This window comes from Oncorhynchus nerka, linkage group LG5 (genome assembly GCF_034236695.1).
Source record: "Oncorhynchus nerka isolate Pitt River linkage group LG5, Oner_Uvic_2.0, whole genome shotgun sequence".
Lineage (NCBI taxonomy): Eukaryota > Metazoa > Chordata > Actinopteri > Salmoniformes > Salmonidae > Oncorhynchus > Oncorhynchus nerka.
The window spans coordinates 27,529,421-27,774,737 of NC_088400.1; the positions used below are offsets into that span (position 1 = coordinate 27,529,421).

A 245,317-nucleotide genomic window follows, 5' to 3' on the forward strand; every position below is an offset into this window, starting at 1 on the left:
AGTTGGGTGTAGAGCGGAGGTGTTGATAAATTCGAACACTTGATTCAGCTGCTGCAGGAACATCTTCGGAGACACCACTGGTTCACAGTGCAGGGCCAGTTGAAAGCCCTTCAATGACAGAGAATAACACATACACCTGGTAAGAACTTTGTAATTGTGAACAATGTAACAGTAATTTCATGGCTTTTCAGTTATCTCTGCCATGTCCAGAATGTCATTATAGTCTAAGAACAAATCTTTTTTTAACCCCTTTTTTCATGATATCCAGTTGGTAGTTAGAGTCTTGTCCCATTGCTGCAACTCCCGTACGGATATGGGAGAGAGCCATGCGTCCTCCGAATCACGACCCTCTACACTGCTTCTTGACACAGTGCTCGCTTAACCCGGAAGCCAGCCACACCAATGTGTCAGAGGAAACACTGTACAACTGGTGACCATGTCAGCATGCATGCACCCGGCCCGCCACAGGAGTTGCTAGAGCGCATTGGGACAGGGACATCCCGGCCGGCCAAACCCTCCCCTAACCGCTAGGCCAATTGTGTGTCGTCTCATGGGTCTCCCAGTCGCGGCCAGCATGCGACACAGCCCGGGGTCGAACCCGGATCTGTAGTGACGTCTCAAGCACTGCAGTGCTTTAGACCGGTGCGCCACTCAGGGGGGCCCATCTAAGAACAATTCAGTGCATTTTGAACAATTCTGTGCATGTTGAGGGGAGATAACTTACCTTGGACCAATGAATCCCTAATCTTTTCTTCAGTAGGCCTGCGATACGATGCACAGTCTGCAGTGACTCCAGTCCCTGTTTGAAGTAGTCTGCTGTGCATGTTCCCTATTCAAAGTAACAGAAGAAAAGGGTTACAAAGGTACACATTGCATGACATCCCAATGGGCACAGACGTCAATTCAATGTCTATTCCACGTTGGTTCAACGTAATTTCATTGAAATTGTGTGGAAGCCATGTTGATTCAACCAGTGTGTGCCCAGTGGGATGGCTCTACTTACTGTAACTCCAATTAACATTTTATGTTTCTCTTACCCCTGATGTGATGGGGATTTGGAGACACTGGCATTTTAGATCCTACAGAGATAAGTAAATGTTAGAAAACACAGTTGACAGAATTGTTTAATATAACAATTGTACTGCAATACATACATCTAGGTTAACATTCCTTTAGCAGAGACCAATCCATCACATTAGGAATTCATATACTGTGATATGTAGTGGCAGGTAGCCTAGTGATTAGAGCGTTGGACCAGTAATCAAAAGGTTGCTGGATCAAGCTGACAAGGTTGTTCCCCGGTAGGCTGTCATTGTAAATAAGAATTTGTTCTTAACTGACTTGCCTAGTTAAATAAAGCCTTTTTTTTTACAAAAAATATAAATGAGACAACACAACCAGGTTTTGTTAATTGAAATGAGAAACCAAAGGAAGTTAGTGCAGCCTGTGGTAGGAGGCTATGTTGTATCTGTGTGTATTCTGATTGAGATAAGCAATGTCACAAGACAGATTAGAGATGCTCTAGCAGCTTTGCTTTTCAAAAAAAGTGTTTCATGAAGTGCACAGCGTACATAAGAATCAGACAGGCATGTCTAGCAGTGAGATGTGTTTAACCTAGAGTACATTGAAGTGAAGAATAGATTGAGACAATTATCCAAGATTGTTATGGACTCACCATTCCAGATGTGCTGCAGCCTTCAGGACAGTTCTGTGGTTCAGGACACAAAGGTAACATTGGTTACATTACTTTCATCTCTAAAAGTTGTCTGGACTTTTCAATTGTGGAAAATGTTTTTGTGCAATAATAACTGTCTTACCTTAAGTGCTCCATCAATATAAGATTTTATATCTTTAACATGCTCCAGAGATCTTCCTAGGCGTTGTACTGGAGATGAGGCGGCCAGGCTAATCATCATTGAGAGCAGCAGAAGTATTGTACCTTTGTGTATTGCCATTTTTCTATTGATGAACCCAAGTAGACAACTGGTACCTAATGACTTGGTTCTGGACCTGTGTGGCAGCATTTAAGACCCATTGTTGAAATTTCCAAGCTTTTGGGGAATCCCTGTTGCCAGTTTTCTCACTATAATTATTTGTCATACTATATTCTCCCACACAGGCAACTTTAGTTTGATGCCATGGCATGAGTCTATGTGCCACTGTTAACCACATATCACTGAAATCATTTGTGTCATTTCCTTGGGTGATCTTCCATCTTTCTGGCAGGAACTTAGTCATTATTTACTACTTAGTTTTATTATCTAAACTATTCATTCATTTACATAAAGAGCCTTTGACAATCTTACAGACTAAGACAATCAGCACCCCATACATATTGACATATCATTTTAAATGGGCAATCAGCGATTGGAACATCATTTTTTTTACTTAAAACTTAATTACACTACACGATCAATTTGATGTTATTTTAATGGACAATAAATGTTATTTTCTTTCAAAAACAAGGACATTTCTAAGTGACCCCAAACTTTCGGTAGTGTATATAACAATATTATTGATATATTAATGATATATTCTTGTGTATTTTATTTTATTCCTCGTGTTACTATTTTATTTGTATTATTATTTGGTAAGGTCTCTTAAGCAAGCATTTCACGGTAAAGTCTACACAAGTTGTATTCAGCACATGTGACATATACAATTGGATTTGATTTGATACATACCCATTGATCCTTGAATATTGTCAGAATGTGTGCATACTGGTAGCAAAGTCAGGTATAGGAGAGCAGAGATTTGTGAACAGGTGCACACTTTATTTAGGCAAAAGTGCAAAACGCGCAAAACAGTCACAAGAATGATGTTCAACAATAAACATCTTTGTGAAAAATAACACGGAAAAAACAAGCCAGTCTGGCGCGTCAACAACACACACGTAACACAAATAATCTTACACAAAGAAATGGGGAACAGAGGAATAAATACATGTAGATTGATTGGGGAATAAAAACCAGGTGTGCAGGGAACAAGACAAAACAAATGGATACATGAAAAATGGAGCGGCAATAGCTAGAAAGCCGGTGACGTCGACCGCCGAACGCCGCCCGAACAAGGAGAGGAGCCGACTTCAGCGGAAGTCGTGACAGTACCCCCCGACGCAAGGCTCCAGCGGGCGATGGTGGAATTCTCGCAGCAGCTCAGGGTAAAATACATCAGCCACCGGAACCCAGCACCTCTCCTCCGGACCGTACCCCTCCCACTCCACGAGGTACTGAAGGCCCCTTGCCCGATGCCTCGAATCCAGGATGGAATGGACGGAGTATGCCGGGGCCCCCTCGATGTCCAGAGGGGACGGAGGAACCTCCCGCACCTCAGACGCCTGGGGCGGACCAGCCAAGCTGTAACCTATAACATACCCTGTTCACTCTCCTCAGGACTTTGAGGACACAAACCGCGGGCCCAGCTTCCGGCAGGGCAGGCTTTGGGTCGAGAGCCAGACCCTGTCCCCCGGTGTGAACACCGGGGCCTCACTGCAGTGACGGTCAGCGCTGGTCTTTTGGCGCAGCGCGGCCTGCTGGAGGTGACCATGGGCGGCTTCCCAGGTCTCCTCCGCGCACCTGAACCAATCGTCCACCGCAGGAGCCTCGGTCTGACTCTGATGCCACGGTGCCAGAACCGGCTGGACCAACCCAGCACCGACCGGCAGTGTGCCCTCTGCGGCCACAGATGGTGCACGTTAAGGCCCCTCCTCCAGCCTCCTTATGCGCAGCCCCTCCCAACTCCATGGGCAAGCCAGTCTGGTGCGTCAACAACACACACGTAACACAAATAATCTTACACAAAGACATGATGGGAAACAGAGGAATAAATACATGTCGTGACAAATATAACTTATACATGCCTCATGACCTTAGTTCAACTTTAGCACCTCATCAGAATCCAAAAATAAAAGCTTGTTTTATTCCATTGTATATAAAAGTAAAACCCTCAACAGACACAATATAGCCTCAAAACATGGTAAAAAACTATATTTGTGATATCATTGTTGGTCAATCCTTGAATCCATAGCTCTTTGAGAGTGGTTTGAGAGTGGTTACATTTCTCCAATCCCATCCCTCAGCTATTTACTGAAACAGTGGTGGGGTGAACACTTGTATGAACTGCAGATTGCCCCTTGAACAAGAAATGCCAACCTTTGGTTATAAACAGATGCTATCTTTTACTATACAGCGATGCATGCTGATAGATGGTAAAATAGTTATCAATCAAACATTATTAACCACATCAAACACAACACTTGGCTTTCCCTGTGATGAGCCGTTTACAGAAAATGCTGATGCCCACACCAGCAACGTGCTTTTCAAAAAAGGTCACTCTACACATCAACCTGAATTACTGACATGCTAGGAAAAAGTGAAGATAAGAACTTGGGTTGAAGAGGTTATTTTCTTTGAAAGCAATACCAACTGCTATGTCATTGTGCACAGACCAAATTTATTAAGGAACTGTCGTTGAAATAACGCTAAAAGGAGTCAAAAAATAACAATGAATTTAAAAACATCATACCTGTTACAGTTATATCACAAATTGATATATTACACTGCATACAAGATGTTAATGGAATGGAATTGAACATACAGTAACATCAGTTAGTTTTCTTCCTCAGCTCAGTCTAGTTTAACAAAACACTGACCTTTTATTAAACAATAGTGAGCTATATTCTTTAGATTAGATAGTGAGCTATATTCTTTAGATTAGACTATGGTGAGCTATATTCTTTAGATTAGACAGTGAGCTATATTCTTTAGATTAGACAGTGAGCTATATTCTTTAGATTAGACTATGGTGAGCTATATTCTTTAGATTAGATAGTGAGCTATATTCTTTAGATAAGACTATAGTGAGCTATATTCTTTAGATTAGACTATGGTGAGCTATATTCTTTAGATTAGACTATGGTGAGCTATATTCTTTAGATAAGACTATAGTGAGCTATATTCTTTAGATTAGACAGTGAGCTATATTCTTTAGATTAGACTATGGTGAGCTATATTCTTTAGATAAGACTATAGTGAGCTATATTCTTTAGATTAGACAGTGAGCTATATTCTTTAGATAAGACTATAGTGAGCTATATTCTTTAGATTAGACAGTGAGCTATATTCTTTAGATTAGACTATGGTGAGCTATATTCTTTAGATTAGACTATGGTGAGCTATATTCTTTAGATTAGACAGTGAGCTATATTCTTTAGATTAGACTATGGTGAGCTATATTCTTTAGATTAGACTATGGTGAGCTATATTCTTTAGATTAGACTATGGTGAGCTATATTCTTTAGATTAGACAGTGAGCTATATTATTTAGATAAGACTATGGTGAGCTATATTCTTTAGATTAGACTATAGTGAGCTATATTATTTAGATTAGACAGTGAGCTATATTCTTTAGATTAGACAGTGAGCTATATTCTTTAGATTAGACTATGGTGAGCTATATTATTTAGATTAGACTATGGGGAGAGCAAAGAGTTAATTTACTTAAATTCTACACATTTAGCCAAGAACGGAGACAAGATTTTGGCATTTTATAACTAACTTCATGCAATTCTACAAAATTTGCCATGAGACGAAGAGAAAAAATTGCAGTTTTATAGCTAATTCCCTGCAGTTCTACACATTTTGCCAAAGGGGGGAAAGAAAATGTTGCTGTTTTTAATATGTGACATGAGCAGGCGTGACTAACTAAATCAATGCGGGCCAGCCGGGCGATAATTCAACCATGATTAATACAAGTTCAGATAGCTGGCCGCTAGACTAATTTACCAATCTAAAAAATGTTAGCTGAAATGGGCTAATTGAGTGACTATCAGTGACTGACATAAATGAGAAAAAAACTGCTGATGCACAACCAAAATGTTGAAATTTAACTTAATTGATCAGCGGGCCTACGAAAGGTGTGGTTATAAACAGATGCGGGCCGCCAGTTGCCCATCCCTTCTATAGTGTAACATTTTATTTTACAAGATAGATCAAGTTGCCTGAATTCTAGGTCTAGTCCTGGACAATGTACCTCCACGAGGCACATAACACATAGCAGGGAATTGGTACTGGCTGAAGATCCAACATTGTTGACCATTATGACACAATATAGCTACTCCTCTACATCCTGTGTTGTGCTCTGTTGATGATGAAGGGGATCCAGAGTTGATATAGCTACTCCTCTACATCCTGTGTTGTGCTCTGTTGATGATGAAGGGGATCCAGAGTTGATATAGCTACTCCTCTACATCCTGTGTTGTGCTCTGTTGATGATGAGGGGATCCAGAGTTTTCCTTTTAACTGCGTGGTGCATGATGTCTGAGGGTTGAATGTTGATGTGCTGTAGATTCTAGACCCGATAAAGGGGATTTAAAACTGGTCTATTCATTCAAGGAACTCACTCTTCAGGCTCCCTTCACTGTCTGAGAAGTTCAGCAGCTCCTCCAGCTCATCCCCTGTGTCATCTTCCTCCTCCTCTGCCTCCCGGGACATCTGGGGCTTCCCCTCACCTTTCCCTCCCAACTCCAGGTAGCCCTTGGCTGTGGGGTTAGGCCCTCCGCTCCGTATACCAGCCTCTGCCTTAGCCTTGGTGCCTTGCATCGTAGACGTGTGCTCCTCCCAGACTGGTGTCCCCCCTGGACTGCCACCTCCTGGCCGGGTGCCTGCCTCTCCGCTGGGGGCTTCTGCACTGGGGGCCAGTGACACCGCAGACTTGCTGGTACACAGCCCCATGAAGGTCTGCTTTTCTTGTGCAAGCTTACCCTCACTATTTCTCTCACACACTCCCTAGACTAGTGATGCACTGTGCGTTCTTGATGAGACTGGCTAAAACTGGGCATTACTACTGGTGTCTGTGTTGCTTCCAAGAGAGGCAGAGGAGCACCCTATTCAGTATTTTCCATAACAGCCGTTTTGAACAGAAGCTTTTGTTCTTCGGGTTCAGCTGGGTTTCAGAGAGCCCTTGACTTAAGACTAGTATCAAGACAGCTTGCCAGGGAAGTCTGTTGGTCGCAGTTCACCTCAGCTCTCAGAGCACACACCTAATCTAAATCATAGCATCTCTATACTTATCATGCAGTGTTATTCAGACTATTTGTAAATGCTCTTTTTGGACACAATTTCTCTAAAAAGCTTCCAAAGGTGTGCTGTTAACATTTAATCCGTTTTAAATCAATAAATACATTGATAAAATTGAAGAATAATTATTGATGTAGAATTGAATTAATTACAATTATATGGATTAGGAGTCAGGTATAGTTCACAGCAATTAATGTCTCATGGACAAACACATGTAACAATTACATGAGATTATAATTCTGGGTTTCCAAGATTACACCACTACAAATGAGCTTTTTCTCTACTCATAATTATGTTTAAAAAGTGAATAATATACCTTTACCGTGTCATTTATTTTTCTCTGAAAGGAGAGAAGAGGCGCTTATCTAACAGTGGCATGACCACAGGTGAGCCTCGTTTACCAAATCACTTTGTTGAATTACCACCCTGTTTCAATCCCTCATTATATGGGGGGGAATCATTTCTCAAATATTATCTAGTGGGAAAGCCAAATCATCTTACTGTGATGTTAAAAGTTCTGGATCATTTACTATACAGGATAGTTATGTACAGTTGAGGTCGGAAGTCAGGTTGGAGTCATTAAAAGTTGTTTTTCAACCACTCCACAAATTTCTTGTTAACAAGCTATAGTTTTGGCAAGTCGGTTAGGACATCTACTTCATGCATGACACAAGTAATTTTTCCAACAATTGTTTACAGACACATTATTTCACTTATAATTCACTGTATCACAATTCCAGTGGGTCAGAAGTTTATGTAAACTAAGTTGACTGTGCCTTTAAACAGCTTGGAAAATTCCAGAAAATGACGTCATGGCTTTAGAAGCTTCTGATAGGCTAATTGACATCATTTGAGTCAATTGGAGGTGTACCTGTGGATGTATTTCAAGGCCGACCTTCAAACTCAGTGCCTCTTTGCTTGACATCATGGGAAAAATCAAAAGAAATCAGCCAAGTTCTCCGAAAAAAATTGTAGACCTCCACAAGTCTGGTCCAACGCCTGAAGGTACCATGTTCCTCTGTACAAACAATAGTACGCAAGTATAATCACCATGGGACCACGCAGCAATCATACCGCTCAGGAAGAAGACGCGTTCTGTCTCCTAGAGATGAATGTACTTTGGTGCAAAAAGTGCAAATCAATCCCAGAACAACAGCAAAGGACCTTGTGAAGATGCTGGAGGAAACCGGTACAAAATTATCTATATCCACAGGAAAATGAGTCCTATATTGGCGTAACCTGAAAGGCCGCTCAGCAAGGAAGAAGCCACTGCTCCAAAACCGCCATAAAAAACTGCACATGGGGACAAAGATCGTACTTTTTGGAGAAATGTCCTCTGGTCTGATGAAACAAAAATAGAACTGTTTGGCCATAATGACCATCGTTATGTTTGGAGGGAAAAGGGGGAGGCTTGCAAGCCGAAGAACACCATCCCAACCGTGAAGCACGGGGGGTGGCAGCATTATGTTGTGGGGGTGCTTTGCTGCAGGAGGGACTGGTGCACTTCACAAAATAGGTGACATCATGAGGAAGGGAAATTATTTGGATATATTGAAGCAGCATCTCAAGACATCAGTCAGGAAGTTAAAGCTTGGTCGCAAATGGGTCTTCCAAATGGACAATGACCCCAAGCATACTTCCAAAGTTGTGGCAAAATGGCTTAAGGACAACAAAGTCCAGGTATTGGAGTGGCCATCACAAAGCCCTGACCTCAATCCCATAGAAGTTTTGTGGGCAGAACTGAAAAAGTGTGTGCGAATAAGGAGACCCACATACCTGACTCAGTTACACCAGCTCTGTCAGGAGGAATGGGCCAACATTCACCCAACTTATTGTGGGAAGCTTGTGGAAGGCTACCCAAAACGTTTGACCCAAGTTAAACAATTTAAAGGCAATGCTACTAAATACTAATTGAGTGTATGTAAACTTCTGACCCACTGGGAATGTGATGAAAGAAATAAAAGCTGAAATAAATAATTCGCTCTACTATTATTCTGACATTTCACATTCTTAAAATAAAGTGGTGATCCTAACTGACCTAAGACAGGGAATTTTTACTTGGATTAAATGTCAGGAATTGTGAAAAACTGAGTTTAAATGTATTTGGCTAAGGTGTATGTAAACTTCTGACTTCAACTGTAGTTAGCCTACATAACGCCATCTCTTCAGGAAGCGTGTCCACACAAGACACATTGGTCACTTCCCTAGCTCCCTAGAATAGGGTGGTAATGTACCTCTAAACTAAACCACAGATACTGGGCAAGAGATTTTTTTTATCCACTTTGGGGCTAAGGTTAAGAATGGGGGTAGGCGATGGGAGTGTGATCCTAGATCTGTGGTTCGGGACAACTTCATTTGGTCTCACAGGTCTCATCGCATGCTGTTTGTCTGAGTTATAGCAGTCAGTGTGCAGGTTCCACCCTTTTCTCTGATGTTCTACAGGGGCAACCAACATGCCTGTGAGACTATGGAACACTTAGATACTGCTGAAAGGTGCAGTGTTTTTTTCCCTCATAGTATAAATGCTTAAAATCCTAAAATCTTTTAAAGGCAATGGTCAAGTAATACAGTAATGTTTTCCTCTGCCCTAAGGACCCAATGCATTTAATCAGGAACAAGATTGAGAGAGAAGTTATCTCCCCTTGGATGCAGTGAATGGATGTGTAAGAAAGCAATTGTAGCCTATTTGACATGGAAGTGCAGGCAACTTATATCCAGTCTCTTTGCTGTCACTGTCTCCTGTGAAGAGGCCAATCTCACATTTGATTGTTGTAGTTGGTGAGTGGGGCCAAAAGTAGACTGGTGCTGAAAGAGGACCACACAACTGGGGTGGCATTAAGTTTTGAAGAGGATCAACTGAAATGGAAGATTCCTGGTGTCTGTGAAGCCCACCGTTTGGTGTGACGCAGACCCGGTGAAGAGTGTGGTGAAACAGAGAAGACCCTGTCTGTCCTGTTGAGTTTTAATGCAGTCTTTTTACCCGACAAAGTCAAGTTATGATTTGCCAATTATCCCGTGAGAACTTTTGTCCCGAACCCATTGAGGTGTTTCAGATGCCAAGCTTATGGCCATGTTAAAACAGTGTGTAGGAGGGAGATTCCTAGATGTGAGAAGTGTGCAGGAGGGCATGGAACTGTAGGGGTAGCCATGTTTTTATTTTACTAGGCAATAAGAACACATTCTTATTTTCAATTACAGCCTAGGAACAGTGGGTTAATTGCCTTGTTCAGGGGCAGAACAACCGATTTGTACCTTGTCATCTCAGGGATTTAATCTTGCAACCTTTTGGTTACTAGTCCAACACTCTAACCACTAGGCTACACTGCCACCCCAATGATACTGGGGATCAGAAGTGTCCAGTGAGAGAAAGGGTCAAGGCCAGAGTAGTACAGAAGGTGTCATGTGCTGAGGCAGTGAAGAGAGTTGTAGAGGAGGAGGGATCCTAAGAGTGCTACAGTGCTTTTGTAAGGTTGGCTTCTCAGCGTTCATAGCCATGGTTATCAACTGTACTGCAGAAATAGAACGTAAATCACAGAAAATAGATGTGATGGCAGCTGCAGAGAAGAACTTAGGTGAGACTTTACTGCAGAAGAGTTAGAAGGTGTGTTAAACTCTAGTGTCCCGTCTTCCCAGGCTGCCAGTCTGATATAGGACCAGACAGGGCCAAGTAGTGGAATGGGGTAGTGGGGTTTTAATAGGTAAAGGGTTGGTGTGGCAATTTTTTCTTCCATTTTCCCTGTCCTTTTGCCCCTTTTCATATCACAAAGTGCAAGAACTTCAAACTTACATAAATGTTTAAATAATGTTTACATAATGCTTTACTCATTCCATGTGTATATACTGTTTTCTATGCCACTCCGACATTGCTCGACCTAATATTTATATATTTTTAAATTACATTATTTTACTTTCAGATTAGTGTGTATTGTTGTGAACTATTAGATACTACTTCACTGTTGGAGCAAGGAACACAAGCATTTCGCTACACCCACAATAACGTCTGCTAAATTTGTGAACGTGACCAATAAAATTTGATTTGACCAATGAAGTAGGTGGCGGTGTATGCACCTGTCAAATGGGTGCGATTCGCCAATACAAACAACAAGAAGAACGCATGACGTGTGCATCATCTTGTGGTGTAAAAGTTGAACTACTGAAAAATGTCCAATGACGCTTTCTTGTAAGGGTTTAACATCTCTGGTGTCCGTTGGGTTTTTGTTGCCAGTTGTGCCCACATCAGAGAGGGGGTAAATAATAGCCAGCTCTTCATTAATGCATGTTTGATGAGCTGTGTTGTAAAGGGTGACACACACGAGAGTGTAAGGTAAAGTCCAATAGAGTCAAACAGATTAATAATATGCAGAAATACAAAATGTCGGCTGATCCCTTGATATGGTCATGCACTTTCATTAACGTTAAAAATGTAGTTACTTTATCCAAATGTGGTGATGTTTCATCAGACCAGACACCGGTATTACTGATGTAATTCTCGTGAAAATGTTCACCCCTTTTTCAAAATGACCTTCATAAACCCCATGGTGTGTGATGGCCGCGTCTGATCATGTTTACGTTTTAGCAGAATGTATCATATAAAATAATCATACTGCACACTAAACATACATTCCTGGTGTTCTGTGAGTATCTCGTCTGTGATAATTAAATATAATACATGGGGAAAGTATTTTTATTTCAAAATAAATAATTTGACTCAGGCAATCTTTGGGCTACTAAAAAGGGTCAGTTTCACAATGCATAGAGCGACCCATGTGTTGGATAATTCGAGATCGTAGTTTCAAGTCAACTGCGTTGCTGAATGAAGAGCAGTCGTGCTACCATACCGGGTCTGACAGGAGAAAGACAGTCCTCGTTTTACCTTGGGAATTGTATATTTCGTGATAAATAAGATATACAGAGAGCGGGGTTAATTTAAATTCAATATAAAGTCAACAACTTGGGTTTTCATTGGGGCTCCATTTTAAAGTCAGAATTGTCAAAATGTTGAGTGTTGCAAGAACAGCTTCAAGGTCTCTCCCCTCTCCAAACTGCTCAAGAAGTGTGTCCTCCTTGATAAAGAAGGTAAATCAGCCACAATTGACAAATAATGTTAGTTTAAATGTTTCCAATAGGTGTAATTGGACATGAAGGATAACTAATCAAGTAGTAATGGCTAGTTCTAGCTAACGTTAGCTAACGTTAAATGTCGCAGCTAAAGTAGCTAGTTAACATCGTTTGCTACTAGCTGAGTACCATCTGATGGATAAAGTTGCCATCCCGAAAAAATACTAGTTAAATTAAACCTCTTAAGGATCGGCCCCTTTTTTTTCAATTTTTGCCTAAAATGACATACCCATACCCAAATCTAACTGCCTGTAGCAAGGACATGCATATTATTGGTACCATTTGAATGGAAACACTGACGCTTGTGGAAATGTGAAAGGAATGTAGGATCATTTAACACATATCTGGTAAAAGATAATACAAAGAACAAACCAAATGTTTTTCTTGTACCATCATCTTTGAAATGTATTATTCCAGCCCAGGTGCAATTTAGAACGTTTAAGACTGATCCAATAAATCATTGCATTTTTGTTAAAAATGTTGTATCAAGACTGCCCAAATGTGCCTAATGTATTTATCAATAACTTTTCATTTTCAAAACTGTGCACTTTCCTCGAACAATAGCATGGCATTATTTCACTGTAATAGCTACTGTAAATTGGACAGTGCAGTTAGATTAATCTTTCTGCCAATATCAGATATGTCTAAAGTCCTGGGAAATGTTCTTGTTACTTACAACGACATGCTAATCGCATTAGCCTCCGTTAGCTCAACCGTCCCGCAGGGGACCCACCAATGCTGAAGAAGTTTTAACAATAGTCACATCGGAAAACTAACTGTTCAAGAAGAAGAGCTAGCCAGTTAATGTTAGCTTGGCAAGGCGTGACTAGTTGTACTGTTAGATAACTAGCTAATTTACAGTAGCCAGTTCGCCAAGCCGGGGTTGGCCAGGATGTTTTCTTTAACTATATCATGTGTTGTTCTTCTGAATAGACATACCAAGTAATGTACATTAGCGACCATAGTGGGAGCTTACTAAGGGACAAGTAATGGCTAGATAGTTAACGTTACCTGCTTGAAGTGATTGAATTGCAAGTGGTTTCAAACCCTTAAGCGGCTTGTTATTTTGTGTAAGATAAGTTAATGAAATGTGCAGGTCTTGTTATAAAGGGGGGCGTCATTAATCGTGAAAATAACACCTGTGACCATCACTGTGGTGTCCCAGGGCATGATGTTCAAATGTCATAACCAAACATCATTTTAGACAAGCTATGTAGCTATTTCATTCTTAACTGCCTTCATGTTGCTGGACCCCAGGAAGACACGGCAGCGGCTAATGGGGTTCCTTAATAAATACAAGTACATTCATAGACAATGTTTTATACCACATTAGGATTATTGTGCATCCATGCCCTGTGTTAATTTAAAAATATACCAGTTTGTTTTCATTTATTGGTTGAAAAGGGTTAAGGACAGATTTCACTAATAAGTAGTCATGATATGGTAGCTAACCAATATTTTCCCCATAGGCTTGCTGGAATGGATTTCAGCAAGATGCTCTCAGGTCTGTGGCCAGATGTGACTATTCGTGAGTATTCTTTCCTGAAGTTTCTTTCCTGAAGTTTCCCAAGTAAACTAATATGTAAACTAATTAATATCAATATAGCATCCAAGAACGTCTCTGACCATTTGTGCTTACCTTGATTTACTTTGTTTTCCAGATCAGAGGCAATCAAAGGATCAGTGATTGGGATTGATCTGGGTACAACAAACTCCTGTGTGGCGGTTATGGAGGGCAAACAGGCAAAGGTCAGTTTATGTTTTGAGATGGCAGTGTTGTCACCCTCTGGCATGTTATCACATTTATTTATAAAGCCCTCATACGGAGTGCTAATACAGAAACCCAACCTAAAACCCTAAAGAGCAAGCAATGCAGATGTAGAAGCACAGGTTATCATTTCATCAGGGATTTAATTACAAATGTTTGACCTGTGTGATGAAGAGAACGTCTTTGAAATCATCTTTTGATAGTTGTTTTTTTAGACTGTTACTGACTAGTTTGTTGTGACAGGTACTGGAGAATGCAGAGGGAGCAAGGACAACACCTTCAGTGGTCGCCTTCACAGCTGATGGCGAGAGACTTGTTGGCATGCCAGCCAAAAGACAGGCAGTCACCAACCCTAACAACACCCTCTATGCCACCAAGCGTCTCATTGGTCGTCGTTACGACGATGCAGAGGTTCAGAAGGACATGTGAGTGTTTTGCTATATATCTCTTATATACCTTACTAGCCATTGTAAGGAATCATTAGTTGGAAATGATTTTGAGGTGTAGATAAATTCATGACAGGTTTCTCTTTGTGGCTTCACAGGAGGAACGTGCCCTACAAGATTGTCCGTGCTTCCAATGGTGATGCCTGGGTCGAGGCCCATGGAAAGCTCTACTCCCCCAGCCAGGCTGGTGCCTTCGTGCTGATGAAGATGAAGGAGACAGCAGGTAATCTACCTATCAATTAGTGTTCATTGCCCCCGTAGGGGGAACTAGCATGCCAATTCTCTGTTACCAACTACCCCTGTCTGTGTGCTAAAAAAAAGCATGCACTCATTGTAACATTGTCCTGGTTTTAGAGAACTACATGGGTCACAATGTGAAGAATGCAGTGGTCACTGTGCCAGCCTACTTCAATGACTCCCAGAGACAGGTATCAGCCTTACTTTATTTCTTCAACTTTGTCTGCTGAATCATTCATTACTGGCAAACACTGGTGACCGAAAGTCACTTTGTCACTAGCTATGCCTTTGCCATTGACTCACAGAATGGTGCTCTATCAAGCCTCAACTTTGATCAGTGTATTTGTGTCTGGCTGCATTTACACAGGCAGCCCAATTCAGATTTTTTCTTTACAAATTGGGCTTCTTTTTTTTAAGAGGTCAACCGATTTAATTGGAATGGACGATTTTAAAGTTTTCTTAAAAATAGGTATTCTGCATTTTTGGATGCCGATTATATTGCAATCCACGAGGAGACTGGACCGGATTTGACCATATTAATGACCTAAGGCTTGTATTTGTTTGTTTATTATAATTAAGTCTGATTTGATAGAGCAGTCTGACTGAGCGGTTGTAGGCAGCAGCAGGCTCGTAAGCATTCATTCAAACCGCACTTTCCTCCGTTTGCCAGAAGCTTTTCGTAATGCTTCAAGCACAGCGCTGTTTATGACTTCAAGCTCCCGAGATTAGGCTGGCAATACTATAGTGCCTATAAGAACATCCAATAGTCAAAGGTATATGAAATACAAATGGTATATTTAGAGAAATAGTCTTAGAATTCCTATAACCTAAAACTTCTTAACTGGGAATATTGAAGACTCATGTTAAAAGGAACCACCAGCTTTCTCATATTCTGAGAAAGGAACTTAAACATTAGTTTTTTTACATGGCACATATTGCACTTTTACTTTCTTCAACACTGTTTTTGCATTATTTAAACCAAATTGAACATGTTTCATTATTTTTTTGAGACTAAATTGATTTTATTGATGTATTATATTAAGTTAAAATAAGTGTTCATTCAGTATTGTTGTAATTGTCATTATTACAAATATATATAAAAATTGGCCGATTAATCGGTATCAGCTTTTTTCGGTCCTCCAATAATCGGTGGCTGTGTTGAAAAATCATAATCAGTCAGCCTCTACTTTTGACCAATCGGATAAGCTCTGAAAAAGATCTTTAACTCCCAGATTAGAAACATTTCTTGTGATATTGTGTAGAAAGACATGACTTTACAATTTCAATTACTAAAATTTCTTATTTTTTCATTTAACCTATTTTGACAGGAAAGACCTATTGAGACCTAGGTCTCTTTTCCAAATGCGCCATGTATAATACAATATAAAATACATATTAAACACTATATACAGACCCAGTCAAAAGTTGACACACCTACTCATTCAAGGGTTTTACTTTATTTGTATGATTTTCTACATGGTAGAATAATAGTGAAGATGTCAACTATGAAATAACACACATGAAATCGTGTAGTAACCAAAAAAGTGTTAAACAAATCCAAATATATTTGAGATTCTTCAAAGTTGCCACCCTTTGCCTTGATGACAGCTTTGCTTTGCTTACAATGTCTCAAGCAGCTTCATGAGGAATACTTTTCCAACGGTCTTGAATGAGTTCCCACATATGCTGAGCACTTCTTGGCTGCTTTTCCTTCACTTTGCAGTCCAACTCATCCCAAACCATCTCAACTGGGTTGAGGTTGGGTGATTGTGTAGGCCAGGTCAACTGATGCAGCACTCCATCACTCTCCTTGGTCAAATAGCCCTTACACAGCCTTAAGTGTGTTGGGTCATTGTCCTGTTGAAAAACAAATGATAGTCCCACTAAGCACAAACCAGATGGCATGGCGTATTGCTGCAGAATGCTGTGGTAGCCATGCTGGTTAAGTGTGCCTTGAATTCTAAATAAATCACCAGGAAAGCACCATCACACCACCTCCTTCATGCTGGGAGCCACGCATGCAGAGATCATCCGTTCACCTACTCTGCGTCGCAGAAAGACACGGTGGTTGGAACCAAAGATCTCACATTTGGACTCATCAGACCAAAGGACCATCATATTTGGACCAGAATGCAACCACATCTGTATGTAATGACAATATGCTCACGTCTCCGCCCTAACAATGGGAGCTGTTGTTCCAAAGGCAGGAAGGTAGGCGACACGCTTAGGTCCAAAATAAGCCCATAGAAACGCAGTTGGCTTATTTTGGCAAGAGTGAAACTTCTCACTTCGCCTCTTCCTCTCTGCTGTGCTTCCCTGCCATCGTTCGCTTTGTGACTGACAGGTGCATGCCCTATCAATTGATCGCTAGAAGATGCATATGTTCATTCACGGACTAACGAATTGAAACTTTAAATTAAAAGTAGCCTAAATAATATGAAGGCGGAAAATGTAGCAGGCTGAAAATGAGTCTAACCGGCTGAATAGCCGACAGCCGGCACTAATGAAAAACGCTGTGTAATGAGTAGGTCATTTTGTTTACAGGCCACAAAGGATGCTGGTCAGATTGCTGGGCTGAATGTGCTGCGAGTCATCAATGAGCCCACTGCTGCTGCTCTGGCCTACGGTCTGGACAAGACTCAGGACAGAATGTAAGTATAACAACCCTACAAACTGCTGGAAAACTTCGACGACACCTAAGCAATGACCGTGACCTTATTTTTATCCATGCTTTTAGCTCATGTTTCACACCTGTCCCTGACTTGCAGCATTGCCGTCTATGACCTGGGAGGTGGCACCTTTGACATCTCTGTCCTTGAGATCCAGAAGGGTGTGTTTGAGGTGAAGTCCACAAACGGAGACACCTTTTTGGGTGGAGAGGACTTTGACCAGCACCTACTGACCCACATTGTGAAGGAGTTCAAGAGGGAGGTGAGAAGGAGGAAGTATCCTGGACAAAGAACTATGTGATACCTTTATCTGACCAAGCACATCTGCCACATTCAAGCCAGCCATTTTTATCAAACCTTTGGTTTCTCCTTCCAGTCTGGAGTTGACCTGACCAAAGACAGCATGGCTCTGCAGAGAGTAAGGGAGGCAGCCGAGAAAGCCAAATGTGAACTGTCATCATCCCTGCAGGTGAGTTTCATCCCACAGCAGACATTTATTTCATTGCCAAGCTAATGATAAGAATAAACAAGATCTTGGTCAATAGAAATGGCTTGCTTGTATTTTATACAGTCCCTTGACCCTCATGGTTTGTGTTGTAAGATCTGTAACCACTAGCTGTACCCTCACACGGGGGCAGCTCTAGTAGAACAAACATCACATTCCACTGCATCACTCCTCTGAGCTAGGCTGTCCATCATCTAAATGTAAGATAGTTCAAGTATGGATGATGCAATATGTAAAACCTGTATATGTTACCTCCCTCTCAATCTTGATATAAAACATTTATGGAGACTTTTTCTCCCACAGACCGACATCAATCTGCCCTACCTGACCATGGATGCCTCTGGCCCCAAGCACTTGAACATGAAGTTGACCCGCTCCCAGTTTGAGGGCATTGTGTCTGACCTGATCCGCAGGACAGTGGCTCCCTGCCAGAAGGCCATGCAGGACGCTGAGGTCTCCAAGGGGGACATCGGAGAGGTGCTTCTGGTCGGTGGCATGTCCCGTATGCCCAAGGTGAGCAGATCTCCCAGTTTCTATCCCACCTCATCATGCTTTGCCCCTCTCTGACCCTCCATTCTACGGTCTCCTCTCAGGTCCAGCAGACAGTCCAAGACCTGTTTGGCCGTGCTCCCAGCAAGTCAGTCAACCCAGATGAGGCTGTGGCCATTGGAGCTGCCATCCAGGGAGGTGTTCTGGCTGGAGATGTTACTGATGTGCTCCTTCTGGATGTCACACCACTGTCTCTCGGTATCGAGACCCTCGGAGGGGTGTTCACCAAACTCATCAACAGGAACACAACCATTCCCACCAAGAAGGGCCAGGTGCGGGACAAAAATCCAAATTTGTTCTGGCTGGTGAAACCTAAATTAATTGTATATACTTCATTGTCTTACCTCATCAGTGGTACTGATGCATTCCTCCTCCTCGTTCAGGTGTTCTCAACAGCAGCTGATGGTCAGTCCCAGGTGGAGATCAAGGTGTGCCAAGGGGAGAGGGAGATGGCAGCAGACAACAAGATCCTGGGACAGTTCACTCTGGTAAGTGTCCTTCCTAGCTGATTCATACTAACTCAATTTAAATGGGATATCTTTAGATTCTCTGGTGTATCTGATGTAAACAATGTCTTACTGATGTTTCGTTCATGCAGGTTGGAATCCCCCCTGCCCCACGTGGAGTACCCCAGATCGAAGTCTGCTTCGACATTGACGCCAATGGAATCGTCCACGTCTCTGCCAAAGACAAGGGCACAGGCCGCGAACAGCAGAGTAAGATCATCAAACAACCTGCCCTTGAAATGCATGCTTTCTGTGTAGGGTGCCGTCTTTCGGATGGGACGTTAAACGGGTGTCCAGACTCTGAGGTCATTAAAAATCGCATGGCACTTATCGTAAAAGTAGGGGTGTTAACCCCGGTGTCCTGGCTAAACTCCCAATCTGGCCCTCAAACCATCACGGTCACCAAATAATCCCCAGTTTACAATTGGCTCATTCATCCCCTTCCTCTCCCCTGTAACTATTCCCCAGGTCGTGGCTGCAAATGAGAACGTATTCTCAGTCAACTTACCTGGTAAAATAACTGATAAATAAAAGTAGGATTTCAGTAATGTATTTTTACTTTACACTGCTTCTCCTTCACTTCTCCAGTTGTTATCCAGTCCTCTGGTGGCCTCAGCAAGGACGACATTGAAAACATGGTTAAGAACGCAGAGAAGTACGCAGAGGAGGACCGGAGGCGAAAGGTAGGTTTGACATTCTCTTATCAGCTGTCCGTTTGAACTTTTATCAGTTACATCCCCAGCTGGAGTTGGGCTGTGTTTTGAATAAGGTATGACTAAATGCTGACAGTAATCCTTTGTGTCCTGTTTGTTTTTGCCTAGGACCGTGTTGAGGCTGTTAACCAGGCCGAGGGCATCGTCCATGACACTGAATCCAAGATGGAGGAGTTCAAGGATCAGCTCCCTACTGATGAGGTATGTGGGACATTTTATTATAATAATACATAGGATTTTTAAAGCTTTTTACAAAAACCCAAGGACACTGAACAGCAAAATGTACATAACTATGCCTTTGAAACATCCCAAACAATCCCAAATATCAGGAAATTCCAGTAGTCCTAGTATTTGAGTTTGTTCCCCATTTTTCAGTGCAACAAACTAAAGGAAGAGATTGCCAAAGTGAGAGACTTGCTGTCACGGAAGGATGAAGAGACTGGCGAAAACATCAAACAGGCTGCCACCACCCTTCAGCAGGCATCACTCAAACTCTTCGAAATGGCTTATAAGAAGGTAATTATTTCAGCACCCCAACATTGTCCAGTAGTTTTTTTTTTTTTTTTCACTTGCATTTGTAAAGGATTGTGGCCAGCCTGGAAGAAGCCTGGATTGGTTGCTTAGCTTGTCAATTAAGAGTCTAAACATTCTTTCACAATGGGTCAATTGATATATTGCTGTTATATTTATTAACCAGCTTTTCTCCATTTGGTCACAGATGGCATCAGAGAGGGAAGGTAGCAACGGCGGCTCTGGATCGTCATCGTCAGAAGGTGGAACTGGAGAGAAGAAGGAAGGCCAGCAGTGAAACCTTTGCACTTGTGGTTGTCTGGAGACATGGACTGATGGGCTTGGGATTGTAGACCTGTTGTCCTGAGTGGCAGCTATTGTATTCTAGTCATTCTCACATGCTGTGTTTTTGCAGTAAAAAGTATACTGTATATGTCATTGAGTACATTTACATGCACAGTAATAATTTGATATTAAACAGATTATGGCAGGAGGCAGATTACGCAATAGTCATGTAAACACCTTACTCTGCTTATCATAATCGGCGTAAGGTCAAAATCAAAGTAAGCATACGCTGATTAAAACATCAGGACATGTAAACATTTTGTAATCGGCGAAGTGAGAGTTCGGAAACAACTGAATGTATGCGTCTTCGGAATCATATATGTGGTGGTAGAATATTTTGATTGCTGATTTTCTACCCGAGTGCCATCGGGTAGCCTGATTTCATGTGTCCATGTAAACGTGATTATTAGGGAAATTGTTCTTCTTGCAAAGCTTGTAAATGTTTAAATGGAACTATTATATTAATCTGACTATCCAGAATAATCTCATTAGTGTGTGCATGTAACTATTCTCAGTGTATGTTCCTCCACCCCTTTGTAATTTAATTGTGATAGACTATATATCCTGTCCATTTTAAGAAAAATTATTTGTATCTGTTGTGAAGTAGTGAACTGTTTATAGCAATTGTGTTAGTCTGACTGTGACGCCATTTTGGGTTTCATTTTTCCATGTAGCTCTGCTGGTCTAGACAACAGTGGAAATGCAATAGAAGAAGCTTGGCATTTCTCTAGCTCCATCCTGTTTATCTGCTCTATGAAAACAGTTGGCATATGTACAGTGATATGAGTAGCGTGTGTGTGTGTGGTTAAAGATGTATAATACGACAATACAGCTGCAGGGTTTTATTTCTATTCTTTTGAATCTTTATTTGTTATTCCATTCAGTACAGAAGAGCACTCATTCTTCTTGACTTTGTCATGGGTATAAGCTGAGAGAATGATTAGAAGCTACCATGCATACAAATAGATTTTGTTTTGCCATAACTATTGTATGATGTTTGAGCTGCTGCCTATCTGACAGATATAATTGGCAGCAGTAGTCTGTGAAAAGGAGAAAATAACCAGTCTGGTATGAGGTGGATTTATTGTCAAATTTTAGATTGATTTGATATTTGGGTTCTCAATTACTGTTGCTAACTTTCCTAATAAAATTCTACATTTCAACAGTGGTTTTGGATATGAGAAATTGGCAATACATTCATTGTACTTTTGCTGGGACTGAGGCAGATGATGTGGAGTCAAGCCAAATGTATTTGTCACAGCCATTAACCAGGTTTCCATCCACCCTTTTTATGCGAATAAAATGTCGGATAAAAAATGTTTCCACCGAAATCGGTGAACTTTACAAATATCGATAAAATACACTCGATAATGTGGTAAAATTCCTTATGCGAGAATTGTCGGTGGAAACGCTTTAATGCGCAAATATTTATGAATATTGATATAACAATCATATCCAGGCTATATCACAACCGGTCGTGATTATTTGTTAGCCCATAAGGCGGCGCACAATTGGTCGGGGTTTGGCCGGTGTAAATAAGAATTTGCTCTTAACTGACTTACCTAGTTAAACAAAGGTTACGTTTAAAAAATAAATAATATCGTAGTAAACTGCGTCACGCGATGACGTGTTGTCCTCCCACTACGACTCGCCGGGAAAGCGGGCAGTTTATTGCCGCATTCAAGACAACTGGGAACTCGTAAATCTTCGACTTCAGTGTGTTCAAAACATCTGGGAACTCGGAAGAAAAAAATTGAATGGTCATCCAACTCGGGCATTACCGCGTTCAAAACAACTGGGAACTTGGAAAAATAGATGCCAGTGATCTTCAGGTCGGATAGTCGGAGCTCTAGGAGGCCCGAGATCCCGAGTTGGATGACTGTTACAATCGATTTCTCCCATTCGGACCCCCCCCCTTCAATTAATACATTGAAGTAAAATATTCCTAAATTCCCAGTAGGTTTGAACGCGGCATAAGGTCACAGCGCCAACGTTTCTTTCTTGGAGGTATAGACCTATCCCACAATTCACAGCGGATCTGTAAGTCTATGGTGCCAACAGGACTATAAATTTGCAAGGGGCAAGATTTCAGTCCTTTTTTCTCTGACATGACAATGAAGGAAGTGTTTATTTGTCGTCTGGTAAGCGTTTCCTGCTTTTAGGACAGTTTGAATGAAAATCCAGTTATTAATGACAACGTTGTAGCTAACGTTAGCTAAATAACACAATTGTGTGGAACTTGCAGGGGCAAGGTAGGAATGTTAATTTAAAAAACTGCTGGCTAAACGCCAAGTTAGTTAACTAACTTAAATATACGAATAACGTTACCTTGTTCAGGTAGTTACTAGTTTCAATGGCTGCCATTTTACGATTGCCTGTTTGAGAGGCAAGTTGGTAAGGCTAACTAACGTTACCTAAATAATTGGCAAGTTTCACATGCAAGGCCGAGATGACACGTGGTGCCACGCAAAATGTCGGCCAAGTTGGCTAAAACAGTCATTCGGTACCTTTTTGTTTCATAGTGCTTTGTCAGAAGTAATACTTCTTACCTAGACATGTTAGTAGATATGGAAGAGCTGCAAGTGGGAATAACTTGATCCCCTTCAAGGGAACTGTTTCCCACTTCCTAACATTCTGGACTTACAAAAAAACACTATGGCTAATTCGTGACCCAGTAGTAGTCAGCTGTACAGGCCAGCCCCATGCCTGAGTTAGTGTTACACTGCTGGGAGAGAAAGGCTCAGCTAATGTAACTTGGTACAGCAGACACTGTTTTAGTGGCTGTTGCTGCTGAGCTGTAGCGGAGCTGTGCCCCTCTTGAGTGGGCTGTACCCACACTGGGGCAACCCTAGTAGAAGGGCTAACAAATATTTGTATTTAATACAGCCACATTTGTAGTTACTAGTGAATTTATATTCTACTCATTTATTATTTCAGGAAATCCTGCTGAATGAATTTCAACTATTGAAGGTGAGAATAAGAATATTGTAAATGGGTATGTTCTGTGCAGTGATTTAACACATTTTTGTGTATGGTGATCAACCTTTGACACAGCACAATTCTCTATGCTTGTCTACATATTACTTGCTTATATTTATATGGCTTGTAGCGCAATGTCTAAGCATTCTTTCTTTGCATTTCAGGAAAACCTTCATCTCTCAATTAAAGTCTCTTCAACTCTATACAATGTTTTGAAGGTGAGGACGTCTCAGTAGTTGTAGCGAAACTCCATGAACAAGTACTTTAATGTGCAGTGATGCGAGCATTATAGCTTTAACCCAGCTTTCTTACTGGCGGTGACGACTTTTCAATTCTGAGCATGTTAATGGCTGTTATGGCCGCTACATTGTGTTTGTGCTGTAAGGACTTTGATCATTCCTAACTAAATTATTTTGTTTCAAGGGAGTCAACTGAAATATTACTTTACAACTCAATTGAAGGTGAGGATGGATCAGAATTATAGCCAAAAGACATGTACTGTGCAGTGATGATGACATTTATCACCTACTTATTGTCTAGTGAAGAACCTTCGGAACCCTGAGCACACTTCGTTCCTGAATACCTCACGTCTACATTCTGTGTATATATTAATGTTTTCCTTCATCTTTCAGACAAAGCATTGGATTGCTTTGACAGGATTTGATGGCTTTAGTTAAAGGTAATGTACCTATACCATGTGGATTGTCTTTTGGACCCAAGCTGTACTCATAATCATGGCAGAGGCTACTTCCTCGTTGGTGATCTCTTTTCCTTGGGAGAATAACCCAGGACTTTGGCACAGTTTGAAGTAGTCTCCATCTACAACAATCTGACTAGAAGACCTGAGACACTTTTTCTTGTAATATGTTGAAACTAAACTAATGTGTTGCTGTGTAATGAGATGTTTGTGTACCTCAACAGGATTGTTCCTGTCTGGACTTGAATGGGGTATATAGACCTATGCATCCTGCAGGTGACTCCCTAAACTCCAGGCCAGACCAAGTGCAAGGTAATGACCTTTGAACATGTTGATTTTTGAACCCAAATGGTACTGTCATAACTTAATGTGTGCTGATGAGAGCTTTATAGCTTTAACCCAGCTTTCTTACTGTTGGTGAAGACTAGTTAACTCTGAACACATTTTTGTAATGGCTGTTACTGTGTAGAGTATTTATTATTACTAATTCAATATCTTTGCATTTCAGGACTACTTGCCAACTACGGAATGCTTCAACTATTCAAGGTGACGATGGGCATTATTTTACTAAGACATGTACTGTGCAGTGATGACATGTATCACCTACTTGATGTCTAGTGAAGAACCTTCGGAACCCTGAGCACAACTCTTCCTGAATGACTCTTACTGTCTGTCCTTGTATATGTTGCTCATAGGCTTTCTCCTTTCCTCAGGAATAATGTAGATGAGACTGGAGATGCTTAGGCTGTTTTGGTGGCTTATTTGGAGTCGCTGCAAGGTAATGCACTCTAAACATCTGAGGTGGTTCTCCAACCCAAACGTTACTTCCATAAACATGCTGTGCAGTGATGCAAGCATTATAGCTTTAACCCAGCTTTCTTACTGCTGGTGACGACTTTTCAAATCTGAGCACGTTTGTAATGGCTGTTACGGCCGCTACATTGTGTTTGTGCTGTAAGGACTTTGATCATTCCTAACGCAATTGTTTTGGTTTTTCAGGGAAACCTGACTACGAAATATTACTTTACAATGGCATTGAAGGTGAGGCTGGATCAATTATACTAAAAGGTGTGCAGTGATGACATTTCTCACCTACTTGATGTCTAGTGAAGAACCTTTGGAACCCTGAGCACAACTCTTCCTGAATGACTGACTCTTTTCCTCAGGAATAATGGAGATGCTTGGGCTGGATTGATGGAGTCGCTATAAGGTAATTACTTTTAAATCGGGGATTTCTGAACCCAAATGGTACAGTGCACTGATGAGAGCTTCATAACTTTAACCAAGCCTTACTGTTGAAGACTTGTCAATGCTGAGCACAGTTTAGTGACTGTTACTGTGCATAGTATTTTATAAGGACTTTATTTTACTTATCAGGTAGACTTACACTTTAGTGGGATGCCACAGCTCCATTCAAGCTATGAATGGGTTCGAATGATTGTAGCTTAACATCACACATGTACTGCATTGATAACTTTACTCACTTGTGAAGAACCCGGAGCACAGTTCTTTCCTGACTCAGTCAACTTTCATCTATTGTTCATATCCGTTTCCTTCATCTTCCAGACAAAGCAGTGATTTACTTCGACAGGATTCGATGGCTTGATTTAAAGGTAATGTACCTATAACATGTGGGTTGTCTTTTGGACCCGTCATTGGACACTGTGCTATCTAACCTCCAAACGAGCTTCAATGCCATACAGCACTCCTTCCGTGGCCTCCAACTGCTCTTAAACGCGAGTAAAACCAAATGCATGCTTTTCAACCGACCGCTGCCTGCACCCGCATGCCCGACTAGCATCACCACCCTGGATGGTTCCGACCTTGAATATGTGGATATCTATAAGTACCTAGGTGTCTGGCTAGACTGCAAACTCTCCTTCCAGACTCACATCAAACATCTCCAATCGCAAATCAAATCAAGAGTCTGCTTTCTATTCCGCAACAAAGCCTCCTTCACTCACGCCGCCAAGCTTACCCTAGTAAAACTGACTATCCTACCGATCCTCGACTTCGGCGATGTCATCTACAAAATGGCTTCCAACACTCTACTCAGCAAACTGGATGCAGTCTATCACCGTGCCATCCGTTTTGTCACCAAAGCACCTTATACCACCCACCACTGCGACTTGTATGCTCTAGTCGGCTGGCCCTCGCTACATATTCGTCGCCAGACCCACTGGCTCCAGGTCATCTACAAGTCCATGCTAGGTAAAGCTCCGCCTTATCTCAGTTCACTGGTCACGATGGCAACACCCATCCGTAGCACGCGCTCCAGCAGGTGTATCTCACTGATCATCCCTAAAGCCAACACCTCATTTGGCCGCCTTTCGTTCCAGTACTCTGCTGCCTGTGACTGGAACGAACTGCAAAAATCGCTGAAGTTGGAGACTTTTATCTCCCTCACCAACTTCAAACATCAGCTATCCGAGCAGCTAACCGATCGCTGCAGCTGTACTTAGTCTATTGGTAAATAGCCCACCCATTTTCACCTACCTCATTCCCATACTGTTTTATTTATTTACTTTTCTGCTCTTTTGCACACCAATATCTCTACCTGTACATGACCATCTGATCATTTATCACTCCAGTGTTAATCTGCAAAATTTTATTATTCGCCTACCTCATGCCTTTTGCACACATTGTATATAGACTGCCCATTTTTTTTCTACTGTGTTATTGACTTGTTAATTGTTTACTCCATGTGTAACTCTGTGTTGTCTGTTCACACTGCTATGCTTTATCTTGGCCAGGTCGCAGTTGCAAATGAGAACTTGTTCTCAACTAGCCTACCTGGTTAAATAAAGGTGAAATAAAAAAAATTGGACCCAAGCTGTACTCATAATCATGGCAGAGGCTACTTCCTCGTTGGTGATCTCTTTTCCTTGGGAGAATAACCCAGGACTTTGGCACAGTTTGAAGTAGTCTCCATCTACAACAATCTGACTAGAAGACCTGAGACACTTTTACTTGTAATATGTTGAAACTAATCTGTCGCTGTGATGAGAGCTTTATAGCTTTAACCCAGCTTTCTTACTGTTGGTGAAGACTAGTTAACGCTGAGCACATTTTCTAATGGCTGTTACTATCTGCGTAGTATTTATTATAACTAATTAGATTTCTTTGCATTTCAGGACAACTTGCCAGCTATGATTTCAAGGTGAGGATGGTTGAGGTTCTGTAGCTGAAAGATATGTACTGTGCAGTGATGATGACATTTATCACCTACTTATTGTCTAGTGAAGAACCTTCGGAACCCTGAGCACACTTCTTTCCTGAATACCTCACGTCTACATTCTTTGTACATATTGTTAATATTTTCCTTCATCTTCGACAGACAAAGGGGTGGCAGGTAGCCTAGTGGTTAAAGCGTTGGACTTGTAACCGTAAGGTTGCCAGATCGAATCCCTGAGCTGACAAGGTAAATCTGTCGTTCTGCCCCTGAACAAGGCAGTTAACCCCATGTTCCTAGGACGTCATTCAAAATAAGAATTTGTTTACTGACTTGCCTAGTTAAAGGTAAAATAAAATAGCATTGATTTGCTTGGACAGGATTGACAGCTTGATTAAAGATAATGTACCTAGAATATTTGGAGTGATTTAGTTTTGGACCCAAGCTTGTACTCATAATTGTGACACAGGCTACGTCTCCTTTGGTGATCTCTTTTCCTTGAGAATAACACATGACTTTGGCACAGTTTGACGTTGTCTAAATCTACAATAATTTGACTAGAAGACCCGAGACATTTGTAATGTTGTATGTATTCTATGTGTCTTATTTGTGTGTACCTCCACAGGTTTGTTCCTGTCTGGATTTGAATGGGGTATAGACTGCTGCATCCTGCAGGTGATTGACAACGCCAGACCACTTGGCTTGACCACCACTGGCAGGGTTCAGTGACGTGTGGATCAACGGGCATCCCTGTGGTTATATCTTTGGGGTTGGCATATTTAGGGTGATGAAATATTTTATGACTGGGTTGAATGATTTATCAAACACAATCATGCCTAATTCTTGAGCAAATCAGACAGGCTGAGATTATTTGGTATTTTGGTCTGGTGCAGTTGAATATAAATCCCCAGTCAGAGGGTTTATTAGTAATTGCAGGTGAACAAAAGCTGACCTGCACTAGTTCATATGACCCCAACTGTTCTATCCTGGGGAGTGGAGCATTGCATAATCCTGACATGTCAGTGTTTCTGAACAAATGTACCACAATGAAATTTTTGTATTACCTCAATTGTGGGCCTAACTGCATGAAATTGATTTTCAAATGGTGTAAAATAAAATTATCCTTATGAGGCATGTCATAAATCCATTAACTGATTGTTTAACTTTTTAATAAAGACAATGGCACAACAGACTTGACTCAAATTGTGGTTACCCCAAATGAATCCATGGTACAATAAATTCGTTGGTGGCTCTGCAAACTAGTGTAAGTGTTTAAAGGTCATACTTTGGGAGAATGTTTGGCAACCCGGGCCTTTTGAGTGCCGATAATACTTTGCTGGATGTGTAATTGGACGGTTGATTTGAAAATGGAAGTGAATGTTTTACAATCTTCACGGTTTCGAGGGAAGATGCCACATTGTGCAAAGTAATTAAATGCACCAACCCGATGGGGGCGCCGGTGAGGAGCAGCGCTCGAGCCGGCCCAGGATTGGCCAATGGTATGCCACAACTGTTCCTGGAGAAACTTGTGTATGTTCCTCATGGCGAAAGGGATTCAGAAGGGCACACCAGGAATGAAGAGAGCAGTGCGCCTCAAAACGGAACTTTTGCTTTTTGAGAGGTGTTTTGTACCCTTTTTTATCAGGTACTACTTGGGCAGGTAGTCATTGATATATATTAATTAAATATTTCAAACGTGGAGGATAACCATACCGATGTAACTGATTGTACAATATATTGGATTATTACTTCTGACTTGACAGTAACGAATTGTTTACATCAGTTCAGTGGAAAGCATCTGGCTGGCAGAGGAGACCCAACATGTGAGTGTGCCCACTGTGCTCTCTTAACTGAAATTGTCTGTACATTCAATTATGTCAATGTGGAGATGACATTTCAACGTAATTGGGTTAACCCAATCAGGGTTCTTACGTACGTTTGTCATTGAATTCTATATTTTGCCCATTTTCTTTCAGAACCTAATTAAACCGCAGTTGCTGAAAATGTTCTCTAAGGATGGATGCCTGGCTGTGTGTACAGTGATATTTATTCTGTCATCAAGTGAGGCTAGAGGTAAGGGATCAACTTCTTGTTACCTTTGTGCAGTGTATTCAATGTCACAAATAACCTAAACGAAATATGGAAAGAATTATCAGCTTTCGTCTGTCCTCATTGATGTACAAATACATATGAAAATATATATCCATTTGAAAAGCTGAATAATATGTGGATGTGATACTGCACATTTTTGACATAATATATCATCTTTTACACTTTATATACGGCACCCAGTGGCGAACAGTGCTGTTTAAAATGACGGAGGATTATTTTTTTCCCTTTTTTTAATGAGCATGGCCTAATTTCTATTACAGCATATTGGATGACTGTCATTCTTATTCCATTCACCCAGTTCAATGTAACATCGATAGGTTTAGGTTAATACGTGATACTCAAATTTTCCCTATACCCATCACGAGGTTGTTGCAACCTAGCCTATGAATGAAAGTTTACAATGTAGCTGCACACAGTTTGAGAGAAAATGTTGAGGTGACAGACCACCTTGCACACTCTTACCTGCATCGAGCTGATCTAGGGTGTAGTCATTAGTCCAACAGTTTGCTTCCGTTTAAGAAACGGATTCGGCAGTATTGCCGTTACACCGGTGGGCCCCAGTGGAAATAAATTAATAAAACCAAACATTTACCTTGACTTAGAAGAGTTCCAGTCTTGTGCTGGATAGTCATAACCATATAGCTAACATAGCATCCCTCTGTTTGAGCCGGTTCTTTCAAGTAGGCTAAACTAGCTAGCTAAATTAAACTGAACGTTTAAAAAAATAAATCTCTCTTGTTTCTTCATTTTTGAAGAAAATATTTGGTAAAAACTGTTCAAATATTTTTCTCTCTCTTTGAGTCAACCACTCACCACATTTTATGCACGGCAATGCTAGCTAGCTGTAGCTTATGCTTTCAGTACTAGATTCATTCTCAGATCCTTTGATTGGATGTATTGAAGTCAATGTACCAAGCGGGGGATGGAAACTAGCTGTCCTCCAGCTAGATTATGCTGTTGAGGCCACTGTATACATTAATTGCAGAACTGTGTTTTAAGAAATGATTTGGTGATGTGAATATATTTAGTAAAGTTCTTTCTAAAAAGTACAACTTTTTTAATGTTTTACAATTTTTATGAAATTCACTGAGGAGGATGGTCCTCCCCTTCCTCCTCTGAGGAGCCTCCGCAGAATTAGCACCATAGATCATACTGTGTTTCCAAGCAGAGACACTAGTTGATTATTGTTTATATATGTTTATATATACAGTACCAGTCAAAAGTTTGGACACACCTACTCATTCAAGGCTTTTCTACATTGTAGTGAAGACATCAGAACTATGAAATAACACGTATGGAATCATGTAGTGACCAAAAAAGTGTTAAACAAATCAAAATATATTTTAGATTCTTCAAAGTAGTCACCCTTTGCCTTCATGACGGCTTTGCACACTCTTGGCATTCTCTCAACCAGCTTCATGAGGAATGATTTTCCAACAGTCTTGAAGGAGTTCCCACATATGCTGAGCACTTGTTGGCTACTTTTCCTTCACTCTGCAGTCCAACTCATCCCAAACCATCTCAACTGGGTTGAAGTTGGGTGAATGTGGAGGCCAGGTCATCTGAGGCAGCACTCCATCGCTCTCCTTGGTCAAATAGCTCTTACACAGCCTGCAGGTGTGTTTTGGGTCATTGTCCTGTTGACAAACAAATGATAGTCCCACTAAGCGCAAACCAGATGGGATGGCGTGTCGATGCAGAATGTTGTGGAAGCCATGCTGGTTAAGTGTGCCTTGAATTCTAAATAAATCACATAAATCACCAAAGGACAGATTTCCACCGGTCTAATGTCCATTGCTATTGTTTCTTGGCCCAAGCAAGTCTATTATTCTTATTGGTGTCCTTTAGTAGTGCTTTTTCTTGCAGCAATTCGACCATGAAGGCCTGATTCACGCAGTCTCCTCTGAACAGTTGATGTTGAGATGTGTCTGTTACTTGAACTCTGTGAAGCATTTATTTGGGCTGCAATCTGAGGTGCAGTTAACTCTAATCAACTTATCCTCTGCAGCAGATGTACACTACTGTTCAAAAGTCACTTAGAAATGCCCTTGTTTTTGAAATAAATTTGTACAAAAATTGTCCATTAATAAAATAACATCAAATTGATCAGAAATACAGTGTAGACATTGTTAATGTTGTAAATGACTATTGTAGCTGGAAACGGCAGATTTTTTATGTAATATCTACATAGGCGTACGGAGGCCAATTATCAGCAACCATCACTTCTGTGTATCAATGGCACGTTGTTTTAGCTAATCCAAGTTAATAATTTTAAAAGGCTATAGATCATTAGAAAACCCTTTTGAAATTATGTTAGCACAGCATATATATATATATATATATATATATATATATATATATATATATATATATAACGCAACATATAAAGTATTGGTCCCATGTTTCATGAGCTAACATAAAATATCCCAGAAATGTTCCATACTCACAAAATGTTTATTTCTCTCAAATGTTGTTTCATTAACTGTTAGTGAGTATTTCTCCTTTGCCAAGATAATCTAGCCACCTTACAGGTGTGGCATATCAAGAAGCTGATTAAACAACATGATCATTGCACCTTGTGCTGGGGACCATAAAAGGCCACACTAAAATGTGCAGTTATGTCACACAACACAATGCCACAGATGTTTCAGTTTTGAGGGACCGTGCAATTGGCATGCTGTCCACAGGAATGTCCACCAGATCTGTTGCCAGATAATTGAATGTTCATTCCTCCAATGTCTTTTTGGAGAATTTGTCAGTACGTACAACCGGCCTCACAACCACAGACCAAGTGTATGGCTTTGTGTGGGTGAGTGGTTTGCTGATGTCGACATTGTATGCCCCATGGTGGAGGTGGGATCATGGTATGGGCAGGCATACTACGGACAGCAAACACAATTGCATTTTATCGATGGCCATTTAAATGCACAGAAATACCGTGAAGAGATCCTGAGGCCCATTGTTAGGCCCATTTTCTGTAAGATATCTTTGACCAACTGATGCATATCTGTATTCCCAGTCAACTGAAATCCATAGATTAGGGCCTAATGAATTTATTTCAATTGACTGATTTCCTCATATGAATTGTAACTCAGTAAAGTCTTTGAAATTGTTGCATGTTGCATTTATATTGTTGTTCAGTATATACATTCTTTTTTAAATTATTTTTTAATTATTATTATTCATTTGTTTAACCTACAGTTGAAGTCAGAAGTGTACATACACTTTGGTTGGAGTCATTAAAACTTGTTTAATGCACAAATTTCTTGTTAACAAACTATAGTTTTGGCAAGTCAGTTAGGACATCTACTTCGTGCATGACACAAGTCATTTTTCCAACAATTGTTTACAGACAGATTATTGCACTTATAATTCACTGTATCACAATTCCAGTGGGTCAGAAGTTTACATACACTAAGTTGACTGTAACTTTAAACAGCTTGGAAAATTCCAGAAAATGATGTCATGGCTTTAGAAGCTTCTGATAGGCTAATTGACATCATTTGAGTCAATTGGAGGTGTACCTGTGGGTGTATTTCAAGGCCTATCTTCAAACTCCGTGCCTCTTTGCTTGACATCATGGGAAAAACCACAAGAAATCAGCCAAGTCCTCAGAAAAAAAATTGTAGACCTCCACAAGTCTTGTTCATCCTTGGGGAGCAATTTCCAAACGCCTGAAGGTCCCACGTTCATCTGTACAAACAATAGTACGCAAGAATAAACACAATAGGACCATGCAGCCGTCAATACCGCTCAGGAAGGAGGCACGTTTTTATTTTATTTTTATTTGACCTTTATTTAACTAGGCAAGTCAGTTAAGAACAAATTCTTATTTTCAATGACGGCCTAGGAACAGTGGTTAACTGCCTGTTCAGGGGCAGAACGACAGATGTGTACCTTGTCAGCTTAGGGATTTGAACTTGCAACCTACCGGTTACTAGTCCAACGCCCTAACCACTAGGCTACCCTGCCGCCCCGTCTCTTAGAGATGACTATACTTTGGTGCGAAAAGTGTGTCACGTTCAACCTTAGTTCCTTTATTATGTCTTTGTGTTAGTTTGGTCAGGGTGTGAGTTGGGGTGGGTAGTCTATGTTCTTTTTTCTATGTTGTATTTCTGTGTTTGGCCTGGTATGGTTCTCAATTAGAGGCAGCTGTCGATCGTTGTCTCTGATTGAGGATCATACTTAGATAGCCTGTTTTCCCCATGTTGGTTGTGGGTGATTATTTTCCTTGTCAGTGATTGCTCCATACCGGACTGTGGCGGTTTCCATTTATTATCTTATTCTTTTGTTTTCTGTGTTCAGTTATTTCATTAAAATTATATTATGGACACTTACCACGCTGCGTATTGGTCCGATCCTTCCTACTCCTCCTCAGAAGAGGAGGACGAAAACTGTTAGTGCGAATCAATCCCAGAACAACAGCAAATTACCTTGTGAAGATGCTGAAAGAAACAGGTACAAAAGTATCTATATCCACAGTAAAATGAGTCCTATATCGACATAACCTGAAAGGCTGCTCAGCAAGGAAGAAGCCACTGCTCCAAAACCGCCATAAAAAAGCCCAACTACGGTTTGCAACTGCACATGGGGACAAAAATTGTACTTTTTGGAGAAATGTCCTCTGGTCTGATGGAACAAAAATATAACTGTTTGGCCATGATGGCCATCGTTATGTTTGGAGGAAAAAGGGGGAGGCTTGCAAGCTGTTGAACACCATCCCAACCGTGAAGCACGGGGGTGGCAGCATCATGTTGTGGGGGTGCTTTGCTGCAGGAGGGACTGGTGCACTTCACAAAATAGATGGAATCATGAGGCAGGAACATTATGTGGATATGTTGAAGCAACCTCTCAAGACATCGGTCAGGAAGGTAAAGCTTGGTCGCAAATGGGTCTTCCAAATGGACAATGACCCCAAGCATACTTCCAAAGTTGTGGCAAAATGGCTTAAGGACAACAAAGTCAAGGTATTGGAATGGCCGTCAGAAAGCCCTGTCCTCAATCCTATAGAAAATTTGTGGGTAGGACTGAAAAAGCGTGTGCGAGCAAGGAGACCTACAAACCTGACTCGGTTACACCAGCTCTGTCAGGAGGAATGGGCCAAAATTCGTCCAACTTATTGTGGGAAGCTTGTGGAAGGCTACCAGAAATGTTTGACCCAAGTTAAACAATTTAAAGGCAATGGTACCAAATACTTATTTAGTGTATGTAAACTTCTGACCCACTGGGAATGTGATGAAATAAATAAAAGCTGAAATCATTCTCTCTACTATTATTCTGACATTTCACATTCCTTAAATAAAGTGGTGATCCTAACTGACCTAAGACCAGGAATGTTTACTAGGATTAAATGTCGGGAATTGTGAAAAACCAAGTTTAAATGTATTTGGCTAAAGTATATGTAAACTTCTGACTTCAACTGTAATTATTCTCAGCAAATAGTTTAAATTAATAATTATGTTTACTCTACTTCCAATTGCACATTGAAATTTACTGTAAGGTCCAGAAAAAATCGTCTCAGTGGTAAATCTGTTTAATGAATAACTGCTCACCCAGAGAGAGTGGCCTGCGCTGTGTTTACAGACCACGGGGCTGCACATAAATGTGGCTTTTGAAGCAACCCAGTTTTCATCAGTGGAGGAAGGAGGCTGTCAGAGAGCAAGCATACCTTTTCTTGGAGTTGCTGTGGAAATGTAGAGGTACCTAAGTTTGTATCTCCTGCCAAGTTGAAAGCCGTTAACGTATATCAAAGCAGGGCTGATGACATCTGCTGGGCTGTGTGGGTAAACCAGGGGAACAAGTGTTGCTTTATACGGAGCAGAGAGGAGCTGATGGTCTGGCCTCTGTGATCCTCTAGTCTACCCTGCTGACTCTAGTAGACTCAAGGCCACTGGCACTGACATTTCAAATCAAATTTTATTTGTCACATGCACCGAATACTGTGAAATGCTTACTTACAATCCCTAAACTAACAATGTAATTTAAAAAATAATAAGAGTGAAGAAAAAATATTTACTAAATAAACTAAAGTAAAAAATAAAATAAAAGATCAACAATTAACGAGGCTATATACAGGGGGTACCGGTACTGAGTCAATGTGCTGGGGTACTGGTTAGTCAAGGTAATTGAGGTAATATGTACATGTAGATAGGGGTAAAGTGACTATGCATAGATAATATATAATAAATAGCGAGTAGCAGAGGCTTAAAAAAGGGGGGGGGGGGGTCGATGCAAATATTCCGGGTAGCCATTTGATTGGAGGCTAGAAGCTGCTTAGAAGCTTTTTGGTGCTCCGGTACTGCTTCCCATGCGGTAGCTGAGAGAACAGTCTATGACTTGGGTGGCTGGAGTCTTTGGCAATTTTTAGGGCTATAGAGGTCCTGGATGGCAGGAAGCTTGGCCCCAGTGATGTACTGGGCCGTACACACTACCCTCTGTAGCTCCTTGCGGTCGGGGCCGAGATTTTGCCATACCAGACAGTGATGCAACCAGTCAGGATGCTCTTGATGTTGCAGCTATATAACCTTTTGAGGATCTGAGGACCCATGCCAAATCTTTTCAGTCTCCTGAAGGAAAATAGGTGTTTCCGTGCCCTCTTCACGGCGTGTATGGACCATGATAGTTTGTTGGTGATGGGGACACCAAGGAACTTGAAACTCTCAACCTGCTCCACTACAGCTCCGTCGATGAGAATGGGGGCGGGCTCAGCCCTCCTTTTCCTGTCGTCCACGATATCCCCAGAATTGCGCTGTTGGTCTGGCCTCTGTGATCCTCTAGTCTACCCTGCTGACTCAGGATCACTGGCACTGACATGTCACCAGTATGTCAGGAAATCCAATCTAAATTCAGTAAACAACCAGCACAGTCCAAAGTGAATGATTATTGTTTGTTTAATTTGAAGCAACATTACATTTTGTATTTCATTATACCTCATTGGATGGGTATGGCCTATTTGAATTCCCTTTGGATATTCATGTTGAAATTAATTGACTAAATGTTGATTTGAGTGTCAATATTAGGTATTTTTTATTTATTTTTTTATTTCACCTTTATTTAACCAGGTAGGCTAGTTGAGAACAAGTTCTCATTTGCAACTGCGACCTGGCCAAGATAAAGCATAGCAGTGTGAACAGACAACACAGAGTTACACATGGAGTAAACAATTAACAAGTCAATAACACAGTAGAAAAAAAAGGAGTCTATATACAATGTGTGCAAAAGGCATGAGGTAGGCAAATAATTACAATATTGCAGATTAACACTGGAGTGATAAATGATCAGATGGTCATGTGCAGGTAGAAATATTGGTGTGCAAAAGAGCAGAAAAGTAAATAAATAAAAACTGTGGGGATGAGGTAGGTGAAAATGGGTGGGCTATTTACCAGTAGACTATGTACAGCTGCAGCGATCGGTTAGCTGCTCAGATAGCTGATGTTTGAAGTTGGTGAGGGAGATAAAAGTCTCCAACTTCAGCGATTTTTGCAATTCGTTCCAGTCACAGGCAGCAGAGTACTGGAACGAAAGGCGGCCAAATGAGGTGTTGGCTTTAGGGATGATCAGTGAGATACACCTGCTGGAGCGCGTGCTACGGATGGGTGTTGCCATCGTGACCAGTGAACTGAGATAATGCGGAGCTTTACCTAGCATGGCCTTGTAGATGACCTGGAGCCAGTGGGTCTGGCGACGAATATGTAGCGAGGGCCAGCCGACTAGAGCATACAAGTTGCAGTGGTGGGTAGTATAAGGTGCTTTAGTGACAAAACGGATGGCACTGTGATAAACTGCATCCAGTTTGCTGAGTAGAGTGTTGGAAGCCATTTTGTAGATGACATCGCCGAAGTCGAGGATCGGTAGGATAGTCAGTTTTACTAGGGTAAGCTTGGCAGCGTGAGTGAAGGAGGCTTTGTTGCGGAATAGAAAGCCGACTCTTGATTTGATTTTCGATTGGAGATGTTTGATATGAGTCTGAAAGGAGAGTTTGCAGTCTAGCCAGACACCTAGGTACTTATAGGTGTCCACATATTCAAGGTCGGAGCCATCCAGGGTGGTGATGCTAGTCGGGCATGCGGGTGCAGGCAGCGATCGGTTGAAAAGCATGCATTTGGTTTTACTAGCATTTAAGAGCAGTTGGAGGCCACGGAAGGAGTGTTGTATGGCATTGAAGCTCGTTTGGAGGTTAGATAGCACAGTGTCCAATGACGGGCCGAAAGTATATAGAATGGTGTCGTCTGCGTAGAGGTGTAAGGATTTTACTGTTTTTAAACCTTTTTATTCAGTTCAGTATGACACCTGTGATATGTTTCTGAAGTTGACATGCCTTCCTTACTGTAGAATTCTCACTATTGTGTCTCAGGGTTTAAGTGTGATATCATCATCCAGGTGGGCTCTGACTAAAGCTACCTGATGACATTCAGAGAGAGACTGCTGGGCTCTGACTAAAGCTACCTGATGACATTCAGAGAGAGACTGCTGAGCTCTGACTAAAGCTACCTGATGACATTCAGAGAGAGACTGCTGAGCTCTGACTAAAGCTACCTGATGACATTCAGAGAGAGGCCACCACAAGACTGCTGGGCAAATCAGATCTTGACCTTATTCTGTGGATTAGTCAGTCCATTGTTATCTCTGTTGAGCGTTGTGTCTGTTCACTGCACTCCTCTCACACTGTGTGTGTGCGTGCGTGTGTGTGTGCTGGAATGGGTGGGTGGGTGGTAAAAGGGAAAACACTTTGTTGTCGTTGGATTGCTCCTTTCCTTTCTGCCTTGTGCGTGCGTGTGTGTGTGTGTGTGTGTGTGCGCTGGAATGGGTGGGTGGGTGGTAAAAGGGAAAACACTCTGTTGTCGTTGGATTGCTCCTTTCCTTTCTGCCTTGTCTGAGTCATCCTAGGAATGTCATGTCAGAGCCCAGGACGTTGGGAAACGTGTCTCTCTGGCAGTGTAGAGAGAGGTGCTATGCGGGAGGTTTGGAACGGGAACAGGTTCATTGTAAAGTACTGGTTTTGATCCAGGTGAGGGATGCAGCCTATTGGGTTTTGTCTCCGTTATGTATTGTCCCTTGCTGGCCTGATATACAAATACCTCTTGTTATTCTGGTGGGTCAGATCAAGAGTTCACAATCCTCATTTCATTGAAATTTTCTACAGTGTCAGTGTCATGCATTCAAGTATTTATTTTCCCACGAGAGAGTTTAGTGTTTTTGAAGGGCTTCTACTTTTGTGTATGAGTGTGCTTGACATAACTGTTATCATACAGTGTTCACAGTTTAACCATGTGGGTTTAATCCAAAATTCAGTTTCCCCTTGTTCACAGTATGAATCCTCCACTAATCATAGTTATGACTCCCGAGACTGAGCAGGGCTCACGAAAGGAAGTCCAGGCAACATGTATGCCATTGACCGCTGAGAAATACCAAGTCCATGCTGGCTGGCCCTCAATGAATGAAGAATGATGCTGCAGGAGCAGGCACATCACTGGGTGGGCTAGCATAGATCCGCTCCACACACCAGCCAGCGAAGATAAAGTGTGAACACAGCCAGGTTGTGGAATGTTCTTGTTCCTCCTCTCCCTGGTGCGTCGAGAGAGTTCCTGTTTCTCACTGGCTCTTTGTGGTGTCTGGATTGGAAAGAAGTAGCCCACATTGACCTCCAGACACTAAGGCTCTAGCTAGTCTATCAGCCACTGCCAGCCCAACCCAGCTCAGTGCCCCGATGCTCAGCCACTCTCACCCAGCGTCCATGGTTCTGTGCCGGCTATCAGAGCTCCAGGACCAGCCAGCCATCTGCCGGACCGACATGTTCAGATGGGCTTGGAGATTGCTGTCTCTGAGCTGATTTAAAGCTCCAAGTCAACCAGACCGTACCCAAAGCTAATAAATAGGAAGTTGTTTAATTAGTACTTCCACTCAGCGGTACAGAACTCTGAAGAAACGGTTTCTTTCTCCGACACAGTGACAGTCATGTTTGTTCTTTTTCCTTTTTGTTGTCTTGGACATACATCAAAGAACCCACCTTGCGCTTTAGCATCTCAATCTGAAAATGATTTTGAGGAGTGTAGTTGGTGTTAAATGAGACATAGTAACATGCTGCATACTGCACAGTGTCAGTGAGGGAGTGTTTGTGCCATGGCCTCTCCTCCCAGAGACCTCACAGCACAACAAGGCCTTCTGGCCAATCAAGGCCCCTAAACAACCTTGTAACAATGTAATGAATAAATAGGAGATCGGGTTCAGCTGATAGGCACACAGCCAGGCTGCTGATTATACAGGCTCTGCTGAGCTATGGGGACTGACTGGAGCCACGGGGACTGACTGAAGCCACGGGGACTGACTGGAGCCACAGGGACTGACTGGAGCCACGGGGACTGACTGGAGCCACGGGGACTGACTGGAGCCAAGGGGACTGACTGGAGCCACGGGGACTGACTGGAGCCAAGGGGACTGACTGGAGCCAAGGGGACTGACTGGAGCCACGGGGACTGACTGGAGCCACGGAGACTGACTGGAGCCAAGGGGACTGACTGGAGCCAAGGGGACTGACTGGAGCCACGGAGACTGACTGGAGCCACAGGTACTGACTGGAGCCACAGGACTGACTGGAGCAAGGGGACTGACTGGAGCAAGGGGACTGACTGGAGCCACGGGGACTGACTGGGGACTGAATGAGGCCATGGGGACTGACTGGCACCATGGGGACTGGGGATTGGACTGGCCTCTTCAGCCTCTGATGGCCAGCAGTGTAGTCTGGCACAAATCCACTTGTCAGGAGGGTGGAGGATGGATTGAACCCTGGACTTAAGTTTCTTTAAGTTTCCTGGTTACAACTTGTTTAGAAATAAACACTTAAGGCCTCATATCCCAGTATGTTTGAGGTACGTTAGAAGGATTGCAGGCGGCTGCAAACTTGTCTTTTAAAACTGATTATTGTAATACTATCTGTCTTGAGTCCACACTGTTCTGTCCATTCTCTTATGGTATTTCCCCTATCTTCAGAATATCTTCCATGTTCATCTCTTGCCTGATCCGTCTGAGTGCTGTTTGCTAGTACCTCTTCCAGCTGGCTGTCTGATTATGTGCAGGGTCCTGTTTGAAGGTGTGCACACAGTTAAACAGTATCAGGTGCCGCCTGGGCTTCGCATCGAGGACCTGACAGTGTCTGAAGATGCAAACAAGAGCTGTAGCCAGAGCTGGCTCTCCTCTGACTGCTGTCCTGCTGCCCTGTCTTGCTACTCTGTTCTGCTGCTCTGTCCCTAACAGAGCGGAGGTCCAGTCTCATCCTATAGACAGCCTGAAGACACAGGTAATGCGGAGGGATACCAGGAGGGCTTGGTGTGCCAGGAGAATGACTGATGTCAGCCAGGATATAATGTAGTGCTAATGTTACTGATGTTTTTAGATTATGACTCATGGGTCAAGCTTAGAAGACAACAGAGTTTTTTGTCAATTGTGTAGATGAAGGAAACTCAGACCATTACTGTGGACCTATTGAAGCCTGTTGTCCACCAAGATGACCCTGCTAAAGGCCAATATGTCAGGTATTATACACTTAACTCTGAATGGGATCATGTGTGTGTTAACACAAGCCCACCTTTCTCATATTGTGGTTGTTTTTACATTTTACTCTTAATTTTTGGCCTGGAAACGGACAGCTTGGCTTATGCTCCTGACTGTGTTCTCTGGCTCCATACAGCTAGTGCTCGTACAGCTAGTGCTCCGTACAGCTAGTGCTCCGTACAGCTAGTGCTCCGTACAGCTCCGTACAGCTAGTGCTCGTTAACCAACACATTTTCATTAGGGAGAAGCCTTCTTATTAGATTGGAACATGATGTTCATTGTGGCAGATCTCACAGTGAGTGAAGCACGCACCAATGTGTTAACGTCCGGCTCTTACCAGTCCATAAGAATTCAGCTTGCCAAACCCCATATTGTATATCTCACTCCATCTTTTTTCAATTCCACAGGAGAATTGTTTTGAAGTAGGTCCCAGTTGTCTTTGTTGTTGTGATCTCCGTTAAGCGTGTGGTGTTTCGCGTGAGGGGAAAGGAACTTAACGTAAACAAGCCAGTTAATGAGTTGCATTTGGTTTGAAGCATATTGCTCAAGCATGGCTATTTGAGAAGTGTTGGTATTTATAGAAGAGACATTAAAACACGAAGGAAGGAGAGCGGCTGGTGTTCAAACATTCCCTGGTTTAGATGAAGGCCCCCACTCTGCTGGAGGTCAGTGAGGTGTCAACCTGAGTGTGCCCTGGGTGTGCTCTTTACCTGCCTGAGCCCGAAGCTGCACTGTTTGCACAGGTGGGAGAGGGTACCTTGGAGTGAATGAGAGATTGGAAAGCCACTGTCATCCCTCCCTCCATTGTTCACTCCATTCCCGTGGATTTAGCTTGTCGGAGCAGCGCACTGGTACAAGACCAGGCCGAGTGTTCGTCACGACCAATTTGTTCTCATGTGGGGCCCCTCCTCCTAATGGAAGCTTGCTTTGTGGCAGTCTCTTTGTCCCATGGTAAAGGTGGGATTACACAGCATTTAACCAGGAGGATTACAGGAGCCTACCAACCAGCACCACTCCTCATAGCCTTACAATCTAGGCTTTTAAAATGTCACAGAACAGACGCTGTGAATATGCCCATTCTGTGCGTTTGTCCCATTGACTCAGGGCGGCTTCTCTGTAGAATCCTGTGGTTTTCTCAGAACACCAACATTCCAGGCATTTAGAACCTGTGGCTCAACGGAAGGGCCTCCTTAATGGCTTTCATCCCTACTCTGCTGCTTCACCCATTCAATGGCAGCTAGATCCCACTACTGCCTGGCCCTGGTTCAATGCCGTAGGTCACACAATGTTATGGGACTAAGCAGCACAGTGCTAATGAAAGGCTCCCCTGATGAAAGAGAGAGAGAGGGAGTGTCCACCCGGCCCCCCTGATGAAAGAGAGGGAGCGCCCACCCGGCCCCCCTGATGAGAGAGGGGGAGCCCCAACCCGGCTCCCCTGATGAGAGAGGGAGGGTGCGCCCACCCGGCTCCCCTGATGAAAGAGAGAGAGAAGGAGCGCCCACCCGGCCCCCCTGATGAGAGAGAGAGGGTGCGCCCACCCGGCTCCCCAGATGAAAGAGAGGGAGCGCCCACCCGGCCCCCCTGATGAGAGAGGGGGAGCCCCAACCCGGCTCCCCTGATGAGAGAGAGAGGGTGCGCCCACCCGGCTCCCCTGATGAAAGAGAGAGAGAAGGAGCGCCCACCCGGCCCTCCTGATGAAAGAGAGAGGGGGAGCGCCCACCCGGCCCCCCTGATGAAAGAGAGAGAGAGGGAGCGCCCACCCGGCCCCCTAATGAAAGAGAGAGAGGAAGCGCCCACCCGGCCCCCCTGATGAAAGAGAGAGGGGTAGCGCCCACCCGGCTCCCCTGATGAAAGAGAGAGAAGGAGCGCCCACCCGGCCCCCTAATGAAAGAGAGAGAGGGAGCGCCCACCCGGCTCCCCTGATGAAAGAGAGAGAGAAGGAGCGCCCACCCGGCCCTCCTGATGAAAGAGAGAGGGGAGCGCCCACCCGGCTCCCCTGATGAAAAAGAGCGCCCACCCGGCCCCCTGATGAAAGAGAGAGAGAGGGAGCGCCCACCCGGCCCCCTAATGAAAGAGAGAGAGGGAGCGCCCACCCGGCCCCCCTGATGAAAGAGAGAGGGGTAGCGCCCACCCGGCTCCCCTGATGAAAGAGAGAGAAGGAGCGCCCACCCGGCCCCCTAATGAAAGAGAGAGAGGGAGCGCCCACCCGGCTCCCCTGATGAAAGAGAGAGAGAAGGAGCGCCCACCCGGCCCTCCTGATGAAAGAGAGAGGGGGAGCGCCCACCCGGCTCCCCTGATGAAAGAGAGAGGGGGAGCGCCCACCCGGCCCCCCTGATGAAAGAGAGAGAGAGGGAGCGCCCACCCGCCCCCTAATGAAAGAGAGAGAGGGAGCGCCCACCCGGCCCCCCTGATGAAAGAGAGGGGGGGTGCGCCCACCCGGCTCCCCTGATTGAAAGAGAGAGAGAAGGAGCGCCCACCCGGCCCTCCTGATGAAAGAGAGAGGGGGAGCGCCCACCCGGCTCCCCTGATGAAAGAGAGAGGGGGAGCGCCCACCCGGCCCCCCTGATGAGAGAGGGGGAGCCCCAACCCGGCTCCCCTGATGAGAGAGAGAGGGTGCGCCCACCCGGCTCCCCTGATGAAAGAGAGAGAGAAGGAGCGCCCACCCGGCCCTCCTGATGAAAGAGAGAGGGGGAGCGCCCATCTGGCCCTCCTGATGAAAGAGAGAGGGAGCGCCCACCCGGCTCCCAAGATGATAGAGGGGGAGAGAGGGAGCGCCCACCCGGCCCCCCTGATGAAAGAGCAAGAGGGAGCGCCCACCCGGCTCCCCTGATGAAAGAGAGAGGGGGAGCGCCCACCCGGCTCCCCTGATGAAAGAGAGAGGGGCAGCGCCCATCCGGCCACACTGTGATCCTACAGCAGCAGCAGGTTTGTGTAAAGCAGTAGTGGTCTGGCCCTCCCTGGCCCTATGCTACACGTTCTTGTCTGGGTGAATGTTATGCAGCCCTCCCTGCGCTCCCTACCTTGCCCTCCCTGCCCTACACCCTCTCTCCCTGCCTAGTCCTCCCTGCCCTCCATTCCCTGCCCTCCCTCCCTGCCTGCCTACCTTGCCCTCCCTGCCCTTCCCTCTCTCCCTGCCCTCCTCTCTCTCCCTGCCTAGTCCTCCCTGCCCTGACCTCTCTCCCTGCCTTCCATGCCCTGTCCTCCGTTCCTACCTTCCCTCCCTGGCCCTGTGCAACACGCTCTTGTCTCTGTGATTGTTATCCAAGCTACCCTGCCCTTCCTCCCTCCCTGCCTTGCCCTCCCTCCCTGCCCTGCCCTCTCTACCTAGTCTGCTCTGGCATGCACATCACGCAGTGACAGACAGACCAGCAGCCTCAGCGGTAGCAAGCTGTGTCTGTGAGACACAGCTGAACATGTAAACATTAAATACTGTCGAGCCAGAGCCAAACCAGGATTAGGAGCCTGGCATGAGACCCTAGCTGTCTGTCGGTGTGGACTGTTGACACAAAGGGTTGTGTTTAATAAGCAGGTGCTCATTACTTCTGATGGGGCCGGCGTTCTACAACATTACCCAGAATCCCTGTGGAGCTGTGGCTCTGTTTATGAGGGCAAAATTGGCGCATTGTTGCCCTTCCCTGTGGTCTGAGATGCTGGTGGTCCACCCTGTGTGTGAACAGATACATGTAGTCCCATACCACCTCCACTGGCTGACTACAGGCCAGGGCTGTGGGTTGGGTCCTCTTACCTTTATAACATTGTGCCCAGATCTGATAGGAAACAACACAACTATGGAACCTGAGCCTCCAGGCTTTAGACAGAGTGTGTAGATAGAGCGCCCAGTCCCCATCACTCCCTCCTCTGACTCACATGAATTCCATTCACGCTGAAAGGAGAGAAGGACATTTATATCTGCTCCAGTGAGTGTGTTAGGACCGGTGGTATGGAGAGGGGAGTCAGAGGTGGGTACATCATTGCCCCCATGCCCATACTACACAATCACCCACCCACCTCCGCACATGGGCCTGATGTCAGGGCGAACAGATCAGGCCTTGTGCCCCTGCCAGCTTCTGCCATGGTGGAGGTGGAGCGGGCATAGCATTTGCTCCAACATGCCAGAGCTAAAAAGAGGCAGACACTCGACGTCACCCTCCAGAAATGTAAAATGGTCTGAATTTAAGGAATGACCAGGTTTCTGTGTGTTTTTCTATGAAGGTAGGGGAGCGAGTGTTCAAATTTATTTACATTCCTGTTAGTGAGCATTTCTCCTTTTGCCAAGACAATCCATCCAACTGACATGTGTGGTATATCAAGAAGCTTATTAAACAGCATGATCATTACACAGGTGCACCTTGTGCCTGGGGTAATAAAAGGCCACTCTAAAATGTGCAGTTTTGTCACACAACACAATGCCACAGATGTTTCAAGTGTGAAATTGGTATGCTGACTGCAGGAATGTCCACCAGAGCTGTTGCCAGATAATTGAATGTTCATTTCTCTACCATAATCCACCTCCAAAGTGGTTTTAGAGAATTTGGCAATATGTCCAACTGGCCTCACAACCCCAGACCACGTGTAACCACATCAGCCCAGGACCTCAACATCTGGCTTTTTCACCTGCGGGATCGTCTGAGACCAGCCACCTGAACAGCTGATGAAACTGTGGGTTTGCACAACCAAATCATTTCTGCACCAACTGCCAAAAACTGTCTCATCTGCATGCTCGTCGTCCTCACCAGGGTCGTGACCTGACTGCAGTTCAGCGTCGTAACCGACTTCAGTGGACAAATGCTCACCTTCGATAGCCACTGGCAGGCTGGAGAAGTGTGCTCTTCACGGATGAATCCTGGTTTCAACTGTACTGGACAGATGGCAGACTGTGTGTATGGCGTCATGTGGGCGAGCGGTTTGCTGATGTCAACGTTGTGAACAGAGTGCCCCATGGTGGCGGTGGGGTTATGGTATGGGTAGGTATAAGCTATGGACCAAGAACACAATTGCATTTTTATCGATGACAATTTGAATGCACAGAGATACCGTGACGAGATCCTGAGGCCCATTGTCCTGCCATTCATCCGCCACCATCACCTCATGTTTCAGCATGATACAGCCCCATGTCGCAAGGATCTGTACACAGTTCTTCCATGGCCTACATACTCACAAGACATGTCACCCATTGAGCCTGTTTCGGATGCTCTGGATTGACGTGTACGACAGCGTGTTCCAGTTCCCGACAAGATCCAGCAACTTTGCAAAGCCATTGAAGAGGAGTGGGACAACATTCCACAGGCCACAATCGACAGCCTGATCAACTCTATGTGAAGGAGATGTGTTACGCTGCATGAGGCAAATACTGACTGGTTTTCTGATCCACGCCCCTACTTTATTTTTAAGGTATCTGTGACCAATAGATGCATATCTGTATTCACGGTCATGTGAAATCCATAGATTAGGGCCTAATGAATTGATTTAAATGGACTTGATTTCCTTATATGGACCATAAAATCAGTCAAATCAGTCAAATGAAATTGTTGCATGTTGCGTTTATATTTTTGTTCAGTGTAATTGATTAAGTGTTGTGTAGCTCCTAGGATGACAGGATGGATTAGTACCTAGCTGCTCCTCTATAGACTAACAGCTGGACCTGGGATAGCACAGGAGAGGACAGGGGACCCCTTTTATAGACATAAACAAGATTTAAGGGAAGACACAAGGATGAGGGTTTTCAGGATGTAGGGAGTATTCAGGTAGATGTCACTCAACTGAGAAAGGGATCAGAGTGAGGAATGGGAAGAAGAGATGGGACCCTACCATTATAAATAGCCTGACCAAGAATTTGCCTAAGTAATGGGCCAAAGTTATTAGATATGAAGGTAGCAGGCCTGCATGCAGGAATGACTACTAATGAGGAGTTGACTGACTGGGTGTTTGATTGAGGAGTGGGAGTGACAGACACCGGGGTGAACCAGAGGTAGACAGGGGGATTGTTTACTCTGTTGACCAAGCCCTCGTATTGTTGTCTTTGACTCATTTTCCTATACATTACCATGTCACGCATCAGGCCAACGGTGTAATCTCTCACCGGTGATCTGGAACCTGATTTCCACACACTAGATCGAGACCTGGCTCTGTTTGGTCTAACCGTCCTATCAGTGAAGGCAAACATTACATTAGGCCTCTCTGCCTAGCCCCCCCCCCCCCCATGCCAGGATATGGGCACAGAGATGAGCAGGGTTGCTCTCTGAATGAGAAGAGATCAAACTCAAGATGGATGGCACCTTGGCAGGAACTCGTTTAAAGGCTGCCTATCTTCTGCCTGATAACATTGTATCAGCACTGTGGTGTTTGACTTCTCTCCTCGCTTGCCGTTGAAAGCTGCTCATATACTTGCGATGTCTCTTCTTATGAATCCAGCTGTAATGGTATCGTCCACCAGCCTGTCTGGACACCACCCCAGAAGAGCTTCTCTCAATATGATCTTTTGATGAGCTGTCCTTTGATGGAAGTTATTGCAGTGCTCTCCCTTGTTCTAGTCTGAAGGACACATGTTCAGTAGTCCTTCGCGATGAGCATGTGGCGATCTGTATGTGTCCATTCTACTCTACTCACAGCAACAAGCAGGTTCCTCCAATATCTTCCTTCCAATCTCTCTCTCTCTGTCTCTCCTTCCTCTCTAGCTCTCACTCTCTCGCTCTCTATCTCTCCCACTCATCTCAAAGCCCTGCTACTTCCTTAACCATAATAATTTATCCAGGCAGAGCACTGTCGAGGTCCGTTTGAAGCTCTCCGTATGACACCAGCCCAGCTCCTTCCTCCTGACTCTGGTGAGGCCGCCCCAGCTTCAAAGCTCCTCTGGGGCTGCGGCTCGGGGGCGGCCTCCCTTTCCCATAAATCCTCCCTGAAATCAAAAACCCCTATCAAAATGTCTAAAACAGAGTGGGCCACGAGAGTACAAGCACAGTGGAGATTTAAAGTGATCCCTGGTTATCCATAGGTTAGGCGACCTCCTTCTGTCTTACACAGATTAAATGTCTTGGCTGGTTCCAGCTGTTTTGGATTCTGCTGCACTGAAATCCCTCTGACAACCAGACCAGTAACAGTTTCACCACTGCACTGAGGACGTCATGTCGTTCCTCTTTGTTGTTGTTGATGTCGTTACCTGTCTGGATCAATAGGATTCATCGGCCTTCATTCCCAATGGTGGAAGTAGGAATGTTGTTTGCTGTAGGTTGTGGCACTGGGAGGTCTGTCTGTCAGGATGTCCCGTCTGCTGATGGAGTATCACTCTCAGCTCAACAGCAACTTGGATTTAAAAAAACACTGAATGGGGAAGACATTCAAACTTAACAAGACAAATTAGGAAAAAAGGCTGACATTAATTTCAGATCAATGCTGCTATACATCTGTGTGCGTGTGTGTGCGTATGTGTGTCTGTGTATGTATGATTGTGCACGTGTGTGTGTGTGTGTGTCACTCCCCGTTTCTACCACACTTGGCCCTCCCTGTCATTGTTAGACAGAGAACAGAAGGCAGGTGTAGGGCTTGGTGGGATCTACCAGGCAGGGTGTTTATTACGCTTCAATAGGGAGGAGGAAGGCTGTTTATGTTGTTTCCAGAGCTGGAGCATGGGTCTAGGTGCATGGGTCTAGGAGCATGGGTCGAGGAGCATGGGTCGAGGAGCATGGGTCTAGGTGCATGGGTCTAGGTGCATGGGTCTAGGAGCATGGGTCGAGGAGCATGGGTCGAGGAGCATGGGTCGAGGAGCATGGGTCTAGGTGCATGGGTCGAGGTGCATGGGTCGAGGTGCATGGGTCGAGGTGCATGGGTCTAGGAGCATGGGTCGAGGAGCATGGGTCTAGGTGCATGGGTCGAGGAGCATGGGTCTAGGTGCATGGGTCTAGGAGCATGGGTCTAGGAGCATGGGTCGAGGAGCATGGGTCTAGGTGCATGGGTCGAGGAGCATGGGTCGAGGAGCATGGGTCTAGGTGCATGGGTCGAGGAGCATGGGCCTAGGAGCATGGGCCTAGGAGCATGGGTCGAGGAGCATGGGTCTAGGTGCATGGGTCTAGGTGCATGGGTCTAGGTGCATGGGTCTAGGTGCATGGGTCTAGGAGCATGGGTCGAGGAGCATGGGTCTAGGTGCATGGGTCGAGGAGCATGGGTCTAGGTGCATGGGTCTAGGAGCATGGGTCTAGGAGCATGGGTCGAGGAGCATGGGTCTAGGTGCATGGGTCTAGGTGCATGGGTCTAGGAGCATGGGCCTAGGAGCATGGGTCGAGGAGCATGGGTCTAGGTGCATGGGTCTAGGTACATGGGTCTAGGAGCATGGGTCTAGGAGCATGGGTCGAGGAGCATGGGTCTAGGTGCGTGGGTCTAGGTGCGTGGGTCTAGGAGCGTGGGCCTAGGAGCGTGTGTCGAGGAGCGTGTGTCGAGGAGCGTGGGTCGAGGAGCGTGGGTCGAGGAGCGTGGGTCGAGGAGCGTGGGTCGAGGAGCATGGGCCTAGGAGCATGGGCCTAGGAGCATGCGTCGAGGAGCATGGGTCGAGGAGCGTGGGCCTAGGAGCGTGGGCCTAGGAGCGTGGGTCGAGGAGCATGGGTCGAGGAGCGTGGGCCTAGGAGCATGGGTCGAGGAGCATGGGTCGAGGAGCGTGGGTCTAGGTGCGTGGGTCTAGGTGCGTGGGTCTAGGAGCGTGGGCCTAGGAGCAGGAGCGTGGGTCGGCGTGGGAGGTGCGTGGGGTGCGAGGAGCGTGGGCCGAGGAGCGTGGGCCGAGGAGCGTTGGCCGAGGAGCGTGGGCCGAGGAGCGTGGGCCTAGGAACATGGGTCGAGGAGCATGGGTCGAGGAGCATGGGCCGAGGAGCATGGGTCGAGGAGCATGGGTCGAGGAGCATGGGTCGAGGAGCATGGGCCTAGGAAAGAGCTGCCTCTATAGAGCCAATGGTCAGTCAGGTACCTCTCTGTCTCAGTCCAGCTGGAGCATTTCAACAAGACTACATCTCCTACTGCAGGGTTTCTCAACAGGTGGTTTTAGCAGCAGCAGCAGCTGTGTGTGTGTGTGTGTGTGTGTGTGTGTGTGTGTGTGTGTGTGTGTGTGTGTGTGTGTGTGTGTGTCCAACCAGACTGACTGACAGACTCCCTCTACTCTCCTCCTCCTCTTCTGTCTTTTATTCCACCTCTCCCCGGTTGTGTGTGATTGTGAGCAAGCTCTTGGATCAGATCGGGGAGAAGGAAGGCTCTTTACTTCAGCCTCTTGGTCTCACTCTCATCTGGTGCTGCCTGATTTATTGGCAGCCAGGCTGTTTCAATGAGGCTACCCAGATATTGCCAGGCTGTTTCAATATTTCAACTAACAATACTAAGTCATATCTTGCCATTTTCCCAGTAAGGTGAATTAGTGGTCAATGTAATGATTTGTTTATGACAGAATGCTGTGGTAACATTCAAACCTGCTGAAATAGGTCTTTATGGTCAACCTTTTGTTCTATTCGTGGAGACAGGGGAATTTTGATTCCATACTTGGTGCCGTGAAACCGTCTCGGTCTAACATTCTGGAATGTGCTGTAATTTAATTCCGTCTCCAAAACAATCTTTACTTTTTTCTGCTGCTTTTTCTTCTGGCACTTTCCTGGATGGCAACCAGTAGACTCCAGGTGAAAACACTTCACTCCTACACAGAGATGTGTAGTGCAGAGAGAGAGAGAGAAATCATTTTTCAATTTCCATAATCTTGGCAGTTCTCACAGCAGCTGCTGGTACAGCTACAGGATGTGACGGTACCAGGCATGAATGAGCCCTGCCGTCCAACACACACATAACCGGGCTCCAGTTCTGAGGCAGCGCAGGAGGGCCAGAGGAAATGGACCCCGGAGCTCTCATGGGAGTCTCAGAGCGCTGAACGAACAGGATGAAAAGAACGTTGTGCACGCAAGGACCGTACCGAAAGAAGGCAAGAAATTCCCCGTCAAATAGTTGACTTAACTTCCCCGAAGTTGCCCCTCGCTCTTCTTGAGAAGGGTTATGTTTTTGAGTGGACTTTGGGTGGACCCAAGTTGGTTTGTTTTGCTGATTGGAATGTTCCCTTGGGGTAGCCTGACCCAGTTCTATACAGGCCTTCTCACACAGGGCCTATCTGTGTTTGTGGGCCTGGACACGTACAGATTGTGGTGTGGAGTGGTGACACAGGGCCCCCTCAGAATCAGACAGACACGGCAGGCCAGTGTTAGTTAGGGGGAAGCAGGTCTCTGGTCTGCCTTTGTAATTCCATTTTATTTTCCATGGTTCGTCTGGTTCACCGGCCCAAGGTCAGTTGACCCAGTGTTGCCAGCGGCAACAGAAAGAATCAAATGTTTCATGTGATAGACGGAGTCAGTAAAACATCTTTATGTGTTTTGAATTAAGCAGCAAATGAAGTGTACAGTACTGGCTATTCTTGAATGGTGGAATTATATTCAGTTGATATAAATGACTTAGCCAGCAAATACACAAGGCCCATTGATACAATAACATGGAAATGGAATGAAAAGTTGTGTGAAATATGAAAGGAAACTATGCTATGAAACGTTGATTAATGTGCACTGTCCCTCTAAAAATAAAATCAACTCAAACAATCCCCAATGTATGAATAGAGCAGCTTGTCCAGCTTCATAGCAAATGGGGCATGATTCAACCATGGATCCTGTCCACTGCAGGCTACTGTATAATACCCATGAGCAGAACTTTACTATGTCTTACCAGATGCCCAGGTCTGGCGAATAACTCTGATGAATAAGTCAAAGAAGTATTAGCTGTAAACTGATAGGTAAATGATTAAGTTTGTTTGATCAAGTTGTTGTGGAGTATAATCACAATCAGCCAATCAATCAAATGTATTTTAAAAAGCCATTTTTTACATCAGCAGTTGTCAAAGTGCTTTACAGATACTCAGCCTAAAACCCCAAAGAGCAAGCAATGCAGAGGCAGAAGCCCAGTGGATCCAATATGACACAGGGTTTATATTTAGAAAGGAAAGCTGTAGAGAAAAAAATATTTTGTGGAACTGAACAATGACTGTACTCTGCCCATCTCTCTGCTCCTTCCAGGTCCACCGTGGGTGAGTCGTCAGGTGGAGGAGCGTCAGACGGCCAGGCTGGGGCGGACGGTGCGGCTTGCGTGCCCCGTAGAGGGTGACCCTCCTCCCCTGGTGCTGTGGGTGAAGGATGGGCGTAACGTCCACCCGGGCTGGAGCCGCTACCGGGTGCTAAAAAAGAGCCTGAAGATCAAAGAGGTGGAGCTGGGAGACGCGGGGGTTTACATGTGCCGCGTCACCAACGGCTTCGGAAGTATCACTCTCAACTACACCCTCATCGTCATGGGTAAGGCCAGGGAGGGACTGACTTGATCCATAGTCAGTGCACACCCTTGTACTGCATACACACACTGTAAATACAAATATTACATACACACTTCATGCTTTATGTTCCAATTATCTTCAACTCCTTTAACTCCTTTCATATCAAACCTCAGGAGAACATTACAGAACCCCAGCATATCCTCTGTCAGGTTTCATATCAAACCTCCGGAGAACATTACAGAACCCCAGCAGATCCTCTGTCAGGTTTCATATCAAACCTCAGGAGAACATTACAGAACCCCAGCAGATCCTCTGTCAGGTTTCATATCAAACCTCAGGAGAACATTACAGAACCCCAGCAGATCCTCTGTCAGGTTTCATATCAAACCTCAGGAGAACATTACAGAACCCCAGCAGATCCTCTGTCAGGTTTCATATCAAACATCAAGAGAACAAAGAGAGGCTTCTTTACGTGCTTCTCCTGTCACACTGCACCCAGGTACTTGTTTCTAGTGCCGGTAACTTCATCCAGTGTTCCTTATTTTATATGCACTGTTGGGGGTTTCACCCCCCTCTGACACAATGAGAAATTCATTTAAAAACGAATTCAATAAGGGAGTATATGGCGTGTGTGTCAGTGTGTGAGGTTGTGTGGTAAAAGAGTGAACTCTGGAAGGTGATTGGAGGGGGTGGGGGAGGGTGTAGAGGGTTGTGGGAGGTGTAACACTAGATGACCTGTAACACTAGATGACCTGCACCACTAGATGACCTGCACCACTAGATGACCTGCACCACTAGATGACCTGCAGCACTAGATGACCTGCACCACTAGATGACCTGCACCACTAGATGACCTGCACCACTAGATGACCTGCACCACTAGATGGATGACCTGTAACACTAGATGGATGACCTGTAACACTAGATGGATGACCTGTAACACTAGATGATCTGCACCACTAGATGGATGACCTGTAACACTAGATGACCTGCACCACTAGATGGATGACCTGTAACACTAGATGGATGACCTGTAACACTAGATGACCTGCACCACTAGATGGATGACCTGTAACACTAGATGGATGACCTGTAACACTAGATGGATGATCTGCACCACTAGATGATCTGCACCACTAGATGACCTGCACCACTAGATGACCTGCACCACTAGATGATCTGCACCACTAGATGACCTGCACCACTAGATGACCTGCACCACTAGATGACCTGTGTCCTGCACCACTAGATGACCTGTTGCCTGCACCACTAGATGACCTGCACCACTAGATGACCTGCACCACTAGATGACCTGCACCACTAGATGGATGACCTGTAACACTAGATAGATGACCTGCACCACTAGATGACCTGCACCACTAGATGACCTGCACCACTAGATGGATGACCTGTAACACTAGATGGATGACCTGTAACACTAGATGATCTGTACCACTAGATGATCTGCACCACTAGATGACCTGCACCACTAGATGACCTGTTGCCTGCACCACTAGATGACCTGTTTCCTGCACCACTAGATGACCTGTTGCCTGCACCACAAGATGACCTGCACCACAAGATGACCTGCACCACTAGATGACCTGCACCACTAGATGACCTGCACCACTAGACGACCTGAAGCTTGCATCACTATAAATCTGCTCTGGTCCAGTGATGATGATAGGCTCTGAGTGAGGAGTTGTGACGAGCGGTGCGAGCACAGATAAGGATAGCAGCCACTGTGTGTGTGTGTGTGTGTGTGTGTGTGTGTGTGTGTGTGTGTGAACGTACAGTGGGGCAAAAAAGTATTTAGTCAGCCACCAATTGTGCAAGTTCTCCCACTTCAAAAGATGAGAGAGGCCTGTAATTTTCATCATAGGTACACTTCAACTATGACAGACAAAATGAAGTAAAGAAATCCAGAAAATCACATTGTAGGATTTTTAATGAATTTATTTGCAAATTATGGTGGAAAATAAGTATTTGGTCACCTTCAAACAAGCAAGATTTCTGGCTCTCACAGACCTGTAACTTCTTCTTTAACTTCTTGGGTCGAGCAATCCCGTATCCGGGAGCGTAATCATAGCCTCAAGCTCATTACCATAATGCAACGTTAACTATTCATGAAAATCGCAAATGAAATGAAATAAATATATTGGCTCACAAGCTTAGCCTTTTGTTAACAACACTGTCATCTCAGATGTTCAAAATATGCTTTTCAACCATAGCTACACAAGCATTTGTGTAAGAGTATTGATAGCTAGCATAGCATTAAGCCTAGCATTCAGCAGGCAACATTTTCACAAAAACAAGAAAAGCATTCAAATAAAATCATTTACCTTTGAAGAACTTCGGATGTTTTCAATGATGAGACTCTCAGTTAGATAGCAAATGTTCAGTTTTTCCAAAAATATTATTTGTGTAGGAGAAATCGCTCCGTTTTGTTCATCACGTTTGGCTAAGAAAAAAAACTGAAAATTCAGTCATTACAACGCCGAACTTTTTTCCAAATTAACTCTATAATATCGACAGAAACATGGCAAATGTCGTTTAGAATCAATCCTCAAGGTGTTTTTCACATATCTATTCGATGATAAGTCATTCGTGGCAGTTGGGTTTCTCCTCTGAAGCAATTGGAAAAATACACGCAGCTGGAGATTACGCAATAATTGCAACGGAGGACACCAAGCGAGCACCTGGTAAATGTAGTCTCTTATGGTCAATCTTCCAATGATATGCCTACAAATACGTCACAATGCTGCAGACACCTTGGGGAAACGACAGAAAGTGTAGGCTCATTCCTTGCGCATTCACAGCCATATAAGGAGACCTTCAAAATCTGGGGCATTTCCTGTTTGAAATTTCATCTTGGTTTCGCCTGTAGCATCAGTTCTGTGGCACTCACAGATAATATCTTTGCAGTTTTGGAAACGTCAGAGTGTTTTCTTTCCAAAGCTGTTAATTATATGCATAGTCGAGCATCTTTTCGTGACAAAATATCTTGTTTAAAACGGGAATGTTTTTTTATCCAAAAATTAAGAGCGCCCCCTATATCGAAGAAGTTAAGAGGCTCCTCTGTCCTCCACTCGTTACCTGTATTAATGGCACCTGTTTGAACTTGTTATCAGTATAAAAAGACACCTGTCCACAACCTCAAACAGTAACACTCCAAACTCCACTATGGCCAAGACCAAAGAGCTGTCAAAGGACACCAGAAACAAAATTGTAGACCTGCACCAGGCTGGGAAGACTGAATCTGCAATAGGTAAGCAGCTTGGTTTGAAGAAATCAACTGTGGGAGCAATTATTAGGAAATGGAAGACATACAAGACCACTGATAATCTCCCTCGATCTGGGGCTCCATGCAAGATCTCACCCCGTGGGGTCAAAATGATCACAAGAACAGTGAGTAAAAATCCCAGAACCACACGGGGGGATCTAGTGAATGACCTGCAGAGAGCTGGGACCAAAGTAACAAAGCCTACCATCAGTAACACACTACGCCGCCAGGGACTCAAATCCTGCAGTGCCAGACGTGTCCCCCTGCTTAAGCCAGTACATGTCCAGGCCCGTCTGAAGTTTGCTAGAGAGCATTTGGATGATCCAGAAGAAGATTGGGAGAATGTCATATTTTCAGATGAAATCAAAATATAACTTTTTGGTAAAAACTCAACTCTTCGTGTTTGGAGGACAAAGAATGCTGAGTTGCATCCAAAGAACACCATACCTACTGTGAATGAAGCATGGGGGTGGAAACATCATGCTTTGGGGCTGTTTTTCTGCAAAGGGACCAGGACGACTGATCCGTGTAAAGGAAAGAATGAATGGGGCCATGTATCGTGAGATTTTGAGTGAAAACCTCCTTCCATCAGCAAGGGCATTGAAGATGAAACGTGGCTGGGTCTTTCAGCATGACAATGATCCCAAACACACCGCCCGGGCAACTGAGGAGTGGCTTCGAAAAAGAAGCATTTCAAGGTCCTGGAGTGGCCTAGCCAGTCTCCAGATCTCAACCCCATAGAAAATCTTTGGAGGGAGTTGAAAGTCTGTGTTGCCCAGCAACAGCCCCAAAACATCACTGCTCTAGAGGAGATCTGCATCAGTGTGTGAAAACCTTGTGAAGACTTACAGAAAACATTTGACCCCTGTCATTGCCAACAAAGGGTATATAACAAAGTATTGAGAAACTTTTGTTATTGACCAAATACTTATTTTCCACCATAATTTGCAAATAAATTAATAAAAAATCCTAAAATGTGATTTTCTGGATTTTTTTTCTCTAATTTTGTCTGTCATAGCTGAAGCGTACCTATGATGAAAATTACAGGCCTCTCATCTTTTTAAGTGGGAGAACTTGCACAATTGGTGGCTGACTAAATACGTTTTTGCCCCTGTGTGTGTGTGTGTGGAGGATGGAGGGTGTATCGCTGCAGATTGCTGTGGTAGCCATGCTGGTTAAGTGTGCCTTGAATTCTAAATAAATCACAGACAGTGTCACCAGCAAAGCACCATCACACCACCTCCTCCATGCTTCACGGTGGGAACCCCACATGCGGAGATAATAATTTACGTATGTCCCAACTACCAATAAAACATAACCATAAACATTACCATCAAAACCTATTTATTTAACTGACTTGCAGTACTGATTTGTTGTTCATCTGTTCAGTCATTTCATTCTCAACTAGGATTGCTATGGAACGCCGTTTGGGTCTTTGCGTGCCAAAAAAGATACACATCAAATAACACTATTTGACATGTCAAATAAGCTTGTTGACCAATCAGGACCTGAATATGACTGCACATCACATAATAATTTAACACGTTCATACACTTTTACGTAGTTATTACACACTGATTACACTATCACTCGTATTTCATATGTCACAAAGATTCATCAATACGTATGCTATGATGCTGGTAAAGTTGTCTCGCGCACCTACAGTGCTGGTCATAAAAAAAAGCTAGCCAACTCATGGATGCAAAAAAAAATATTCCCCAAAAACATAGCAAACGACAATCTGTTTCAGTAACTATAGTTAGCTAGCTAACTATATAGCTAGGTGTCATCATATAAAATAACCCTAATTTATAAGACAGTTATTTTTGATTAATGGTGGTCGGGCCCATCTATGTGAAGCTAGCTACAATCAGGATTAGCCACAATAGTGGACTTTGCGGTTAGCCTTCAAAATAAAAGTATGGAAATTCTACTATTTGTATGCATTTGCATCACTGTCAATGACATACGTTTATTTTGAAGGCAAACCGCAAATTCCACTATTGTGCCTAATCCTTATTGTGGCTAGCTTCACAACACAACCCGTTCCAGTAGAGCCTCACTAGCCAGATGAAGCTCGCTGGCTGTGGAAAGCCGTTTGGGTCTTTTCATGTCAAAAAAGATACACGTCAAATAACACTATTTGACGTGTCAAATAAGCTTGTTGACCAATCAGGAGCTGAATATGACTGCACATCACATAATAATTTAATGTGTTCATACATTTTTTATGTAGTTATTACACATTGATTACACTATCACTTGTATTTCATATGTCACAACGATTAATCGATACTTATCGCTATGATGCTGGTAAAGTTGTCTCACGCACCTGCCCTTCCCCAAGCTCTGGACAGTAAAAAAGTTAGCTAGCTGATGGATTTGATCAAATCAAATCAAATTTATTTATATAGCCCTTCGTACATCAGCTGATATCTCAAAGTGCTGTACAGAAACCCAGCCTAAAACCCCAAACAGCAAGCAATGCAGGTGTAGAAGCACGGTGGCTAGGAAAAACTCCCTAGAAAGGCCAAAACCTAGGAAGAAACCTAGAGAGGAACCAGGCTATGTGGGGTGGCCAGTCCTCTTCTGGCTGTGCCGGGTGGAGATTATAACAAAACATGGCCAAGATGTTCAAATGTTCATAAATGACCAGCATGGTCGTATAATAATAAGGCAGAACAGTTGAAACTGGAGCAGCAGCACGGTCAGGTGGACTGGGTACAGCAAGGAGTCATCATGTCAGGTAGTCCTGGGGCATGGTCCTAGGGCTCAGGTCCTCCGAGAGAGAGAAAGAAAGAGAGAAGGAGAGAATTAGAGAATGCGCACTTAGATTCACACAGGACACCGAATAGGACAGGAGAAGTACTCCAGATATAACAAACTGACCCTAGCCCCCCGACACATAAACTACTGCAGCATAAATACTGGAGGCTGAGACAGGAGGGGTCAGGAGACACTGTGGCCCCATCCGATGCAAACAATGTTCTTCCCCAAAAACACAGCAAAACGCCAAGTTGTATTGGTGCTAGCTAGGTTAAAGCTAGCTAAATATCAAATAAGTTGTGGTAGGCTGGTTGTCAGGCTGGTTGTATTGGTGCTAGCTAGGTACCAAGCTAAAGCTAGCTACCCCAGAAGTTGCGGTTGAAAAAATGATGCTTTACCAACGCAGTATTCGTGGCCAGTGTTTGCTTGTTTGCAGACTTTTTTGTACAGCTTTGACAGTGCTACTGTATCTTTTTTGATACGCAAAGACCCAAACTGCATTCCATAGTATGTACAGTTGAAGTTTACATACACCTTAGCCAAATACATTTAAACTCAGTTTTCACAATTCCTGACATTTAATCCAAGTAAAAATTCCCTGTCTTAGGTCAGTTAGGATCACCACTTTTATTTTAAGAATGTGAAATGACAGAATAATAATAGAGAGAATGATTTATTTCAGCTTTTAGTTCTTTCATCACATTCCCAGTGGGTCAGAAGTGTACATGCACTCAATTAGTATTTGGTATCATTGCTTTTAAATTGTTTAACTTGGGTCAAACGTTTCGGGTAGCCTTCCACAAGCGTCCCACAATAAGTTGGACAAATTTTGTCCCATTCCTCCTGACAGAGCTGGTGTAACTGAGTCAGGTTTGTATGCCTCCTTGCTTGCACACTTTTTTGCAGTCCTGCCCACAAATTTTCTATAGGATTGAGGTCAGGGCTTTGTGATAGCCTTTCCAATACCGTGACTTTGTTGTCCTTAAGCCATTCTGCCACAACTTTGGAAGTATGCTTGGGGTCATTGTCCATTTGGAACACCCATTTGTGACCAAGCTTTACCTTCCTGACTGATGTCTTGAGATGTTGCTTCAATATATCCACATAATTTCCCCACCTCATGATGCCATCTATTTTGTGAAGTGCACTTGTCCCTCTTGCAGCAAAGCACCCCCACAACATGATGCTGCCACCCCTGTGCTTCACAGATGGGGTGGTGTTCTTCGGCTTGCAAGCCTCCCCCTTTTTCCTCCAAACATAACAATGGTCATTATGGCCAAACAGTTCTATTTTTGTTTCATCAGACCAGAGGACATTTCTCCAAAAAGTATGATCTTTGTCCCCATGTGCAGTTGCAAACCGTAGTTGGGCTTTTTTATGGCGGTTTTGGAGCAGTGGCTTCTTCCTTGCTGAGCAGCCTTTCAGGTTATGTCGATATAGGACTCGTTTTACTGTGGATATAGATACTTTTGTAACTTATTCTTCCAGCATCTTCACAAGGTCCTTTGTTGTTGTTCTGGGATTGATTTGCACATTTCGCACCAAAGTACGTTCATCTCTAGGAGACAGAATGCATCTCCTTCCTGAGCTGTATGACGGCTGCGTGGTCCCATGGTGTTTATACTTGCGTACTATTGTTTGTACAGATGAACGTGGTACCTTCAGAAATTGTTCCCAAGGATGAACCAGACTTGTGGAGGTCTAGAATTTTTTTCTGAGGTCTGATTTATTTAGATTTTCCCATGATGTCAAGCAAAGAGGCACAGAGTTTGAAGGTAGGCCTTGAAATGCATCCACAGGTACACCTCCAATTGACTCAAATGATGTCAATAAGCCAGAAGCTTCTAAAGCCATGACATAATTTTCTGGAATTTTCCAAGCTGTTTAAAGGCACAGTCAACTTAGTGTATATAAACTTCTGACCCACTGGAATTGTGATACAGTAAATTATAAGTGAAATAATCTGTCTAAACAATTGTTGGAAAAATTACTTGTGTTTTGCACAAAGTAGATGTCCTCACCGACTTGCCAAAACTATAGTTTGTTAATTAACAAGACATTTGTGGAGTGGTTGAAAAACTAGTTTTAATGACTCCAACCTAACTCTGTGTAAACTTCCTACTTCAACTGTATGTCGTGAAGCTAACAGCAGTGATGCTATTACTGTGTAACTCAGGTGGGGCAACATCTGAAAAATAGCGCACTTGGTAGTGTGTACCGTGCTCAACCAGTCGGCAAAAGCCAACATCACCCACGACAGAACGGTTGATTGTCAAGGGCAAGGAATTCCATTATCTTGGTTTTAATGGATTTTGCCTTTGAGTTGTCTCGCTGATATTTTCTTACTCTTTTAAATGACTGCTCGACTTGTTGACTGCTCACAATTGTATGTGGCGCCATTACATCATGTACCTACGTTATATAGGTATGCACGTCAGCTTTGACATCGGTTTTGCACATCAACATTAAACTAGACATCGCCCGATACCGATGTTTGACATTTTTAGCTAATATCGGCCAATTCCGATATGTTCACCGATATGTCGTGCATCCCTAGTAAAATGAAAGAAAAACCCTGGAATGAGTAGGTGTGTCCAAACTTTTGATTGGTACTGTATTTCAGACTGCAGTACGGCAGGGAAACTCCACAGACGTTGGTAGTCAACACACAGAGTTATTCAGTGACATTCAATATCACCTGGAGTCATCATCATCAACTTGTCTCTAATGTTATCAAACCCTCCTCAGAGCAAGCACAGACAGAGGCAAGTCTAACCTCATGTTGCGATCCCTTTTATTTAATGACCGTTGCAAGCCTGCAACACACTGATTGAGGTCGCAGTCATTTAAAACTTTTTCTTAAACACATAAAACACAATTCTCACTGAAGTCCTTTTTTTTGTGCTCGTCTGCATACACACATCAATGTAAACAAAATATAAACATATTTTTCCCACAATAGTGGCAGGATAAAATGACCCCATAGGTATTAGATGTGCTCTTGACTTGTGTTTTTTCAGCTGCGTGGTATGTTTTATTCAAATCAAAGTTTATTGGTCTTGAACACAGATTTGCAGATATTATCGCAGGTGCAGCGAAATGCTTGGGTCTCTAGCTCCAACATTGTATTAATACCTAGCAATAGAAAATAAACAATACACACATAATCTAGATTAAAAAAGTAAGAAAAATACAAACAAGCAACATATAATGATGTGTAAAGACAGTATGGACATTATATGAATATAAAAAGTGTGTACAGCAGTAGTTAAATAGGATAAGCCTTGACTAGAATACAGTATATACAAATACAATGGGTAAAACAGTATGTGACAAGTGTTCAATGACTGTGTACATATGGCAGCAGTCTCTAAGGTGCAGGATAGAATACCGGGTGGTAGCCGGCTAGAACAGTGACTAAGTTCCGGCCAGGGTACTGGGCGGAGGCCGGCTAGTGATGACTGTTTAACAGTCTGATGGCCTGGAAATAGGAGCTGTTTTTCAGTCTCTCGATCCCAGCTGTGATGCACCTGTACTGTCTCTGCCTTCTAGATGGTAACGGGGGGAACAGGCCTAGGCTCTGCCACGAGGTCCTTGAGGATCTTCTTGCCCTTCCTGTAACACTGGGTGCTGTACAGTCGTGGCCAAATGTTTTGAGAATGACACAAATATTAATTTGCACAAAGTTTACTGCTTCAGTGTCTTTAGATATTTTTGTCAGATGTTACTATGGAATTCTGAAGTATAATTATGAGCATTTCATAAGTGTCAAAGGCTTTTATTGACAATTACATGAAGTTTATGCAAAGAGTCAATATTTGCAGTGTTGACCCTTCTTATTCAATCAAGACCTCTGCAATCTGCCCTGACATGCTGTCAATTACCTTCTGGGCCACATCCTGAATAATGGCAGCCCATTTTTGCATAATCAATGCTTGGAGTTTGTCAGAATTTGTGGGTTTTTGTTTGTCCACCCACCTCTTGAGGACTGACCACAAGTTCTCAATGGGATTAAGGTCTGGGTAGTTTTCTGGCCATGGACCCAAAATATTGATGTTTTGTTCCCTGAGCCATTTAGTTATCACTTTTGCCTTATGGCAAGGTGCTCCATCATGGAAAAGGCATTGTTTGTCACCAAACTGTTTCTGGATGGTTGGGAGAAGTTGCCCTCTGAGGATGTGTTGGTACCATTCTTTATTCATGGCTGAGTTCTTAGGCAACATTGTGAGTGAGCCCATTCCTTTGGCTGAGAAGCAACCCCACAAATGAATGTGCTCAGGATGCTTTACTGTTGTCATGACACAGGACTGATGGTAGCGCTCACATTGTCTTCTCCGGACAAGCTTTTTTCCGGATGCACCAAACAATCAGAAAGGGGATTCATCAGAGAAAATGACTTTACCCCAGTCCTCAGCAGTACAATCCCTGTACCTTTTGCAGAATAATAGTCTGTCCCTGATGTTTTTCCTGGAGAGAAGTGGCTACTTTGCTGCCCTTCTTGACGCCAGACCATCCTCCAAAAGTATTCGCCTCACTGTGCATGCAGATGCACTCACACCTGCCTGCTGCCATTCCTGAGCAAGCTCTGTACTGGTGGTGCCCCGATCCCGCAGCTGAATCAACTTTGGGAGACGGTCCTGGCACTTGCTGAACTTTCTTGGGCGCCCTGAAGCCTTCTTCACAACAATTGAACTGCTCTCCTTGAAGTTCTTGATGATCTGATAAAATGGTTGATTTAGGTGCAATCTTACTGGCAGCAATATCCTTGCCTGTGAAGCCCTTTTTGTGCAAAGCAATGATGATGGCACGTGTTTCCTTCCAGGTAACCATGGTTTTACAGAGGAAGAACAATGATTCCAAGTCTGTTATTTGAACTCAATCAGCATGACAGAGTGATCTCCAGCCTTGTCCTTTTTGAGGGGGAGGCCCAAAAAGTTCTCCCAGTAGGAAAAAATAATATGGGGCCTTATAAACACGGCCTAAACATTAAGAGTGTTTGTAAGGAAACCTGCAGAGTTCGAGCTCCCCCAGACTAACCGTCTCCACCCTTACCGCCGCCCTCTACCTTCCCCCTGCCCGTCTGTGTGTGCTCTGTGGGACTGGAGCAGAGGAAAAGTGGCCCCCTGTCCCCCAGCCTAGGGCTACAGCAGTCCAGCACCACTTTCCTCTCCACTACACACAGGAGCCAGAGCTGGAGCTATCTGCTCAGCCGTGCTTTGCCTCCGTCATCGTGTCAGGCCATGCTACTGACGGCTGGCTGCCTGCCTGACGTACTTTCTTCAACGGGACAATCCTTTTCCACCACTCACTAAAAACTCCACCTGGTCACAGATGACATCAAATGTATTGAATGTATAAACATAGTATTAGAAGAAAATAAATCCAATCCTTAGGAAAAAGTCCAATGATCTAATAGCGCTGCATCAGGGAAAACCTGTTCTCTCCCTCCACACCTGTTTAGGGATAACATCCCCAAACATTAGCGCAGAGTGAAGGAATGAGCCCTGGCTGAAACCTCTTTAGACAAGATAATGCCCCCCTAATTCCACCTCAGTGCTGCTGAATAGCCCCCTCTCCCGTGCCAATGGAACCATTACTATACCCAGGCTTACTCTCCCAGAGCCCTGGGCCAATAGTAACAATGGGGGCTGGGCTAGAAAAAACACTTGGTGCTGGCTTTGGGCTCTCTGGACTCCTGTGCCTCACTACACTGTGTTGAGAAGCAAGGTGTGGCATTTGCGCTGTAGTAAGACCCTCTGGACCAGAACAGTGGGGTGAAATCAGGACAAAGGACAGCACACACACACACACACACACACACACACACACACAGGAACGCCCACGACACACCCACACCTGACCTGACCCTAACACACCTGGTGACTTGAGGTTCCATCAGACAACAGGGATGTTGATGCTATGTAGAGAAGACAGAGTGGACAATCAGCTTAGTCTCTACTCCTGTGGTGTTCAGTGCTACTAGGAAACTTTTACATCTCAAATCAAATTGTATTAGTCACATGCGTGGTGTAGACCTTACAGCAAAATGCTTACTTACGAGCCCCTAACCAACGATGCGTTTAATTTAAAAAAAAATACAAATAAGAATAAGAAATAAAGTAACAAGTAATTAAAGAGCAGCAGTAAAATAACAATAGCGAGACTATATACAGGGGGGTACCGGTACAGAGTCGATGTGCAGGGGCACTGGTTAGTTGAGGTAATATGTACATGTGGGTAGAGTTATTAAAGTGACTATGTATAGATGAGGATAACAGAAAGGAGCAATGCTGTAAAAGAGAGGGGGGCAATGCTGTAAAAGAGAGGGGGGCAATGCTGTAAAAGAGAGGGGGGCAATGCTGTAAAAGAGAGAGAGAGGGGGGGGCAATGCTGTAAAAGAGAGGGGGCAATGCTGTAAAAGATTTGGGGGCAATGCTGTACAAAAAGAGATCGGGGGCAATGCTGTAAAAGAGAGATTTGTAATGGGGGGGGCAATGCTGTAAAAGAGAGGGGGCAATGCTGTAAAAGAGAGAGGGGGCAATGCTGTAAAAGAGAGGGGGCAATGCTGTAAAAGAGATTTTGATGTTTTATTAAAGACTGGGGGGGCAATGCTGTAAAAGAGAGAGGGGGCAATGCTGTAAAAGAGAGGGGGGCAATGCTGTAAAAGAGAGAGAGAGGGGGGCAATGATGTAAAAGAAACTTTACATCTCCAAATTGTAGAGGGGGCAATGCTGTAAAAGAGAGGGGGCAATGCTGTAAAAGAAAGGGGGCAATGCTGTAAAAGAGAGCTGGGGGCAATGCTGTAAAAGAGAGGGGGGCAATGCTGTAAAAGAGAGGGGGGCAATGCTGTAAAAGAGAGGGGGGCAATGCTGTAAAAGAGAGGGGGCAATGCTGTAAAAGAGAGGGGGGCAATGCTGTAAAAGAGAGGGGGGCAATGCTGTAAAAGAGAGGGGGGCAATGCTGTAAAAGAGAGGGGGCAATGCTGTAAAAGAGAGGGGGCAATGCTGTAAAAGAGAGGGGGGCAATGCTGTAAAAGAGAGGGGGGGCAATGCTGTAAAAGAGATGCTGTAAAAGAGGGGGGCAATGCTGTAAAAGAGAGGGGGGCAATGCTGTAAAAAAGAGAGGGGGGGAATGCTGTAAAAGAGAGGGGGCAATGCTGTAAAAGAGATGCTGGGGGGCAATGCTGTAAAAAAGAGAGGGGGGGCAATGCTGTAAAAAGAGAGGGGGGCAATGCTGTAAAAGAGAGGGGGCAATGCTGTAAAAGAGAGGGGGCAATGCTGTAAAAGAGAGGGGGGCAATGCTGTAAAAGAGAGGGGGCAATGCTGTAAAGAGAGGGGGCAATGCTGTAAAAGAGAGGGGGGCAATGCTGTAAAAGAGAGGGGGCAATGCTGTAAAAGAGAGGGGGGCAATGCTGTAAAAGAGAGGGGGGGCAATGCTGTAAAAGAGAGGGGGCAATGCTGTAAAAGAGAGGGGGGACAATGCTGTAAAAAGAGATGCTGGGGGGCAATGCTGTAAAAGAGAGGGGGCAATGCTGTAAAAGAGAGGGGGGGGCAATGCTGTAAAAGAGAGAGGGGGGGCAATGCTGTAAAAGAGAGGGGGGGCAATGCTGTAAAAGAGAGGGGGGCAATGCTGTAAAGAGAGGGGGCAATGCTGTAAAAGAGAGGGGGGGGCAATGCTGTAAAAGAGGGGGGCAATGCAAATAGTCTGGGTGGCCATTTGATGAGGTGTTCAGGAATCAATCTCACTATTGGTCATTTACAGATAAAAACTCAATGTTCTTATTTAAAATGTAAATAGATCCGGTATGTTATTTTACACAGACTCTGTTGTCACAATAAGGAGTTGTTACAATTGATCTGTGAATGTTTTAACAACGTGTGAATCATTATTTCCTGCATACCACACACAGTTGTTGACACGAAGTTAATCAAAACACAGTTGGATAGTAAGTGTGTGTATGTGTGTGTGTGTGTATGTTTACAGTATATACAGTGCATTCGGAAAGTGGTCAGACCCCTTGACTTTTTCCACATTTTGTTACTTTACAGCCTTATTCTAAAATGTATTGAATAATTATTTTCCTCAATCTACACACAATACCCCATGACAAAGAGAACTGATTTTTAGAAATGTTTGAAAAACAGAAATACCTTATTTACATAAGTATTCAGACCCTTTGCTATGAAACTCGAAATTGAGATCATGTGCATCCTGTTTCCATTGATCATCCTTGAGATGTTTCTACAACTTGATTGGAGTCCACTTGTGGTAAATTCAATTGATTGGACATGATTTGGAAAGGCACACACTTCTATATAAGGTCCCACAGTTGACAGTGCATGTCAGAGCAAAAACCAAGCCATGAGGTTAAAGGAATTGACCATAGAGCTCAGAGACAGGATTGTGTCGAGGTACAGATCTAGGGAAGGGTACCAAAACATTTCTGCAGTATTGAAGGTCTCCAAGAAAATAGTGGCCTCCATCATTTTTAAATGGAAGAAGTTTGGAACCACCAAGACTTCCTAGAGCTGGCTGCCCGGCCAAACTGAGCAATTGGGGGAGAAGAGCCTTGGTCAGGGAGGTGACCAAGAACCCGATGGTCACTCTGACAGAGCTTCAGAGTACCTCTGTGGAGATGGAAGAACCTTCCAGAAGGACAACCATCTCTGCAGCACTCCACCAATCAGGTTTTTATGGTAGAGTGGCCAGATGTAAGCCACTCCTCAGTAGAAGGCACATGACAGCCCGCTTGGAGTTTGCCAAAAGGCACCTAAAGACTCTCAGACTATGAGAAACAAGATTATCTGGTCTGATTGAACTCTTTGGCCTGAATGTCAAGCGTCACATCTGGAGGAAACCAGGCACTGCTCATCACCTGGCCAATATCATCCCTACGGTGAAGCATGGTGGTGGTGGCAGCATCATGAAGTGGGAATGGTTTTCAGCAGCAGGGACTGGGAGACTAGTCAGGATCGAGGGAAAGATGAATGGAGCAAAGTACAGAGCGATCCTTGATGAAAACCTGCTACAGAGCGCTCAGGACCTCAGACTGGGGCGAAGGTTCACCTTCAAAAGCACAATGACACTAAGCACACAGCCAAGACAACGCAGGAGTGGCTTCGGGACAAGTCTCTGAATGTCCTTGAGTGGCCCAGCCAGAGCCCGAAAATCTCTGGAGACCTGAAAATAGCTGTGCAGCGACGCTCCCCATCCAACCTGAGAGAGCTTGAGAGGATCTGCAGAGAAGAATGGGAGAAACTCCCTAAATACACAGGCCTGCCAAGCTTGTAGAATCATACCCAAGAATACTCGGGGGTGTAATTGCTGCCAAAGGTGCTTCAACAAACTACCAGTTAAAGAGTCTGAATACTTAGGTAATTTTAACATTTAAAAAAGTATATATTAATACATATGCAAAAAAATCTAAACCTGTTTTTGCTTTGTCATTGTAGGGTATTGTGTGTAGATAGATGACGAAAAAAATTATTTAATACATTTTAGAATAAGGTTGTAACGAAACAAAATGTGGAAAAAGTCAAGGGTTCTGAATACTTTCCGAAAGCACTGTATGTGTGTGTGTTAGCCCAGTCTGCAGTGGACTCTGGGTTAGAATAGGTTCACTGTGTATTCCTGTGGGTCGTGCCAGAGGGTCGGCCCAAACAAAGCAGCGCTCTCTCTCAGCCTTGTCCGTTTGACTGCCTGCCTGCGCAGTTTAGGTTAAAGGCAGTTAATTGGTTTCCTGCTCAGGGTTACGTCAACACGCTGTCTTGTTTTAAACATTGCGGAAACTTGAGAGAAGCAACAATATGGCACTGTTTGCTCACCCCTGCCTCACATAGCCCGTTAGAATAATACCAGAGTTTTGCCTGCTTATCATTCCTATAGAGCTGTAGAACTTCCTACGCTCTGAAAGCCAAACACACGGTCATTTAGACACCTCACACTCCACTGATCTCCAAGCAGAATTATTCATCCTGTTTCACACAGAGCGGTCCTGAACACTGGTCACTTTAATTATTACATACTGTTTTATCCACTTCATATGTATGTACTGTATTCTAGTCATGGCTCATCCTATATAACTTACTGTTGTACACACCTTTTCTATTCATATACTGTCTATACACACCATCCTACATAACTTACTGTTGTACACACCTGTTCTATTCATATACTGTCTATACTCACCATCCTACATAACTTACTGCTGTAAACACCTTTTCTATTCATATACTGTCTATACTCACCATCCTATATAACTACTGCTGTACACACCTTTTCTATTCATATACTGTCTATAGTATAGACTCTATACTCACCATCCTATATAACTACTGCTGTACACACCTTTTCTATTCATATACTGTCTATACTCACCATCCTACATAACTTACTGTTGTACACACCTTTTCTATTCATATACTGTCTATACTCACCATGCTATATAACTACTGCTGTACACACCTTTTCTATTCATATACTATCTATACACACCATCCTACATACCTACTGCTGTACAAACATTTTCTATTCATATACTGTCTATACTCACCATCCTATATAACTTACTGTTGTACACACCTTTTCTATTCATATACTGTCTATACTCACCATCCTATATAACTACTGCTGTACACACCTTTTCTATTCATATACTGTCTATACTCACCATCCTATATAACTTACTGTTGTACACACCTTTTCTATTCATATACTGTCTATACACACCATGCTATATAACTACTGCTGTACACACCTTTTCTATTCGTATACTGTCCATACACACTATCCTAATATATACAGTGGGGAGAACAAGTATTTGATACACTGCCGATTTTGCAGGTTTTCCTACTTACAAAGCATGTAGAGGTCTGTAATTTTTTATCATAGGTACACTTCAACTGTGAGAGACTGAATCTAAAACAAAAATCCAGAAAATCACATTGTATAATTTTTAAGTAATTAATTTGGCATTTTATTGCATGACATAAGTATTTGATCATCTACCAACCAGTAAAAATTCCGGAACTCACAGACCTGTTAGTTTTTCTTTAAGAAGCCCTCCTGTTCTCCACTCATTACCTGTATTAACTGCACCTGTTTGAACTCGTTACCTGTATAAAAGACACCTGTCCACACACTCAATCAAACAGACTCCAACCTCTCCACAATGGCCAAGACCAGAGAGCTGTGTAAGGACATTAGGGATCAAATTGTAGACCTGCACAAGGCTGGGATGGGCTACAGGACAATAGGCATATTGTGTGTGTGTGTGTGTGTGTGTGTGTGTGTGTGTGTGTGTGTGTATATATATATATATATATATATATATATATATATATATTATTGCTGTACACACCTTTTCTATTCATATACTGTCTTTACACACACACACACACATGCATATTCCAGTCTCTGACATTGCTCATTCTGATATTTCTTCATTTAGATTTTTCTGAATTGTGTGTATTTTTTGTTTTTATTGTTAGATATTACTGCACTGTTGGAGCTAGAAACACAAGCATTTCGCTGCACCTGCGATAACATCTCCAAATCTGTGTACACGACCACAAAACTTTGATTTGATCCGGTTGGAGCTCAAAGCAAATAAATCCGAGATCCTCCAGCAGTTTGTTCTCATCCTTAGACCCCATGTGATTTATGCGACGCCATTTGCAGACATTAGTACTTGGGTCCTAGATGAAATAGCTCACCTCACTGAAACAATAACTGACCACTAGATTTATGTGGCCATATCTGAAGGATACTTTGTGGTAATGGCAGGGGGTAGGAGAACTCTCGTCTTTGACCCATTGGTTTTATATTGGCTTCGTTTCCTCTGTAAAGTGACAAGTAGATCATTTTTCAGCAATATTTAAAAAAATTAAGACTACATAAACACCCAACTTTGATGTTTTTTAGATACTAGAGTAATGTGTTTTGTCTTCCACAGTCCTATGATCAGATTTATTCAGAATGGGAATTAATAGTCCTATGAATGTTATAAGCCCTTTCTTTTGCTATGAAATGATCTTCATACTCCATACATGGGTGTAAGTCACAGAGGCTAACCCTCAGTCAATGACTGACTGACTGTTTTTCAGATGACACAGCAGCGAGCCAGACAGACGCTCCACCTGCCGTAGTGGAAGCCAATGCTGAGCTCACCCAGCTTGACCCTACAGGAGAGCCCTGGGGTGAGTAGCCGACTGCCTCCCTTCACTACATTTACAGCCCTGCAGAATGTTATTGAAGTCTGTGTTAACCTTCATGATGTGTCTTCTCTGCAGTGAAGCCTCGGTTCAGTCAGCCCACTAAGATGCGCAGGCGGGTGCTGTACAAGCCGGTGGGCAGCTCAGTGAGGTTCAAGTGCCAGGCCAGCGGCACCCCTCCCCCCGTCATCACCTGGTGGAAGGACCAGACCCCTCTGCCACCCCCGCGCCAGGGCAAGCGCCCCCAGTGGACCCTCACCCTAAAGAACCTGCAGCCCCAGGACAGTGCCAAGTACACCTGCCATGTCTCCAACCCAGCCGGGCACATCAACGCCACCTACAAGCTGGATGTCATCGGTAAGGACGGGTCACTGCACTGGCCAACACCACCACCACAAATCATTTTACAGCACACTCCAGTTGTATTTATACCCCAGGCCTCTCTTACGTTGCCACGGTAATTGTGCTGAGTGTGTTTGCATTATGATTCACATGCTTATGAATCCTGTCCATCTCCCTACAGAGCGCTCTCATTGCAAGCCTGTTCTGACCGGCACCCACCCGGTCAACACCACTGTGGAGTATGGTGGCACCGCCTCCTTCCAGTGTAAGGTCCACAGTGACGTGAAGCCTGTGGTCCAGTGGCTGAAGAGGGTTGACGCAGGCACAGAGGACCGCTATAACTCCACCCTGGAAGTCGGAGGGCAGCATTTTGTGGTTCTGCCCACGGGGGACGTGTGGTCCCGGCCTGACGGCTCCTACCTCAACAAGCTGGCTATCATCAAGGCCCGTGATGGGGATGCTGGGATGTACATTTGCCTGGGAGCTAACACAATGGGTTACAGCTTCCGCAGTGCTTACCTCACTGTGCTGCCAGGTGAGTACAGCCATTCACTAACTGTAGAATGGGACTTTACTGGGATGGAATGGCAGTGGGTTATTCTTGTTATATCTTGTCTTAAACACGTCAGAAAGCTTAGATCTTTAGAGCTCACTGATCTCTCCACTGTTGTGTGTCCAGACCCTCAGGTGGAGAACACAGTGACTCCTCCACACCTGAGCTCCGGCCTGCCCTGGCCTCTGATTATCGGCATCCCTGCAGCAGCCCTCCTCATCGTAGGCACCATTGTACTCTGGCTGTGTCACAGCCGCCGACGCCACAACACCTTGCCACCCCGCCCTGTGACCATGGTCCGCCGAGACCAACACATCTCGGACAAAGAGCCCAGCACCAACACCCCCTGTAATGCCCTGAATAGCCCTGACTACCCCAGCCATAGACTGGTGGGCCTGGGAGCCCCAGTCCTTAGTGGGCCCCCTAAGATTTACTCCAACGTTTACACAGACATGCACTCGCACACACACTCCCACGCCCATATGGATGGTAAGGTCCATCAACACCAGCATTTCCACTACCAGTGCTAACCAGCCCCCTCTCATCCCACCCCACACCTACGGCCTTGTCTCCTAGCCACTGCTGCTATTCTCACCCAACAATGGACTATGAGCAAGGTAGATGGAAACTAGGAAAGGCTTGTAGTTCATATGAACTACACCTCCCATGATAAGCAGTGCTAAAACCCTTACCTGGGATACACATATTACTAAGCTGCCTGCTTTGTAGGAATAGCGCTTCATTGAGAAGTCTCAGGGCAAGAAATACCCTCTCACATGTGTGCTAGAGTCATTTCTTTATTATGTGTTTGTTATACTAGACAACCAAGAGCAAACTCTAATTGTACTTTAAAGGATGAAAATTACTTACAAAAAATATTTGGATGCATGTAGCCCTGGATAAATCATTAATTAGTTAATATGAGATATTACCAGGTTTAGGTTCAATTTAGGTCAACTGAAATTTGATTAAAGGTGTTCCAATTTACACAAATGAACATTTCTAATAGAATTAACCCCAACTCTGGAATGTACAATTGTATTCTTTTTAACATTCATCTAAACATGTACCTGTATCCAAACTCCCAAAGCATTAAGTAATATAAGGAACTTTTAAGTTTGTGTAAATTGGAAAATGTAACTGTGACAATTTAAAATCTAGACAAAATGTTTACAAATGTGAAAGCTTTTCTATTCTCATTATAGCAACACAAACTATGCTGTTCTCGGTTCTGATTAGGTGGTATTATTTTTGTTTCATGTAGGGAAGTACAATTCATCAGGGAAATTAGATGGATTTGGTGATGAGGGCTTTTTTATTTTTGTATTCAGATATTGTATATGTATCCAACTAAAAAAAATCAGTATTATTAGTTGTATTATTCACCCTATATGTGTAAGATGCCAAATGATTTTACAGCGCTATAGATGTGTATTTGACTTACATTTCTTGTGAGGTATATTTTTATATAAGGTACATGAGGATGAGTATTGTACCTGTGTCTATTGGCTTTTAAAACTCACCAAAAAGCTATTTAGTTGTTTTTACTTTATTCTTCTATTTTTCTTTTGGTAACAACCATTATTCCAGATTGAATTGACCTATGGGTCATTTAGTGAAAAATGACAAGTGTTGATTGTATTGTTAAGTTGAATTACAACTTTATGCTGACCTAGTTGTCTCATATTTGATTAAGAATCTGACCATATGATGTATACTGTATATAAGATAACGATTACAAAGAAAATGTAACAGTCATTCCCCCTCATGATGTCATAGGTCTAGTCCCCAAGTGGTTTAGAATTGCCATGTTAATCTTATGCAATTCCTCTGTGAAACATTGCATGCTGCAACTCACCTCTGGTGCTCATGTACATTTAGTACTGTACAATAATATTTTTGTAATAACATTTTTTTTTAATACTGTTTTCTGTTTCGTGTAATGTTTGCGAAATGCATTTCAATTAAAACATTTTATTTTTTTACTTGTGAAATGTTTCTCTCTCTCAGAAAACAAAATGCTCACAAAACATTATCTTAAGAGGATTAACAGAGTAACAAATTGCATCAAAATATCTATTTACCCATGAAAACGTCAGGGAGTTCAGCTGTTTCTTACCATGTAAAATACTCAAGTTGTGTTGAGAATGTGTTTTATGCCATCTAGTGGCATTTTAGCGACATAGCTTCATTCTTAGAAAAGACGTGTTGTTGAACAACAATTTATGTATAATGATTTCTTAACAACATGTTGTGTCAGTTCCTGAATGAATTTGTTAAATGCTGAAAACGTCCGTTCTTCTGTATCTCAGGTCCAAAATAGTCTGAGTTGGTCAATCTGGACTGCATATCTGACTGGCTCACATATAATAAATAACTTGTTTGAGATGTTTCAAGAATTATCTTTTGCATGTACAAAAATGTGTTTAATGTAAAAGTTTGGTGTATATAGAGCACTATATTAATTGAATAAATGGCTTCTGTTTTTACACGTCTTTCCCATTTACAGAATTGTTAAGTGGAATGTAATGCAATATGTGAAGAATCGGCTGTGTTTACACAGCCCAATTCTGATCTTTGTTTCGCTAATTGGTATTTTGACAAATCAGATGAGCTCTGTAAAATATCTGATGTGATTGGTCAAAAGACCAATTAGTGAAAAATATTAGAATTTGCCTGCCTTTGTAAACACAGCAATCTTTTGACTCACCTGTTTCTAGTTCGGGATGACACCCCAGGAAGATCTCAACTGCATACTCCGCTCGTCCTCTCTCAAAACCCATTGGATGAGAAAGCCAGAGGTCCCGCCCCTCTGACCCTGTCCTCCAGTGCATTTTGAGAAAGGAGACAAGAAGATTGCATTTGAGATCTTCTCATGTTGTGTTAACAAATGTGTTAAATGTGCCAACACAATGATTGTTCCTAACTAGACATGTGTTAAAACAGTGGTTGAACACTTTTTTTAGTTAATGTACCACCGACTGAATTTGGCTCTGCCTGAAGTACCCCCTCATGTGTATTTTACCATTGGCTTGTGGGAGGGCACTCATTTGTTGCCTTCTCTTTGAATATTTCACTACCCTGGACATGATGGGCCCGAGGCGAAAGTCCACAAAGACGCAACTCGCGGGGGGTTGCCAACCCGTACAGACTGGATGAGCATAAGGACTACATCAATGAGCTCTCCCATGAGGTCCTCTGCCACATATTACGGTCAGTGAAAGTCAAAGAGCAAAATTCAATTGACATGTCCCCCAAATGGCTCCCTATACAGTGTTTCCCCTATAGGCATTTAGTAGCGGTGCAGCACTGTTGATACATTGTGGTCGCGGTTTTAAATAATGTATGCCACAGGAAGACCCATCCACCACCCCCATGCAGGAAGACCCCAGATGTTACACATTTCAATTTCACAACAATGACCGTGATAGCAAATATTTTTTTTATAGCTAATCCAAGATAGGCCAGAGCCTGTCGTTTTCAATGGGAGCAAATTAATCATAGTGGGCAGAGCCAAGCATGAGCTAGGGAAATTCTATTGTCGCGTTTTAGCATTTATTTGCATATTTCCATTAGGGAGCGCCCACTCTGAAGCGCGTGTGTACAATAACTCAATTCGCCCTTGCACTTCTGAACAATGCATTTTTTAAAACATTTTGGCAAAGCTAAAGTTTACAGAACGCATTCCATTCTGTTTTGTTACAGATTCTAGTTTTGGAAACGGTAAACTGTATGGAGATTAAATGTTTAATCTTCAGAAAATTTGCAGAATGTCAGCCAAAATCTGTCTCCCTCCATCTTCTCCCACTGCCATCATCTGGGCTTCTTCTCATCACCATATTTGGTAGTGAGTGGAACGGGTAACTGGATGCTTCACGTTTATACATCTGGTGAAATATCTGACTCATTGTTCTGAGATGATAGGGTAGCTGTGAATATTTCTTCTCTTTTTAAAATGTATTTTCTATTTTATCTTTATTTTGACAGTCATGCTGAGACCAAGGTCTCTGTTTCATAGGATCCCTGTAATTACAAAAATATACATATCAATACATTAGTGTTGCACGGTATACTGAAACTTCAGTACTTTTTTAATACCAGATCATGAAAAACGTTGGGAAACTTTCAGTACTTGTCAAATGTGTGTCACAGATCAAGTCTATCAGCGCAGCCGATGTAACCCTTATAGCATGAGCACACGGTGCCTGCTCCACATCTTTATGTAATACATGTATCACTAGCCACTTTAACTATGCCACTTTGTTTACATACTCATCTCATATGTATATACTGTACTCGATACCATCTACTGCATCTTGCCTATGCCGCTCTGTACCATCACTCATTCATATATCTTTATGTACATATTCTTTATCCCCCTACACTTGTGTGTATAAGACAGTAGTTTTGGAATTGTTAGTTAGATTACTTGTTGGTTATTACTGCATTGTCGGAACTAGAAGCACAAGCATTTCGCTACACTCACATTAACATCTGCTAACCATGTGTATGTGACAAATAAAATTTGATTTGATTAGCCTGCACTAGGAGTCTGGGCAGCATCATATTAGCTCCCCACTCATACTGCACAGAAGTTAACACACTTGAATAATGCAACATGGTATATAGAAATGTTGAAACTGTTATATACTGTTTGCTATGTCTATACAGGCTAGAACATGTTACATTGGAAGAAGATTCCGGTATCCTCCAGCTTTGGACGCTATCTTTCCTTGCTAGTTTACAGCTGAAACAAACAATTTCACTACCCAAATACTTAGTTTGTGATAAAATGCAAACCATAATGCAAAATATGCTGATTTCTAAGGCGATTGCCACCAATCGGGGGGGGGGGTTCTGACGGACCACCCCTCTCTTGCCTCATAAATTACCTCATTACTGGTTAGAAACAGCAAAAAAATAAAATAAGCTACTTTTATGAAAATGATGTTGATCAGTACAATAAAATAAGTCCCAAATGGAAGGGAAACATATTGACATCTGAAATCAGCCTAAACAAGCTCAAACTCAATGCATGCACACACTCCTATTGAATATGCATTCACCTGTCTTGTGAATAGGCCTAGGCTACATCTTGATTTACCCAGTTTATCAATAGATTTACCATTAAATTATTACCGTTATGTAGTTAGATTGGTTAAAAAAAACTCATTAATTGTATAATTTATTAATTAATGCATACATTGCTGTTTCTGAAAAATGTTGACGTAATTGTTTTTTATAATGTAATGATATTGAACTTGGCAGTAGCTGAGTTTATCTGCCTGGATCAAATGCCATTCTGTGACTTTGAAGATTATTCCACAAGTCATTTAAAAAAAGCATATTTACCTAACTCAGTGGAGATAGAAGGGATCTCCAGAGTTAAGCCGTCCCTGAGACCGGGTCTGGTTTCTTCTACGTCTATAGGCTAACAATGAAGTAAGGTATGGCGGAAGTTTGTGTAAAAGGGCTTTATAAACAAAAGTAGTGCAATGCATCGATCTATGAAACTTCAGAGCGTGCCAGCCGGTTTTCTGATACAGAATGCAGTGATGTGTACTGAACCTGTCGCCCGTAAGCGTAGTGTGATGATAAACTGTGTCAAATGGCTTCAATACAGTGGCAGCTGCATTCGTATAGATGATATCCCCATAGTCTATAACCGGTAAGAATATTGACTGAATAATGTGTTTTCTTCTGTTTAATGAAATGCATCGGTGGAGGCTGCTGAGGGGAGGACAGCTCATAGTAATGGCTGGAACAGAGTGAATGGAATGGCATCAAACCTTGTGTTTGTTACTATTCCACTTCAGTCATTACCACGAGCCCATCCTCCCCAATTAAAGTGCCACCAACCCCCTGTGGAAGGCATGCCCTATTCCCATAAAGGAATCCCATTTTAATGATTGACTTAACTAACTCATCAATATGCTTTCTGAAAGATACCCAGATGTTTTTAAGCGGGCACATGATCAATGTAGGCACCATCCATAAATCATCAGAAACTATTGGACTAAGCTTTAAAAGCTTTTTGGAAAATAACATATACTTAGTTTTACCTGCGTTAGGGACCAATTTCAGTTCAAGGGCTTTCCTCGTCCATGCAGGTATCTACCTATGCAGGACGTCATGTGTATGAAGTGCCTGTCTCGGAAGCTCCGAGAGGCGGTAACACAGTACCTGCGGGGGGGGTGAAGGTGCTTTGAGTGAAGCTACAGGGGATTGATTATAATATTGATCCTATGCAGAATAGTTTATATTTTTTTGAATGGTCAATTTTTTGGGGCTGTCAAACAAATGAAAGATTAAAGCACTTAAGATTGCAGATACTATGTATGTACTCTGTGATAGGGAACCTATACAGACTGCACTCTGTAGTTATCCCTCTGTAACTGTTCTGGCCTGGTGGTATGAAGCAGGATTCACAGACCCCAGTTTCCTCATGCTGCTGAAGAAGATGCCAGACCTGGAGCAGCTGTATGGGCTGCACCCCCGCTACCTGGAGCGCCACAGGGTCCGGGGATACCATGCTTTCAGCATCCCAGGAGTACTGGAGGCTCTTCAGGCCTGGCCCAATTTGCTGGTGAGTCTAGGATTCATGTGTACTGCACTACTTTTGACAAGGGCCCATAGGGCTCTGGTTGAAAGTAGTGCACTATATATAGGGTGCCATTTGGGATCCGGCCTGTGACTTGTGTTCAATTCAGAAAACAACATTCATGTTGAGGTGATCTTGAAAGCCATTTAGATAGGTTTGCATAAAGATATTTTATAGTGATGTGATACATTTTGAGCTATACCAGCTCTATGATACTGTATGCCTAGTAGAGATGTTGTGTACGCTAAGATGTCTTCGTCTGTCCGTGTACGCTAAGATGTCTTCGTCTGTCCGTGTACGCTAAGATGTCTTCGTCTGTCTGCAGGGAGTGGAGACGTCTCATCTGGAGCTGGTGGAGGTGATCTGGCACTACATGCCTCAGGTCCACATCAGTGGGGCGTTCCCCATTTCCCCCCGAAAACAAGCTCACCATCCCCATCGCAGCCAATATACAAACCCTGCATCTCGTCAGTGAGTGCATCAGGGACTATAGCTACCTGTCTGTTTACGCCATGATACCCTAGCCTGGTAACAGTGCTGTGTGGGCTTTAGCTAACTCCTCTGTTGCGCTGTATTTACCAGGCTTAAGACACTCACCACAGTGTACTAAGTTATTGTACACATCTTATGTCCCAGGGGTGAATGTGCCAGAGATCCCTTGTGTGTTCATGCTGAGACACCTCTACCTAGAGTGGGTTCGCCTGACCAAGCCCCAGCCCTTCAAAGACTTCCTGTGTGTCAGCCTACGGACCTTTGTGATGAGGAACTGCGCGGGCCCCACCAACTCCCTGAGTATGTTCCCCTGGTGACAGGCCTGACCTCTGCCCGCAACCTGGAGCAGCTGGAGTTTGTCAGAGTACCCTTCCTGGGGGGGCTCATCCAGCACGTGGTGGAGGACAGCTGGAAGTCAGGTAAGCTGAGGGACCATCTTAATGATATTCAATTCAGTACAGTTTGTGTGTTTCAATCACCCTCTGCATTTACTCCTACCTATTGTGCCCCAAAGGGATTTTGAAAATTTGCACACTATTGTATTTGGTGCCTGTAAGCATGCACTTGAAGTTGACCTGGGCTACCTCATCATTACTGCTGCACGCAGGTAACAACTTACTGTTTAAGATCATTCAATAGATAAACATGATGAATGGGGAGATTTAGCGAGTGCTTTGGGTTTTCCTCAAGATTGCGTGAGGTTCGAATCCAGCCTTGCCTAGCCAAAGATGGGGTGTTCTCTGCACTGTAGATGGGTCTACTGGAGTTTGAGACTTTGCACCTTGGATATGTTGATGAGTTCCTATTGCAATGTGAGTCAGTCAAGGTCTAAGATGTTATACTGTATAGTTACTAGTGCTGAGCAATTAGTGCTTAATGAGGTCAGTTTCAATTTGATAAAAAATATATATCACGATTTAGGTTTCTATAATTTAAAAAAAAAACATTAAATGTATTATGTGGGTTGAATGCTTTAACAACACAGAATAAAACAATGAATTAAAGTCCTGTGATGGTAGTGACTGCCCATTACTGCTTATCACCAATAAACCAACAGTTATTCACATTACTTCACTTTAAAGAGGCAATCAGCAGTTGCTACTTTCATTTTTTGACTTATAAATGAATATGTACCCATTGATTCTTGAAGCACATAATTTATAAATGCCTCATGAGCTTAGTTCAACAGTTGTTGAAAAAAAAAAAAGTAAATCTAAACAAACACTAAAGGCTAATTGATCATTAGAAAACACTTTTGCAATTGTTAGCACAGCTGAAAACTTGTTCTGATTAAAAAAAAACTGGCCTTCTTTAGACTAGTTGAGTATCTGGAGCATCAGCATTTGTGGGTTCTATTACAGGCTCAAAATGGCCAGAAACAAAGACTTTCTTCTGAAACACGTCAGTCTATTTTTGTTCTGAGAAATGAAGGCTATTTCATGTGAGAAATTGCCAAGAAACTGAAGATTTCGTACAACGCTGTGTACTACTTCCTTCACAGAACAGTGCAAACTGGCTCTAACAAGAATAGAAAGAGGAGTGGGAGGCCCCGGTGCACAACTGAGCAAGAGGACAAGTACATTAGTGTCTAGTTTGAGTCCTCAACTGGCAGCTTCATTAAATACTACCCGCAAACACAAGTCTCAACGTCAACAGTGAAGAGGCGACTCCAGGATACTGTCCTTCTTGGCAGAGTTCCTCTGTCCGGTGTCTGTTCTTTTGCCCATCTTAATCTTTTTTATTTATTGGCGAGTCTGAGATATGGCTTTTTCTTTGCAACTCTGCCTAGAAGGCCAGCATCCCAGAGTCTCCTTTTCATTGTTGATGTTGAGAACGGTATTATGCGGCTGCAATAGTCATTTATAACATTAACAATGTCTACAGTGTAACAGTGTAGACATTGTTAATGTTATAAATGACTATTGCAGCCGCATAATACCGTTCTCAACATCAACAATGAAAAGGAGACTCTGGGATGCTGGCCTTCTAGGCAGAGTTGCAAAGAAAAAGCCATATCTCAGTGTAGACTCTACACTGTATTTATGATCCCAAACAGTAGAAGGTACATTACATGACCAAAAGTATGCTCGTCAAACATCTCATTCCAAAATCATGAGCATTAATATGGAGTTGGTCGCCCTCATTTATTTTATACTGACCTCCACTCTTCTGTGAAGGCTTTCCACTAGATGTTGAAACATATCTGCTGGGACTTACTTCCATTCAGCCACAAGCATTAGTGAGGTTGGGCACTGATGTTGGGCGATTAGGCCTGGCTCGCAGTCAGCGTTCCAATTCAACTCAAAGGTGTTCGATGGGATTGAGGTCAGAGCTCTGTGCAGGCCAGTCAAGTTCTTCCACACCGATCTCGACAAACCATTTTTGTATGGACCTCGCTTTGTGCACAGGGGCATTGTCATGCTGAAACAGGAAAGGGCCTTCCCAAACTTTTCCCCCAAAGTTAGAAGCACAGAATTGTATGCAGTAGTGTTAAGATTTTCCATCACTGGAACTGAGGGGCCTAGCCTGAACCATGAAAAACGGCTCCAGACCATTATTCCTCCTCCACCAAAACTTTATAGTTTGCACTATGCATTCGGGCAGGTAGTGTTCTCCTGGCATCCGCTGAACCCAGATTCGTCCGTCAGACTGCCAGATGGTGACGCATGAGTCATCACCCCAGAGAACGTGTTTCCACAGCTCCAGAGTCCAATGGCGATGAGCTTTACACTACTCCAGCCGATGCCTGGCATTGCGCATGGGGATATTAGGCTTGTGTGCGGCTGCTCGACCATGGAAACATACTTCATGAAGCTGCTGACTAACAGTTAATTTGCTGACCTTGCTTCCGGAGGTAGTTTGGAACTCAATAGTGATTGTTGAAACCGAGAAGACGTATTTTGCACGCTAGGTTCTTCATCATTCATCGGACCCGTTCTGTGATCTTGTGTGATCTACCAGTTTGTGGCTGAGCCGTTGTTGCCCCTAGATGTTTCCTCTTCACAATAACAGCACTTAGAGTTGACCGGGGCATCTCTAGTAGGGCAGACATTTTACCAGACATTTTGCCAACAAAGAGTATATAACAAAGTATTGAGATAAACTTTTGTTATTGACCAAATACTTATTTTCCACCATAATTTGCAAATAAATTCATTAAAAATCCTACAATGTGATTTTCTGGATTTTTTTTCTCATTTTGTCTGTCATAGTTGAAGTGTACTTATGATGAAAATTACAGGCCTCTCATCTTTTTAATTGGGAGAACTTGCACAATTGGTGGCTGACTAAACTTTTTTGCCCCACTCTATATGATATTAACCACCTTGGAAGACTGAATATGAAGTGCTTAATACAGGCTGGTCTATATAGTTAACAGCTTCTAGGTCATAATGTTCCCTGTTCTGAGCCGTTGTCTCTGAGTGACCTCTGTTTCTCCCTTAGGGCTGTGGCCGTGTGGGTCTGAGTGCTGGCACTGGGATAGGTGTCTCCTCAACTCTGGTCAGCAACCAGAACTCGCACAACAACAACGCACCCAACATCCCACCGCACAACAATGACAACTTCTCCCATCTCCACAGAAGAACTCTAGAGATCTTTCAGAGTGACCATCCATCGGGTTCTTGGTCGACTTCCTGACCAAGGCCCTTCTCCCCCGATTTCTCAGTTTGGCCAGACGGCCAGCTCTAGGACGAGTCTTGGTGGTTTCAAACTACTTCCATTTAAGAATGATGGAGGCCACTGTGTTCTTGGGGACCTTCAATGATGCATACATTTTTTTGTACCCTTCCCCAGATCTGTGCCTCGACACAATCCTGTCTCTGAGCTCTATGGACAATTCCTCCGACCTCATGGCTTGGTTTTTGCGCCGATGTACACTATCAACTGTGGGACCTTTTTATATAGACAGGTGTGTGCCTTTCCTAATTATGTCCAATCAATTGAATTTACCACAGGTGGACTCCAATCAAGTTGTAGAAACATCTCAAGGATGATCAATGGAAACAGGATGCACCTGAGCTCAATTTTAAGTCTCATAGCAAAGGGTCTGAATATTTATGTAAATAAGGTATTTATGTTTTTTTCATTTTAACACGTTAGCAAACATTTCTAATAACCTGTTTTCACATTATCAGGTATTCCGTCTAGATTGCTGAGGATAATTATTATTACTTTTAATCATTTTAGAACAAGGCTGTAACGTGTGTGTGTGTGCAATTTATTTTTTTATTTTTTAAAGTCAAGGGGTCTGAATACGTTCCGAAGGCACTGTATATTATAGTGAATTTAATTTTGAATAGCCTAGTAATAGGGCATTTTTTGTTTTCATAATAGGCTGACACATTACCTTTTCGGCGCCGACTGAGATGGCCGCCTCGCTTCGCGTTCCTAGGAAACTATGCAGTTTTTTTACGTGTTATTTCTTACATTAGTACCCCAGGTCATCTTAGGTTTCATTACATACAGTCGAGAAGAACTACTGAATATAAGATCAGCGTCAACTCACCATCAGTACGACCAAGAATATGTTTTCCGCGACGCGGATCCGGTGTTCTGCCTTACAAACAGGACAACGGAATGGATCGCATGCAGCGACCCAAGGAAACGACTCCGAAAAAGAGGGAAACGAGGCGTGTTCTGGTCAGACTCCGAAAAAGGGCACATCGCGCACCACTCCCCAGCATTCTTCTTGCCAATGTCCAGTCTCTTGACAACAAGGTTGACGAAATCCGAGCAAGGGTAGCATTCCAGAGGGACATCAGAGACTGCAACGTTCTCTGCTTCACGGAAACATGGCTTACTGGGAAGACGCTATCCGATGCGGTGCAGCCAACGGGTTTCTCCACGCATCGCGCCGACAGAAACAAACATCTTTCTGGTAAGAAGAGTGGCGGGGGCGTATGCCTCATGACTAACGAGACATGGTGTGATGAAGGAAACATACAGGAACTCAAATCCTTCTGTTCACCTGATTTAGAATTCCTCACAATCAAATGTAGACCGCATTATCTTCCAAGAGAATTCTCTTCGATTATAATCACAGCCGTATATATCCCCCCCAAGCAGACACATCGATGGCTCTGAACGAACTTTATTTAACTCTTTGCAAACTGGAAACCATTTATCCGGAGGTTGCATTCATTGTAGCTGGGGATTTTAACAAAGCTAATCTAAAAACAAGACTCCCTAAATTTTATCAGCATATCGATTGCGCAACCAGGGGTGGTAAAACCTTGGATCATTGTTACTCTAACTTCCGCGACGCATATAAGGCCCTGCCCCGCCCCCCTTTCGGAAAAGCTGACCACGACTCCATTTTGTTGATCCCCGCCTACAGGCAGAAACTAAAACAAGAGGCTCCCACGCTGAGGTCTGTCCAACGCTGGTCAGACCAAGCTGACTCCACACTCCAAGACTGCTTCCATCACGTGGACTGGGACATGTTTCGTATTGCGTCAGATGGAAATATTGACGAATACGCTGATTCGGTGTGCGAGTTCATTAGAACGTGCGTTGAAGATGTCGTTCCCATAGCAACGATAAAAACATTCCCAAACCAGAAACCGTGGATTGACAGCATTCGCGTGAAACTGAAAGCGCGAACCACTGCTTTTAATCAGGGCAAGGTGTCTGGTAACATGTCCGAATGTAAACAATGCAGCTATTCCCTCCGCAAGGCTATTAAACAAGCTAAGCGTCAGTACAGAGACAAAGTGGAATCTCAATTCAATGGCTCAGACACAAGAGGCATGTGGCAGGGTCTACAGTCAATCACGGACTACAAGAAGAAACCCAGCCCAGTCACGGACCAGGATGTCTTGCTCCCAGGCAGACTAAATAACTTTTTTGCCCGCTTTGAGGACAATACAGTGCCACTGACACGGCCTGCAACGAAAACATGCGGTCTCTCATTCACTGCAGCCGAGGTGAGTAAGACATTTAAACGTGTTAACCCTCGCAAGGCTGCAGGCCCAGACGGCATCCCCAGCCGCGCCCTCAGAGCATGCGCAGACCAGCTGGCCGGTGTGTTTACGGACATATTCAATCAATCCCTATACCAGTCTGCTGTTCCCACATGCTTCAAGAGGGCCACCATTGTTCCTGTTCCCAAGAAAGCTAAGGTAACTGAGCTAAACGACTACCGCCCCGTAGCACTCACTTCCGTCATCATGAAGTGCTTTGAGAGACTAGTCAAGGACCATATCACCTCCACCCTAGACCCACTCCAATTTGCTTACCGCCCAAATAGGTCCACAGACGATGCAATCTCAACCACACTGCACACTGCCCTAACCCACCTGGACAAGAGGAATACCTATGTGAGAATGCTGTTCATCGACTACAGCTCGGCATTCAACACCATATTACCCTCCAAGCTCGTCATCAAGCTCGAGACCCTGGGTCTCGACCCCGCCCTGTGCAACTGGGTACTGGACTTCCTGACGGGCCGCCCCCAGGTGGTGAGGGTAGGCAACAACATCTCCTCCCCGCTGATCCTCAACACGGGGCCCCACAAGGGTGCGTTCTGAGCCCTCTCCTGTACTCCCTGTTCACCCACGACTGCGTGGCCACGCACGCCTCCAACTCAATCATCAAGTTTGCGGACGACACAACAGTGGTAGGCTTGATTACCAACAACGACGAGACGGCCTACAGGGAGGAGGTGAGGGCCCTCGGAGTGTGGTGTCAGGAAAATAACCTCACACTCAACGTCAACAAAACTAAGGAGATGATTGTGGACTTCAGGAAACAGCAGAGGGAACACCCCCTATCCACATCGATGGATCAGTAGTGGAGAGGGTAGCAAGTTTTAAGTTCCTCGGCATACACATCACAGACAAACTGAATTGGTCCACTCACACTGACAGCGTCGTGAAGAAGGCGCAGCAGCGCCTCTTCAACCTCAGGAGGCTGAAGAAATTCGGCTTGTCACCAAAAGCACTCACAAACTTCTACAGATGCACAATCGAGAGCATCCTGGCTGGCTGTATCACCGCCTGGTACGGCAACTGCTCCGCCCTCAACCGTAAGGCTCTCCAGAGGGTAGTGAGGTCTGCACAACGCATCACCGGGGGCAAACTACCTGCCCTCCAGGACACCTACACCACCCGATGTTACAGGAAGGCCATAAAGATCATCAAGGACATCAACCACCCGAACCACTGCCTGTTCACCCCGCTATCATCCAGAAGGCGAGGTCAGTACAGGTGCATCAAAGCTGGGACCGAGAGACTGAAAAACAGCTTCTATCTCAAGGCCATCAGACTGTTAAACAGCCACCACTAACATTGAGTGGCTGCTGCCAACACATTGACACTGACACTGACCCAACTCCAGCCACTTTAATAATGGGAATTGATGGGAAATGATGTAAATATATCACTAGCCACTTTAAACAATGCTACCTTATATAATGTTACTTACCCTACATTATTCATCTCATATGCATACGTATATACTGTACTCTAGATCATCGACTGCATCCTTATGTCACTAGCCACTTTAACTATGCCACTTTGTTTACTTTGTCTACATACTCATCTCATATGTATATACTGTACTCGATACCATCTACTGTATGCTGCTCTGTACCATCACTCATTCATATATCCTTATGTACATATTCCTTATCCCCTTACACTGTGTATAAGACAGTAGTTTTGGAATTGTTAGTTAGATTACTTGTTGGTTATCACTGCATTGTCGGAACTAGAAGCACAAGCATTTCGCTACACTCGCATTAACATCTGCTAACCATGTGTATGTGACAAATAAAATTTGATTTGATTTATCTCACCACCATGTTTTTCATTACATTTACATTTAAGTCATTTAGCGGACGCTCTTATCCAGAGCGACTTACAAATTGGTGCGTTCACCTTAAGACATCCAGTGGAACAGCCACTTTACAATAGTGCATCTAAATCTTTTAAGGGGGGGGTGAGAAGGATTACTTTATCCTATCCTAGGTATTCCTGAAAGAGGTGGGGTTTCAGGTGTCTCCGGAAGGTGGTGATTGACTCCGCTGTCCTGGCGTCGTGAGGGAGTTTGTTCCACCATTGGGGGGCCAGAGCAGCGAACAGTTTTGACTGGGCTGCGCGGGAACTGTACTTCCTCAGTGGTAGGGAGGCGAGCAGGCCAGAGGTGGATGAACGCAGTGCCCTTGTTTGGGTGTAGGGCCTGATCAGAGCCTGGAGGTACTGAGGTGCCGTTCCCACTCACAGCTCCGTAGGCAAGCACCATGGTCTTGTAGCGGATGCGAGCTTCAACTGGAAGCCAGTGGAGAGAGCGGAGGAGCGGGGTTTTTCCATCTCTTTCCCTCATTCCTTTCTCTAGCGCGCAAAGATGGGGGCTGTCAACCGTTTAATATGTTTCGTTGTGAAAACATGTTACTATTGATGTTCCCGAACAGATTTCACTTGGTTTCCCAAAGTAAGCTTTGGGTAGCTGCAGGTCAGGGTTGAAGAGCCCATGGCATACAGAGATTGGGTGGAATATCACCTGTAGCGCAGCAAGAGGCAGCATGCTCCTCAGTGGTTGATGCGTGACGTGAAATAACTGTTCTTATAAGCACAGACATTTCTATATATGCAATCCTGTGTGAAAGCAGAGTTGTTGTGATGGTTGAGGATCCCAGCTGCTACTATATGTATTTCTCAGGGGCTCACCTTTACAACCGGCATGATTTAAACTGCGGGAAAGCGGTCTCCGTGCATACAGATGAGGTCTTTTTTTTCCCTGACCCTGTTCCTACCCATTTAATAATTGTCCATTTCTAAATCGAAACAAATTTTCCACATAAGACAAGATTTAAATTGAAAATAGTCTGATGGGTGACAATATATGATCACTTGATGAGAGAACAGGGTGTGCAGCCCGAGGCAAGGAACAGGGCGCAAGCTTTTTTTGCTACCTTTTTCAAATAGTCAATAGGATAGTGGCAGCATGCAGCCCATGTATATTAGATTTCTTGTGCATTACACAAACCTTAGAATGCCTAACTATATTTGCCAAATAAATCTAGTGTATTAGACTTTTACGCTCGACATAGCCACTTCATATCCTTTTCTATTTTATTCAGCTAAGATGCAAAACATATTTGTTAATTAATGGTCAATTACTGTAAGACCGGCCCCCATTTGCATTACAATAATCGTCTGACAATATTTCATGACTGCCATAGTCCTAGTAGTGAGTCTCTCAAATCTTTACTCCTCACATCGAAAGAGGCTTTTACAATTCTGGTAGAATATGAGACCATGAGCCAAAATGTTGATGATGAAAAGCTATTTTCTATCCTTACCATGAGTCAAAATGATTTCCATGGCTTGTACTTACATTGTCACAGCTAGTCTCAGTATGTTCTGAGTCCTGTGCTGTGTGTGTTCCAGGTAAAGGGAAGAGGGTCGCCCCTGCGTCAGCCTCACAGGGGGCTGTGTATGCTCTTCGAGAACCGGGAGGAACAGGCCAGAGCCAGGGCAGGGGAGCTGGGAGGCGAGGGGGTGATCAGGACTCGATGCACCTGCAGTAGGGCTCGCCCCGGCCCAGAGGAAAGGACTCGAGGTGGGCCCAACCACCCATCCTCTGGAGGGTCAGGAGGAGGGGACAGGACCCCAAAGAGGAGGCAGGATCTGAGGGGCTGGAGGCCGGGGACCCTGTTGAGGAGAGCCCAGCCAGGGCGAGGGGTATGGCTGAGGGGCATGGTGGTGAGAGGATGTCGGGCCATAGCTTCAGGGAGGTCCACGGAGCAGAGCCCCAGCCCAGGGGGTTAAGGGACAGCTTCCCCAGTAGACCTTTCACCCGCGCCCGCAGCAGACTGTCGTCTGTACCCCTGGTGTCTGAGTCGGGTAAGACCGGGGATAAGAGCTCGCTCTCTATCAGAGCATGGAACATTTGTAACAGTTGAAATCCATGCCATCAAATTGTATTCCATATTGTAAGCTGAAGAAACACAGGTAGTCGAGTGTGTCTGTGGCATTAATAGTGAAGGAGGAAGCCTGTGGAAAATGTGAGTTCCTCATAGAGCTTCTGTTTCTTCTCATGCAGAGCTGTCCAAGCCTCGGGTCATGGTGAAGAGGAGACCCACAGCAGACAAGTCCACCAGCACCAGCGACCCGGTCACTGAGGACGATCATGTACAGGTAGGGACACTACACCTACTAAGATGAGTCTCAGGCTGCGTCCCAATGGCCACTACATAGGGTGTCATTTCGGGGGGGGGGACCCTTCTCCCTGAGCAAAGCAGCACAGAACTTCATGGTGAAATGAAGGATATGAACTCCCTTCTAACTGCAGCGCCCTGTGACACAATACCTTCCTATGCCATGAAGGTGCTGAGGCTGAAATCCAAAAACCTGGTGGGAATCACCCTCACTAACTGTGGCATCACTGACCTGGTGCTGAAGGACTGCCCCCAGATGATGTTTGTTCACGGTAGGTTTCCCTTCTATGTATAATCAGGGCTTGATGAGGAACACAATTAGTGGGCCATTCTCTCATAAGGTTAAGTCCCAAATGGCACTGTACTTTTGAAAAGTATTGTACTATATAGAGAATAGGGTGCCATTTAAGAGGCATTTGGGCCCTGGTCAAAAGTAGTGTTCTATATAGGGAGTAGGGTGCCATTTGGGATGAACATTAACCCTCTGCTGTCCCCCGCTGTGTCCCTCTAGCCATGCGCTGCAGAGTGCTGAAGCATCTGAAGGTGGAAAGGGCTCCCATAGTGAACCATTTTGACTATGTACAGTGTAAGAAGCTGGACATGGAGCAGATCCTGGATCAGATCCTCCGCATGCCCCCTGAGAGGAACCGTATCATCTACATGCGCCCCATGCAGCAGGTCAGGACCACTGCCTGGAACTCCTTCTGAAACCTTGGATTGTAACCTAGGTCAATATGTATATAATCTCAATTCAGTCTGTCTGCACAATAAATATGATTTGCAGAGGAAATGTGACCAGGTTTTCTCCATAAAGCACATTATCCCCTTTGTGCATGATATGGTTTGTAAACCTAGTCTTACTCTGACCATCTCCTTGTCCCCTGTCCTAGATTGACCTTCTGTCCCTGGAGCGGAAACTGTTCCATGGGCCGTACCCAAATCAAATCAAATGTATTTATATAGCCCTTCGTACATCAGCTGATATCTCAAAGTGCTGTACAGAAACCCAGCCTAAAACCACAAACGGCAAGCAATGCAGGTGTAGAAGCACGGTGGCTAGGAAAAACTCCCTAGAAAAGCCAAAATCTAGGAAGAAACCTAGAGAGGAACCAGGCTATGTGGGGTGGCCAGTCCTCTTCTGGCTGTGCCGGGTGGAGATTATAACAGAACATGGCCAAGATGTTCAAATGTTCATAAATGACCAGCATGGTCGTATAATAATAAGGCAGAACAGTTGAAACTGGAGCAGCAGCACGGCCAGGTGGACTGGGGACAGCAAGGAGTCATCATGTCAGGTAGTCCTGGGGCATGGTCCTAGGGCTCAGGTCAGTTGAAACTGGAGCAGCAACACAGCCAGGTGGACTGGGGACAGCAAGGAGTCATCATGTCAGGTAGTCCTGGGGCATGGTCTTAGGGCTCAGGTCCTCTGAGAGAGAGAAGGAGAGAATTAGAGAACGCACACTTAGATTCACACAGGACACCGAATAGGACAGGAGAAGTACTCCAGATATAACAAACTGACCCTAGCCCCCCGACACATAAACTACTGCAGCATAAATACTGGAGGCTGAGACGGGAGGGGTCAGGAGACACTGTGGCCTCATCCGAGGACACCCCCGGACAGGGCCAAACAGGAAGGATATAACCCCACCCACTTTGCCAAAGCACAGCCCCCACACCACTACCCCTACCACATCGCCATCATACATGAGTTCAGATACCTCCCCAACGTCAGGAACAAGGTCAGAGTACGCAGCTGGATGGACACCATCACCAACATCAGCCAGTGAGTAACACATACTGCTATCTTGTAATGTTACTTTCACCTGAAAGATCCTCTGTTAAATAGACAGTACATGACCAAAAGTCAGTACATTACCAAAAGTATGTGGACACCTGCTCGTCGAACATTCTAAAATCTTGGTCATTAATATGGAGTCGGTCCCCCCTTTGCTTCTATAACAGCCTCCACTCTTCTGGGAAGGCTTTCCACTAGATGTTGGAACATTGCTGCAGGGACTTTCATTCAGCCACGAGCCTTAGTGAGGTCGGGCGATTAGGCCTGGCTCGCAGTTCGCATTCCAATTCATCCCAAAGGTGTTTGATGGGATTGAGGTCAGGGTTCTGTGCAGGCCAGTCAAGTTCTTGCACACCGATCTCGACAAATCATTTCTGTATGGACCTGGCTTTGTGCTCAGGGGGAATTGTCATGCTGAAACAGGAAGGGCTTTCCCACTGTTGCCACAAAGTTAGAAGCACAGAATCGTCTAGACTGTCATTGTATGCTGTAGTGTTAAGATTTCCCTTCACTGGAACTATGGAGCCGAACCATGAAAAAACAGTCCTAGACCATTATTCTTCCTCCACCAAACTGTAGAGTTAGCACTATTCATTTCCACATCACAATAACAACCCTTACAGTTGACCAAGGCAGACATTTTGACAAACTGACTTGTTTGGAAAGGTGGCATCCTATGACGGTGCCACGTTGAAAGTCAGCGGGCTCTTCAGTAAGGCCATTCTACTGCCGATGTTTGTCTATGACTATGTGCTCGATGTTATACACCTCTCAGCAACCGCTGTGGCTGAAATGGCCCAATCCCTAATTTGTTTTATTCTAACACTTTTCCCACCAGCAAAATAAAGTTCTGAACCTGTTAGTCAGTTTATATGGCTCCTCTCTGTTCCTTTTTAAACCTCTTATTTATTATTTTTCATTTAGCTCGACATTAAAATACTTCAATAGGTAGAGCAGCTTGCTATGGAGCGGGCAATCTATGTACATGTAGGGTGCGGCATGCGACTGAAATATTGCGGGTGAGGAGAGCGCTGGGCATGAAGCGCTGGCCATCTTGTTATGACATGCATTGCCTGAATTAGGCCAACGGAGGAGCGGCTTTTATGGGGGAAGTTTGTATTTGAACGTCAGAGAGTTGTTAACTAACGTTGGACCAGAGCTAGCTCTTGACCATGACTCTCCGTTCCATTACATTACACAAAGTGCTGCAAAGTTTTAGAGAGCTAGACCAGAGCTAGCTAACAAACTAGCTAGCTAACATGCTTGTGTGTGCAAAGCGGCACCAGAATTAAAATAAACCCCCTTTTTTTGTCATTTAATAAATCCAATGAGATATGTCATAACTGGAGTATACTTAACTAGCATTGAAAAAGTGAATCAACCTGTTCTCTAATAAAAAATCTTTCTCCCTAATTTGTGAATCACGCCTGTAGAGGCTGCTGCCCTATAGACATGGAATCACTGGCCACTTTTAATAATGGAACACTAGTCACTTCAATAATGTTTACTCATCTCATGTATATATATATATATACTGTATTATATTCCACTGTATTTTAGTCAACGCCACTCCGACATTTATATGTGTGTATTGTTGTATAGTGTTAGATACTACTGCACTGCTGGAGCTAGGAACACAAGCATTTTGCTACACCCGCAATAACATCTGCTAAATAATTGCATGTGACCAATAACATTTGTAACGTCACTAGCTACAGTAGACTATGCAGGCTTTAGGGGAGGGGCAGGTAGCCTACACACACAAACTGGCAAAGATTTTCAGCTGGCAGGCAGGCAGACACTGGAATATAATGTTATTAACTGGTTCCCATGATTTTAAAATAATGGATCTGTTCCGGAACTGTATAGATCACATTCGTTCTTGCATCTGGTTATTTTCCTCTAAAAAATGTTATTCTTTCACAGTTTTCTGTTCCCTGAATGGGTTCCAACCCCTGAAATTTGGTGTGTTGCTGCCCTTCTGTTTCCTACAGTAGATTGCTTTCTTTATCATGGCCCTGGTGTCATTATAACTACAGCCAGCAGGTGGTGCTGTTGAGTCCTTTCTGACCTCAATCAGCCATATTGTACTGTACTGTTGACATGGTGGTCAAGAACCAGTTCCTTCCTTCCTCTATCTAAAAACCTGACATAAACAACCACTTTCATTTAATCAACAGGGAGCTCATTAAGTATGAGTTCTTCCCCGAAGCCATGCGGACGGAAGAGGATGTGAAGAAGTATCCCAACTACCCCTGGGGCCGAGACATCTACACCTTGGAGGGTGAGATGGAGGAAGTCCTGTTCAGCACTCTGAGACTGAGATTTGGTCTCTTCACAGCGGAGCTATGTCCTCCCCTAGGGTCACTATGCTACGCCCTCCCCTAGGGTCACTATGCTACGTCCTCCCGTAGGGTCACTATGCTACGTCCTCCCGTAGGGTCACTATGCTACGTCCTCCCTTAGGGTCACTATGCTACGTCCTCCCGTAGGGTCACTATGCTACGTCCTACCCTAGGGTCACTATGCTACGTCCTCCCGTAGGGTCACTATGCTACGTCCTCCCTTAGGGTCACTATGCTACATAGTGGGATTTGGTGTTTTTCCATGCTCCATTTATTGTCCCCCTCAGGTTTTCATGATGCAATTCCTACATTATTTAATCAGTTTTTCTCAATAGTTCCTTCACTTGCCCCTTAGTGATTTGGTGGCAGCTGCTGCTCTGCCCTGTTCTGATGTATCTACTCTCTCTCTGTCTATAGGAGTGGTAGATGAAGTCCCCTACTCCATGATCACAGACTTCCCCTGGCTCCGTACCCTACGTACAGCTGATCCCAACAGTTACGCACGCTACGACTTTGAGGATGATGAGAGCAGTGAGTGACTATGTCCACAGCTCCACCAGGCCAAACTGCTGTCCTATTTCTACAATCATTGGTAGTTGTGTTATATGAGCCCAGTGATCTGGCTCTTTGTCTGTTGAGCCATTCACATGAATGTTTAGATCTTTTCAGGGCCTTCTTCTGTGATCGGTCTGGTACCTACCTGATAGGTAGCACTGAGTCTGTGCCAGTCAATCATAAGGTGCAGCCACTCTCTTTGTCCTGCGGCCACTCTCTTTGTCCTGCGGCCACTCTCTTTGTCCTGCGGCCACTCTCGTTGTCCTGCGGCCACTCTCTTTGTCTTGCGGCCACTCTCTTTGTCTTGCGGCCACTCTCTTTGTCTTGCGGCCACTCTCTTTGTCTTGCGGCCACTCTCTTTGTCTTGCGGCCACTCTCTTTGTCCTGCGGCCACTCTCTTTGTCTTGTAGTGCTCCTACTGTGACTTCTGCACCCACCCAACGTTGAGTGAGAACTAGTGCTTTACTGCCTTTCCTATGGCGCTCCAGGGAGTTGGCAGTGGCGTGTCTGTCTCGAGTTGCCTTGTTTTTGTATTTGCTGACCTTACATGAAGGGAGAAAGAGAAACCTATAACCACCTAAAAGGAAGTGATTCCCAAACCTTCCATAACAAAGCCATCACCTACAGAGAGATGAACCTGGAGAAGAGTCCCCTGAGCAAGCTGGTCCTGGGGCTCTGTTCACAAACACACCCTACAGGGCCCCCGGACAGCAGCACAATTAGACTCAATCATCATGAGAAAACAAAAAAGTAATTACTTGACACATTGGAAAGAATTAACAAAAAAACAGCGCAAACTAGAATGCTATTTGGCCCTACACAGGAAGTACACCGCGGCAGAATACCTGACCACTGTGACTGACCCAAAATTAAGGAAAGCTTTGACTATGTACAGACTCAGTGAGCATAGCCTTGCTATTGAGAAAGGCCGCCGTAGGCAGACATGGCTCTCAAGAGAAGACAGGCTATGTGCTCACTGCCCACAAAATGAGGTGGAAACTGAGCTGCACTTCCTAACCTCCTGCCCAATGTATGACCATATTAGAGAGACATATTTCCCTCAGATTACACAGATCCACAAAGAATTTGAAAACAAATCCAATTTTGATAAACTGCCATATCTACTGGGTGAAATTCCAGTGTGCCATCACAGCAGCAAGATTTGTGACCTGTTGCCACGAGAGAAGGGCTACCAGTGAAGAACACACACCATTGTAAATACAACCCATATTTATGCTTATTTATTTTATCTTGTGTCCTTTAACCATTTGTACATTGTTAAAACACTGTATATATATATATATATATAATATGACATTTGTAATGTCTTGTTTTGAAACTTCTGTATGTGTAATGTTTACTGTTAATTTTTATTGTTTATTTCACTTTATATATTATCTACCTCACTTGCTTTGGCAATGTTAACACATGTTTCCCATGCCAATAAAGCCCTTGAATTGAATTGAGAAAGGCTGCACAATGTGTTTGTTCTCTTCTTAGCCATGGTTTAGGGATTGTTTCTCTCAGTGGGGGAATGACAGCTGCTTGAACTTCGAGGAGTTAAGAGCTCTGCTCTGTTGCTACCATTCATACTCATAGATACGCCATCTTTCCATGCACTGCCTCTCAGTAAAGGTCATGTTGGAATTGTGTGGGGGCCGGTGTATGTGTGAAAGCACCCAGGGTAGGGTGTATGCCTATGTTATTGTATGAATTGGATATCTGCATTGAGAGAACGGCGTGCATTAGCTTGGTGGAGAATTGAAAGCGCAGGGCTTTGTATTCTGCTCTCACTGGGATGTTATTTTTCAGAGGTTTTGAAATCCCTTTTTGTGTTTCGGAGAGATTTCCACTGCCATGGAAGAATATCAGTGTTTGAGAGTTTGGTGTTCTCACCTCCTACCTCTGGTGCTGACAGAAACCAGCTTCAGAGAAGCACCCTCAAGCTAAACGCTGCAAGTGCCCTTACATTTGTTTGTAAAGAACATTTAGCTTTCTAGTTTTTTCAAATTCTTTTTTTTCTTCTTATTTCTGCTTTGTTTTAATTAGTATTTTCTTCACCTCTTTTCCCGAGGTCTGTCATTTGGGGGGGTCGGTTGGTTTGGTGTGTATTATGAGTTATGGTCTATATTGCTCAGTTCTATTTACCTCATGACTTGGTAAAATGAGAGAGGACCGCGGAAGAATCCAAAGAAATGTGTTACCAAATCATTTCCACAAATTATCCTGAAGAAGAAAAAGGGGGAACAATTAATTGAGTCTTTCATGCATCAAGTATTTCAGAATTCTCCCTGCCTCTAATTGAACCCTCATTTCAAGAGACTAAGAAGGGCGCTGGCTGCTTTGATTAGGGGGCATGGCTAGTTAGGGTACTAAAAGCATCTCATTCATCTCTAGATGACTGCAGGCATGCGGACTGTTTCCAAGCAAGAGGACCTTCAACACATTTGCTCCACATTGTGTTTTTTATGTGGAATAATAATAATTCTCTTTGGGAAGCACAACTAAGTTTTGTTCAAGCCAGCCTGGGTGACTCCCTCCACCCTCCTCTTCCAAAGCCAAGCCAGCCTGGGTGACTCCCTCCACCCTCCTCTTCCAAAGCCACGCCAGTCTGGGTGACTCCCTCCACCCTCCTCTTCCAAAGCCAAGTCAGCCTGGTTGACTCCCTCCACCCTCCTCTTCCAAAGCCACGCCAGTCTGGGTGACTCCCTCCACCCTCCTCTTCCAAAGCCAAGCCAGTCTGGGTGACTCCCTCCACCCTCCTCTTGCCAAGCCAAGCCAGTCTGGGTGACTCCCTCCACCCTCCTCTTCCCAAGCCAGCCTGGGTGACTCCCTCCACCCTCCTCTTCCAAAGCCAAGCCAGCCTGGGTGACTCCCTCCACCCTCCTCTTGCCAAGCCAGCCTGGGTGACTCCCTCCACCCTCCTCTTGACTCCCTCCAAGCCAGCAGTCTGGGTGACTCCCTCCACCCTCCTCTTGCCAAGCCAGTCTGGGTGACTCCCTCCACCCTCCTCTTCCAAAGCCAAGCCAGTCTGGGTGACTCCCTCCACCCTCTGGGTGACTCTCCACCCTCCTCAAGCCAGTCTGGGTGACTCCCTCCACCCTCCTCTTCCAAAGACTCCCTCCACCCTCCCAAGCCAGTCTGGGTGACTCCCTCCACCCTCCTCTTCCAAAGCCAAGCCAGCCTGGGTGACTCCCTCCACCCTCCTCTTCCAAAGCCAAGCCAGTCTGGGTGACTCCCTCCACCCTCCTCTTCCAAAGCCAAGCCAGCCTGGGTGACTCCCTCCACCCTCCTCTTGCCAAGCCAGTCTGGGTGACTCCCTCCACCCTCCTCTTCCAAAGCCTGGGTGCCAGTCTGGGTGACTCCACCCCCTCCACCCTCTCCACCCTCCTCTTCCAAAGCCAAGTCAGCCTGGGTGACTCCCTCCACCCTCCTCTTCCAAAGCCACGCCAGTCTGGGTGACTCCCTCCACCCTCCTCTTCCAAAGCCAAGCCAGTCTGGGTGACTCCCTCCACCCTCCTCTTGCCAAGCCAAGCCAGCCTGGGTGACTCCCTCCACCCTCCTCTTCCCAAGCCAGCCTGGGTGACTCCCTCCACCCTCCTCTTCCAAAGCCAAGCCAGCCTGGGTGACTCCCTCCACCCTCCTCTTGCCAAGCCAGCCTGGGTGACTCCCTCCACCCTCCTCTTGCCAAGCCAGCCTGGGTGACTCCCTCCACCCTCCTCTTGCCAAGCCAGCCTGGGTGACTCCCTCCACCCTCCTCTTGCCAAGCCAGTCTGGGTGACTCCCTCCACCCTCCTCTTCCAAATCCAAGCCAGTCTGGGTGACTCCCTCCACCCTCCTCTTGCCAAGCCAGTCTGGGTGACTCCCTCCACCCTCCTCTTCCAAAGCCAAGCCAGTCTGGGTGACTCCCTCCACCCTCCTCTTCCAAAGCCAAGCCAGCCTGGGTGACTCCCTCCACCCTCCTCTTCCAAAGCCAAGCCAGCCTGGGTGACTCCCTCCACCCTCCTCTTCCAAAGCCAAGCCAGCCTGGGTGACTCCCTCCACCCTCCTCTTCCCAAGCCAGTCTGGGTGACTCCCTCCACCCTCCTCTTCCAAAGCCAAGCCAGTCTGGGTGACTCCCTCCACCCTCCTCTTCCAAAGCCAAGCCAGTCTGGGTGACTCCCTCCACCCTCCTCTTCCAAAGCCAAGCCAGCCTGGGTGACTCCCTCCACCCTCCTCTTCCAAAGCCAAGCCAGCCTGGGTGACTCCCTCCACCCTCCTCTTCCAAAGCCAAGCCAGCCTGGGTGACTCCCTCCACCCTCCTCTTCCAAAGCCAAGCCAGCCTGGGTGACTCCCTCCACCCTCCTCTTCCAAAGCCAAGCCAGCCTGGGTGACTCCCTCCACCCTCCTCTTGCCAAGCCAGCCTGGGTGACTCCCTCCACCCTCCTCTTCCAAAGCCAAGCCAGTCTGGGTGACTCCCTCCACCCTCCTCTTCCAAAGCCAAGCCAGTCTGGGTGACTCCCTCCACCCTCCTCTTCCAAAGCCAAGCCAGTCTGGGTGACTCCCTCCACCCTCCTCTTCCAAAGCCAAGCCAGTCTGGGTGACTCCCTCCACCCTCCTCTTGCCAAGCCAAGCCAGTCTGGGTGACTCCCTCCACCCTCCTCTTGCCAAGCCAGCCTGGGTGACTCCCTCCACCCTCCTCCTGCCAAGCCAGCCTGGGTGACTCCCTCCACCCTCCTCTTGCCAAGCCAGCCTGGGTGACTCCCTCCACCCTCCTCTTGCCAAGCCAGCCTGGGTGACTCCCTCCACCCTCCTCCTGCCAAGCCAGCCTGGGTGACTCCCTCCACCCTCCTCCTGCCAAGCCAGCCTGGGTGACTCCCTCCACCCTCCTCTTGCCAAGCCAGCCTGGGTGACTCCCTCCACCCTCCTCTTCCCAAGCCAGCCTGGGTGACTCCCTCCACCCTCCTCTTCCCAAGCCAGCCTGGGTGACTCCCTCCACCCTCCTCTTCCAAAGCCAAGCCAGTCTGGGTGACTCCCTCCACCCTCCTCTTCCAAAGCCAAGATAGTAATGCTTGTGGATTTAATCTAAATACGCTAATCACTGCAGAAAAAATCCTGTACAGATACGCTGTATTTAATGGATCTTAAATTTGTTTTATATGTTTATATAAAAACAACTTTCACATAATAAAAAGGGAGACCTGAATCAAGTGGAGCACCACTGTGTGTCATGAGTTGTCTGTTAGTGATTTAAATGTGAATTCTCTTTTTATTGAAACTGACCAGTTCACAGTGAGCTCTATAGTCTTTATACTGAAATGTGTGTCCCAAATGTCACCCTATTCCCTATATAGTGCTCTACTTTTTAATAGAGGCCTATGGACCCTGGTCAAGAGTAGTGCACTGTATCGGCTCTAGAAAGCACCTGTGCATTATTCTAATCAAAATCCATCGATTTAAGCTAGAGATATCTGATTGTCAGCCTTCCTCATCGTCGGCTGTTTAGAGACCAGGAGACATCCCGAAAATCACTCTTCTCACGCATGTCTTTCGCGTCTGAAAGGTTTGGCCTATAAACTAATATCACCACTCTATGGAAAGGTGAGACTCAAACACGATGGTGTTCTCTTTCGTTTTTGTAGCGGGTCGCCAAACGAGCTTTGGGAACTCCTTCCCCTTCACGTGATTGTAAATATCTTCGATATTAAGCATATCTGTCACGCCACACCCTTACTGTACCCATGTGACCTGTCTCTAAAAATGGCTGTGTGGCATGACATACTGTCTATTACGTCACTCGCGTTTGTTTTACATTACGAGTTTGCTATTAATCACCTTCAGATTACTTTTATACAATTCTTCAACTAGCTAACTTGATTGCTTTTTGTCGGGCATGTCCATCCTTGTGTTAGCTCGCTAGTTCTTTGCAATCTGATGATGATGATGCTATGCACCACAGCTACCCGCGGTGACGGTTGACCAGAAAAGATCCATGTCTGAAATCTTTGAGAGGGTAAACAAAAACCTCAATGTGGAGCATGCACCTACTGCCTTGGCGTCCACATCCAAGTTTGGATTAATACAGTTCTTCAAAGACTGAGACGTCCATCCTGTTGTTCAAATACTTTGTGAGTGAGCTCCAATGCACGTGGAGCACGCCAAATGACCGAACCCCTGCCATGCCAAACATACACACTCGCTTAGCTACAGTTCCTGGTGCAGATGAGAATGATTTTGTCCATTTCTCCCGTGTGGACAAGTCATTTGCTTTGCTTGTTCTGCCTGCTTCTCACAGTTAAGGCCAAGAGCTGCCTAACAAACGATGCAGGACATCTGATCGCTTCCTACCCAGGACGCACGACAGCACTGCTTCAGCTGCTAGGCTTAGATATTCAGCAGCGATACCGGACTTCTATCAGAAGGAGCTGCGGGACCGCCTCTCTGCAAACTAGGATGCTGAGACCATGAACGAACAAACTGTATACAGTTACAGACCTACTCATCCAATTCCTTCAGGGCAATGATCACGTTTGGCAATACTGTGTGTAGCACGGTGCCACCTATGGTTACCACAGTCCAAGCTCCCTGACAAAGAAGGTTCCACTCCTAGGTGTACCCATATCACCAGGCCAGACATTTGGCCCAGCAGCGCCCTACCTCCAAGTGTCTTAAGGAGGACAGGGAAGCACAGATGGAGGTTCGGCGCCTCATCCCAAAGCCTGGAATGCTTCAGCAGCAAACCGTTAATCCCATCGCAGGGCCCCAACTGGGATGCCAAGAAACCAGGCCCAGACTCACACTGCACCTGCTGTGGAGGAACAGACCCTCTCAGCCATACCGAAGAGGTGGAGCGCAGAAGCGACACCATATGCAGGCCGCATCCCCTCTGCACCATAGAACGCAGAGCCTGGACCAAGACTCAACATCGTTTCCTCTGGAGAAAGTCAACGGCCAACAAATGGGTGTTTTGTGCATCTCTAACGCAAGGTTGCGCAGTACAATTTGTCAGCAACCCCCACGCTTCAGGAGTGCCTTTAAAAACAAAAGCAAATACTCTGCTCAGAAATCTCCTTGTTCCTGGAAAAGCATGTAGTCAGAGGTAGAACGCAACAAAACAGCAGGTTCCAATCAATCTATTTTATTGCGCCAAAAAAGGGGCGGAGGCCTCCGTCCGATCCTGGACCTAATATGCCTGAATCGTCATCTTTCAGCACTTCAAAATGCTGCCAATCAAAACTATCCTTCAGCCAATAAAACCAGGTGATTGGTTCACCACAGTGGCATACTTACATATCCCCATCACACACAAAATACCTGATTTGCTGTTGAAAAACATGTTTTTCAGTTTCCTGTTCTACCCTTATGCCTTTTGCTCACCCCTCGCACTTTCATAAAGTGCATGATCGACACTATCCAGAAAGAGTGGTAATCTTTAACAAATTGTCTTTTAAACATTCAAACTGAGAAAACGGGTGATGGCGTTAGAGAGTCAGAAGCTCCTAGCTCCACATGTGGTTAATACAGCACTGGTACAACAGACACAATCTATGTCCCAGAAAGGACCAACACAAAAAGCTGGACATTTCAATGACTTGCTGGAAAGCAATACAATGGTGGTGCCTAGCACTTAAATTCCCAGTGGAGTTCTCCTAGGTGCAGTTTGCAACCGGGTGACTTTCATCACAGACACTTCTGTACAGGGATGGGAAGTCTTGAAGCATTCAGGGCTCCATGGTGTATGGTCGGCACCATGAACAACATGTCAATGTACTGGAGTTCACCTTGGACTCCGGCACTTCCTCCCAGTACTGATACGGACAGACAACAGAACCATAGATGCACACATCAACCGCCAGGGCAGACAATATCTCCTAGATTTAGGACAGATACTTCAAAACCTTATTTCTTATGATACATTTTTTAACTTTGTTTTGCTATTTATGAATGTGTTATTCAAGGTGTTTATTTGGGCTTTAGCAGTTAAGACCAAATTCAATATATATATTTTTATACTTACAGGGATCCTAAAATTCACAAGCCACAAACATTCTTTGACTCGATTATGGATACTCTTACTGACAGTTGTGGCTGCTTTGTGTGATGTATTGTTGTCTCTACCTTCTTGCCCTTTGTGCTGTTGTCTGTGCCCAATAATAATAATATAATGTTTGTACCATGTTGTGCTGCTTCCATGCTGTGTTGTCGTGTGTTGCTGCCATGCTATGTTGTTGTCTTAGATCTCTCTTTATGTAGTCTTGTCTCTCTTGTCGTGATGTGTTTTTTTGTCCTATATTTCTATTTCATTTATTGGTATTTTTAATCCCAGCCCCCCTCCTCCCTGCAGGAGGCCTTTTGCCTTTTTGTATGCCGTCATTGTAAATAAGTTAATAACTGACTTGACTATTAAATTAAACACTTATCCATATATTAGCTTAGTAGAACCCCTTAAAAGACCTGGAGACGAGGAGATGAGACTGCCAGCTTTCAAATTAGCCAGTGTACTATGTAATGCTGCCCTGCGTCTGGAGAATCCATTTCCTTGCTGGAGTTTAAGTGGACTCACAAGACAAGTACTGTAATATAGGTTGTGTGTCTGGTCTGGAGTAAGTCATTGTCACACTGTTTATACATTCTGACACATAATAGGTGTGTAATGTCCCCTTCTACTAAGTCTAAGCAGGAAGAGGAGAAGATTTGTGGAGATAGCATGTTGGACCTGCAGTATGTCTGTGTGACAGAGTTTGGCTAATCCCAGTAAGGGCTAGAATTAGTTTATCTTTCAACTTCAGAAAAAGGTTTAAGAATTTTTAACATCAAAATAATATGCCACTTAATATGTAATATCTAAGTATTGATGTGTTAGGTAATGTTGTGTATTAAGTCTGGTACGGCAAAATGTTTAACAAAACACCCTACTATTTAATTGTGCTAAAACTGCATATTAGAGGAGAGGGGAGGGGTGAACCTACAGATGAATTAAAGCACAGATTATCCATTATATTGACCAGATACTCAAGTGGCCACTCTAACAATGAAAATAAGTCTTCAAAAATGGAAGGTAGATTGGAGAATGCTAGATCTGGTGGGACCGAGAGGGCAGATATCCGTGTGACCAACGGTTGCCACTGGTTACCACAGCCACAAAGTCAGTTCGGAAGAATTCATGAAAACTAAAATGTGCTTTTTGGTTTTACTTTAAGGTTAAGATTAGGCTTAAGGTTACCAGTGTGGGTAGGGTTAGGTTTAAAATCACATTTTAAGAAGATGAATTGTAGAAATAAGCAGGGTGTTTGACTTTGTGGCTGTGGTAACTAGTGTCGATCAGGCACAAGTCAGAGAAAGTGTTTTTTTTCTCAAAATTGCTCAAAATCGTCATATCAGTACACAACCTAAGCATTACGAAACTTCTATACGATCAAATAAGCCACATGTAGCACATATGCCCTAACATTTTTTGTTAACCAAATTTGACACTCATTGATGTCCATACAAAAACTAGAAAACGCCCCCCTGCTGGAGAAGACAGATTTTTGGGGCCCAGTTATCCCTCTTGCTTTGCCTCTTCCACTTTGATTAAAAGGAAAATCTGTCCCTGAGCAGGATCTGGTGCCTATGCCCACCCTCCTAATTACCAAGCCTCACAGCCTGACTCTTTCCTGTTGATGTTTCCAAAGCTGCCTGTGTCTGTGGAAAACTACATTCCCCACACACATGATTTGAATATTTACGTCCCAAAATGGCACCCTATTCCCCATAAGTAGTGCACTATGTAGGGAATAGGGTACCATTTCGGATGCAAAAACATCTGGCAAGATCCTCCTCCTTCTCAACCCTAGGCTGTTATTGTTATCTATGTTAGCGTGCTCAGCCCCAACATCCATATCTTGATTTCCACCAGAACAAATCTGTGTTTTATAATTGACCACAGTTGTGTAATGACTCCTAACTGTGTTCATGACGCATAAACATAATTTCCTATAGTTGGTACTTTGCAGACGTCTATAGACGGAGCGGAGTGTAGGACGCTAGATCTTTTCAGTCTTTTCAATCAATATGACCAAAACAGGCAAGCTATGTTGGAGCCAGGCAAGGCTATATTTCATTTGAATGGCTAACAGGCTCACTATCTGTGTGATGTAGATTGTTGAAAGAGGGGGGATTCAGTGTGGTGACTCAAACCAGTAACGGTTCCAGCCTCTGTGACTGTCGTTTTATAGCTGAGACCCGTAGTTTCGCTTCTGAATCCCAGTCCAGCTAATTAAACTGTTTTGTGCTCCCTGTTTGTTAGTTAGTAAAAACAATCTTCTCTCCCCAGATTGTTTCGCTGTAATTGATCTGACTGGCTGCAAGAAAATCAAGCTAACTGTAATGAAATGATCTAATTATCTCTTTTTCTTATATCTTTGGAACACACCGGTGGTTGTGCAATACAGCAGGCCGCTGAAGTGCTCGGCTGGCAAGAGAGCTAACGAACGAGGGCAGCCAGTGCTGATTCTGAAAGCCACTTCCTTATATAGCCCTGTCATCTATTTGTCCCAGCAGCAATGGGAAGACTCAAGACTCCTAAATTGAGGGATCCGTTCGGTTCCATAAATGGCTGCTAAGTTCACGACTCCACCCTTCACCCCCATCCATTTACCTTCCTATCCCTCTATTTGTCTCCCTCATACATCCAGAGTTCTGACTGTAGCCAAATAGGATATGTGCTCCTCTCCTCTCCTCCTGCTACAGTTTATCCTGCTGCCAGGCTGTATGGTTTCTGTCATCCCTCTCCCGGTCAGTCAGGCAGGGAGTCAGGCTGGCAGGCACAGAGGCAGATAGGCTGGCAGGCAGGAGGGAGGGAGAGAGGTAAGCAGGTCCCCCAGGCATGCAGCCAGGGTGGCAGGAGGGAGGCAGGCAGGCAGGTCCACCAGGCAGGCAGGCAGACAGGTCCCCCAGGTAGGTCGGCAGGTCCCCCAGGCAAGTCCCCCAGGTAGGCAGGCAGGCCTCCCAAGTAGGCAGGCACCGCAGTCAGGGAGGCTAGGAGGCAGGTAAGTCCCCCAAGCAGGCAGGTTGGCAGGTCCCCCAGGCAGGCAGGCAGGCACCCCAGTCATGCAGTCAGGGAGGCCTCCCTGCCTCTCTACCTCCCTGCCTATCTGCCTCCGTGCCTGCCAGCCTGACTCCTTGCCTGCCTGACCGGGAAAGGGATGACAGAAGCCAAGCCAGTAGGCAGGTCCCCCAGGCTGGCAGGTAGGTCTCCCAAGCTGGTAGGGAGGGAGGCAGGCAGGGAGGCAAGCAGGCAGGGAGGAAGATGGAGTGAGGGAGGAGTTGGTCCCCCCATTCCTTCTATAACAGCCTCCACTCTTCTGGGAAGGCTTTCCAATAGATGTTGGAACATTGCTGCGGAGCATTAGTGAGGTCGAGCACTGACGTTAGGCCTGGCTCGCAGTCAGCATTCCAATTCATCCCAAAGGTGTTCGATGGGGTTGAGGTCAGGGCTCTGTGCAGGCCAGTCATGTTCTTTCACACAAAAATATTTCCCTTCGCTGGAACTAAGGAGCCTAGCCTGAACCATGAAAAACAGCCCCAGACCGTTATTTCTCCTCCACCTAACTTTACAGTTGGCACTATACATTTGGGCAGGTAGACTTCTCCTGGCATCCGCCAAACCCAGATTCCCCCGCCGGACTGCCAGACGGTGAAGCATGATTCATCACTCCAGAGAACGCATTTCCACTGCTCCAGAGTCCAATGGTGGCGAGCTTTACACCAGTCCAACTGACGCTTGGCATTATGCATGGTGATCTAAAGCTTGTGTGTGGCTGCTCTGCCACTGAAACCCATTTCATGAAGCTCCCTGACGAACAGTTATTGTGTTGATGTTGCTTCGAGGCAGTTTGGAACTTGGTAGTGAGTGTTGCAACTGAGGGCAAAAGATTTTTACAATCTACGGGCTTCAACACTCGGCAGTCCCGTTCTGTGAGCTTATGTGGCCTACCACTTCGTGGCTTAGCCGTTGTTGCTCCTAGATGTTTCCACTTCACAATAACACCAGTTGACCGGGGCAGCTCTAGCAGGGCAGAAATTTGACAAACTGACTTGTTGAAAGAGCATCCTATGACGGTCCACATTAAAAGTTACTGAGCTCTTCCGTGAGGCCATTCTACTGCCAGTGTTTGTCTATGGAGATTGTATAGCTGTGTGCTCAATTTTATATACCTGTCAGCAACGGTTATGGCTAAAATGAACAAACCCACTATTTGAAGGTGTGGCCACATAGTTTTGTATGTATATAGTGTATGTCTTTGAGAGCAGAGACACATCTGCCTCTTGTCAACCTATACTGTGCTATATAATAGTAAAGGAAAGGGGATACAACTGAAAGCATTCAACTGAAATGTGTCTTCTGCATTTAAGTTTCTTTCTCCCATTGCCCACATTGTTTAGCGTCAGTCCCTCCAATAACAACAGACTGCTATTGCTTCTAGATGGGGTTGGTTGGTGACATCCATTGAGACAGTGAATGTGGGACTTAGTGGGAATTCCCATTGGTTTGTGTGTGTTTTACGCATTTGTGTTGCATGTGGCAACAACTCTAGACCCAGGGGTATTACATAATGCTAAAGGCATTCAAGTCATTAACAACTCTAGACCTAGACGAATAGATAAGTCCCTATTAATGACCTAGAATCCCACTGCCACCAAATATCTCTCCAGGGAGTTCAAATGAAAGAAAACTGAGAAACATACTATTTGTTGTGTCTTGTCTTGTGCCTCTGCACCCTATCCTAGACTATCAGACTCCAATCTAGACACATAACTGAGTGCTGCAAGATAGCAGTTTGAGAGATAGAAACTGGCAACTCACCACAAATCTGAGTTTAGAGGTGGTGGATGGACAACGGGGTCAAAAGACAGAGATTTTGCACATGTTTTGATAGGTGAATGTTTGTGTACACTGCTGCTTGTATTTATCTCTGTATATTTATGCTGCCATAGAATCATTCCTCATCCAATCTAAACAAGATGTATAATGTGAAGCCACAGTCTGAGTAAAGTTGATAATGTATCACCCCTTTGGTTTCTATAACAATTCATTTTCCATGGTGGGTCTCTATTTCAACAATGTTCTCTTAACATATCCATCAATTCTTGGTTCTTCGCTCAGTTCAGAGAAAGAACAAAAAAAGAACACAGGAGCACACATTTGGGGCTCTGGAGGAAGATGGATGCATAAAATATATTTGAACATAAAAGTCATGTCTATTCTTGGGTAAAATCACTACGCTATAGAGCAAGACACAATATATACAACTACTTAGGAGGAAGCCCATAAGTCATGGGTCCTCTCCATATGAGGGAAAAAGTGTACACACATGAAGCCTGCAATTTACAAGAAGAAAAAAGGGCCCTATCGGCTGGGCTATTAGGGTTGGGAGCTGCCAAGCCATGAGGCACTGGTTGGCTGCAGTCTTTAATAGCCCTCGTTTCTCCAGATGTAAACAGAGGAGCTTCTCCTAACATTGCCTTTTTAAGGCCTCTCCGGGAGGGAGGGAACAGGGCTGGGGGTGACCCTAGATTTCTGCACAACCCTAATGAAGGTTCTGCCCCGCCCAGCCATGGTGCAAACCCTTCAATGCCTTCCCCTCTCTGTCTGAATGTAGTCTTTTCCAGCCAGGCAGTACCTCAGGAAGCAACAGCAGCATCTAGGCTTTGAGAGTCTGGAGGATGAGGGGTACGGGTCAAGGGGTGAGGGGTGGCTGACACAGAATGAATGACATTTCACAGACATGGCAGGGCGCTCCCCCCACCCCCAGGAGATCCCAGTCCATTCTGTGTGTTGGATCCCCACAGCTGTAGGCGTACAGTATGAGCCACAAGGTTATGGCTTTGTGTCCCGTTTTTTTAAAAATGCGTATAATCTTTTGTATAATTTCAGCCAGTAGTTTTGAAAGTGGTGCTCACGAGACACAGTTATTCTAATTCATACTATATGTTACAAACATGTTATGCTTAAGATCCTGGAGTGCATTTTTAATGAATGAATACTCTGATGAATCTTCTTAGCTGACTCGGCTTGGTGAGCAGAATGTCTGATCACCACAATGTATGATAGTGTTAAAGACATACAGTGCCTTCAAAGTATTCATACCCCTTGACTTATTCCACATGTTGTGAGGAGAAAATAAATGAAAATGGATTAAAAAAATTATACCCAATAATGATGAAGTGAAAACATGTTTTTAGAAATGTTTGCTAATTTATTGAAGATGAAATACAGAAATATCTAATTTACTTAAACGTTGGTGATCATTGCTAGACAACCATTTTCAGGTCTTGCCATAGATTTTCAAGTAGATTTAAGTCAGAACTGTAATTCGGCCACTCAGGAACATTCACTGTCTTGGTTAGCAACTTCAGTGTAGATTTGGCCTTGTGTTTTAGGTTATTGTCCTGCTGAAAGGTGAATTAATCTCCCAGTGACTGGTGGAAAGCAGACTGAACCAGGTTTTCCTCTAGGATTTTGCCTGTGCTTAGCTCCATTCCGTTTCTTTTTTATCCTGAAAGCCTCCCCAGTCCTTAAAGATATAAGCATACCCATAACATGATGCAGCCACCAACATACTTGAAAATATGGAGAATGGTACTCAGTAGTGTGTTGTATTGGATTTGCCCCAAACATAAGACTTTGTATTCAGGCCAAAAAGTTAATTGGTTTGCAACATGTTTTGCAGCATTAATTTAGTGCCTTGTTGCAAACATTATGTATTTTCGGGAATATTTTTATTCTGTAAAGGCTTTCTTCTTTTCACTTTGTCAATTAAGTTAGTTTTGTGGAGTAACAACAATGTTGTTGATGCATCCTCAGGAGAAAACTATCACAGCCATTAAACTCTATAACTGTTTTAAAGTCCTCATTGGCCTCATGGTGAAATAACTGAGCAATTTCCTTCCTCTCCGGCAACTGAGTTAGGAAGGACGGCTGTATCTTTGTAGTGACTGGGTGTATTGATTGATACACCATCCAAAGTGTGATTTAATACATTTCACAAAGGGATATTCGATGCCTGTGTTTTATTTTATTTTAACCCATCTTTAAAAAAATAATAATAATAATTACATTTTACCTTTATTTAACCAGGCAAGTCAGTTAAGAACACATTCTTATTTTCAATGACGGCCTGGGGACAGTGGGTTAACTGCCTGTTCAGGGGCAGAACGACAGATTTGTACCTTGTCAGCTCGGGGGTTTGAACTCGCAACCTTCTGGTTACTAGTCCAACGCTCTAACCACTAGGCTACGCTACCTATAGGTGCCCTTCTTTGTGAGGCATTGGAAAACCTACCTGGTCTTTGGTTGAATCTGTATTTAAAATGCACTGCTCGGCTGAGGGACCTTACAGATAATTGTTTGTGTGGGGTACAGAGATGAGGTAGTCATTCAAAGATGAGGTAGTCCATGTAACTTATTGTGACTTGTTCAGCTGATTTTTACTCCTGGACTTATTTAGGCTTACCATAACGAAGGGGTTAAAAAATGTCACTTTGACATTATGGGATATTGTGTGTAGGCCACTGACAAACAAATCTCAATTGAATCCATTTTAAATTCAACATGTGAAAAAGTCGAGGGGTGTGAATACTTTCTGAAGGCAGTGTATCTAAATGTTCCTGAGGGCTAACGTCTGTGGTGAGGGCTAACGTCTGTGGTGAGGGCTAACGTCTGTGGTGAGGGCTAACGTCTGTGGTGAGGGCTAACGTCTGGGCTGAGGGCTAACGTCTGTGGTGAGGGCTAACGTTTGTGGTGAGGGCTAACGTCTGTGGTGAGGGCTAACGTCTGTGGTGAGGGCTAACGTCTGGGCTGAGGGCTAACGTCTGGGCTGAGGGCTAACGTCTGTGGTGAGGGCTAACGTCTGTGGTGAGGGCTAACGTCTGGGCTGAGGGCTAACGTCTGGGCTGAGGGCTAACGTCTGTGGTGAGGGCTAACGTCTGTGGTGAGGGCTAACGTCTGTGGTGAGGGCTAACGTCTGTGGTGAGGGCTAACGTCTGGGCTGAGGGCTAACGTCACCAGTAGTTTCCTAACTTGCTCCTCACCACGGTCTCCCCTGCAAACTGTGACAGCAGTTGGAAGATGATTGCCAGTCTTCTCATGTTGGATTGGCACCAGCTGCTTTGGCATGTTTCTCTCTCTCGGCCACAGGATATGTAGCCAATTACCTTGATGAGCTGATCTGTTGGCCCGTCACACTTCCTGTTGCTCTCCCTCCCATAGTGCTCTGACTCCTTCCCACCATCATTTGACATGAGCCAGACCTAGCTGTGTTTTTCAGTGCATGTGGTTGGCTCTCATAAAATGTATTCATCGAACACTTCCATGCTCTAGTGAGCTCTCTTTACAGTCACCCTGATGGTTAGCTATGAAAAATTCACTACCTCCATCCCCATTATTCTCCCTCCTTTCTAAAAGCAAACAAACTTATTTTCCCTCTGTTCTCTGGTATTCCCTCCTCTTTTTCCCCCTGACCTTTCAATATATGATTCCCAGCTTACATTCAGCGAATGCTATCCCATATGGGGCAGTCAGCCTTTTTGAAAGGAAGATAATTATTCCAAATAGCTGTGTCTGAGCGCTGTACTCATGTTCCCAGACCTGACTCGACCAGGCTAGAGCAGGCAGGAATGGCAAGGATCCCTCTCTCCTCCTTAATGGTTTCCACATGGAACTCTGGAGTGGGCGGCCAAGCCTACAGTACAGGCAGAAAACTCCAAATTTAGAAGAAATATGAAAATTGTCAAATGCGGCTTCCTTTGCAAGGGAGACAAGCCCCCCCTCCACCTTGCCCCCTCCCTCCCCCGTAGATCTCCTTCTCAGACATTGCAGGTCATAGGCTGAGGTTACGGGGCCCTCACGCTAGCAAATCACAGAGCTCTGGGGGCTTTCCCTCATAGGTGCCTGCCCCTCGCCTCATATAAGGTCAAAGAAAAGTCTGTGCTCCCCAAGCCTTGTACCGGGAACCCCCTTCAACCAGTTGGGCTCACACATCGGCCATGGTAGCAGTGTTGGGAAGCTCCCCAACACCTCCCACTTCCACCTCCCACCCCCACCCAGGCCTCACCACTCAGCGTCAGTCACCGGGCCAAGTCTAGGACAGACAGCAACACAGGAGCCACCAAGGACCAGGGCCACAGGCAAAAGACAGCAGCACAAAGGTAAGTCTGCCTCTGCTACACAGCCTTACATACACCCCCCCCTACGTACCGTATTTATTTGGAGAGTGAAGCTAAAACTTTATATTTGGCTCTATACTCCAGCATTCTAGACTGGAGATGAATTGTTTTGTATGAGGAGAAAGTACAGAATGTCACCTTTTTATTTGAGAGTATTTTCATACATATCTATTATACCGTTTAGAAATTAAAGCACTTTGTATCTAATCCCCCCATTTGAATGTGTCTTAAGTATTTGGTTAAATTAATTTACAGTATATTAAAGTAGTCAAATGTTTAGTATTTGGTCCCATATTCCTAGCACACAATTACTAGATAAAGCTTGTGACTTTACACACTTGTTGGATGCATTCGCAGTTTGTATTAGATGTATTTTGGGTTATGTTGTGCTCAATATAAATGAATGGTAAATAATGTATTGTGTCATTTTGGAGTAACTTTTATTGTAAATAAGAATAGAATGTTTCTGAACACACAAAGAGCATGCACCTCAAAGCATGCAAACCTCTCACCATTACAAATAACAGGAGAGGTTAGCATTTTGGGGGGGTATGATCATTGTTCCTCTATAACTTTCTCACTAAGCATTATTCACAATTCATTAATATAAGTGAATTTGTCCAAATACTTATGAAAAAACATATTAAAATGGGGGATTACATACATAAAGTGCTTTCATTTCTAAAACACATACTGTATGAAAAAAACCTCAAATAACAAAATATTGTATGGTCAAGGCGCGTCTGTGGTCGCGCCACGATGACATGTCTGTTGTGTCAGTGTGTCATGATGACAGAAAGCAGGTTAAACTGACACTGAGCTGATGAACGAGATGATGACTCTCACTGGGACACAGAATCAGTGTCACTCCAGTGTTACTCTTCGTACTGGTTGGTTTCAACCTTAAGGCTGCTGCCATTGTCAGCAAGACAATGGTTTACTGAGTTAGTGCGGGCGGGAGTGCATTAGGTTGTAATCCTGTCAGGTTGGAGGTATAACTGAAGTTGTAATCCTGTCAGGTTGGAGGTATAACTGAAGTTGTAATCCTGTCAGGTTGGAGGTATAACTGAAGTTGTAATCCTGTCAGGTTGGAGGTATAACTGAAGTTGTAATCATGTCAGGGTGGAGGTATAACTGAAGTTGTAATCATGTCAGGGTGGAGGTATAACTGAAGTTGTAATCCTGTCAGGGTGGAGGTATAACTGAAGTTGTAATCCTGTCAGGGTGGAGGTATAACTGAAGTTGTATTCCTGTCAGGTTGGAGGTATAACTGAAGTTGTAATCCTGTCAGGGTGGAGGTATAACTAAAGTTGTAATCCTGTCAGGGTGGAGGTATAACTGAAGTTGTAATCATGTCAGGGTGGAGGTATAACTGAAGTTGTATTCCTGTCAGGTTGGAGGTATAACTGAAGTTGTAATCCTGTCAGGGTGGAGGTATAACTGAAGTTGTATTCCTGTCAGGTTGGAGGTATAACTGAAGCTGTAATCCTGTCAGGGTGGAGGTATAACTGAAGTTGTAATCCTGTCAGGATGGAGGTATAACTGAAGTTGTAATCCTGTCAGGATGGAGGTATAACTGAAGCTGTAATCCTGTCAGGGTGGAGCTATAACTGAAGTTGTAATCATGTCAGGGTGGAGGTATAACTGAAGCTGTAATCATGTCAGGGTGGAGCTATAACTGAAGTTGTAATCATGTCAGGGTGGAGCTATAACTGAAGTTGTAATCATGTCAGGGTGGAGGTATAACTGAAGTTGTAATCCTGTCAGGATGGAGGTATAACTGAAGTTGTAATCATGTCAGGGTGGAGTTATAACTGAAGTTGTAATCATGTCAGGTTGGAGGTATAACTGAAGTTGTAATCATGTCAGGGTGGAGCTATAACTGAAGTTGTAATCATGTCAGGGTGGAGGTATAACTGAAGTTGTAATCATGTCAGGATGGAGGTATAACTGAAGTTGTAATCCTGTCAGGATGGAGGTATAACTGAAGTTGTAATCATGTCAGGATGGAGGTATAACTGAAGTTGTAATCCTGTCAGGGTGGAGGTATAACTGAAGTTGTAATCCTGTCAGGGTGGAGGTATAACTGAAGTTGTAATCATGTCAGGATGGAGGTATAACTGAAGTTGTAATCCTGTCAGGATGGAGGTATAACTGAAGTTGTAATCATGTCAGGATGGAGGTATAACTGAAGTTGTAATCCTGTCAGGGTGGAGGTATAACTGAAGTTGTAATCCTGTCAGGGTGGAGGTATAACTGAAGTTGTAATCATGTCAGGATGGAGGTATAACTGAAGTTGTAATCATGTCAGGATGGAGGTATAACTGAAGTTGTAATCATGTCAGGATGGAGGTATAACTGAAGTTGTAATCCTGTCAGGGTGGAGCTATAACTGAAGTTGTAATCATGTCAGGGTGGAAGTATAACTGAGGTTGTAATCCTGTCAGGTTGGAGGTATAACTGAAGTTGTAATCCTGTCAGGGTGGAGGTATAACTGAAGTTGTAATCCTGTCAGGGTGGAGGTATAACTGAAGTTGTAATCCTGTCAGGGTGGAGGTATAACTGAAGTTGTAATCCTGTCAGGGTGGAGGTATAACTGAAGTTGTAATCCTGTCAGGATGGAGGTATAACTGAAGTTGTAATCCTGTCAGGATGGAGGTATAACTGAAGTTGTAATCCTGTCAGGCTAGACAAGCAGCATTTACAGTCTCTGTTGGAAACAATGTGGTCACTTTTCACCTCTGCTATTTCAATATGTGTGTGTTTACATGAAGGAGAGTGAAAGAGGTCAAGGTTGAGGGCTGATTAATATAATAAATAAATATAATAAAGTACTATTACCTGAACAATGGCAGACACTTTCTACTGGTGGGACTGTTCTATTACTCAGTTCCTTCACAACAAGTGGCTAGCAATACAGCCTGAATCTAATCACCATGGAAACTAAAAATAATGTGTTGTCTGCTTTATATTACCTCAACATGCCTAGCAATTCTATTAACTGTCTAAATTTAGTTCAAGATGTATCTGTTGTTTTCCTCTTTTGCTGCTTTAACTTTGATACAGGCCTGGTGTTTAGCTGTTTCCTATAAATCAGTGGCGTGATCCTGATTTAATGCAGCACTTCATCGTGTCGGTTAGGTGGTTGATATTAGGCAGCTACGCAACAGAACGACCGATGCCTCCACACACCGCTTCAGTGTCATAAGCAGACGGTTCTATAAACAAGGATGATATTCATTAACATTGTGACAGTCTACAAAATGTGTACACAAATGAATGCAACGCTGTAGCGTCTTCCGACATGAAGTTATCTTTCATCAGGGTATGAAAAGGGAAATGTGAACACAACACCCCCCCCCCCCCCCCCGCCCTTAACCTATTTATACAACCAGTCATTTCTGGTAGACTTGTCTTTGGAAAAACAATGGTATTTTCCACCATATCTGTGTATTAATGCAGAATGCCATATTAGTACATGGATGGATGGTATAGATAGATTGATTGATTAAAATGAGGGGATGGGAGATGGAGACTGTGAGGGAGGGAGAGGAAACCGTCTGGAAGCCATCAAACCACAGAGCCTTTTCACATGACCCTGTAATGACCCTGGCTCTTCCTCCCCAGGGGACCCCCGTTCCCAGGGTCCATCTCACATGTACACCAGGGTGGGAGGGGAAACAAGGGGTTAAGTCCTCAGAGAATGACAAAGACCTCTTTCCAGATGCTCAAAGGAGGACAGACAGAAAACCCTGGCCTGATCATACACACACCTACATACTGTATTCTCTCTCTCCCTCTCACTCTCAGGAACACACACACAATACCACAGAGGTTGTTTGGTTCTCTTCTATACTGTCTATATGGGTGGGTGAGGTTATCTCCATACTTTGTCTTACCATCCTTTGGATGCTATAGCAGCTCAAGCAATTTTTCCGTAGCTACACCCTCACGTTCATGATTCCATCTCTCTCTCTCTCTCTCTCAGCATTCTGGGAATGCTTCAGTTGTTTTATAACTTCCTCCCTGGGTTGTAAAATGCTTTTCCTGCTGGGCTTATATGACTCCTCAAAAAAGATGCTAGATTGTCTTTTTGAAATCTCTGATTTATCTAGTCAATTTAATGCCCACTGTTCTTTGCCTCTTACATATTGCTAATTCCTTCTCTTATTTAATTGTGTGCATGTTTGATGCACATTCACAACCTTTGACACCTGGCTGAAGAAATTGCCCAATTATTGCTCAATTCTGTTTATCCATGAGCCGTATGAGCATAAGAAGGAACTTCACCCCCTGTGTAAGAAAGTCAGTCGTAAATCAGTAAGTTTATTATTCGTCTGTAGTGTTTTTAAGTCCATTATAGTTCTTGTTAATAGTGTATTATTCATCTGTAGTGTTTTAAGTCCATTATTGTTGTATTATTTTTCTTTAACCTTTATCTAACTAGGCCGGTCAGTTTAGAACAAATTCTTAATTACAATGACGGCCTACCCTGGCCAAACCCTAACCCGGACGACGCTGGGCCAATTGTGCGCCGCCCTATGGGAATCCCAATCACGGCCGGTTGTGATACAGCCTGGAATCGAACCAGGGTCTGCAGTGACGCCTCTAGCACTGAGATGCAGTGCCTTAGACCGCTGCACCACTCGGGAGCCCAAGATAGTGTATTATTCATCTGTAGTGTTTTTAAGTAAATTATAGTTCTTCATCATCTTTGTTTTATTTTCTGGCTATTCTAAAAAATAATTTACAATTCACTATCTAACCTACACACAAGCCAATGCGCAGACACACACACACACACACACACACACAACCTTCTTTGGCCCATTGTGATAAGAGATTCATCCTTTCTCAGAAATTCTCTCTCCGTCTTGAGAAATCCACCCAACCCAAATTACCAAAGTGCTGGGAATCCTGTGTTTATGGAAGGCATCTGAGGGAGCGTTGTGGGATCAGGCATGGGGGCAGGGCTCTGCTGTCCTGGATCTGGGATAGGATGAGAAACACAGCACATTGACCTACCATGGGGAAGATGGGGCATGTACTTTCAAGTCCAAACAAGACGGGCCCCCAAAACTAGAAATATGCTTAAAGTAAACAGTTTATTATGTAAGAGACGCATTGACAGCCTTTGATTTCACAGCTTATTTGACTGTCGCTTAGGCATTAGCACAATCGATCACAGTAATAATTTATCCTCTGGATGGTTTAGTTAGACAGGGATGCACAAAGTTGCTTCCATAAGTTGTCAAATACTACTCTGATCATAATGTCTCAATGTATATGCATGTGTTACAAAGTAAGGCCCACGTGAATGTTTACCATGACTATTCAATTAGCCTCTACTGTGACATTCATTTGTTTCTTTGTTCTTTGCCTCTGAATTCTGAGAGAGAGAGAGAGCTCAGAGGTACTAGAGAGGGCTGAGCTTCATCAACATCTGATTCATCCTCTGTGGTAGACACAGAGAGCAGGCAGAAGAGGGAGAAAGAAAAGAGGAGAGAGAGAGGGAGGCCCCCCCTCACCCTCCTCACGCTTCCTGCCTAGATGATTTAAGGAGATGGGGAGAAATGAGAGGGGACCTTAAAAGGCTATGTTTGGGCGTCCATTATCAGGCCATGGGTCTGTGTAAACACAGTGTCTGCCTGCACGTCTGTCTGTATATCTGTGGAGGTGAGCACTTTGGCACAAGCTTAGGCACTTCACAGTTAGAGACACTTGCACACACTCACTCACATACACACCAAAGTAAGCAAGTGCTGGCAATGTATTTTTCACCTTGTCACTTTCAAGTGATAGTTTCTTGACATCGGAGAAGAGTTGAAGTGAAAAGGTTTACAAATCATTTTGACAGATGTTTAGGCTGGAAAGGTCTTCAGTTATACGTTAAAATAGCCAGGTATTTAAACCAATGATATACAGAACATTACATTCATAACATCTAGCATATGCCATATACACGGCTCTTTCCATGACATACTGACCAGGTGAAAGCTATGGACCCTTATTGATGTCACTTGTTAAATCCACTTGAATCAGTGTAGATGAAGGGGAGGAGATAAATTATGGAAGGATTTTTAGGCCTTCAGACAATTGAGACATTGTGTATGTGTGCCATTCAGGGGGAGAATGGGCAAGACAAAAGATTTAAGTGCCTTTGAACGCGGTATGGTAGTAGGTGGGGGGGGGGGGGGGGGGGGATTGTTCATAATGTGTATAGCAAACTGTAGGCAAAGGTATATCCTTGCCTATACATGCATAGTAGTACAGACACCATGTGCACCATTGCTGTCGTATATGGCTAGATAACATTGATGTCATAACAACTACACTAGGTAAAACCGGATAAGTTCTAGCTACTCAAAACTTATGAGGAATCCCGAGTCCGTACGGGAGTTGCAGCGATGAGACAAGACAGTAACTGCTAACAAATGGATACCAAGAAATTGGGGAGAAAAAGGGGGTAAAAAATAATTTAAAAAATGAGGATCCTGATTTAATTATTTTGATTTCTCTATACATATAAACCACTGGTTCAAATAAATCAATATGGTGAAGTGAACACGACATCATCTTTATAAGTCAAAGTAATTTAATAAGTACTTGAAATGTTTGAGTTTAGCAGTCCACCTTACTTAGAAACTATGAATTATCATTACTCAAATGTAACTGTAAGTTTCCTTTTACTCATAGCCAGTCGATCAATAATATAACAAAACTTTTAGCAAAATAAAAATCATATTTAATTACAAATCCGTAGAAACTATGAGAATAAAAAAGGTTCTGAACTTTTGTGAAACATCACAGCACAGTTGAATTCGGAAAGTATTTCAGACCCCTGACTTTTTCCACATTTTGTTACGTTACAGCCTAACTCTAAAATTGATTATATTGTTTTTTCCCTCATCAGTCTACACACAATGCTCCATAATGACAAAGCAAAAACAGTTTTTGTTATAAAGAATAGAAAATTTAAGTACATAAGTATTCAGACCCTTTTACTCAGGACTTTGATGAAGCACTTTTGGCAGTGATTACAGCCTCGAGTCTTCTTGGCTATGACCCTACAAGCTTGGCACACCTGTATTTGGGGAGTTTCTCCCATTCTTCTCTGCAGATCCTCTCAAGCTCTCAGGTTGGATGGGGAGCGTTGCTGCACAGCTATTTTCAGGTCTTTCCAGAGATGTTCGATTAGGTTCAAGTCCAGGCTCTGGCTGGTCCACTCAAGGACCTTCAGAGACCTGTCCCAAAGCCACTCCTGCATTGTCTTGGCTGTGTGCTTAGGGTTTTTGTCCTGTTGAAAGATGAACCTTCACCCCAGTCTGAGGTCCTGAGTGGGTTTTCATCAAGGATCTCTCTCTACTTTGCTCAGTTCTTCTTTTACTCAACCCTGACAAGTCTCCCAGTCCCTGCCGCTGAAAAACATGCCCGCAGCATGATGCTGCCACCACCATGCTTCACCATAGGGATGTTGCCAGGTTTCCTCCAGACATGACACTTGGTATTAAGGCCAAAGAGTTCAATCTTGGTTTCATCAGACCGGAGAATCTTGTTCCTCATGGTCTGAGAGTCCTTTAGGTGCCTTTTGGCAAACTCCAAGAGGGCGGTCGTGCCTTTTTCTGAAGAGTGGCTTCCGTTTGGCCACTCTACCATAAAGGCCTGATTGGTGGAGTGCTGCAGAGATGGTTGTCCTTCTGGAAGGTTCTCCACAAAGGAACTCTGGAGCTCTGTCAGAGTGACAATCGGGTTCTTGGTCACCTCCCTGACCAAGGCCCTTCTCCTCCGATTGCTCAGTTTGGCCTGGCGGCCAGCTCTAGGAAGAGTCTTGGTGGTTACCATCTTCTTCCATTTAAGATTGATGGAAACCATTGTGCTCTTGGGGACCTTCAATGCTGCAGAAATGTTTTGGTACCCTTCTATGGACCATTCCTTCAACCTCATGGCTTGGTTTTTGCTCTGACATGCACTGTCAACTCTGGGGCCTTATATAGACAGGTGTCTGCCTTTCCAAATCATGTCCAATCAATTGAATTTACCACAGGTGGTAATCAAGTTGTAGAAACATCTCAAGGATGTTCAATGGACACAGGATGCACTTGAGCTCAATATTGAGTGTCATAGCAAAGAGTCTGAATAGGTATGTAAATAAGGTATTTCTGCTTTTATGAATTAGCAAAAATGTGCCTGGTCTCCCCTCTTCCCCCACTGTAAACGCCAATGTGCTGTCATTACTCACATTTTTTGAGGAAACCTGTTGCACTAAATATTTCTGAGTACAGTAACATAAAGTGATTTTATATTCATTACTGAAACCGATAGTCACTGTGACCCTGTAGGCCAGGGGTCCAGATTTGAGTTGTATCAGCTTGATATTCTTTATTAACGCCCCCCAATAAGCCACCCCTCCAATATAATTTCCCAGTGGGCCTTGCCTTTTTGAATGAATTGTGGAGTTACTACCCATGGCTGTATTTGTTAGTGACAGAGACATGGTTGTTGAATTTGTTAATTTTCAGTCCTGTGGCCTTCACCAAGTGAGTCCTATAGGCAAATGTTATCATTATAATTCAACTCTTTATGACAATACATTACATATCTCATAAAGTCTTATTTTGAGGCTTAGCTTAACTCGATTACAGTGGTCTGAAATTCATGGTTTGCAGGCCACATTAGGTCTGCAAGTAGGGTTGCTAAATTCCAGTAGCTTTCCCAAAATTCCCAGATTTTCAAAAAAAGGAGGATTTCCAGGAATCTTACATTTCCCAGATTTTCCAGAAATCTCGGTAGTAACAGAACTTTGCAACCCTACCTGCAAGTCACATTATTCTGCCTTGCAAAGTGATGTGTAATTCCTATTAGAATCCATCCAGAGTGGGGATATCCAACAGCTTAAATGTGTATCCACCAGCAGCCTGCATTCATAATGTCTGCCAGGGTCAGGAACAGTGGGAGGAGACTACCTAAACCATTTAAACTGGAATAACCATTTCAATAACAGTTGCAAAAAGTCTAACTAAATGATTGGATTAGTTTAAAAATGTATGTTATTTATCTTTGGGTAACATAAAATCAATCACCACATGCAAAAACACAGATATACAGTATATCTTTTTTTCAAAGAATCTACCTGCAGTAGAGCATACTGGGAAAAAGTTCATTCGTTATCATAACTTTTTTTTTTAAATTGTTGGTGTGACTTCTCATTTAGTTTTGAGTCAGTATCACAAACATTTAAGTAACAGTGACTTTGAGTTCAACTTACTAGAAGTATTTGAGTTGGAAATAGCTTTGGGTTTACAGTGTAATAGTAAAATGTTTTTAACAAGGAGCATGGGAAACAGGAAATGAATACAGAATGTGATGTTTATTGTTTTGGGTTAGTTATTAAGTGTCTGTGGTATCAGTATCATTAGACACAGAGCATGGGATAGTGTTGTGTTTGTTAGTAATGTTTTCCCGGCCTGTAGATATCTGTTTGGGTAAGACATCCGGGGTCCTGGATGAGACCTGTATATACAGTGCATTCAGAAAGTTTTCACACACCCCTTGACTTTCTCCACATGTTGTTGTGTTATATGCAGCCTGAATTGAAAATGGATTCAATTGAGATTTTCTGTCTCTGGCCTACACACAATACCCCATAATGTTTTTAGAAATGTATACAAATTACCCTGGCTGCAGCAATACTTCACTTTAGTCTCTGGTAGACTCCCAGCACGTTATTTAGGCAACACCTCACTTTAGTCTCTGGTAGACTCCCAGCACGTTATTTAGGCAACACCTCACTTTAGTCTCTGGTAGACGTTATTTAGGCAACACCTCACAGTCTCTGGTAGACTCCCAGCACGTTATTTAGGCAACACCTCACTTTAGTCTCTGGTAGACTCCCAGCACGTTATTTAGGCAACACCTCACTTTAGTCTCTGGTAGACTCCCAGCACATTATTTAGGCAATACTTCACTTTAGTCTCTGGTAGACTCCCAGCACGTTATTTAGGCAACACCTCACTTTAATCTTTGGTAGACTCCCAGCACGTTATTTAGGCAACACTTCACTTTAGTCTCTGGTAGACTCCCAGCACGTTATTTAGACAATATGGCAGCCATTCTTTGTGACTGCTCTTGGATTTTTCTGGCTTCTCCTTCACCTTCGCGCCCTTTTCCCTTTTATGTCAGTCAGCAGCATTCTGTGACTAGAAAAGGGAATGTATGCAGCCAGCCAACAAGAGAGCGAGAGGTGGAGGAGGGGCATGCACGTTGAGCGCAGAGACAAACTATCTGCCTTCCTGCAAGAGCCTGAAAGAGTGAATGCTTATCGAAAGTTCAGCTACATTTTCCGGCACAGAATTCCTTATAAGGGCAGAGGGAGGCTCCAGGAGAGGTTGGTTGAGACAACCTCGAGCTCTTTCGTCTTGGAGAGAGCTCCAAATTGCTCTGGAATTCTCCCCTTGTTTCTTCTTTATTTTCTTCACCTCTTTTTGGTTTTGCTTTCCCTCTTTGGACTAAACTGAAAACTCCTTCAGTTGAATTACAGGAGATTTATTGTACTCCTAAATAGACCTCATCATGGCAGCTTTTGGACACTTAGTTTGGACTCTTGTCTGTGAGAACAACGTAGAGCATGGCTCTGTATAGGTCATCTCACTAAGCTAGTCAGTATCTCTACAGGCCATGCCTTAGTCACAAAATTTGACACCGCTATCCATGAGCCCATACTGTTGAGTGTCCAGTTCCTGTGTGTGTCTGTGTGGAGTCTGCTGTCTGTCTGCTGGAACTAGTGTTGAACTGTTCTCTTCTATATCTATCCTATTTCATTGTGGGGTAAACAGCAGAGGTCTGCCGGGACACACTGAACTAAAGAGCAGGACATACACTGTATCCCATAGGTGAGAATCACATGCGGTCCCACAGTTACATCAACCTAATCCTCCTCAGAGTTCAGAAATCATAGTTGTGATAGACAGCTGATGTCACTTATTAGAAATGTTAATAATAATGCTTTCATGTAGAGTCTGGTGTGTCACTGTGAGTATCACAACTCCCATTTCTCATCCTGGGTCAACTCCCATCCCTCATCCTGGGCCAACTCCCATCCCTCATCCTGGGTCAACTCCCATCCCTCATCCTGGGTCAACTCCCATCCCACATCCTGGGTCAATTCCCATCCCACATCCTGGGTCAACTCCCATCCCACATCCTAGGCCAACTCCCATCCCTCATCCTGGGTCAACTCCCATCCCTCATCCTGGGTCAACTCCCATCCCACATCCTGGGTCAATTCCCATCCCACATCCTGGGTCAACTCCCATCCCACATCCTGGGTCAACTCCCATCGCTCACCCCGGGTCAACTCCTATCGCTCACCCCGGGTCAACTCCCATCGCTCACCCCGGGTCAACTCCCATCGCTCACCCCGGGTCAACTCCCATCCCTCACCCCGAGTCAACTCCCATCCCTCACCCCGAGTCAACTCCCATCCCTCATCCCGGGTCAACTCCCATCCCTCACCCCGGGTCAACTCCCATCCCTCACCCCGGGTCAACTCCCATCCCTCACCCCGGGTCAACTCCCATCCCTCATCCCACATCCCGGGTCAACTCCCATCCCTCACCCCGAGTCAACTCCCATCCCACATCCCGGGTCAACTCCCATCCCACATCCCGGGTCAACTCCCATCCCTCATCCCGAGTCAACTCCCATCCCTCATCCCGGGTCAACTCCCATCCCTCGCCCCGGGTCAACTCCCATCCCTCATCCCGGGTCAACTCCCATCCCTCACCCCGGGTCAACTCCCATCCCTCACCCCGAGTCAACTCCCATCCCTCACCCCGAGTCAACTCCCATCCCTCACCCCGGGTCAACTCCCATCCCTCAACCGGGGCAACTCCCATCCCTCATCCCGGGTCAACTCCCATCCCTCACCCCGGGTCAACTCCCATCCCTCACCCCGGGTCAACTCCCATCCCTCACCCCGGGTCAACTCCCATCCCTCACCTCGGGTCAACTCCCATCCCTCATCCCGGGTCAACTCCCATCCCCGAAGGGCACAGTCAGTATGTCTGTCTAAGTTGGCTGAAAGTCACCGAGGGGAAGGCTGTGTATCAGATGATATCAGATCCAAGGAAATTTGTTTGAAACCTTCCCATCCCCAGCGTCCCACAACATCACTTCCCCCCGCGATAGAATAAGCTGATAGTGTGTTCTTTACTCTAATTCCATTATGGGTGTTGTTGACTCAGAGTTGTATTTTTACAACCAAGCACAATCACTAAATAAGTTACTGTAACTAAAATCAGATATAGTCTCTGAGCTCCATGGGAGTTTCCTCCTCCCCCCTCCCCCTGTTTCTCCTCCTCCTTCTCCTCCTCGTGGTGGCTGAGGTCTGATGTTGGGAGGCAGGGCACTGTGGTGTCCTGACCTTAGTGATTCCCAGAGGCCCAGGGAGCTGGTAACCATGACACACAGTGACACACATTCTGCCCCTACAACTAGCAACTAGCATAAACTAGCATAAACACCAACTAGCAACTAGCATACATAAACTACCAACACATAAACTACCAACTAGCATAAACACAACACACATCTACAGTCAGTTAAATTGTTATTATAATGTTAAAATATTTAACTGGTTATCTTATCTAACGTATATGATTACACCTGTCTACATTCTAAATAAATAGAAATAAGAATCTCCTGAGAAATGGTGCATGCCGACTTTAATTGAGAAAGGAGTGGGAGCAAGGCTAACAGGATGAGAAATGAGAAGTACCTATGCAGTGATTGAGCAAGAGATTTCAGAGTGGTATAGCTGAGGGAGGAATCCTGGATGTAGCATGAAGAGTAGAGGAAGTGTGTTTAGAACAGAGAGAGAGAGGGAGATGGTTGGGGTTTGGCTGGGTGTCCTGCAGGTAGGGGCTTAGTTTGGGTGATGCTGCTGGCACTCTACCCCATCTGCAGTTGCTGTGAGAAGAACGTGCTGGAACAGGAGATGGCACCACACCCTTACAGTCATTACGGCAGCATCTCTTAACAACATGCTGCTGATAAGAACTCTCTGTGGCCACAATCCAACATGGCTGAAGCTCCTGGAAAATCAGTGCCACGGGCATCCCAAAACATCCCCAGTACACCAATCCCTAGCAGTGAGGGACCGGGATATAGATAGGGGTAGGGTGGGATGGGCTAACAACTTGCACACAGGTGGGTGGGCTGTTGTGTGCAATGACGGGGGGTTGGGAAGCTACAGGGAGGAATGCTAGTGGGAGCAGGGAGCAAAGGGAACACGGACAGGATGGAGCAGCGTTTAAATATGCAGGCAGGAAGGCAAGCAGGGGTCAAAGTCGTTTCCTGTTCCCCAACAATAACGTTTACAACCCCCACATTCCCCAACATACAGCCAGCCAGCCTCACTCTTTATGGTACCACCTCTCTTACAGTTTCCAATTAGAAAATAACTGTACAGACAAGACAACTTTCACAATTGAGTTCAGAATGTGTGCTTCATGTTGTTTGGTGAATGCCCTTAAGAATCTTTCCGTTGCTCTTTTTTCCCTACAGGTCAGTCTGAGCTGGGGTCTTAGACAAGAAACAAACCAGAGAGGTTCTAACACCATCCACTTTGCTAGTCAAAACAACCCTTTTTTTTAGTGATGTGAAGAGAAGACAGGTAAGGTATGATTGGGTGGGTGGGTGTGCCAGAACATTGGCATTGATATTTTACTGTGTAACTCTATTGCTTGGTCCTCAGGCCCCAGGTGCAGTGCTGCATCTCTGGTCAATTGGGAGTCTGAGATGAAGCACTGTAGCTCGGGAAGGAGGGTGCTGCTACAGCGGGGTGAGCAGTCTGGAACAAAGGGATAGCTCTGTCTATCTCTATGCCTTATAATCATGGAGACCATGCATGGAAGCTGTTATTGTGGCAATATGTTCTCAGAATATTAGGGAGGGAGGACCCCCGTGACTGGTTCTGCCCCTCCCAGTCTCTCTCTCTTGCTCTCTTTTGCTTTCTCTCTCTCTCTCTCTCTCTCTCTCTCTCGCACTCTCTCTCTCTGTCTCTCACAGGTCTGGACACATATCTGAGATACCAAATAATCATTCCACCCATGATGTTAACATGTTAATGGACCATTAAAGACTAGTTCCTGGTGTGTTTTCCATGCTATAATTTATCTTCTCCTCCTGAGTGCATTTACAGCATTACCCTGGGCTTTTCCTCGCCCCCGGGGTCCAGTTTTCCCAGGAATCCCTTGGGTAATCACAACGGGGATTCCTGGAAATACTGTTCTTGGGGGTGGGGCTTGACTACATGGATCTGGGATAGTAATACAATCTGCTTGTAAGATGTTCCACAGGCATGTGGTTGCATCGTAATGTCATGTGAAAATGATATGACTGGGGAAGGACGATAAATAAACAGATGGAACTAGCTACTGCATACGGTACAGAATATCTTGATGCAAGGCCATTCTGGGTACATACTCTGATGTAAATTAAGCTACACCATTTTATATGCATTTCACTGTCAGAGGATCTTAATAAAGGCATATCATGTTATATAACAGCTATTTATAACTCCACTTTTTTCTTATTTTTTTATGGGCAATGTTGCCACTGTGCAAATGTTAAAACTCAATAAAAGTTAACAATTCCAACATGTCTATCTCAGTCTTTCAACTTTATTGCAACACTGCAATTTTGATCATAATGTAAACTTGCTGGAATGACCCAAATCTAATTCTGGACAAACTGCCAAATATGAACACAGTGCCCTCTACGTGTAGATATCAACACTACACATTGCTTGTCAAAATCTTCACCACAAGGGGTCAGAGTTGAGCCACTTCCTTACATGTACTAGGGGTAGGCCATCATCCTACATGTGCTACATCAGATTGCCATTATGGCAGACCAAAAATATTTGAGTCTTAACATATTTTAGTTCACATGGAGTAGCATTTAGACAGAGGAAATGTGTATGAGTGTTTGTGGGCACTATTCTTTGGAGCAGGAGTCCCTTCTACTGAGGAGGGATTGGAGCAGGAGTCCCTTCTACTGAGGAGGGATTGGAGCAGGAGTCCCTTCTACTGAGGAGGGAGGGGGGCAGGAGTCCCTTCTACTTCCAATTTGTAAGTCGCTCTGGATAAGAGCGTCTGCTAAATGACTTAAATGTAAATGTAATTCTACAAACATCTTCAAGATGACAAGGAGCGTGTACCCCAAACGTGATGTTCTGTGTCCAAGACGAGTTGAAACAATGTGTTAGTTTTAGACAAATAGATCTCCTTTGGTAGGAAAACTTAAATCACTTTTGTATGTGTCAATTTATTAAAATGGGTAACTTGGACAAAGCTCATATGACTACAGGCAGGGGACTGTACAATGTTAATATAATATGTGAAACAATAAAAACCTTTATTTGGGCACTGGGAAAAGGGAGAATAAAGTGCTTTGACATGAAATCATTTATGAAGAGATTTAGAAAATCTCTGGGAATGTAGCGTTCTTTTGGGCTCCAGAAACAGGTGCTATACAACCTTACCCCTTCAGGCATTCAGGAAGAACATGCGTCAAAGTAGGCGGGTAGATAGTCACATTCGTAATAGCTTCGCTACACAATATCATCTGTTCATCCATTGACCGTCTACTAGACATAGAACATTGTGTGGGCTGCAGAAATCTGAGCTTTCTCCAGCCTGGTATAGGAAAGACGAGCACCCCCTCGGTAAATGGTCCCTAGCTCTGCTGTCGCCTGCCTGCAGTCAGTTGTAAGAGGGTCTTCACGGGAGGGGGAATGTAACAGGCACAGCGTATGAGTAGGAAGGCAGGTAACGAGAGACAGGGAGAGGGTGGCCCTTTAAAACTCACTCCCTTCAAGGTTATCTGGAGACACCTCTGGGATCTCATCCAATCAACAGGAGACTCCTCAGGGACCTCTTTCAACCATCTGGAGACTCCTCGGGGATCTCTTTCAACCATCTGGAGACTCCCCAGGGACCTCTTTCAATCATCTGGAGACTCCTCGGGGATCTCTTTCAACCATCTGGAGACTCCCCAGGGACCTCTTTCAATCATGTGGAGAATCCTTAGGGACCTCTTCCAACCAACTGTGGAAGCCCATTCCTCAAAGGAGGGTGGGGGAGGGGAGTGCACACACACAAGGCACTTCTGGGATGCCTATATGCTGTAAGCTCTTGGTCATGTTTGGCTCTACTTGCCAACTGGAATCCACTACTGTGTTGATTTGAAATGTTAATGCTGTTCCCTGTGAGAAACAGTGGAGACACAGAGAAGGTAATGTAATTCACAGCAGTAAATAAACATATTCATACTTTGAATCTGTTGACTTCAATGGCTCTTTGTAAGACTGTGGGTGGCCGTATGTATCAGAGAGGACTTGTATTTGCTGTGGAGATGAACTGCTGCATTCAAGATAGACAAAGATGTTAGCAATATGAATAAAACAATTATCAGCATCAAATGACAATACTTAAACCATTAATAGATACATAATGAAGTTAACACTTTACTCTTAGTGGCATTCTCTGAACTTTGCCTCTTTGGACTGGGGTATTAGCATTTCCCAGATTCCATGTCAACCATGCTATGTCACAGCTCAGCTAACTCACTAGGCTCTAAATGTTATCCACGGTAAACAAAAGCTTTCTAAAGTAACCTATGAAAGGTAGCATAGCATGTGTCCCACCAATGAATGAGAATTCAAATACAACAAACATATAACCTTGTAGATAAGGCCTAGCTGTTTCATGCTATCTGATTAAGTTGGTCTGGTTAATCTGCTCCTCCTGCTATCTGCTCCCTCCCGTTGAGTCATCAATGGGAGGGGCACACTTAGCGTTGAGGCACTTGAATACACACCCAAACTCCCTTACCTGCTGATAAAGCTGACTGCAACACACCTTGAATTGGGTTCGGCCCAGTTCAACCCCCTCGCTGAGTCACCAGCTGCTGTCAAGGCCTTGGAATCAGAGGCAGAACAAGCTGAGTCTAACTTTCCACTATTCCAAAACCATTTCAACTTCAACATCATCAAATCTCCTCTGCTTAGTCTAATACAGTGACAACTGCAAGATAACAAAAACAATTTAGTCCAATCAATGTAAACTAAATATGATATGTGTGCGTGCGTGTGTGTGTGTGCACATTCATGCAAGTAGAAAAACATGTTGACTCACCCTACTTGAACAGAAATGCCAATATCTTCTCTTTCACGTTCACAAAACGGTCTTTCACTTATACGTACACGCTTCTATTTTTTGTTGTCCAGGGCTAACTGGCTAAAATGCTTGCTAGCCTAACTTCCATTCGTGGGAAATGTTAGCTAGTTAACATTAGCCTTCTACATTTAGCTACACATTGAACTTCCATCATCTCAGGCCAGGGGCACAACAATGTATGAATTAATGGTTAGATCTGAATCACCGTTATAATCATCGGCCAGTACAGAGAATTAAGTAAAACCACAAGTTCAAATCTCCATCCATGGATAATTTAGGAAGGGGACAATTTTGGTCAGAGAGGTGACCAAGAACCCGATGGTCACTCTGACAGAGCTCCAGAGTTCCTCTGTGGAGATGGGAAATCCTTTCAGAAGGACAACCATCTCTGCAGCACTCCACCAATCAGGCATTTATGTTAGAGTGGCCAGACAGAAGCCACTCCTCAGTAAAAGGCACATGACAGCCCACTTGGAGTTTGCGAAAAGGCACCTAAAGGTCTCTCGGACCATGAGAAACAAGATTCTCTGGTCTGATAAAACCAAGATTGAACTCTTTGGCCTGAATGCCAAGCATCACGTCTGGAGGAAACCTGGCACCATTCCTATGGTGAAGCATGGTGGTGGCAGCATCATGCTGTGGGGATGTTTTTCAGAGGCAGGGACTGGGAGACTTGTCAGGATTGAGGGAAAGATGAACTGAGAAAAGTACAGAGAGATCCTTGATCAAAACCTGCTCCAGAGCGCTCAGGACCTCAGACTGGGGCAAGAGTTTACATTCCAAGAGGACAAGGACCCTAAGCACACAGCTAAGACAAGAGTGGCTTCGGGACAAGTCTCTGAATGTTCTTGAGTGGCCCAGCCAGAGCCCGGACTTGAACCCAATCAAACATCTCTGGAGAGGCCTGACAAAAGCTGTGCGATGCTCCCCATCCAACCTGAAAGAGTTTGAAAGGATCTGCAGAGAATGGAAGAAACTCCCCAAATACAGGTGTGCCAAGCTTGTAGCATCATACCCAAGAAGACTCAAGGCTGTAATCGCTGCCAAAGGTGCTTCAACAAAGTACTTAGTAAAGAGTCTGAATAATTATGTAAATGTGATTTTTTTTTTTATATATATACATTTGGAAAAAAATCTAAAAACCTGTTTTTGCTTTGTCATTATTGGGTTTCGTGTGTAAATTGACGAAGAACATTTTTTATTTCAGAATAAGGCTGTAACATCATAAAATTTGGAAAAAGTCAAGGGGTCTGAATATTTTCTTACTGCACTGTACATATACACAAAGCAGTACCAGCAAGACTGAGCAAGACCCAGAGATTATGTTCTAAAGAAAATACATAGATTTAGTCAAACATAACATTGTCCTCTCTGATGATGTGTTGAATGCTTCAGTCAGGGCTGCATTCACACACAACTGTAGCAGAGAGAGTGGGCTTCCCCTAGGGGCAGCTCATCTTTTTATAGCCTCCCTCATTGATAAAAAGTCTTTCCAGCTACTGTGCCAGCTTTCTCCTCCCATCATCCATCTTTATCCCTACAAGGTTTCAGGGGAGAGATATACAGGAAGTGTGTGGGGTGGGGTCTCTCTACCCGCATGGACGACCTCATATTTTATAATGAAAGTGGTAGCATAGATTCTGTGTATTCCTACATGTATATGACCCACTTTAGGCCACATGTAAGATGATACAGTGCCTGGGCACTGCAAGGCTTAGAAAGACACCCACACAGGAAACCTACAAAGAAGTGAAAAGGAAAATACGGTCACACAAAGCCATCCTATACCAAACAACTTGGCAAAAAACAATCTGAGGTGATTTGCTGCTTCATACCAGCACATAAATGAGCTGGTTTGAGATAAAGACAGGATTAGGTTATGTAGCAGGAAAGGTTTACCTAATATGTGGGACATAAAGAAAGCAGCATTGTTGTGTTACTGTGCATGGGGGTATTTCACTGACCCAATCCTTTCACATGACTTAAGGAGGTAAAGTACACCGCCTAGCTATTGGTAGGCTACACACAGTGGTGGAAAAAGTATCCAATTGTCATACTGTAGTAAAAGTAAAGACACTGTAATAGAAAATGTCTCCAGTAAAAGTAAACATATTTTAATATAAAATGTCTCCAGTAAAAGTGAAAGTCACCCAGTAAAATCATACTTGAGTAAAAGTCTAAAACTATTTGGTTTTAAATATACTTAAGTATCAAAAGTAAATGTAATTGCTCAAATGCACTTAAATATAAAAAGTACAAATTCCTTATATTAAGCAAACCAGACGGCACGGTTTTCTTGTTTTGTTTAATTTACGGATAGCCAGGGGAACACTCCAATACTCAAGACATCATTTACAAACGAAGCATGTGTTTAGTGAGTCTGCCAGATCAGAGGCAGTAGCGATGACCAGGGAATATAAACATTTTCCTGTCCTACTAAGCATTCAAACTGTAACGAGTATGATAGGGTGTATGATAGTGAAAATGTATGGAGTAAAAAGTACATTATTTTCTTTGGGAATGTACTGAAGTAAAAGTCTAAGTTGGCTATAAACTGGAAAATGAGGTGGGCAAGCATTTCTGAGGTGACTTTATGCACTGGAAAATAACAGTAGCCTATTGTACCATCAACAGTAAACAACATAATTGAGAGACTATAAAAAGGGAAAACATTTTTTTTGTATTGATCAGGTTGGCTGACCGACAGAAACATCTGCATATGGTGGGGGGTGGTATTATTGGAGGGGGATATTTATTCGTGTTCACAAATAGACCATTCTGTAGGCCTATTTTGTTGCAACAAAAATTGCAACGTTCTGCCAACCAGCTGAGGAATGGATATGACAGATAGAAATGTAATAATTGTGTTCATACACAATGCTGTCGCGCAGTTTCACATGGACGCTACATCTGTCATATTGTGGGGCATAGTACAATGTTCACATCGCAGATGATAACGTTTCTGTTTCACAGTGAACACAAACGTTACACCCTGCTGCTATAAATGTAGCATTCCGCACATCAATTGTACAACCTGTAATCGCGGGTGAATATCGAACGTCCAATCAGCAGCTGAGATACAATGCGGCCTTGATAAAACTGGACACACTCTTTTCACGCCACTTCGATACAAAGTGATTTTCGTGGCAGGTTAGGGGAGCATTTTCGCTAACCCTTTTCCCAACCTTAACCTCAATCTCCTAACCTTATACATTTCCTAACCTGTCGTGTTTTCCTAGCCTGCTACCAAAAAGTCACTTCGGTATGGAAGTGGCGTGAAAAGAGTGTTAGCCTTGTTAAAAGGTTACATTTTGTCCTAAAGACATCCCCTTCCCATGTGGAATGCTGAAATCATGTTCTGAAATATGCACTGCAGACGCAAATCCTTGGGGATCTGGTCCATATTATGTCTTCACTGTTCATGTATTTGCAGAAGCTGATGATGTACAAGATGTGGCTAAACAACATTACAAAGACAAATAAATGACTAGGATTAGGATAACAACATAGTTATCTTCAATTAAAATGTCTGTGAAATTAGATGTGTGGTGGTGCTGCTACTCAATTTTAACCTGGCAAGAGAGAGCTGAGCAGCAGAGCTTTTAACAATCCTTCAGCCCTTCCCCCACACCACACCAGCAGCCTAGGCTCAGTCTACTGTACAATAGCAACCAGGTCATGTCAATAGGGGATAAGTTGAGCCAAAGGGATAAGTTGAGCCACCCTTGTTTCTAAGAAACCATACACAAAATGAATCAATTGAACAAGGAAGGCTCTAAAAATGATCAAAGACTCCAGCCACCCGTCATAGACTGTTCTCTATGCTACCGAAAGCAGCGGCACCGATGTACCAAGTCTGGAACTAACAGGACCCTGAACAGCTTCTACCCCCAAGCCATAAGCCATATTTATTCCTTGTGCTATTATTTTTCTATTCTTTCTCATTTTTTTCCCTCTGTGAGGGGCCTGTAAGTAAGCATTAACACTCAGTGAAGGCTCATCAGAGGAGGAAGGGGAGGACCATCCTCCTCAGTGAATTTCAAAATATAAAAAATAGTGAAACATTTATAAAGTTATCATATTTAGATAAAACTATTCTAAATATATTCATGTCACCAAATAATTGATTAAAACACTGTTTTGTAATGAAGGTCTACAGTAGCCTCCACGGCACTCTGTGGGGTAGCACCGTGGCGTAGCCGGAGGACAGCTAATTTCTGTTCTCCTCTGGGTACATTGACTTCAATACAAAACCTAGGAGGCTAGTGGTTCTCACCCCCTTCCATAGAGTTACACAGTAATTATGGCAACTTCCGGATTACGTCCTACAACCTATCAGAGCTCTTGCAGCATGAACTGACATGTTGTCCACCCATTCAAATGATCAGAGAATGAATCTAGTACTGAAAGTTTAAACTACAGCTAGCTAGCACTGCAGTGCATAAAATGTGGTGTGTAGTTGACTCAAAGAGATAGAAAAACAACAGTTGTACAGTTTTTAACAAATTAATTTCTTAAAAAATGAAGGAGAAGCAAGAATGCAGCCAGCTAGTTTAGCCTACTCAAACACCCAGCTCAAATAGATAGATGCTATGTTACCTAGCTGGCTATGGCTATCCAACACTGGAACTCTTCTAAGTCAAGGTTTTATTAATTTATTGCCACCGGGACCTGACGGTATAACTGCTAAACTGCTTGCTAATTGTACACTGTACTGCATGATTGTAGCGGGTTTACTAACGCGTTAGTTCTAGTAGATGTTGTTGACTTGGCATTAGCTAATATACTGACAACGACGTAGGCTGTGTGTAGCAGTTATGATATGAAGGTTTGGCTTGGAAAGTTTTTTTTGCCTGGTCACTGACAGCTGATTTGTTGTGCAATGAAGTCCACAAGCGAAGGAAAGAGGTGAGAGGAGGAGAAGGCATAGATGCGAGAAGGAATTATGCAACAATCTGGTTGCTATGAAAGTGAACTGTGTTTGCGTGTGATCACGGGTGTATTCATTCCCCCAATTCTGTTGAAAACATTTTCTTAAACGGAACAAAACTGGGATAAACATAACTAAATTTGTCCCATAGAAACTATTGTTTGGAAATGTTGGACTAATGATTACACCCTAGATCAGCCAGATGCAGGCAATATTGTGCAAAGCAGTATTGAATGTGTCAATGTCTGTCACCTTGATTACTCAAATTTTTCATAGGTTAGGTTGTAGCAACCTCATGATGGGTATAGTAACATTTGAGTATGCTCGTAAAAAACATGTGCGTCCTCCCTCATCATTAACACCATTAGGATTATTTCCAGGGATACACATCATCCTGAAATATATGTACAGTTGAAGTCTGAAGTTTACAAACACTTAAGTTGGAGTCATTAAAACTCATTTTTCAACCAACAATAACTATATAACTATAACAAACTATAGTTTTGGCAAGTCGGTTAGGACATCTACTTTGTGGATGACACAAGTAATTTTTCCAACAATTGTTTACAGACAGATTATTTAACTTATAAATCACTGTATCACAATTCCAGTGGGTCAGAAGTTTACATACACTAAGTTGACTGTACCTTTAAACAGCTTGGAAAATTCCAGAAAATGATGTCATGGCTTTAGAAGCTTCTGATAGGCTAATTGACATCATTTGAGAGTCAATTGGAGGTGTACCTGTGGATGTATTTCAAGGCCTACCTTCAAACTCTTTGCTTGACATGGGAAATCAAAAGGAACCAGCCAAGACCTCAGAAAAAAAATTGTAGACCTCCACAAGTCTGGTTCATCCTTGGGAGCAATTTCCAAACGCGTGAAGGTACCACATTCATCTGTACAAACAATAGTATGCAAGCATAAACACCATGGGATCACGCAGCCGTCAGACCGCTCAGGAAGGAGAAGTGTTCTGTCTCCTAGAGATGAACATACTTTGGTGTGAAAAGTGCAAATCAATCCCAGAACAATAGCAAAGGACCTTGTGAATATGCTGAAGGAAACAGGTACAAAAGTATCTATATCCACAGTAAAACAAGTCCTATATCGACATAACCTGAAAGGCTGCTCAGCAAGGAAGAAGCCACTGCTCCGAAACCGCCATAAAAAAAACAGACTATGGTTTGCAACTGCACATGGGGACAAAGATCATACTTTTTGGAGAAAAGTCTTCTGGTCTGATGAAACAAAAATAGAACTGTTTGGCCATAATGACCATTGTTATGTTTGGAGGAAAAAGGGGGAGGCTTGCAAGCCGAAGAACACCATCCCAACCGTGAAGCACGGGGGTGGCAGCATCATGTTGTGGGGGTGTTTTGCTGCAGGAGGGACTGGTGCACTTCACAAAATAGATGGGATCATGAGGAACAAAAATGATGTGGATATATTGAAGAAACATCTCAAGACATCAGAGGAAGTTAAAGCTTGGTTGCAAATGGGTCTTCCAAATGGATAATGACCCCAAGCATACTTCCAAAATTTGGACAAAATGGCTTAAGGACAACAAAGTAAAGGTATTGGAATGGCCATCACAAAGCCCTGACCTCAATCCTATAGAAAATCTGTGGGCAGAACTTGAAAAGCGTGTGCGAACAAGGAGGCCTACAAACCTGACTTAGTTACACCAGTTCTGTCAGGAGGAATGGAACAACATTCACCCAACCTATTGTGGGAAGCTTGTGGAAGGCTATCTGATATGTCTGACCCAAGTTAAACAATTTAAAGGCAATGCTACCAAATACTAATTGAGTGTATGTAAAATTCTGACCCACTGGGAATGTGATGAAAGAAATAAAAGCTGAAATAAATCACTCTACTATCATTCTGACATTTCACATTCTTAAAATAAAGTGGTGATCCTAACTGACCTAAGACAGGGAATTCTTTACTTGGATTAAAAGTCAGGAATTGTGAAAAATGAGTTTAAATGTATTTGGCTAAGATGTATGTAAACTTACGACTTCAACTGTTTTGTTAGAAATAATATTATATTACACTTGACAGAGTGAGGCTGAATGTAAAAAAGGACTCAACTTATCCCACTCTTCCCTATATCTTTTGTCAAATTGATTTCAAAAGTAGTTTTTTTCATTTGAGCTAACCCTAACTCTTTTCCTAACCTTAACCTATTTCTTAAAAGCTGTATCCCTTCGAGACAAAACCCAGCAACCAGGCTTCACCACCTCATACAATGGACCCTTCCCTCTCTAACACCTCCCAGCATTATACAATAGTTCTCTAATTCCACTTTCTAGTGCCCACATGCAGCTGAAATTCTTTGTTTTGTGGGTGGTGCCTGCCTGCTTTTTAGAGGGAGAAAAGGTATAATGGAGGGCAAGGCCAGAGAGAGAGCTAGGGTTTAGTTAGTATGGCATAGGTATTACATTACACCGTAGTAGCAGCTCTAGCAGGCAGTCATGTCTAGAAGGGATACATATTTTATTTTAGAGAACCGTAACCTAATTCTCCTAACCTGTTACATTAATTCTCCTAGTCTGCTACGAAAATACCATTTTAGCATAAACTGTATCCCATCTAGACAAAACCCCATCAGGGAGAGGGAAAGGGGGGAGCCAGAACAGCATGTGATACCTCCCAACCACTCGATCTGCCTGTATCACGTCGAGGCCATTCCGAAGCAGCCTTTTATGAAGAGGCGGCACCGAGGTGTTATATAAATCCTCTATTACTGAGATGGTGAATTAATCTGGATCCTGAATGGGATTGGTTAATTAGCAAAATAATAATAATTATGAATACTGTTTTTCAAAATACTATCCTTTCCAAGACACTGGGGTACTGCTGTGGGTCAATAATGGTTGAATTGAACAGTTTGAAATGGCGGATGATATCGTACCTTTAAAATGTCAACAGTGACAAATTGTGAGATTCAAGTTTGACCTACTGTTTTTATTTACCTAGCTCACATACTAGCCTTATTTTTTTACTCTCTCCACAGTGCCACCCCTTTTGTCCAGCCAGAAGGCTGTCTGGGGCCTCTCTCTTTCTCTGCAAACAGCTGCTTTCTGCATGTGTTCACCTCACAATGGATAAAATGACAAACATGCCTCATTCACCCTGCCGCAACCCTTGTGCGGTTGTGTCTTCCTAGCCTGGAGAATGACGTCTCACAGACCTCTCTCTCTTGGTCTAAAAACCCTCCCATCCTCCACTCCATCCATTTCTCTAAGCAGTCTGGTGTCTAGTGAGCCATGGTTGACAAATCCCTGGCCACACACAAGGTCCCTTCTAGGACTCTGACTTTCCAAAGGCGGTTAGGTATTTACACAAAACCAGAAAACAAAACTGGGGGATATAGTGCCAGTGTGCTATTGAGAGATACAGCATCTTAGATCACTTCACTTTTGCTACATATCCTACCAGCTTTGGAAGTGACCATGCAGGATTGGCAATGCACTATGACTACACTGACAGATCCTGCAAACACCCAACAATGTTGTTAGGGGGAGGTTTAATCTAATAGATGTCAACTTTTACTTGAAATAGTACCATTTCCATGCTGTGTGTGTGTGGGGGGGGGATACCTTCTGTTGCATTGCACTTTGCTCCTAAACCCATTGTGTAGTTCTCACATTCCTTCACAGTTGTCCCACTAACCCTTGACACTACCATTGTCCTACAAGTGTATAATGAGGCATATGAGTCTCATACAGAGGACTTACTGCTAGGCCAGATTCTTCTTTGCTTTGGCCAGTTTTATGTAGAGTTGATGAGGTGTAGATAATTAAACGATTTTCCACGACAGCCATTTGAAGCCATTTTAATATTTACAGATATAAATCCTGGAAGATTTTTTTTTCAAAACACCACCACAAGCACCTACAACTACCCATCAACATCATTTACCAGGAACTGCTTTTTCTAGATTACAGCAATACCTTTTTAGACCATTTCCACAAATGTGTCCCTTTTTCTAGAGCAATCAGAGTCTGATATCTTTGAAAGAAAGTCTTTCCTTATCTATCCCCAATCCTGCCGATGTCTCCAGTTTCCAAATGCTTACAATACTAAGGTTGTGTGGTAGTCAACAGGTAAATGTGTAAAGACAAGCAAATGGAAAGCAAAAAAAATGCTTTCCCCCCCTTTCTTCAACAGCCATCATCATCATCCAGGCATAAGGCATAAGAAGTCAGTGTTCTTCAAATTACAGACTGGGACAGTGGTGCTGACAAGTCATTTGAATTTATTCTGACATGCTAAAAGGGAATAAATTACACTTTCATAGAACGTCCAGCTGTAAAATAGCTAATGCTGGGTCAGGGGGAATAATGGGGGGGGCAAACTGCCCCTGGTGTACATCTGTTGTGACTACAGGCTGACTGAAATCCAAATGGTACTTGCCTTACAAGACTCAAAGTATATATAAAAAAAATAAACCCTCCAACACTTTCTTCGCAATAAAAAAAAAAGAGGAAAATTAGGAAACGGTTGCTACTCTATGCAGCAGCAATATGTAGTTGAAGAGAGAAAGTCCCAGAGTATTTTACAACAGGATCTGCTTCCCCATAGAAAGTAACAAAAACACCCTTTCCCCAAAATGATCAATTCAATACAGGGAAAGACGACTATAAAACGGAGAGGGAAAAAAAGTTCTGATTTAAAAAAAAAAAAGTGTATATATATATATATATATATAAATTATAACAGGAAGGGCGGGTGGAGTGAGCACGTTTGTCTGTCTCAAAAACGGAACATTGAGGCCATCCATCATAGCAATTACATAAAACAAAAACATTTTCAAAATAAATTCATTGATGCATCATTTTTTCTAAGCAATTTACAAATAGGTTTAGTCAAGTGGTGCCTAATTTATAATGAATATGCTTTTGTGGAGTTCATATTTTTTATTCGTTGTTTGAGACTTCAGAAGTACAATATTAATGCAGCATTCTAAAGAGAAACCTAGTGTTTTCATCTTCACATTAGAAGCTCTTCTAGCACATATCTGCAGGCAGAATCTTAATGACCTTTTCATAAAGGAAACAGTTTCAGATTACATCTTTCATTTTGCTTGAGGATGAGGGAAAAAAGTTGAATAAGGAAGAGAAAATGGTTGTTTCAAATGTTCAATCTGACTGACGTGTGTCTGGGTCATCATGCCACACTCGGTGACAGAGGGAATGGGGGCAAAGCTGCTCTGACAGGCAGCCATGAGGTGAGGGAGGCACCCAAACAGCAGCTCTCAGAGGGAGAAAGTATCAAGGGGAAAGTATTGGCAGGTGCACAAACATCCACAGTGAGCCAACCATTTCTTAGTTTTCCGTTTTGAAGAAACAAAAAATCTTCAGGGACAGGACAATAGAGAAGGCTACAGCTTAGGAAAATTCCATACCAAGCCTGCTTTCTGTGTGGATATAGTATATACATACCAATATATAGATATATGCAGAGCATGTTATCTATATAGAGCGATTACATATATAGTATATGGAAGGAAAGTTCTTTAACAGGAAAAAAGGGTTGCCCACAATGCCTGGCAGGTTCTGGTGAATTTGATCCTAGATGCCGGGGTGTGATTGGAAGGCAAATCCTGCTACGGCCACTCTGCTCTGCTTCCTTTCATTGTCTTACTGCTCAGAAACCTGCAAGACAAACGAAGAGACAGAGGGGCCATTGGTTACACATCAAGTAGAACAGGTTATCAAACAGGGTTGAGCAACGGCTATAAACGAGGCCAACTAAGTCACTGCAATTTTCCATCCCTGTAACATAAAAGTGCCAAGTCACCAGTCCCGCTCTGCAGCAAAGCTGGGACCTGCTGCTGCAGAGTGCCTGAGATGGGGGAATCAAACATTCATGCAGCCTTTACTCTGAGCCTCCTGTAATGAAAACATTAACCACCACTTCAGCTTAAGAGGTTCACAACTAGCACAGGTGACAACAGCAGCTGTGTAGTGTACCGGGGAGTGAGTACAGACAGAAAGACACTAGTGGAACGGTGATGAAGGAAACAATGCGGCTTATCAATAAACCTATTTGAAAGGGCAACGTTACACAGAGATCAAACAAAAACACAGTTAAAAGACAAATAGGGATGTGGCCTGCTTATGTGAGCCACACTTCCTTCATACTTGTCTGCAGTGGAAGGTAACCTTTAAAGACAGCCATTAACCAATTACATGCAGCACACCCATACAGCAGTTGGCCTTTAGAGAGGTGCCAATCCACAGGACACAAACATGGGCACAACAATCCTAAAAGATGTGAGGATTCCTTAATCTTTCTTATGGGCTCCTACAAGCTTGTCTTCCTCAAGCAAGCCTTCGCCCATTGATGATGCATGCCGAGCCTCATCCAGTGGGTTTAACTTCTTGGTGACGGGGGCAGTATTGAGTAGCTTGGATGAATAAGGTGCCCAGAGTAAACTGCCTGCTACTCTGTCCCAGATGCTAATATATGCATATTATTAGTCGTATTGGATAGAAAACACTGAAGTTTCTAAAACTGTTTGAATGATGTCTGAGTATAACAGAACTCATGGCAGGCAAAAACCTGAGAAAAATCCAACCAGGAAGTGGGAAATCTGAGGTTTGTAATTTTTCAACTCTTTGCCATTCCAATATACAGTGTAAATGGGGTCATATTGCACTTCCTAAGGCTTCCACTAGATGTCAACAGTCTTTAGAACTTTGTTTGAGGTGTCCAATTTGTAAGTCGCTCTGGATAAGAGCGTCTGCTAAATGACTTAAATGTAATGTAATGTAAATGTCTGCAGCGAAGTGGGGGCGAATGAGAGGGGATTGAGCCAGGTGTCTGGCAGAGTGCCACATGCTCGTGAGGCGCGGTCACGGGAGAGTTAGCTCTCGTTCCATTGCTTTTCTACAGACAATGGAATTCTCCGGTTGGAACATTATTGAAGATTTATGATAAACACATCCTAAAGATTGATTCTATACTTAGTTTGACAAGTTTCTACTTAGTTTGACAAGTTTCTACGACCTGTAATATAACTTTTGGAACTTTTCGTCCGACGTTCAGCTGGACCTGAACACGCGTTTGGATTTGTTTACCAAACGCCCTAACAAAATAAGTTATTTGGACATAAATGATGAACTTTATCTAACAAATCAACCATTTATTGTGGAACTGGGATTCTTGGGAGTGCATTCTGATGAAGATCATCAAAGGTAAGTGAATATTTATAATGCTATTTCTGACTAATGTTGACTACACAATATGGCGTATATCTTTTTGGCTGCTTTGTTGTCTGAACGCTGTACTCAGATTATTGCATGGTTTGCTTTTTCCGTAACTAAAAAAAATATATATATATCTGACACAGCGGTTGCATTAACCGGTTACTCCTACCCCCTACTTTTTCGAACATTCTGTTAAAAATCTCGCAACATTTCAGCGCCCTGCTACTCATGCCAGGAATATAGTATATGCATATGATTAGTATGTGTGGATAGAAAACACTCAGACGTTTATAAAACTGGTTAAATCACGGCTGTGACTTTAACAGAACGTGCGTTTCATCGAAAAGGGCAGGAAAATCTGATCACTGAAAATGGGAAAATATATCCATGCGCCACTAGAACCCATTGTTGAATGTGAACCAAATTAAATGGGGCTGAGGTTGCAATACCTACAGCTTCCACACGATGTCAACAGTCTTGTCATTTGCCTACGATTTGTTTCTTGGTCAAACGGAGACGAGGCAGCGCATTTCTTCCGGTCTACGACCGGATATTTTGGTTGAGATTTACCCGGACATTATTTCCAGACGTACAGCTATAGAATATACATCGCCTCGTGATCCATTTTTAACGTTTACTAATACCTAAAGTTGCATTACAAAAGTATTTCGAAGTGTTTTGTGAAAGTTTATCGTCGACTTTTTTAATGAAAAAAAATGACGTTACGTTATAAAACGCTATTTTTTTCCTTGATCACACAGTCTTCATAGATCGATATCTAGGCTATATATGGATCAATTTAATCGAAAAAAAGACCCAATAGTGATGTTTATGGGACATCTAGGAGTGCCAACAAAGAAGATGGTCAAAGGTAATGAATGTTTTATATTTTATTTGTGCGTTTTGTGTAGCGCCGACTATGCTAATTATTTTGTTTACGTCCCCTGCGGGTCTTTTGGGGTGTTACATGCTATCAGATAATAGCTTCTCATGCTTTCGCCGAAAAGCATTTTAAAAATCTGACTTGTTGCCTGGATTCACAACGAGTGTAGCTTTAATTCAGTACCCTGCATGTGTATTTTAATGAACGTTTGAGTTTTAACGAGTGCTATTAGCATTTAGCGTAGCGCATTTGCATTTCCAGATGTCTAGATGGGACGCCTGCGTGTCGGGTAGGAGCAAGAGGTTAAGGAGAAGTATATCTAATTCCATGTATATCACTTTCATTTTCATCAACATTTATGATGAGTATTTCTGTAAATTGATGTGGTTCTCGGCACAATCACTGGATGCTTTTGGAACTACTGACCGTAACGCGCCAATGTAAAATTAGATTTTTTTGATATAAATATGCACTTTAGCAAACAAAACATACATGTATTGTGTTACATGAAGTCCTATGAGTGTCATTGATGAAGATCATCAAAGGTTAGTGATTAATTTTATCTCTATTTGTGCTTTTTGTGACTCCTCTCTTTGGCAGGAAAAATGGCTGTGTTTTTCTGTGACTTCGTGGTGACCTAACAATCGTTTGTGGTGCTTTCACTGTAAAGCCTTTTTGAAAACAGACACTGTGGCTAGATTAATGAGAAATTTATCTTAAAAAAAAAATACTTGTATGCTTGAGGAATTTTAATTATGAGATTGTCGTTTTGAATTTGGCGCCCTGCACTTTCACTGGCTGTTGGCGAGGTGGGACGCTACCGTCCCATATATCCCAGAGAGGTTAAATGAGTGCAGCGCAAGTCGGGACATGATCTCATCAGATCTGAGTGATTTGAGAAGCATTTTTCACACGAGCTCTCACGAGTCACGTTCCTCTACAGCTGTACCCTCTAGTAGTTTTGCTGCAGGGATGACATGGGAGGGTGTCTACAAAGTCAGAGGATTAATCCACCATGCAAATAAGCAAAAGTAATGGGTCTTAATTACACATGAAATGGTCTGCAGCTTTCACTCAATGTGAAGTGTTGGTTCAATTCAAAACCTAACACGGATCTGACGGATGTTCCTGGCGTTTTAAGTGTCTGTAGGGGCCAGCTGATGCAACAGACAAGTCTCACTCACAGGGGTGAAAGGGCAGCTCAATTCTCCATATGCAAACCATTAAAGGATCAAGCCTCTTCTAATATAGCAAATAGCCTTTAGGAGACTTCACAGCAACATGGTGATGATATTTATGCCTTACAGACACTAAAGACCAAGCGATCATCAAAATGTTTTGAGAGTATGGCTGGGTTAACGGAGTTTGCTTTGAGCTTTGGCTACTTGTATTTGCCTGATTGTCAACGTGGCTTGTTCTAAACAAATATCATATAATACAAGGCCATTGGGCAAAACAGGAGGGCTGAAATGCAAATTCACTATAACAACGTTTCCATTATTACAAGGCTAAGTGTGGCTAAGTCAAACTGGTATCCAAGAAACCAGCAAGTTCTTTCAAGCTTCAATAAGCCAGAGCTCGGCTATTTAAATTTCTGGCTGTGGGTACTCAGCACCTTCACTGGCAGTGTTATCTTAAATGGACAGCTTGCAGGAGAGAACACTAACCACCAGACCAAGAAATAACATGTCCTTTCTATACATCTTCATAACAAAACATGAGATAAAAAGGCTGGGGGTCCATTTACAAAGGTAATTGTTTTTTATCAGTTCCAGAGGAAAAACTTTGATTTCTCCACCCCTGCATGAAAGGCACATAAGCAGAGATCAACTGTGCTGCCGGCTACTGTGTGCATGGAGTCCACATACTAAAACAGACACCGTGTACACAATTGATTAGACCAATACCCAGTCATCAACAAAATCATATTTATAACTAGCCCCTCACAGCACTTGTTCAGTGCCATCATGTTCCTTGAAAGAGGGGGGGGGCATAGAGTCCTCGTGCTTTGATTTCCTATTCATATTTAATGGATTTCAAAGCTCTTCTCGGCAGTGAAGACACAGCACTGGTATAATTTGGGCCAACAGAGGGGCCAAAAATGATTTGCCTGACGTCATTGAGAGAACATCTAATACAAAAAAAAACTGTAACCCACAGTAAATATAAGCCACAGGAAGCCCTGTTCGAAACACGTTTTAACCAACAATACGTCACACAAACAAAATGGTAGAGGAGCAGAAAATGTAATGTGTTAAGTCAGAGGGACTGGAGTGCTGGGGAAGAGCAGGACCGAGACACTGAGCGCTCTCAGGGGTGCCATCCAGGTCACATCACCCATTTACATGGGCATTCTTTCTCCCCAATCAACCTGCATTCAAACCCAAAACATTTTTGTCTAATAAATACTTCATCCATTGAGAATTTAATTCAGCCCTGCCTAAAATGTTGGAACCAGGCACTTATGGACTAATACACGTGGGAGGGAGGGCTTCATTTGAGTCCTCCATGCACTGTGTGTACAAACACATGGTGTGTGTGGAGCAGTGAGTTCTGGGCCAATGTGACAGCCATGGTTTAAAGGGCAACTACACTTCCTGATTTGGCCTCATTTTAGATTTGGTTCATTAAGAAATGCTAGCGGCCATAACTGAATTCAAACGTGAGTTAGTTTCATGTGGGTGTTCACAGGTGGGAAGAGTTAGCCAATTTATTTAGCCAATTCGATTCAGCCTGTTGTTGTGTGACCATGGCAAATTTGGTTAAACTTTGGATAGCCCATCTCTGGGGATAGTTAGGGACCGTCAATAAATTACACAATGCAAAATGGGACAATATTTTTATGTTGCACATCTTTTCTCATTAAATGCTTTCAATAATTGTATATGAATTTCTGCAATTTAGTTGGTTTAAGGTTTTGAAATTTAGAGTTCAACTTTTTAAAATATTGTCCCATTAACATTGTGTAATTTACTGATGGTCCTTAATTAACTAACCCCATTGGGATATCGAATGTCATTAAATTAACCATGTGCATTATGATCGGGTCGTGTGCCGCTGCGCTCTGAATTGATGATTACTTGGGTGCTGGCAGCTGTGGGTAGGATTAAAATAAACCCAACCCACAGAAAATGTTACGGTACCCTTCATTATTTAACATAATTCTTTCCTATCATCTCTCAAATCTCAATATTGGACAAGACTAAGACCAAAATGATCCTATTTACACTTTGTAGTGAATTTTGACACTATAATCAATGTTTGACTCAAATCGATGCCACATACGCCATTTTGAAAATGATAAATTGCATCTTAGGCGAAGTCGCTGTTTAATTTGGGGTGGGGACAAATAAAACACCACCACTATGGTGGTTTTAAGTAAAAGGGGGTGAGGCATTGACTTGGTATAAGCGTTCCGTTTACTACCAATACAGGTCAAGTGGAAGGCTGCTCTGCAATTTCATGCCAGATATTACACACCTAAATGGGCTATTGCCTAATCCCTGTGGAAATCCTAGTCATCACCTGATGAAAACTGCTTCAGGTTTTTTGAAAAATTGGGTTGACTCCTCTGCCATCAACCCTGGGCACCCGGGATACCCTCTACGAGAGGGAGGGGAGAGACTGGAATTAAAAGAGGTTATTCAAGAGTCACATCACATCAGCACTAAAATCCACATCAAAACAGGTGGCCATTTATTACCATGAACAATTGTATCATACATGTGTGTGCAGTGTGTGGCTAGAATCTCACTCCCACTGTATATGAGAGCATTACAATAACGATTAACAAGTGTTAGATCCAGGAACAATGATTGCGAGAAATCAAGAGTCAATCGTACATCATTTAGAGAAGGGGTTAATTCAAGAGGGAAATAAATTTTAACACCCACAGAAGATAAAGCCACAACCCTTTGTCCCAGAGAAGAATAAAATACATTGGGGTACAAAGTTAGTAGTCAAATTTCCCAAGGACGTCTTTGCATCTGCAAGACAGACCAATTGAATTTCTCTTTATCTTTCAGGGGCCTCCTCGAACTAACACTGTTGTGTTGTTTGTGGTCTCATTAATCCGCTGGGAGTTAATAATGTTCCAAATCCACTTTTTTTTCTCTTTTTCTCCCAAGCACTTTGAAGGGGGAACGAAAATGAAAGCAATTGGCGTCTCCATTTTTGCACTTGAAACGTCGCTTGGCTTTTTGCTACTAACCTTTCATGTTACTCTTGGGTTTGTCAGTTTGCTTGCCTGAGGGAGTTTGTGCCGGTTGCCCCTGTCCCCCTGAGGACGCAGCCTGCTGGGCTGCTTTCTGCTTCAGCATCGTCCAGTCAAACGTGTAGTCGTACTGGTGGTTCAAAGTCCTGGACAAACAGACACTTTCAGACATGCAGTCACACTGAGCTCACCTATATTCATCAACTCTTTACTGCTGCCAAAGGACAACTTGTTTTCAGCCTAAACATACATAAAAGCAGAAAGAGACTAAATGAAAAACACAGGTCTATAGAGGTTGCTCCTTTCACTGTTGTTTCATAAAGAACACTTCATTATTAACGTCTAGTACACCTTAATGCTTTACATGCAATGCAACCAATTCATTTTTCCTGCCTCGTGGGTCTTGACAGTGAGAGAAACATGTGATTTGGTACACGCGCGTTTCAGCTCCCTTGGGGACAGAGAGGTTCATGTTAGAGGTTGAGAAATGGCAAGCACCTGAAGAGAATGCGGAACAGCTGACGCAGGTACATGTAGTCAGGTGCCTCCTCGAACCGCAGCCCACGGCAGTAGTTCAGGTACATGGCGAACTCTGCTGGGAAACCCTGGAAACAACCGCAGGAAAGTAAGAAGGTTATCTATCGATCCATGCCCAACTGTCTTACGGTCATGTATACATTATTTACCATGACAGTCGGTGCCAAAAAATACTCTTGCGATGCGTTCTGGTAAGGCAAGTTACCGAAAGAAAAGAGCGAGCGTGTTTCACAAGTTAGTCATCAGCCTAATGCAAGGCATCAGGTTTAGCAGCACACTCTCTCAGCCAGCTACTTAAGTATTTTAATGAGCAATGGCCATCATGCTTTCAGGTCCAAGGTGATGGATGCATAACAGCCACTATTTAAAGACTGGATTAGATTAGTGACACCAGCCAACATCTCTACTCTCGTACGCTACAAGACAGCCTTTAGAACTCCTTCAAACAGGCTCGTACTTCACTGGCAGATGTGGCTACTCAAGGACTTCCATAGTAAGCATCTACCTTTCTGACCCGGAGGCACCAAATAAAAATAGGACCAACTCAGTCCGCTGGTGGGTGTGCCAGGTCGATTCTTCTATGTTCACTCACCTTACACAAAACCTCGACTGGAGTGGACATCTTCTTCTCGCTAATCTTCTCGTACTTCTGTTTCTTTGTGGCAGCCTGTGGAACATGTGGGCGAGAAATGAAAAAGTTGTGCACCACAGTTTAACACTACCCTTTGCAATTTCTCAACACACACAAGCTTGTCACTGCCGGTGAGGTCAGTGGTCCATACAGAATGTAATGTATTAGTTTGGCCTGATGTGACTTACAGCACCGTGAAAGAGCCACCTAAGGGAAATATTCAGGAAAATATTGGGACGTTTGAGGAAGTTTCGTATCTTTCTCAGTAATACAAATATGTCTACATAGTGTTTTGTGACACTGGGGCTGTATGTATATGAAGAATGGCTTGGTTCTGTAGGTATGTACCCAACACCTTGCTGAGGACTTTAGTTTCTATCACCGTAGGCTGCTGTTCCATGCAATTACATTAACACACAGCACAGATCTCTCGTGTTCCCTATTTAACCCTTGTAGCGTCAGAAAAGGGGAAGGCGCATTATACTGCAAATGCAAGTCTTGGTGACTTTACAAAAGCATATAACTGAGTACACTCAAGGCACCCCATATCTCTGGAGTATTTATTCATAAAAAAATAAAATAAAAAGGTATCTAGCTAAACCTTTGGGAAGTAGCTGACCTCAACACTACAACTTGAATGGAACATTAGGGGTTATCTACAAGACTAGCTAACATTCTGCATTGTACAAGGCATATTATGTCATGCTAAACCATTTAATTCCTGATGTTGTCAGATAATCCAACTATAAAATAAAACATGCAAATGTGAATAAGTCATAAAAATTGTAAATAATCTGAAATCAAGTTATGGAGACAGCTGACAATCCGTTTATTTTATTGGGGGGGAATCTAGTAGCAGAATCATGGAGGAAAAGCTGTGGCGAACGAGCAAGTTTGTTTCAATGTGAGTTGGTGAAATATGAACCACTTATATAGTGGACTGGGAGCCCTAGAGTACCTGCCTGGCCTACCTTTAGACCCTGCCAGGGCAGGCTGGTTCTGTTGAAGTACATCAGGACGTAGCCTAGCGACTCCATGTCATCTCGGCGACTGGAAACAAACAAGCAGAGACATTTAGCATTCAGCACGTAAAAAGGTAACATCACGGTTGGTTCAAGAGCAACACATTTGACATTAATCTCAAGGTCCTTTGTAATTGTAATGGCTAAGCTGTACACTAACTTTCAGACCAGTAACATAGCATTTAACTGGTAAAGTGCAAGCAGGGACTGTCATTGAATAATTCACTTGAATTAGAGGGTGGGATGTCTATCCTGTTACGGTGTTTCAACAGAAGGCAATCCTTCTCCAGTACTTCATATATTTTGTTTTTGGAGCACGGCTCAGTAGAGAAGCCACATACTGTTTTTTTATATCCCAACTGAATGCTTCAAATTACAGAAAACCAACATTCATAAAAAGCCTGTTTAGACAGGAACAAAAGGATTTTTAGCAATGTTGAATTCTATCTTATTACGAAAGTCAATGCTCACAACGTATCAAAGGTTTAAAGAAAATTACTGCACGCTTACGTTGCTGTAATATGCAATACAAATAAAATAAAAACATCTAGTCTTGGACTTCCATGCCTACTGTACAGCTCAATGCAGAGTTTTGGTATATAATGGAAGCATGACTGGCTAAATCACACAGCCCTGTTTGTCAAAATTAGGATTCTGGGTCAGCCAAGCTGTTGGTGGAGGCTAGATTCTAACACGACCAATGAGTGCAGCTTGGTCATCATGAGGGCAAGTCCTTAGAGAGCCAGCTTGCAGCCCCAGCTGGAACACACAGTCTGAACATCAAAAGCTCCTTCATGCCACTCAAAAATGTGGCATAAAGTGCACATAAGACATATTAACCTCTATATTAATCCCTAGGAATCCTATCATTCCGGCTGAAAGCGTGCAAACGATAAGGAGTGAGAAGAGAATATCCAGCGAAGGCTGAACTAGATTCCAGATGACTATAGTTACTGGGTGGTGATCTCTTACCTCTGCTCGATGCCCAGGTGCGCGTTGATGCTGGCATAGCGTGCTGTGCCGGTGAGATTCTTGTCTTCTCGGTAAGGTATGTGCTGTCGTGTCCTGTTGTCCCGGTATTTTTTGGCCAGACCAAAGTCGATGAGGAACAACTGAAAGGATGGGGGAAAGAAAAAACATTGACATTTTAGAAATATCCTGATTCACAGGGAACGATTGACAAAATGGAGGCTGCCACTGTGCGAGATCATGGGTCTACTCTTCAAACATCCTGCTCTGCTCCGTGTACCATTTTACTAGCGAGGCAGCCATCCTCAAGGCCCCTGCTTATTATCTATGAAAACTGTGCTGGCAGGATCAGGGAACACCCAGGGGTCAGAGTCAGATGGAATCTCTGCAGCAAACTCACGAAGGTTTTCATTCACTAATAGCTCCCTGCCTGCTAACAGCTCTTTATGGTTGTTGAAAGCCCCGGCCATCACAGTCTTGTCTCAGATCAGAATGATCTCATTTGTTGACTGCCTGCCATACTTCTCCACTCTACTGCCCACACACAACTGCAGATTGCAGTCCCTGAGTGCCTCACCCAACAGACGTTTTTCACTGAGGCAGCAGTGACCGGACTGGCAGATCCACTCAGCCGTGCCTATGCCTGCTTGGCTCAGCTGGGGATTCAAACCTTATTTCCTCCCGTCTACGCCTATCGGAACGTTATATTGTGACGCTTCGATCTGAAAAGTCAGGCAGGGAGGAAAGTCAGTTTCACACGCAACCGTCCACTTGCTGTAATCTAAGTAACACTCCCTTTTCCGCAGTATTCATTAACTTGCACCTTTGTCCTCTACCTTGATATACCTTCAGCTGGTGTTCAATAGCAACATTGCAGGCAGAATGAAACATTTCAGAGTCTATAAATACACAACATAGCGAGGACAATGGCCACTCTAAATAGCATTTTCCAGTGTTCACAGAACAAAAGCAGGGGCTGGAGGAGCTTCCATTAAACCTGCAGAGCTGAATTAGAAAATCAAGGAAGTGTTAAGTTTAAGTAAGCTGCTATCTGGTAAGACATTTGAACATTCACTGACTTCACCTAGGTCTAGGTCCTTAAGAACTACATAAATGGTGAGTTTTTTTTAAATGTGAAAATAAGCCAACCATTACACTACAGCACTTGCATGAGCAATGCGTACAGTCGAAGGATTGCTGAAACTTAGTTTCATAATTTAAACCATCACTAGAAATGAGAATGTGGTCCAAATACACAATCTATCCAATGTGTGGAGGACAATTTCACCAAAAAAAACACTTGTTCTGATGAAAAGCATCCCATTTTCTTCTCCATCTGCTAATATTCAAGGTCCCTGTGAATGGGTGGTCAGTTACCTTGTAAATGATACTTCAACATCAGAACTGTATCTGACAAGCCAATGACTTTCAAAATAGGCTACATGTTGGTTTCAACTCTAACATGCCGAGCCACTCCATTTCTTTGAATTTTGGTTCTTAGTTCAATCTTCAACAACATACCGTTACCTGAACATTCACAGGCCCACTCTAACCAAGCAAACTGTGAAACAAAGCAGCACAAACCTAGATACTTTTAAAAGTCAAAGTATGTTTCATCAGAGGAGTTTCAGACTGAGGATTCTGGTTGCAAAGCCATACTAGTAATTAACCTTCAAGGAGTCAAGTTCTCTTCCCCTTTGAAAAACAGGAACTGAAAAATGTTGAACTCTAGGTCTGCTAATCTGCGAGCAAGCATAAGCTAACCACACCCGTCTGCCTGGCTGGTCCCCGATCTGGCCTTTCAGGTCCTACATTTTCCAAACATGATTTTTTCCCATCTCATCATGGGTCAGCAGGTAGCCTAGTGGTTAGAGCGTTGGGCCAGTAACCGAAAGATTGCTGGATCGAATCCCCAAGCTGACATGGTAAAAATCTGTCTTTCTACCCCTGAACAAGGCAGTTAACCCACTATAATGCTACATGCAGGTCAAGTAGCTACAGTACTGCTGAGCCTACAAAAATTCTGTAGGAATTTAAGAAAATTGCCCTCAACTCAATGTTGGCTCATTTTGGCCAACACACATTTTCTGTGATGACATATCCTGAAACCCCAAGAGATAATAATTTGTGAAACCAAGAGAAATATAATCCTCTGTTTAACTGGCAAGTATATCTCAAGAAACAGCGCCAAGGAAATGGAAAAGAAACCAAAATATAAAATTAGCCTAGTGGGCGCCGTGACGACTTCAAATGAGGAGCACGTCCTTCTCACAAAATCTGACAGCATCTTCCACTACTAGTCACCATATGTCCTTCATCCACCTAAACACAGATCCCTGCAATCTGGAGTAGGTGTTCATCTCTAGATTTGTTTAGCATGTGTGTCTGGTTTAATGCCAATATGGTGTTCACCAAATTAATGAAATAAAAAAGTAGTACTCCTAAATGGGTAAAATAAATCCCAAAAGCAAACAGAATTTGGGGGAGTATTAAGAGGCGGTTGTAGTTTCAGACCTGGTTTAATCCTGAGAAAGATGGGTCCTGAGAAGAACTAACAGCCAAGCTTCTTTTCCTCTTCCCCACTGGAGATTCCAAACACTGAACAAATAGAGGGTGCAGTGCATCAAACAGGATTGCTGACAATCCCACAAGGCCAGCGCAGACAGGCAACACCAAGGCTCAGAAAAAGAACGGGAGGAGAGGGAGGAGAAGGGGAAGAGAAAGCCAAAGGCCATCCTTCATCCACCAGCAAAGCATGAGCTAAAATCAGAGAGGAGTCTGTGGTAGGACTTCCTAGGAGTTAGCCTGGGCTTAGATGCAAGCCAGTATTTAGGCTTGGCAGATGGGGGCGGGAGGGAGATGTCCTGCAGGATATGCAGTCCACACTGCAATACCAATTTCAGAGGCAGAATTGAAGACAATATAACGGCCCAATCCAGATGTTATTCTTTCATGTAAAAAAAACGCCCAGTATTTCCAAGCCTGTTTTGCGTTTTTGACTTTGCATTGGCTTTTTTATTGCAGCATTTAATGCTAGCATTGGCCACAGTATAATTGCTTTGTACCATAATCATCCTAAAAATTTGGACCAACAGTCTTCTGCCTGAGTGCAGAACACAATACGCAGTTGACTGACTGGCACAACTAGGGTTAAAAGAGAACTCAAATAATGAAGGCCATTCCCTAACATGGGTACTCATTTAGCAATAAGGCGTGAAAAGGCTTTGAAAAATGCAGCCACCCAACCCACCACCTCCTTGAGATCTCACAGGAAGCAATGGGTCCCCCAATTTAAAAAAATATATATATTTTTGTATTATCCTGAAACGGCTTTGAAACAGTAGACACCTTCAGTAAGGAAGAGGGTAGAATACTTTTGGCAGACTTTGGAAAAGCCCAATCTGGCGATTAGCAGCTCTACAGCGCCAAATAGAGGAAAAGCGTGCAGTACAAGAAAGAAGCATGAACTAATCTGCATGTAGCCGTCAATACATAGAGTAGATTTAGTACAGCTGCGAGAAACGCGTGACAGGACAGCCTTTGTGATAGTGGCTCTTGATTAGAGGATTTCTATAGAGCAGCCCTGGACAAAGCAACAAAACAAGTGGAGTATCACTCTCCAAACCATAGAGAGGAAGCTAGTGTTGGTGCAGTGTTCACATGCAATCTATTAAGAGGGGGGATTAAGGTTAAGGTTTAACAATTGCTCTTTGGCAGAGATTTATTTTCACCAATGGAGCCATGTCCAAATGAAGACTATTTCAGAAACACACTTCCTAAATTAAAGGCGACCACCCTATTGGGCACAAGCTAAGGGGCATATAAGCACCATTGTAAAACAGCAGATAGGAAGCAGAATGCAAAGTGAGTTCAGGTGAAGAGAAAGGCAGTTGATTTACACATTAGGATAGAGTGGGGATCGCAGAAGCTACTGCTATGCCGGTCTTCCCATCCATTGAGTTCAGTGTCAGAACTTGCAATCCAAAAGGATTGTATGCGCACCCTTGATAATGTTGTTCAATTTCAGTAAATAAACAAAGTGAAAAATTTCATGTGTATGAAAAAAATAAAATACGCTTTAGGCTGGCATTCACACAGACACACAATGGTAAACACTTATTCCAGACAGCACTGCCAAAAATGGTAATACAGGCTTCAATGCTTGAATACCCAAAAGGTACCGTTTCATTTTGATTAGACTAGTCTGATGAGTTTATATCAAGTAACACTAACGACAGCCACAGCTGGTGTGGATAGGTCCGTGTTAAAACACACATCATGCTTTAACTTTGCCAAATGTTGCCTGTCTGCAAGGGCTCAAAATAGTGAGTTATTTAAAAACAAAATACAAATCAGGCAACTTGAGATACAGTTTGTATATGAAAAAAGATTCACAAAAACGCCTTAACATTATTTTCTGCAAAGGGGAAAGAATTAATGGGATTACACATCATGCAGAAACCTTTTTGTTGTCCTGTCTAAGAACTCAAACAGATCCACACCTATGGTGCTGTCTAAGAGGGCCTGTATTACCTGATTGTAAAAGTACCTAAATGTGACTAACAATTCCATCCACATAACAAGTGGACTAAACCAACCACAAACAATTAGCCTTGAAAATGTCCATTACCAGGACATGAAGCCTATTCAAATATATATATATATTTTTTAATCACATTGACCTCACTGAGGATTAGATAGTCAATATTTCCACAAGAAAATACATGAAACCACCAAAAGAAGAGAGTTATATTAACAATATGGGCTACTTGTAATCACTTCACACAATGGTGTATAAAATAAAAGTGAAACTAGGTCAGAGATTCAGTCCACTTACTGCATCTCAGGAGGGGGAAACTGCTGAAAGCTTACCTTGTTACAGTGACGGCCAATACCCATTAAAAAGTTGTCTGGCTTGATATCTCTGTGAATGAAGTTCTTTGTGTGCACATACTCGATTCTGCTGATCATCTGTGGGGAAAACGCCGGTCAATCAGCTAACGCAGAACTTCAAAATAGACTGGTCTTCTTAGTCCATTTTCAAACATTTCATAAGAATGAGAAATGTACAAGTAATATTCTCCCTTTGGCAAATAAAGAATTAATGTTTTTTGTTGTTGTAACCAGACAAAGTTAAGCAAAGGGCCAAAGTGGAAGATAAAGAGCGTTGATTAAATTGAGTTTTACCTGGTCTGCGAGCATTAGTACAGTTTTCATTGTGAACCTGCGCGAGCAGAAGTTGAAGAGGTCTTCCAGACTAGGTCCCAGCAGGTCCATCACTAGGACATTGTAGTCCTTTTCTTGGCCATACCACCTGCAAGACAGCACCAGCCATGCATCAATATTCATAATAACCATAAAATGTTATTTCAGTGTTTTCAGTATTTCAGTTGTAAAACTTTACATAGCAATTGCAGAGTTATTTATTAGGCCTATGTAAAATAACCGTTAATGAAACAGTTGTGTGGTCAAAGCTCATATTTCAAAACCAGAGGCAAAAATGTATGTGGAGGTTGAACTTTAGTCTTTAGGACAAAAACTGTTTGTATGGAGGTCATAATAACTCCATCCCAAACCCTAGGACTCCAGTGAGTTATTATAGGAGGCCTCAGCTATCATTAACAGAGATGCCTTTTTTTTTAAGCTGGTCTGACAATAGTTAAATCAGGGCTCTTCAACCCCGTTCCTGGAGAGCTACCATCCTGTAGGTTCACTCCAACCCCAATCTAGCACACCTGATTCTAATAATTAACTGGTTGATAAGTCAAATCAGGTTAGTTACAACTGGGGTTGGAGCAAAAACCTACATGAGGGTAGCTCTCTAGAAACAGGGTTAGAGAGCACAGAGTTAGAGTCGGTCTAATCCTCACAGCTCTGACATTCGAGGTCAAAGAGACTCTCAACACTTCTCCAGTACACTGCCAGGCCAGCAGTCGCCAGGCAACCATCTTGTCCAAGATTCCTCTAAACAAAGAGGTATTGTCTGGGAATGATGTACTGCAAGAGTCGACACAGCCATTTGGCTACTCTGACAGATCTTGTTTGCGGAATTAGTTACGGGTGTGGTTAGTCAATAACACTTTCACAAGACCGTCCATGATGGCAGCAAAGAAAATACACTTTATTCAAAGTAAACAGTTCCAAACTCTGCATTTCTATGAGCTTACACACACTCCCAAGCACAAGCGTAACAGCCAACATGTGGCAGCCAAAAAGTATGGTACTAGAATTTGGTAGGTCTATGCAAAGCTCTTGAATGTTTGGTCAATAGGCTGATGGTCGGCCGAGATTTTTAGTCAAGCAGTGACAAATATATATTTAAAAAATTGTATGGCACGAGACACCTGTCTGATTCAGGTGTGTGAGTGGACTAATCCATTGCCGGGGCAGGGGGTATGGCACACCAGTAGTACATTTACAGTTACTTATCATAAATTATAATCCAGTGTTTGGTTATGGTCATTTCTGTTAATGCATTAAACACATTATTATTACAGTCCCACTGTTGTCATTGTAGGAGTGGACACATTTCTGATTTAAAAGCTCCAGTGATGGTGAGTAAAGAAAGTTATTTTTTCTTTGCCTCAAACAGCAAGTAAACAGTCTGTTTTTACATCCATTGAGAATGACCATAGTTCCTTAACATAGCCTATTTGAAAAATCTTTCCAGCTCTCTCCTTTTACATAACCACTCAGCATGAAAGTGTGTGTGGGGGGAGGAAACATGTCATATTTTGATCCGGAGGAAACGTCATAAAATAGACCTACCTGATTACTTCTTATGCATAGCGCAAATAGCCGACAGCTGTGTCTGTCTGGAGCTCACTGGCATGGGAAACTGAGGTCCCAGAATATTTTATACAATGTTGTAAGTTTGCTAGCAGTAGCTTCTGACTGGACTAAGTTAGTTGATACAATGTTTCTAGTTCCTTGAAAATATTATTTTCCTTCTGTTTAGGCTATATTGATTCATTATTAAATCACAGTGCCTAAAGCATCTGAAAAGCTCAGTAGCCTACATAGATTTGATTTTATTCAAACAGGGTGTCTCTAAAATTTGGGCAATTGAACAGACGACTCTCGGTCGACACTCCTATAGACAGTTCAGATGCAGAACAATTTAAACCTGCCCATCTTTAGAATGGAAAACAAGAATTTAAAAAATCAATATGCTAATGAAGCAAGTGGCGTGACGTCTTGAAGGTAGCATCCTCCTACATTTGAGAATGTCAAATAGAGGGTTGACAGTCAAACAATAGCTTGTGAATACAAAGATAATCCTGGCGGATCTGGGTAAACTCAATTCTTTACTCAGAAAGATATATAATTGTACAGACAATGTACAGTTGCGGCCAAATGTATTGGCACCCGTGCACTTTTCTTAAATAGTTCCATAGTTCTAAAATAAGCAGATTTTTATTTATTTTTTAACAGGAGAAATATGGGCATAATATATCGGTGGAAACTCAGGCTGCTTTAGAGACAATCCAAAATGTAACTACAAAGGAAACTAAATTAAGGAAAGAAACAAGTCATTAACCGATAGGCCTAGCATTTTTTAAAGTGGAATTTTAAAAAGAGCAGCGTTTCATAATCTCAATGGACCCAAGAGAAAATGCATAAGCACAAGACTTCCCTTTGTTGATTATGCTGCGTTCACGTCATGTCGGAAACGAGGAACCTCCGACTTAAAATGAACCAAAGTTATTTGCGTAGAGCTTCCTATTGGTTGATTGTGGGGAGGCTTGTTCAGCAGGTTGTTCTGGCATTGCGTTCCATGAGTTCATTCACGCTCTCAGCTAGTTCCTACAGTAACCTTCACAAACAAACATTCTAAAACTCAATTCAAAAGCACTATACAGCTCCTGATACTACCCACTGAGCCTCAAAGCCTGCACTGCACATTAATGTACAATTCACACTCATGTACCAATAACTCTGAAATGGCCTTTAGCCCTTTGAGGTGCCCAAGTGAAGAAGTCACCTGCCTGGGTAACACCCAGTATCTGCTGGAGGTACCAGCTGATAACCAGCTTTCAGTTGTGCAAATTAGAAATCGCCAACCCCCTACTTACCTACCAACAGCCAATGGCTGGGCATATCCATGAATACTTAACCAACACAAAATGAGTCTTATCTGTACACTGTATGTAGCTAAGTAACAGAATGCAGCTCTAGAGATTAGGTTACCAGTACCACCATGCCTTGGTCAACAAGCATCAACTTAGTTTGAATATACCAACACACAGCCGGCAGTTGGTTAGGTTTCAAGTGGACTTCATCTGTTGATGGTCTTCTTTACTAAAGAGGAAGTTGGGCTCTCTGAGGCAGCAGGCAGCCTAGTGGTTAAGAGCAGTGTGTCCTTGAGCAAGGCACTTAAGTTTAAGCCAGTCTGGATAAGAGCATCTGCTAAATAAATAAATAAAAGTTTGCACAAGCTTCCGAAGCAGGTAATAATGGAATTATTTTCATCTCAATAACTTGGCTCTACAACCCTTGAGTCAATTAAGTGGTACCATTTTTCCAGAATGTTTGCACTTAAGTTTAACCACTGGCTCTAGTCTAATATCCCTTTCATACACAGACCAAAATATGTCTAATATACCACGCCTGCATTTTTATACCAGCCTTTTCAAACATCTGAAAGCAGTAAAAAAAATTTTTTTTTTAAAAAAGGACAAATAAAAGCCACCTAAAGACAAGTCATGATTCCTGCAATTTCATAGACCCTGTAACCAAAATACAAGTACTGCTCTGTGTGAATGGTTCTCTGCTTTTTAGCAGGTCAATTCATAAATTGTGTTGAACACCTCCCTAATTTTAAATGCAAACAGCCGCATGGTTAACCAACACCCCCACTTTGCCAGTTACCCACGATATGTATGCAAGGGGTATGTATAGCTGCAAATAAGCTAAACAAGGGGATGTTTGAAAGAGGGTCATAAACATGGCCTTGTATTGTTTACATGTAACATCACATATTCTGTCTGAAATGGGTATAATTAAGGTCTAATTAAAATGTGATGAAAACAGGAGATGGGGAAAAGCATTGGAGAACTTTCCAGATTAAACCTTCCAACTCTCGTTGTGGAAAGAAAATGTCAGGTGAGTTGCATAACAGAAAGGTCCCTAGACAGGTGCACCAGCCAGATGCTGATGTACCTAAAAACAACTGGCTGAGTACAGAACAGCAGATAAAATAGTGTGGCAGCCCCAACATTTCTAGTCTAAATTGTTCTAGTTGGGTAGTGCATAATATTCAACAATGAATAGTGCATTCGGAAAGTATGTAGACCCCTTTGACTTTTTCCCCACATTGTGTTAGAGAGCCTTTTTCAAAAATGTATTTCATATTTTTCCCCCTCAAGCTACACACAATACTCTATAATGATAAAGCAAAAACAGGTTTAGAAATTTTTGCACATTAGTTAAAAATTAAAACCATAAATCACAACTATTCAGACCCTTTTTACTCAGTACTTTGTTGAATCAATTACAGCTTCAAGTCTTCTTGGGTATGACGCTACAAGCTTGGCACACCTGTATTTGGGGAGTTACTCCCATTCCTCTGTGCAGGTCTTCTCAAGCTCTGTCAGGTTGGATGGAGAGCGTTGCTGCACATTAGGCCACTCAAGAACATTCCAAGACTTGTCCCAAAGCCTGCTTTGTGCTTTGGGTCGTTGTCCTCTTGGACGATGAGCCATCGCCCCAAGTTGGAGGTCCTGAGCGCTCTGGAGCAGGATTTCATCAAGGATCTCCCTATACTGGGCCTCCCGGGTGGCGCAGTGGTCCAAGGCACTGCATCGCAGTGCTAGCTGTGCCACCAGAGACTCTGGGTTAGAGCCCAGGCTCTGTAGCAGCTGGCCACGACCGAGAGGCCCATAGGGCAGTGCGCAATTGGCCTAGCGTTGTCTGGGTTAGGGAGTGTTTGGCCGGCAGGATATCATTGTCTCATCGCGCACTAGCGACTCCTGTGGCGGGCCGGGCGCAATGCACACTGACCAGGTCACTAGGTGTACGTTGTTTCCTCCCGACACATTGGTGCAGCTGGCTTCCGGGTTGGATGCACGCTGTGTTAAGAAGCAATGCGGCTTGGTTGGGTTGTTTCGGAGGACGCATGGCTCTCAACCTTCCCCTCTCCCGAGTCCGTGCGAGAGTTGTAGCGATGACAAGACAGTAACTACCAAAAATAGGATACCACAAAATTGGGGAGATTTTTATTTTAAATTAAAAATACAGATCTCCCTATACTTTTCTCTGTTCATCTTTGACTCGATCAGGACTACTCCCAGCCCATGCCGCTGAAAAAAATCCCCATAGCATTTTGCTGCCACCACACTTCTCCCATTTAAGAATGATGGAGGCCACGGTGTTCTTTCAATAGTGCATTTTTTGGTACCCTTCCCCAGATGTGCCTCGACACAATCCTGTCTAGCTCTATTGACAATTCCTTCAACCTCATGGCTTGGGTTTTGCTGTGACATGCACTGTCAACTGTGGGACCTTAAATAGACAAGCGTGTGCCGTCCCAAATCATGTCCAATCAATTGAAATTACCACAGGTGGAGTCCAATCAAGTTGTAGGATCATCTCAAGGATGATCAATGGAAACAGGATGCACCTGTGCTCAATGTCGACTCTCATAGCAAAGGGTCCGAATACTTGTGTAAATAAAGGTATGTTTATTTTTAATACATTTGAAAACATGTCTAAAAAAACTGTTTTTCCTTTGTCATTATGGGGTATTGTGTGTAGGTTGCTGAGAATATTTATTTATTTAATCCATTTTAGAATAAGGCTGTAATGTAACAAAATGTGGACAAAGTCAAGGGGTCTGAAAACTTTCCAAAGGCACCGTAAATAGGCCTCGTTAGAAGGTGGGGAAAAAAGTTATCCAGAAGGGTCATGGAGGGGCCAGTAGTCTTATCTTATCTTTCTATTAAATCATTCTAAATACCAGAGCCTAATGATCGAGGGCACCCAAGTGGTGCAGCGGTCTGAAGCACTGCATCTCAGTGCAACAGGCATCACTACAGCCCCTGGTTCGAAACCAGGCTGCAAAGTTTTTTAGGGCGGCGTTCACAATCTCATATATGGTATGTTATCCATTCATGCTTTTATATGTTCTATTTACACTACCGGTCAAAAGTTTTAGAACACCTACTCATTCAAGGGTTTCTTTATTTTTACTATTTTCTACATTGTAGCATAATAATGAAGACATCAAAACTATGAAATAACACATTTGGAATCATGTAGTAACCAAAAAAAGTGTTAAACAAATCCAAATATATTTGAGATTCTTCCAATAGCCACCCATTTGCCTTGAGCATTGCACACTCTTAGCATTCTCTCAACCAGCTTCATGGGAAAGACACCTGTAATGCCTTTCAATTAACAGGTGTGCCTTGTTAAAAGTTCATTTGTGGAATATCTTTCATTCTTAATGCGTTTGAGTCAATCAGTTGTGTGGTGACATGGTAGTGGGTACAAAAGATAGCCCTATTTGGGAAAAGACCAAGTCCATATTATGGCAAGAACAGCTCAAATAAGCAAACAGAAATGACAGTCCATCATTACTTTAAGACATGGTCAGTCAATACAGAAAATTAAGAACTTTGAAAGTTTCTTCAAGTGCAGTCACAAAAACCATCAAGCACCATGATGAAACTGGCTCTCATAAGGACCGCCACAGGAATGGAAGACCCGGAGTTCATTAGAGTTACCAGTCTCAGAAATTGTAGCCCAAATAAATGCTTCAGAGTACAAGTAACAAACACATCTCAACATCAACTGTTCAGAGACTATGAATCAGGCCTTCATGGTCAAATTGCTGCAAAGAAACCACAACTAAAGGACACCAATAAGAAGAGACTTGCTTGGGCCAAGAAACGAGAAATGGACATTAGACTGGTGGAAAATTGTCCTTTGGTCTAGAGTCCAAATCGGAGATTCTTGGTTCCAACCACCGTGTCTTTGTGAGAAGCACTGTGGGTGAACGGATTATCTCCACATGTTTATTTCCCACCGTAAAGCATGGAGGAGATGGTGTGATGGTGCTTTGCTGGTGACACTGATTTATTTAAAATTCAAGGCACACTTAACCAGCAAGGCTACCACAGCATTCTGCAGTGAAACACCATCTCATCTGGTTTGGGCTTAGTGGGACTATCATTTGTTTTTCAACAGGACAATGACCCAACACACCTACAGGCTGTGTAAGGGCTATTCTACCAAGGAGAGTGATGGAGTGCTGCGTCAGATGATCAGGCCTCCACAATCCCCCAACCAAATTGAGATGGTTTGGGATGAGTCGGACCGCAGAGTGAAGGAAAAGCAGCCAACAAGTGCTCAGCATATGTGGGAACTCCTTCAAGACTGTTGGAAAAGCATTCCTGGTGGAGCTGGTTGAGAGAATGCCAAGAGTGTGCAAGGTTAGGCTCAAACATTAAAATATTCCACAAAATAACATTTAAGAAGGCACACCCGTTAATTGAAATGCACTCCAGGTGACTATCCCATGAAGCTGGTTGAGAGAATGCCAAGCGTGTGCAAAGCTGTCATCAAGGCAAAGGGAGGCTATTTGAAGAATCTCAACTATAACATTGATTTATTTAACACTTTTTTGATTACGACATGATTCTATTTGTGTTATTTCATAGTTGATGTCTTCACTATTATTCTACAATGTAGAAAATAGTAAAAATAAGGAAAAACCCTTGAATGAAGTTCTAAAACTTTTGACCAGTAGAGTTTCTGTAAATTACCCAATGATATCAAGCCACACCCAGCCATGATTACAGACACCTGTGTTTCCCTCGAAACTATATAAACTAGTGACCCGCAGTGTTCGTCATTATACCCTGATGAAGACAAGCTTGTCTGTTGAAATGTTGGTTATTAAATTATATATATTTTTTTAATTAAAAACCCATTGGAGGTTAAAAGCATATTTTACAAGGTGACCTGGCAAGAAAGCAAAAGGGAAATAGCAATGTGTACATAAATGACAGAAAATTACAGAATATACTCGTAAAAAAACGGTCACAAGTCGCAGATACAATTGAAGATTAGAAACAACTGCAGCTATCACAAACAGTGTTGCCTGTTTTTAGACTGATCGACAAGGGCACTAAATCTCCCAACTTGAATATATTTTGAAGCATGTTCCAGGATGGGGGCCTCGCCAAAGCAGGTGTGCGTTTCTTTCGCCTCCACACAATCTTAAAATAGCCACATACATATTCCACATTTCCCTACATTCAGTACTCTACTGAATATAGGAGAAATGTGCAATATGTATGTGGCTATTTGAGAAGTACACAATGTGTACGTTGGGTAAGGTTTAATGCATGTATTATGCTGAATGTGTAATGTACAGTGTATTTTGTAAACGGCAGTACTGTGTCCAAGAATTTTCACCTTGGGGACATTAAAGTTGATCCTATCATCTTTGATGGCTTTAGTATCCTTATGCCCCTTTTCCAAGTCAAATGCAAACAAGTGGTGTATCTTGTCACAACACCATAAAACAATTGTGTATCACTGATAATATCGATAAATTATAAGTCAAATGGGTAATTGAGCCTAACTCAGTTGTTTTAAACATGCACAGCCAGTTTACAGCCTGCCTGCCTCGATTATTAATTTCACCAATGTGTCAGTGAACTAACCCATTACCCAAGTTATAATCTACATATTGCCCTATAACCCATGAAATTAAAATAAACTAATTGTAGGTGTTTAATGAGAGCGAGATATGGTCCTACTTCAGCGTTTAAGTCACCTTGAGACAAAAGCAATTGGCCCAGATAGCTAGTTGTTTTCGCTAGTAGTGCTGAGCCGCCATTTCCTAACAGGGAAGGAAGACATGTTGGAACAAACAATAAAAGAGGAGCGGCCATTTCCAGCACACCGATTTTTTTTTCGTGGCCTGGTGATTTTTTTGCACGTTAAAACTAGAGCAGTGAACACACATTGTGAAAATATACATGGCTCATGAAGGATTGGTCATTAGAATAATATTAACGTTAAAAGGGAATGTATAGGTGGAACGTTTACATAAGCAAAGATCAAGGAAAATCAGGAAGCCTTGGCGATTAAAGCTAACTAATGCCAGCTAACTAGCTTAACTTACCAACTACAACTGGCATATGGAAGTAAACCAGACATGTTTGCATGAGAAATGTAACTGTACAAATATTGTATAATTAGCTATGACTTTTCTCCACATACATTTCCGATATTAAATTGTCCAAAATAATGAATACGTATATTACCTTATGTGTGGGATTCCAACTCCTCCTTGTAATATTTTGTACAGTTTGCTTTCATATAACAACTGTGGGTGTCTGGCTTTCTGAGATTCCAATTTTACAGCTACCTCCTGTAAAACAAAATGATCAGTAAGTTAGCTAACGTAGTAGTCCACCGAGTTAGTAACACTTTAGACTAGCCACGTTAGCTAGGCAGCGTTTAGTTATTAACGTCACAGATGCATAGTCTATCGTAATTTACTAACTAGGTACAACAAACGTGTTATTTCTAAGAAACGAACGTTATGTAGTCCGTTACACGTTTTAGTGTGGCCAATATCGACAAGTATCTTAGATGACAGTTAGCTAGCTAGGCTAATGTTAACTGGGTATTCATTGAGCATCGTTGGCAAATATTTCAGCTAACTTAGCTAGCTAACGTTAGGAAGGCTAACTAAGCAATCTTCTGTTCAATCTCGGAGTCGGCTTGGCTGTTGGTTAACACAGCGAACACTATGTTAAGCACTAGTTAAATGTGTATTACCTCTCCATTTGTGATGTTGATCGCCAGGTATATGTCACCAAATGATCCAGATCCAATTTTTCTGACAAGTTTGTATTTTCCACCAACAATGAATTCGGCTTTTGAGCCGCTGCTGCTTGCCATATCCTCAAAATCACGAGCAACCCCAATCAGTTTAAAATAGTATTCTCTGGGACTGCTCCGTCGGTTCCCCTACTCGGCCAGCTCGTTATCAGAACATATCGTGAACATACAATCCTGGTTGGTCGTGGGCTATGTACTTGAAACAATAATGTTAGCGAACTAGGACAGACTTTGTTTATTCTCATGCGATATTCACAAGCTAGCTAGTAAAAAAACATACAAAATAAACCCAACACATATCACGAAAAAGGCCAAACAATTATTCTGAAAACACTTCTAATGTGCCGTGTTAGTCCGTCGCCCAGTGCCTCGTCGCTAGCCTGCTAGCGTCGAGCTATCGAAATGACACCAGTGGTACTGCGAAGCCTGGTTCGATAATCTGTTTGTACCACCTCCGCGAGAGGGGAAATATTGTTCTTGTTTGTCAAATTTTCGATGAAAGTTACAGCTTTTATGTGGTTCTCCTTTGTTCGTATTATATTTTACGGAAACCTAGGGTCGCTGCTTTCCTTCAAAGCGCAACCCACTCACTCCGCCATTTTCTTGTCACTACTCCACAAAAATTCACTGTCCGTCTCGAGGTGATTCTAGCTAGCTTAGCTTCAGAACAAGGCGCAGGCGGGCGCGAGGAACACTGGGGGGCGCGAGCGCAGAGGACGCCTTGTGACGTTTTGAATTTGCGCTTACGAAAGAGAGCCTTGCCTAGTAAGTGCGCGTGAGAAAAATAAAGAAACAGTTTAGCATATTACAACGTTCAATGTATGCATTGTAATTAGTGTGCAAGATATCAAGTACTTTCCACTGATGTTTTCAGATCAAAAGCCGCGCTCTACCTTTTCATTTAATGTTCGGGACACATTTCAAATCTAAGCGAATGTTATGTCATGGATCATATAGCCAAAGCCTATGCGTTTGGGACTTGGCATTAGAGAACCCATTTTTAACAAATGTCGGTTTAATTTTGGTGACAGTTATTTCTACATAGGCTACTATATTGACCGCGTCATTGTAATAAGTGTCACCAGTGTTACAGCGGTTCACTGGTGCCATCTATTGCCTCACTGATTCACAGATCTTTTTCGTGAAAAAAAATCCTAGCCTGTTTGACATTATCCTCCCTCTTAACACTTATTAGGTTGTATTCTCCTGCCCAGACATTGCTGACGCATACCATATTTTACAACGCCTGGATAGGTATTTTACATATCAGCTAGGTATTTTCAGCTAATCACATAAATTATAGCAATCTGGTGCCGTTGAGAAAGTTAAACAAGGAACAGTCATTTGTGTTGGTAATATTATTTCTAGTCAAGAGCACATCTAGAAAACAATAAGGTCTTTAAAGAAGTGGAATTTATGGAAGCCCCCCAAAAAAAAAAAAAAAAAAATCTGACTAGGAGTTATGCAATAGTAAATCATAATTATGAGATAGTAAGTCATTATGGGATAGTCAGTCATAATAAGGAGATAGTAAGTCATAATTATGAAATTGTAAGTCATTATTATGAGATATAAAGTAATTATGAGATAGCAAGTCATTATGAGAAAGTAAGTCATAATTATTAGATATGTAAGTCATAATAATGGATTACTAAGTCATAATTATGAGATACTAAGTTATTGTTGTGAGAAAGTAAGTCATTATTGTGAGATAGTAAGTCATAATTATGAGATATGTAAGTCATAATAATGAGATACTATGTCCTAATTAAGAAATACAAAGTCATTATTATGTGATATAAAGTCATAATTATGAGATAGTAAGTCATATTTATGAGCTAGTGATAATAATGAGATAGTAAGTCATAATTATGAGATTGTAAATCCTATTATTAGAGATAAAGTCATAATTACGAGATAGTAAGTCATAATAATGAGATTGTAAGTCATTATTATGAGATTTAAAGTCATAATTATGAGATAGTAAGTCATATTTATGATATAGCGATAAAAATGAGATACTATTTTTATTTATTTATTTCACCTTTATTTAACCAGGCAGGCAAGTTGAGAACAAGTTCTCATTTACAATTGCGACCTGGCCAAGATAAAGCAAAGCAGTTCGACACATACAACAACACAGAGTTACACATGGAGTAAAACAAACATACAGTCAATAATACAGTAGAAAAATAAGTCTATATACAATGTGAGCAAGTGAGGTGAGATAAGGGAGGTAAAGGCAAAAAAAAATGCCATGGTAGCAAAGTAAATACAATATAGCAAGTAAAACACTGGAATGGTTGATTTGCAGTGGAAGAATGTGCAAAGTAGAGATAGAAATAATGGGGTGCAAAGGAGCTAAATAAATTAATAAAGTAGGGAAAGAGGTAGTTGTTTGGGCTAAATTATAGATGGGCTATGTACAGGTGCAGTAATCTGTGAGCTACTGTGACAGCTGGTGCTTAAAGCTAGTGAGGGAGATAAGTGTTTCCAGTTTCAGAGATTTTTGTAGTTCGTTCCAGTCATGGGCAGCAGAGAACTGGAAGGAGAGGCGGCCAAAGGAAGAATTGGTTTTGGGGGTGACCAGAGAGATATACCCGCTGGAGCGCGTGCTACAGGTGGGTGCTGCTATGGTGACCAGCGAGCTGAGATAAGGGGGGACTTTACCTAGCAGGGTCTTGTAGATGACCTGGAGTCAGTGGGTTTGGCGACGAGTATGAAGCGAGTGCCAGCCAATGAGAGTGTACAGGTCGCAGTGGTGGGTAGTATATGGGGCTTTGGTGACAAAACTGATGGCACTGTGATAGACTGCATCCAATTTATTGAGTAGGGTATTGGAGGCTATTTTGTAAATGACATCGCCAAAGTCGATGATTGGTAGGATGGTCAGTTTTACAAGGGTATGTTTGGTAGCATGAGTGAAGGATGCTTTGTTGCGAAATAGGAAGCCAATTCTAGATTTAACTTTGGATTGGATATGTTTGATGTGAGTCTGGAAGGAGAGTTTACAGTCTAACCAGACACCTAGGTATTTGTAGTTGTCCACATATTCTAAGTCAGAGCCGTCCAGGGTAGTGATGTTGGACAGGCGGGCAGGTGCAGGCAGCGATCGGTTGAAGAGCATGCATTTAGTTTGACATGTATTTTAGAGCAATTGGTGGCCACGGAAGGAGAGTTGTTTGGCATTGAAGCTCGTCTGGAGGGTTGTTAACACAGTGTCTAAAGAAGGGCCAGAAGTATACAGAAGGGTGTCGTCTGTGTAGAGATGGATCAGAGAATCACCAGCAGCAAGAGTGACATCATTGATGTATACAGAGAAGAGAGTCGGTCCAAGAATTGAACCCTGTGGCACCCCCATAGAGACAGCCAGAGGCCCGGACGACAGACCCTCCGATTTGACACACTGAACTCTATCAGAGAAGTAGTTGGTGAAGCAGGCGAGGCAATCATTTGAGAAACCAAGGCTGTCGAGTCTGCCGATGAGGATGTGGTGATTGACAGAGTCGAAAGCCTTGGCCAGGTCAAGGAATACGGCTGCACAGTATTGTTTCTTATCGATGGCGGTTAAGATATCGTTTAGGACCTTGAGCGTGGCTGAGGTGCACCCATGACCAGCTCTGAAACCAGATTGCATAGCGAAAGCCAAGTTTGTTGACTTGGCTTTTGAAGACCATAGAATGGCAGGGTAGGATTGATATAGGTCTGTAGCAGTTTGGGTCAAGAGTGTCCCCCCCCTTTGAAGTGGGGATGACCGCAGCTGCTTTCCAATCTTTGGGAATCTCAAACGACACGAAAGAGAGGTTGAACAGGCTAGTAATTGGGGTGGAAACAATTTCGGCAGATCATTTTAGAAAGAAAGGGTCCAGATTGTCTAGCCCGGCTGATTTGTAGGGGTCCAGATTTTGCAGCTCTTTCAGAACATCAGCTGACTGGATTTGGGAGAAGGAGAAATGGGGAAGGCTTGGGCGAGTTGCTGTGGGGGGTGCCGTGCTGTTGACCGGGGTAGGGGTAGCCAGGTGGAAAGCATGGCCAGCCGTAGAAAAATGCTTATTGAAATTGTCAATTATAGTGGATTTATCGGTGGTGACAGTTTTTCCTATCTTCAGGGCAGTGGGCAGCTGGGAGGAGGTGTTCTTATTCTCCATGGACTTTACAGTGTCCCAGAACTTTTTTGAGTTTGTGTTGCAGGAAGCAAATTTCTGCTTGAAAAAGCTAGCCTTGGTTTTTCTAACTGCCTGTGTATATTGGTTTCTAGCTTCCCTGAAAAGTTGCATATCACGGGGGCTGTTCGATGCTAATGCAGAACGCCATAGGATGTTTTTGTGTTGGTTAAGGGTAGTCAGGTCTGGAGAGAACCAAGGGCTATATCTGTTCCTGGTTCTAAATTTCTAGAATGGGGCATGCTTATTTAAGATGGTGAGGAAGGCATTTAAAAAAAATTACCAGGCATCCTCTACTGACGGGATGAGATCAATATGCTTCCAGTAAGTCATAATTATTAGATATGTAGGTCATAATAATTAAATACCATGTCATAATTATGAGATAATAAGTCATATGAGATAGTGATAATAATGATATTGTAAGTCATGCGATACTAAGTCATTATAGTTATGTGATAGTAAGTAAAATCAATCAAATCAAATTTGTCACATGCTTCGTTACAACAGGTGTAGACTAACAGTGAAATGCGTACTTATGGGCCTTTCCCTACCATGCAGAGAGAAAAAAAGAGAAACAATAGAAAAATAGAGAAATAATAACACAAGGAATAAATACACAATGAGTAACAATAACTTGGCTATATACACGAGGTACCAGTGCCGAGTCGATGTGCAGGGGTACGAGGTAATTAAGGTAATGTTGTCACGCCCTGACCTGAGTATTCTTTGTTTTCTTTATTGTTTTGGTTAGGTCAGGGTGTGACATGGGTGATGTATGTGTTTTTGTACTGTCTAGGGGTTTTGTAGGTTTATAGGGTTGTTTATCATCTAGGTGTTTATATATGTCTATGGTTGCCTAGATTGGTTCTCAATTAGAGGCAGGTGTTTATCGTTGTCTCTGATTGGGAATCATATTTAGGCAGCCATCTTCTTTGGGTATTTCGTGGGTTATTGTCTATGTCTATTTGCCTGTACTAGTATTATTCGTTCGGTTTGTTGTTTTGTAAGTTTTTTTAGTGTCCGTCTTTATTAAAAGTAATATGTATTCATATCATGCTGCGCCTTGGTCTCCTCCATACGACGAACGTGACAAATGTAGATATGTACAATGCCTTCAGAAAGTTGGTTCTATTCACATCACTTTACTTTTTTCACATTTTGTTGTGTTACAGCCTGAATTTCAAATGGATTAAATTGAGATTCTGTGTCACTGGCCTACACACAATACCCCATAATGTCAAAATGGAATTATGTTTTTTAATTTTTTACAAATTGATAAATGAAAAGCTGGAATGTTTTGAGTCAAAAAAAACTTATGGCAAGCCTAAATAAGTTGATTAGTAAAAATGTGCTTAACAAGTCACATAAGTTACATGGACTCTGTGTGCAATAATAGTTTGACATGATTTTTTATGACTACCTCCTCTCTGTACCCCCCCACATATAATTATCTGTAAGATCCCTCAGTCAAGCAGTGAATTTCAAACAGATTTAACCACAAAGACCAGAGAGGTTTTCCAATGCCTCGCAAAGAAGAGCACCTAGTGATAGGAGCACCCCCTCAAAGCCTGGTTCCTCTCTAGGTTTCTTCCTAGGTTCTGGCATTTCTAGGGAGTTTTTCCTAGCCACCGTGCTTCTACACTTGCATTGCTTGCTGTTTGGGGTTTTAGGCTGGGTTTCTCTCCAGCACTTTGTGACATCAGCTGATGTAAGAAGGGCTTTAAAAATACATGTTGATTGATTGATTGATTGATTGGGTAAAAATAAAAAAGCAGACATTAAATATCCATTTGAGCATGGTGAAGTTATTAATTACACTTTGGATGGTGTAGCAATACACCCAGTCACTACAAAGATACAGGTGTCCTTCCTAACTCAGTCGCCGGAGAGGAAGAAAACCGCACAGGGATTTCACCATGAGCCCAATGGTGACTTTAAAACAGTTTTTGAGTTTAATGGCTGTAATAGGAGAAAACTGAGGATGCATCAACAACATTGTAGTTACTCCACAATAATAACCTAAATGAGAGAGTGAAAAGAAGAAAGCCTGTATATAATAAAAGTATACATAAAATGCATTCTGTTTGCAAAAAGGCATTCAAGTAAAACTGAATACAAAGCATCATGTTTGGGGAAAATCCAAGACAACACATCACTGAGTACCACTCTTCATATTTTCAAGAATGGTGGTGGCTGCATCATGTTATGGATATGCTTGTCATTGGCAAGGATAGGAAATGGAATAGAGCTAAGTACAGGCAAAATCTGGTTGAGTCTGCTTTTCAACAGACACTGGGGGACAAAGTCACAATTCAGCAGGACAATAACCTAAAACACAAGGCCAAAATTACACTGGAGTGGCTTACAATATCAAGACAACATTGAATGTTCCTGAGTGGCCAAGTTACAGTTTTGACATAAATTGGCTTGAAAATCTATAGCAATACTTGGAAATGGCTGTGATCAACAATCAACTTGACAAAGCTTGAAGAATAAAAATTAAATAATAATGAGCAAATATTGTACAATCCTGGTGTGCAAAGCTCTTACAGACTTACCCAGAAAGATTCACAGCTGTAATCGCTGCCAAAGGTGATTCTCACATGTATTCACTTAGGAGTGTAAATATTTAATTAAATGAGATATTTCTCTATTTAATTTAGATTTTTTTTTTTAAATGTCTGAAAACATGTTCTTAGACATTTTTTGATTTTCTTTCAAAATGATGTAGACAAATATCTAATTTAATGAAGTATTTACACTTCTGGTATTATGGGGTATTGTGTGTAGATGGGTGAGACAAAAATGTATTTAATCCAATGAGCATAAAAATATCTATTTGCATAAGGAATTGGCAACTCTTTCTCATTCTGAGAAATAATCATCTTCCTATCCAGGCAGGCCACTTGATTTCAACATCTAAACAAAGTGAACAGGCTGTTGTTCAAACAGTTAGATATAGACAGGAAGGTGTATTCATTGTTAGCAAGCAAATAGATCCACGTTGGCTAGACTTTAAATATAAAGACTAACTGGCTACTCACTAGCAGTGGACTTGTGCTTAAGAGACCTATGTTCATTTTCTATATGGATGTGCATTGTGCATGGTTCTGGTTAGATTTGTAACAAAAACTGCATTTTCATAGACAGACTTGAAAGCCAGATCAATGATTATTGCAAACAAATTATTTTGATAAAATAATTAAATTATTAGTGGGTCTTATGGTTGAAGGCTTATGTTTAGCCTAGGTATCATTTTATAAGCCCTGAATTCATTAGATTATTCCTGACTGTTTGAAATGCAGTGTATTGACCTTCAATTGTGCAACAAAGCTTAGACAAAGTTAGATATGATTTATAGGCCACAGTGCCCAGCCCTACTTGGGTGGCTGGAGTCTTTGACCATTTTTAGGCCCTTCCTCTGACACCGCCTGGTATAGAGATCCTGGATGGCAGGGAGCTCAGTCCCAGTGATGCAATGGGCCATACGTACTACCCCCTGTAGTGCCTTGCGGTTGGATGCCAAGCAGTTCCCATAGCAAGCAGTGATGCAGCCAGTCAAGATGCTCTCTGTGGTGCAGCAGTAAAACTTTCTGAGGATCTGAGGGCTCATGCCAAATCTTTTCAGCCTCCTGAGGGGAAAGAGGCGTTGTCGTGTCCTCTTCATGACAGTGTTGGTGTGTGTGGACCTTGATAATTCCTTAGTGATATGGACACAGAGGAACTTAAAGTGCTCGACATGCTCCACTACAGCCCTGTCAATGTGGATGGGGCCGTGCTCAGCCATTCTGTAGTCTACGATCAGCTCCTTTGTCTTGGAGTGCAATAGAGATTGCTTCATCTGGGGATCTGTTAGGGCGGTATGTAAATTGGAGTGGGTCCAGGGTGTCTGAGATTATGGGGTTGATGTGAGCCATGACCAGCTTTTCAAAGCATTTCATGGCTACAGATGTGAGTGCTACGGGGCAATAGTTATTTAAACAGGCTACCTTGATATTCTTAGGCACAGGGACTATGGTGGTCTGCTTAAAACATGTAGGTACTACAGACTGGTTCAAGGAGAGAATGAAAATGTCAGTGAAGACACTTGCCAGTTGGTCAGTGCATGCTCTGAGTACGCGTTTCTGGTAATCAGTTTGGCTTTGTGGCCTTGTGAATGTTAACCTGTTTACAGGTCTTACTCACATCGGCTACAGAGAGCGTGATCACACAGTCGTCCGGAACAGCTGGTGCTCTCATGCATGGTTCAGTGTTGCTAGCCTCGTAGCAGCATAGAAGGTATTTAGCTTGTCTGGTAGACTCGCATTCCTGGACAGCTCTCCGGCTGAGTTTCCCTTTATAATCCATAATAGTTTGCAAGCCCTGTATTTGTATTTTATAGGGATCCCCAATAGTTCCTGCTAAGGCAGCAGCTACTCTTCCTGCGGTCCAAACACATTAAGACACTTATATTACACATAAAACAAAACATAAAACAGTACATCATATAACACTGTCACACCACCACATATCTACAACACAAAATGTATGTGTGAATATGCGTGTATCTGTACCTGTGTGTGTGTTTCTTCACAGTCCTTGTTGTTCCATAAGGTGTTTTTTTAATCTGTTTTTGAAATCTGGAGGCGTGGAGGCGCTGGAGGGACTCCCTGTCTCTCCCAGCGGTCCATAGTCTGGACGACACGGTTCATCACAGCGCCGAGATGGTGAAGCATCGCCGCGTGCTCCCGGACGTGCTCCTCTACCCCCACGACGGGGGCACCCGCTCCTGTTGACTCCATTGATGGGTGTGGAATTCTGTAACGGGGTGAGTGACTGGTTTCCGGGAAGTCAGGCGCAGGAGAGCAGAGATGGGTGATAACCGGAGAACTTTAATTTACACCCTGGCCCAAAGGCACAGGCGAGGCAGCACAAAGCACAACCACGGTAACATGAATCGGATTAAACAAGACAAACAAACCTAGGTTTGAAACAAACCTAGCGCAAGCCAGCCTGTAGCGTAACACCCCACACAAAAAACAATTCCACACACAGACATGGGGGAAACAGAGGGTAATATACATTTAGTCTGATGAGGGAATGTGAACCAGGTGTGCGAGAAAACAAGACAAAACAAATGGAAAATGAAAGGTGGAGCGGCGATGGATAGAAGACCGGTGACATCGAACGCCGTCTGAACAAGGAGAGGGACCGACTTCGGTGGAAGTCGGGACATTAGCCCAAAATATTTCTAAAACTTAAAGAATTGTATTTGTAAGAAAACACTCACTAAACCCTAAACCTCAACTAAATATTGTAATACATAATGTGGAAATTGAGCAAGTTGAGATGACTAAACTGCTTGGAGTAACCCTAGATTGTACACTGTCATGGCTAAAACATATTGATGCAATAGTAGCTAAGATGGGGAGAAGTCTGTCTATAATAAAGCGATGCTCTGCCTTCTTAACAACACTATCAACAAGGCAGGTCCTACAGGCCCTAGTTTTGTCATACCTTGACTACTGTTCAGTTGTGTGGTCAGGTGCTACAGAAAATAACTTAGGAAAATTGCAATTGGCTCAGAACAGGGCAGCACGGCTGGCCCTTGGATGTACACAGAGAGCTAATATTAATACTATGCATGTCAGTCTCTCCTGGGTGAAAGTGGAGGAGAGATTGACTTCATCATTACTTTTATTTATGAGAGATATTGACATGTTGAATACACGAACTGTCTGTCTAAACTACTTGCACACAGCTCAGACACCCATGCATACCCCACAAGACATCCCACAAGAGGTCTCTTCACAGTCCCCAAGTCCAGAACAGACTATGGGAGGCACAAAGTACTGCATAGAGCAATGACTACATGGAACTCTATTCCACATCAAGTTACTGACACAAGCAGGTAAATTAGATTTCAAAAACAGATTAAAAAAAAAACCTCATGGAACAGCGGGGACTGTGAAGCAACACAAACATTGGCACAGACACATGCATAAACACAGACAAACACACACACACACGATAACAGACGCACTATACATACACATGGATTTAGTACTGTACTGTAGATACAGTATGTTGTAGTGGTGGATTAGGGGCCTGAGGGCACATAGTGTGTTGTGAAATCTGTGAATGTATTGTAATGTTTTTAAAATGGTATAAACTGCCTTAATTTAGCTGGAACACAGGAAGAGTAGCTGCTGCTTTGCCAGCAGCTAATGGTAATCCATAATAAATACAAATACACACGCACCCTCCCTTGAGCTTTACCAACTCTGCCGTTCTGTGAGGCCGATGTAAAGAAAAAACAGCTAGATTTATATTTACCATTTTCTTGTTCAGCCACAACTCAGAGAAACATAGGATATTATAGTTCTTCAGATCACGTTGATAGGATAGTCTTGAATGGAGCTCATACAGATATGTAAGTCATAATAATGAGATAGTAAGACACTATTAAGAGATACAGTATATAAGTCATGATTATGAGAGTAGTAATGACTGCTCTTCCCCTCCCTAAAATGGGCTCAGTGTGAGGTGTATGAAGGTGGCATGTGCTCCAGAGAGAAAAAGTAATTATAAAACCTTTGGGTTATTTACCTTGTGTAAATAGGGTTTCTGAGAGAGTATTATTCCTTTTATACCTATCCTACTATGTGCTGTAATGTAAGTATGAAGCACAAGGGTGAGGTTATTTACCTGCAGTAAATAAAGCTCAGAGAGAATTATTCCTTTTATACCTATCCTACTATGTGCTGAAATGTAAGTATGAATCACAAGGGTGAGGTTATTTACCTGCAGTAAATAAAGCTTCAGAGAGAATGATTCCCTATATAATATAGATGATTGATGCTGTCTTTTAGGCTATTTCAATCACTAGGAAACACTGGCAAAGTGATGCCAGACCACACAGAAAGGTGAGGCAATATGTCAAAAAGAAAAAATTCCCCAGAAGTCTGAGAAAATAAGATGATGAAGCAGGTGCTAGATGCACCTAGAAACCTAGAATCAATGATACTGACCTTCAAACCTTACCCCAGTTTCGGTGAGGTAACTTTAGAACCATGTTCTAGAAACATTTTCCCTATCACCAAAGGGACCACTGACGCACATATCTATTTTATGTATTGACTGTGGCTAGAAATTCGGTAGGGTGATTAAAAAAATGAAAACATATTTTGGGATAGAGACACATCATGAGCGGTCCTTTAACCGATACATTTTATTCTGATCAACCATGCTTAAATAAACAGTAAACAAATAACTTATAGACATAATAATAATTTGTTAAAAAACATCAAATCATTAGATAAATCTTGTAATTTAAGAGAAAGAGTGTAGACTCAGTATTACGCTCATTAATCCTTGAGGTTTCTGTTAAGCATTGTACATTCAATCATGCTCTTTTGAATTGAAGGTACCACATTCCATTTATTTTTCACAGGCTCAACTGTAAGCATGTCCTGGTCAAGCATGGAGGAGTGTTTGAGGCATAACAAGAAGACACAGTCGATAACGTGGCACACAACCATTGGTTAATGCATGCAATGTCTGAGCAGGGAAATAAGACAGGGCCTGCAGTCCAAACATGTTATTTTTGACCCCTCAGCCGGATGCAGTTTGACTGCCATCTGAAGTGGAGGTGCATTTCACTAACGTTACCCCCTCAGCTCTCGATTCAGCTTGAGGTAGCGAGTGAAGAACCATGATCACTTGTGGGGTTGATATGACCCACAATTCAATGCAAACTGTACTCATACTTCGGTGGCTGAAGCATATGACGGCTGCATTTTCGGCATGTCAGACAAAATTATGAAGCTAGCTTAACCCTTGTACTGTCTTAAAGGTAAAAAATATGACCCACCACTATGTTTAACAGCAAAGAAACCCCCCTAAATTATATTTTTTCAACTTGAAATGTATGACTTTTCCTAGTGACTCGAAAAAGTTAAACATCTCCTTTGTACATATTTCCATGAAAGCTGTACACCACCAGGTTACAAAGACTGTCTTAGGGCCATTTTTGACCAGGCAGTTATAAAACCATTTACACACCACTAAAACCACAAAGACACACACACACACACACACACACACACACACACACACACACACACACACACACACACACACACACACACACACACACACACACACACACACACAAACAATGAGGCATTTAGATTATGTGTGCTACTGATTGAACTCAGTCAGCAGCTCCTGAAGAGGAAGATCACCATGGTCTGCAAAGTTAGAAAGAAGCCTGAGCTCACCCCTGTACTCCTCACAACAAGTGGGAGAGAGGCCTTCTCATCAAAGTTTGCCTTCACCCACACCACCACTCTACTTTCTTACCTCCCATTGAGGAACAAGAATGTGGTCCTCCTGAGCACACTGCACAAAACGGCTGAGATTAGTGATCGTGAGGACAGGAAGCCAGTCATCATCCTGGACTACAACCACAACAAAGGAGGCATAGACAACCTGGACAAGGTGATTGGAACGTGCAGCTGCAGGAGGATGACTGCCCGCTGGCCCCTGGTCATCTTCCATAACATCATTGATGTGTCCTCATATAATGCCTTAGTGATATGGAACAAGATCAACCCTACCTGGATGCCTGATAAGTGGAACAAGACGAGGGTGGAGCAGCTGGGAAAGGCACTTGTAACCTCACACATTCAAAGAAGGGAGCCCCTCGCCCGCACAGCAGCCTCTGCAGAGCTTGTGAAAGCTGTTCAGGGGGCTGAATCTTGTCCTGATCCACCTAAGGCTGCAGCTGGGGCAGGCAAGAGGAGGAGATGCCAATTTTGCCCCCCAAAGAAGGACTGTAAAACAAATACTGTGTGCTGTACATGTGAGAAATACATCTGCAAAGTCCATGCACACACACTTGCATACTGTCCTACATGTGCTAATTAGAGTTGATTGATTTATGTTCTTCACGTTATAGTTTTGTAACTATTATCTTATTTATTCTTATTTATTGTTGTTGTTTATACACCTTGTGGGTGGGGGCAATGATTCAAAAAATGGGAGAAAACTAGTATTTTGTAGTTGAATTCCTCATTGTACAGTATATAAGAATATATCATGATGTTGCCAAAAAAGTTCAAGACTGTTATTGTCATTGCACATTTCTGCTACTTTCTTAGGCTATACAAGTGCTATTGCTTGCAGTAGCTTTATAAATAATAATAATAATAATAAACAATTATTACAATAACTATAACAGGTGTGTTGTAATAATAATGAGTGCTGTCCACTGATTAAATGCAGTCTTTCTGCATTGTGAAGAGGGAAAACCCAGATATTCACAACGTTTGTGATGAATGACAGATTGTTTCTTCATGCAAAATAGATTTGGGGTTTAAAATTCAATTAAAAGCTGCTTTATTTTAGAGGTTTAGTGAAGGCGGGTCATCTTTGACCGTTAGGACAAGGGGACTATACAGAATGAAAAACTACACAAGGGTTAATAAAAAATATATATAGATGACATTGATTTTAGCATTGGCAAATTGGCTTAGTCTGGTAGTGAGGAACCTATAAAACCTAACTAGCTTCAAATTTATTGGAATAAATGACCAAACTATAAAACTAGCTAGCCAGCTATGGGTAAATGTAGCATGCTAGCTACCTGACAGGAGTGCTAGCTAGCTATGTTACCTTACTAGGTACATTCATAGCTTTAGGTTGGTTGTTTTTAAGCTCAATTTCAAGATTTCCACCAAGGCCTTTGTTTCTCAATCAAACTGTCCACTTAGGAAGCAACACTGATTGACAATAAATTTCACATGCTGTTGTCCAAATGGAATAGACAACAGTTGGAAATTATAGGCAATTAGCAAGACACCCCGAATAAAGTAGTGGTTCTGCAGGTGGTGACCATAGACCACTTCTCAGTTCCTATGCTTCCTGGCTGATGTTTTGGTCACTTTTGAATGCTGGCGGTGCTTTCCCTCTAGTGGTAGCATGAGACGGAGTCTACAACCCACACAAGTGGCTCAGGTAGTGCAGCTCATCCAGGATGGAACATCAATGCGAGCTGTGGCAAGAAGGTTTGCTGTGTCTGTCAGCGTAGTGTCCAGAGCATGGAGGCGCTACCAGGAGACAGGCCAGTACATCAGGAGACGTGGAGGAGGCCGTAGGAGGACAACAACCCAGCAGCAGGACCGCTACCTCCGCATTTGTGCAAGGAGGAGCAGGAGGAGCACTGCCAGAGCCCTGCAAAATGACCTCCAGCAGGCCACAAATGTGCATGTGTCTGCTCAAACGGTCAGAAACAGACTCCATGAGGGTGGTATGAGGGCCCGACGTCCACAGGTGGGGGTTGTGCTTACAGCCCAACACCATGCAGGACGTTTGGTATTTACCAGAAAACACCAAGATTGGCAAATTCGCCACTGGCCATCTTCACAGATGAAAGCAGGTTCACACTGAGCATGTGACAGACGTGACAGAGTCTGTGAAAATTGCCGTTCTGTGAAAATTGAATTTAATCAAAAGCCACTGCCAGATTTCTGGATTGGGCTGCGCTCAGAGTATCCCGCTTTGGGCAAATTGCGCTGTTAAGACACTGATGCCCTTTGCAACCACGTACCTATGTGAGAGTGGATTCTCGGCCCTCACTAGCATGAAAACTAAACACAGGCACAGACTGTGTGTGGAAAATGATTTAACACTGAGACTCTCCAATAGAACCCAACACTGCAGAGTTATGTTCATTCTTTCAAGCACACCCTTCTCATTAACCTATGGTGAGTTATTCACCATTTTTGATGAACAAATAAGGTTTTATATGTAGGGTGGTTAAATAAAGAGCAGAATTATTGATTATATTATTATTATTTGTGCCTTGGTCCTATAAGAACACTTTGTCACTTCCCACGAGCCGGGTTGTAACAATAACTCATACTCATTCTTATGTTCAATAAATGTATCATATATTGTGTGTGTGGAAGGCTTACATTGATGGCAAAAAAACAACATTTGAGAGTACGCTGACCCTATGTAATGCTTGTCATCTGGAGAAAGAGAGGAGGACCGAGGTGCAGCGTGGTAAGTGTTCATTATTTTAATAAAACAACTGAACAACAAAAACGACAAACGAACAGTCTTGTAAACAGAAAATAATCACCCACAACCAAAATGGGGAAAATAGGCTACCTAAGTATGATTCTCAATCAGAGACAACGATCGACAGCTGCCTCTGATTGAGAATCATACCAGGCCAAACACAGAAATACAACAAAGAAAAAAGAACATAGACTACCCACCCCAACTCACACAAAGACATAATAAAGGAACTAAGGGCAGAACGTGACACCCTAGTGCTAGATGGTGTACGCAGCTGGAGGTTGAATGTTTTGAAAGGGTACGGGACTATAAATGTTTGGGAACCACTGTTGTAGATGATTTTGCTGCATGCTCACTGTGTTGCTCACTCAGTGGTTATTCTTGGAAAAAAGTGAGATTTTGAAATAGAGTTCATATCTTCAATTTTGAGAGTTATTCGGCAAAGGTAAATGTGTTGGAAACCTCAGAATCTGCTCTTTCTGATACTATATAGAAATCAGAACATCTTACCTGTATCTGTAGGATTTGAAAAAGTAACTTTTTGGTGGTTCTGAAAGTAATTACATGTCCTTCTAAAAATGCTTATAACACTAATGTTGTGATCTCTAAATTCTAACATAGGTGTGTCAAAAATACGTATTTAGTTCAAGCCAAGGACAGAGGGTTGCATGACTTTAAAAATTGGACAGATACATGTATTGCAAACAAAATGGAAGAAGTTGAGCCTCACGCTTCAACGCTCTTAGTTGATGCGTAAACTGATCCACTATGCTGTTTACTTTCTGCGTCTACCTCATATCGCTGAGTCTACCTTTAATTGAAACAATAACAAAGTGGTCACCTGCCTCTGTTTAAGTAAAAAGCAGACGGATGGGCCTAGAGAATGGTACCAATGTCAAATTCATAGACGGGGCTATGGATGCAAGGACTGACCGTCCATGAAATCAAAATGGTAGTTTTATCCATGTTTAACGTCTCCCCTCAAAGTGATCTGAAAATGGAGGGAAAAAGATTAAACTCAGACAGAGCTTGCCTATATGACCTGCTGTAAAGAGGCCTTAGAAATTAGTAGCCTAGCTACATACTACTCTGATATTTCCATTCATTCTAAAATATAGGGGATTATCTTCAATGATTCAATTGAGAATGCACAAGGTGTACTGTGTGACTTGGTTATCTTTCTGAGTCATTTGTAGATGCACGTTTTCATTAAGAGACTACCAATTACATTGACAAAGCCAAAGGATGACTGATATCTTGCATTGTTAAAGTCTCAAAGCACAATTGACCTCTTTAGAAAGCAAGTTCAACTTCTTCCAGTCATTCCACTCATTTTCAACCAATGAACAGTCACTCACTTTGGGAGCTGTGTAGTGAAACTGGGGTTTGCCTGAAAAATAATGGTTTGTCTCTTTTTATTCCTATACAGACACAATAGGGAAATACTTATTTAGAAATAAGTACATCTTATTCTGACAATCTGAATTGAAAAAGGGAAGATATGTACTGTGTTTGTTTTGTTGCAGAGATGTAATAAATAAGTATTGAGCAAATGAAAGCAGAACATGTACACAAGAACATAAAACTGCAGTACTTATTGTTAGTTTTATTCTGTGGGCCCAAAATCCAGATCTGTGTTAGTTATGATGACCATGCTGAATGGCCCCTGCTGGCCAACACACTGCTATATGTGACAAAAACTCAGTGGCAATAACAAACAAACCAGCTGGGAGGAGAGATGGAGAGGTGGGAGGAGTGATATTTAACTGACAGGTCAAGTCCCAAAAGCACCATATAAAAAGGCAGGCTAGATGGCAAGCCTACAGACTCACAACTCCAAGCCATACCTTCACAGAGACTATGAAGCTGACAATACTGCTCTGTGCTATCGTGCTCCTCTCGCTCTCTGGTGAGTACTATTGCCATAACCAAAAGCACTTACGAGCTGTTTTGACATACATGTAAAAATATTGCCTGATATTTTAACATTGAACATTTCGCCTTATTCTGTACTTAGATCAATGAGGTTTTGGGAATAATCAGACAACTCTTCACTGTGAGCGATGCTAGTTGGATCCTTTACACGCTTTCAGCTGAATTTAAGAATGAAGAGTAGCCTATAAGGAAGTGGTGATAGCTTAGGTTATCTACGTTTAAGATAGAATACCCAGTTGTAAGAGCCCACACAAATGGAAAGTCAGAGTTGCACCAAGAAAAGAATGTCAGGTGATATCATTTTGTCTACCAAGGCACTTCTATGAAGCTGACTGTGGGAGAGCTCATCATGTGGGGAGCCATGATCCTATTAAATTCCTATGAATAATTATTGTAATTCCTAATTATATGCATGTGTCACAGGACACTGGTGATAGAATATGGACAACAGTCTCAGACCCCATGCCATTAATACCAAGATAAAAGTTATTTCCAAGATAGGTACCTTGACATTAGGGTTACTGGTATGTATCTCACTGGCTGTGTCATCATAGAGCTAAAGATAACACATTGAGTAAGTTCAACAAGGGACAGTAATTTAATCTGAAAAACAATAAGGTATTTAAAGAAGTGGAACGTGATCTTGTTTCAAAGACCAATAATAAAAGAAGGCATACTTTTCAGATAGTTGCTGAGCAACATTCCACCAACCTTTTCCCCCACACTAAATATTGTGAATCACATCAAGGAAAAAGTGAATAACCCTTTCTTCTCATGTTTTGTACAGTTTTTGCCATGGATGAAGAAAGACGCCCACAGCCCAGAGAGGTGAGATACATTAGGAAATAGTTATTCTATGGGAACAAGGCCATTACAATACTTTTTATGAGGATGTGTATGTCAAAAGAACTATAATAGACTGCTCTTCCCCTGCCTAAAACAGCCTCAGTGTGAGGTGTATGAAGGTGGCATGTGCTCCAGAGAGTTTGATCCTGTGTGTGGGAGCGATGGCAACACGTACACCACCGAGTGTGTGCTGTGTCGTGAGAACAAGTAAGTATAAAACACATGGGTTATTTACCTTGTTTAAATAGGGTTTCTGAGAGAGTATTATTCCTATTATACCTATCCTACTATGTGCTGAAATGTAAGTATGAAGCAAGGGTGAGGTTATGTACCTGCAGTAAAGAAAGCTTTGGAGAGAATTGTCTTTTAGGCTATTTCAATCACTAGGAAACACTGGCAAAGTGATGCCAGACCACAAAGAAAGGTTAGGCAGTATGTCAATAAGAAAAAAAATCCCCAGAAGTCTGAGAAATCAATGATACGGACCTCCAAACCTTACCCCAGTTCCGGTGAGGTAACTTTACGTGACCTTGTTCTAGGAACAGTTGCATCATCAACGCACAAATCTTACCTATTTACTGTGGCTAGAAATTTAGCAGGGTTTGTTAAAGATTCAAACATTTTTCAGTTAAAGGAAGATCATGCTTGATACCCGATACATTTATTCATATCAACCACGCTTAAATAAACAGTAAACAAATAACTTAACTAATAATGTCTAAGACATTTCAAATAGAAAAAAATAGATGGGAGGGGTTGAGGGTAGCGGAAGTATAGGAGTAATAACAAATGACAGATAACTATTGTGAAATAGATTGTGTCTGTAAAATGTATATAGTATGTTTAAGCTGGAAGTAGAATCCGAAGTGTTGTTCATAAGTTTACTCCAATTAGGGGAGGGGTGGTGGAAAATAATAATATACAGTTGAAGTCGGAAGTTTACATACACTTAGGTTGGAGTCATTAAAACTCGTTTTTCAACTACTACACAAATTTCTTGTTAACAAACTATAGTTTTGGCAAGTCGGTTAAGACATCTACTTTGTGCATGACACAAGTAATTTTTCCAACAATTGTTTACAGACAGATTATTTCACTTATAATTCACTGTATCACAATTCCAGTGGGTCAGAAGTTTACATACACTAAGTTGACTGTGCCTTTAAACAGCTTGGAAAATTCCCGAAAATGGTCATGGCTTTAGAAGCTTCTGATGGGCTAATTGACATTATTTGAGTCAATTGGAGGTGTACCTGTGGATGTATTTCAAGGCCTACATTCAAACTTAGTGCCTCTTTGCTTGACCTCATCGGAAAATCAAAAGAAATCAGTCAAGACCTCAGAAAAAATTGTAGACCTCCACAAGTCTGGTTCATTCTTGGGAGCAATTTCCAAACGCCTGAAAGAACCACGTTCATCTGTACAAACAATAGTACACAAGTATAAACACCATAGGACGATGCAGCCGTCATACCGCTCAGGAAGGAGACTCGTTCTGTCTCCTAGAGATGAATGTACTTTGGTGCGAAAAGTGCAAATCAATCCCAGAACAACAGCAAAGGACCTTGTGAAGATGCTGGAGGAAACGGGTACAAAAGTATCTATATCAACAGTAAAACGAGTCCTATATTGACATAATCTGAAAGGCCGCTCAGCAAGAAAGAAGCCACTGCTCCAAAACCGCCATAAAAAAGCCAGACTATGGTTTGCAACTGCACATGGGGACAAAGATCATACTTTTTGGAGAAATATCCTCTGGTTTGATGAAACAAAAATAGAACTGTTTGGCCATAATGACCATTGTTATGTTTGGAGGAAAAAGGGGGAGGATTGCAAGCCGAAGAACACCATCCCCACCGTGAAGAACGGGGGTGGCAGCATCATGTTGTGGGGGTGCTTTGCTGCAGGAGGGACTGGTGCACTTCACAAAATAGATGGCCTCATGAGGAAGGAAAATTATGTGGATATATTGAAGCAACATCAGTCAGGAAGTTAAAGCTTGATCGAAAATGGGTCTTCCAAATGGACAATGACCCCAAGCATACTTCCAAAGTTGTGGCAAAATGGCTTAAGGACAACAAAGTCACAGTATTGGAGTGGCCATTACAAAGCCCTGACCTCAATCCTATAGAAAATGTGAGGGCAGAACTGAAAAAGCCGGTGAGAGCAAGGAAGCTTATAAACCTGACTCAGTTACACCAGCTCTGTCCGGGGGAATGGGCCAAAATTCACCCAACTTATTGTGAAAACTTGTGGAAGGCTACCCGAAGCGTTTGACCCAAGTTAAACAATTTAAAGGCAATTCTACCAAATACTAATTGAGTGTATGTAAACTTCTGACCCACTGGGAATGTGAGGAAAGAAATAAAAGCTGAAATAAATCATTCTCTCGACTATTATTCTGACATTTCACATTCTTAAAATAAAGTAGTGATACTAACTGACCTAAGACAGGGAATTTTTACTAGGATTAAATGTTGGGAATTGTGAAAATTGAGTTTTAATGTATTTGGCTAAGGTGTTTGTCAACTTCTGACTTCAACTATATATATATGTGTGTATGGGAGATTGGAAATGATACAGACAATTACATTGATGGAAGCTACAATCTGCAATTTAAAGCTGATCTGTACCCCCAAAAAGTTTCAAATAAAAGACATCTCAAATTATTAGAATAAAGTGTGTATTTGAGAGATGTAGACTCAATATTATACTGAACAATCCTTGAGGTTTCTGGTCAGCATTTTACATTCAATCATGCCCTTTTGAATTGAAGGTGCCATATTTGAACCTTCCATTTTAAGTTGTTAACAGAACACCTATTTTTCACAGGCTTAAACACAAGCAAGTCCTGGTCAAGCATGGAGGAGTGTGTGAGGCATAACAAGAAGTCTCTCTGGACACCTGTCCTGCTGGAATGATCCAGAGGAAGGAGGAGTATCACTGGACACCAGCTTTCGAAATCTGTAGACTAATAAAATTATGAAGCATGAAAATGTAGTCTCTTCTCTTATGAAAACTAATAGAATATTATGGAAGTATATTGAACAAAAATATGGGACCACCACTTTACATGTTGCATTTATGTTTCATGAGCTGAAATAAAAGATTCCAGAAATGTTCCACACACACACAAAGCGTATTTCTCTCTAATTTTGCGCACACATTTGTTTATATCCCTGTTAGTGAGCATTTCTCCTTTGTCAAAATAATCCATCCACTTTACAGGTGAGGCATGTCAAGAAGCTGATTAAACAGCATGATCATTACACAGGTGCACCTTGCGCTAGGGACAATAAAAGGGGCACTCTAAAATCTGCAGTTGTCACACAACACAATGCCACAGATGTCAGGTTGAGGGAGCGTGCAGTTGGCATGCTGACTGCAGGAATGTCCACCAGAGTTGTTGCCAGAGAGTTTAATGTTAATTTCTCTACAAGAAGCCATCTCCAACTTCATTTTAGAGAATTTGGCAGAATATCCAACCAGCCACACAACCGCAGACCATGTGTAACCAGGATCTCCATATCCTTCTTCTTCACCTGCGGGATCGTATGAGACCAGCCACTCGGACAGCCGATGAAACAGACAGAGTATTTCTGTCTGTAATAAATCCCTTTTCTGTTGAAAAACTAATTATGTTTGGCTGGGCCTGGTTCCCCAGTGTGTTAGCCTGGCTCCCAAATGGGTGGGCCTATGCCCTGTCAAGGCTGCGCCCCTACCCAGTCATGTGAAATCCATAGATTAGGGCCTAATTAATTAATTTAAATTGACTGGTTTCCTTTTATGAATTAATTGTTAAGTTTATATTTTTGTTCAATATAGTTCTGATGTCATTACTGTTAGCAGCAGGATAAATAGGGGGTGCTTATAATTGTCACACATGTACAAGTACGTAACTTGTACCCCCCAAGACACCTGCAGAGAGGGGTCACGGCCTGGGATCAGCCAACCCTGTACAAATTAGGGTTAAGTGCCTTGCTCAAGGGCAGATCGACAACTTTTACAATTAGTCGGCTCGGGGAGTCGAACTAGCAACCTTTCGGTTACTAACCCAATGCTCTACCCGCCACCCACAGGCGCACCAGTCTCACATTAGAGGGCAATCCAACAAGAAGATCGATAGAGCACACTGTGAATAAGAAACATATAAGGGAAAATGACATTTAGCCCAGCTAAATGTATTCCTCAGGGAGGACTGGAGAGCCTTATTGAGACAAGGCAAAGCATGAGGCATCACAGATGCAGAAAAAAAAAGCTGTAAGGAAGACTAAGCCCTCTGAGGCAACAACTGAAAAAGGCAACCTTCTGATTTGCAGATGTGTGATCATATTACAGTCTCTAAATAAAAATGTTACTTTACAGAGCTGCAGACTTTATTGTCCTTTGATGGGGTTTCTCCACCCAGCCCTATGCTCACTTCAGTTTCAGCAGCACTGTCTCCAACAGAGCCAGGATCTCCCCAAAGTACCCATCCTCGTCTCCGAGGACCTGCTCTGAGAGCACCAGTTCCTGGTACTGCTCCTGTAGGGTGTGGAGGGAGGAAGACAGGGTGTAGTCCTGCCGATACTGAGTCTGGCAGTGAGGCATCATGGCCAGGATAGTTCTCAGGGCCTTTTCCTTCCAGTCGTGCTCTGGGGAGGCCAACAGTTCAGGCACCAGGCTGCACCAGCCCTGCTCTGCCAACAGTGGCATGAGGGAGACCTGTGCATACTGCCGCAACCGCTCGTTGTGAGAAGCATCTGGAATGGTGTCAAGTCCAGTCTGAGAAATCAGCTCCTAGAATAGAGAATGTGCCATTCACATCATTTGATTTCACATGACTAGCCTTGCATTTATAGGCAAGGTTTTAATAAGAGCACCACTCACCTTCTCATTGATCATGTCATAGAGTATGGTTACAATCCTCACACGGAGGGCCCCACCTTCGGAAGCTCGGAAAAGATCCCCCAACACCTGCAGCCCACCCAGCCTCAGGAAGTGGCTTTGGGCAAAGGGGAAGTGACGTAGCAAAGAGGCCACAGCAAACAACGCCTGTATACAGACAAACATTAGCATCAGTAATGTGCCAGGAAGAGAATAATGCAAAATAGTGTGCCAATTGTAAAACTTCACTGTAGACAGATGTGAGGAAACCTTACAATTTTAAAATGGAAAGAGAGTCTCCAACTGGATAATTAGCGGTGCTACATTTACAATCAGAGTACTAACGAATGGATTTGATTATGTGGGAACAAGACTTGCCTTCTTTTTAACAGACATGGGTCGTGGTGTGGCGAGTAACATTAACAGCTTCTGCAGAGTACCACTTTCAACCGCCTCCACTTGCACCACCGGGTTACTAGGAAGAATAATCGATGATAATGTTACTGACGCACACACAAATACAAACATGCTGTCTTTTGGATGGTATTTACAATTAGACTGTTGGTATGGGTTAATGGAGACTGCTATACCTTGACAGAGCTGACCCCAAGACAAAAGCAGCACTCTCCTGAAGGCGATAGTCTGTGCTGTTCAAAGCATCAACCACAAGCTTCAATCCTCCCCTAGATGCCAAGTTCTGGGCATTGTCCACCTGACAACACAGATAACAAGGAAATTAATTATAAATGTTGCTTCTACAATCAAATTAAAACAAAAAAAATAAAATCAATGTTGCATCTTTTATTGTCTCAACAATTTATACTCCCAAACCATTAGTATATTCAGACCCCTTCCCTTCTCCACTTTGTTACATTATAGCCTTACTCCAAAAATGAATTAAATTACTTGTTGTTTTCCCTCAATCTACACACAACACTCTATAATGACAATGTGAAAACATTTTCAAAAATGCATTAAAAATAAAACAGAAATACCTTATTTACATAAGTATTCAGACCCTTTGCTATGAGAGTTAAAATTGGGCTCCGGTGCATCCTGTTTCCATTGATCATCCTTGAGATGTATCTACAACTTGATTGGAGTCCACTTGTGGTAAATTCAATTGATTGGACATGATTTGGAAAGGCACACACCTGTCTATATAAAAGTCCCACAGTTGACAGTGCATGTCAGAACAAAAACCAAGCCATGAGGTCAAAGGAATTGTCCGTAGAGCTCCGAGACAGGATTGTGTTGGAGCACATTTCTGCAGCATTGAAGGTTCCCAAGAACACAGTGGCCTCCGTCATTCTTAAATGGAAACAGTTTTGAACCACCAAGACGCTTTCTAGAGCTGGCCGCCCGGCCAAATGTAGCAATCGGGAGAGAAGGGCCTTGGTCAGGGAGGTGACCAAGAACCCAATTATCACACTGGCAGAGCTCCTCTGTGGAGATTGGAGAACCTTCCAGAAGGACAACCATCTCCACAGCACTCCGCCAATCAGGCCTATGGTAGAGTGGCCAGACAGAAGCCACTCCTCAGTGACAGCCCGCTTGGAGTTTACCAAAAGGCATCTAAAGGACTCTGTTCAAGAGAAAGAAGATTCTCTGGTCTGATGAAATAAAGATGTAACTCTTTGGCCTGAATGGCCAAGCATCACATCTGGAAGAAACCTGGCACCATCTCTACAGTGAAGCATGGTGGTGGCAGCTTCATGCTTTAGGGATGTTTTCAGTGGCAGGGACTGGGAGATTAGTCAGGATCGAGGGCAAGATGAACAGAGAAGGATACATAGAGATCCTTGATGAAAACCTGCTCCAGAGCGCTCAGGACCTCAGACTAGGGTGAAGGTTCACCGGACAATGACTCTAAACACACAGCCAAGACAATGCAGGAGTGGCTTCGGTACAAGTTTCTGAATGTTCTTGAGTGGCCCAGCCAGAGCCCGGACTTGAACCGGAGCAAACATCTCTGGAGACCTGAAAATAGCTGTGCAGCGACACTTCCCATCCAACCGGACAGAGCTTGAGAGGCTCTCCAGAGAGAAATGGGAGACACTCCCCAAATACAGGTGTGCCAAGCTAGTAGCTTCATACCCAGGTAGACTCGAGGCTGTAATTGCTGCAAAAGGTGCTTCAACGAAGTACAGAGTAAAGGGTCTGAATAATTATGTAAATGTTATAGTTGTTTTTTAAAAATAAATTTGCTAAAATTTCAAAACCTTTAACCTTTGTCATTATGGGGTATTGTGTATAGATTGAGGGGGGGCATTCAATCCATTTTAGAATAAGGTGGTAATGTAACAAATGTGGAAAAAGTAAAGTGGTCTGAAAACTTTCCAAAGCCACTGTATCTCGTTGCCTCCCAACTCATTAGTATCTCGTTGCCTCCCACCTCATTAGTATCGCGTTGCCTCCCACCTCATTAGTATCGCGTTGCCTCCCACCTCATTAGTATCGCGTTGCCTCCCACCTCATTAGTATCGCGTTGCCTCCCACCTCATTAGTATCGCGTTGCCTCCCACCTCATTAGTATCGCGTTGCCTCCCACCTCATTAGTCCCACCTCGCGTTGCCTCCCACCTCATTAGTATCGCGTTGCCTCCCACCTCATTAGTATCGCGTTGCCTCCCACCTCATTAGTATCGCGTTGCCTCCCACCTCATTAGTATCGCGTTGCCTCCCACCTCATTAGTATCGCGTTGCCTCCCACCTCATTAGTATCGCGTTGCCTCCCACCTCATTAGTATCGCGTTGCCTCCCACCTCATTAGTATCGCGTTGCCTCCCACCTCATTAGTATCGCGTTGCCTCCCACCTCATTAGTATCGCGTTGCTCACCTGATGAACAAGGTACTCTAGGTCATGTAAAGCTTTTATCTTCTCCTCCACAGTGGTGTTTGAGCTGTTGAATTGGGACATCAGTCGGCTAATAACCTGGAAGTCTGACTCCATCAGCATGTCCAGTTTGGCCATGTCTCTTTTCAGCTCCTCCATGGGACGAAACTGGGCTCTGAGAGCCTCCTAAACACACAGGGAAACACACTAGAACCATAAGTAATAGTTTGCCAACCGAGAAGGAAATCAAAAAATAGACTAATGCCTCTGTGATCCCATTTCTTTTCACAGCCGCGTGTCTTCGCCGTGAAAAGAGACTACAGACACATCAAATCAGGCCATACCTTCTCTTCTTTTTCTTTGTCACTAGTTTCGGGATCCACTCCTTCTTTTATATTTTTCAGAGCCTTCTTCAGCTCCTCAGCATTGAAGGATGGGCCTGGTGTGTTCTCCTTCCCCTGTCTGACTCAGAGAAAACACCTGTGGGTAGTCTGTTGTAACCTCAAGCAAAGATAGTATGGCCCTCTACTGTACAATAGCTACAAGGCAAAAATGTTATACAGTGTTTCAAACTGACAGAAACACTTACCTTTGTCCATCGATCTGGTATTTGAGAATCTGATGTTCCCCAAGTTTGACCTCCCTCTGGCTTGTCTGGAGGTTGAGCCTTACGTGAGAGCCCCTTGGGACTGCCTGGCCTGAGTGATAACAATATTGTACAGTGAATACTTTTGATTCTGCCATACACATTAATACTCCATGCCGTTTCTTGTTTCTGTGTTTTGCACTTGCATTCATTGGCATCTATGAATCACATGATTATTAATATTATTATTGACATCAAATGGAAGAACCAAGGACATGGATGGTTCATTATGTTGTGAGATTCTCTCTGGTGTTTACAGAACAACTAGTGCTGTGAGATTATGATATCAGGACCTGCTTAGACAAAGCAATTGTAACAGTAGAGTAAAGGATTGCAATATATGGGAAAATAAATGGCTGCAGTATTTCTACTATACTGAGTACATGGTGCATGGAATGCTAAGGCACAAATATATGAATGTGTGCATTCTTATTTTAAATGCATGTAGTTCTGTCCTTGTTCTGTACTTGTCTATTACATGTTCTGTATTATGTCATGTTTTATATTGTCTGGACCCCAGGAAGAGTAGCTGCTGCTTTAACAGTCGCTAAGGGGGATCCTAATAAAATACATGTATTACTACTGTGTGTACTTCACGAGGCACCTGTGCATTAATACTTAAAAAAAAAAAAATCACCTGGTTTGAGAGACTGCCACTGGTCCGTGGGACGGAACACATCCAAATCCTCAGGATCACTCTCTTCCTCCATGTGGTGCTCATCCTCATCATCCAGGCTGGTCTCAGTGCTCTCCACAACAGTCAACGCAGAGGAAGACTACAGGGCCAGGGGATTGTATCAGACTCATGTAGGCTACAGACTCTCATCAAACTCTGGTAGGCTACACACAAACTGTTTAACAACATATTTATACAGTAGTATATCGAGTAGTATATCATTAACTCATTAATTACTCACTTTTTCGCTGAGAACATGGACGAATTGACAACTCAGTACTAAGAGCATGAGTGCCATCTTCAGCCTGGTAGATTTACTTCCTTTTCTCAGGCATCCGGTCAACATACTGGCTGTTGTATAGCTAACACAACGAATATATTGATGGTGAAAATATCGATATCATAACACTATAGATTAACAAATACAATTCATGTGAACTACGACGCATTGCACTATTTATTTACTCGACCGCACCATTTCAGATTTAAGCATGGACGTGTAACGTTGATACTTGTCAGAAATTAGACCACTCCTACCGTTCTTGTCATCACGACCCCCGCCAATCGTATTTTAAAGAGTGTCACTCGTTTTCAAATCTATGCGATCGGATTGGCTAATGGAGATCCCTGTATGCTCTTTGTGACGCAATTACATGACATTTCATCAGTCTTTTTAGACGTTTTATTTCATTTTATTACATGAACTGACAACAATACATATAGCCCATGTGCCCATTTGTCAAAACAGTTACGGTACTGTAAATATGTATATGAATCTTACAACATATGAAAAAGTAACTATATTGTTTTCTTCTCAGAAGACAGAGATAAGCAGGAGAAGAGACTAATACTCTTGCGTGTGTCGGCTATAGCAGGTTAACCCTGATCTATACTGGAGGTCCAGGACTTGCTTGGTTACACGTGGTTGTGCGGTTGTGAAGCAGGTGGACATACTGTGTTTGTGTGCCATTCAGAGAGTGAATGAGCAAGACAAAATATTTAAGTGCCTTCCTCCTCCATCTCCTTAGTCTTGATTTTACAGTCAGCTAAAAGAGACCTAAAGGCAATTGCAAACCATTCCGTTTGTATAAAGATGGTCAAATGCAAAGCCATACAGATGAGGTTTACAACCCTGTCGTCTTCATTTATAGTATAAATATAAAACAATTAATTTACAAACAAATGGCCTACGTGGTACGCCATACAATAAACCCCATTAGATTGAAGGTAAGCAGGCTCATTCCAAAACTACTTGACAAAATTCAAGTACATGTGTTAATAAGAACAAAAAAATGCTAAAACAATGATAAACGTTATTTAAACTGTTCCCAAAGGCAGCAGGCTGTAAACCATTATTAGTACTTAAATGACATGCATCTAATACAGTACATACAACAGAACAAGTTACACACTGACTCATGGTACCCTGTATACAGTAAGTTACAACGGTTCTCCTAATAGCAATTCTATCCTTAATCCAGGCGGTCAGCTTTGAAGAAAAAATGTCCTGAAAAGTATAATACTTATAAAAAGGTATCTTAATACAATTTTTAGGTCAGGTGGCAGCATAATTGCCCCTACTGGAAGTCAAAGGCAAATCAGTGCAAAACAGTGAATACTCTTTCCTGTGACAGCCCTCCCAAAAGGCAGGGGAAGGGTAGGCAGTGGTGGACGAGTGGTGAGAGCCCGAACAAAACCCAGGAAGAACACCAAGAAACCAAAGTTGAACAGCAGAGGACAGACAGGGGTCTGCAGCACCATGGGACACTGACATGGGGGGGGAGGGCTCCTCACAGATGCGGACACACTTGCTGTCTCCAGGCAAGGCAGGGTTAGGTTTGGGGCTGTTGGGGGGGGGTTTAACGGTTTCCGTTTCCTCTTTCATGTGCTTGGGGAGCTCAATCTCCAGGGCTCCTCTTTCTTCACCTCTGGGAGGTCACTAGGCATGTCTATAAGGAGTTTCTCGCACTTGCGCTTCTGAATAAGATATTTATTCCCTACTAAAAACACAACATCATTGAATTAATACCTCTTACCTATTGTCTAAATGTTTGAAATATGTAAGTAATCACTGCACCTGTGTTCAAGTGAATGTCACTATATAGGCAAATTTACCATTGGGCTCATATTTCCACCTGAACTATTCCACTTTGACTTGCAGCTTGATGTTGTCACTCTGGCTCTGTTTGAGGGCCCTCACTACACTGAATAGCTTTCTCTCCAGCTCCAGTGCTCTTTGACTCTCAGAGGGTGACTTAATTCTTTGCATGAACAACTCATCCCCCAGTCGCTCTGCATCCTTCCTACACACACAAACATCACAACAATCAAACTCTGACGCAGGTATGACAGCTCCAATTTGTATAGTGAACCTTAAATGCAGACCGTTTATGGGTTAAACTGAAGGCCTTCATCCACTCAGCATGTAAATACTAACTCTACACTAAAACCAGAGATCTCACAGAGTTCAAAAGTTGGATTTTCAGGTCAGTGTAGTAAGTCCCGTCCCCACTGTCCATTTCCACTGGGGCTGAAGAGGGCTGTGCCTTCAATGTCATCTGCATAGACAAAGTAACCAACAATTGACATAACTACACAATCACTAAATACTGTGAATCTGATGTCCTATCACATGTTGTAGTGTTATGGATTTTTATCAGTCACCCCAAACAAGAGGATATCACCTCTACTTTCTCTGGGCGACTTAGTTTGATCTTGAGAGCTTGTATCTCACTGTTCTTCTCTGAGAGCATGGACTGAAGGCGCTCCAAGTGAGCAGGGCCTGCCCTGGAGCCTTGCAGCTGCATCATTGTGGCTATCTGAACCCGGAGGGAAAAAACAAGAGGAAAAAGCAGATCAATTCCAAATGCACCTCTGGTTCAGTCTCACATTGTCACTAGGAGTGATTGACTGGAAACATAAGGGAAAGTGTTTTGTATTGTACCTTCATATGATGAAGATGTTGTTCTGAGATCACATGCTGCTTCTGAAGGGGCCGGTACTTTCTTACTGATCAACTGTCTCTTAATCGCTGCTCGCTTGTCCTCAAGCTAAAGAGAAATGTTGCACCTACCTCTCCAAATAAAGAATTTCCCTTGCTGTTTGGATCTTGTGCCTGTTGCAACACCTGATCCAGTTGAATCTGGAGATCTCGTTGGCCTCCAGGGCTTTCTAAAGCAGGCAAATAGGAACAATAGTGTCATTAGCATGAATGACTATGAATCTAGTGTAACGCATGCATAATATATATATATATATTTTTTTCCACCTTCATTTAACCAAGTAAGCTAGTTGAGAACAAGTTCTCATTTACAACTGCAACCTGGCCAAGATAAAGCAAAACAGTGCGACAGAAACAACAACAGAGTTACACATGGAATAAACAAGCGTACAGTCAATAACTAAATAGAAAAAAAAGAAAGCCTATATACAGTCTGTACAAATAGCATGAGGTGGTAAGGCAATAAATAGGTCATAGTAGCAAAGTATTTACAATTTAGCAGATTAACACTGGAGTGATAGATGATCAGATGATGATGATCATATGATGGTGTGTAAGTAGTGATACTGGTGTGCAAAAGAGCAGCAAAGTAAATAAAAACAATATGGGGATGAGGTAGGTAGATTGGGTGGGCAATTTACAGATGGACTATGTACAGCTGCAGCGATCGGTTAGCTGCTCAGATAGCTGATGTTTAAAGTTAGTGAGGGAAATGTAAGTCTCCAGCTTCAGCGATTTTTGCAATTAGTTCCTGTCACTGGCAGCAGAGAACGGGAAGCAAAGGCGGCCAAAGGAGGTGTTGGCTTTGGGGATGATCAGTGAGATATACCTGCTGGAGCGTGTGCTACGGGTGGGTGTTGTTATCGTGACCAGTGAGCTGAGATAAGGCGGAGCTTTACCTAGCATAGACTTATATATGACCTGGAGCCAGTGGGTATGGCGACAAATATGTAGCGAGGGCTAGCCGACTAGAGCATACATGCCGCAGTGGTGGGTGGTATAAGGCGCTTTGGTAACAAAACGGATGGCACTGTGATAGACTACATCCAATTTGCTGAGTAGAGTATTGGAAGCTATTTTGTAGATGACATCGCCGAAGTCGAGGATCGGTAGGATAGTCAGTTTTACTAGGGTAAGTTTGGCGGCTTTGTTGCGAAATAGAAAGCCGATTCTAGATTTGATTTTGGATTGGAGATGTTTGATATGAGTCTGGAAGTAGAGTTTACAATCTAGCCAGACACCTAGGTATTTGTAGTTGTCCACGTATTCTAGGTCAGAACCGTCCAGAGTAGTGATGCTAGTCGGGCGGGCGGGTGTGGGCAGTGAATGGTTGAAAGCATGCATTTGGTTTTGCTAGCTTTTATGAGCAGTTGGAGGCCACAGAAGGAGTGTTGTATGGCATTGAAGCTCGTTTGGAGGTTAGTTAACAGTGTCCAAAGAAGGGCCAGATGTATACAGAATGGTGTCGTCTGCATAGAGATGGATCAGAGAATCACCCGCAGAAAGAGCGGCATAGAGATGGATCAGATAATCACCCGCAGAAAAAGCGGCATCGTTGATATATACAGAGAAAATAGTTGTTCCGAGAATTGAACCCTGAACCCATAGAGACTGCCAGAGGTCCGGACAACAGGCCCTCGGATTTTACACACTGAACTCTGTCTGCGAAGTAATTGGTGAACCAGACGAGGCAGTCATTTGAGAAACCAAGGCTATTGAGTCTGCCAATAAGAATACGGTGATTGACAGAGTCGAAAGCCTTGGCCAGGTCGATGAAGACGGCTGCACAATACTGTCTTTTATCGATGGCGGTTATGATATCGTTTAGTACCTTGAGCCTTATCCTAAACTGCTAAAAGATTATTATTTTACTCCAAGGCTTTAAAGCAGGAGACAGCTTCTCTCTCATGCTCTTCTTTCTCAGTGATTCGTTCCAGTTAACATTGAAGGTTTGTGTTGGTCAGCTCCAGATGCTGGTCTTTGTACTGGGCCTCCTGAAGTGCCTGCTCCAAGGTGGCCTGAGTGGACAAAAAGAAAATGGCTACCTATACTGTACCACATGTAATCATTGTTTACCAAGATTTTAATCAGCTATGGATGAACAAATTATTTTTCTGTTTATCCTGAGTCTTTATGAGTCTTTACAGAGTGTAATATTAAATATTTTGTTCACCTCAGCATCCTCCAGCGCCATCCTCTCCTCCTGCAACTCCATCAACTCTAAGGACATGGTTTCATGAGTCCGCTCTGTGACCAAACGCAGGTCCTCCATCTTGTTCCTCCGGGTCTCTGTCTGGAGCTCCAGTTTATGCTTCAGCTGCTTCTCAATGAGCTGCGCCTCATCCAATTCAGCTTTCATTTTCTCCACCTACGGCCAAACACACTATGTATTGTCAGGGAAAACAAATAGACTCAAAGACAACTTGTGATGTCCTTAGCAGAGATTATTTCAGTGTGCAGAAATCCACAACAATTAACTTTGCATTCATTCTTCCTCATCTAGATTCAGCATATCCCCCAAATACTGCAAATGGTGTACAGAGATGTACAGGTAACCCAAACCACATCACTGGCAGCCCAACCTTGTTCTTGCACTCATTGAGCTCCATAGCATGGTTCCTCTCCAGCATGGATTCCTGTTTCTCCCACTGCAGCCTCCGCTGGCTGTTGACCAAGTCGTAGTCGGAGCGCAGGCTGTTCAGCACACAGCTTTTCATCCCTCTCCTGCAGGGAGTATTTCTCTTCCTTCAGGGCCTGAGAACCGACACACAAGAGACTATAGTCATAACTCTAACATCAACCCACTCTATCTGTGTTCTCATCTTAACCCTGTTTAACATTATTGTAATATCAGTAGTAACAAGATTCCTGTCATGCAATATCAGGATGATTACACCATTAATATTATTAATTTTTATGTAAAGCAGTTGTCTTATTTTGTAATGAGTTATACTGCTTCTGTCATAGCCTATTCATCAACTGTCAAGACAGCTGCCTTTAATGATGTCAGTAATTGCCTAGTGTGAATGATCACCTCCACATTGTTGGTAATCTCTATCCTCTGTTCATCCAACTTGTTCTGCAGATCCAGCTGCCCGTCCAGCAGCTGAAGGCCATATTGGGCTGCTCTCTGCAGCGCACATTCTTCTTCTTTCAACTTGTGTTGTAGTCGCTGGATCAAAATCATCTCCTGAAGTAGACATCGTTCACAATTGAAGAGAAGCAAAAAGAGAGAAACTTAACAGGAACACTTATTAAGGAAGGTGTGGTACACCCATTAAGTCCAGCAATGGCTCATATGGTGTTAGGTGGGATAGTTGTTCAATTATGTAACGCATGTGGGCTATTCTGTGATTACAATATCTGATTTAAATGAACAGAACAAACAAGGATGCCAAATAGATATTAGTCTAATGGTGAACGAAAGACAAACCTGGAGCTAAACCGTGTTGAGAGAACAATAGATAAAGGTTGTAGCTAGCAGTAACTGCTCTATAACTTGGACTCAGTAACTGGGTCCTTTTCAGTAGGCACGAAACTGGATAAAACGATTGTATACATATGCTTTCTAGTGAACAATGCAACATACAACTGATACACATATTTGATCTAATGTTAGTTTTGTTTATCTGACAAGCTAGGCTTCATAGCTAGCTAGTAACACGATATCAAGCTTTTTTCCCTCCTGATATTCAAGTTCACTAGCTCCGTTAGCTAAACTTGTAATCTCGTCCACCAGCCGGCTGTCTCTCTAGCAATCGAGCCTGGGGACACGGTTAGCTAGCTAGCTTGCAAAGTTGCAAGCTAACTTGATTGCACAAAGACTGTTATCCTCCGAAAAGTTGTAAGTGATCAATATTTGAAGAGGATAACTTTCAAACGGTTTAGCTTGCAGCCTAGCTTGTTAGCATACCTTTCCACATGCCGTCAAAAAGGGCACCGAACCACCACACCTCAAATATTATTAGGTTTTCCACCATTTACGAAACACGATTTGAATTCTGATCCAGCTCCAGCCACAAGCCAAATATCGCGACAGATAATCATACGTCTGTTGCTCTGCCTTTTTACAAGGATCAATACTTTGTCAATAATGCACAACGTGTGTTTGAAAATGTTATGAACATATAATACAGTCCACCATGTTTATTGCTATGATTATATTATCCAATAATCTGATGTTATTCTCTCAGTTGTGTCAATGTGTCATTTTCTTGGCTTTAAAAAAAGCATGTTTTACTTAATATGAACACTATTACAATACTTACATTGTCTTTCTAACATATTGTATTTTATTCTAGGCATTTGGATAAAGTCATCGAGCCAAACAGACATGGTAAACAATGTAGGCTATGCCTATTGATTTGGTGCTCGAGGTGGTTTGAGCACCAGACACTTTCACATCCATCTCTGGGTGTGACATAACCTTTGTGAAACATGTCCAGGGATACATCGCCTGTTGTGGTGGAAATTCAACGGAATATGCAGTCTTTCACCTCATACTGAAACCATGTCCAATCTTCCAAACTATTGCAATCCACTAAAGCTCAGACTATAGTGACTACAGGACCAAACACTAAAATTAACTCAAAGTAGCACACAAACCTCATAAGAACAAAACCTATGTTAACCCTGTGCCACTTTGTCAACTGGTTTTAGCTACATGTAATTACTCCAAAATAATTTAATAATCTCATCATGAAGGCTTACTATTATACTTATTTAGTAGGTTTAGCAGATCGGATATAATTTTATCTCATTTGTACTGCCTCTTAGTGTTGCAGAGTTGCCAAATGTGTTCCACTAGAGGGAAGTATTACTATTCTTTGATATTCTGCTTGATTTTTATATTCTAACCATAAACTGAAAGAAATAGTTATTTCTTACCATCTAGCCTGGATCTAACTCATGTAGTCTTAAAATAATTGTTTGACAAGGAGATATTGCTGAATAAGCTGAATATCGGCAGGTAGCCTAGTGGTTAGAGCATTGGGCCAATAACCGAAAAGGTGCTGGATTGAATCCCTGAGCTGACAAGGTAAAAATATGTCATCCTACTCCTGAACAGGGTAGTTAACCCACTTTTCCCCGATAGGCTGTCAATGTAAATAAGAATTTGTTCTTAACTGTTAAATAAGTTAAATAAAGTTTAAATTTAAAAAAAAATATATACATATATATCAATATTTAACACCACATAGTTCCAGATTGTGCACTGTGTATAATATATAGAGCACTGAACAGTATCTAACCCATCAGCTCATAAAACAGGAATATTCAGAGACAGAGTACTTAAATCAATCCGAGGAAGATGATGCACATGATGAAGGCTGCTCATCAGTGAAAAGAATAGTTTGAACACTGGTGGTACCAAAAGCCTCGATTTCGCATCTCCAGAGAATAGGGGGCTCCCCATTCAAACACAAATGAGCAGCAGCATACCATGCCATTGTCTGAGGAGCTGACCACAGACGCTACAGCCTCTGTTGTTGTGCAAATACATCCAATCAGTCTAACCATTTACATCAGGAACAGCATCATTTCAATTTTAGATTATGTAAAGGTTATATGCTATTAAATTATGACTTTTGTTTTATGCACTAGCTCCATAGTACACCTTGAAAATAAATAGTTTGTTGCCTTTTACTATTTTTCTTCATTTTTCCCAAATGCAGTTTAGATTATGTCAAAGTTAAAGGCTAATGTTTTTCACTAACTTCATAGGAAAACTATTAAGCTTAAATGTATAACATAACCCACCTATAATTTAGCCCAAACAACTACCTCTTTCCCTACTGTATTTAATTAATTAATTTTGCTCCTTTGCACCCCATTATTTTTATTTCTACTTTGCACATTCTTCCATTGCAAATCTACCATTCCAGTGTTTTACTTGCTATATTGTATTTACTTTGCCTTTACCTCCCTTATCTCACCTCATTTGCTCACATCGTATATAGACTTGTTTCTACTGTATTATTGACTGTATGTTTGTTTTACTCCATGTGTAACTCTGTGTCGTTGTATGTGTCGAACTGCTTTGCTTTATCTTGGCCAGGTCGCAATTGTAAATGAGAGCTTGTTCTCAACTTGCCTACCTGGTTAAATAAAGGTGAAAAAAAAAAATGTCTGTTATTGTTTTTTTTCTCTCTCAAATGTTAATGCTTCAGACATCAAGGCACTCTAAACAGTCTTTAACCATACAATAGCTGGTTGGAAGCTGGCTTGGGGTATCATTTTACACTGCAATTTATATAAGCAATTTGAAGGGATACAAAGAAAACAAAAGTAATTTTTATTTGTCACATGGGCCGAATTCAACAGGTGTAGACATTACCATGAAATGCTAATTTACAAGCCCTTAACCAACAATGCAGTTCAAGAAATAGAGTTAAGAAAATGTTTACTAAATAACCTAAAGTAAAAGATAAAACACAAATAAAAAAGTAACACAACAAAATAACAATAACGAGGCTATACAGGGGGTACCGGTGCGGGGGTACAGGTTAAGTCAGGTAATTTGTACATGTAGGTAGGGTTATACAAGGAGGGGAATTTGCTTAAAGTATGTGAATGGGCGGACGAAATTCACTGCTTTGTGTGATGTATCGTTGTCTCGATCTTCTTGACCTTTGTGCTGTTGACTGTGCCCAATAATGTTTGTACCATGTTGTGTTGCTACCATGTTGTTGTTGTTATGTTGTGTTGCTACCATGTTGTTGTTGTTATGTTGCGTTGCTACCATGTTGTTGTTGTTGTGTTGCTACCATGTTGTTGTTGTTATGTTGCGGTGCTACCATGCTGTGTTGTCATGTGTTGCTGCCTTGTTATGTTGTTGTCTTTAGGTCTCTCTTTATGTAGTGTTGTCTCTCTTGTTGTGATGTGTGTTTTGTCCTATATTAATATATGTATTTATTTATTTTAATCCCAGGCCCCTGTCCCGCAGGAGGCCTTTTGCCGTCATTGTAAATAAGAATTTGTTCTTAACTGACTTGCCTAGTTAAATAAAGGTTAAATAAAATGTAAAAAACAAAGTCAAGTTCTACAGATTTAAATAAGATACTAATTATACAATTAAAATAAACTATTTCCAAAATTACTTTCCAACCCTCAAAAGAACAAAAGATGATCAGTTTATTCACAACAATCAACGGGTGACTAGGGGCTGCGTAAATTCGCTAATCCTCCCTGTATATGAATTACATTGAAAGGAGTACTTCGGAAGTTGTGGTGATCGATAGATCCGATCATCTGCGCAGCGTTTTGCTTCAACCTTACCCTCCTAAACAACTCCAATGTCAGGGGCGTAACGGTGATGTTGCTGTAGTCTGACGTCACTATAACTTTGTTATAAATACGGCCTGGACGCCATTTCCCTACCTCCAAGCTTTGCTGATACAGGTTTTCTGTCGAGCTAGCTACGCAGTATTTTCTGTCAAGAAATGGACGCCGCAAATCAACTTTGCAAACTTTTTGTCGGTGGATTGAACGTAGATACCGACGATGACGGGCTCCGCAAGCATTTTGAGCAGTATGGTCAATTGACCGACTGCGTTGTGGTTGTGAATAAGCAGCTACAGAGGTCCCGCTGTTTCGGCTTTGTTACCTACTCGAGCGGGGAGGAGGCCGATGCAGCAATGGCGGCTAGGCCACATGTCGTTGATGGCACCAACGTGGAGTTGAAAAGAGCGGTCGCTCGTGAAGATGCTGGTAAACCCGAGGCACTCGCCAAGGTCAAGAAAATATTCATCGGTGGACTGAAAGACGACATCGAAGATGAACATCTGAATGATTATTTTTCCCAGTTCGGCGAGATCGAGAAGGCCGAAGTAATCGCCGAGAAGGAAACCGGAAAGAAAAGGGGTTTCGGCTTTGTTCACTTCACAGATAACGACTCGGCCGACAAGGCAGTGGTTGTGAAGTTCCACACCATCAATGGGCACAAGGTGGAAGTGAAGAAAGCCCTCACCAAGCAGGAGATGCAAGCTGGTGGTGGCGGCAGGGGTGGAAGAGGGGGGAGAGGCATGAGAGGAGGACAAAATGGCTTCGGTGGCGGCAGAGGTGGTTACGACAGCTACGGGGGCGGTTTCGGTGGGGGCTACGGAGGCAATAGCGGCGGTTATGGCGGCGGCTACGGAAGTGGAGGCTATGGCGGTGGTTATGGAGGCGCAAGCTACGGAGGTGGCTACGGCGACCAGATGGGAGGTTATGGTGGCGGCAATGGCTACAGTGACTTTGGCAGTGGGTACAGCCAGCAGTCCTCCGGGTATGGGCCCATGAAAGGCGGCAGCAACTATGCCGGTAGGAGCCCCGCTCCATACGCCCCCAGAGGCGGTGCGGGTGGCTACAACAGAGGGGCTTATGGCGGCTACTAAACCCGTGGCTACGACAGACTATTTGCAAAGAAATGTCTTTTACACCCTCAACCGTCGGATCGGACGACCTCAAACCGAACTAAAAAAAAATTCAGTCATCCGGCATCTGCCATAAAGTACTGGCAAAATGCCGACACTGTGAAACCTAATCATTAAGAAGACCTCAAAACCAAACAGGTAGGAAGATGACTTCCGACCCAGAACCTGATTAGCACGACCAGCTGTTGCTGTAAGAAAAGTTCGATTGCAAAACCCATTTATCATTTGTTCCAAGTTGAGGGCGTGTAGCTGTCGTTAGTTGGCTTGCTTTTTTTTTTTTTTTTTTAGTTTTGCGTACATTCGTTTTTGAGTTTAGTCAAGGATTGTTTTGTTTGATACTATATTTTCTCTTATCTACATTTTAAGCAATTAGTTCCGAATTTCCCTGGGATCTAATCTTTTTTTCAATGTTTGGGGAATGGGACGCATGTGCTATGGAGTTGTATTTATTAGCTATAACTCTGATGTAAATTTGTATTCTATCCACTACTAGCCTATAGGTTTTAGGTGACGCTTAGGTGGTGGGGCGGATCCAGTTTAAACGTTTCATTCTTGACAATGTTTTGTAAATCAACGAAGTACGTCACAGTAATTTCCCAACACACATACATAGCATAGCGTCCGCTATCAGCTTAATGTTCCTTTCATTTACTTCAGCAATATCTCATGTATATTGTATAATCTGTCTGAAGATCAAACTACAATTGTTAAGCATTGGTATGCATATGTATGTTCATTTTAAATAAAAAGTTAAACAAACTTAGTTATTTTACTCATTTTACCAGGATGTCTTAAATGGATAGTTCGGGTTTTTGACAGCTTGTACTACTTCCCCAAAGTCAAATCAAGGTATACCATTTGTAATCATCAGCGTCCAGTATGAAGGCAGTTGGTACTTTCGAGCGCCAATACTTCCTTCAAGCTGCACGCAGGTGCATATAAATGGTATCTACAAGTTCATATCACTGGAGAAGTAGTGGGCCTCGTAAAATTCCCGAAATATCCCTCTAAGTCTACTTCTGATTGGTTATATTATGTGACTTATTTTATATATATTTAATATTAGCTTCATGGCGTTTCTTCCATTGCTCTTCCCAGCTAGGGGGGTGAAGAATGGATTGCAGTTAAGTTTGCCCATGACCAATGCATGGGGGCTTTGTTGGTTGGCAATAACATAAATTGTTCCATAAAGTTAACTGGCATTTAACTTGTGGACCTGAGGGCTCTCATATTTATCTTTGATTCCTACATTTAGGTGTTCATACTGTTATCCAAGTACGTCAACATAGCAGTAGCAGTTTGACTTTATACAGGGACCCTGTTCTATACCTGGGGTCGATTGTCATAGGACTCTGAAATATCTCTTTAGGATCACATCAGCAAACTAGGTATGTAAATCAAACTGTCTTCACTATGTGTTGGTCAAGTATTAAAGATATGGATTTGAAATGGTACTCAACTACTGATTAGGATTAATTTATTGATAGTTTTTTTGCATTTATCAGTAGTTGGTCTTTGGCCTTATGCATCTTTTAAGAGGGGATTTTACTGCACTTACTTGGTCCTAAATAATCTAAAATAATGGTCTGAGGAGACTAAGTGCACTTCCTACATTAATGCAAATATATGGAATGGCACATGGTGTTACCTCCTGACTTGGCTTGATGTATTTATCTGCACTGTCTCATTCTTTACCCTTTTCCTCTCTCCTCCAGGTAGCCATGGTGACCTGACTGCCAGGACACCAATCTGGCAAAGCCTTGGTTTCCTTCAGGACTGGGGGATTGCAGTTAAGGCTGTCCCACTTCCATGGGTGATTTGGAACCCCTGGACATTCTGCCTAATGTGTGCATTAAAATCTTTATTGTATTTACCAGGTTTCAATAATTGCCAGTGGGTTTATTCTAGTCAATCTAGGAGGGTGACGTAATTGACTACTTATTCTGTTCTTACCCATTGTAGGAAAGTGGTTCATAAATGTTAGATCATTGTAAACTATGAAAAAATGGACACCAATGGTGGCTTTGGTGTGCTATGCTTTTAATTTGCTGCAATTTAAATAAAACTATTTTTTTTAAAGATTTACATTGTTTTATTGGGACATATGCAATGGGGTTTAAAGGGCAATATTATTGTATGGTAGGTTTTGCCTTTGGATTGCACTAACTCTTCCAATGTTCAAGTTACAGTTACTGAACTTTGAACATGCAGCCCAATTCTATTACTCCACTAATTTGCTATTTTGAGCAGTCATTTTGAGCAGGTACAGTGAATCTCAACCTCTGAGCTCCAAAGATGCAGTTCAAAGTGAATGCTCTGAATTGGGCTGCCTGTCTCATGTAGTTTGATGCACATTTACTTGTACTGTAACTGTTAATTCAAATTAAATTTAGGCAGATCACAAAAGCCACTTAATACTGAAATGGGCCTATATTGTATGGCATCTGTAGTGTTATACCTCAATCCTAAATGAATAGGAAAGATGGACACTAGTATTTTCTTAGCAAAATAAATTATATATGCAAATTCAACAGCATTGTGGCATGCTGAGCACTGCCAGGATTATCTGCATGTCCTGTAATGTATTCACATCTTTCTTCAAACTTGCACTCACTAATCCCATGTGGCTCAGTTGGTAGAGCATGGTGCTTCCAACAGCCAGGGTTTTTGGTTCAATTCCTACAGTGGACCAGTATGAAAAACATATACTCTTCTGAAGGTAAGATGTTTTTGTCCTCGAATGTCAATGTACAAAACATTACCGCTCGTGTTATAGTTTATGCTATTCTTGCTGTAAGACCCCCTGGATAAGAGTGTCTGCTGAATGAATGTATTCAAGTTGCCTATTTTTTTTACACTTGAATATTCAATGCCAGTCTTTTTTTAATGGTTAGGTTTTTAATAATAGGTTTTTTAGGGGGAACAAAGGAGTAACATGTAGTTCAGAATGAAAGGTCGTCCACAAATGAGGAGCATCAACCAAAAGTCTTTGAAATCAATACTGCTTTGAATGCGCACAGCAGTGTCATGTGCTAGAACAGAACTGACATGAATGTCAGGCCAGAGACCAGAGTACTGATGTGAATAAAGACCTGGATTAGTGAAAGCTAAGTAGATGGATATTCAGATCATTGCATACGAAGAGATTGTATGAAACGAGAAGGATGAATTTACAAATGATGAGAACGGCAATTTGAATAAAATTAGGTGGGATTTGAAGGTAACAACCAATCAGAACTGTTGACGTATTTCCAAACCTACGCCAGACGTCATTGCGTCGCCGGTAGCTTCTTTTAAAGCGATGCGATTTTGTCAGGTTACATTTTATTTGCTGTAAAACTACTCTGCTAGTAATCATGACGAACCAACTCTGCAAACTATTTGTCGGTGGCTTGAACGTCGAGACTACAGACGATGGCCTTCGTCAACATTTCGAGCAGTACGGCCAGTTAACCGACTGCGTAGTGGTCCAGAACCAGCAGCTACAAAGGTCCCGCTGTTTCGGCTTTGTAACCTACTCAAGTGCGGAGGAGGCCGACGCAGCCATGGCCGCCAGGCCACATGTCGTCGATGGTACCAACGTGGAGTTAAAAAGGGCCGTTGCACGGGAAGATGCTGGTAGGCCAGAGGCACTCGCCAAAGTAAAGAAAATATTTATTGGTGGGCTGAAAGACGACATTGAAGACGAACATCTGAATGATTATTTCTCTCAATTCGGCGCAATTGAGAAGGCCGAAGTCATCAGCGACAAAGAGACTTTCAAAAAAAGGGGATTCGGCTTTGTCTACTTCGAAGATAATGACTCTGCCGACAAAGCGGTCGTGCTGAAGTTCCACACCATCAATGGACACAAAGTGGAGGTGAAGAAGGCCCTCACCAAACAAGAGATGCAGTCAGCCGGTGGTCGTGGTGGCCGTGGTGGGAGAGGAATGAGGGGGTCTCAAAATGGCTACGACGGCGGAAGAGGTGGCGGCTACGGCAGCTATGGCGGTGGCTATGGAGGAAACGATGGCGGCTACGGTGGAGGATACGGCAACGGAGGTGGTTACGGTAACCAAGGGGGATACGGAGGAGGTTATGGCGATCAAATGGGGGGCAGTTATGGTGGGAACGGTTACAATGACTTTGGCGGAGATTATGGTCAGCAGTCTTCCGGTTATGGTGCAATGAAGGGGGGTAGCTATTCAGGCAGGAGCGCTGCACCGTATTCCCGTGGAGGTGCCGGTGGCTATGGCAGGGGTGGATATGGTGGTTATTAGATGCCGTTGACCTCTCAACCCCAATTTGAAATGTTCATAATTTCTGATTCAATGAACTGAATTTACACACGGGCCAGAGTGCCCTATTTCTTTCTTGCTCCAATTTAAAAGGACTCGTGCCCCTCACCCACCCTGATTTAGCCCCTATCCTACTCCCTCCATCTGGACTACACCATTGTCCCTAGGCGGCGTTACTAAAGACATTATGGACTTTGTTACCAGTTCAACTTTATGACTTGTCGATGTAGTTTCGTGGTTCTTTAAACATTTTTTTTATTATTAAATTGTAGTTAACGTCCCTGCTTCAAGACTTTCCTATGATACTGTATGTCAGGGGTGTCAAACTCGTTCCATGGAGGGTCTAGTGTTTCCAGACTTTTTCCCCCCTTTTTCAATTACGCCCTAGGTTTCAGTGTGGGGAGTTCCTTACTAATTATTGACCTTAATTCATCAAGTACAAGGGAGGAGCTAAGACACTCGGCCTTCTGTGGAATGAGTTTGACACCTGTGTTCTGTCCTTAGTACCAGCAAGGTTAATAACAAGTCAAATTGCTTTGCAACATGAAACTCAGGGGTATTAATGGAGTTTAAAGCAATCTTCATGAATGCTTGAGTGGTTTAAGATCATAAAATTTTGTCACAGTGTTTTGAGGAATTGAAAGAACTATGGTTATTGTTTTTAATGGTTACCTCCTAATGCTTTTCTCCGTCCAATATGTGCTGTTCAATACCTTGTAAATCAATGCAGTTGTGGAATGTTACTAAAATCCTGAATTAGTTGACTCTTGAGTCTCACTCCTTTGCCTGTAATAAAGTTTTTAATGTTGTCAATTTAACCATATGGCATTTTGTTTCAAAAGGATTATTCAGGATCGGTTATATCATGAAGCGGTTGCGCACCCTACAGAATGAAACACCATCACTGGTTACTTTCCTGTTCAGGAATAGACTAATCTGGCATGTGTGAAACTGGCCTACATTCACACATAAAAAAATAAAAGTGTTTTAGACCTTCCAGAATTACCTGTTACGCTGTCTACAACCAGTCCTCCTTGAGGGAGGAGTGACAAACCTGATTGGAGGCAAGACTATTACACTACCAAAGGCTGTCTTTTCTAATACTAGGTCTATCCTAATTAATGTGGGATTTTTGGTTGTCTGACATCTAATTTGATTGGATAGCAGTGAGGATTGCTATTTTTCTCCAGTACATTAGCTATACTTAAGCAATAAGTAATGAAGGGGTCTGGTATATGGCCAATAAACCATGGCTAAGGGCTGTATCCAGGTACTCTGCGTTGTCTGGTTATATCATGGCTGTCAGCCAGTCAGGGCGTGACCCACCCAGTTTATAAAGCCTATCAACACCTTTCTGTTTTGCTACATACCTTGCCAAATGTAAACTAGTCCATACCATTGTATTCTAGTTTGTCCTGTCCAAATTTTATTCCAATGTGCCCGATCATTAGGTCCTTATGATTATGGAAAGATGCAAAATGGGTAACGTTTTGCTAGAATGTAGTTCTATTGGAGGTAATCAATTTACAATAGCTCACCCCTAGGAGGCTCGTAGACGTGTAAGCATTACGTCGACGCCAACCATTTGTCTACATCCGCCATTTTAGACACCAAAAGAAGCACTGTCAAAAGTCTGCGTTGATATAACCATATAAATTGCATCAAAGCGAGATGGAAAATCAACTCTGCAAGCTCTTTATTGGTGGACTAAATGTTCACACCACTGACGGTGGTCTTCGTAAACACTTTGAACAGTATGGCCAGCTGACCGACTGCGTAGTTGTTCAGAACCAGCAACTACAGCGGTCTCGCTGTTTTGGTTTTGTAACCTATGCTACTGCTGATGAGGCAGACGCTGCAATGTCCGCCCGGCCTCATGCCCTGGACGGCAACAATGTTGAACTGAAAAGAGCAGTGGCACGTGAAGATGCGGGAAAACCTGAGGCTCTGGCTAAGGTTAAGAAAATATTTATCGGGGGTCTGAAAGAAGACATAGAGGATGGACATCTGAACGAGTATTTCTCTCAGTTTGGTACTATCGAGAAGGCCGAGGTTATTAGCGATAATCAAACTGGTAAGAAGAGGGGGTTTGGTTTTGTTTATTTCGAAGATTATGATTCTGCCGACAAAGCGGTGGTACTGAAGTTCCACCATATAAATGGCCATAAAGTAGAGGTGAAAAAAGCCCTCACCAAGCAAGAAATGCAGGCTGCTGGCACCCGTGGCGGGAGGGGAGGAAGGTTTCAAAATGGATACGGTGGTGGCTATGGAGGAGGTTATGGAGGCAGTGACGGTGGATACGGCGTGGGGTACAGTGGAGGCTATGGTGACCAAATGGGTGGCTACGGTGGGAACGGCTACAGTGATTTTGGAGGTGGCTATAGCGACCAGTCATCTAATTATGGCCCCATGAAAGGTAATTACTCGGGCAGAAGCAGCGCACCTTACACCCGAGGTGGTGGTGCTTACGGCAGGGGGGGGTACGATGGCGCTTACTAGAGCCCCAGCAAATCTTACTCAAAGCAGCCTCGCTCCCTTAGCAAAAATGATTACACCCTCATAACATAGTTCCCACCAAGCGTTCTATAATGGTACGAGAGTGACTGAACTCAGCCCGAGTGGTTCAGACAGGAAAGTTACTACAGTATTCTCTATTCAAGGCTGACCCAAATAGGCAACGTTAGGGCCATCTAGCAACTAACTACAGATTATTTTGGGGGGCAGATGTCTCCACCTTCATAGCAACTGCAGATGTCTCCACCTTCATAGCAACAACATTTCTCTAGGAAACAGCTGTCTTCACCTCCATAGCAACTACAGATCTCTCTAGAAGGCAGATGTCTTCACCCCATAGCAACTACTGAGCTCTAGAAGGCAGATGTCATCACTCCAAAGTTCTCAAATAACTTAGCTCTAAATGGCCATTGTCCATCCACCACAAGTAATAGGACTACTCCTTTGGATTATTTTATTTTGAGCAGTGGACCACTGTTTATATTTTGCCAAGATGCTGTAAAAATTAAGTTAATACGTCTCTGCTTGTTATCGTAGATCTGTTATATTTACTTTAATGTGTTGTAACTAAATTACATTTTGTTTTAAAATATTTGTATTTAAGTTGGAGTGTTATTAATTTGGGACCCCTTGTTTGATTTAGCCATGTAATCAATTGCAGTGAACTTGATGACGTCCTTTTCTGCATCTAAGTAGTTTAAAGGTAACTTAAGTTAAGTTTTGCCCATACATTTCTTACTTGCCCCTGCACTATACCAAATTATATGACATATCTGCCCAATACCATTTGGTTTTAAAGGGGAATCTCCACACAGTATTTATTTTGGACTATAAGGACTAGGTCACACTTTTTAAGTATTCAAGGTTCACTGCTGTTACTGAAATATAGGCTATTTGTTGTAGTGTTTGATTTGTGATTCCCATTTAGTTTGATTATTAAATAATTGTAACATTACTATGATCATTATGTTATAGTTGTTAACCATTACATATTCTCACTTCTCAACTACTTCAAATTCTGTAAACAGATGTTACCTAAAGCTTTCCAGTTTTTCTATTTTACTGTAGAACCACAAATATTTCAGTAACAAGGATATATCTTTATGCTTCTGTCTTGTGTATTTTTGGTGAACAGAGTTAAACTGATTGTTTTTCAGTAAACTGTGTGTAATATATCCATCTAATAAACCCTTCTATATAGAAATGAATTAGACCTTAAGTACTTTGAATTAAATCGGGTAAAACTTAGGGTATGAAACCACAGTAAGTAACCTGCTGTGGTACAGAAAACGTTATCAGGGTTTGTTCTTTAAGCACCTTAAAATTAATTCCTAGATTTTGATGAATGTATTCTTCATACTAATTGGATTTGCTAGCCACTCATGTTTGATATTCAAGTAGCTCTTAGGTCCCCAAAAATATATTCAATCAATCAGATCTGGTAGAGTAATGAATAGACTATATATCTGTCTTTGAACATATATGTATTACATCCAGAATGTCTTTATTCCTCCATGAAATTAATGCTAGAGCTCTGTTCCAAAGCTCTACGGGCCCGATTCCGATTTAGGAAATGACGCCTTTCTTACACACGACTTTCCTACGCACTTCTCAGTAGCTGATATTCAGACTTACCTTATGAAGGTGTGCAACAGGCTTTGCAGGTGTGGTTCCTAATACATTTAATTCAAGCACATTATAATAGGGAGAATAGTGTACAATAGTAGGTTATACCCTTATCGATTGCCTGCACTAACCATTGAACTGTGATACAGCCAAGTGTTCCGCCATTTGTTGGGTTGAAACAGTTATGGCTTGCTCTGCTCCATAACAATTTAATTAGCCTACATGCTATATATACAGTTGAAGTTGGAAGTTTACATACACCTTAGCCAAATACATTTAAACTCAGTTTTTCACAATTCCGGACATTTAATCATAGTAAAAATAAATCCCTGTCTTAGGTCAGTTAGGATCACCACTTTATTTTAAGAATGTGAAATGTCAGAATAATAGTAGAGTGATTTATTTCAGCTTTTATTTCTTTCATCACATTCCCAGTGGGTCAGACGTTTACATACACTCAATTAGTACTTGGTAGCATTGCCTTTAAATTGTTTAATGTTTTGTGTAGCCTTCCACAAGCTTCCCACAATAAGTTTCTCCTGATAGAGCTGGTGTAACTGAGTCAGGTTTGTAAGGCCTCCTTGCTCGCATACTCTTTTTCAGTTCTGCCCACACATTTTCTATAGGATTGAGGTCAGGGCATTTGATGGCCACTCCAATACCTTGACTTTGTTGTCCTTAAGCCATTTTCCCACAACTTTGGAAGTATGTTTGGGTTCATTGTATAATTTGGAAGACCCATTTGTGACCAAGCTTTAACTTCCTGACTGATCTCATGAGATGTTTCTTCAATATATCCACATAATTTTTGTTCCTCATGAAGCCATCTATTTTATGAAGTGCACCAGTCCCTCCTGCAGCAATGCACCCCCACAACATGATGCTGCCACCCCTGTGCTACACGGTTGGGATGGGGTTCTTCGGCTTGAAAGCCTCCCCCTTTTTCCTCCAAGCATAACAATGGTCATTATGGCTAAACAGTTCTATTTTTGTTTCATCAGACCAGAGGATATTTCTCCAAAAAGTATGATCTTTGTCCCCATGTGCAGTTGCAAACCGTAGTCTGGCTTTTTTACGGCGGTTTCGGAGCAGTGGATTCTTCCTTGCTGAGCGGCCTTTCAGGTTATGTCGAGATAGGACTCGTTTTACTGTGTATATAGATACTTTTGTACTTGTTTCCTCCAGCATCTTCACAAGGTCCTTTGCAGTTGTTCTGGGATTGATTTGGACTTTTCACACTAAAGTACGTTCATCTCTAGGAGACAGAACGAGTCTCCTTCCTGAGCGGTATGACGGCTGCGTGGTTCCATGGTGTTTATACTTGCGTACTATTGTTTGTACAGATGAACGTGGTACCTTCAGGCTTATGGAAATTGCTCCCATAGATGAACCAGACTTGTGGAGGTCTACAATTTTTTTTCTGAGGTCTTGGCTGATTTCTTTTGACTTTCCCATGATGTCAAGCAAAGAGGCACTGAGTATGAAGGTAGGCCTTGAAATACATCCACAGGTACACCTCCAATTGACTCAAATGATGTCAATTAGCCTATCAGAAGCTTCTAAAGCCATGACATTTTCTGGAATTTTTCAAGCTGTTTAAAGGCACAGTCAACGTAGTGTATGTAAACATCTGACCCACTGGAATTTTGATACAGTGAGTTAAAAGTGAAATAATCTGTCTGTAAACAATTGTTGGAAAAATGACTTGTGTCATGCACAAAGTAGATGTCCTAACTGACTTGCCAATACTATAGTTTGTTAACAAGACATTTGTGTCGTGTTTGAAAAACAAGTTTTAATGATTTAATCCTAAGTGTAGGTTGACTTCTGACTTCAACTGTATGTATACACACAAAAGTATGTGGACACCCCTTCAAATTAGTGGATTCGGCTATTTCAACCACACCGTTGCTGGCAGGTGTATTAAATAGAGCACACAGCCATGCTATCTCCATAGACAAATATTGGCAATAGAATGGCCTTACTGAAGAGATCAGTGACTTTCAAAGTGGTCAGTTTGTCAAATTTCTGCCCTGCTGGAGCTGCCCCGGTCATCTGTAAGTGCTGTTATTGTGAAGTGGAAACGTCTAGTAGCAACAACGGCTCAGCCACGAAGTGGTAGGTCACACAAGCTCACAGAATAGGACCACTGAGTGCTGAAGCGTGTCACGCATAAAAGTCTTCTGTTGCAACACTCACTACCGAGTTCCAAACTGCTTCTGGAAGCAACTTCAGCACAATAACTGTTAGTTGGGAGCTTCATGAAATGGGTTTCCATGGACAAGCAGCTGCACACAAGCCTAAGATCACCATGCACAATGCCAATCGTCGGCTGGAGTTGTGTAAAGCTCGCCACCATTGGACTCTGGAGCAGAGGAAACGTGTTCTCTGGAGTGATGAATCACGCTTCACCATCTGGCAGTCCGACGGACGCATCTGGGTTTGGCGAATGCCAGGAGAACGTTACCTGCCCGAATGCATAGTGCCAACTGTAAAGTTTGGTGGATGAGGAATAATGGTCTGGGGCTGTTTTTCATGGTTCGAACTAGGCCCCTTAGTTCCATTGAAGGGAAATCTTAACGCTAAAGCATATAATGACATTCTCATCGATTCTGTGCTTCCAGCTTTGGGGCAACAGTTTGGGGAATACCCTTTTCTGTTTCAGCATGAGAATGCCACCGTGCACAAAGCGAGGTCCATACAGAAATGGTTCGTCAAGATCGGTGTGGAAGAACTTGACTGGCTTGCACAGAACCCTGACCTCAACCTCATCGAACACCTTTGTGATGAATTGGAATGCTGACTGCGAGTCAGTCCTAATTGCCCAACATCAGTGTCCGACCTCACTAATGCTCTTGTGGCTGAATGGAAGCAAGTCTCCGCAACAATGTTCCAACATCAAGTGGAGAACCTTTTCAGAAGAGTGGAGGCTGTTATATCAGCAAAGGGGGGACCAACTCCATATTTATGCCCATGATTTTAGAATGAGATGTTCAATGAGCAGGTGTCCACATGCTTTTGGTCATGTAGTGTGTATAATCAACTGTTACTAATGATCCTCAGCAACAACCACATGGTCATGACGGCGTTTACAGAGGAAGCAAATTAAGGTAAACGAAACAATGTCATTAAATGGAATGATAATGTAGGTTAAACCAACTGAAGGGAACTATCAGTAAATTGGCAGTTGAATATGTGTTATTAGGCCTACTGACGATCGATACTAATAGTGGCTAACATTTAACATGATAGAAGTAGGAAACTGAGAAAGATGGGGTAGCCTATGTTTAAGACATTTAAGTGGCCATCCCTACAAGTCAAAAGGCCGTACAATTTAAATTCTGCATAATGGCACAGCATTTGATAAACTTTTCAGTAGGAAAGTTGATATGCTTCAGTTTGCTGCCATATGACTTGTTTTACATTTGTCTCCAGCGACTATAAGGTCAAATATATCTAAACAGAGTGTCATTTATATTTACAATTCCCTTATCCAAACGGATTACTCATTTACCTAGCTCTTAAGTTGTAAATTACAGTCAATGTTATTTCTAATAAAAATTTAAGTGGATGCTTTTTCCAATTGAAACCTGTAGGTTTGCTAGCCCTTATTCATGGTTTCCTCACGCGTAAAAGTGGTGGAATTAAGTTAAGGTCAGAATACAGCGTATCTGTTGACACACCTCCGCCACACCTTCATTTATTCAATCTCCACCCAAAACAAATAGTAGGTGAATAGAATACTATTCTCATGCTTATATTCAATTTCAGAATACGCATAGAGAGAGGTGCATAGAAAGGGAATTATGTTACATTTACACGCGCTTAACTTGGGTTGGAATCGGGCCCTTGGTGAACAAATAGGCTGGATACCTTAGCTGTGTCTTCTATGTCATGGGAATCTCCAGGGTATTCCGAGCTCTAGAATTCCAGCTGAAAGTCCATAGGATATCAGGTTTGTTACAATACATGCATCATTGAAATAGTCCTGGGCCTATTCCACTTCACTGGGAAACATATTTTTTATCTGTCTGGATGACAATTTCAAAAATGTTCTCTTACTTTCCACAGAGTTGTCGAAATTGATAGATTATGACACATTCTTCCTATGTCCTGCTGGTTAATGGATCGCCAGGGATTGATTGGACCAAGATGAGGACAAGTTCCTATGAGGAGGAAAACTCTTGTCTATGGCATTGGGACAACTAAGGTGAGTTTACTAATTCTCTTATTACAGATGCATTTTGTTTACATGCACATACTTTGATATGGCCTACACATTTTCATTGATTCACAGTGCTTAATTTAAGTCAAAGGAACGTCCTTATGTTTTTTGTCTTTAGCCAATGGAGGGCAGCATTTCTTTGCTCATAAAGGGTTAATTACTATTTTGGTTAAAGTGCCAATGGATACCTAACTGGGTACTACATGGGTTTTATAATTGTTTTAATGGTTATCAAATTCCAATGTATTTTGACAGGTGTGACCCAAGACTGTGCTGATCCAGCTCTTGTGGTCCTGTCATCACAGGATGAAAAAAAATGTCTGTGAAAGATGCAGGTTTTTTGAAGGACCTAATATCCATCTGTTGGGAAAGTTGAAACTTTCACTGAATCATTCAGATGTGTATCCTTGTTTTGTATTCCAGTATGTGGAATCAATTGCACTGCTTGTACTGTACTCTAATGGTTATTAGTCAATTCAATAAATATCGATATTTTTAAAACTTATACATTGATAATTCTTCTAAAATGTCAAGTGGTGCTTATGACCGTGTATTAAGCTCCTTTTTTTAAATGTCATTTTAGATGCATGCTGTTTTATCTTGTAAGCCACCTTGAACCATGTCTTGTAAACAAAGTGAAACACATGATCACATTTCAAGTTTGCTGACCCTCAGGCCAGCCAATAGCTTCTACGCTATTTTGCTAGCTAAAGCGTTGAGTGAGATAGTTAGGCTATTCACAATAGTTCACTCAAATAAAGTCATGTTGTTTAGCTTATACAAGTATTCAGACCCCTTGACTTTTCCCCACATTTTGTTACGTTACAGCCTTATTCTAAAATGGATTAAATAAATCCACATCAATCTACATACAATAGCCCAAAATGACAAAGCGAGAACAGGTTTTGAGACATTTTTGCAAATGTATAAAAAACTAAAAAGAAATATCTTATTTACATTAGTATTCAGATCCTTTGCTATGAGACTCAAAATTGAGTTCAAGTACATCCTGTTTCCATTGGTCATCATTGAGATGTTTCTAGAACTTGGGGGTCCACCTGTGGTAAATGATATTAATTGGACATGATTTGGAAAGGCACACACCTGTCTATATAATGTCTTACAGTCAGAGCAAAAACCAAGCCATTGAGGTATAATTAATTGTCCGTAGGGCTCCGAGACAGTATTGTGCCGAGGCACAGATCTGGGGAAAGGTACCAAAAAAAGTCTGCAGCTTTGATGGGCCCCAAGAACACAGTGGCCTCCATGATTCTTAAATGGAAGAAGTTTGGAATCACAATGACTCTTCCTAGAGCTGGCCGCCCGGCCAAGCTGAGCAGTCGGGGAGAAGGGCCTTGGTCAGGGAGGTGACCAAGAACCCGATGGTCACTCTGACAGAGCTCCAGAGTCCCTCTGTGGTGATGGGAGAACCTTCCATAAGGACAACCATTTCTGCAACACTCCACCAATCCGGCCTTCATGGTAGAGTGGCCAGATGGAAACCACTCCTCACTAAAAAGCACACAACAGCCCACTTGGAGTTTGCCAAAAGGCACCTAAAGGACTCTCAGACCATGAGAAAGAAGATTCTCTGGTCTGATGAAACCAAGATTGAACTCTTTGGCCTGAATGCCAAGCGTTACTTCTGGAGGAAACCTGGCAGCATCATGCTGTGGGGATGTTTTTCAGCGGCAGGGACTGGGAGACTAGTCAGGATCGAGGGAAAGATGAACGAAGCAAAGTACAGAGAGATCCTTGATGAAAACCTGCTCCAGAGTGCTTAGGACCTCAGACTGGGGCGAAGGTTAATCTTCCAAAAGGAAAATGACCCTAAGCACACAGCCAAGACAATGCAGGAGTGTCTTCGGGACAAGTCTCTGAATGTCCTTGAGTGGCCCAGCCAGAGCTCGGACTTGAACCCGATCGAACATCTCTGGAGAGACCTGAAAATAGCTGTGCAGCGACGCTCCCCATCCAACCTGACAGAGCTTGAGAAGAATGGGAGAAACTCCCCAAATACAGGTGTGCCAAGCTTGTAGCTTCACACATAAGAAGACTTGAGGCTGTCATCTCTGCCAAAGGTTATTCAACAGAGTACTGAGTAAGGGGTTTGAATTCTTAGGTAAATGTGATATTTCTGTTTTTTATTTTTAATAAATGTGCAAACATTTCTAAAAACCTGTTTTTGCTTTGTCATTATGGGGTATTGTATGTAGATTGATGAGGGGAAAAAACATTTGATCCATTTTAGAATAAGGCTGTAGGTAACAAAATGTCGTAAAAGTCAAGGGGTCTGAATATTTTCAGAATGCACTGTATGTATATCAATATTCCAAAGTTGATATGATGAATATTGATACTATTAGCTATAAAGTTATCTCGTGAATGGCTACTTTGTAACCGACTGTCCCAACGATTTCTCTTGGGTGGATTCTTCTTCTCCTCGCCCGACACTCCGTAACCTAGCAACGCGGGAGCAAGTGGAACCAAGATGTTCATCCGTGGAACAACGCTTTGCCGATTGAAATGGGGCCGCATGAAGCAGGAATGGTGACTGGGGAAAACATTCTCTACCCTTCCTTAATCAGTTCTCAGAAAATACATGTAATAGTTTAAGGTAAAAAGGAAAGAAGCAGTAACCATGGGAAGATGCTTGCTTATTATTAGCTAGGTTTATTTGTCAGCTAATGAATGAGTCAATATTCGATTATAAGCAATTTCATGCTAGTGTTGCTTTGGACTTAGTTTGGACGAGACATTTTGTGCATGTGCCCGTTGCCAGCCCCTGTACTTATTTAGCACATCTGATATCATGGATTGTATAACCTTGGGGTAAGTTGACATAATAGTCGGGATGAAAGTGTACGCTTCCGATGAATTCAGTACAGCTGTTGTCAGATTACTTGCTACATGATTTGGAGAGATTTGGCATATTCCATGATAGCTGGATGACTTGCTAGCTTAGCTAACTAACGTTACTGTACTGCACTGCCTCGTTGGTTTGTCAATGTAGTTCTAGTATTAGCAATCTAAGCGAACAGCGTGAGTAAAAGGTAGCCCAAGACAACTGTATGTTACCTACCTTACTTTGTTAGTACGTTCGTCAATAAGAGTGGCACATACTTATTGTAACGTGGTTCTAGTAACCAAGTAATGTTACTAGCTAGCGAAAGAGCTGCCAAATTACTAGCTACGAACATCAGCTGCTAAATTACTGTGTTCGCCAGTTAGCAACTGTAGCTAGCTACTGTTGAAGTATACATTACAATACTTTATTGTAATTTAAAATGCGTGTTCAGTTATTTTGAGTAACACGAACTTATCTCTAGCATTGTCTTTGGAATGACAGTGGGGTTTTGTTAATACCATTTTTGTACAAGTCAAAGGGCTGGGGTTATGATGAATGAGGTTAATGATCTTGGGTGGGCCTATTAATGTCCAGTTTATTGTCCTTGACCAGTCGAGAATCTAATGACCAGCAGCCGACCTGTGACCCCGAGGAAGATGCCATGGATGTGGGGATGCACACCTTCAACCACACCCATATGAGAAAGGCATTTCAGCTGATGAATGACATGAGGAGGTAGGTTGGTTTCACCCCTGCCTAGTATCCCCTTTTTTCATCACTGAAAATAAGCCATGTGATGGCCTTTGTAAGATGTTGATATAACCCAGTGTCATGAGACACAGTAATAGCCTTCACATTATACATAATGGCTTATCCTTGGCACCGAATAGTCTACTTGGCAATGAATGACCTAATACTACAGTAACCTCGGCACACAGCTGGAGCACTTATTTCCAGTTGACAGTTATTTATAAATCATCAGTATGATGTTGACAGTTATTTATAAATCCTCAGTATGATGTTGACAGTTATTTAGAAATCCTCAGTATGATGTTGACAGTTATTTATAAATCCTCAGTATGATGTTGACAGTTATTTATAAATCCTCAGTATGATGTTGACAGTTATTTATAAATCCTCAGTATGATGTTGACAGTTATTTATAAATCCTCAGTATGATGTTGACAGTTATTTAGAAATCGCTCAGTATGATGTTGACAGTTATTTAGAAATCCTCAGTATGATGTTGACAGTTATTTAGAAATCGCTCAGTATGATGTTGACAGTTATTTATAAATCCTCAGTATGATGTTGACAGTTATTTATAAATCCTCAGTATGATGTTGACAGTTATTTATAAATCCTCAGTATGATGTTGACAGTTATTTAGAAATCCTCAGTATGATGTTGACAGTTATTTAGAAATCCTCAGTATGATGTTGACAGTTATTTAGAAATCCTCAGTATGATGTTGACAGTTATTTAGAAATCCTCAGTATGATGTTGACAGTTATTTAGAAATCCTCAGTATGATGTTGACAGTTATTTAGAAATCCTCAGTATGATGTTGACAGTTATTTAGAAATCCTCAGTATGATGTTGATAGTTATTTAGAAATCCTCAGTATGATGTTGACAGTTATTTAGAAATCGCTCAGTATGGTGATTTGGGAAAACGCTGTTCAACCATCTTTTGTGTTTACAGTAAGAATATGCTGTGCGACGTTCTGTTGGTGGCAGGAAATGTAGAGGTGACCGCTCACAAGTTGGTGCTAGCCTCCTGCAGCCCCTACTTCTGTGCCATGTTCACAGGTATTTGTGTATATAGGCTACATTTGTAATCATTGTGAAAGCCGCGGGTCAAGTGAAAGATGTTGTGAATGTGAAGCCCACTTTATTGTGACAGTGAGATTATTTTTTTCCTCATTTCACATAAAACCTTCTCAAGTGGGTTCTCTCACTGTGTGTGGTGGACAGGGGACATGAGTGAGAGCAAAGCCCAGCAGGTGGAGATCAGGGATGTGGATGGCCAAACACTAAAAAAACTGGTGGACTATATCTATACAGCTATGATTGAAGTAACGGAGGACAACGTTCAGGTGAGCTACAGCGTCCCTAACTGTGTCCTCCGACATGTCTAAGTGCTTACAGAAGTGGAGTCAATGGATTCTTTCATGTTGCTTTGGCATTCCTTCATTGGTCTCTTCAGAATTAGACTTTTTATGTGGCATAAAGTTGTCTCTCCCTACCAGCCCTTTCCCTTTCTCCAGCATTACCAGTCTGCTCCTTCCTTCCTTGCTGTTGAGGCCAAGGTTTCTGCAGGCAGGGCTTTTCCTCTTATTATTAGCTCAGGAAATGTGCATGGAGGGAGAGGAAATGCTCTCAATGTTTGCAACATGCCTGCTTTGTGTGCGTGTGTGTGTTTGTTTTAGAATGGCTTCCAAGCCTTGTCATTAGATTGGCTCATTTTTCATTGTATGTGTGTGTGGTGCTACGGTATTTTCCATTTTAGCTCTCAGAATGTGTGGGCCACAACTGCTGAAAACACCCACTATAATAGTTAGCCTGCAGCTCCCTGTTCAGACCTAAGCGCAACAGGCAAAAATGAAATCACAGGCCTAAATTAAAGGAGAGCCTGGCTGAGTGACCTAGTTTCTGTGTGCCTGCCTGTGTGGGGATGTGGACAAATGGGAGAGCCTGTTAAAGCACACAATATTACTGAAGGACTGGCAGGCTGGAGGCTAATAAACCAGAGAAGCCAAATGTCTCCTTTAGAATTGACCACCGTGTACCACCGGTACACATCATTCTAGTTGTCCGGCTATAGTCTGAGAGCCAGGGCTGCAGAGATATCCTGTTATCCCTGCTGTCTCTGTTTTGGGTTTTTCACAGCTTAAGCTCTTATCCTAGTAAATATGTGGCTGTTTCTGACTCATTGTCCATTCTGAGTGGCACTGACATTATGGATCATGGCCCTCTAGATGAAGTTGGGGCTCCGTTTGGGTTGCCCTTAATTTTGGTATTAACCCGACTCTGGAATTGAAATAAGTTTGCCTCCCATAGATTCCTCAAACCATTGAATAGTATTCAAATCCTCTGAATTCTAATTGAAAACAGGGAGATTTGTTTGGTGTTAGAAATGAATGACAAGGAGAGCATTTACCTGCTGTGTATTCTATTAATTGACCAAATGATATTGTCTTGTATTGGGCCCGCCTTCTCTCTATGATGGCTGAACTGAGAGTATCCAGTCTCTTGCTGCGTGTTCTGATCCCTGTGTTGTGTCTCTGTAGGTGCTCCTGCCTGCAGCCAGCCTCCTGCAGCTGATGGACGTGAGGCAGGTGTGCTGCGAGTTCCTGCAGAGCCAGCTGCACCCCACCAACTGTCTGGGCATTCAAGCCTTCGCCGACCTCCACACCTGCACACAGCTCCTCAACCAGTCCCATGCCTACTCTGGTTAGTGGAGCCCCACCTCACTTTTACGTTTCACCAGGCAGAGAGTGTAAGCTTAGCGGAGGGGATGGAGAAACTGCCCTCTGTCTTGGTCAGTCAGTATGAACAGATTGCCGTTAAAAAGCATACAGTGGGTATTTATGACAGACTACTTTGAGCTTCAAGTGAAGGGAGTTCTTGCCTCGACTGCTTTTAGAAGATGTGACCCACCCTGGTTCTGTTTTGCATGGACCTCGTTCTGCTCAAACCTTGTAACCCATCTAAATGTCAATAGAATATCAAATTTGACCTTATGTTGTAGAGACGTGGTAAACTGCTGGGGCTTGCTGGCCGTACGCTGATAACCTTTGTCATTGCTCAGGGGTGTAACAGACCGTGAACAGTCTAGTTGTCTGTCTAACTGTGTGCTTGTTTGTTTAACAGAGCAGCATTTTTCCGAGGTGATGCTGGGAGAGGAGTTTATGGGCCTGTCTCTGCAGCATGTGTGCGGTCTCATATCCAGCGACAAACTCACCGTGTCCACAGAGGAGAAGGTAGGCCAGCCACCAGAACATCCCAAACCAACCCCTTCTTTTCTGTTCAGGGACAATGCAGGCTCATATCCTATTCTAACCTGTGAAGTGAGGATTGTGGCAACTCCTTCTTCTCTTTGCTATCAATGAGCTCAGTACAGCTCAGCTCTCAATCTCTCTCCTCCTGGTCTTCCTCAGACAACACTTATCATAACAACAGGCTTCCCATCACTCACCATGACAATAGACTTCCCATCTCTCACCATGACAATAGACTTCCCATCTCTCACCATGACAATAGACTTCCCATCTCTCACCATGACAATAGACTTCCCATCTCTCACCATGACAATAGACTCCCCATCTCTCACCATGACAATAGACTTCCCATCTCTCACCATGACAATAGACTTCCCATCTCTCACCATGACAATAGACTTCCCATCTCTCACCATGACAATAGACTTCCCATCTCTCACCATGACAATAGACTTCCCATCTCTCACCATGACAATAGACTTCCCATCTCTCACCATGACAATAGACTCCCCATCTCTCACCATGACAATAGACTCCCCATCTCTCACCATGACAATAGACTCCCCATCTCTCACCATGACAATAGACTCCCCATCTCTCACCATGACAATAGACTCCCCATCTCTCACCATGACAATAGACTCCCCATCTCTCACCATGACAATAGACTCCCCACTCACCATCTAGACTCCCCACCATGACAATAGACTCCCCATCTCTCACCATGACTAGACCCCATCTCTCACCATGACAATAGACTCCCCATCTCTCACCATGACAATAGACTCCCCATCTCTCACCATGACAATAGACTCCCCATCTCTCACCATGACAATAGACTCCCCATCAATCACCATAACAACATATCCGACTCCCGATCGCTCCCCGTGACGGCAGAGTCCCCGTCCTGCTGTAATAGAGGACAGCCCTGTCACAAACAGCCTGGTCCCAGTCGCAGAGTGACTTACCACAGAGGGAGAGAGAGCTGTACCTGAGCTGTTACTGCTGCTACTGCTGTTGCTACTGCTGATACTCTTGCTGCTACTCCGACTGCTGCTACTGATGCTGATGCTGTTGCTACTCCTACTGCTATTGCTACTCCTGCTGGCACTACTGCTGGCACTACTGCTGGCACTACTGCTGGCACTACTGCTACTCTTGCTGTTGCTATTGCTGTGGCTACTCCTACTGTTGCTGTTGCTACTCCTACTGCTGGCACTACTGCTGGCACTACTGCTACTCTTGCTGTTGCTATTGCTGTGGCTACTCCTACTGTTGCTGTTGCTACTCCTACTGCTGGTACTACTGCTGGCACTACTGCTACTCTTGCTGTTGCTATTGCTGTGGCTACTCCTACTGTTGCTGTTGCTACTCCTACTGCTGGTACTACTGCTGTTACTACTGCTGGCACTACTGCTGGCACTACTGCTGTTACTACTGCTGGCACTACTGCTGGCACTACTGCTGTTACTACTGCTGGTACTACTGCTGGCACTACTGCTGGTACTACTGCTGGTACTACTGCTGGCACTACTGCTGTTACTACTGCTGGTACTACTGCTGCGGACCCACCACTCCAGGCCTCAGGCTCCACTTGCTAATGTGCTTACAAAGCAAAGTAGCCTCCTCCTCTTCAACCGATGTACACAGCAACATGACACCAGCCCTGTCTCTATCTGGCCTCCGTCTCCTATCTATCCATTCACAGCTCTGATCCTCTATCTTCAGGGATTAGAGCAGGAGAGTGGAGGAGCAGGTTGGATGAGAAATAGCGAGGGATGGTAGATGGCTGTCTCAGTCTGTGTTCAGATAAAGGAGGGGAGTCAGCACAAGTTAGATCCAGTTCCTGTTCCCCTCTTGGTGAATGTAATTAACCCTTTGTGTTCTCTCTCTCTCTCCTCAGGTATTTGAGGCCATTGTTGCATGGATAAAGCACGACAAGGAGGCTCGTCTGGAGCACATGCCAAAGCTGATGGAGCACGTTCGTCTGCCACTACTGTCCAGAGATTACCTAGTACAGGTGGGTCCTACTGTCCAGAGATGACCTAGTACAGGAGGGTCCTACTGTCCAGAGATGACCTAGTACAGGTGGGTCCTACTGTCCAGAGATGACCTAGTACAGGTGGGTCCTACTGTCCAGAGATGACCTAGTACAGGTGGGTCCTACTGTCTAGAGATGACATAGTACAGGTGGGTACTACGGTCCAGAGATGACCTAGTACAGGTGGGTCCTACGGTCCAGAGATGACCTAGTACAGGTGGGTCCTACTGTCCAGAGATGACCTAGTACAGGTGGGTCCTACGGTCCAGAGATGACCTAGTACAGGTGGGTCCTACTGTCCAGAGATGACCTAGTACAGGTGGGTCCTACTGTCCAGAGATGACCTAGTACAGGTGGGTCCTACTGTCTAGAGATGACATAGTACAGGTGGGTCACTCAGCACCACCATTCACCTTGTTGTCAGATAGCATGAATAATTAATCAAGCATCCACATGCTCCATCATACAAATCAAACTGTGATATCTGAAAACCCACTGCATTGTTTTATTCAAGATGGTGTACTTGACAGATGGTGTACTTGACAGATGGTGTACTTGACAGATGGTGTACTTGACAGATGGTGAACTTGTTCCATGTGTCTGTATTGCTCACTGAGCTGTGTCCTGTGGAGCAGATAGTGGAGAAGGAGGCCTTGATCAAGAACAACAACTCCTGTAAGGACTTCCTGATCGAGGCCATGAAGTACCACCTCCTACCCGCTGACCAGCGCCACCTCATCAAGACCGACCGGACACGCCCACGCACGCCTATCAGCATGCCCAAGGTCAGACAACACTTGCATCACACATGGACACACACACACACATTTGTTTTACTATCCTTGTGGGGACCAAAACATTTATTCCAATAAAACCTTTAAAATAAAATCTTATTTTCCTTAACATAACCTTAACCCCTATCTCCTAACTCTAAACCTAACCCCTAAGCCTAAATTAGCCTTTTTTACTTTACTTGTGGGGAACTGGGAAATGTCCCCACGAGTGAGAATGTTTCTTGTTTTACTATCCTTGTGGGGATTTCCGGTGCCCTCAAGGGGAACAATACAAGCTCACACACACAGTTATTCATGCCCACTGACTGAACCAACCGGAGCCCTATCGTTGTGTTAGGTGATGATAGTGGTGGGTGGGCAGGCTCCTAAGGCCATCCGTAGTGTGGAGTGCTATGACTTCCAGGAGGACCGCTGGTACCAGGTGGCTGACCTGCCGTCCAGACGCTGTCGAGCAGGTAAACACACCTCCCTCTGGCCGCTGCTACCTCTGAAATCACACACTCCTCTCTGACTTGTCTGTTCTACTGGGCAAACCTAAAAGCTTTTAATATCTCTCTCTCTCCTCTCTCTCTCCTCTTGCTCTCTCTCTCTCAGGTGTGGTGTTCATGGCAGGGAGGGTGTACGCTGTGGGAGGCTTCAACGGCTCGTTGCGGGTCAGGACGGTGGACATGTACGACGGGATGAGAGACCAGTGGACCACAGTTCCCAGCATGCAAGAGCGGCGCAGCACTCTGGGGGCAGCCGTGCTGGGGGACCTGCTCTACGCTGTGGGGGGCTTCGACGGGAGCACAGGTACACAGTCCTACACCGCTCTTCTCCCCTTGCATCACCACTGCCCAAGACCAGTGTGTAGTCTAAGAAAGTGTGTTGTCTAAGTGTCCCAGCAGTCCTTTGAGAGGCAGTGGAGCGTGTTGCAGTGTGACTGAATGGAGCAGGGAACAGTAGTACCCCCAGGATGAATGTCTAGATTGTGTGGTTGGGCACAGTGGTGATGTCACCCTGACTCTATGTGATGAGAGAGAATTAGTGTTACTGATACAGTGGAGAGGAAAGAGGACAGGGGAGAGGAGAGAGAATTAGTGTTACTGATACAGTGGAGAGGACAGGGGAGAGGAGAGAGAATTAGTGTTACTGATACAGTGGAGAGGACAGGAGAGAGGAGAGAGCATTAGTGTTACTGATACAGTGGAGAGGAAAGAGGACGGGAGAGGAGAGAGCATTAGTGTTACTGATACAGTGGAGAGGAAAGAGGACAGGAGAGAGGAGAGAGCATTAGTGTTACTGATACAGTGGAGAGGAAAGAGGACAGGGGAGAGGAGAGAGAATTAGTGTTACTGATACAGGGGAGAGGAAAGAGGACAGGGGAGAGGAGAGAGAATTAGTGTTACTGATACAGTGAAGAGGACAGGGGAGAGGAGAGAGCATTAGTGTTACTGATACAGGGGTGAGGAAAGAGGACAGGGGAGAGGAGAGAGAATTAGTGTTACTGATACAGTGAAGAGGACAGGGAGAGGAGAGAGCATTAGTGTTACTGATACAGGGGAGAGGAAAGAGGACAGGGGAGAGGAGAGAGAATTAGTGTTATTGATACAGTGAAGAGGACAGGGGAGAGGAGAGAGCATTAGTGTTACTGATACAGTGGAGAGGAAAGAGGACAGAGGAGAGAGAATTAGTGTTACTGATACAGGGGAGAGGAAAGAGGAGAGGAAAGATGACAGGGGAGAGGACAGGGGAGAGGAAAGAGGACAGGGGAGAGGACAGGGGAGAGGAAAGAGGACAGGGGAGAGGAGAGAGCATTAGTGTTACTGATACAGGGGAGAGGAAAGAGGACAGGGGAGAGGAGAGAGCATTAGTGTTACTGATACAGGGGAGAGGAAAGAGGACAGGGAAGAGGAGAGAGCATTAGTGTTACTGATACAGGGGAGAGGAAAGAGGACAGGGGAGAGGAGAGAGCATTAGTGTTACTGATACAGTGGAGAGGAAAGAGGACAGGGAAGAGGAGAGAGAATTAGTGTTACTGATACAGAGGAGAGGAAAGAGGACAGGGAAGAGGAGAGAGCATTAGTGTTACTGATACAGAGGAGAGGAAAGAGGACAGAGGAGAGGAGAGAGCATTAGTGTTACTGATACAGTGGAGAGGAAAGAGGACAGGGAAGAGGAGAGAGCATTAGTGTTACTGATACAGAGGAGAGGAAAGAGGACAGGAGAGAGGAGAGAGCATTAGTGTTGGCCAAGTGTTGTGCCCTGCTTTCAGAAGGTAATTTAGAGCTGCTTTTTTAACTCTTTCTTCTCGCCCTTTTCCCTCCTTCCTTTTCTCCCTCCGTCTCAGGCCTGTCGTCAGTGGAGACCTACAGCTATAAGACCAATGAGTGGATGTTTGTTGCTCCCATGAACACGAGACGCAGTAGTGTCGGAGTGGGAGTGGTGGATGGTAAGAGAAGAATAGTGTCAACAGTGCTTTTTATGAGCTTCTCCTCAGTGTCTATATAGAGCTTCTCCCCAGTGTCTATATAGAGCTTCTCCCCAGTGTCTATATAGAGCTTCTCCCCAGTGTCTATATAGAGCTTCTCCCCAGTGTCTATATAGAGCTTCTCCCCAGTGTCTATATAGAGCTTCTCCTCAGTGTCTATATAGAGCTTCTCCTCAGTGTCTATATAGAGCTTCTCCTCAGAGTATACCAAACATTAGGAACACCTTAATAGTGAGTTGCACCCCCACACCCCCTCCTCAGAACAGCCTCAATTCACTGGGACATGGACTCTAAAAGGTATTGAAGGTGTTCCACAGAGATGCTTGCCCATGTTGACTACAATGTTTCCCACATTTGTCAAGTTGTCTGGATGGACCATTTTTGATACACATGGGAAACTGTCGAGTGTTAAAAACCCAGCAGCGTTGCAGTTCTGGACACAAACTTGTGCGCTTGGTACCTTCTAACATACCCCGTTCAAAGGCACTTACATTCTTGGTCTTGCCCATTCACCCTCTGAATAGCACATATACACAATGCATGTCTCAATTGTCTCAAGGCTTAAAGCTTATTTAACCTTCATTTACACTGATTGAAGTGGATTTAACAAGTTACATCAATAAGGGATCATAGCTTTTACCTGGATTCACCTGGTCAGTCTATGTCATGGAAAGAGCAGGTGTTCCTAATGTTTTGTCCACTTAGTGTCTATAGTGTTTCTGTGCCTGTGTATTTGTCAGTTTCCTGTCTGCGGTTGTACTTTGAGCATCTCTTTGTATGTGTTCCTCGTTGTATTCCTCAGTGGGTGTGTATTGTGTTGTACAGGGAAGCTGTATGCGGTGGGTGGCTACGACGGGGCGTCACGGCAGTGTCTCAGCACGGTGGAGGAGTACAACCCAGTCAGTAACCAGTGGGGCTACATGGCTGACATGAGCACCAGACGCAGCGGAGCAGGTGCAGACAGTCGTCACCATCAACAACCCTCTCCTTATCACAGACTAGCTATCCTACGTGTGTAGAAGCAGGCAATGCTACCTCTGTGCCGCACAGACACACTGCACTCACACTGTCAGTGTCCACAGAGACATGGGAGTGCTGTGACTTTAAGTCCAGGGAATGTGTAATGGAGCTGTGCAGTATGATATGTGGTATAGGACTATATATAGAGTTGTAATGGGCTCGACTAACCTCACACAGTCACTCTTAATCTCTACAGAGATCCTTGGAAATAGGCAAGGTGTCACAAGACCCAAGGTCTTGTACATAAAAATGTTCTATTGGGATGGTTTCTCTCTTTCCCAAAGGGTTCTGTTGTGTATTTTCCCTCCCGTTCTGTTAGCTTGGTTTTGTGAGAGTGTCTCTGTCTCAGTGAAGGTTGTTGTTCTGAATGTGATCTGGTGGAGGTCCATTGGCCTCTCTGTGTGTGAGCCTCCTGGCTCTGAATGTGTGTGAGTGTCCTGTGCTCATTGTGCAGTCTGCTCAGCTGGCCAGAGGAAGTAGCACCAACACAATGCAGCCCGTTGATTCCTATGGACACTGCCTGGGTTCATCCAGGACTCTACTGCTAACTAACTTACTGGCCCATTAGCTAGGAAGGAACAGCACAACCATATCAGTGAAAATGAGACAATACAGGATGTGGTTTTAATGCACTGCAAGCAATATTTTCTTTGCGTAGGCATACACCAATCTAAACCCAATGAGCACTGAAATAAGATAATTGCCGTAGAGGTAGATGGCCCACTTCACAAGAGAATTACTGGGAGTGATCGCTCCTCCTTGTGGGTAGTTAATGGACTGCAGTTATTGCTGGGAAACATCTGTAGCTTGTGCAAGTATATGTGTTTGTGGGAATAGATATAACCAGACGTGTGTGTGTGTGCAGGTGTTGGGGTGCTAAGTGGGCAGCTGTATGCAGCAGGGGGTCATGATGGGCCCCTGGTGAGGAAGAGTGTGGAGGTGTACGACCCACCTAGTAACACCTGGAGACAGGTGTGTGACATGAACATGTGTCGGAGGAACGCTGGTGAGTAGTCTGATGCAACACACACACACTCCCCTATGCCCAAATGTTCTGCATATCATTGTCTCTAGAGTGTGTGTGTGTGTGTGTGACTCACTAACCTCATCCCCTGTGTTCATGCAGGTGTGTGTGCTATAAACGGACTGCTGTATGTGATTGGAGGAGACGACGGCTCTTGTAACCTCTCCTCAGTGGAGTATTACAACCCTGCCACAGACAAGTGGAGCCTCATACCCACCAACATGAGAAACGGCCGAAGCTATGCAGGTAACCTTTCACCTTTTACCTTTCATACCACCTTTCAAATGCTTGTCTCTGCATCCAAACTCAGAACCTTCTCCTTTGAAGAATTAAGACATGTTGGTCGTGAGATGGTTTGGTGTTGAATGTGTTATGCTGCATTTAGTGTGTTATTAATCGTTGTCCTGATATACCCTGCTATATCCACTCAAGGTGTATCCGTTATAGACAAGCCTTTATGACTATCAGGCCCCGACGGCAGCAGGACCCCACAGCCACAGGTAGCAATCAAAGGGAGCCACACAGACGTCTGATTTCACAGTCAACTCCATGGAGTAACACTAGCCTGACGGGTGGCTCAGGAGGGAGACCCCAGCCTGGACAGTGCTCTGTGGAGCTGCAGTCTCAGCCCTGTAACTGTAACTGCATTCCTTCCAGGCAGAGTGGACTTGAGAGAGACATTGGTTTCCATGGTCAAAATGACCCCAAGACTCAACAAATCTGCCTGGATCAGAGTGTCTTAAGACTGGAGGGGGCCTGTTTTCCTTCAGCCTCACAGGGGGCCATTTAGCTACATTAGTATTAGGAGGGCCTCACTCCCCTCGGACTCCTTACAACTGATCAGAGGGGGAAATAAACTGGCCTTGTTTTAAGGGATGGACTAAATGAGCTAGGACCAAGAAGGTTGTTGATTGGCCTGGGAAACTAGACTGCAGTCAGTCTGCGGTGTGGGACTGTGACCGTGCAGACACACATTGTGCTAACACAGGCCTCTCAAACCAACAATGAGCTCTGGCAGTGTTGTAGGACTTGAGTCTGACTCAAGTCCTGATTTTTTTTTTGTATTTGCACTTGGACTGGATAGGCTACTATAATAAGGAGAATATTAGCAGCACTGGGTGCGCAGAGCATCTTGGGTTCTGTTCTCTAGCAGTGGGAAGGACGTGCCACACACAGCCTACATCAGCTGGTGAGCTGCGGGGGAGCAAGACCGGAAGGCAGGCGCCGCCTCCAATCATTGGCCGCTACACATCGCGCAAGCAACTTTCTTGTTTCCCCATAACCATTAGTCACCAGCTTACTATTTAGCTTTGCCTGGTTAAGAAACACAAACTGGTTTTTGAAATGTAAAACAGTACTAGTGTTGAGTTTAATAGTAAACAACATTGTAGCTATTTGTCTCTCTCTCTACCCTGAGGATAGAGAAGTAAGTTGTCTTTGAATTTGTCGTCTCGCTCTAGCCGCCCACTTTCCCCCCTGCATCCCATCGCCAGGGGTGTGTTCATTACGGAAACTGTTTACTGTTTAAGAACCAGGGGTGTATTCATTACGGAAACTGTTTACTGTTTAAGAACCAGGGGTGTATTCATTACGGAAACTGTTTACTGTTTAAGAACCAGGGGTGTATTCATTACGGAAACTGTTTACTGTTTAAGAACCAGGGGTGTATTCGTTACGGAAACCACTTACAGTTTAAGAACCAAATGGAGAAAAGGAAACTGGGAGGGAAGTACCTGAATTTGTCCAATAGAAACTCTTGTTTGCGGTTTCCGTTTGGAGTAAATTATTTGGAAAAGTTTTGCAACAGAATCGGTTTAATGGTTATACCTCTGGTTCTGACAAGTCTCCCTTTAGTTTTCATTCTGCAATAAAAAAACAAATCAAATATCAGTGGGCAGTAGCTGAGAGCCTGACTTAATTTATGTAGTAAATAAGTAGTGAAACACAGGTATAGAGTAGAACTTGTGAGGTAGTGATGATTAGTAAGTGAGGTTTATTTTCTTCATGAGGGAGTGGTGATAATCAGCCATTTGGTGGCAACTAGAAACAATGGCTTAATAAGACCTATTATAAATTGATGGACTAGTGACTTGACTCATGACTTGAATTTTACTCGGACTTCAGCCATAGGGACTCGTGACTTGACTCGGACTCGAGCACAGGGGACTTGGGACTCGAGCACAGGGGACTTGGGACTCGAGCACAGGGGACTTGGGACTCGAGCACAGGGGACTTGGGACTCGAGGTTTAGTGACTCGACCACTGATGTAGAAATGCCCTGATGATCAGGTCAGTCTCTCTGTTCTCGATTGGAGACCTATGGACTGCAGGACTGCGGCACTATGGTCACTACCAAGGTGAAACCAACAGGCTTTCACTGTCTGCAGCCTGATTGGGCGCTCCCTTTTTAATATCACCTGTGCTACTGGTCTGAAGAACTCAGCAGGCAGACTGGAGGACCAACCTGGACCAGCATTTACCAGGAGCCACATGCCTCAAATACAATTTCCAATTTTAAATCGATATTGTATTTTTTCGCATATTTAAATGGGCTGCAATGGGGCACCATGTTAATGTAGTGTTTTAAATGCACTGTAAAGACAACTGCAAAGTGATACCCAAGATACACTCAGTCTTAACTTGGCGCGCTCTATGTGCCATACTGTTTTCATAATGTGTCTGGGGGTTTGTTCACAAACCTTGTCTCGCTCTGAAGGAGAAGTGCCAAATTGATGCAAAAACAACGTTAGACAATGAACACCGTGTGTAAGAATGAATGCATTATCACCTTTTTGTTTTGTATTAAGCTAATTTACTGTAACATGAGCAAAATACTACTGTATAACTTCTGGATCAGGGCCAATAATTCTGGTTAACATTATTTCAAGCTCAGAACATCTTTTACCAGGGTTGGGTTAAATTCCATTTCAATTAAATGTTCTCTTTTTGAATAATAATGAATCTCTTGACTTGAAGTGGAGTTGACCCCTACTGTCTTTTTCTACACCTAGCCTAAACTGTCATTTTTTTCACTGAGATTCTGGTATTTTAAATTATTCTATATACTGCACAATCTGTAGGTTTACTATAGTTAGCCACCCCAGAGCAATGTTGAAATATGCAGGACATATGCAACTTGTATAATGTTAATAAGTATATTAAATATTTGATCAAGGTCAGTGAAATATTTTCTAAGGTTTATTGTGGATATTAAATGATAGTACCACCTTTAGAATTCTTTTGAGCATCAGTCCTCTGTTCAGGGAGTGGTTCCATTTGGGTACATGGTTACGGTGGTTCCATTTGGGTACATGGTTACGGTGGTTCCATTTGGGTACATGGTTACGGTGGTTGCATTTGGGTACATGGTTACGGTGGTTCCATTTGGGTACATGGTTACGGTGGTTGCATTTGGGTACATGGTTACGGTGGTTCCATTACTGTACATGGTTACGATGGTTCCATGAGGATACATGGTTGTGGTGGTTCTATTTGGAAACGTGGTTGTGGTGGTTCTATTTGGAAACGTGGTTATGATGGTTCTATTTGGAAACGTGCTTATGGTGGTTCTATTTGGAAACGTGCTTATGGTGGTTCTATTTGGAAACGTGCTTATGGTGGTTCTATTTGGAAACGTGCTTATGGTGGTTCTATTTGGAAACGTGCTTATGGTGGTTCTATTTGGAAACGTGCTTATGGTGGTTCTATTTGGAAACGTGCTTATGGTGGTTCTATTTGGAAACGTGATTATGGTGGTTCTATTTGGAAACTTGGTTATGGTGGTTCTATTTGGAAACGTGCTTATGGTGGTTCTATTTGGAAACGTGCTTATGGTGGTTCTATTTGGAAACGTGCTTATGGTGGTTCCATTTTTCATTTGAATTTCTAGAACATTTGACTCTCTTCATAGAACCAAGGTCCCTTCCAAATCACCATGAGCAGTTTTACTTTACACTTTCAATGCTACTGAAATGAACCTGGCTTTTTATTAACTTTGGACTATGCAGCTGACTGTGAGCCACCATTGTAAGATGTGGATTGGTAGGAGGTGTGTGTGTGTGTGTGTGTGTGTGTGTGTGTGTGTGTGTGTGTGTGTGTGATTCAGACTGGGAGTGTATGAGGATAACATCTGTAGTTGTCAGTAACTTTATTAGTGAATGCCATCAGCTCAGCAGCCATGTTTGTGGCCTTGTACATTACATTTCAAGCCACTTGTCATACGGAATGTAGGGCTACTTTCTGTATTGGTGGGAATAGTAATACACCGTATATTATTACTAGCTATCTACAGCATGTCACTGACAATCCTAGACTGAGCAGGGTCACAGGGGGAAGATCTCAATTGCATACTCCGTGTCCTCTCTCCTTGTCTCCTTCTCAAAACCCATTGGATGAGAAAGCCATAGGACCCTCCCCTCTGACCTTCTCATCCAATGGGATTTGAGGAGAGAGGACGCAAGGAGTATGCAATTGAGATCTTCCCAGGGTCCCTCTGGAGAGGTGTGGTCAGAGGTCAGAGCTGGACCACTCAGGGACCTGCACTGAGCCTGCATAACAACACCAGCCTGGGTTTACAGACCATGGGTGTCCAAAACCCTGTATGGCCTTACTGCGTCCATTCCACCCAACCTGTCCTCATATATCTTCAGCTGCTCGGTTTATGACCAATAAAAATGGCCTTGCATTTTAAGTGGGGGAAGTGTGGCCTTGAATCATTGTCTAACAGTGCGGAACATTAACACGATACTGTATGGGATCTTAGGATTCAGTAGGGACTGTGTGTGGTGTTAATCTTTATATACAGTACCAGTCAAAAGTTTGGACACACCTATTCATTCAAGGGTTTTTCTTTATTTTTACTATTTTCTACATTGTAGAATAATAGTGAAGACATCAAACTATGAAATAACACATGTAGTAGTCAAAGTGTTAAACAAATCCAAATATATTTTTATTTGAGAGCTTTCAAAATTGCTACCCTTTGCCTTGATGACAACTTTGCACACTCTTGGCATTCTCTCAACCGGATTCATGAGGCAGTCACCTAGAATGGATTTCAATTAACAGGTGTGCCTTGTTAAAAGTTAATTTGTGGAATTTATTTCCTTAATGCGTTTGAGCCAATCAGTGACAAGGTAGGGTTGGTATACAGAAGATAGCCCTATTTGGTAAAATACCAAGTCCATATTATCGCAAGAACAGTTCAAATAAGCAGAGAGAAACGACAGTCCCTCTTTACTTTAAGACATGAAGGTCAGTCAATCTGGAAATTTCAAGAACTTTGAAAGTTACTTCAAGTGCTATGATGAAGCTGATTCTCATGAGGACCGCCACAGGAAAGGAAGTAAAATAAAATTGTATTTGTCACATGCGCCGAATACAACAGGTAGTAAAATGCTTACTTACAAGCCCTTAACCAACAATGCAGTTTTAAGAAAATAAATAAATAAATATATAAAAGTAACAAATAATTAAAGACCAGCAGTAAAATAAGAACAGCGAGGCTCTATACAGATGGTACCGGTACGGAGTCAATGTGTGGGGGCACAGATTAGTCGAGGTAATATGAACATGTAGGTCGAGTTATTAAAGTGCCTATGCATAGATAAAAGAGAGTAGCAGCAGCGTTACCTCTCCTGCAGAGGTTAAGTTCATTACCAGCCTCAGAAATTGCAGCCCAAATAAAAGCTTCACAGAGTTCAAGTAACAGACACGTCACCATCTACTGTTCTGAGGAGACTGCGTGAATCAGGGATTCATGGTCGAAATGCTGCAAAGAAACCACTACTAAAGGACACCAATAAGAAGAGACTTGCTTGGGCCAAGAAACATGACCAATGAACATTAGACCAGTGTAAATTCTGGTTCCAACCACCTTGTCTTTGTGAGAGGCAGAGTAGGTGAACTGATGATCTCTGCATATGCGGTTCCCGCCGTAAAGCATGGAGGAGGAGGTGTGATGGTGTGGGTGTGGTTTGCTGGTGACATTGAGTTATTTAGAATTCAAGGCACACTTAACCAGCATGGCTACCACAGCATTCTGCAGCGATACACCATCCCATCTGGTTTGGGCTTAGTGAGACTATCATTTGTTTTTGTCAACAGGACAATGACTCAACCCACCTCCAGGCTGTGTAAGAGCTATTTGACCAAGAATTAGAGTGATGGAGTGCTGCATCAGATGACTTGGTGTCCACAATCACCCAACCTCAACCCATTTGAGATGGTTTGGGATGAGTTGGACCGCAGAGTGAAGGGAAAGCAGGGAACTCTTTCAAGACTGTTGGAAAAGCATTCCTCATGAAGCTGGTTGAGAGAATGCCCAGACTGTACAAAGCTGTCATCAAGGCAAAGTGTGGCTACTTTGAAGAATCTAAAATAGATTTGAATTTAAAAAAAAAAACTTTTTGGGTTAATACAAGATTCCATATGTGTCATTTCATAGTTTGGATGTCTTCACTATTATTCTACAATGTAGAAGATAGTAAAAATAAAGACCCTTGAATGAATAGGTGTGTCCAAACTTTTGACTGGTACTGTGTAACTGAATAAATACAGTTGAAGTCGGAAGTTTACATACACTTAGGTTGGAGTCATTAAAACTCATTTTTCAACCACTCCACAAATTTCTTAAACTATAGTTTTGGCAAGTCAGTTAGGACATCTACTTTGTGCATGACACATTATTTTTCCAACAATTGTTTACAGACAGATTATTTCACTTATAATTCACTGTATCACAATTCCAGTGGGTCAGAAGTTTACATACACTAAGTTGACTGTGCCTTTAAATCCCTTGGAGAATTCCAGAAAAGATTGTCATGGCTTTAGAAGCTTCATATAGGCTAATTGACATAATTTGAGTCAATTGGAGGTGTACCTGTGGATGTATTTCAAGGCCTACCTTCAAACTCAGTGCCTCTTTGCTTGACATCATGGGAAAATCAAAAGAAATCAGCCAAGACCTCAGAAAAAAAATTGTAGACCTCCACAATTCTGTTTCATCCTTGGGAGCAATTTCCAAACGCCTGAAGGTACCATGTTCATCTGTACAAACAATAGTATGCAAGTATAAACACCATGGGACCACGCAGCCGTCATACCGCTCAGGACGCGTTCTGTCTCCTAGAGATGAAGGTACTTTGGCGTGAAAAGTGCAAATCAATCCCAGAACAACAGCAAAGGACCTTGTTAAGATGCTGGAGGAAACGGGTACAAAATTATCTATATCCACAGTAAAACGAGTCCTTTATCGACATAACCTGAAAGGCCGTTCAGCAAGGAAGAAGCCACTGCTCCAAATCCGCCATAAAAAAGTACTTTTTGGAGAAATGTCCTCTGGTCTGATGAAACAAAAATAGAACTGTTTGGCCATAATGACCATCGTTATGTTTGGAGGAAAAAGGGGGAGGCTTGCAAGCCGAAGAACACCATCCCAACCGTGAAGCACGTGGGTGGCAGCATCATGTTGTGGGGGTGTTTTGCTGCAGGAGGGACTGGTGCACTTCACAAAATAGATGGCATCATGAAGGAGGAAAATGATGTGGATATATTGAAACAACATCTCAAGACATCAGTCAGGAAGTTAAAGCTTGGTCGCAAATGGGTCTTCCAAATGGACAATGACCCCAAGCATACTTCCAAAGTTGTGACAAAATGGCTTAAGGACAACAGAGTCAAGGTATTGGAGTGGCCATCGCAAAGCCCTGACCTCAATCCTATAGAAAATCTGTGAGCAGAACTGAAAAAGCGTGTGCGAGCAAGGAGACCCACATACCTGACTCAATTACACCAGCTCTGTCAGGAGGAATGGGCCAAAATTCACCCAACTTATTGTTGGAAGCTTGTGGAAGGCTACCTGAAACGTTTGACCCAAGTTCAACAATTTAAAGGCAATGCTACCAAATACTATTTGAGTGTAGTGTATGTAAACTTCTGACCCACTGGGAATGTAATGGAAGAAAGAAAATCATTCTCTCGACTATTATTTTGACATTTCACATTCTTAAAATAAAGAGGTGATCCTAACTGACCTAAAACAGGGAAATCTTACTCAGATTAGATTTGTGAATTGTGAAAACTGAGTTTAAATGTATTTGGCTCAGGTGTATGTAAACTTCCGACTTCAATTGTATATGGATTTTTATAATTTTTAATATAGATGTGGGGTCTGTCTTTTTGTGAAATATTCTATAAGTTGACAATGATATATTACCATGATAATAGTGTAGTACACTAGCAAGATGCAGTATCAAAGCTGGGATTCAATCCCATCGCCGATTGAGACAACATATAACTGTTAACTGTGAATGTTGTCTCTGCAAACATTGCCTGCAGAAACATTGCCTTTAAAACTTGCATTGCGTGGCCTAAGGTTGTGTGTTCCAGTCCCGCAGGGATCCTATGTACACTGAACAAAAATATAAATGCAACATGTAAAGTGTTGGTCCCATGTTTCATGAGATGAAATAAAAAATCCCAGAAATGATCCATATGAACAAAAAGCTATTTTCTCATTTTGTTTACATCCCTGTTAGTTGGCATTCCTCATTTGCCAAGGTTATCCATCCACTTGACATGTGTGGCGTATCAAGAGGCTGATTTAAATAGCATGATCATAACACAGGTGCACCTTGTGCTGGGGACTAAAGGCCACTTTAAAATGTGCAGTTTTGTCACACAACACAAGGCCACAGATGTCTTAAGTTTTGAGGGAGCACGCAATTGGCATGCTGACTGCAGGAATGTCCACCAGAGCTGTTGCAAGAGAATTTGTGTGCTGAGGAGTACTTCTGTCTTTAATAAAGCCCTTTTGTGGGGAAAACTCATTCTGATTAGCTGGGCCCGACTGCCAGATGGGTGGGCCTATGCCCTCCCAAACCCACCTAAGGCTGCACCCCTGCCCAGTCATGTGAAATCCATAGATCAGGGCATAATGAATGTATTTCAATTGACTGATTTCCATTTATGAACTGTAAGTAAAATCTTTGAAATGGTTGAATGTTGCGTTTATATTTTTGTTCAGTGTAGTTACTAAAATACTTTGGATAAAGGTGTCTGCTAAGTGGTAATGAGTAATTCAGAAGCTAGAAATGAAGACGTGTTGGTCAAACTGTATTTGGAGAGCCTTATTTGTTCTATAGATACTCAATCATTAAACTATCAACCGCAACTGTTGATATGAAACAGTTTACTAGTGTAAGGGTTGAACCGGGGTGTGGACATGAAACTAGGCTGTGTTGAACCAGAGTATGGACATTAAGTTAGGGTTGAACCGGGGTGTGGACATGAAACTAGGCTGTGTTGAACCAGAGTATGGACATTAAGTTAGGGTTGAGCTGGGATGTGGACATGAAGCTAGGGTAAGGGTTAAGGTTAGGGTTGAGCTGGGATGTGGACATGAAGCTAGGGTAAGGGTTAAGGTTAGGGTTGAGCTGGGATGTGGACATGAAGCTAGGGTAAGGGTTAAGGTTAGGGTTGAGCTGGGATGTGGACATGAAGCTAGGGTTAAGGTTAGGGTTGAGCTGGGATGTGGACATGAAGCTAGGGTAAGGGTTAAGGTTAGGGTTGAGCTGGGATGTGGACATGAAGCTAGGGTAAGGGTTAAGGTTAGGGTTGAGCTGGGATGTGGACATGAAGCTAGGGTAAGGGTTAAGGTTAGGGTTGAGCTGGGATGTGGACATGAAGCTAGGGTAAGGGTTAAGGTTAGGGTTGAGCTGGGATGTGGACATGAAGCTAGGGTAAGGGTTAAGGTTAGGGTTGAGCTGGGATGTGGACATGAAGCTAGGGTAAGGGTTAAGGTTATGGTTGAGCTGGGATGTGGACATGAAGCTAGGGTAAGGGTTAAGGTTAGGGTTGAGCTGGGATGTGGACATGAAGCTAGGGTAAGGGTTAAGGTTAGGGTTGAGCTGGGATGTGGACATGAAGCTAGGGTAAGGGTTAGGGTTGAGCTGGGATGTGGACATGAAGCTAGGGTAAGGGTTAAGGTTAGGGTTGAGCTGGGATGTGGACATGAAGCTAGGGTAAGGGTTAAGGTTAGGGTTGAGCTGGGATGTGGACATGAAGCTAGGGTAAGGGTTAAGGTTAGGGTTGAGCTGGGATGTGGACATGAAGCTAGGGTAAGGGTTGAGCTGGGATGTGGACATGAAGCTAGGGTAAGGGTTGAGCTGGGATGTGGACATGAAGCTAGGGTAAGGGTTAAGGTTAGGGTTGAGCTGGGATGTGGACATGAAGCTAGGGTAAGGGTTAAGGTTAGGGTTGAGCTGGGATGTGGACATGAAGCTAGGGTAGGGTTGAGCTGGGTTGGACATGGTTAGGGTTGAGCTGGGATGTGGACATGAAGCTAGGGTAAGGGTTAAGGTTAGGGTTGAGCTGGGATGTGGACATGAAGCTAGGGTAAGGGTTAAGGTTAGGGTTGAGCTGGGATGTGGACATGAAGCTAGGGTAAGGGTTAAGGTTAGGGTTGAGCTGGGATGTGGACATGAAGCTAGGGTAAGGGTTAAGGTTAGGGTTGAGCTGGGATGTGGACATGATGCTAGGGTAAGGGTTAAGGTTAGGGTTGAGCTGGGATGTGGACATGAAGCTAGGGTAAGGGTTAAGGTTAGGGTTGAGCTGGGATGTGGACATGAAGCTAGGGTAAGGGTTAAGGTTAGGGTTGAGCTGGGATGTGGACATGAAGCTAGGGTAAGGGTTAAGGTTAGGGTTGAGCTGGGATGTGGACATGAAGCTAGGGTAAGGGTTAAGGTTAGGGTTGAGCTGGGATGTGGACATGATGCTAGGGTAAGGGTTAAGGTTAGGGTTGAGCTGGGATGTGGACATGAAGCTAGGGTAAGGGTTAAGGTTAGGGTTGAGCTGGGATGTGGACATGAAGCTAGGGTAAGGGTTAAGGTTATGGTTGAGCTGGGATGTGGACATGAAGCTAGGGTAAGGGTTAAGGTTAGGGTTGAGCTGGGATGTGGACATGAAGCTAGGGTAAGGGTTAAGGTTAGGGTTGAGCTGGGATGTGGACATGAAGCTAGGTTAAGGTTAGGGTTGAGCTGGGATGTGGACATGATGCTAGGGTAAGGGTTAAGGTTAGGGTTGAGCTGGGATGTGGACATGAAGCTAGGGTAAGGGTTAAGGTTAGGGTTGAGCTGGGATGTGGACATGAAGCTAGGGTAAGGGTTAAGGTTAGAGTTAGTGCTAGGATTCGGTTTCAGAGGGTTTCTGTTTGTGCTGGTATCAAACCCTGGGTTGCACAGACCTATTCCAACTTCCTGCATTTTGCAAATTGGTCAGGAGAGGGTGGGAAAACATGGGGCGTTTGTTTGCCTGAGGGGTCAATGGAGGCCGAGAGCTCAGAGGGGTCACCTGCGATGGTTCAATGAGAGAAATACAACAACGAGAGGAAGAAAAGGCATTAGGTTAGGGATAGGGTTGAGGTTAGGTTTGAGGTTCTGCAAGGGTTAGGGTTATGGTGTTGTTCTGGTAGGGTTAGGACTAGTATATGGTGACAAACTCCCATTTGTCCCCACATACTCTGTCTTCTATGAAGTTTAACTCTGTAGTAAAAGGGTCATTTCTAGAAGACAAAGGATGATGAGGTTCTCCAACAATTCAGAGTAATATATATATCAGTATATTGACAAAATAAAACTGTGAAAGATATGCAGGTACAAGCACACTAACCACACATTTAGATCTCATATAGTACGACGGTTAAGAATAGCAGGGTTAGAATCTAATCAAGGGGGGACGTTAACACAGAGACAGACTAAGGAGTGTTTTTGAATGAAAAAAAAAACAGAGTACTATTGATCCCACAGGTCTGAATAACAAGTATTAGTGAAAGGCATGACCACATAGGATCCTCTTTCTCCATCTACTGGTTGTTTTTTTCTGGAGATTATTAAAAAATATTTTTTATTTAACCTTACTTTGAAGGGCTCATTGAGTTTTGAAATCTCTTTTTCAAGAGCGTCCTGGCCAAGATAGGCAGCACCAAGTCATTACACAATTACAGACAGACAACATGAAAAACTACAAGTAATCTAGTAAAAACCATTGAATTCACAAGAGTATAACAAAATCATAAAACAGCAAATTAAAAACAGTGACAGGTCAGGGAATCAGTCTCAAAATCCTTCATCAGTGATTTAAAAACACCAATCGAAACAGGTTCTTCCAATTTAAAAGTATTTTGTAAGGTGTTCCAAGCCGATGGCGCAGAGTACATAAAAACCCTTTTACCAAATTCAGTTGGGACATTTGGAACAGTTAGCAGGATAAAGTCCAGTGAACAAAGAGAGTACCCACCACATTTCTGAACAATAAACATGCCCAAATAAAATGGTAGTAAACCAAAAATGGCTTTGTAAATAAAAGTATACCAGTGACTGAGCCTATAGGTGACTAGAGAAGGAAAGCCAACCCTGGTATATAAAGTGCATTGGTGTGTAAGTGTTTTGCAGTTTAAAATAAATCTCAATGCTCCATGGTAAAGAGTGTCAATTGATCTCAAACACTGAGCGGAAGCATTCATATATAAAATATCCTCATAGTCTAGTAAAGGCATAAATGTAGCTGATACTAGCCTCCTTCTGGCTTCAAAAGAAATACAGGCCTTATTCCTAAAATAAAATCGAAACTTCAGCTTCAATTTTTGTTGTACGTTGTTGAATATGCAATTTAAAAGAGAGGCTGTCATCAATTAAAATTCCAAGATATTTCTAAGAGGTTACAGTCTCAATCTCATTGCCCTGACTGGTAGTAATAGGTGAAAGGTTGAAAAGGTTCATTAGATAGAGGTTTTACTAGACCAGGTCTTGGCTCTACCCTTAACCTTCCTCTTTGAATGTTTTCACACTTCTTATACAAAAACTTTTAGAAAGATGGATCCCTAGGAATAGAATTAGAGAGCACGTGCCTGTGCTTTGCTTGTCTTCTTTAAGGTCAATTTCCCCCTAGTTTAACAACAACCCTAACCCTAGTCCTAACCCACCATAACCGCAACCCTAACCCTGGTCCTAATCTTTTCATAACCTCAACCCTATCCTAACTGCAACCCTAACCCTTAGAATGGCTTCATGTCCACACCCAGCTCAACCCTGACCTTAGAATGGCTTCATGTCCACACCCAGCTCAACCCTGACCATAGCCATAATCTTAACCCAAACAAATTGTTGCACTTTGTAGTTTGAGAATCTATTGGCCGTCTAAGGGCGACTCTCCAAATAAAGTGTGACTTCAGTTTTACCCTAGTGTTATTGTTGGTTGTGAACACTAGAGGGCAGCAGTAACGCATAAAAAAGACAACCTGGCCATGCTCTTTCCCCTGGTAGTGTGTGATTGGCAATGACATTTGAAAATGTTTGTCTCAGGGATACATTGATCATTCACTACATTTGGTTAAAGATTAATTTGATAAAGCCTACAGATGGGCAGCTGATCAACATGTGCTATGGTAAGTCAGGGGCCCAGGGAGATGGATTTATGTGTATCTCTAGCCCTGTTTACACCTCCCTGGTGCTAAAATGGATCCTTTGTCATGATCTTGTCTACATTCTGATTGTGCCCACATTTCAAGAAATGTGTTTACGCATGGTATTAAAAAGTGTTTGTTTTCCATCCACTGTGTCTGCATGGTGACCAGATATCCTGGTCCCTTCCTTTATGCAAATTATTTCACAGCTATTCTTTCAAAATAATGTTGATTTATTGTAAGAAATGTATTGATGTAATCAGTCAATGGTGCCACCTGTCAATGATTTTAGGTGGATAATGATTTAAATGGTTTCTCTGTCCAAATCTGTCTACACTTGTAAGATATCCAGAGGTGGTTAGTAAGATCTAATCACAATCAGATCACAATGTGTCTTGATTTTCTACACCTACCTGAAAATGTGGGCAAGATCCGGACAAAGGACACATGTTAAAAGCAGGTATAAATGGGGCTTCTGGTGTAATATATCACAGATTAAGCTGGTTCCAACAGTGGCCTTGCGTGCTGACCTCCATTCCCTGCAGACTCAGGAGTTTTTCCTCTCATTTGGCCGGGTCATGGTCACCCTCTCCTCACAGACATATCTGACCTCCATAAAAACACATTTCAGCTCTTAATAGCCTTCAACTGACTCAATGGACTGTAAACCACCTAGTTGTTGTATGGATACGGGGCTTTATACGTTGCAGTACATTTTTCAATAAAGCTAATGTAATTATATCTGGTTAATGTAACCTTTCCCCTCAGGTTGAACCCAAGATGACAACTTCAGCAAAAAGGCATGGAAATTATCATCTTTATTTTTGTATGCATTTTAATGTACGTCATTTCTGATTTTACTTCATAATTTGTCAATAAAGGAAAACAAGTAATCAAACATATACATACTGAACAAAAATAAACAAAGATTTCACTCCATATAATCAGTCAATTGAAATAAATAATCTAATCTATGGATTTCACATGACTGGGCAGTTCAGCCGTGGGTGGGCCTATGCCCAACAATGACTACACCCCAGTCCAGTCAAGTGAAATCCATATTGTTTTCTACTGAGGAGCCAGGCCCAGCCAATCAGAATGAGTTTTTCCCCACAGACAGAAATACTCAGTTTCATCATCTGTCTGGTCTCTGATGATCCCGCAGGTGAAGAAGCCATATATGGAGATCCTGGGCTGGTGTGGTTACACGTGGTCTGCGGTTGTGAGGCCTGTTGGACATACTGCCAAATTCTCTAAAACCACTGCAAGAAAGTCCACCAGAGTTGTTGCCAGAGAATTTAATATTCATTTCTCTAACATAAGCCATGTACGCTCCCTCAATTTGAGACATCTGTGGCATTGTGTTGTGTGACAACTGCACATTTTAGAGTGGCATTTTATTGTCCCCAGTACAAGATGCAGCTGTGTAATGATCATGCCGTCTAATCAGCTTCTTGATATGCCACACCTGTCAGGTGGATGGATTATCTTGGCAAAAGGAACAAATGTACAACATGAGAGAAGATTTTTGTTCATATGGAACATTTCAGGGATCTTTAATTTCAGCTCTTGAAACCAACACTTTACATGTTGCGTTTACATTTTTTGTTCAGTATAGATGTAAAACACAGGTCCACAGATAGAAGCTCTGGGAGCCGGTTGCTGATTGGGTGGTCAGTTGATGCAACCTGCCACCGGCCCACCTGGGTCAGAAAAACAAACATGCGTGGGATGGCATGGGACTATGAACAGGCTCTGCAGGCACAATGCAAAAATCATCTAGTAAAAAAAGCCCTTGAGAAATGGACATGGAAATAAATCGATCGACCAATTTCACTCATTTCCTTTTTAAATAATATAAATCGGAAAGTTCGGTCCAAATGTGCCTCCATATTGATAATCTTGTTACATTTGGTTTAAGCAGTGCCCCAAATAACATTATGCTGACAACAAAAAATATAAAAATGCTGGTTTAGCAGAAAGAAAACTGAGTCGCAGTGGAAATCTCACAGCAGTTATAGTCAAGTGACAGTTTCATGGGTTGGTCTGCAAGGTAGAAAACAGTTCCATGAATAGATGAAACATTAATCAGCCGTATACTCAGAAAATGCACATACAGGGTTAACAAGGCCCCACATTCCATTGATACAGGCCTCAACGCTAATTTATTGCTTGATCTTCATGGCACAAATATAGAAACAATACAAATCTTTGCCATGCAAGCCAACTACAGTCTAGCTTATACAAAACACTGAAGATTCCTATCCAATAGAGATTCTACACCGTATAGAAGTATTAGTGAAAGGTTACAAAAATGATTATACTAAATAATGGTCATAAAAATAAAAACTCATGTTTGAACATCACAGAAAGTAAACGGGTCAAATGTGTTCAAAATAATACAAATCTGACGTTCATCCTTCCATATAAATTGTGCTTCTAAAACAAAGGAACCAATCTATAAACAAAACAAGGGCTGCATTCTCAGAATGCTGTGCAAATAACATCTAGAACCTCTCCACACTGTTCACCCGTACATACAGTATACCAAACCCTGCCAACGCAAAACAAAGGTTACAGGACTGTGAGAGACGAAGTGAGACGAAGGCCAAACTCCTGGTTCAGCGCAAACGTCCTTCAGGCAAGACTAGATTCTGTCATTCTGGGTGTGTTGGTCTGACATTCTACCTGCTGAAACAGATGCAGATCTTTAAAGTCAGTGCCACTGGGGATGTCTTCTCATTCCAAACCCTTCCTCGACAACTAGCATACAGCGGTAATTCCCCACCCTGCCCTAAGGAGTGCCTAGGCATCTAGTCTACAACAGATCTTAAATGGTTTGTGTATTTTATCGCCAGGACTAGAATTAGTCATTTGAACAGACAAAGTTCCTGCTTGGTCTTGTCAAGTCCAGATAGCTTCTGAAGGATAGTGATGTGAGGCTGCCTCGGGGCTGACTGCTAGTTTAGCTAGGGGTCAAAAGGTTAGGGTCGATAATATCTACGGAGTGGCAGGCAGGAGGCATGACGCCAAAAGACCAGACACACCCCAGTGTCATTCCCAACATGCATCACTTTGACTCTGTTGTAGTTGCATGTGACCTTTCGAACGAAGCCCTTAGGAACTTTGGGATAAATAGGGACAGGGTCAAATTGTTGGTGCTATTGGTTCTGCTTGGCAGTGGTAAAGCCTTCTCAGAGCTCTGTGGTCAGACAACTCCCCAGGACCTGACAATGACCTGGCTCTACATTGCCTGGCCAAAAACTGGCTCACTATGGGACATATCCCATACACTTCACCAACCAGTGTCATCCCGCCGTAACACTGCCTTATGCTGTATTTAGCATAATACTGATGCAGTTGGAACAGCTTTAGATCAGAGACAACTCAATAAGACACCTCACAAAGATCCACTCTGCAATTGAAAGCATATAAGTAAAATAAATTGGGACATATTTATATGCTAAAGTCAAGCAGTCCAGCTT

At 43.1% G+C, this 245,317-nt stretch overlaps 9 protein-coding genes, 1 long non-coding RNA gene, 1 other non-coding gene and 2 pseudogenes across 25 annotated transcripts; 10 read left to right on the forward strand and 3 right to left on the reverse strand.

Moving 5' to 3' along the window:
• Nucleotides 1-11,843: 11,843 nt before the first annotated feature.
• Nucleotides 11,844-21,605, forward strand: LOC115129300 (stress-70 protein, mitochondrial-like). The gene is made up of 17 exons (XM_029659499.2): nucleotides 11,844-12,152; nucleotides 13,664-13,722; nucleotides 13,856-13,943; nucleotides 14,206-14,387; nucleotides 14,507-14,631; nucleotides 14,763-14,836; nucleotides 17,190-17,296; nucleotides 17,414-17,576; nucleotides 17,691-17,783; nucleotides 18,123-18,332; nucleotides 18,413-18,640; nucleotides 18,752-18,856; nucleotides 18,967-19,084; nucleotides 19,463-19,557; nucleotides 19,696-19,788; nucleotides 19,963-20,103; nucleotides 20,306-21,605. The coding sequence occupies exons 1-17, from the start codon at nucleotides 12,072-12,074 to the stop codon at nucleotides 20,393-20,395; spliced, it is 2,052 nt and encodes a 683-aa protein (XP_029515359.1). The 5' UTR covers nucleotides 11,844-12,071; the 3' UTR covers nucleotides 20,396-21,605.
• A 903-nt stretch (nucleotides 21,606-22,508) lies between these two features.
• On the forward strand, nucleotides 22,509-73,413 carry LOC115129302 (fibroblast growth factor receptor-like 1). 2 transcript variants are annotated; one of them, XM_029659500.2, is made up of 20 exons: nucleotides 22,509-22,583; nucleotides 23,380-23,412; nucleotides 23,586-23,639; nucleotides 23,845-23,882; nucleotides 24,054-24,100; nucleotides 24,343-24,430; nucleotides 24,627-24,664; nucleotides 24,832-24,896; nucleotides 25,118-25,159; nucleotides 25,285-25,328; nucleotides 25,685-25,731; nucleotides 27,253-27,278; nucleotides 27,456-27,539; nucleotides 27,916-29,113; nucleotides 29,267-29,363; nucleotides 52,022-52,294; nucleotides 70,426-70,518; nucleotides 70,612-70,890; nucleotides 71,057-71,410; nucleotides 71,555-73,413. In XM_029659500.2, exons 15-20 carry the CDS (start codon nucleotides 29,294-29,296, stop codon nucleotides 71,956-71,958), a joined length of 1,473 nt encoding a protein of 490 aa, XP_029515360.1. In that variant the 5' UTR covers nucleotides 22,509-22,583; nucleotides 23,380-23,412; nucleotides 23,586-23,639; nucleotides 23,845-23,882; nucleotides 24,054-24,100; nucleotides 24,343-24,430; nucleotides 24,627-24,664; nucleotides 24,832-24,896; nucleotides 25,118-25,159; nucleotides 25,285-25,328; nucleotides 25,685-25,731; nucleotides 27,253-27,278; nucleotides 27,456-27,539; nucleotides 27,916-29,113; nucleotides 29,267-29,293; the 3' UTR covers nucleotides 71,959-73,413. The 2 variants fall into 2 exon arrangements, with proteins under 2 accessions (XP_029515360.1, XP_064874567.1); XM_065018495.1 differs by having other exon boundaries at nucleotides 25,118-25,186; nucleotides 25,685-27,278.
• Nucleotides 23,113-23,310, forward strand: LOC115130001 (small nucleolar RNA SNORA74). Its single transcript, XR_003863720.1, has one exon. It is a non-coding gene; the product is annotated as a small nucleolar RNA SNORA74 (small nucleolar RNA).
• A 1,105-nt stretch (nucleotides 73,414-74,518) lies between the features above and the next one.
• On the forward strand, nucleotides 74,519-125,661 carry LOC135571681 (F-box only protein 38-like; annotated as a pseudogene).
• A 10,905-nt stretch (nucleotides 125,662-136,566) lies between these two features.
• On the reverse strand, nucleotides 136,567-163,776 carry LOC115129303 (casein kinase I-like). 10 transcript variants are annotated; one of them, XM_065018500.1, is made up of 12 exons: nucleotides 163,016-163,776; nucleotides 162,496-162,602; nucleotides 153,404-153,530; nucleotides 153,089-153,187; nucleotides 150,731-150,814; nucleotides 148,220-148,359; nucleotides 147,188-147,275; nucleotides 146,187-146,261; nucleotides 145,556-145,662; nucleotides 145,091-145,203; nucleotides 144,370-144,447; nucleotides 136,567-138,404 (listed from the first exon to the last, which is right to left on the reverse strand). In XM_065018500.1, the coding sequence occupies exons 1-11, from the start codon at nucleotides 163,136-163,138 to the stop codon at nucleotides 144,422-144,424; spliced, it is 1,089 nt and encodes a 362-aa protein (XP_064874572.1). In that variant the 5' UTR covers nucleotides 163,139-163,776; the 3' UTR covers nucleotides 136,567-138,404; nucleotides 144,370-144,421. The 10 variants fall into 10 exon arrangements, with proteins under 10 accessions (XP_064874572.1, XP_029515362.1, XP_064874568.1 ...); XM_029659502.2 differs by having other exon boundaries at nucleotides 145,055-145,203; nucleotides 163,016-163,775; XM_065018496.1 differs by having other exon boundaries at nucleotides 144,370-144,468; nucleotides 145,055-145,203; nucleotides 163,016-163,775.
• A 16,336-nt stretch (nucleotides 163,777-180,112) lies between these two features.
• Nucleotides 180,113-184,221, forward strand: LOC115129304 (serine protease inhibitor Kazal-type 1-like). The gene is made up of 4 exons (XM_029659511.2): nucleotides 180,113-180,220; nucleotides 181,034-181,074; nucleotides 181,190-181,299; nucleotides 183,925-184,221. Exons 1-4 carry the CDS (start codon nucleotides 180,172-180,174, stop codon nucleotides 183,974-183,976), a joined length of 252 nt encoding a protein of 83 aa, XP_029515371.1. The 5' UTR covers nucleotides 180,113-180,171; the 3' UTR covers nucleotides 183,977-184,221.
• On the reverse strand, nucleotides 184,161-190,649 carry LOC115129305 (nucleotide exchange factor SIL1). Its single transcript, XM_029659512.2, has 9 exons — nucleotides 190,358-190,649; nucleotides 190,078-190,216; nucleotides 189,384-189,492; nucleotides 189,139-189,256; nucleotides 188,798-188,980; nucleotides 186,549-186,670; nucleotides 186,337-186,433; nucleotides 185,962-186,126; nucleotides 184,161-185,871 (listed from the first exon to the last, which is right to left on the reverse strand). The coding sequence occupies exons 1-9, from the start codon at nucleotides 190,460-190,462 to the stop codon at nucleotides 185,509-185,511; spliced, it is 1,401 nt and encodes a 466-aa protein (XP_029515372.1). The 5' UTR covers nucleotides 190,463-190,649; the 3' UTR covers nucleotides 184,161-185,508.
• Nucleotides 190,170-196,286, forward strand: LOC115129307 (uncharacterized). Its single transcript, XR_003863647.2, has 3 exons — nucleotides 190,170-190,275; nucleotides 195,621-195,668; nucleotides 196,203-196,286. It is a non-coding gene; the product is annotated as an uncharacterized LOC115129307 (long non-coding RNA).
• On the reverse strand, nucleotides 190,785-197,196 carry LOC115129306 (protein Spindly-like; annotated as a pseudogene).
• Nucleotides 197,197-200,487: 3,291 nt separating this feature from the next.
• Nucleotides 200,488-203,612, forward strand: LOC115129308 (heterogeneous nuclear ribonucleoprotein A0-like). Of its 2 annotated transcripts, none has more exons than XM_065018504.1 (2): nucleotides 200,488-202,919; nucleotides 203,247-203,612. In XM_065018504.1, exon 1 carries the CDS (start codon nucleotides 200,560-200,562, stop codon nucleotides 201,490-201,492), a length of 933 nt encoding a protein of 310 aa, XP_064874576.1. In that variant the 5' UTR covers nucleotides 200,488-200,559; the 3' UTR covers nucleotides 201,493-202,919; nucleotides 203,247-203,612. The 2 variants fall into 2 exon arrangements, with proteins under 2 accessions (XP_064874576.1, XP_029515374.1); XM_029659514.2 differs by having other exon boundaries at nucleotides 200,488-201,669.
• Nucleotides 203,613-204,813: 1,201 nt separating this feature from the next.
• Nucleotides 204,814-206,626, forward strand: LOC115129309 (heterogeneous nuclear ribonucleoprotein A0-like). The gene has a single exon (XM_029659515.2). The coding sequence runs from the start codon at nucleotides 204,888-204,890 to the stop codon at nucleotides 205,788-205,790; it is 903 nt and encodes a 300-aa protein (XP_029515375.1). The 5' UTR covers nucleotides 204,814-204,887; the 3' UTR covers nucleotides 205,791-206,626.
• Nucleotides 206,627-206,729: 103 nt separating this feature from the next.
• On the forward strand, nucleotides 206,730-214,678 carry LOC115129310 (heterogeneous nuclear ribonucleoprotein A0-like). The gene is made up of 3 exons (XM_029659516.2): nucleotides 206,730-208,224; nucleotides 214,020-214,158; nucleotides 214,429-214,678. The coding sequence occupies exons 1-2, from the start codon at nucleotides 207,480-207,482 to the stop codon at nucleotides 214,070-214,072; spliced, it is 798 nt and encodes a 265-aa protein (XP_029515376.1). The 5' UTR covers nucleotides 206,730-207,479; the 3' UTR covers nucleotides 214,073-214,158; nucleotides 214,429-214,678.
• Nucleotides 214,679-214,776: 98 nt separating this feature from the next.
• Nucleotides 214,777-233,063, forward strand: LOC115129311 (kelch-like protein 3). Of its 4 annotated transcripts, none has more exons than XM_029659519.2 (15): nucleotides 214,777-216,790; nucleotides 217,634-217,756; nucleotides 218,726-218,832; nucleotides 218,998-219,119; nucleotides 220,314-220,476; nucleotides 220,897-221,006; nucleotides 222,928-223,044; nucleotides 223,701-223,850; nucleotides 224,197-224,314; nucleotides 224,454-224,651; nucleotides 226,189-226,290; nucleotides 227,155-227,283; nucleotides 228,215-228,355; nucleotides 228,476-228,619; nucleotides 228,806-233,063. In XM_029659519.2, exons 2-15 carry the CDS (start codon nucleotides 217,683-217,685, stop codon nucleotides 228,832-228,834), a joined length of 1,704 nt encoding a protein of 567 aa, XP_029515379.1. In that variant the 5' UTR covers nucleotides 214,777-216,790; nucleotides 217,634-217,682; the 3' UTR covers nucleotides 228,835-233,063. The 4 variants fall into 4 exon arrangements, with proteins under 4 accessions (XP_029515379.1, XP_029515377.1, XP_029515378.1 ...); XM_029659517.2 differs by having other exon boundaries at nucleotides 214,777-216,723; XM_029659518.2 differs by lacking the exon at nucleotides 214,777-216,790 and adding an exon at nucleotides 216,797-217,005.
• Nucleotides 233,064-245,317: the final 12,254 nt, after the last annotated feature.

What these genes read in the sequence shown, in the direction of transcription:
- LOC115129300 (XM_029659499.2), top strand. Translation starts at nt 12,072, where the DNA reads ATGTTGAGTGTTGCAAGAACAGCTTCAAGGTCTCTCCCCTCTCCAAAC. An exon ending in GCATGTCCCGTATGCCCAAG is followed by an intron (nt 18,333 to 18,412) that starts GTGAGCAGATCT and finishes GTCTCCTCTCAG; the next exon opens with GTCCAGCAGACAGTCCAAGA. An exon ending in AGGAGGACCGGAGGCGAAAG is followed by an intron (nt 19,558 to 19,695) that starts GTAGGTTTGACA and finishes GTTTTTGCCTAG; the next exon opens with GACCGTGTTGAGGCTGTTAA.
- LOC115129302 (XM_065018495.1), top strand. Translation starts at nt 29,294, where the DNA reads ATGTTCTCTAAGGATGGATGCCTGGCTGTGTGTACAGTGATATTTATT. An exon ending in GTCATCAAGTGAGGCTAGAG is followed by an intron (nt 29,364 to 52,021) that starts GTAAGGGATCAA and finishes TGCTCCTTCCAG; the next exon opens with GTCCACCGTGGGTGAGTCGT. An exon ending in CCCTACAGGAGAGCCCTGGG is followed by an intron (nt 70,519 to 70,611) that starts GTGAGTAGCCGA and finishes TCTTCTCTGCAG; the next exon opens with TGAAGCCTCGGTTCAGTCAG.
- LOC115129303 (XM_065018496.1), bottom strand. Translation starts at nt 163,138, where the DNA reads ATGGCAAGCAGCAGCGGCTCAAAAGCCGAATTCATTGTTGGTGGAAAA. An exon ending in TCAACATCACAAATGGAGAG is followed by an intron (nt 162,603 to 163,015) that starts GTAATACACATT and finishes TTTGTTTTACAG; the next exon opens with GAGGTAGCTGTAAAATTGGA. An exon ending in TACTAATGCTCGCAGACCAG is followed by an intron (nt 153,188 to 153,403) that starts GTAAAACTCAAT and finishes TTTTCCCCACAG; the next exon opens with ATGATCAGCAGAATCGAGTA.
- LOC115129304 (XM_029659511.2), top strand. Translation starts at nt 180,172, where the DNA reads ATGAAGCTGACAATACTGCTCTGTGCTATCGTGCTCCTCTCGCTCTCT. An exon ending in CGTGCTCCTCTCGCTCTCTG is followed by an intron (nt 180,221 to 181,033) that starts GTGAGTACTATT and finishes TGTTTTGTACAG; the next exon opens with TTTTTGCCATGGATGAAGAA. An exon ending in GACGCCCACAGCCCAGAGAG is followed by an intron (nt 181,075 to 181,189) that starts GTGAGATACATT and finishes TGCCTAAAACAG; the next exon opens with CCTCAGTGTGAGGTGTATGA.
- LOC115129305 (XM_029659512.2), bottom strand. Translation starts at nt 190,462, where the DNA reads ATGTTGACCGGATGCCTGAGAAAAGGAAGTAAATCTACCAGGCTGAAG. An exon ending in TTGGGGTCAGCTCTGTCAAG is followed by an intron (nt 186,434 to 186,548) that starts GTATAGCAGTCT and finishes TATTCTTCCTAG; the next exon opens with TAACCCGGTGGTGCAAGTGG. An exon ending in CCATGTCTGTTAAAAAGAAG is followed by an intron (nt 186,127 to 186,336) that starts GCAAGTCTTGTT and finishes GTCTGTATACAG; the next exon opens with GCGTTGTTTGCTGTGGCCTC.
- LOC115129308 (XM_065018504.1), top strand. Translation starts at nt 200,560, where the DNA reads ATGGACGCCGCAAATCAACTTTGCAAACTTTTTGTCGGTGGATTGAAC.
- LOC115129309 (XM_029659515.2), top strand. Translation starts at nt 204,888, where the DNA reads ATGACGAACCAACTCTGCAAACTATTTGTCGGTGGCTTGAACGTCGAG.
- LOC115129310 (XM_029659516.2), top strand. Translation starts at nt 207,480, where the DNA reads ATGGAAAATCAACTCTGCAAGCTCTTTATTGGTGGACTAAATGTTCAC. An exon ending in TAATTATGGCCCCATGAAAG is followed by an intron (nt 208,225 to 214,019) that starts GTAATTACTCGG and finishes TACTTTCCACAG; the next exon opens with AGTTGTCGAAATTGATAGAT.
- LOC115129311 (XM_029659517.2), top strand. Translation starts at nt 216,665, where the DNA reads ATGTTCATCCGTGGAACAACGCTTTGCCGATTGAAATGGGGCCGCATG. An exon ending in TAACGGAGGACAACGTTCAG is followed by an intron (nt 219,120 to 220,313) that starts GTGAGCTACAGC and finishes GTGTCTCTGTAG; the next exon opens with GTGCTCCTGCCTGCAGCCAG. An exon ending in CCGTGTCCACAGAGGAGAAG is followed by an intron (nt 221,007 to 222,927) that starts GTAGGCCAGCCA and finishes CTCTCTCCTCAG; the next exon opens with GTATTTGAGGCCATTGTTGC.